Here is a 288358-nt window from a genome sequence, read left to right as displayed (position 1 = left end):
ACAAACCAGAGCAAATTTGTTAGATGATGAATCTGCCAATTAGCTTGTCATTTCACAAGGTATATGTATATCAAATCATCATGCTGGGCACTTTGAATATACACTACTTGTCGATTATGCCTCAATAGAACTCAAAATTTAAAATAACAAAATAATTTTTAAGAAAGAAAAACATGGTTTGTCTGGTGCACTTTTTATACTACGACTACCAGTTTTATTTATTTAAAACATAATATTGCAACACTTTTGCAACACAATAGTGCTTACAACAGACGATGAGAAGAAACAAAAAACTGTGTACTTTGATTTAATTCTTGTAAAACAAATCACACTCTCCAACGCATTGAGAAAAACAAAAGATAGGACCAAAATAGTGTGTTTTTTTTTTTCTAGGTGATAGGATTACAAGTGACTTTTTTATTACCTCTTTTTGTTTATTGACGTTGTCTAATTTTTGTGCAGTGAATTTGTTTTTTCTAATTAATGGTACTGTTCCATGACATCTTTCCAATTCAATCAATATTTGTTTACTTTGCTTTGAAGGGGTGAGCCCTGGGCATGAACACCTGGGTATCTAGGGGCTTCAGCATGCTGCATTTTGAGCGTTCATGAGAGGAGATGGTAGATACCCCAGCACTGCTAAGAAAAGGTTTAGGGAACCTGTACTAATATTTAATAATCAGTGTATTGAACGTATTAAAATAGTAAATGTATTAAAATACATTTACCATTACCTTTATATAAATTAATTGCCATTTTTGCATGAGATCTTTCAAGGAAAAATGACATTAAGATCACACCAAAGATTGCAAGGACCATCTGTGTGGGCTGTTTAATTTCTCACCTGAAGTGATAACTGCCTCTTTGTGACATCATAATTGCCTGCTGCAGAACTGATTATCATGTCACCAACAGATGAAGTCTTCAGGTAAGTGGGAAGCAGCAGGAGCAGATGAGCCCCAGGAAATCCGGATTCAGTGTTCATGCAAATGTCAAAGTTAATAAAGGCCATAGGAGGAAAAGCCAGGGCTTCGAGTATCCTAGTGTATCTGTTATTACCTGCTGGGCTCACAATATTTTCTTTTTCTTTTTTTTTTTTTCTCTCTCTCTCTAACCAGGAATTGAATTCAGGGGCAGCTAACCACTGAGCCACCTCCTCAGAACTTTTTATTTTTTATTTTGAGACAGGATCTTGCCAAGCTGATTAGGGCCTGCCTAGGTTGCTGAGGCTGGCTTTGAACTTTCGATCCTCCTGCCTCAGCCTCCCAAGCTGCTGGGATGACAGATGTGGACCACCCTGCTCAGCTTCACAATATTTCCTATGAGCCACAATCTGGCTTTTAACTTTCTCCACTCTAAAATTGAGCCTTCACTCAGTGACGGAACACGTATGCACCACCTTTTCCTTTCTGATGGGGGTGGGAGGAGTTGGGCAAGGACAGAAAGGGAGCAGGCTGGGGTAGGGGAGCCAGCCTGAGAAAGTCATTAATCTGTAAGATCAATATTTACAGTTTAAACATAAAACACAGCAAGTTATATTTAATTTAGCTGGCGTTTCCCTAGAAACAGAGGCTTAAGTATTTTCCTGCTCAAAGCAATTTTACTAATTCTTCCATTATGAAGTGCAACATCTATTTCCCCCTCCTTAGTGTTTATATATTGTTCAGATCATTGCCTATAAAGTAAAACCTCAAGTAATGAGAAGTCTCAGTGGTCAGACTGTGGGATATAATTAACAAAATATGTTAACTAACTGGAGAATAAAATAAAAACAGTTCTTTTTACCCTGATGTAGAGTATATTTTTACAAATGCACTTTCTAGATAGAGGGGCTGGAGTTCACTGAATTTTAATGTCTCTGTCCCTTAGATTAGGCTTAAGATATTTTTTTCTACTTTAAAGTTTAGACTTTAATGGCGGGAAAGGCACGTGGACTGGGAAGACCACCTCACCATGGAAGGTGCTGGATCAAATCTAGGAGATTCCAGTCTCATTTTTGAGACTGCAGGCCTTTCTGTTTCTTGTGTTTCGTTTCCTCAATTTTTGAGATACTTCAGAAGATGATTTCATTGCTGCCCTTTCTACAACCTCTAAGTCAAAAATCAGCTAGACTCATAAAGAACTTCAAATCTCAGGGGCTTAGCACTTCAAAGTCTTATCTTGCTCCCTTAATGCCCTTCATCCTCCTTTATGGAGAGCTGTTATCCATGGAAGACTTTGGGGCCCAGACCTTAGCATCCTTAGCCACTGAAGCTAAGGCAAGAGGTGGAAAAACAGCTCACCCAGGGGCTGCTCACTGCCAGGGCTGGGAAGTGACCACTCATCACTTCCGCTGCATCTGCATCCTTGGCTGGATGTAGTCACGTGGTCCTACCAACTCCAAGTATAGTTTCATGTGTTCCCATCAAGGAAGAATGTAAAACAGACGCGGTGAACACACTGTGCCCTCTCCTCCACCCCAGTCTCCTTAAACACGAAGTGAAATTAAATGCCTCCTATTGAGATGTCTGGGAACTTGAGAACCAGTGCATTCTGCAAAATGAAGGTCAAGGTTTGGCCTTCAGACAGCCTGTGTGAAGTCATATGTGTGCATCGCAGACTTATGCAGACAGTCTTGCTGGGGTGGGTGTCCAGGAATCTGTGCTGTACCAACCTCTTCAGGTAAGTCTTCTATACATTAATCTTTGAGAAACATGATGTGGGAAGCTCCTGAAAAGAGGAGCGTTTTACTGCCAAAGAGGCTTAAAAATACTGACTTCTGCATTGCCCACTGGGCGATCCACAAAACAATTTTGATATATAAAAGTTCCAGCTGGGTGCGGTAGCACACACCTGTATTCCCAGCAGCTCTGGAGGCTGAAGCAAGAGCATTGCAAGTTCAAAGTCAGCCTCAGCAACATCGAGGTGCATTCTGGCCTAGGACTGATCGACGACTCTGTTGGAATGAAAACTCTCTGAGACTTTGTCATTGAAAAGTAGTGGGCTCAATGGGGAACTAAGAAGGTGATGAAGACTCTTCTTGATCACTGGGCCCCGCTGAGCACTCTTCTCAGCTCAGCCTCACCCTTGGGTCTTCCTCCAAGGCCTGCACAGTATAATTTCAGCAAGGATCCTACAAAGTCAATTTAGCAAGAGTCCCTCATCTTTTTTTTTTTTTCTTAAGATAGAGTGTGAGAGAGAGAGGGAGAGAGAGAGGGAGAGAGAGAGAGGGAGAGAGAGAGAATTTTAATACTTAATTTTTAGGGGTTTTTTTTGGCAGACACAACATCTTTGTTGGTATGTGGTGCTGAGGATCGAACCTGGGCCGCACGCATGCCAGGCGAGTGCGCTACCGCTTGAGCCACATCCCCAGCCCCAGAATCCCTCATCTTAATATCAAATTCCCCATCCCTTATTGATCAACAGGTGATCCCTGGTCACTACCATCAGCAAGAATTCACTTAGGCCAGTTTAGCAAGAACTTCGCCTACCTTTAATGTCTCAGTAGTTTTCTATCTTCCAACTTGTTCTTTGGCTAAAATCCCTGCTTATTCTTGCCATATTAAGGATTGAGCCCAATTCTCTACTGAGGTCTCTTGTTACCCTATTGCAATAGTTTTGGGTTTTTTTGTTTTTTTTTTTAAGAAAGTCTGTTTTTGCCACTGTGACTAAAGTGCAACTCTGACTTCTTTAACAAAAGAAGTCTGCAGACTTGCTAGCCTGAGATTAGCACCCTAATGGAGGCAAGCAAATGGCCAGGCAGAAATTTAACAAGGAAATCCTAGGAATGAGAGCCACGGAAGGGCTAAGCTAAGCTCTTCAACTATCTCAGAATGACTAGAAAACTATCCCGTGTGGGGGAGACTCAAGAAAGTCTGACAAGAAGTGAAAGTTCAGGGAGAATTAAAATATGCCTGCAAGTTACCATGAGCTTTCCCACCCCCACACACAGGTCCTTCGGTGAAGCGTGTGAGCCGCCTCAGAGTCCAGGTGTTTTGAGTTCTGCCTAAACATGGGCTGACCTTAGAGTGGCACAGATGCAGGGGCAGTCCTTAGGAAAGGCAGGTAAAAAAATCAACAGAAGAATAAAAAACGTGGCAGAGACATATATTGTACAACACAGGGGAGACAGAGTTCAAGTCCAAGCATATATGAACAACAGTAACTGCCCTAAGAGAAACAGAACAGCCTAGAGCTGCTACAATATATGGTCCAGGCTGAACACCCCTTACCCAAAATGCTTGGAACTGAAAGTCTTTTCATATTTCAGAGTTTTTGAATTTGGGAATATGTGCATAGACTTTGCCAGTGGAACATCTGTAATCCCAAAATTCAAAATCTAAAATGCTCTGAGCTCTTTTTAAAATTTCAGATGTTAAAGCATTTGGAATTTGGATTTGCTGATTGAGGGTACTTAAAAAAAGTCCACTTTTAGTATAAAAAGCTTTCTAAATTAAAAAATGCAAGAAATTATGACTTATACTCATGAAGAAAAAAAAGTATTCAATATACCTGACTCTAAATGGACCTAGATTTTGGATGCAATAGGAAAGATTTCATAAAACCTATTGTAAATACATTCAAAGAATTAAAAGAAAAACATTACAATATAAATGTAAAAAAAAAACAGAAGAGAAACTATAAAAAGTTGAAAGTTAATTCTAAATTACTAAAATGAGTATAAAACCAGTAGGAGGGCTTAACAGCAGATTTCAGAATTGTAATGCCAGATTCGTGGGACCCCAATAGACCTCCAGGAGTTGAATCCGATGCAATCACACAAGAGTCTTTATTGCAAGCTGGAGCCTGGACTCACAACCGTTTCAGATGCAGTGGTGGTTGGGGGGGGTATGAGTCCCAACCCTTAGTTCAGTGAGATTTTATAGGTTTGGGGGGGATAATCTATGCGTCACAACATCACAATGCAAATCATTTCATACCGTGGGAAAATCAAACAACAACTCTTAACATTGATTAGCACATTCACTGGCGGGAACAAGTTGGGTAGGGGTGATTGGTTAGTTCAAGTGGTGGATACATTTGAACTGATTGGTTTAGGCCGGGCGAGGGTTGCAAGAGTGTATACCCTAAACTGCAGGGTGGCCTAACCATGTTATCAATCATGAAACTACTGGGAGGGTCACCTGGCATTTCAGATAGTTTCCCTGTCTCATGCTGATTGGTGGTTGCTAGGGGATTGCTATGGGTCCTCACCTAGGTAACTGAGTCAGGGACACCTGGCACCTGCAGAACCCTCCTGTTAAACAACTCAGCAGGGTGGGCATGCGCCTAGGAGCCTTCTGTGGGTTTTTCCAAGGACAAGGGTCACGCCCCCTCCCTTGAGGTAGAAACTGGTTTCTCAAAAATGGAGTCACATCAGTTTCTCAGAATCAAGAATTAAAAACTTAATCAGTAGAAACTATCCTGTCTGAAGAATAGAGGAAAAAAAATTAAGGAAAAAAATGGACAGATCCCTGGAGATCTATAAAACAATATCAAGCGTATCAGGAAAAAAAAAAGGGATGGGGGAAAAAATTTAAAAAATAATCTCTAAAAACTTCACAAGTTTGATGGAAAACATTTAGGATTTAAGAGGTTCAACAGCTCTCAGGTAGGAAAGGCAACAGGAGATCTCCACCTAGACACATTGTCATCCAGTCGTAAGCAAGAGAAATGCAAAAGAATTTGAAAGCAGCAAAAGGAAAGGACTCCTCACATAGAGGGAATCATCTGCCTTTTCCTCAGAAAGAATGGAGGCCAGAAAGCCAGGAATTGTGCCTACAAACTGCTAAAAGCCAACTGCCAACCAAGGATTCAGTATGCCGTGAAAGTTTTCAAAAATGGAGGTGTTACTAAGACTTTCCCAGATAAACAAAAACCAAGATAACTTATTGTTGGCAGGTTCAATCTACAAAACAAACAAAAATACACACAAAAGGCATCTTCAAAGAAAAGATTTTAAAAATAGCAGAGGTGACTTTGAAAAATAATAAAAACACCAACTTCTGGTGAAAAACCAGCCTCTATCTCAGAGCAAAGCCTGTCCAAGAAAGGGACATGACCTTTGTCCTTGGAAAGACTCACAGAGCCTTCTAGGCATATTCCCACCCTGCTAAGTTGTTTATCTACAAATAACAGGAGAGATCTGCTGCACCAGGTGTCCCTGACTCAGTCAGGCTAGGTGGGGACCCATAGCAACCCCCAAGCAGCCACCCATCAGCATGAGACAGGGAAAATACCTGGGATGCCAGATGACCTCCCAGTAGTTTATGGTGTTGGGAAACCATGTAGTTCAGCATGAACACCCCTCTTGGCTAAACCAATCAGTTCAAACGAATACCCCTTTTGTACTGACCAATCACCCCTACCCAACTTGTTCCCGCCAGTGAATGTGCTCATCATGTTTTAGAGTTGTTGTTTGATTTTCCCGCGGTGTGCGATGATTTGCTAAGAGATACTATGATGTATGGGAAGTCCCTGCCTTCTCCAAAGAATGTATAAAACTGCTGCAAACCCTGGGCTCGGGGCCTCTCAGCGTCACCAGTTGCTGTGTGCGCACGGAGGACAGAGCTAGCTCGCAATCAACACCTCTTTGCTGTTTACATTGATCTTGGGTCTCTGGTGGTCTTTTGGGGGTCCCGAATTCAAGCATAACACTAGTTTTCTATCAGTTATTGAATACTTAGGTCTATTAAAGCATTTTCTTAATTGTGATCATAAAAACATCTGCCTATAAGGGGAAAAAAGGAAGTCCTCCAGAATGAAAGGAAACAGATCCATAGGAACGGACGCAGAGAGAACAAGATTCAGTAAGTATGGGGGCAATTAGAGGACTTTATTTCTTAATTTCTAATAAATGAAGAGTATTTAAAGTAATAATAATTTACTATTCAGTTTATTACATACAAAAAAGCAATGTATTTGATGATCATGACACACACACAAAAAGAGGGAATGGAGGTACACCAGAGCAAATCGGCTACAGATAACTGAAGTTAAATCAGCAGTGACCTGAAGAGGACTGTGACCACGGAAGAGGCACGTTGCTGTAGTTTGTATCTCAAGTGTCCTCAAAGGCTCTGGTGGTAAAGGTGTGTTCCCGGGGTGGTGCCGTTGGGACCTGTGGGGGTTTTAGGAGGTGGGGCCTGGTGGAAAGAGATTAGGTCCTTGGGGATGTGTCCTCTAAGTGGATTATGGGACCTGAGCCCCTTCTCTTTTTTCTCATTTTTCCTTCCTGGCCACGAGGTGAGTGGTTTTGCTCTACCATGCACTCCTAACACCACGTGCCACCCCCCCCACGGTCCCCAAGTAACAAGACCAACCTGGATTGGAACCTCTGAAGCTATGAGCCAAAATAAACATTTTGTCTTTATCAGTTGATTATTTTCTATAATGTTTTTCAGTCACTTAAGGCTAACTCACATGTCTTGTAATCCTAAGGACAGCTACAGTAGTTATGAACAAATAACCAAGAATAGAATGATTACCATAGTCCACCTACTGACGTTTATTTAGCTCAACAGAAGACATTGAAGGAGAACAGATGCTCTGACCTTATCCTTAAAACCCTGCTGCAAATTTCAGACTATTCTAACAAACATAAAAATGTTTATGTTAAAAAAAGAACAAAGAAGGGCTGGGATTGAGGCTCAGTGATAGAGCACTTGCCTAGCATATGTGAAGCACTGGGTTTGATCCTCAGCACCACATACAAAAATAAATAAATATATATAATAAAGGTATAAAAAATATTTTAAAAAGAACAAAGCCACATGAGGCATCTAGAAAGTAAAATTGATAGAACAGTTAAATCAAAAAATCATCAAAGATAAAAAGTATTGACAACACTATGAATTTAATTCAAAGTGGTAAATCCAACTTCATCATTAAAATATTAAAGATAGCATAAACACTCTGATCAGGAGACAAATTGTCAGAATGGACCAAAAGGAAGGCTCAATGATATATTGTCTTCAGGACACATCTTATATTTAAATATATAAGCAAGTTGAAATAAAAGAATAGAAAGAGTTATAACATAGAAATAGTAACCATAAGAGAGCTGGAATAGCTGTATTAATACGAAAAATTGAATTTGAGAATAGGAATGCTAGTAGAGCCAAAGAGAAAAATCTCATTCTGATAAAAGAGTCAACACATCAAGATGACATAACAATCACAAATGTATATGCACCTAACAATAGAGCCTGAAATTACATGAAACAAAATCGAAATAAATTGAAATAAGAAAGCAATTCAATATTTATGGCTGGAGATTTCAATATTCCTTTCTCAGTGGGGCTGAGGATGTGGCTCAGCAGTAGAGCACATGCCTAGCACATGCGAGGCCCTGGGTTCGATCCTCAGCACCACATAAAAATAAATAAATAAAATAAAGGTATTGTGTCCAACCACAACTAAAAAATAAATATTGAAAAATATATATTCGGTTCTCAGCAATTGATAGAATAGTTAAACCAAAAAATCATCAAAGATAAAAAATACTGACAAAACTATTAATCCAATTCACTTAACTGTCATGTATGTAATAATCCACTGAACATCAGTAGACGTTTTTCTCAAATGCACATGGAACATTCCATCAGATAAACTATATGCTAAACTCTAAAGAAGTTTCAAGATACTCAGAAAGGACTGAAATCATACAAACTATGTTCTCCAACTAAAAGAAAATTAAATTAGAAATTAATAATAGAAATCTTGCATGCTTATAATCCCAGTGGCTCAAAAGCTGAGGCAAGAGGATTGCAGGTTCAAAGCCAGCTTCAGCAACAGCAAGATGCTAAGCAACTCAGTGAGACCCTGATTCTAAATTAAAAATACAACATAGGACTGGGGATGTGGCTCCGTGATTGATTTCCCCTAAGTTCAATCCCCAGTATCCTATCCCCTCAAAAAGAAAGAAATCTCACTGAACCTGAAAAAAAAAAAAGGAAAGAAAGAAAAAAAGAAGAAACCTCCTTCATCTCATCAACTAATATTTGGAAATTAAACAACATACTTTTAAATGACACATGGCCAGGAATCAATTATGAAGGACATTAGAAAATCTCTTGAAAATAGAGGAGGGAAAGTTCCCAACTTATTTTATGATGCCAGAATTACCTCATACCAAAGCCAGACAAAGATATGAAAAGAAAGACAACTACAGATCTTATTTTGCAAAAATACAGATGAGGGCTGGGGTTGTGGCTCAGTGGCAAAGCGCTTGCCTCACACATGTTGGGCACTGGGTTTGATCCTCAGCACCACATGAGAATGAATAAATAAAATAAAGGTATTGTGACTATCTACAACTAAAAAAATTTTTTAAAAGAATACAAATGAATTTCTTTTTAATTTAGTAAACTGAATCTAGCAGCATATGGAAATGATTATATACTATGATTAAGTGGAGTTTATCCCAGAAATGCAAGACTTTTTTTAACAATTGAAAACCGTTTATGTAATATATCATACTAATAAAATAAAGAAACGTGATCAAAAATCAATTCAGAAAAAAACATTTGACAAAATGTATTCTTTATGATAAAAGCTCTCATTAAACTGAAAGTAGACAGAATCTCCTAAAAATGAATAAAGAATATCTCTAAAAAACCACAGCTAGCACACACCTTGTAGTGAAAGATTTGTTCCCTGAGATAAAGGACAAAGCAAGGATGTCTACTGTCACCAATTCTATCCAATATTGCACTAGAATTTCAAGCCAACGCATTAAGGTAAGAAAAAAAAAATGAAAGAAATCAAGATTGGAAAGAGAGAAGTAAAACTATTTCTATTGTCAGATGACATGATCTTGCACACAGAAAATCTTAAAGGCAATAACTTAGAACTAGTAAACAAGTTCAGCAGGATTGCAGGATACAAGATCAATGAACAAAAATGAATTGCATTTCTATGTCGTAGCAATTAGCAATCCAAAAATCAAATTAAGAAAGCAATTCCATTTATGGTAGTATCAAAAAGAGTAAAATATGTAAGAACAAAAGAAAGTGGTTTTCTTCATGTTGAAAACTATGAAATATTGGACAAAAGTAATGAAAACCTAAATAAATGGAAGGACATTACATGCTTATAGTTAGGAGACTAATATTGCTGAGATGGTGTTGCAGTTCGGGTCTTAAATGATGCCCCCAAAGGCCCATATGATAAAGGATTGGTTGCCAGTTTGTGGTGCTGTTGGTAGGAAGTGGGACCCTAGTGGAAGAAAGTTATGTCACTGGGGACATGCCAGTCACTAGGAGTTGAGTAGCTTTGCCATATCACTGTCTCCCAACCATGATGTTCTACCTTGCCACCAGCCCCAAATTAAAGCCAACTGACCACAAACTAAACCTCTGAAACCAATAGCCAAAAGAAACTTCCTTAGCTTATGTATTTTGTCATAACGACAGGAAGCTGACTGACCCAGACGGCAATATTCTCCAAGTTGATCTACAGAGTCAATGCAGTCGTTGAAATCCCAGCTGTCTTATATGTAGAAATTGGCAAGCTGATCAGAAAATTCATGTGGGAATTCAAGTGACCCTGTATTGCCAAAACGATCTTGAAAAATAAGGAAAAAAACCCGAAGGAGTCATGAACATTTTGAAACTTACAAAACTGTCACAGTTGATACTTTATGGTACTCGAAGTCATACAGATCCAGGAGGAGAGGGAGTCCAGAAATAGACCTGAAAATTTATGGTCTATTGATTTGCCACAAGGATGCCAAAACAAATCAATGGAGAAAGCATAGTATTAAAAATGATAGAGGGACAACAGGGTGTCTACATACAAACAAATGAAATTACACCATTTCTTCATTCATATTAAAAAATTGACTCCAAATGGAACCTTAAGCTACATGTGGATTTTAAAACTGTAAAATTCTTACAAGAAAATACAAGAGCACAACTCCATAGCTTTCTGTTAGATATGACATCAAAAAAATGAGTGACAGAAGAAAAAATAGACAAATTGGATTTTCTCCAACTGAAGATTTTTTGCCTTAGTCAATCCTGTTATGAAAGTAAAAAGACAACATTCAGTACAGGAGAAAATAAAAAATGTAATAGAAAAAAGAAAAAAAACCTAATTTTTAAAAGGGCAACAGATCTTAATAAGACATGTCTCCAAAAAATATATATGAATGGCCAACAAGCACAAGAAAAGAGGCTCGATGTGATTAGCCATCAGGGAACCTGCAAATCAAAATCACATCTGAGTACTACTATATACCTGCTTAGGATGGCTACCATCCAATAGACAGATGATTGCAACTACTCTCCAGAATAGGGAGAAATTAGAACCTTCCTACACTCTGGATGGAAATTCAAAATGGCACAGACACTTAGGAAAGTTTAATAGTTTCTGAAAAGGTTAAACATAGAGTTACCACCCAACCCAGAATTTCCACTCCCCTTATCATTCCCACTCCCAAAACATACCTCAAATAAATGAAAATACGGGTCCACACAAAAATGAATACATGAGTATTCTTAGCAATGTTAATCATAGCAAACAGCAGAAACAACCCAAATGTTTGCCAACCGATGAACAGTTGAGTAAGCTGGAATACTATTCAGCAATAAAAAGAGTAAAGTGCTAATCTATACTACAGCATGGTGATAGGATCCAGTCGCAAAGGACCGCAGATGGTATAATTTCGTTTATATAAAATTGCAGAACAGGAAAATCCATAGAGACAGAAGGCAGACTAGTGGTTGCCTGGAGCTGGGAATAGTGCACATAGGGAATGGGGTGGTGGGGGTAGAGAGTAGTGGCAGCAACCGAGGCAAAGCATAGGGTGACTACTAAGGAGTATGCAGTTTGAGAGGGTGGTAAAATAGTTAAAAATTGATTGTGATGATAACTGCACAACTTGATAAATAGAAGCCATTGAATTCTTTTAAAAAAGTAAAACAGAAGCTCATGGGTCGATATCTATGTTTCATACCCTGGTTGACTTTGCAGGATCTAAACATCAAGGCACACACAGCACTGGGCAATGCTTACCACAGATCCCAGGTCCAAAAGTTACTTCAACATTGCAAAGTCTGAAAATAGCAAATTTTAAAAACAATGCAGATTTTTTAAAATAGCACAACCTGGTAGATGTATGCCAGAGGTAACCTGTAATCAATTAGACTTTGCTGCACAGGTGTGGAGGAGAGGATTGAGTTTCAAGCCCCAGGGAGTATCTTGGCTCCATGAGGCTGGGTTACTGTATGAATGTTCCAGATTGTATCGTCTGCAAATTTCCATCAGTATGTTGCAGATTCTCAGCCTTCTCTGCAAGCTGCTGATGTATTACTAAAGCTAGTGCCATCTTTTATGTGGCTCATAAATGTGCCAGCCTGCTCACCAGGCCACACCAAAGACACAGCTGCTCCCAGACACCACACTGGGTCTCCCGCCATGACAGGCAGGTGGCCACAGCTGGACTCAAGCCTTTGGTCTTGTCTCCATCAGTCATTCTTCCCACGTTAATCCATAATGACTAGAAGATGGTTCCCTCTTCAGATCTCCTTTTCCTCTCTGGTAATGCTTGCTAAGTCTTCAATAGAACCGGATCTTTCTGAAGCTTCTCAAGAAAGCGTGTCTCCCTTGAGCTTCTTTTCATTTCACTATAAGAGTCACACACGGTGCGTCATATAAAATGTATGCTGGCAACGAAGTTTGGGGTTCAGCTAAACCTTTTAGGCAGGGACTCACTAACCAGGACTCTGAAAAACAGGACAGATTTTTCCTGGCATCTATTCCTAGTAGAAGAAAATATATTGTAATCACCAAAAGAATTAGACTGGGAATTTTAAAAGCTTGCATGGGGTTGGTAGTGTAGCTCAGGGGTAGAGCCCTTGCCTGGCATGTGTGAAGCCCCGAGTTCAATCTGTAGCACAGCAACAAAGAAAAAGGAAAAAAAAAAGATTTTATAAAATCCTTCTAGGACATTTCCAGAGCAAGGTTTTAGACGGATGTGATCTCCACCTTCATGGCGAGGTGGATGGCTTGCCACCTTCTTCTGAAATTTCACTGCTAGAGATGCAATTTTTAGCTCAACACTAAAATGTAAAAATGTGAAATGTGAAAATGTAAGCTCTCACAAGGTTGTAAGACATTAAGTCACGTGGTTTTTGCCACTGTCACACGAATGATTGGTTTTCTGTGTGATGGACTCAGGAGGACTTGTTCTGAAAGGAACAGAAAAGCACAAGACAGCATTTGGGAGGAGGAGATTGGTGGGGGGAGCCAGGCAGCACAGTTGTGGGCATGGAGTGTGCCAGGGGTGGTAGCAGCCGGAGGACACAGTGTCTCTCCAAAGAGAAAGGAAAGAGAGAAAAAGGGGGGAAGAAGAAAGAGAAGAAGAGGAGCACCTACCCCCAATAGACCCAGACGTGCCCAGGCCGCTGAAGAATTGATCCCCACTGGAAGGGGCCACTTCAAACTGTCATGGCAGCCAAGGCTACTGATGAGACATCTGCTCCTGGCTCACCATGGTCCCTGTCCCTCTAAGCTGGTGCCACTCAAACTGCTAGGGTGCTCTGCCTGAAGTACCCAGCACATTCCCAACCCTTTCGCCTATCCAATCCCTACTTAGATTCAGAAATTCGTGCCACCATTCCCATAACACTCTAGCTACTCACCTTCCCAATCTCAGCCACCTGGCTGCTCTGCACCTCTCCCAAAGACCCTTAGTCCCCTCTGTGAGGTTGCAAAGGCCTGAGAACGGAAGCAGTGTGATTCATCTTTATATTCCCAGTACACAGCAGAGAAGAGACCCCCAAAAATAATAATGATAACATGTTGTGGATAAATGAGTTGACTGTCTTACTGTGTCATGTTTATGAAAATGCAGTAGTGAATGAGCCTTTATTGCCATAAGGAAATAGACCATTGAATTTGGGGAAAGAAATACAGTTGGCATATGTAGCTATGATTTCTGCACCCTCACATTCAACAAACCAAAGACTAAAGTTATGCCCCCCCCAAAAAAGAAATTACATCTGTTCTGAATATCTGTTTTTTTCTTTGTCATTATTCCCTAAACAATAAGGTATGACAAAATTGGCATAGCATTTACACAATATGGTGTAACAACTCTTGGCATAGCATTGACATAGTATTATGAGTACTCTGGAGATTGAAGTATATGGGGGGTGTACATAGGTTGTATGCAAACACTACACTATTACATAGAATGGACTGGAGCATCAGAGGAATTTTGGTATTCTTGGGGGTCCTGGAGTCAACCCCCTCTGAATACCTAGGAACAACTGTATTATTTGCTGAGGTCTTTGCCATGGATAAGCTCCCTTGGTATGAACAGCAAGAATAGGGTAAAAACCACAGTAACCTCAGTGAGATTTGATTGGACCAAGAAGGATGGAAACGTGGTTCAGAGTCAGTGGGGATTTATGACTGACCCAAACCTGGGAAATGTATCAGCAAATAGATGGAGAAAAATGATAAAATGCATTTAACATGGGTGACCGATCCTGGTGACAGACCCGGAAGAAAATGTGAAAGGAGGGAAAGGGAGCTGGTCCAGGAATGCACATGCTCACTCAGAACCTGCCACGCTCTTAGCTCTTAGCAGAGGCCACTCTTCTTGACCATCCCTCCACATCTTCTGTGGTGGGGAAACAGCAGGGCCTGGTGTGGAGGGTAAGGCCAGAAAATGTTGTTAATTTGGTCATCTGGGCCCTTTCCCTGTGACATTGTGCTTGGCTAACAGGTGCGGATGAATTACGGGGCTGGGATTTCATCTGGCGACATCATCAATCATGAAGAATTGGGACTGCAAGGATGCATTTCTGCTGTCTTTCCAGCAAGGGACGGTGGGGTCATCACCCAGGGCCCTTGAGAAGGCCAGGCCACCCCGTGTGCCTAGGTCCCCTTGCCTCCTCTATCTTGGACCAGTCTTTTCAGAAATCAGCCAAACCCCTAAAGACTAAGGGACCCATAGCAAAGGATGAAGGGTTCCCACATTAGCAGTGACAACAGCCTATAAAGGTGACGACTCATTCATACTCCTGTGTGGCTTGCAAAGCTTCTCTATCTTGATCATCTCTTGGATACTTTTAGATTTATATGGCTTGAATAATATACAGATTGAGCCTTACTCATCCAAAAATGTGAAATCCAAAATGTTCCAAAGGTCAAAAACTTTCTGAGCTCAGACATAACGCTGTGGAAAAGTTCCACACTCGACTTCACGTGATGGCTGCAATGGAGGTCAGCTTGTCATCACTGTCACCAAAATACCTGACAAGAACAACTCAGAGGGGCTGGGGATGTGGCTCAAGCGGTAGCGCGCTCGCCTGGCATGCGTGCGGCCCGGGTTCGATCCTCAGCACCACATACCAACAAAGATGTTGTGTCCGCCGAGAACTAACAAATTAAAAAAATAAAATAAAATAAAAAAATAAACTTAATACTTGGAGAAAAAAAAAAAAGAACAACTCAGAGGAGGATCGGTTTATGTTGGCGCGCAGTTTCAGAGGTTGCGTCTGCGGTCCGCTGACTCCATTCATCTGGGTCTGAGATGAGGCAGGACATCAGGGCAGAGGGGTTGGTGGAGGGAGCTGCTCTGCTTGTGGCAGCCAGTGAGCTGTGGGGGGCGGTGGAGGGGGAGCATTCAAAGAGCCAGGGACAAGACAAATCCCCAGAGGCTCGCTTCCTCCAGCCATGGCCGCCTGCCTACGGTTACCAACCATAGTCTATTCAAATGACTAATCCACCAAATGAATTAATCCACTGACACATGACAGCTCTCATAATCCAAACACTTCACCTCTGGACATTACTGCAATACATAATTCATGAACTCTTGGGGGCCAGTTCATATCCAAACCATAGCAGGAGCAGGCAAAATATAGGTGCACTAAAAACTCTATGTAGGATGACCTTCAGGGCATGTGTATAAAGTGAAACGGAAACACAAATGAAATCCGTGTTCAGACTTGGACCCTATAGTCGAGATAGTTTATGCATATGCCAAATTCCCAAATCTGAAATTTCTGGCCCCAAGCATTTTGAATAAGGGACACTCAACCTACATAAGTAAATAAATAAATGGAATATAAATGGGGAAATAATCCTTTGATTTAGGGATTATAATACTGTAAAATTTTAATTAAGTAAGAATCCATTTCCAAGACCCATAAGTTAGGCATCCTCTTTCTACATCCCAACATGTATTTTATAATCGCATGTTATAAATATTAGTTTGCTTGTATCCTTTTCTACAATGTTATTAGGACCGAACCTCCATAGCCCTTCATTCTGGAAACCTGGGATTGACTGGATAAATTCACCTGTAGCATTTTTTTCTTTTATTTTTAATACTTTTTTGTTGTAGTTGGATACAATGTCTTTATCTTATTTATTCATTTTTATATGGTGCTGAGGAATGAACCCAGCCCCTCGCATGTGTTAGGCGAGTGCTCTACTGCTGAGCCACATCCCCGGCCCCCAGCATTTTCTACTTTCAGAGTTTGCATGGAAAATAGCCTATACACCCTGCCAAGAGAGGTAGGGTGGAGGCATTTGAGTTTAGAAGATGCGTGTACCCCAGTGCAATTCTGACTCGAGCTAAGCACCTGTTGGCTGAGATTCCACAGGTTTAAGGAAAGTCTCCAAGAAAATGCCTCTCACTTTGGACACCAGCCTGAAGTTCTAGGGTTCCCAAGCTGCCCATACTTCTTATCATCTCTCCACAAATCCAGAAAGTTCCCAGGACTGCCCCCGGCCCCAAGTTAGGTCATTTGCTAGAATAACTCACAAACCTCAGGAAAGCACTCTACTGATGATGTAGTTTATGATAAAGGTCACAAAACAGAAGCAACCGCAAGAACACACCCATAAGATGAGGTCCGGGAGCCACCACGTCCTCTCCTTGAGGACTTGAGGCTCGCTGCCCTCCTGGCCCATCCGTGTGTTCCATGAAGCCTCAGCGTTCCAACTTTATTGGGATTCCATCAAATAGGCAAGGTTGATTGAAGCACTGGTCACGAGGGTGAATTCTGTCCCCGCTGCTTCTCCCCCATCTGGAGGTCCGTCCAAAGCCTAGTTCTCTAATTGCAACGTTGGTCCTTCTAGCCAGACCAGCCCCATCCTGAATCATCTCCCCAGCACAGTCTCAGAGGTGGTCCTGGGGTTCATCAGGAACAGCACAGACATCCCCTCACTTGAGAAATTTCACAGTCCTAAAAGTTCTCCTCCAAGGAATCCAGGACAAACCCCCCCGCATGTTATTTATTACACAACGAGAATTACCTTAGACCACAAGAGGCCCAACTTCCAGGGCCTACCTTCACTACTCACTAGTAACAAAACTCGAATGAATGATGATGGTGATTCCTTCTAGATCTAAAATAGAGAGGTCAGCGCGACAACCAGTCAGAACACCTGAGGCCAATTGTGCACCATCTGTTCCCACAATTCATTCATTTATTCTGCACACACACAAGAAGCGAAGGGCACAGCATGGTGTAAATTGCCAAGCGTGGCCAGCAACGGAGCCCATTAAGGCTCGAAAGTGAAGTATGAGAAGCCAAGGGCAGGGTGGAAAGGTGGAGAGCTGACGTGATCAAATGCCCTCAACCTGTGCACGATCCAGGGAAACTATGACGGTGACTGGGTGCCTAACATCAAGTCATCCCTTCAGTTCTTACATCGGCCCACAGGATTCATGTTCTCATTAATGAGTGAGTCAAACAGAGAGGTAGAGCTGACCACAGGACTATCAGTGTGGCAGAGTATGGTAGAAAATCACGCTCCAGCTTTCTAAAAATGCTCTCTCTCCCTTCTTTTCCCACTCCCACGATGCCATCTATCATTAGGCCTTCACCAGAGCCAAGCTGATGCCCATGAACCTCAAAAGCTGTGAGCTAAGTAGACCTCTTTTCTTTATAAAGTACCAAGCCTCTGGTATTTCATTCTAGTAACAGAAAACCCCGCCTGGAACTGCCCTCAGTTTTGCTGACCTGAAAACCCACCACCTCTTCTTTCATTACCTCATAGCTACCTTCACTCTCATGTAATGTTTCTCTCCAGACTGGTATCTCTCCTGATGTTTGGCTTCAGAATGTTCAAGAATTTAAAAAGGATGACACCTCTTTTAAGGAAACAAATTTCTGATGAAACTTGGGTAGCAGTTGGATCAGACAGAAAAAACTATGCGCACCTTCCCCTAAAAACCATGTCCTTTCTCAGAGCTTGATATCTCCTTGCCTGTTTCACTACTGGAGACACACACACACACACACACACACACACACACACCACACACACACACCACACACACACACACCACACACACACACACACCACACACACACACCACACACACACACCACACACACACACACCACACACACACACACACCACACACCACACACACCACACACACCACACACACACACCACACACACACCACACACACCACACACACACCACACACACACACCACACACACACACACCACACACACACACCACACACACACACACCACACACACACCACACACACACACCACACACACACCACACACACACACACCACACACACCACACACACACCACACACACCACACACACCACACACACACCACACACACCACACACACCACACACACACACACCACACACACACCACACACACCGCACACACCACACACACACACACACCACACACACACACACCACACACACACCACACACACACACACCACACACACACACCACACACACACACCACACACACACACCACACACACACACACCACACACACACCACACACACACACCACACACACACACCACACACACACACCACACACACCACACACACACACCACACACACACACCACACACACACACACCACACACACACCACACACACCACACACACCACACACACACACCACACACACACACACCACACACACACCACACACACACCACACACACACACCACACACACACCACACACACACACCACACACACACACCACACACACACACCACACACACCACACACACCACACACACACCACACACACACACACCATGCACACACACCACACACACACACCACACACACACACCACACACACACCACGCACACACACACCACGCACACACACCACACACACACACACCACACACACACCACACACACACACATCACACACACACCACACACACACACCACACACACACACCACACACACACCACACACACACACCACACACACACACACCACACACACACCACACACACACACACACACCACACACACACACACCACACACACACCACACACACACACCACACACACACCACACACACACACACCACACACACACACACCACACACACACCACACACACACACACCACACACACACACCACACACACACACCACACACACACACCACACACACACACCACACACACACACACCACACACACACCACACACACACCACACACACACCACACACACACACCACACACACACACACCACACACACACACACATCTCTTTAATCTATGCCCCTAGACCCCCAGGGAGGGACTTTACCATCTAGTCCCAGGATTTGTTATTACAGCCTCACATAAGGTCATTCACAAAACGGGGCCCCTGAGGACAAGGAGTGTCTGCACAACGCAGTTGGAAAGGGGCAGTAATCCACGAGTGACATAGCTGGCAAGTTCTGTCCTAGGACTTCTTGTGTTGCCAGAGGTCGCAGTCACCCAGAGGCTTGACTGGGCATTCAGTCCTCACCACGTGGGCCACTCCAGACGGCCACTCACTCACAGCGTGGCCGCTGGCTTTCCCTGGACTGAGTGTCAGGAGAGGTGGAGCAGTCCAAGATGAAGCAACAGTACCTTTTCTGCTCTGTTCTCAGAAGCAGCGCGCCCTTAGCTCCTCTCTCCTGGTCACACCGACTCGCCTGGCAGAGGGAGTGGACGGTGTGGAGGCAGACTCCATTGGGGTCATCTTAGAGGTTGGTCACCATGGCCCACTGCTTGGCCTCAAGGATCCACGTTCCTCCCCATGTTACACACACATGTGACGGGGACTTTTAGGAGTCCCTTGACAATGGACAAAAGGCTGGAGCATTGATTGGTAAAGCACACTTCTGTGCCTGTGTGTGAGGGGTCTCCCAAAAGACCCACGTGCAGTCAGCAAACTGCAGAGTCGTGCCCTGAGCTCCCAGATTTAGGTGACACCATCTCATTGACTAAGGGCCCAGATGAAACACAGAGGAAGCAGAATGGAAAACTCGTTCTTCTCTCTTTCATTCTTTCTTCTTTCTTCTCCTTCTCCTTCTTCTTCTTCTCCTCTCTCCCGCTCCCTCTCTCTTGTTCTTTAAGAGCAGGTGCTTTTTCTGCTGTTTCTGTCCTTGGACACCAGACTCCAGCTTCTTTGGCTTTTGTACCTTAGGACCTACCCTAGCAGGACCCTGAGGGCTCTGGTGCCTTCCAGCTAGGACTGGGGGCAGCACCGTTGGCCTCCCTGGCCTGAGACTTATGTACTGAGCCATGCTGCCAGCCTCCCTGGCTCTCTGGCTTGAGGAAGTCATTGGGGAACTTTCTGGCCTCTGCAATCATATGAGCTGATCTCCCGTGTATGTGTGTGTGCACATGCATGTAGGAGTGTGTGTGTGTGTGTGTGTTTCTATGGGCCCTGTTGCTCTGGGGAACCCAAATACACTCACCCTTTCCTAGGATCCCTTCCCCTTTCTTCCCCTTCCCTCTGCCAAATCTTATCCTGTTACAGAGTCAGATCAAAGTCCAGAATCTCGTCATCAAAATCAGATCCAGGTACAGATAAAGTTCTATGGGAGTAGTTCCTCAAATACGGTTCTTCTCCGTCTTCAAACTTGGGATAAAGGAGAAAAGTTACCCATCTCTCTCACAGCGTTGGTGAACACATGCATGCAAAGCTGGATAAACATTTCTATTTCAAAAGAAGGGAAGTGAAAGCCAATGCTGGGAGTTCCTTGATCACTGCAAAGGAATAGATCCATAGTTCGACTTCTGGGCTCTTGGCTCCTCTCACATTCTCCCTCCTTGCCCATCACAGGTAATATGACTGGTTTTCAGTCCTCTACTTAAAGACGTTAAGGAGTCCGAAATCTCTTTTGGGAACTGTTCATGTTAGTCCAAGCTAGTGGTGCTTCTGGTGAATAATTACCTTAAAAATATGTGTAAATCTCATGTGAGTCTCACCAGGGTTTACTCTATTAGACAAAAATCACACTCATAATTATCTGGTTCTTCTCTACCTTGGATTTCTGCTGGGGAGCAGCTCTCTTAAACTTGTTAGAAATCCTGTGTGTAATTGAGAGAATCTGTGAGGGTTCCCTGAACATTTAGAGGGTTTTTTTGTCTGGTGTTCTGAGGCAACATCTTTGGTCTCTGTGATATCTTAACAAAGGATTTTTACAGCCACACACTTGGCTTCATCTCTGGACTATGTGTTCCCGCGAGCGTCCTTTATTTGATCTTTGGTCAGAAAACATTCCTTCACTTTAGCCTCAATTACCACCTGAAGAGGCTGGGAATCTTCAAAAACAGCAAATCTTGGGCCTCTTTTCCCTCACTGAATTTCTCTTCTCTTGTATCTTAATATATGAAGTAAGAAGAAACCAGGTGTCAGCCTGTCTCTCTCAGGGACCATCTCCTTGGCTAGGTCACCCTATGCATTAAACTCGTTTCCTAACTCCAGTATTACTGCCTGCAAGAGGGTTGCTAAGCTTTCCTCTAGCATCCAATAAGGTTTTCCTCACCTTCCTCTAAGCCGCTGCCCACAGCCTCCTCAGCTCCAAATCCTACCAACAGTCTGTTCCGGGCACGTTAGGTTTCTGCTAGTGTTTTCCTCCCACCCTCAGCCCGCTGCCTGGTTCCAGAAACACTCTCATGTTTTCTATATTTAAGGTGTTTGTCCTAACAGTGTTCTACTTCCTTTCACCAAAACGAATTCTTAGTGATCAATTGCTGCGTCACCTCCAAACGCAGTCACTAAAGATGACAAACGCTTATGTCACTAAGTTTCTGAGATTCAGGAATAGGGAAGGGGCGTGGCTGGTGGTTCTGTCATAGGGTCTCTCCTAAGGTGGCCATCAAGCTGTCAGCTGGGCTGTGCACCTGTGGTACTTGACTGGCGCTGGGCGGATCCTGGACCTGCTGGCAGAAGGCTTCCACTCCTGGCCATGTGACCTTCCCCAGGCAACTCGTGATCTGTCAAGTGAGAGACAGAGCGAGAGAGGCACACCGAAGCTGCAATGTCCTCTACCACCTGATCTCAGAAGTGACGTGTCATCACTTCTCCATATTGCAGTGGTCCCCCAGCCCTGTGCTGGCACCATGTGGGAGGTGACACTGTAGAAGGCAGGAATCCTTGGGGATGTCAATCCGCTGACACCTGCTCTTATAGGAAATCCATCACAGCTGCACCCCTCCCCTGCCTCCAGAAGTTCCTCTCATCTGCCCAGAGCTTGTCTCAGATGGACCCACTATTAATATCAGAGGTGAGGCCAAGGCTGGGGCTACTTCCTCCTATGAATACTAGACACAGGATCTTAATGTAAACGTTTAAACAGGGCCCTTAGCTGCTTTCTTCACCTTCCTGGAGGGGGGACAATGCCCTCTGAGGAAGTCGCATGGCAAGGTACCTAGATGGACACCCAAGTCACTTCCATAGCAGAAGCCACTTCAATTTCATAGTCTGACCTGTGCTTCTGACGATTTTAATTGGGGACTGGCTTGTTGTTAGGGGGAGCCATCCTGACAGTTGTCCCACTGTGTGTACTTTGCATTTCTGAGGACAGAAATCCTGGCCATGCAGATCAAACTGTTCCGTGGGAGCCTACAGCACACCAAGGCACAATTCCTCAGGGGGTTCTCGTGGTCCAACTCTCTGATAGGGAACAACAGGGTTTCTTTCTGGGGCTTGGCTGTGCAGGGAGACACTGTCCTGGCTTCAATTATCACTTCCTTTTCCAGGCCCTCCCTTCCAAGCAAGGAGACTAGAGCTTCTCTCTGGATTCAGAAGAGTCAGAAGGTCGCAGCTCTCGACTGGGAGATAGGCCTCCATTAAAGCAGCCTATGGAACTGCAAATTCTTTGTGCACTTGAATGAGGGAGACTCTTGTAGCCTCTGAAAATATTCTGTGGTTTTGATGATTCTGATTTTCTTTTAGACCATTGAAATATTATATGTTTGTGACAAGTTTTTATATGACAAATGTATGTATAGAGTATAATTTCTGCCTGAATTAGAGTACTAAAATGATGATTCATTTGATAACTATTTATTTTCCCCACATAGTAGGGATAAAGTATGCGGGGGGGGGGGAACCCCAGACATTGTAGAGCTAATATGAGGCAGGGGGCAGACCATAAGCCAAGTGAAGTATGAATTACAAAGAATATTGGGACCAAGGGTTCTGAAGAAATTAAAGCAGGAATCGGGATAAAGGAAGACAGAGCGGAAGAAGACCATAATTTTATATAGAGTGGTTAGAAAAGGCATCACTAAGAAAGTATATTTAGACAGAGACCTGAAGGAGGTAAAGGGGCAAGCTATGTGACTACCCAGGGCAAAAGTCTTCCCAGGCAACAGGAAGAGCAAGTGCGAAGGTCCAGGCAGGAACATGTCAGACATATTGGATTAGTTGAGGGAACAGTACTATGGCTGGGACGTGTGGAGCACAGAGAGCAAAATAAAGTAACAGGCAGAAAGAGGATCAGGCAGACATGGTGGGTGCTAGGCAAAGGGAGACATTCAGAACCTGGGATTCTGCTGAGATGGAGAAGCACTGGGGCAGATGGAGCAGAGGAACCTGACCTGATGTCGCTTTTAAATGATTCCTGTGTCTGCTGGTGGGAATAGAGGGAAGGTAGGCAGGAGGGAGGCATGCGCATTGCACCACCTGGCTTCAGGTGCAGAGGAGCTGGTGGGCTTCAGAGTTACTGGATCTAGAGCCGAGTTTGAAAAATTGAGAGGGAAAAGGGATTGATGGGGAATTCAAGAGAGGGAAAATGGTGGGCTTTCTGGTCAACGGAGGCTGGGAAGGAGGGATGGAGGTGAGAAGAGGAGAAAAGATGTAGGATCAACAATGGGCTGGAGGTGGCCTGCACAGGTTGTGAGACCTCAAGGGACGGTGAGGTTCTTACAGTCAGGCTAAAGAAGAGCAAAGAGAAGCACAATCGTCTTTGAGCTGGGGTCGTCTGAGAATGGAACTCCCTAAGCCGAGATCACTATGTACAACATGCAACGTTTTGGAAATGTTGCCATCGAGTTTATGATCATGGGCTGAGGCAACGACGGGTAGCATTGGGGAAAAAAATAAATCAAGAATAGGAAGGCCAAGTGTGAGAGGGTTGCAAGTAGGGAGAGCGTAAACCAGGGACTTACGCATCCAGGAAAAGGGCTAACAACCACAGGGAAAGGGCGTCACAGCAAGGAGAGCTGATCATGACTTGTAAAGGCAGCAGCTTCCAAGTTGGAGGGTGTTAGGGAGGAAGGAGGGAGAACAGACTACCACCAGCAGCAGGGAGCATGGAGGACCCCCACTTCCAGGCCTGAGCATTCATGTTATAAATACTGCTCCACAAGCTCCAGATTTGCACGATTGATGACTCGGTTCATTTTGATATGCTTGGTTTTCCATTGTGTTGTGGTCTCATGATTCATTTCACTTGTCCCCTCTCGAAGGTCCCTTGGGTGGGTTCAAATTTCTTTTTGTTAGTATAAGTAATCCTGAACAATCCTGCAATTCCTGCCTTTATTAATAATTCTAGTATCTGTTAAAGACAAGTATAATTCAAAACAAGAGGTGACCAGCCATCTCGAGTTCCATTCTGGGGCCTCCCAATGGCCAGCTGCCCACTTGTCACTGGGCTGATCAAGAGTAGCCTATTTGCAGCCCTTTGTCCAGATGTGGACATTACCCAACCCGGTTTAACTTCCCACATTCTCCTTCATCAAAGCCCACTTTCTTTGACGTGGCGCTCACCCCACACTGCCGTGAGTTCCTTCCACTCTCGGTAGAGACCCTGGATTGGATGTTAACCTGATGAGGGCATGAGGGTCTGTGCAGGCAAAAGCCAGCTTAACAGCCCAGGGAATTGGAAGTACAGGTCACCTTCCAGCTCTCCCTGGTGCATACCTGGGAGGGAATGAAGAAGACCCATCTCAGGCTCAGGGACTCAAGCAATTTGTAAAAAAAAAAAAAAGGGCGGGGGGGGCAAAATCTGATGTCAACAGCTTGGGAGAACACCTCCAACACAGAGGGAAAGCCCCTGGAGTAGAGGGAGCAGGTGCGGCAAGGCCAGACCTAGTGAAAGTCCCCCACCCTTCTCAGAGCTCCATAAATCTGCAGCCCAGAGGACACTGCACCCTTGAGAGGGAGCCAATTAGGGCCAGCTTCGAACGCAGGTACCTCAGTTTTCCTCCATCATCAGCTTCCTGGATGCGGCTTCCTGGTGTGTGAAAGGGGAACTGTAAAAACCTCTTCCCGGACGAGGCCAGGTGCTCTGAAGGACGCACAGTGTGAGGTGGGCAGCAGGCTCCCCAGAGGCTGTGAACATTGCGTGTCTGATGAGTGATCGCTTCCCTTTCAGTTCTTGCCCAGGTTCAAAATCCCTCATCTCAGGACATGGTCAGAATCATTATTATTGTAGCTTTTAAAAAGAGCCCAGACTGCATATGACATATGATGGAACCCTGCTGGCGAGGGCTAGGGCTGGGGCAGTGCCCAGCAGAAAGCCATGCATGTGGCTGCAGTGCAGTGCACACCTATTCACTCTCAGAGGGATCAAGGAAAACCAGCCTGAAGTTGGTTCAGCCCAGGTTGTGCCATCCACTGACTAGGAAAGAACTCTACTTCTGAGTCCAGTTCTTCTCTCTGGCATAGATACAAGGCAGTGAGTGACAGCAGAGCTGATGGTGGAGAGAAGGCATTTACAGAATGTGGAGCACACTGGCCCTCTCACAGCATGCAAGGGGGCCAGGTCTCAAGCAAGGTGCCAACACATCTTCAATTGGGTCCATTTTATCTTCCTCCTGAAGAAAGCAACCCTTCCCTCCTTTTCCCCCCAGATGAGTTTCTGCAGGGTAGGCAGCCTCAGCCCCGGGGAAGAGAAAGGACAGAGTGCTTTCTCTTCTTCCCCTTGAACCTGCCCCACTGTGTTTTGCATGGACATGGCCCAACTCTCTCTTGAGCCAGAAGAACTTTTATTCCCTGTGTGGCTCTTTTTCCTCTGGCTCTGAAAGACATGCAGCCACAAGTCAGAATTCAGCCTGGCATTTTGTTGTACAAAAGGGTGATAGCTGAATTACTTCTGGGTGGACTACAATGCCTACCTCTGGGTTCCAGTCTCGGCTCTACCACCTGCTAAGCCACTTCCATTCCCTCATGTATAGCATGAGGATGATAATGGCTACTTTTCGTGGTCATTGCATCAGCTGAGGCACATACAATGAATGGCACCGTTTTTAGTCCATGCTGGCCTCCAACAAATCAGTGCTGATTTTCTTCTCTTTAATTCCAGGTCTGAATAAACTGGAAGCAGATCCATTTAATTCAGTTCCATCATTTGTGTTTAGGAATCAAGACTTCCTTTCATTTTTAAAAGTGATTTGATTTTTTTAACCATATAGGAAAATAGAAACTTCTGGAGAGATCTTTGAAGCTGTTTGGGAACTGATATTCTACTCGTCAATCACCTTGGGGAGATAGGCTGATACCTGGTACCCCTTTTCCCTTGATCTTTTCCAGATTTCTCTTAGAAACCTTTCAGAGCAGGTGTGGCCATCTTTGTGCCGGGCCACACACAGGGGCTTCAGTCGGAAGCAGGAGTAAAAATGTTTCTCAGACAGGAAAGCCCTGCTGCTCACTGATCCTTCTGGCCCTAGCTCAGTGGGCTTCTTCATGGTGGGCTCTTGCTTCCTGACCTTGGATGGCAAGCACTGGTCCCTGTCTGCATGGATAATTCCCATGTAGAGAAAGGCTATCAATGGGGTCTCAGGGAAAAGGGAGCTGAGTGGCCATCCAAGGCTCACAGGGATGGGGCTTCCAACCAAACTTCTATCACTCTTGCTGTCACGGAGATGAGTGGACCTAATGTTAAAATGTCATTACTTAACGGTTCTGAGTATTGGTTTTCTCACCTACTAAATAAAGATAATGCTATCTAATTTGGGTTCTTTTGAGCACATCGCTGCAGTGCTAGCACTTAGTCTCAGCCATTGTCATTACCCATTGTAACTAGACAGTTAAACAAAATGAACCTCCAGTTCTAGAAATCAAGAATGTTTATTTGATGCTTTCAGTCCAGCATAACTTCGGGATATTTCTGAGACCAATAAGGAAGAAACACTTTCTAGCTTTCAGCCTCTGCAGAGTTTCAAGGGTTTCTTGTGGAGATTCCTATTAAATGAGCTTGAGGATGCAGAAGTGTCTATGCTAGTCAACACATTTGTAACAACCTTGATGGAGTCTTTGTTAAAGGTGGTATATAATTTCTTTCACATCTTCATGGACATTTGTATGCAGATGAATACGTATTTGCTTGCAAGCTGAATGATACAATGCATCTGGAGAGGCTTCGACCAGACCAACACCAACATGCCCATATTCAGGGAAGAAGGCCCTCTGCATGCAGATACATTTACCTGTCGGCAACCACGCTGAGGGTGCTCTCTACTAACATTGATGCCATTGCCTGCATATAGACTCATTCAACTGTTACTTTGTGTTAGTAAATCTCACCTTCATTTTGTGATTGGGGACACTTTTCCCAGCACCCCTGCATAATGTGAGGCAGTGAGTAGTCCTCTGTTGATCTCTTAAAGTTTGGCTCCCGGTTCTCAGCAACCAGCCAGTCTGGGTACACTAATCAGAATAGGCTGGACTGTGCCCTACTATCAAGTAGCTCTCCAAGTAATGAGATAATGGCTTATTTCATTTTACTAGTAAATGTGATAAGGCCTCTGTAGGTCAGCTGTACTTGCTGGGGTTTCTGTGAGCTAGAACTGTGGTTTCCAGGTGAGGGGCATGCTCTAAAGAAGCACCAGGCTTTCCGCTAGGGCATGAGAAAGAACAGTAGGTCACAGAGACATATTTACTTGTATCTCACTTTTTCTTTCTATTTCTTTTAGGTGTGTTAGACAGCTTTACCGTACTGTAAAAAACAGCTGGAATGAATCAACTTAAAAAGGAAAACCGTTTATTTTCATCCACGATCCGTTGAATCTGTTGCTTTCAGTCTTTGGGAGGCAGGTCATCATGGCCAGGCCACACGGTAGAGCAGAACTTTTCATCTCATGGCATTGGAAGCTGCCAAAGAAAAGAGACTGGGATCCCATAATACCCTCTGAGGGAATGTCCCCAATGACCTAAAGACATCTCAGTAAAACCCACTCTTAAAGATTTCACCTTCTCTTAATAAGTGGGGACTAAGCCTTAGGGGGACAGTCCAGATCCAATCCATAGCAGCAGGTTTTTGTTATAGTGAACTTAGGCCATCTGTGCAGTAAAGTATATGCATATATTTTCAAAATGAATATAGATATAATAAAGCTATATTCTCAGAATTTTTAATGAAAAAAAATTATATTAAAAATAAAGACTGCTAGCCAGGCATGGTGGTGCATGCCTGTAATCCCAGCAGCTCCGGAGGCTGAGGGAGGAGGATCCTGAGTTCAAAGCCAGTCTTAGCAAAAGCAAGTCACTAAGGAACTGTCTCCAAATAAAATACAAAATAGGGCTGCGGATGTGGCTCAGTGGCCAAGTCTCCCTGAGTTTAATTCCTGGTACCCCCCAAAATAAAATAAAGACTGCTAATTTAGGGATCGAGAAGGAAATGAAAGACCCCAGCCCAACAACCTCAGGCCTAGTTGCAAAACCACCGAGGCATGTCACAAACCTACGCAGGCACCAGAGGTGTTTTTCAGACAATCAGTTAGGTGTAACCAGTTGAGAAAGCACAAAGGACCAGGTCCTAAGGCATGCCTGAATGAGCAGCAACAGGAGGACCAGAGTGCTAACATGTAACTTTTATGTGGCTTTTCCAGTAACATAAAGTGAAAAACAACTTTGCCCTTTAGGTAGCCTATATGCTGGGTTTAAAATTAACTAATAAGAAACCTATTGTTTACCGTGCTCGAAAACTGCCCCTTTACCCTATAAAAATCTCTGTATCCCCAAGCCCGGTGTGCCAGCTCACCAAAGCTCCGGCTGAGGTTCTGCTGGGCACCCGCAGGCGCCTGTGTCCCAATAAATCACCTCTTGCTTATTGCAGCCAGTGTTTCGTGTGATTCTCCTTGGACAGGGAAACGGGGGTCTTTTCAGAAATATCTCAACCAGCTAAAATGAACTTTTTGTTCCTTTCAATATAATGTAATTATTCTCTGCTCTTTTTTTTTTTTAAAGAGAGAATGAGAGAGGAGAGAGAGAGAGAGAGAATTTTTTTTTTTAATATTTATTTTTTAGTTCTCGGCGGACACAGCATCTTTGTTGGTATGTGGTGCTGAGGATCGAACCCTGGCCGCACGCATGCCAGGCGAGCGCGCTACCGCTGAGCCACATCTCCAGCCCTATTCTCTGCTCTTGACAGAGATTTACTCAAATACATTTGTTTGGCTGTTGTTTTTTAATGAGGCCCTCGGGTCTTTGGGAATGATATTACGCTTTGCATCGATCTCTTGATAATTAACAGTCACTCTTTAAATTAAAAAAAAATAGGAAGTATTTTTTCTTTCCATTTCATTGCAATCTCTTCCATGATGATAAATACAGTCCAACTATTTCATCTTACCAGCATGGAGGTGAAGCCAGAATTAAAGACAGGCAGTCAGTGCAGATAGGCAATAGGGTCAGATCAAGAAAATGCAGGCCAATTGGGGCCAGAAAGTTGGAAACCGCTCCTGGGAGATTGAAATGTTAATGTCCCCAGAGCCCAGCCTACACTGCCCCTCCTAAAGAGTTGTTAATGAAGCAATTCCTGAGCAGACTGGGAGCTGCTAATTAATGCACCCTGGGCCCTCTTCCTGCCCAGACCACTCCACCTGGTCTCCTCCTGCCCATCTGCTTCCCACTTCTTGGCCATCCCAGCTGGGCCACCTCCTGGGGAATGCAGGAAGGAAAGACACAGGGAAGAGAGCAAGAGAACAAAGCAAGTCTAGGATGCACAAAAGAGGCAGAACACCCTCCCTTCTTGAGGTAACAGGGCACCACCTATGGCCCTCTCCTCCCTCCCTGGAGGAGTCTGTGTTACTCCTTTTTAAATAAACCCTGCTTATATGCCTGCTCCAGGATGCTTCTCTAAGGTTATACTTCAGCATGTGACGAAGCAGGACTCGTATCAGAGGAACAAAATCATGATCTCCAGGCTAGAGAGCTGTCTTCCTGTGTCTTTTTAATTTTTTATTTTTTTTTTACCCCCACATCGAATCCAGGGCATCTCTCCTGCTCTTCAGGTACTTCATTATCTAGCTACGTCCCAGCCCCATTCCTTTGTCTCATCTTTTTCTTTTATTAGTTGGAGGCAATGGGAGGGAAGAGACGGAAGTCAGCAATCCTGTTCTCTGGGCCCCAGTCGGGTCAATTCCACTGTTGTCCTCTGTAAGCCAACAGGTGGCACTATGGTCCTTCATCCAGCCGGAGCCCCACAGATGCACCAGAGAACTTGTTCCCAAAGGGCAGAGAAAAAAGCCATGTGTCTCCCTGGCCACTTCAGATACGTTGTCCTGGCACCACTAATCGGTGGACCTCCAAAGCTGGCTTCCATCTGCTCCCAAACACACCTTTGCTCTCACAGAAATTCAGGGTCTGAAATTGACAAAGGTTTCCATGCTGCAGGACACTTTCCTGCCCTGGAGAGGGGTCCCAGCCCTGCTAATACGTACAGCAGCCTTCACTTAACCTTGCAAATGGGGTAAGAATGACTGTTTCATCACTTTGATTGCCTCAAGATTATTGTGAGATCAAATGAGATCAAGTACAATTGAGGAAGAATCCAGAATCCCCAGGAGCTCATATGTGTGGGAGGGCCCACTGGCAGTCCAGATGGCCACTTGGGTTAAGCTCATCAACTGTCCCTCCCAGACCACACAGATACCCCCAGCTGCTCAGCATCCAACCATGGGGCCTTCAATAACCCCCCTCCCTCTACTCATGCACCCAAATGGTCCTTTTTTTGACCTATTCAGTCTCTGGTATTTGCCACATTTGAAATGTATTTCAATGTGGACTTCTGGAAACAGATTTTTAAATTTAATTTAAACATTTTAATTTAATTTTAATTTCTCTTAAAACTGAAATTTCTGGCAAGACGTGGGGAGAGCCAGGTGGAGATGGTGCAGGGCAGGGAGGCACTGCAGAGCCCCTTCAAACCAGTGCTTTTCACCCTTTGCAGCACATTTAGCATCACCTGGGATACTTTTAAAACTCCTGGTTTGGGGAGGGACCCTGGCCGGTGCCACATCTTGGCTTTCATGAGTCCCTTCTTCTAAATTGAGAATTAGATTTGGTGACTGGATTGACTTAAAAGAGGAAAGTGCTCCTATTGCATATTAAACTCTTTTCTTTCACCTCTGAGTTCATTCTGTTGATTTTAAATGAAATCAAAACCCTCTGTGTGTCCTTGGAAGTATCATGGGCCCTACTCTGCAGCACTGTCTTGAGCCTCCTCAGGCCATCCCAGAGCAAGGCTAACTACCTCCGACTCTCCAGGAATGAAGGTCTACTTAGCTAGACTGGCCTGGAGATAAACACCCTGGAGCGGTCTCCTACTCCAGTTCTAAAGGACCATTGACAGTAAAGATCAGTCTGAGGAGACATGGCCCAATCTGCCTTCAGACTTTGAAATTCTGGTGGCGCCAAGCAACCCTAGCTCCTGTCTTCATGCCTTGGGATTCTGCCAGCATGACTGTGTCTTAGCCCTGAAGAAACACGAGGACCCTGTGGTCCTTTCTCATTTCTAGATGTAGAAGCATTCTCTTTGCTGAAATTGTCTGGTACCAGGTCATGGAGAGGCTGAAGCCAGAACTTGGCCTAGGCCCTGTCTCTATCTTTCACTGTACAATTGGCCCTTCCTACCTATGAGGTTCCAAATCTGCAGGTTCAGCCAACTAAAATACTAAAAAAAAAATTCCAGAAATTTCCAAAAAGCAAAATTCAAATTTGCCATGCACAGACACCATGAGAACAAAGTTCTGATTAGGCAAACCCTGATGTAGCCTCCAGCATTCCCCAGATGCTCAGTCCTCAGAACCTCACAGAACTCACTTTTGGCCTTCATCTGTTTCTGAAGCAGGTAGTTAGGCCTGTGCATCTATAGATAGATGCTTCTATACTGACACTTGCAGACTTTTTTATTGTCACTTTTCCCTAAAGAATACAGTATAATTACTCTTTACATAGTATTTACATTGCACTGGGCATTTTAAGAAATCTAGAGTTGATTGAAAATGTATGGGAATGTATGTACTTAGTACGAAAATTCTGATATTTTATGTGAGCAACCATCTCCTGCAGGTACCAAAGGATAACTGGCCTTTGCTGCAACCCCTAAGATTGAATTTGAAGACCCCCAAAGAGCATTCCCAATCTCTCTTGAGGGTATACTTTGCTAGGCCCTTCCCTCTGCCCATGAACAAGCCCAATGGTAGCACCATGAGGAACCAGCCCCTCTCCAGGATGGCCCCACCTGCAGCTCCTCTGATAATAGGGAGTAACAAGAAGCAAACTGGAAATACCCAGAAACCTCCTCAGCATGTCACATTAACACAGGACTCTGGAGGAGAAGGAAATAAGGTTAGTGATGTCCAAAGGAGAGCAGCACGCAGTCAGAAAGACTAGAGATAGCTGTGTAAGCTGCTCTTACCCTTGTGGCATCCCTCAAGTTGCTTATATAAAATGTCATAGAATTTTCATATCAAGACATCCCTATCTTTCTTTCCTCCTTCCTTTCCTCCTTTCCTTCCTTCCTTCCATCGGTGAACACTTGTTGAGGACCACTCCTAAGCATGTGGGATACTGCAAAAGGTGTGTGACAATGAACAGCAGACTCAGATCTGACAGCGACAAAGGCTTTTGGGGAGAAAGGCAAGCGTGCAGGTAAGTTGCAGAACATCAGCAGCAGGTGAGACACGAGGGAGCCCAGGGTGGGGCCACCACATCTGGCCCTGAGGTTTGCTGAAGTGAGGGTCTCATAAGCAATGACCTTGAAGCTGAATTTTAAAGGTTCCTCGGTTGCCATGGAGATGTGGTGGGTAGGTGAGAATGTGGAATTGAAGTGGAATTCCAATGTTCCCTAGTGCTATTTACTTAAGTGCAACCCATTAGGAATCAGGGCATTAATTAACTGCAACCACATTAATAATTTTCTTGGTGTCCTTTCTGCAAATACAGTGAAGAGCAGAGCTGGGTGCTTAGCTAAGGGACTCTTTTTCACTCCTGTGGACACCTCCTGAAAGCAGATTACAATATTAAGAGCCCCGGTGTTTTCAAAGGCTCCTCCTGGCAATCCAATTAGGAAATGGAGCTGGCTCCTGGAGGAATGAAGGTCTGAGAGAGTGAAGGGGAAAGTTGGTTCACAATATATATATATGTATATTCCTTAGGGTGGACTTTAGAACCTCAAACCCAGCCAGCATAGGGCCACAGACTAACTTAAAATACTGTCTTCTGTTTACTAAGGCATCTCCCAAAGCTATGCCCAGCCAAGAACAGTATAATCAAGGGCCATTATGAAAACTCTATCGTTTGCATTCCTATTTTTGATCAGGTATAAAAGATTTGAAGTATGATTTGTAGCAAAATATTAACAATGATGGATATTTTTGTTCTTATTGTTCTGTTTTGTTTTATGGTTTCCTTTCTCTGTCATAGTTTTTCACTTTTTATTTTGAAATAAATACAGACTCAAAGCAAGTTGGAAAAAGAGTACAAAGAGAGCCTGAATACCCTTCTCCCAGTTACATCTTACCTAACTCTATGCAGCATCAAATCCAGAAGACTGACAGCAGTGCCAGGCAATGGGCTCAGTTCCAGACCTTATCCATAGAGATTTACCCTCCGCTCATTGGCAGGTGTGCAGTTGTATGCAATTGTTAGCACACAAAAGCTTGTGCTCTCATATTTTAAAAAATGATTTACAATAAGAATGTATTTGTTTTCTAATAAAGAAAGAAGCTTTACTTTAAACTCTCTTCTGGGAAACTCTTCCAGGATTAAAAAAAAATTCTAAATATGTAAATGGCTAAGCACAAAATATTTATTGCTAAATTACTTACAATATAAAAAATCTCAAATCCCTCAAGTGTCGTAGTAGAAGTAATTAAATGGAATTAACTGGAGAACATCTGCTTTATAGACTATTGTGCAACTATTGGAAATGCTTATGAAAATGGAAGTGATAAAATAGAAAGATGCTTATGGTGAAGCTCAGTAAAAACCAGACTACGAAGCTGTACCCCAGAGTGAGGGGGATTATGGAAAAATGGAAAGCAGGCAGAAGGGGGATGGGCAAACCCTCCCAAACTACACTTTCCTCTCACTTCTCTTCTATTTTCCAAAATTTCATTATGGAGAAGGCTTTCCAAATTTTGGTATGCATCACTTGGTAATATTAAAATACTCTTGATGGTAGTAGACTAGTAATAGAACCACCATATGACCCAGCCATACCACTCCTTGGTATTTACCCTAAAGAATTAAAGTCAGCATAGCACTGTGATACATGCATACCCAGGTTTCTAGCTGCACAACTCACAATAGTCAAACTGTGAAATCAACCTCTGTGTCTGAAAATAGGTGAATGGATTAAAAAAGATGGGGGGCTGGGGATATAGCTCAGTTGGTAGGGTGCTTGCCTCACATGCACAAGGCCCTGGGTTCAATCCCCAGCACCACAAAAAAAAAAAAAAAAAAAAAAAAAAAAAAAAAGAACGATACAAAAAAATGTGGTATATATACATACAAAATAGCTTCCACCCTAGAGTGAATAAAGGAGAGAAAGGGGAACTGGAACCTCATGAAAATTGAAGAGAGACCAGTAGAGTAGAAGACGAGGACCAGAGGGAAGGAAGAGGGTAGCAAAGAGGAGGTACCGGGAAATGAAATTGACTGTGGTGTATGAATACATAGCAATGAATCTCACTAATAGGTGTACTTATAATTTACCAATAAAACCTTTTTTTAACAAAAGCAGATGAATATATATGTGTGTGTGTATGTGTATGTGTGTGTGTGTAATATATATATATATATATATATATATATATAGAGAGAGAGAGAGAGAGAGAGAGAGAGAGAGAGAGAAAGAGAGAGGGAGAGAGTGTCTGATTGGGCAAGTGTGAGGCAGGGTCCAAGATTCTGCATTTCTGACATGCTCTGTCTCACGGGTGACATAGATGTTGTTGGTCTATAAACCATGTTACTTTTATACAATGATGATAAAAAAATGGACCTTTAGGAACAATAAAGTTTCTCTGAAACCATCTAAAACTGCCCTCAAGTGTCAAAGCAGAGCACAGCAGAGACTTGGTCTTGTCGTGTCCCCAGTAGCAAGACTCCAAGGTGGCACGTAGCTTCCCACCCATTGTTAGGTGTTATCTCCTGCGATCCAAGGTGGAGCTTGTTGACCTCTTGCTTTCTTGGGAAGACCTCCTGGTCTCCTAGGGGACACCTAGGAGCAGGCATCGCCGTTGACCACCTAGAGGATGGAGAAGCACAGCTGGCAGGTGCTCCTCGGTCACCGCCCTCTGCCCAGCGACCCCCTGCTTGTCTAAGCAAGGGGAGTGGAGCTGTGAGACTCCGTTTATCTTTCCTGGCAGCCAGACCTGTGAAGCACTTTATTTTCCCCCATCTTTCCACAGGAGCTGTTTCTATTCTGACTTTGCCAAATAGAAGACAGCACAAAACTTTCTATTAAAAAAAAAAAAAGTCTTCCTCTTGAGCCAAACAATATGTAATAATTTTTGATTACCTAGTAATTACGGATCTCAGTGCTTTTCTGCAGATATGGCTTGGCTTTAAGGGAGTAGTTCTTATTTTACAAGTGATAGGGAGGGAAGTATAGAAGTTCACTGGATTAGACAAAGGGGAATGAAGGGAAGGGAGGGGTAGGAGAATAGGAAGGACAGTAGGATTAATCAGACGTCACTTTCCTATGTTCATATGTGAATACACGACCAGTTTAACTCCACATCATGTTTGACCAGGAGAATGGGTTCAAAATTGAAATGGGTTGCACCCCCTATATGTATAATATGTCAAAATATACCATACCGTCATGGGTATCTAGAAACAACAAATAAACAAACAAAAAGAAACCCCATGCTCACTAATGCGGACAGTTGCTTGTGTTATTCCACATCTCCTCTTCTTTAGGACAGTAGCTCCCTCTTATCCACAGTTTTATTTTGCTTTTTGCATTTTAGTTACTCATGGTTAACTGTGGTCCAAAAATATTACAGAAAATTTCTGAAATAAACAATGCATACGTTTTCAATTGCTCACTGTTCTGAGCACTGTGATGAAATCTCAGGCAGAGCAGATCTGTCCCTTTCACTTGAAATCTGCATTTGATGTCCATCCATATGGCTGTGTGTATCAACAATCTGTTCCTTTTAATTGCTAAGCAGTATTCCATTATATGGATGTGCCAAAGCTTGGCTATCCATTGAACAGATGACTGACATTTAGGTTGCTTCCATTATTTGGCAATCATCAATATAGTTTTTAATCAATATTAAAAAAGGCAATACATTTCTATACATAAATGTATACATTTTGAATTTTTAAAAATTCAAAAATTAGAAATATTCCTCCATACTCTTGCTACCCATAATGATGTATTTGACTACAGTCTCCCTTCAGCCCAATGGAGTACTTGCTTTGTCTTTTTTTTTTTTTTTTTTTTTTTTATGAAGTTGTCATCACAGTGTGTCCACAGTTTGGTGATATCTACGTTATCTTACTTGATCCTCAGAGTAGCTCTGAAAGGACGCAGGGCAAATATTTTGAATTCCATGTCAGTGAAATTGGTTCATCCAAGATAATATTCCATGATGTCTCTGTCAGTTGTAGAAATCTTCTTTCTAGTGTGTAGTCTTACCCCTTTACGAGGCCCCTCCATATCTGCAACATGGAATAGCCCCCAAAGACCCTTGAGAAATGACCCCCAAAGACACTGTGCTCAAGGCTTGGTTCCCGGCTTGGTGCTATTGTGGGTGGTGGGAGAATCATTGGGACATGGGGCCTATTAGGAAGTTTTAGGTCATTGGGGGGTGTGCCCTAGAAGGGAATGGTGGGACCCCCATCTCTTCCTCTCTTTCTTTGCTTTCTGACCACCATGAGGTGAACAGTTTCCTCCACCACACCTTCTGTCATGATGCACAGCCTAGCCACAGGCCCCAGAGCAATAGCCAATGAACTATGCACGGAAACTTCCAAAGTTGTAAACCAATATCAACTTTTACTCCTTCTAAGTTGATTACTTCAGGTATTTTATTACAGTAATGAAAGATGACGAACACAATGGTGAAGGCCTATCATAGCTTCCATTCTTCTATCTATCTATCTATCTATCTATCTGTATGAAATAAACTCATGGGAGAAAATGGAAGTTTCTAGATATTAATAGGATGAAATGAACTTACAGGGGGATCCCATCTTTAAAGAAGTAGCTGCAGTAAGTTTTATTTGTAGAAAATGACACTAATTAGAGCTGTATTAAAATCAAATGTCTCACAAACAGATTGTGTCAAATATCACAGGGGAATACCATTGTCAGATAAGGACAGATGCTCTGCCGCTACCACACAGTGTGGATGACTGCTGACAGAGGAATCATCCTGGGGGAAGAAGCCGGCACACGTGAACTCACACTGCATGACCGCATTCCCGTAAGTGCAAAGATAGGCATAGAACTCTCTGGGGTCAGAAGAAACAGAGTCGTTACCATGGGTCTGTGGTGGCTTGAGAGCCTGGGGAAGGATTCCGAATGCACTGGTCACATTGTGCTTCTTGACCTGGATGGACGTGGGTGTGTTCAGTTTCTCAAACCCTTGGAGCTGTACACCTGACATACGTTTTTAGAAGCTATTGGTTTAGGACTCAGCATTGATGGAATCGTGGGGCAGGTCAGCCTTTTTAGCTATCACAGACTCTACCTGTTTGCTCGTTTTAAAGGAGCTGGGACCACTCTCTCCCATTTTTATTCTTTCAGGACTCAAACACATATGTCTAACTGGGTAAGACTGACCTCAAGGAGGGACAGGTCTGGCCCATAAGGCTCCTCTTCCTCCCATCTGGTAGGCATTAGACCCTTTGGCACTTTGATGAATAACCCTCAGAACGAAAGGAAAACTATGGCTTTCAAGCTTCCTCTAGACCCTCAAACACCCACCTCCACCTGTCCTTCATTAATGTTGGCTCCTTGGGGAGGGATAACATGCTACAAAGAAAAGAACTGGTGCTTAGATTGGTTGAGGACAGCCCCTGGACTTTGGAACCAGTTGAAATACTCTGAAAGAAGCTCTTGGGAAGGAGAGATCTGTAAGAAACTCTCCAAGAGAGGGCCTTGTCAGCTGTGTTTAAATGATGAGGACCTCGAAAATAGTCCCTGCATCTCTATCCTCACTGGTGACAGTGGATGGACCAGAACAAGACAGACCTGGGACGGAGGCCAGCTCAGCCCACAAACCCGCTGGGGTACCAGAGATAAGCCACTCACCTCCAAGCCTCTTTCCACAACTCTACAATAGGAACGAGAAACCCTGTCCCAGGGGTGATTCGGGAAGATCATATTTATATAAGGAGCTAGAATAGAGGTTGGTACTTGATGAGCAATTCATAAATTATCCTTAGAGATGATATTCCCCTGAGCATGAGCCAGGTACCCTGCTAACCATGGAGATACAGGAGACATAGGAATGAAGGAGACAAGCCACCCTCTTCCCAGAGTTTACATTCAGAGGCCAACTTCATAAACAACATACTGTTCTAGAATGTGATGAGTGGTTGTGAAGGAAATCAATAAGGTAATGACAGAGAAAATGGGGGAGTGTGGTCTATTGTGTTTTTTTTGTTTTTGTTTTTGTTTTTAACCTAGAGAGTCAGGTAGGCCTCTGAAAAGTTGGTATAATCTGAGACACCAGGGTAGGGAGACGTCATGAGAAGATGAGGGGCTGAGGTGCAGAGGTGACACACGGGTGATATCCAAAAGGAGGAAAAGGTGAACAGAAAGGTCAGCTTGGATGGAAGATAGGGGGAAAGAGGAGGTGAAGAGGTGAAATTGGGGGATCAGGCAGCTGCTCTGTAATGGGGTAGGGTGTCCCTGGGGGCTGTACTGAGGAGCCTGATGCTGAGAGCAAAGGGAAGATACTTATGGCTCTCAGCTGGGCAGGGGGTTGGATCTATGTTTTAGAAACCCAAGTTGAATAGTGTATGGAGAACAGATTGTACAAGGACAAATGAGAGGGAAATCCAGGAGGAGACTGTCCTCCCCAGGCAGACACGTCGGTGACTTTGGCTAAGCAGGACGTAGTAGAGGAGATAGAAGAACAGGAACAGGCAGAGGAGTGCTATTGATGGAAGAAGAAACAGGAGGTGAGGAAAGGAGGAGGAGAGACGGCTCCTGGATTCTGGGGGCCACCAGGAGGCGAGGAGAACCACTGTCTGAGGTAGGGCAGATGAGAGGTTTGGGGATGATGGTGGAGGAACACGTGCAGATGTCAGGAAGAGGTAGAAAACGCAAGCTTGGAGCTCAGGGAGAGAGGCCCAAGTGGGAGGTAAAAAGGTGGACATTATTGACGTCGGTGACAGGTGAAACCTGGGATACCGAGTGAGCTCAGGGAGAGGACTAGGGATGCTCTCAGCCCCGAGGTGCTCCAGCCTTTATAGTGCAGCTGAGAAGTCAGCCAAGAACTGGGTTCAAGGTAAGCTAAATAGCCCTGGCATTTCCGGTTTTGTGTAGGGAAGATCCCCGCTGCCAGTGGGATGTGTGGGGGGATCCAAACTCCTTCAGGAGGCTGGAGCTCTACCTGTTGTTTCCCCCACATTCGTGCCCTTCCCCACCCTGGTCACAGCAGCAGCTCAGGGGCACACACTTGGGCCCCAGAAAACAATACACTGAGTTGCTGAAACTTTGGGCCACGCTTCATACTCAAAAGATGTTCCCTGGTTGGGCAAGGTGGTAGAAGGGACAGTGATTCATTCACAGAAGATTGTAAATAGGAGATGTGGGGTGTGTACCAAATGCTGGCATTTCTCTATTGGCTATAACCCAGGGGAAATTTTTCTGGAAGCCATCGACTCTTTGGGTGGGTCTGAAAGAAGGGAGGATGTGGCTCAAGTTGTTTGGAGAAAAATTTTCCAGGTGATGTGAAAGAAATATTTGTTGGATTAGCAGTGAAAACAGGGAGGAAAGGGCAGAATTGTAATGTGGAAGGAAATGTTTGTAAATGGAGAGTTTTTTTTATTAGGTGGGAAATTAAGTGAACAAATTTGAAAGTGTCTTCCAATTCTAACATTTCATGTTTATAGACTCTGTTTCTAAGTAAGAGAAAATACAGTCAAAAGTTCTGAGGAACAAGCGCCCATTTATTCACTTAAATAATATTTACTGATAGCCTTTCATGCAGAAGAAATATTAAAAGTGAGTGAAAGAAGCCCCCAAAATGTTTACAGATATAGTTGAAATGCAAAAAACCCAAAAACTTGTTTTAGAAGATGGGCTTAAACTAAATAAGAAATAAGAGACAGACAATCAACACCTAGAGTAGTCACCCTTAACCATGGTCTAAGACCTTCAGTAACCTGAGGTCAAGCACCAAGTGAAAGTATTAAATGGAAAATTCCAGAAATAAACAATTTGTAAAGTTTTAATCATGTGCTGTTCTAAGTAGCATGATGAAATCTCAAACCGTCCCATTCCATTCCACCAGAGACACAAATCATCTCTTTGTCTGGTGTATCCACGGATATGCTATCCGTCTATTATTCACTTAGTTGGTATGTGGGTTATCAAATTGACTGTCACTGTATTGCAATGTTTGTGTTCTAATAACCACAATTTTAATTAGTAATGCCCCCCCCCCCTCAAAATAAACCAAGTGTAGTGATGCAAAGGAAGCACCAGGGCATAAAACATGAAAGGACAGGTTAGCCCTGCTACATTGTGGCAATTATGCAGGGTGTATAGGAAAATGCATAGTATATACAGGGTTTGGTATTACCCAGTTCCAGGTATCCAGGGGGATATTGAATGTATACTCTCCACATAAGAGGAGACTACTGTATAGGATTCCTTTTAGATGCACATGACCATGGCTCAAACATGATAGATGTTGATCTCTCCTTTTTTTATAATTTATTTATTTATTCTAATTTGTTATACATGACAGCAGAATGCATTTCAATTCACAGTACACATATAGAGCACAATTTTTCATGTCTCTGGTTGTACACAGAGTACAGCACATCATTTGTATCTTCATACACGTACTTAGGATAATGATATCCATCTCATTTCACCGTCTTTTTTACCCCCATGCCCCCTCCCTTCCACTCCTTCCCCTTTGCCCTATCTAAAGTTCCTCCATTCCTCCCATGCTCTCCACCTCCATCTCCATTATGGATCAGCATCAATATATCAGAGAAAACATTTCAGCATTTTTTTTAATTTGGCTTGGTTTACTTCACTTAGCATTATATTCTCCAACTACATCCACTTACCTGCAAATGCCATGATTTTAGTCTCTTTTAATGCTGAGCAGTATTCCATTGTGTGTGTGTGTGTGTGTGTGTGTGTGTGTATCTCACATTTTCTTTATCCATTCATCTACTGAAGGGCATCTAAGTTGATTCCACAATTTAGCTATTGTGAATTGTGCTGCTGTGAACATTGATGTGGCTGTGTCCCTGTAATATGCTGTTTTTAAGTCCTTTGGGTATAAACTGAGGAGTGGGATAGCTGGGTCAAGTGTGGTTCCATTCCAAGTTTTCCAAGGAATCTCCATACTGCTTTCCAGAGTGGTTGCACCAATTTGCAGTCCCACCAGCAATGTGTATGAGTGTGCCTTTTCCCCCACATCCTCACCAACACTTGTTGTTGTTTGTCTTCATACTAGCTGCCATTCTGACTGGAGTGAGATGAAATCTTAGAGTAGTTTTGATTTGCATTTCTCTAATAGCTAGAGATATTGAACACTTTTTCATATATTTGTTGATTGATTATATATCCTTCAGAGAAGTGTCTGTTCAGTTCCTTGGCCCATGTATTGATTGGGTTATTTGTTTTTGTGTTAAGATTTTTGAGATCTTTGTATATCCTAGAGATTAGTGCTCTATCTGATGTGCATGTGGTAAAAATTTGCTCCCATTCTGTAGGCTCTCTATTCACCTCACTGACTGTTTCTTTTGCTGAGAAGAAGCTTTTTAGTTTGCATTCATCCCATTTATTGATTCTTGATTTTATTTCTTACTCTATAGGATTCTTATTAAGGACGTTGGGGCCTAATCCGACATGATGAAGATTTGGGCCTACTTTTTCTTCTATTAGGCACAGGATCTCTGTTTAATTCCTAGGTCCTTGATCCACTTTGAGTTGAGTTTTGTGCATGGTGAGAGATAGGGGCTTAATTTCATTTTGCTGCATATGGATTTCCAGTTTTCCCAGCACTTGAAAAGAGGCTATCTTTTCTCCAAAATATGTCTTTGGTGCCTTTGTCTAATATGAGATAACTGTAATTATGCGGGTTTGCCTCTGTATCTTCTATTCTGTACCATTGGTCTGAAAAGTCTATTTTGGTGCCAAAACCATGCCATTTTTTTTGTTACTATTGCTCTGTAGTATAGTTTAAGGTCTGGTATAGTGATGGCACCTGCTTCACTCTTCTTGCTAAGGATTGCTTGAGCTATTCTGGGTCTCTTATTTTTCCAGATGAATTTCATGATTGTTTTTTCTATTTCTATAAGGAATGTCACTGGGATTTTGGTAGGAATTGCATTAAATCTGTATAGTGCTTTTGGTAGTATGGTCATTTTGACAATATTAATTCTGCCTATACAAGAACAAGGGAGATTTTTCTATCTTCTAAGGTCTTTTTTTATTTCTTTCTCTAGAATTCTGTAGTTTTCATTGCAGAGGTATTTCATTTATTTTGTTAAGTTGATTTACAAGTTTTTTTTCCCCTGAGGCTATTATAAATGGGGTAGTTTTCCTACTCTTTCAGAGTATTTGTCACTGATGTACAGAAATGCCTTTGATTTATGAGTACTGATTTTATATCCTGCTACTTTGCTGAATTCATTTATTCTAAAATTTTTCTGGTGGAATTTTCTGGATCTTCTAGGTATAGAATCATATCATCAGCAAATAGTGATAGTTTGAGTTCTTTTCCTCTCTATATCCCTTTAATTTCTTTTGTTGGTCTAATTGCTCTGGCCAGTGTTCAAGAACTATGTTAAATAGAAGTGGTGAAAGAGGGCATCCCTGTTTTGTTCAGTTTTTGAGGGAATGTTTTCAATTTTTCTCCATTTAGAATGATGTTGGCCTCAGGTTTCGCATAGATTGCTTTTACAATGTTGAGATGTGTTCCTGTTATTCCTAATTTTTCTAGTGTTTTGAACATAAATGGGTGCTGTATTTTGTCGAATACTTTTTCTGCATCTAATGAAATGATCATATGATTCTTATCTTTAAGTCTATTGATGTGGTGAATTATGTTTATTGGTTTCCATATGTTGAACCAAACTTGCATCCCTGGGATGAGCCCCTCTTAATTGTGGTGCAGTATCTTTTTGATATGTTTTTGTATTCAATTTGCCAGAACTTTATTGAGAATTTTTGCATCTATGTTCATCAGGGATATTGGTCTAAATTTTTCTTTCTTTGATGTGCCTTTGCCTGGTTTTGGAATCAGGGTGATATTGGTCTCATAGAATGAGTTTGGAATTGTTGCCTCTTTTTCTATTTCCTGAAATAATTTGAGGAGTATTGTATTAGTTCTTCTTTGAAGGTCTTGTAGAACTCAGCTGTGTGTCCATCTAGTCTTGGGCTTTTCTTGGTTGGTAGGCTTCTGATGGCATCTTCTATTTTATTGCTTGAAATTGATCTGTTTACCTTGTGTATATCATCCTGATTCAGTTTGGGGAAATCATATGACTCTAGAAATTTGTCGATGCCTTTGATATTTTCTATATTAGAGTACAAATTTTCAAAATAATTTCTAATTATCTTTTGTATTTCTGTAGTGTCCACTGTGATATTTCCTTTTTCATCATGGATATTAGTAATTTGAGTTCTCTCCTTCTCTTTGTTAACATGGCTAAGTGTTTATCAATTTTATTTATTTTTTCAAAGAACCAACTTTTTGTTTTGTTGATTTTTTTCAAATGTGTCTTTTGTTTCAATTTCATTGATTTCAGCTTTGATTTTAATTATTTCCTCTCTTCTACTGCTGTGGGTGTTGATTTCTTCTTAGATGTTGGTCTCTTTTACACATAAAGGAAGTTAGAGGAGTGGAGTCAGTTCAGGGCTTTTTTATGGCTCTATTAATTTTCCAGGGACTTGCCTTGTTACACTCAGGTCTGTTTCTGTCCTCGGGGTCCAGGATGGAGCTTGAGCTTGAGTGGCTTAGGTCAACTCTAGGGAGAAGGAATGGCACGGGATTTTTCTAGAAGTCATATGCATTTCTTTATATATATTATAGTTATAGATGGACACAATACCTTTATTTTATTTGTTTTTAATTTCTACATGGTGCTGGGGATCAAACCCAGTGCCTCACGCATGCTAGGCAAGCTCTCTACCACTGAGCCACAACCCCGGCCCAGTCACATGCATTTCTGAGAGTATCTTACTAGTCAGAAAATCCACCCGTGGTCACATGTAGCCTCGGGGGGAGCTGGGCATGTCTTCAGGATGGGCTGTAAGTGGCTATTGTTGTTTTGTTGAGGGAAGACCGTTTGCCACAGAGGCTAATACACAAAAATAAAATATATAAAGTTGACATAAAAGAGGTGGTGATTCACTTTACACATGAAGTTTTGTTTCACTTTCATAGCAAAAGCCATGTTTCATAGCTCAGCCTCTGAGGCCCTCTGCCATAGTGCCTCGCTTTTCCTCTCCAGCCTTGCCTCCTCGTCCTAAACAGCATTGTTCTTATTCTAATCTGGTACTCCCTTAATTCTGAGTCTCTTCTTACTTTGCCCTGGCTTGAATTTTAATTCACACACAAAGGACTGGACAAAACTATGTGTTAAACTGAATGGGGGGAAAAAAGACTAATCCCAGGAGGAAAGCACGTTTGTGCATGAACACACACATATATAACTCTGTGCAATGGTTTGGATGTGAATTGTTCCATAAAGGTGCATATGCTAGCTTGGTCCCTGGTGTGCTGGTGTTAGGAGGTAGTGGGATCTTTAAGAGGTAGGACCTAGCAGGAGGTGGTTACGTCACTGTGGTCTTGCTCTTAAAAGAGGTTAATGTAGTTCTCATGGGATCCCAGTTAGTCCTGAGAAAACAGGCTGTTATAAAGTAGGGATATCCCTTGTTCTCTTTTGCATATATGGCCATTTCCCTTTCCACTTCTCTGCCATGTTCTGATGCATCCAAGAGGGGCCTTGCAAGAAGCTGGAAGATGGGCCTGCCTGCTTTTGCACTTTCAACCTCCAAAATTGTGATTCTTAATAAACCTGTTTTCTTTATAAAATAGCTAGCCACAGATATGCTGTTATAGCGACAGAAAACAGACTGATACACTACCAGAAGAGGAAGTCCATAGCACTTACAATGTCAGAAACAGGATGAAGAACTAATGGGCTGCACACACAGTGGTGTGGACCAACATGGCACATAAGCTGTTGGAATAGCTCCCTCAAGGAGGAAAGTTCTCAAGACTTGCCCCATCACTGAAAGGGAGTGGCTCTCACAAATAACCTTACATGGCATCAGGACAACTGGTCTAATTGCTACCAAAGAACATTTCCAACCTCCCTTCTTTATTTTATCCTAAATTCATCAACAAGAGACAACTTTTTTTTTTTTTTGACCATGGGAGGTTTGCCTGTTGGCAAACACTTAAAAGGAACATGGCTAGTAGGGCTCTTACCAGCTTCAAAAGTTCCTCACAGGATTTATTTTCATCCATCGTCCAGATTACATTGGAAAGAGTGGGTATGTGTATGTGGACCTGTGGTTGAAGGAGGGAATCCAGACTTGACTTTAGACAGATTATCCAAGAGGTCTGTGCCCATAAAAACAAAAACAAAGACTTAAGAAGTCATTAGTTGTTAGGGCTAGCTAAACCCCACAGCGTGGAAGTGATTCCCAGGTAATCTAAGATCCACACCTGAGAAAGGAGAACTGGAAAAGAGAGACCAAGCAGCAGCAGGTTCCAATAGGCTTCGCCGAGTGTCCTCCCATGGAGAACTGGAAACCAGGTATATTCTGGGATGGAGCCAGAAGCAGGCATCCCAACCCAACAGCACACCCTGAAACCAAGAAGCAGACAGAATTCTGCAAGGATGAATAAGGATGGTCTTTGAGTATTTTCATTCTGCACTTAGCTGAGCTGAGCCCTGGCCTCTCAGCATGGAGCCAGGGAGAAGTAAAACAAGAACTTAGTGAGATGTTTTCAATGATAGTCATTTTAAAACTTTCCTAAATTTGTTCCCATTTAACTGGACCCTACTCTGTATGTGAGACCTGGATTTTAGCATATTGATTTCTATGAACTGTTAACCATGTAAAATCATTCAGAGTCAGGGCTGGGGTTGTGGCTCCCTGGTAGAACACTTGTCTCGTATGGGTAAGGCACTGAGTTCAATCCACCTAAAAATAAATAAATAAAATAAAAGTATTTGTCCATCTACAACTAAAAAGTTTTTAAAAGTTTTTTTAATTATTCAGAGTCAATTTAGAGTTGAATAAAGTTCCAACCTCCAGTTAATATTAATAAAACAGGAGGTGTAGTGGGGAGGTGTTTTTTAGTCAGCTTTTTCACTGCTGTGACTAAAAGAATTTTAGAGGAGGAAGGAAAAGTTTATTTTATTTAGGGGCTCATGATTTCAGGGGTCTCAGTCCATAGACAGCTGGCCCCATTCCTTGTGGATTAAGATGAGGCAGGACATCATGGCGGAAGAGTGTGGTAGAGAAAAGTAGCTCAAGACCTCACACCAGGAAGCAGAGCGAGAAAGAGCTCACTCAACAAGGACAAAATATATTCCCCCAAGACATGTCCCCAATGACCCACCTCCTCATACCACACCTTACCTGCCTCCAGTTACTACTCAGTGAATCCCTATCAGGGGATTAATTCACTGATTGGGTTAAGGTTCTCATAACCCAATCATTTCTCCTCTGAATTTTCTTGCATTGTCTCACGCATGAGCTTTTGGGAGACACCTAATATCTAACCCACAACATTCTGCTCCTGGCCCTGCAAAGATCCTGGTCATATCAAAAATGCATTTAGTCCATTTCTGAGAGTCTCCATAGTCCCAACAGTTCCAAGATTGCCCAAAAATCCGAATCCAAATCTCTTCTGAGATTCAAGGCAAACTCTCAACATGAGCCTCTATAAAAATCAAAAGTAAGTTACACTTATACACTGTAAGTAAGTTACAAAAGTAAGTTACACTTCATACACTGTACCCAGTGTATAAAGGTACAGAACATTTTCATTCTTTAAAAAAAAAAAATTCATTCTTCAAAGGAGAAATAGGGATACAGAAAGAAGGGATGGGACCAAAGCAAGACCAAAATTCATCTGGGCAAACAAGTTCTGTAGGTCCATGGTGTTCTCCCCAAAGGGTTCATGCAGCTCGGCTCCTATGGCTTTTCTTTCCACGTGGCTTCTCTGTTGGCTTGTCTCTGTCCAATCCCCGCAGCTTCCTCAGCAGATGTTCCATGGTCCCCGCATTTCTTAATCTTGGCGGTCTCTACTGCGGCTTTGGCTTCCTCCTCACAACTTCATGGGCTGCCCCCAGGCACTCTGACCCTGATTCGCTGTGCACAGCCTCCTGGGTCTTCCTTGGTGGAAATTTGGTGGAAGTTTCCATGACCCCCTAACTCCAGCATCCTGCAGTCCTGAAGAACCATCACTATGTGGTTGATGCCAAGGTCTGCTGCCATCTTGAGCAGTAGCCAAGCCTCCTTGGAGCAGCCTCTGAGTACCTGGGGTGACTGAGCCTGGTGAAACAACTTCCTAGGCCACCCTGTGCCAGCAGGGTGCCCCACTAGTCTCTTCTCAAAGGGATTTTTACTTTGACTCCCTTGAGCCTGAGATGGGTGTGGTCTCTCCAGTTCCTGAGATGCCCTCAAGCCATCTTCTTCGGATCTCTGGGTAAAGTTTTTAGCATTTCTTTAGTGGTGGCAATGTCTTTAACAACTGCAACTTCCTTAGCCCCATTTCCCCACCTTTCAAGTCCAAATTTTTCAAATCTTTCTGCTCTGCTTTCTGCTCTTGAATATCACAATAAATTTGGCTAAAAGCTACCAGCAATATCTATGCCATTGCCTGAGTGCTATGCTGCCTAGAAATTTCTTCTGCTAGATTAAGAAATCTATCACCTTTCAATTCAGCCTCACAAAACATCTCAGGACATGGGCAAAATGTAGATGTCTTCTTATCCAGAACATAACATGAACGGCCTCCAGTCCAATTTCCAGTAGAGTCCTCCTTCTGCTCTAAAACCTCATGAGCCCTATCTTTGCTGCCCACAGTCTTATTGGCATTCTGGTCTTCCGAGCTCCCACCAGAATCTCACATTAAATTCCACTTACAACCATCTAGAGCTTTTCCAGCTTATAGCTTTAGACTTTTCAAGACTTCTCCCATAAATTCCAATAAAGCTCCCAAAACTTCTAAACCACACGGTCAGGTTAGACACAGCAACTTCTCAGTACCTCCACTTGTCAGTACCAGTTTCTGCTTTAGTCAGTTTTTCACTGCTGTGACTAAAAGATTGGAAAAGAACAATTGTATAGGAAAAAAAGTTTATTTGGAAGGCCACCGTTTCAGAGGTCTCAGTCCATAGACAGCAGGCTCCATTCCTCGGGGTTTGAGGAGAGGCATTACATCATGGCAGAAGAGTGTGGAGGAGGGAAGCAGCTCACATGATGATAGGAAGCAGAGAGACTCCACTCCTGATAGGAATTATGTGCCCCAAAGTCATGTCCCTGGTGACACACCTCCTCCAGGAACCCTATCTGCCTTCAGTTACCTGTTAATCCATATCAGGTGATTAATTCACTGATTGGGTTAAGGCTTTCATAATCTGATTGTCTCACCTCTAAGCCTTCTTGCACTGTCTCACACATGAGCTTTCGGGCACATCTCACATCCAAACCATAACAGGAGGAAAACCTGGATTTGCATTTACATTAAACACATTTAAACTTCCAATAACACAGTATTCACATGACACAGCATTGTTGAGTGTTGTATTCTTTTCAAACTGTTACATTTGATCCAGGATTTCCTTAAAACATGTTTAGTTTAATTATACTCAAATTTAGTTTAATTATTCTCAAATCAGTGGGCCATTTTCTTCAAATTTCTTCTCTTGAGAAAAGGTCCTGAAAGCCACACTGGACAGGTCATCAAAATAGGAATAGGAAAGGTCTGTCTATTTATGAGACAAGCACTTAGATTTACATTCCATGCATATTCATTCATTAAACATTGATTGAACATCTATGTTAATAAAAATCTTCCAATGCTTGGAAATAAGGGGTGTGTGACAGCATATCTCTTTATTGTCTCACTGTGGCATGTCCGAGGAATGTTTACAACTCTAGAGGAATAAACCTGTTTTTGACATTGCTACTTTCTAGTTGGAATGCAGACACTGTGAGGTTACTTACAGATTTCTGTCCTTTAGAAAAAGTCTGGTGTCATTGTGGCACAGAATATTAACCAATGTTATATCTCATCTATAGTCTTATCCTAACATTCTGATATGTTTTAGATCTGAAATGTCTCCTAAAGTCCCACATGTTAAAGATTTGGTCTCCTGCCCATGGCACTACTAGGAAGTGGTGGAATTTTAAGTAGCAGGATCTAGAGGGTCGTCTTAGATCATCCAGGTCATGACCTTGCAGGAGTTGTGTAACTCTGATCTCTTCCTTTTTTTTTTTTCACATCCCAGCTATAAGGTGAATGGGCTCCCTCTACTACACAGTCCCACCAGGATGTGCTTCCTCACCACAGGCTCAAAACCAACAAGCCAAAAGGCCATTGTCAGAAGCCTCTAAAACTGAACCAAAGCAAACCTTTCTTCTCTTTAAGTTGACTATTTTAGGTAGTTTGTCATGGTGGAAGAAAACTGACTAACATGTATTCTGTTTTCACAATTTCTAGAAATGCCAAATTCTTGAACATGCTTTCCGAGCCAGCATTAGTATGATATGTGTTCACTTATTAATTATTTAATCTGACTTTGGTATATATTTATTCCAGATTGGTATCTTAATCCAATTATTGTGCTATAACAAAATGCCACAAACTGGGGACTTTATGAAGACTTAGGGAAATCTTTAAAAATAAAGAGACTTCTTGGAGAAGGATGGGCAGTGGGGAAAGACAATGGGCTATGAAATCTCTGTCCTCCTTTGAAAACAATATGATTTCATCCCTCTATCTACCTCCATCTTTCTTTTCTTCATTTAAAAAAAAATCTCCATTCTCCCTTCCTCTCACTCATCCTCACCCTTCCTCTTCTCCTCTCCTCTTCTCTGCTAGCCCCCTCCTTCTTGCCACTTCCTTTTAGTTGTTAGAGGAATTAGGCAGGGGTCTTGTTCACGGAGAAGGGTCCGGGAAGGGAACTCATTTTTCTGCCTTTGCGATTGGAGCTCATTTTAGAAGAGAAAGGTCTAAAGGATCCGGGGATGAGAAAAGAGGCCAGGGAGTCAAGCAATCTACATTTATTTAAAATGATTTCCTGGCGTTGGCCATCCTCTTTAATAGGCAATCTAAAACAGTATCAATATTTATGTGCCACTTATACAGCTGGTACTAGCACAACCGGCACCTTTGTCCAGAGGCTGCCAAGGATTCTAAAGTCTCTGGTCTGAGTTTTTGGATGAGGAGAGCAAATTGCATCCTGGAGCAGAAATCACTCTTGTAGGGCACAAGGGAACCCATTCAGAGCTCAGAAAGAGGAATCTGCTCAATGGTCCCTGACAGCCCTGCCTGGTTAATGCAGCTCCCCAGAGCAAGTGACTCCTTTTTATACGTCCAATTCATTCAGGCTCATTACCTCCATAATCAAGCCAGGACCCCCGGGTACACAACAGACCAGAGAGTATTCTCCTCCACCCAAGGAGAAGCAAAGGGAAGCTCCAGATTGGGACGGGGCAGAAAGCAAAGTTCCTGACTCTTGATCTAAACCAGACTTAAGCTTTGGTGCTCGATACACACTTTAGAACACAAGGGACAAACTTTGTGTTTGCCCTCCCAAGGATATTGAACCAAGGACCCACAGTTTCATTCCCAGGCCTCTGGTCGATGTTTCAAAGTGAGTTCTGCTCAGGAAGTTAAGGGCCCTCTCCCTCGTCCCATATTTTTTAATTTGCATCCTTAGCAGGGAGCCGCATTAATGAAAAGCAGAAGAAGGGGATCATCTGGGAGGGAAAGCTCCTTACTAGCTGGAGTTGGAAAGACCCTTTGCTTGATCAAAGGGCTCTCAGCCATTGCTCTCTTCCTCTCTCTCTGCAAGTGTAAATGAGACTTCCCATAATTAACAGAAATGTATTGTGCATCTCAAAATAGCTAGAAGAGAGGATTTTGAATATACATAACATAAAGAAATGAGAGAAGTTTAAGGTGACAGATATGATCATGACCCTGACTTGATCATCACACAATGCATTCATGAATCGAAACACCACCGTGCCCCACAACTCCGTACAATTATTACGTGCCAACCGAAATAACAGTAATCACCCGTGTGGCCCAGGTTCAGAGGATAGCACATTGGAAAGACACCCTGAAGTGACCAAAAGGTGATTTCCAAAGAATTAAGGTTCATTACCTGAGCATCTCACACACCATGAAGAGGACAAGAGATCATTGTTTTCCTTCTATAAATCTGTTGCAGAAGCTGTCCCTGCCCATCCTGCCCCTGTCCATCACCCTCAACTCCCTGGGAACAACACTGCATTCCTTTGCCTTAGAAGATGGATCCCACTCTGCAACCTGTGGGGAGGCAAGCACTGGAGAGTCCTCAACTAGTAAGTGTGGAGTAACTTCATCAATACCCCGGGGTCCTTGCCCTAAGGTTCCAAGTGGGATTGAGGTCCATGTGTCCACACCAGTAAGTGGCTTCTTTGTTCCTTCCTGGTAGCCTCCCCTTCCCTTCCTTCCCTTCCGGTCACACCTCCCAAATCAACTTGCATTGGATTTCTTTGGGGGCAGCACCAAGCGAAGACATCCCCCCTCCCCCCATTCCTTCCTTCCTTCAGCCTCCCACCTCGTACTTCAGAAAATCCCTGAGGAAAACCCCTCTTCCCGGGCAAAGTCACACATCCCTTCTGCAGGCACGTGGGGGGAGAAGGGAAGAGGGGAATATTCCACTTGTCATTACTTTGGTTCTCTCATTTAAAATACAGCCTTCACTCAAGTCTGGGATCATGTAAAACCACCTGCAAGCCTCACTCCATGTTTCATTCCCACCTTGGTCTCGTCACCACACTTGGTCCATACGCTCAAGTTCTGTGTCTCACTTGCATCACAGTCAAGTGCAGGTGTAGGGGCAGAGGCTGGATGGCGGGGGGGCGCTGCTCTGTTCCATGCAGTCACACAGAAACCCGGGCTGTTGCTGATGATGGATTCTCCCCTTCTAGGGTCGCAGGTCCTCCCTGGGGTCTTACTGAAGTAAGTCCTAGGTGGCATGAGAACTAGAACTCCAAACTCCATCCCCAGCAGAGAGCTCACTGCACCACACACATGAACTCCTGGGTTGAGGCCACCTCTGTCACAACCAGTGAATCGTGACACAGACACTCAAACCCCCTAGTTAAGGCACGTGTTGATCTGGGCACCACTGAGATTAGAATTGTTTAGGAGCCTGTGTTGATTTGTAAGGATGTGACCTCTGAAGTTACAAGATACCCCGTCACCTCTGAATCTGTAGGGTCCCTGGCAGCCTCCAATCAGCTGAACATCAGCTGATTGACCTGCTTGAGATTTGACCAGGGAAAATTATTCCTCGTTGTGTGGAATTCTGTGGGATTATAGGATTAACAGGTGCTGCTGGGGGTAGCGGACCTTTTACTGTGGCTGGCACCAGAGCAAAGAAAAAGGTTCCAGCTTTGAGAACAATGCTGCCTGGGAGCCATGAGATCTCAGAGGTGCTTTGGCATTCGGAGGCCCAGATGGGGCTAGTTGCAGAGTAAGGCAAGGAAAGGAAGAGAAGGGACTTCAGAAGAGGAGGTCGGAGGCAGGTAGGCTGGGCAGAAAGCAAGATCCAAGATCAAAAGAGCAGTCGGCAGAGGCAGAGGCCGGGCTTCTGGGTAGTGTCACTCTGCTGGTCTGAACACCACTCATCTGGGCCGATATCACTTCTTCATTGATAAAACCAGGAATGTTGGGATGGTCAGGATCACAAGAGCACCATGGTTCAGCCCGATGGCTCTGATTAACACTGGCTTTCCTCTCCCTTCTGGAACAATCTCTGTGGTGTCTAATGACAGGAACTTGCTGCTTCCTATACATTTTGTACTTTCTGAAATTTATGCCATTGCTAGTACAATCACTGCTGATTTGTTCAACCTGCTTTTTGGTTCAAATAGAGTAATTGATATATTGAGATGTATGTTTGTAGTAGTCAGGGGTCTCCAGAGAAACCAAACCACCAGGATGAAGATCTGTCAATCAGTCTATCTCTTATTATATAGATTATATATATGTATATAAACTAATATATACAAATAATAATATATAAATACTAGTATTTATGTATCATACCATGATACAATGTATCATAATACATTGCATATTACATTAGACTGTTATACAATATGTACATATTAAGCTATGCATAGTATCTATATATGCATGATATATATATGAATATATACTAATACACATACCTATTCCTGATATATACACACACATACCCACAAAATATATATATATGTTTATATGTGTGTGTGTGTGTGTGTGTGTGACTCACCACATTATGCCGACTGAGAAGGTCCAAAATCCACAGTTAGCAAGCTGTTTACCAGGAGAGTCAATGGTGTAGCTCCAGTCTAGGTCTGAGTCCAAAGGCAGGAAAAGACCGAAATCCCACCTTAAAGCTAGGTGAGAGAGTGAGTTCTCCCTTCCTGGGCTTTTTATTTTATTAAGCCTTCCACAGATGGCACGCGGCCCACCCGCAGCAGTGCTTTATTCAGGTCCCAAATCAAATGGTGAGCTCATTCAGAAATATCCCCACAGACACACCCAGCATCGTGGAAAGCCAAATAGCTAGGCACCCTCTGGCCTATTCAAGTGGATGCACAGAATTAGCTGTCACAGCAGTACTGAAAATGAACAGGGGCTCTTCTGTGACCCGCAGCAGGGCTTCTCAGAACGTGTGGTCCCTGGGCCAGCAGCATCAGCTTGACCTGAGAGCTTGTTGGAAATGCAGACTCTCAAGCTCCAACTCAGACCTTCAGCCTCAGACACTAGCCTGGGATCTGTGTTTTAGCTATTCCCAGGGTTGTAAGATGCTCCTTAGATTCTACACCCACTGGCCCAGAGACTACAAAGCTGAAGTGATTTCCAGGGATCTTCTTGACTCTTGGGGAATTATACAGTAGCACCACTTTGTATATTTCTGACCTGCTTATTAAGGGCTCCTATCTCCCATATATATTTGGCCTTTATAATGACTCTGTATAGATAAAGGTGACGATGAGGCTCTTTTCCAGTGAAGAAGTTTAATCTCAGTAATAAACAGTCTAGTTACTCCTACCATCATACTTCATCACAGTACACTCGTCTCCTTCCCCCTTCCTCCCCTTTCCTTCCCTTCTTGCAGTGGGTAGGATACAGTCTGAGTGTCCCCCAAGGGTGTATGTGATGGATGTTTGATCCCCAGTGTAGCCATATTAAGGGCTTGTGGAACCTTTAAGAGGTACAGGCAGATGGTCAGGTCACTGGAGCCATAACCCTGGGAAAGGATTAATGTAGTTGTCCTGGACACTGATTAGTTCCTCAAAGAGTGGATTGTTATAAAAGAGCAAGACTAGCCCCTCCTCTGTCTCTGACTTCCTGTCTCATTGTGTGATCTCTCTCTGTGACACCAAGTGCTTCCACCATGATGCCATCCTTCATGTTGGGATGAGTCAGGGAAACCCTCACCAGAGGTCAGACAGATGGGGCTGCCCAATCTGAGAGTCTAGCCTCCAAAATGTGAGCTAAATAAACCTCTTTTTTTTATATAGTACCCAGCCTCAAGTATTTTATTATAGCAACAGAAAATCCTCTTTCTCTATCTTCTCCTCTCTTCCTCTCTCTCCCTCTTTCCCTCCCTTCCAGTCACTCATCCCCTATGGTGGATGCAGTGATATGAAGCTCAGCTTGCCCTTTAGGAATGAAGGTGGCCAAGAGACTGCCTTTGGCTATCAGCCATCTTTGGGGGCTGCCTGGCCTGAAGACTACCCCTGGCCCAAAGTCATACCTACTTTTCAAAGGCATTTCCCATCCAGTGACCAAGGGACGTGGGGCTTATCAACCTGGCCCAGAACCTCTTTCCAATGCAGGGAAAGCCTGGAGGACCATGCTGCTCAGAGCTCTTGCTGACCCACCCAGGAACCGGCTTCACAGCTAAGCTCCTCCTCCTTTGCGGTTTGGCTTCAGGCTCCTCCCTCCACAGATGTGGATCCCGTGCAGTCTCCAACGAGAGTCCTGCATGTCAATCACAAGCTCGGTGTTGACCTCCTGGGAAACCCATATGACAAGTCACCAAGGTAACACCAGTTGCCATTTACTGCAGCAGACACTTGTGCCACTGATATTAATGTCACAGACCTTCCCTGTACTCACACACACACACACACACACACACACACACACACACACACGTTTTAATACTGATCAATAGAAACCGCAGCAAGACTGACTATTTGATAGCTCTGAAAATAAAAGTCAAGTGGGCAGAGTCTCTCATAAGTAGAGAAAACTTGCCAAGCGCAGTGGCACACACCTGTAATGTCAGCGGCTCAGGAGGCTGAGGCAGGAGGATCACCAGTTCAAAGCCAGCCTCAGCAAAAATGAAGCACTAAGCAACTCAGTGAGACCCTGTCTCTAAATAAAATACAAAATAGGGCTGGGAATGTGGCTCAGTGGTCGAGTGCCCCTGAGTTCACTCCCCAGTACCAAAAAAAAAAAAAAAAAAAAAAAGAGAGAGAGAGAGAAAACTTAACACACACCTTAAATCTGTTTTCAGGTGGAGCCTTGCAGATCCTTTAGCCATCCAAGGTGTCGATTTTTTTCACTCAAAATCTTCCTTTGATCTTCAAAGCATTTGTTTGCGGAGGGGTCAAGGGCTGGCACCATTTCATGCGCCTGACGTGACACAGGCCCTTCCAGCTTCCTGCTGCGTTGCTGTCCATCTGGAAGCCGAGGCCCTCCCTCCAGCCCACTCCATTGCTTTTCCATGAAGCCTGGATCATCCTCACAGACCCACACAGAGGCTGCAGCCTCTGCACAGAGAAGCCAATTGTGTCTTCTTGGTCAATGCCAGGCATTCATGTCTTTTTGTCCCCCTCCCAGCTCGAAAGAAACCCAGGCACGCTTGAAGGCATGATATCCTTGGCTCCAAATCTAACGTCTTCTTTTTTTTCTTTTTTTTTTTTTTCAAGAAAGCAATTCTTAAATGAGTTATTGTCTCCATCAAACAAGTACTAATTAGCATGGTGTTAATCCTCCTCTTTTTTTTAAAAAAAATCATCTTTTTGTGATAGAGGGGCACACGTGAGTCAAGGGAGGACAATAAACAGCAGGTTTATTGTAAAGTCCGAAATGATGGCCCCAGAGCAGAAGGAAAGCAGACATGGTCTGAGTCTGCACAGTGAGTTCACGCTGGAGAAGGGAGACCTGCTGCCCGCAGGAGCCAGGACTGGCCTTGACATGTCACCCAGGGAGAAAGATGACATCTAATCCAACTGACCCTGCTAGAGGGGAATAGAATCCTGACCCCGGGGGAGGTGGGGGTTGACTCCTGATACCACATAGGATCAGAGAGGCCAAGTGCCCTCCACGGTCACACAGGACCTTCATTATAATGCCAGGTTTCTTTTCTACTGACCTCACCCCCTCATCTACATACGCCCAGTCGTTTTGAGCTGATGAGGCCTCTGGCTCATTGGACCATGCTTTCTTTCATTTCACATGTTTTGGTTTTAGAGCTGATTTCTATGAAAGAAAATCAATTGAACATCCAGGTCTTCGGTCATTCCATGGTAGCCTTTAAATCATTTCATCGAGGGTTTCTTTTTAAACATTTATAATTCATTTTGAAAGCATTTTCTTTATTTCTTCGTTATTTTACCTTTACATTTTTTTAAATTTTAGGCCAGGTGCAGTGGTGCATGCCTGTAATCCCAGTGGCTCAGGAGGCTGAGGCAGGAAGATCAGGAGTTCAAAGCCAGCCTCAGCAACTTAGCGAGGCCCTAAGTGACCCAGGGAGACTCTGTCTCTAAATAAAATTTATAAAGGGCTGGGGATGCGGCTCAGTGGTTAAGTACCTCCAGATTAAACCCCCAGTACCCAGAAAAAATTGATTTAAAAAATTTCTGTGACTTATGCACAACTTAAAAATTGCTGTTTTAACTGTATTAGGTACACGGTTCTGTGGCATCGAGCACATTCACATTGTTGTGCAGCTGTCACCACCAGCCCTCCAGAGCTTCTTTCTTCTTCCCAAATGGAAACTCTGTGCCCCTGAAACTCTCTCTCAATCCCCCTTCAGCCCCTGGCAACCATCAATCTATTTCCTGTTTCTATAGACCTGATTATTCTAGAAGGCTCATACCAGTGGAATCAATCAGTCATTCTCTGTTCCTTTGTGTCTGGCTTGTTTCACTCAATACCACGACCTCGAGGATCTGCCTGGTATAACATCTCTCAGAATTTCTTTCCTTTTGAAGACTGAATAATATTCCACCTCACATTTGTACCCTGTTTGGCTGATCCATTCCTCCACCAATAGATGCTTGGGTTGCTTCCGCCTTTTGGCTGTTGTAAAGAATGTTGCTCTGAACCGGAGGCACAAATACTTCTGTGAATTTAAGACTACCTTTGTAAGTTGAAATTTATTTTTAGAAAAAAATAAAATCACATTTTCTGCAGGCAAAACTCGAATCCTATTTGTAACAGGGCCTTGCTGTTTTACAATAGGTTTCGATGACATTTAGGCTTCTTGGGTGTTTTACAACCGATGTGGATAAAGACAAAACAGAAACCACTCTCCCAAGAGGGCACAGCCTTCCCAGCTCGTCCCTCGGGAGGACAGGGTTGGTTCAATCTCCCTGCTGTGGCCCATGACTTCAATATGGCAGAGGAGACTCTCCACATGTTCTTCTAACAATTTTTTTGAAGGGCAAATACATAAAAACATGGATTTTTTTCAACCATTTATTGTATTGTAAATGTGTTCAGTGTGAAGATTATTTTTATAATCACTGGGCCATGCGGATGGCCACATACTTCTTCATCTGTGTCAACCTCTCTCTTGCCCTGTTTGAGGAACCAGTGCTGTTTCTGCTACCGTTCTTGGTAAGCATTAGATAAAAGATATTCAACCAGACCTTGTCACCAATGAGTGGGGCCCCTTGCTTCTCCCTTGTTTTCCTCAAATGTCAACAAATAGGAATTTGACTTTATTTTTTTCTTGCTGGGGCTTCAGAGAATTCTGCTTGTTGGCTAATGTGCCAATCATAAGGGATTTTGAGGGCAATGGAACTTCAGAATAAGCTGCTGAATTTGTAAAATGAATCAATTTTTAAAACCCGTCAATATGATATCTCAGGGTAAACTACAACAAATATATGTTTATTCAGTGCAACGTGTTTGTTTCCTTCAAGAAAATGTTTCCTGATACATATAGGCCAGGAGCCAAAACCTGGAGACTTTCTCAGTTGAGAGAAGCCAGGAACTTTGTGTTTCATTGGAGAGTTTCTGCCTAAATCTCAGAAGCTGGACCTCAATGACATGATCTGATAGTGGGTTTATTGCAGAATGTCCCCCATTCCTAAAATGTTAGTATGGACCATATCCCGCTAGGCCAAGGGTACTTTTGGCTTCTGCCTTCTATTTGATGATATTTTCCCCTCTCTGCTCCCCCCAGCTCACTCTTGAAAGGCCTTCTGTTCTGCCAGCCATAGTGACATCTGCTGGCAGACATGGGAAGTCACAAATCTGGGGGACCCTCTCAACCAAACCTTGTTAATGCTGCCATTTATCACAGGGGCAGGGGTGCGGGCTCTGGAGAGCTTGGTGTCCTGTCATTTCTCCCATACCCTCTCCCAAGAGAGCAACCATGTCTCAAGCAGCCAGTTCCCACCTTCCAGTTGCAGAACTGAAAGTCAGGCAGATGCAAACCCCAATGCTAGCATGGGCCCTGGAAAAGAAGCCACCACTCCAGGTGACAATAGACTTGACTGGATGCTTGGGACTGAAGCAAGGCAGTTCTCACAAACCTCTGCTCCCTCCTCATTTTCAGCAGGCCTCTGCCTGGGGCTAGGAGAGGGAGTGGAGCTCTGTCCCCCACCTGGCCCCGCTGTCTCAGTGCTGCTTTAAGGGCAAACTTGCAACTAGGTGAGTCCAAAGAGGATTATTCCAACTCAGAGTTTCTTTCCTTCTGAACCAATGCAGGAGATGTCCACTTTGCGTTTCTGAGAAGTTCATGGTGTCCTAAAAACTCCACTTTACTTTGGCTACTCAAAGTGGGGTCGCTTGGTCAGCAGCACCAGCATCCCTGCTCAGAGCTTGTCAGAAACGCTGCCACTCAGAAGTGCTGGAGTTTTGCACTGACAGAAGCCACGTTTGAAACAAGCCCCAAGGCCATACCTTCACACACCCAAGTTCATGTGCTTGTACTCCACACTGGGTTCCTCACCTTGGCGCCCTTGGCCCATCAGGCCATATCCTTCTTAGTCTGTAGAGGTCTTCCCCGTGCAGTGTAGACATTCAGCAGCACCCATGGCCTCTACCTGAGTTTTGCACCAGCACCCCTGACTTGTGATAACACAAAAGGTCTCCAGGCATTGTCAAATGACCCAAGGGGAGGGGGAAAGTCACCTGTTTGAGACCCATCACCTTCATGGTCACCTGAGACCTTGTTACAAACACACATTCTCAGACCCCACCCCAGATTGGCAAAACCAGGAACTCCAGTGGGGCCCAGGAAACTGGTTAACTCTCTGTGAGACACAGGCACTCTGAGGTGGAAGAGGACTCGGGAAAGGCCCTGCAGTGAATCACTATTTGGTGACAGACAAGTCACAGGGGCCACAGCATGACCAAGAGGTTGCAGGCCGTGGGTGATAAAGAGCCCAAAGCAGTAGCCACCTGGGAGGGTTTTGCAGCCAACACTTCCCCCTGTGCTATCTCCATGACCTTGGCCAAGTGACCTGATCTTTCAGTGCCTCAGTTGTCACCTATGGAAAATGGGGACAACCAAAGCACTGTTCCTCCTGCAACTATTGAGGGATGAGGAAGCTTTTATGATAAGGTGCTTAGAAGAGTGCTTGGCTCCATGACCTTCAGACAAGTCAACTAACTGGTCTTGTCTTCATCACTGGCCTGTCTTGCCCCCGATTGTTGAGTCCCCTACAAGCCAGCCAGGCATGTGCTTCATTCTCTGCCACATCCTCAGCAGGGAGCACTGGCCTGGCCTGGACCAGGCTCTCAATGAACATCAGTGGAGAAAGGCATTGCAGTGCCCATGAGGACATGAGGACACCAGCAGAAGCCCTCTGTCTCAGGGGCTTGAACTTTGCTGTGGATCCTGTATGTTCTACAAAGGGACCCCAGCTTCCTAGATCCGATTCTATTAGAAGGTGTCCTTGCAAACGTGGCAACTGGGCAAAAGTGAGCTTCTCCATCCGTGTGGATTAGACGGGATGTCAGGTAGATCTGCAGGCATGCTCTAACCAATAGTCAATCAACACTTGCTTAGAAAATCATGGAAAGACTAAAGATGGGGGCGGGGTGCTTCACACATGCTGTGTGTTTTCTTCCTCCACTTCTAGGATTATCTATACCCACCTCCTGAAGTCAGTCATACAACTATCCCCATTTCATATATGCAAACACTGAGGTCCCAAGAGGTTACAGAACATGCCCAAGCTCATTGTCTAATAAGCAGTGAAAGTGTTTCTCATGCTGGTCTCTGATTCCAAACCCACACCTGCCTTTCTTCCCAGGGCACTTCCTGGTCTGCACACAGGGATTACATGCCTAAAGATTGGGAGGACAATCCTAATTTCAAACCTTCTACCTCACGTTATACTGAAGACAATCCTAAGCAGCAGAGCACGTGTCTTATTTGGTTTAAAAACTCCATCTCTGGTAGTAATGAGATCTCTCTGCCACAGCCCCGCCAGATAGCCATTTGGGACCACACGAGTGTGGAGAAAGAGTGACCACAGGAGTGTGGAGAAAGAGGACATAATTCAGGAAAGCGAAATACAAAAAAGCAAGAGCTGAATATACAAGAACATACAGGACCAGCAGAGAGAGCCCAGCTGAGAGGCCTGGAGCAGGGCTGGGGTGAGCCAGCGCATTCCATGGGTATTGATGAAGGTCTGCTGTGTGCCTGGCACTATGCTGAGAAGTAGATGCTGCATTGAGTACAGTCTCTGACCTTGCCCTGCTAAAGATTCTAGTCTGGGGATTTAAAGCTGGATGACATTGTCCAGCACTATGCCATTTCTTCACACCCCAGCTGACCTCCAGCCCCCAGCACCATGGCCCATTTGCCTACAGTGAAGGCCAGCAGCAGAATCCTGCCATGGCTGGCAGGAGTGGGTGGAGAACCCCCAGCTCTCTCACCCTGTAGGAAGGCTTCTATTAATAACATGATCTACATGGACCCCCAGCACTCCTTATCAGAACTGTGTTTAGTCACTCAGTGACAACAACTGGCTGGTACACCCTGTCTTCCAGTTCCTAATCACTTCCTGTTCCCACCTGGAATTTTCTAGCATCGCCTTACAAGAAAACTACTTTCTAACAAATCTGGATCCCAGAGTCCCCACACTTTACCTCAGGGAAGCCAGAGCATGAAAGAAGGTTCTAGAAAGATGTACAGTGATCCCAGTCTATCTGGGCATTTTATGCCTGAATTTATAGTACTCCTTGGCTGCTCTGACTGCCCTGATAGGTTTAGGAGGAAAGACAAGCCATATTTTGGGATGTAAAATGCATTCAGGCCGAGTCACTTTCACACAACCTACCAAGTAGGGGTAGAATCTCATGAAATTTTAAGTACAACAGAATGCCAAATGACTACTCATTCCAGTGAAGACGTGCTGCAAATAAGACTTAGAAAAGTGTCCTCAGAGAAGATTCTGTCATTCTGCATTTGCTTCTGAAAGTTGAAGCACACAGTTCTAATGAGCCCAGGAAGACAAGGTTGATACCCAGTTGAGTTGGCATACGATGTGCCAGAGCTCAGGACTTCAGGGCTGCTGTCAGGTGGTTCCCGGGCTCTTCTGGTCCTCACCTTCACTCAGTGTCTTTTTGTTGGTGATGTAGTTCAGCAATGGATTATTGGCCCAGAGACTTGTTCAGTATTGCTCAGCATTAGCAAAACACTGTCACCAGTGGTAGGTAGCCAACTCCAGGTGAGAAACTTGAAAGATGTTAATGCTCACAGCTTCAAACCAGCAAGCTGTCCCTCAGTGATCATGCTCTCTAAAATATACACCATGCTAAATTGTGTGGAAGAATTCTACGTCTAGCCAAACCACAGGAGCTCTCAAAAGCCATCCCAATAACATTTAGAGGATTCACTCTCCAAAGCAAGCTTGCCAATGCCTGAGTGCCCACACACTCTATTGGCGCCAACCTCACCTCCTTTTAGAATGCACACATCCACCAAGATATCACTGCCTATGGTGGTTGAGTGGCCTTTCCAATGGACGAGGTGGATGTGAATGTAACACGTAAATGAATTAGCATTTACCAACAACTGGAAGAAAAAAATCCATTCTCTAAGATATGATGACGGAGCTGCTCTGTGATCTAGACCATCCCCCTCTCCTGCATCCTCTCTGTTTGCCTCTGCCTGGATGGACCTCCAACTCAGCCCAGAAGGATGTGTCCTTTCTAGTCAGAAGCCCTGTCATGGCTTCCAATTCCAGGCCCTGATTCCTGGTTAATGCAGCCAGAGCTCGCTTTCAAGGTAGTCTCTTCAGATCCCTTCCCTACCCTAACCACAGTGTGGGCTCTGGCCCCACCCTTACTCTCTACACCACCATTCCACATTATTGTCTTCTTCTCCCTCATTGTGACCCAGGACTACCCATGACCATGACCAACCGCTGAACCAGGTGCCTCAGAGGGTAGAAATGACCAGAGATTGCTAACTTGAAGATTTCACAGATAGTTAATGAGACATCCTGACTAGTCAAATGACATAAGAGGAAGTCAATGAATTCTAACCTCAAGGGCAAATCTTACACTACACTGGCTGTCAAGTTCAGCTGCACACTGGAGCCACCTGGGAGCTGTGCATAGTACTGACCGCTGGACCACCTACTGGCCCTGGGCTGATGGAATGGCTCTGGGCTAAGATGGGACACTGGGGTTTGTAAATTACCAGTTGAGTATAATATAAAGCAAACTTTGAGAACACTGCTTTTTCCCCACATGAAGAACTGTGTGCATACAGATGCAGAAGTACACAAATCTGCAGCATAAGGCTCCTTGAGATCCATAGATTAAATGCACTGCAATCACCAGCATCCTGGCTAGGAACACCACCAGCCTCCTATTTCCACCTTCCCAGGTGATCACAGCCCTGCCATCCAAGCATGGAGGAGTCCTCCCTGCTGAGAGATGTCAGTGTGGAGAATGGAGAGCCCCTCTCTCCTCGGAGTCCCTGCTTTGACAACAAGTGCACTGGAGGTTTGAATCAAGTGGGAGGCACATGGGCAGGCTCCCTAGATGAGGCCCTATTGAAGGGAATCTACATTTCCAATGGAACAGATGCTTCAGAGAGAAACTGAGAGTGCCGGCTCTGAGAAGCGGTTCCACTTCATGCAGCTTCAACCAGAAACAAACCTCAATGTGCTTACAGGGAACAAGACCGATCCTTCAATTGGAAGCTGCCTGCACAAAATGCTTCTGTTCTGCACTTCCAAGCTTTCTCAGCCAGCACGTTCAGACGACATTTACAACCAAAGTGCAAATTGTGCTACCCAGAGATCCCTTGGGACACCACCAATATTCACGTGGAACATTGGATGGTTGATAAGATTAATGGCCCAGAGTTTCATTGAAATATTTTTCTCAAATTTTTTGAAAACTCACTGGAAACGAAGGTACCCATGAGCAACAAACTCTGCTTTATACAAGACACAGAAACTTCTAAGTAAAGCCCGTAACTGCTGGCTCTAAGAAGGATTCCAATTCCTACTAGTTCAACCAAGCCCAAATCCCAATATGCTCTCTAGAAACACTTTTACATCCTGCAATTGAAGCTGTTTGTACACCCTGCTTCTCTTCTGCACTTCACACTCTTCTCATTGAGCACATTCAGAGAACAGTTCAGGCTCAATATCCAAAGTGTGCTAGCAGGAGAGCCCTTGTACCTCGGAGCACTGGCTCAGATAGGAAGTGATAGGACTGATGGGTGGGTCAATACCTCAAAGATTCTTTGGAATCCATTCCTCAAACGGATTCTGAAAACTATCTTGAAGTTGCATGACCCTGTTTCCAATGACCTCTGCTTTATTGAGTGCATTGATGGTTCCAAGTGAAATGGTGCCATCAGCTCTGACAAGAGGTTCTACTTCCTGCATGTTCAACCAAGGAAAACCGGCCACGTGTTCACTGAGAACAAATCTACTTTGTGCACAAACTTTTTCTGTTTGCCCCCTACAAATGCATCTCAGGATGCACATTCAGAACACATTTCCTGAAAAAAACATGAGAAAGTATCATTGCAAAAGTCCACTCTGGCCTAGCATCTCCAACATTGATTAGGAAATGAATTGCACAAGTTTCATCTTATCCCCTTGGTCTCCTTCTAAAAACTCATTGAAACTGCAGGTACCTGACAGTAACCAACTTGCCATTGACCAAGGGCACAGTTGCTTCCAATGGAAACTGGGCCTGCCAGCTCTCAGAAGCCATTGGATTTAAGGCTACTTCAGCCAGGTACAAAGCTCAATGGGCACGATGAGAAAAAAGTCATTTCCTAATATGAAAGCTACATGCCAAAATTTTTCTGTGCTGCACTTCCAAAATATTTTCAGGAAGCATACTCAGAGCACAGTTTCAGCCCATATGCAAAGAGTGCTAGCAAGAGAGCCCTTGGACCTAGGTTCAGCAACTGGAGGAGAACTGTGGGCCCACTGGGAAGAGCAGTTCCCCAAGGTGGATTGAAATCCATTGCTCAATTGTTTGTCACAGAATTCACTTGAAATCCAAGTGCCTGCCTGCATTGAACTCGCATTGACCAATTGTACAGACGCTTCAGAGGGAAACTGCCACCTCTGAGAAGAGGTGGTTCTTCATACTAGTTTAAGTAGTGACAAACCCCAATGTGCTCACTGGGAACAAAATGAGCTCCTGAATGTTGAAGCTGCTGAGAGACTGCTTTACTTTTGTACTCCCAAACTACTCTCAGCAAGCACATTCAGAGCCGAGGTCAGGCCCCAAATACAATGTTGGCTGGCAAGAGAGTCCTTGTGCCCAGGATCACCAATTTTGAGAAGCCAATGAGGACTGCTGAAAAGATCAATTCCACGAAATTCCATGGAAATCCACTCATCAGACCTTTCTGAGAACACTTAAAAAGAAGGTTTCTGCATGCAAGGAACTCTGGGTGATAGATGGCAATGTTTGCCAAATGCAAACATGCCTACCAGCTCTGAGAAGCCATTCTCATTCACACTGCTTCACCTAAGGAAAAATCTCCATGTGCTCAATGAGAACAAGTTAGCTTGTGCTACTTGAAGCTGCTTCTGCAAACAGCTTCACTTCTGCACTTCTAAACTGTTCTCATCAAGCACATTCAGAGCACAGTTCAGGCATGAAACACAAAGTGTGACAGAAAGAGATCACCAACTTGCAGGAGGAAAGAGGACCAGCTGAGAAGGTCCGTTCTCCAGAGTCTCACTGACATCCATTTGTCACACTTGTTTACAACATACAGTTGAAGTGCAGGTGCCCACATGAGTGAACTGTTTTGGATCAACGGCACAAAAGCTTCAATGTGAAAGCATGCCTGTCACCTGTAAGAAGCAGTTTTGCTTTCTTCTAGCTCACACAGGAAAAACACCATGTGCCCACTTACAACAAAGTTAGTCCTGCAAGTTGAAACTGCGTGCAGCAAATGGCTTCCATTCCCCACTTGCAGCCATCACTGGTTGACAGATGGCACAGAGGCTTCAATGTGAAACCATGAATGCCAATCATTACAAGTGCTTCTGACACTCTAGTTCAACCAGGGACAGCCTAAAGTGCTCAATGAGAACACACTTTGTTCCTGCAAGTGGAAGTAGCTTGCACGAACTGCTTCAGTTAGAAAATTCCAAGTTCTTCTAGCAACCACATTCAGAGCACAGTTCTGGCCCAATAGAAAATGGGTCCTACCAAGAGGATCCCATATCTATGATCACCTTCATAAGGTAGCTTCCCAACTTCTGTGTGGAAGTGTGTTTCTCCTTGGCCCTTACACTGTTGTGGAGACCACTAGGAGTTCAGCTTTGTGCAGGATCATCTGACCTGGACTTTTTGCAAGACCTGTACAGCCCTCACACATGCTCAGATGCTACAGGACTTTTCAGACCAGTCCAGACAACAGTAGGCATCCATTCATTGTCTGCACTCTACAGATTCCTAGATGCACGACATTCATTACCATCAAATGCAGAATTTTCATCAAAAACTAATATATATATCATTCCAATCTGAATCAAGAAAATCGGAAATATCCCCAAATCCAAAGAGTGGATCCCCATTGTGATGCTACAAGTTGAAAATTCCACAGCTGACCTCATGGGATGGTTCACAGTCAAAAGACAGCTGCATGAAAAATATTACATGACCTTCCTGCTATGTGAAAAGTGGCATGTGAAGTACACATGCATGTCTTCCTCAGACATGGGTTCATTTGCAAGACACCTTGTGCAATTGAAAATACTCCAAAAGGGGAGAAATCAGAACCATGTCTCCAAAGTATTTCAGCAGAGACCAACTCCATCTGTCTATCTATCTCTCAGTGAGTGTGTGTGCTCTTGTGTGTGTTTGTGTGTCTTTGTTTGTGTTTGTACCATCATAGCCGATACTTCATTGCCCCCATTGGAAAACTGACTCAGATAATGCCATCTGCCAAACTCCTAAAAACCAAAGTTCTTGCTGATAGAATGAAACATTCCTTCCTGTTGGTTTGGATGTGTCCTTTAGGAATCACTGCTACATTTAGTATACTCAAATCATCACAGTAGATCAGGTAACAAAAACATATGTATTTTAAAATAATAATATATTAATGGAAACAACAAATACAGGATAGAGTAACAACTGTGTTACTAAACAAGGTCAAGGACAATGGCAAACTATAGATTCAAACTTTGAAGAAAATAGTAATCAATGTAAATATTCCTGGGCTGCCTCAGCCCCGCCCAGGCACACAGCAGCAGAATGGTTTTGCAAGCATCCTCAGGAGGGCTGGAGCCTTCTTTCCAGGACGAGAGGGAGGTTGAGGCTGGATCCACCCATCATTCTTTTGGGAGAGGCTCCTTTTCCTCAGCACAAAGTTGGATTTTTTGTGAGGATTCTTGGCATAAAATACGTTGGCCTCTGCTGGAATCCTCAGCTCTGGGGAGAGAGGGGTGTACAAAAAGAAGGTGGCACTCAGGAGGTGCTCCCTAGGACACGCCAACATCTGAGAGCCTGTGCCAGAAAAGGCCAGAGCCACACACCTGAGAGCTCTCCAATTCAGCACCAATACCAACAAAGACAGCCTCCACAGTCCTCCCTGAGGAAGAACTAGGCAGAGCACTTCAACAGACCTAATGTCTGTTCCTACCAAAGGCTTTGGACTCCAGAATATCTCAGGTCCTCTTGCATCTGCCAAAGCACACCACTAGGGTTGGCATCTGAAATCTCCCACAAAAGGCTCCTGTGCCGAAGATTCAGTCCCCACATGAGCCATCTTCATAGGTGGGTTTGGAGGGAAGCATTGGATGGTGAGTGCTCTGATGTCAACATGAAATTCTCATTCAAGATGAATACACTACTGGGGGGTGGGAGGGACTGGAAGAAAGGTTGAGCATGGTTGGAGGAAGACCTAAACAGGGTTGTGCCCTGGGCAACAGTACCTTGTTCCTGTTGGCTCCACTGAATCCTCATTCTCCAAGTAGAGGTCCTCCCTCTCCATCTTTCTCTCTCTCCCTCTCTGCCAGCCTCGTTCTCTCTCTCCCAGTCTATGCCTTTGTGGCAAGGGCTGAGGAGCTCTCCACTGCCACACACTAGAGCTTTATGGACAGCCTCAGTGCACAACCAAAGAGAAAGCTATGAAACCCAGAGAAAAGGCCTAGGATTCCTCCTCTGAGTTATTTTCCTCAAGTATGGCCACAGTGAGGACAGGCTGACCAGCACGGATGCCACGTTAGAGCCATGCTTCTGCGTTGGTGGAGCCCGCCTCCATGTGAACCAGGCTTCTGAGAATGGAGGCCACATTCCAAATACTGCCCTACTGAGAACAATGGTTCCGAAGACCAGCAAAGGGACTGCTTCCCTCCAACATGGTGTATGGCCCAGTGGTGCCATGACCCCGAGTGGGGGAATACAACAGCCGCTTCTCCTTCCTCTGAACATGTGTTTCCTGTCGCCCTCCTCTAACCTAGAGCCTGTTCTCCATCCCTTCTGGGTTGGATGTGGAGATCTCTGCTATGAATTTCTTAGGCTACCAAGGCCCCAGACAGACTTCCTCTTCCATAGACTCTACTAACCTAACAGTAGGTTAAGATAGGAGACAAGTGATCCTAGAACTCATAGGGATGGTGGTCTTCAGGGTACATAGGCTGGGATAATGGCTGCTGTGGTGTTTGGCTCACAAAAACCAACCAACCAACCAACGAACAAAAAAGCGCTGGCATTATTATCAGATGAGCTCTGTGGCTAAGTGCTCAGGAAGCCCTCATCTCACTTTAGTTAGGGATCACAACCTGGCTATTGTGATCACTCCTTGCCTAGTGGACTCAGGTGCGTAAGACCATGGAATTTATGCAAAAACAGATGATTCAGGCTGTCTCCCAGGCTGTGTTTTCTTCCCAATTTCATCCTGTTACTGCTTGCTAGAATCCTGGCAATGCTCTGCCCAGGCAGTGGTTTTTTTGGTCACACAGAAGGCTTTCAATAGTACTGCTTCAGTCCACAAAATGCCAGTTCCCTCTTTAGCCCATGCATTCCCATGTTCCTTTGAAACCACTCCTATCCCAGACCATGAAAACATACTGCTCCTGGAGAGAGGCTTTCCTCCTCACTCCTCAAAGATGTCAGCTTTGGATGCCTGTTCATGTCCAGGGGAGGGCACCTGGTGGGGAGCCGCAATATCCACTGGGGTATACTATTGGACCTCAAGACCTTCCACCAGCAGAAGTGCAGTTGGCTTTGTGCACGAACCCAACACACCTGTTGGAGTGTTCTTGGGGGTCAGAGACTACTCTTTGTTGCTAAGAGTTGACCTGAGTCCACATCCTGACCCTTGCTCTCTGCTATCTGATTGTCTCACTTACTCTGACGGCGAGAGATGATTTGGCCCAGCTCATAATCCTCTGGATTCTCCTCAGTAAGGAAGTGTAGGTCGAGGGCGCTGCGGATGACAACAGGAGCCCTATCCTGGCAGGTCACCTGGAGCAGCATGGGAGACAGGCCTTCAGGAAATGGGCCTTGAAGTGACTACTCAAGGACAGTGGGCAGGGGCATTCTGGAGGCACCTCCACTCTAAATACAAGTGCAACACCCATGACCCTACTACCTGAGGCTGACCTCCTGCTCATCGTGTGGGCTCTTCCCACAGGCTACTAGCCCAATCCTTGTACATAGGACCTCCTGGGCCTGCCATTGCTCTTTGTGGAGCTGCACTCCTCTCGGAGTGAAAGGACCCCACTACCTGCATACAGATGCAATCTCATCCCACAAGTTGGGAGGAATGGGACAATAGCCTCCAAGATCCCAGGTATGCCCAAGGATGCAGGCGGCATTGGGAATGGCCTAGGCACGAAACCTAGAGGCTTTGGTCTGGATTGCCAGGGCCAAAAACAGACCCAGGAACATGACCACACACAGGAGTGCTGAAAGATAGCCACGAGAGCTCCTGGCCTCCAGAGGCTCAGTGCTGGCTGGGATGTAGGAGGGCACCTCATCCGGCAAGGGTGGTCATTGGGTTACCTGGACATTTAGTGTGCTTGCTCCACATCCATATCGACTCTGCAGAGAGACTCTCTCAGCTCCTTGTTCAAGGAACATGGAGAACCTCACACTGCTGTCCTCCTCCATAGACGTCAGCATCCCATACAAGGGAACCTGCAACCTAGTTCCTGTCCTATTCTCATCTGTCACCCATACCTGTCCCTGCCCTTCTGGACTGCATGCTGCCACCTGACACACAGACTCCCTCAGACATGGCAGTGGACAAGCTGCTGCACTCGCTCATCTCAGCTCCAGCCCTTCACACTGACCTCTCCCTTCTTGATTCCCATCTATCCTCCTGATCATCCAGAAGCTCCAAATTCAAGAGGGCATGAGTAGTCCATGGTATTGGACCAGTGTCTGCTCCCCACCCAGGTGTAAGCACCACGGGACACCCCTGCTCCCAGGCTTACCAGAACACTCTTGGCCATCTCTGGACTTTGTGTTTCTAAGTGGACACGAATTAAGCAGGTGTCTCCCACCTGCTTGTGGGAAAGCGGCCTGGAGGACTTGCAGGTTGATTCTGAGAACTGTGGGGGATGGAACATCAGCAAACCCAGAAACACAAAGCCACCCCAGACTGTCAGTTGGCTCTATGGGCTTCCAGCAAATATGTCCAGGTGCTGAGGCTTCTTATTTCCTCAGGTCGGAGTGGAATGGCAGCACATGCACAGCTTGAATAAGGTAGGTGTTTACCTCCTTTCCCTTGACCTGGGGGCGTTTCCTCACGATGAAATATTGTACTCCCAGATTCATGGACAGACACACGAGTGAGTGGTCAGAGACCTTGATTTCTGCAGAGCGAAGTGGAGAGAATTGTTAGGTGGCACTCAAGGATTATACCACAAAACACCCACAACCCCTGAGAGTCTCCGCCAGGCCCATCACACTTTGGTATTTTGGGGCCAAGGCCCACTTTCTCTTGGCTGTCAGTTATCCTGAGCCCACTGTGGATCATGTCTCCCCACTGTCTGATTGTCCTACTTACTCTCATCCTCAGACATCATATACAGCAGCTCAAAGTTGTCCACATCCTCATGCTGCAACAAATTTTGGTCCAAGGCCCTGCGGATGAGGCTTGTCACCGTCTCCTGAAAGGTCACCTGGATCAGGGTGGGACAAATGTCATCAGAGAATGGCTTTTAGAAGAGCTACCCAGAAGACTGTGGTCAAACATTCAGGAGAAATCTCAGCTACATATACAAGGGCACAATCTTGTTATCCTGCTACCTGAGTGTGTCCTCCATATACCACCTGGGTTCTTGCAATGTGCTACTAGAACAATCCTGGTACAAATATCTGCCTGTACCTGCCATCTCCCCTCCCCCTGGGGAGCCACATTCCACTCATGTCAAAGGACCAAACTGCCTATGCACAGACACACTCTCATCTCACTGAGATGAGAGCAATGGGCCAGGGATCTGCGCACCAAGTGTGATCTGGGATGCAGGCTGCCTTTGTGGGTGGAAGAGGCAGATGCACTGAAAATTTGGGTCCTGACTGCCATGACACAAAACAGACTCAGATACAAGAGTGTGCACTTGAGTGCTTCATGATAGCTTTGAGAGGCCCTGGCCTCTGGAAGCTCGGTGCGGGTCTGGTTGTAATGATGTACTTGACTCAGCACTGGCAGTCACTGAACATGTCTCCTCTGCAGCTGGACACCTGCAGCATTAGCGTGTCTACTGCACATCCATAGAAATTCTGCCAAGAACCCCTTTAGCTCCGTATTTACATACATGCAAAGCCTAACATTCCGAAGCTTTGGCATGACCCCCCAGGTGATCCCGACCCCAAATTCCTACACCTAGTCATGCTAAGGAGGTTCTCTTCCCTGCCACCAGGAACACATCCCCTCCTACACATGTGACAAGTCACTGCCACCTCCTCTGCTCCAACTTCACTCATTGAGAATACCAAGTTCTAGGCACTGCAGCCTGCACCCTGGACATATCTCTGCCTTCATCTGTCCACAGCACTTCCGTCTGCACTTCTGGCCTGCAAAACCCACAATACACAGGCCCACTCACCACGGAAGCTGGGCATGCTGATGCTCTCCCTCCTCAGGTCAAGCCCTTAAGACGGACCTCTCTCTTCTTTATTTCCCACCATAGCCCTGGGGTTGGCTGTGTCTCCTGCCTTCCACTGTGTGGACACCCAGGAGGCAGCCCTGCTGTCGGGCTTACCGGGATGCGCTTTGTCTCCCTCAGGCTCTGTCCCTCTAGGAGGACGTGAACAACGCGGCTGTCTTCCACCTGCTCGCTGGAGTGAAGCAGTGAGGAGCTGCTACTGGTGACTTTTCTCATGCAGCACTCATTGCTTTGGGTGGCCTGGGGCAATGATCCTGCAGCCACTGCAGAGCTGCTGCTCACAGCTGCTGGGGTCCTGGATGCCACTGCCACAGAAGGTTCCAAGAACTGTGGGGGATGACAACATCAGCAAAGCCCAGCAACTGCACCCCACCCAGCCTGGCAGTTGGCTCTGTGGGCATTCTACAACATCCATCCAGAACCTGAGGTTCTTGTCCCCTTGGAGGATGTGGAGTGGCACCAGGAGTAAAGACTGAAGAAGGTGGCTGTTTACCTCCTTTGGTTTGACCTTCAACGACTTGCTGGCATCTGTTTCTCGAAGAAGAAAGTCGTAATGCACTCCTCCAATCAGGCCGTGATATACTTTCGCATCAGCAGGGACCCTCAGCTCTGGAAAGGCAGGGGCAGAGGCGTGGTAGGTGACACTCAAGGAATACACTACCCAACATCCCCCACAACTGAGAGCCTCTGCCAGCTCAGGTCTCACACACAGACCTGAGAGCCCCCGAATCCAGCTTCTGTTCCACCAAAGACTCCCCACTGATTAATCCCTGAGGACCCTCTATGCACAGGAGGTCCACTACAGGAACACCTTTCAAGGAAATAGCCCCTTGTACCCCAGTACCTCTTAGTTCACGTTGGACCCATCAAAGAGAAACAGCTAGACTTTGTATCTGGATTGGTCCCCAAAGACTCATGTGTTGAAGGTTTTCTCCCCACTGCAGCAATGATCACAGGTGGGTTTGGGGAAAAGCACTTGATGGTGGGTGCCTCCACCTTGACAGTGGACTCATCTACTCATACAGGGCTACACTAATTGGAGGGGTATGGTTTGGAGGTGTGTTGAGGTACTTAGGTACTCACCCCGGTCCGCCTGGCTCTCAGGCTCTGCCTGGCTTGATCTGCCATCTTCAACCTGGGCCAGCAGGTGGTGTGCTTGGTGCTCCAGGTTAAAGCCACCCAGGAGGAGCCACATGTACGGCAGCAGCTGCTGCAGACTCAGAGAGCCTGGAGGCTGATGGGAAGCCTCGGAGTAGAAGTTCACCCAGGTCCCCAGGAAGGAAGATGAGGCACTGTGGGGAGGCAGGTGTGGAGTCAGCAAAACCCTGGCCTTGCCTTCGCCACGGCCTCCAGAGCAAACCTCTGACCCTACCCTCCTGAACCGTCCCTGGTTCTGAACACACCAGTCCACCTCAGGCAAGACACAGTGGCTGTACAGGCAGGGTCAGGACAGGTCGCTACAGGCAAAGAACCTTCAACGAAGGAGCGCTAGATCCATGGTTTGACCAGCTCTCCCCTCCTCTGGGCAGGCCTGACACTCTTCTTCCTCTTGGCTACATGCTCTCCAACCTGGAATGCACCTTCTGGGAGTGTCTGTCCTCCTGCCCACTCTTCTCGGGGCTCAAGAGACACCTCCTCCCCTGGCGTGGGCTGCAATGCTACCTCATTCTCTGTGAGCTCTCACTGAGTTCCCCTGAGTAGCGGTGGACCTCTCTTTTCCCATGAGTGCAGACCACATCTCTGTGGCCCTGGGGGAGGACAGGGAGGTGTGGTGTGGGGGGATCCATTATCCCAGGGCCTTCCCCAGAGGACCCTGACTCCACCTACAACTCCCCGCCTTACCCCTCCTACTGTTGAAGCCCCACACCTTACACTGCAGGCAGAAAACTGAATTGGGCAGAGCAGTCTTTCCTCAGCCTTCCCAAGTCAAATCACCTTGCAGGTCCCTATTCTGGAAACAGGAGCCCACCCTCTTGACCCCAAGCCCATTCCATGTTGAAGTTGGTCCAAGGGTCCACCATAGTCACTGAAGAGGACAACGTGCAGTTATGCCTCATGGAGTCAGGGATGCAGTCACATGGAGGATATGTACTCATGGCACCTGCGGTTTAGGCTGACCCCATGAAAAGGGACACAATGGCAATCATTTGCACCCCATTTTTCACTGAATTATGAAACGTGACTGGAAACGTGTCTTCACACAGTGGGTGCTTTCTCCATGTTCACCAGTGAATGAGCCCAAACTGCTGATTCCCACATATCTCTGGGTGTGGGAGCTGCCATGTCCAAAGCCCCTGTCCAGCTATGTCCCAGCTAGGACGCTCTGTCCCACTATGGAAACTAACATGTCTTTATTAACCCAAAAGTGCTTTTCCCAAGGCCCGAGTTTTGAGACGCCTCTGGCACAGATCTACGTTCTTCACAAAGCCAACATCACACCAGAAAGACCACCTGGCCTCACTGAGTCCACCTGGGAATGAGCTCAGTGCACACCATTGAGCTGTGGTGCCCAGTGTGTGGGGACTGCTCCATGGACCTCTGTGGATCAGCTGGAGTCAGGATGGTTTCTCTGCCTGAGAGGGGAAGTTCACTGCCCTTGCAAGGCTGTGGCAGGCACCTCCAGGACTCGTACCATTCGGGGCTGACATTCCACTATGAGTGTGGTCCTCTTTCTCATTAGGTATCACAAACCTTTGGGTCCCTGAGAGGCACATGGCAGCCCCAAGACAGAGGCATGAGGGGGCTACACACTTGGGCTTGGTGGTCTGGTGCTTACCTTGGGAACAAGAGATCCAGCACCTGCTGGGTGGGGATGAAATCCCAGGAGATTAACCCCATGTTGCTGCTGAACTGTAGGTTCCTCCCACAAATGACAGGCAGGAGCTCATTCCTAAGCTGGTCCTGCCTGTAAGGTTCAAGGCTCTGAACCCTGAAGGGCTCCTCCGTGTTCTGATCATTTTCACCCTGGGTTGGGACCAAGAATGGTGGGTTCAAAATGGAAATGGTGACAAACAGAAAAATGACTTGTGCCAATACACTAGAGTCAAAGCACAATGGATCAGTTCCCATCAGTACACACACACACACACACACACACACACACACACACACACACACACAGAGTCAGAATAGGAGTCCTGGGCCATTCATCAGGGATCAGACTAGAGGGCCTGCTGGGCTCACCTGCCCTGTGCTACTCACTGTTACTCTTGAGCTCCTCTGCGACAATCGCCAGAGCCTCTGGCGTCTAAGATGAAGCCTCACCCAGTGTATCCACAAAAGGGCTAGTTGGCCCCCCTGAGATTCCTGGGAGCCTGAGGCTCGGCATTGTCTGCAACCACAGGAGAACATCCTTCTCCCTCCAGTGGCTCCAACCAAGTGAGCTCGGATGGCTTGGTCAGTGAAGTGGGTGCCTGGATACCAGGGTTCCATGTTCTGTTTGATCCATTGTCAAGGCAATGATGTCATTTCCTGTGCCCATACCTGAGCCTCTTTTCACATAAGACCACTTTCAAAAGCCCTATGGGCTGCTGATTTCTCCTCCATGCCTACCCATCTCAGGTGCGCAGGTGTTCACCAACAACTACCCAAACATCCCCACCAGCATCTGCCCTGCTTGGTGCCACTAGAGTTCCAGCTTGGAGCCTTCAAAAATGCATTCACAACCAGTCCTTCCCTCTCAGCAGCTTTTGGACCCTGGTCCCATCATTGTGCAACTCACGGTGTGCCCAGTCCTTTCTGGAAAGTAGGGTAGCATCTAATCTCTAGGGTTTATTGTGTCTATTGGCCCCTAACACCCTCTATTCTCTCTGAAACCAGAGATGGGACTCACAGGTGGCTAAAGCACAAATGTACAGATGGGACAATCACAAGAAGGGGAGAGACAAAGAATGCACCCTAACTCAATCAGGCCTGTGTCCCACACAGGGACATGGCCAATGTCCGTCCCATCGTGGCTGCAGTTCCCTCTCTACACCATGGCAAGTTGGAGGGGACTGAGATGCAGAGGCTGCTCCCCTCTGCCATACAACTTCCCAAGGCTTCTCCTAAGATTTCAAAAGGGCCAAGCGTGTCTAGTGTTGGGGTCTCACAGAGACTCCGAGGTACCACAGCATCCTGCTGCCCAGAACCGGTTCACCCCTCACCTCAAGGGGGCTCAGCCTCTGGATTCATGGGAATTGAAGTGGGTACAGGTGATGGGATATCACCTCCAAGACTGAGTTATGCCAAGTCCATGACCCCTGTCTGCATCCCTGTCTCCAGCACCACTCCCCCCTCTCTCTTTCCTCCTCAGAGCAAACAAATCCATTTAGCAAGTGTGTCCTGTGATAAAGACATGACGGTCACCCATCCTCTCATTACAAAAACACTGAGGCTCAGCCAACATGGATCCTACCAGGAACACAGGCATAAACTCAGAGTCCGATCCTCCCAGCCGAGCCTCGGTGGAGCCTGGACTCCCAGCCTCCTGAGTCAAGGAAACAGAGGTGCCTAGCCGAGCCACCTTGGATGCAGCCGCACACAAACTGAACTCATCAATGCCCCTTGCTCTCAGTTGTGAGTAAGAGGGGAGGGTGTTTCACAACCCTGGACATCCAGTGCAGTCTCCAGGCTTTGGGGTGTGCCCTGGCCTCTCTCTATCTGCCCAGGCCCTCCAACCCACACTGGCCTCTTACCCAACCTCCTCCTAGGGCCAAACTCAATCCTGCCTCTCAATTTCTGCTGCCTTCCCCAACACACTGCTCCCCAAAATGAGCAGGGCTGGCTCTCGGTTATCATGCTGGTGCCAGCAGCAATGCCACCCCACTGACATAATTCTGAGTCCCAACCTAGGCACTCCAGCTGTCTTTGCCACACCTGGCCTGTTTGGGCTCTGGCTCTTGCTCTTTTCTTTCATGTGCATGTGTTTTGAGGTTTTGAGTTTCTCCCACTGCAGAACTGCAGCTGTGGCAGGGTAGAGCTCATGAGGGTGACACTCTGAGCCACATCCAATCCCATCAGGACTGTTAACTGGGGTGATGCTGGAACACAGTGATGAGTGAACACATGGGAGGTGGTTGGACCCACCTTGCCTCTGAGTGGTTTCCTTTCAGGACAGGAATGTAGGGATGGGAGCCCCTGGCGCGGGATGCTTTGCACAAGGCGTGACCACGGGCTCTTTCCTGGCAAAAATGGCTCCACTCAGCATGGAGAGCACTGTCATTCCTGGTGGCTAACAACAGCCCTGGACCCCAGAAAGGAACCCACACTCAAGATTAACGTCTGAGTGTGCGTGTCCTTGAGGAAATGAGGTCTCCTGATCCCAGGTGCAAAGGGGTAAGTCCTCTAACTCCAGGGGCCATGAAGGGACATCTGAGTTTCCCTCGTCCTTCTTTCCCTCTCTGAACCCAGGGTGTCCTCACACTAACCACAGTTAGGACCCTGGCCTCATTCCCCAGTGAGGATCATTAGGCTCCATAAAGGACAGTCTCTAAGATGCTCAGTGGACCAACACCCTCTGCACAACCCATAACCCTATTCACCCAAGAGGCAAGAGGATTTCTATTCAGGAAAACCAGGAAAGGGAGAGCCTTTCTCAAGGACACAAGGACATTAGTGAGTGAGGGAGTGATTAATGGATGGAGAACTATTTCCAACACCAACTTCCAGGAGCATATATGGCCCTTTGGAGAATTCTGCAGTGTGTTGGTGATTAAGGAGGACGTGTGAATCCAGGGGTCACTAGGTCCTCTCAGCCATAAGGAGGGAAACTGCCATAAAGGAACTAGGACAAGGGTGCGAGGAATGCTCACTGGGGGGAGATCGGAAGGAAGGAAAGTGTACTCATTAGAAAAGTGTCGCCTGAAAATTCTTAAGCCAGCCAAAAGTCGTGCGAACTTGTGTGGGAAAAGAGTCTTTGCACAGTGATGAAGCTAAGAGCTCACATGATGGAACACAGCATCAACTGGGACCAAATCCAATATCTGATATTCTTGTAGGAAGAGGAGAGTCTGGACCCAGAGACCAGGGAGACTTGGGGATACCAGCTATGTGAGGTTGGAGCCAGGGCGGGATGCCCATATGGGAACCACAGATCGTGGGCAGCAATACGAGAGTGGGCAAGGGCTGGGAGAGTTGGGGGGACAGTCCCCTAGGAACCTGTGAGGTGTTTTGGCAGTGAGACCGCCCAACACCTTGTGTGTTGAGCCCCTGGAGCTTGAGGGAAGGCCCTTCCTCTGTTGTTGGCCACCCAGTTGACAGAGTTTGGTTGTAGCAGGCCTAGGACCCAGCCGAAGGTCTGAGCATGTTGGCCATGCAGGGTGGATCTGGACCGCAGACACACTCTGATGACTGTAGGGTTTCAGCCATGCATCAACACAAGCACCAAGACAGGCCAGGTGGGGAAAGGGCTAGGAACACACTCTGGGGGCTGGTGCCTATATTACTGGGAGCACTTCTGACCCCAATTCCCTGATCTGCTGCCAACACAAGCTACAGAGGAGGGTGGAGGGACACAGAGCATGGATCTTCCCCACTCAGTGGGCCCAGGCATGTACCATGTGCCATGCCCGGTGAGTCCTGAAGCGGCCCCCTCTTCCCATCCTGAGAGCTCTTCCCTTCCTCATGTGCTACTACCTTCCCACTGTCTCTGGAAATATCTACTTGCTGTGGTCCTCAGGCAGTTTATGATTTAAGTTAAAAAAAAAAAAACAGGTCTTGGTGCTCAAAAATATTTGATTTGCCCATCCTCATCCCCCAACCCCAATATTTTCATTATTTCCTCAACATATGAAATTTTACTAGCAAAAAGTTAATTTTGAATTATACAAAGTTGATTCAAATAACATTGGTATACATAATCAATCACTGTACTTTCAATGTTTGTTCTCCTTTCCTGTTAGAAACTGCTCGGAAAAAAGAGAACAGAGGGGGCTGGGGATGTGGCTCAAGTGGTAACGTGTTCGACTGGCATGCGCGAGTCAGTGGGTTCGATCCTCAGCACCATATAAAATAAAATAAAATAAAGATATGTCCACTGAAAACTGAAAAAAAAAAAAAAAACCAAAGAGAACAGAGGACAGACTCATGGAAGTACTTGAACTGATAAGAAGCTCCCACTCAAGCTCAGCATTCAGTCCTGGACAGGGTAAGACCAGGCCACTTTGACATATGTTCCAAAGAGTCTACCAGACAGAATCCTCTGACTGATCCCTGACTGAGCCATAGGAACTGGCTAGAAAAGCCTTCACATCCTCAATACATTCTTCACTTCAGAATACTGGACAAGCATTGATATCCATCTCTCGTTACCTTGCTCCCCAGCCAACCATTCTTCAACAAATTCAAAGGAGCAACTCATGCAAGCACACAGAAAGGGATGTTCACTACACACATCCATGTGCGAAAAAGACAACTGGTATTTCTTGTTTGGGCTATTTCAAATGAAATCCCTTCTGCATGACCTCCACAAACCAAAGGAAAATATTTGTGAAATTCCCACGTAGAAGACAAGATACACTTGCCAAGGAGGCAGTGCCAAGAATTTTGACACTCCAAATGTAGAGTGTGTGTTTAGGAGGCAGTCACAGTTTCCATGAGAGAGTCCCATGAAATCAATTAGGAAGATCCATGCTCTAGCCCTACCATGCAAGTGATGTGACTTGAAAGAGTCACTTAGTCTTAGTAACCATCATCACTAACAACTAAGTCAATGAATAAAGGTCCTCAGGTGTCAAGCTACAAAATGTGGGATGAGCATGGATGAGGATGGGTGGGAGAAGTCTCCAACTCTAACACAATTAGGGAAGGCTGTGCCTGTCCTCAAGTGGCTGGGGGGGCTTGGGATCCTGCCACAGAGGGGGATTCCAAACCTCACATCCCCTGACCCAGGCCAGAAGACCAGGTAGATTCCAAGGACCCTGGGGTGGCCCAATGGCAATAAAGGTCAAAAGGAACTAGGGATCTGCCTGGTCCCTCAATCCCCTACTCTGAGCAGGGCTGCATGACGAGGCCAGAGGCCATCCACAGCAATCTGCCTTTACAGGAAAACAGGGACTGCAGGCTGCCTCTGGCTCACTGAATCAGGGTGGTGTTTTCATAAAGCAAGACCACTTCCTCACATTTGACCAGCAGCTCATGTGTTGACAGCACAATGACTGACTTGACTCAGGCCCTGATGAATGAAATAGAAAATTCATAGCAAACCCATCTTTAGCTCTTCCACATCATCAGGGACTCTGATTCAATTCCGTCCAGAAAGGTGTCTGAAATGATTTCTAAACATGCTGGGGACTCACCTCTGTGTGGAACTTTTCAGGAAAAAGGGGATCAAGTCTCATGAAGCAACTCTTCTCTCTTCTAGCCCATGGGCAATGCAAGGAACCTGCATGATACCAGAGGCTCACTTCTCTCTTCTCATGTCTTCTGGAAAGGATTCGTTAATGCTTCCTGCAAGGTGAAGCAGAAGCCTGCATTCCCAGCTGCACAGAAGTGTTTGAGGGCAGTGTCTCCCTTAAAACCCAAAAATAAAAAAACAGGTCATTCAACAGGCACATGGATTAGAGTACATGTTCAATGATCCCTCCTCCCTGGAGCCTTCCACATGCCCATCTTCCACATTCACAGAGCAATGCTTGGCCATTCTCAAGACCAGGAGACCATGATGCTCATCACCAGGAAGTCAATAAGGAACATGAAGAGAGCAGCATGGATTGCAGAAGGTGGCACATCAAGGATCTTCAGCTCTGCTGCTAGAACACAAGAGCTTAACTTCAGTATTGACTTTTTGCCAACTACCAAGTACGATAGCAGTGTCAAGCCCAATATGCAGATATGCAAGTAGTAGGTGACACCCCGCATCCATTCACAAAAGTGGGCAACATCTGCATCAGAACAAGGAAGTATCTTACCCTTACTCATAAAAATCATCAGAAACAAAATAAAATGGATGCAAGACTTCTCATTTCACTATTAGGTAGCTGTTGGAATTCCCTATTAAATAATACCTCCTCCAAAATAAAAAGTATCTCAGACATGTGTCAACTATTCAATGGATGACATTTTAAAAACTATGGACTTTACTTAATATTTATGTATGCTATATCCCTGCCTAAGGCTCTATGAGAAAGGAGCACATAGAATTGGATCTTTGAAAATCTCACATTTGCTGATAAATATTACTGCTGATCTCAGGCATGGCGAAGTGAAAAGTGGGACTTTGGATATTCAAAGAATGCTATGTTGTGGGATTGGTGTCCCTGATTCATACATAGCATATGGTTTCTATGAAATCCAGTGAGGGAGCAGGAGTAACGAAGCTGATTCCACAGATGACCTCAGGGAATACTGACAGATAGGCCAAATGAAAAATATGTTCCAGCTAACCATTGGTATTTGGGCTTCTGATCCCAGTCCTGTTTTTTAAAAAGGTGCAGACAGGCAGTGTTCATTAAAAACTGTCTACCATGTAAAAGTGGGTAATTTAAATGGCATCTAGTTACACATCTGATAGAATGGTCTGGCAACATATGAATTTCATTCTAACAACAACAACAACAACAAAACATAGAAAATGAGACATAAAGATAAAACCTTGTCTTCACCAGGATGCCTAAAAATAGGTTTTATTTGGCTCATGCAAATAAATATCTTTCAATAGAATTTCTGATTTCTGAATGAATCCATTCAACTTCATACTGCACAGATCACAAGGTTTTCTTTACAGAATATTCTCTTCTTCTTCTTAAAGCCTCACATAGAAAATGTCTCACAGGACATAGGAGGGGAATGACCCAAAGGATGAGAGAACGGCTGGAACCGTTCTCAAATGTGCCCATGTAGCCTAAAGTTTGAAGGCATCTAATTGTACTCTAAAACAATTATGAACCTATTTGATCCATTATTAATAAATATCACCACTTTACCACTTGAACCAAATCACAGAAAATTGGAAACAGATGATCATTTGCTTTGATACCTTTACTTCTGTTTCATTACTCAGAGTCGATCAACTCTATACTTCAAGTGACACAGATTTGTTACAGAATGCCTAAGATCCTAAGGATCTATTTTAGCTCAGCCCATGGTATTGCTTCATTATTTTATTATTTTGTAAGTAATAAAATATAACTTCATGTTGGATGATCTATTCAAGCCATGAATATATCATCCAACATTGTTCTTCCCAAAATATTAGCCCAATTTCTGCGGGTGCTCACTTACTGTTTAGGAATTTTACTAATTGTTTGAAGGTTCTAGAGGACCTGTTAGACTCCTAATGGACAAACCATACAACATACTCCAGAGAACGGACGAGTGCCATAAGAAGAAAATAAGGTCAGCCTACAGCAATGGGCAGCTGCCTGCCCTCGGCTGGGAGGAGCCCTGGCCATGGCACCAGGGCTGCTGGGCAGCAGAAGCCTCCACAGCCCTGCAGGGAGCCTGGAGCACAGCTCTGCCTAACCATGCTCAGCCCTGGACAGATGCACATGAGTTCCCATCACAGGCTCGAGTGTGACAGTCCCAGGTGCATGCCTGTCATGCCAGCCACCAGGGAGGCTGAGGCAAGAGGAACGTTTGAGGTCAGCCTTGGCAACTTAGACCCCGAGGCAAAGGGGAAATACTTTTACAGGGGTCTCTGAGGGTGTAGCTCAGGTAGGTCACTTGCCTCACAGGCTCAAGGCCCTGGGTTCAATCCCCAGAACCCACGTACACACAAAAAGTGAACTTGGAATAGTGTTTAAAATGATGGATCAGGTACACACAAGGACTTCAATATGACCTCTCAGAGGAGCTCAATTTGAGATCAGACTGAACAAAAGACCACCTGGACCATTGACTCAGTGTCTGAAACCCTCTGTGAGCATGGGAAGCACTGCTGGCAAGACACCAGAGGGCCAAAGCACTTGTGCCCCCTGCAGGGGTGTCTCTTGTCTACCGCCAAAGACTGTTCCCCTCCTGGGGCAGCTGAGAGCAAGCTGGGCCTTGGAGCAAGGACTAGTGCTTTAGATATAGACTATGCAAGCAAGGGGCAATGTCTTTAATAAAACTAAAATTTAAAAGTCACATTGAAAAAATTTTTAAAAGAAGAAAATAAGGTCAAGTAGAGGAAGCCCATTTTCACAGGAAAAAATCCCCCAGTGAAAAGCATCAGAATAGATACCAAGAAAAATACCAACAAAAACAGTGTGCTCCCACTATGTATCTACTCAACATGCAAAAGTTAGAAAGCTAGATAATACAATCCTGGCCACAGGTAGAGCTATGCAGAGGAGCCACCTGGCAGTGCTTAGTCAAAGAAGTAAACATGCACACTTTGACCTAGAAATTCCACCTGTGTGTAAACCAGGCGGTGCTTAAGCAGTTTCACAAGGGGACATGCACAGGGAAATTTATCCTCAGGTTCTTATAGAGTTGTCTGTGCTTACAGGGAGTTGATGGTTGTCAAGATGCCCACAGCTGCGAAAGTCAAAAGCTAAAAAAATAATAGATGCCAACCTGGATATATTAATAATCCCGTATCTATGATCACCTTCATAAGGTAGCTTCCCAACTTCTGTGTGGAAGTGTGTTTCTCCTTGGCCCTTACACTGTTGTGGAGACCACTAGGAGTTCAGCTTTGTGCAGGATCATCTGACCTGGACTTTTTGCAAGACCTGTACAGCCCTCACACATGCTCAGATGCTACAGGACTTTTCAGACCAGTCCAGACAACAGTAGGCATCCATTCATTGTCTGCACTCTACAGATTCCTAGATGCACGACATTCATTACCATCAAATGCAGAATTTTCATCAAAAACTAATATATATATCATTCCAATCTGAATCAAGAAAATCGGAAATATCCCCAAATCCAAAGAGTGGATCCCCATTGTGATGCTACAAGTTGAAAATTCCACAGCTGACCTCATGGGATGGTTCACAGTCAAAAGACAGCTGCATGAAAAATATTACATGACCTTCCTGCTATGTGAAAAGTGGCATGTGAAGTACACATGCATGTCTTCCTCAGACATGGGTTCATTTGCAAGACACCTTGTGCAATTGAAAATACTCCAAAAGGGGAGAAATCAGAACCATGTCTCCAAAGTATTTCAGCAGAGACCAACTCCATCTGTCTATCTATCTCTCAGTGAGTGTGTGTGCTCTTGTGTGTGTTTGTGTGTCTTTGTTTGTGTTTGTACCATCATAGCCGATACTTCATTGCCCCCATTGGAAAACTGACTCAGATAATGCCATCTGCCAAACTCCTAAAAACCAAAGTTCTTGCTGATAGAATGAAACATTCCTTCCTGTTGGTTTGGATGTGTCCTTTAGGAATCACTGCTACATTTAGTATACTCAAATCATCACAGTAGATCAGGTAACAAAAACATATGTATTTTAAAATAATAATATATTAATGGAAACAACAAATACAGGATAGAGTAACAACTGTGTTACTAAACAAGGTCAAGGACAATGGCAAACTATAGATTCAAACTTTGAAGAAAATAGTAATCAATGTAAATATTCCTGGGCTGCCTCAGCCCCGCCCAGGCACACAGCAGCAGAATGGTTTTGCAAGCATCCTCAGGAGGGCTGGAGCCTTCTTTCCAGGACGAGAGGGAGGTTGAGGCTCGATCCACCCATCATTCTTTTGGGAGAGGCTCCTTTTCCTCAGCACAAAGTTGGATTTTTTGTGAGGATTCTTGGCATAAAATACGTTGGCCTCTGCTGGAATCCTCAGCTCTGGGGAGAGAGGGGTGTACAAAAAGAAGGTGGCACTCAGGAGGTGCTCCCTAGGACACGCCAACATCTGAGAGCCTGTGCCAGAAAAGGCCAGAGCCACACACCTGAGAGCTCTCCAATTCAGCACCAATACCAACAAAGACAGCCTCCACAGTCCTCCCTGAGGAAGAACTAGGCAGAGCACTTCAACAGACCTAATGTCTGTTCCTACCAAAGGCTTTGGACTCCAGAATATCTCAGGTCCTCTTGCATCTGCCAAAGCACACCACTAGGGTTGGCATCTGAAATCTCCCACAAAAGGCTCCTGTGCCGAAGATTCAGTCCCCACATGAGCCATCTTCATAGGTGGGTTTGGAGGGAAGCATTGGATGGTGAGTGCTCTGATGTCAACATGAAATTCTCATTCAAGATGAATACACTACTGGGGGGTGGGAGGGACTGGAAGAAAGGTTGAGCATGGTTGGGGGAAGACCTAAACAGGGTTGTGCCCTGGGCAACAGTACCTTGTTCCTGTTGGCTCCACTGAATCCTCATTCTCCAAGTAGAGGTCCTCCCTCTCCATCTTTCTCTCTCTCCCTCTCTGCCAGCCTCGTTCTCTCTCTCCCAGTCTATGCCTTTGTGGCAAGGGCTGAGGAGCTCTCCCTCCACTGCCACACACTAGAGCTTTATGGACAGCCTCAGTGCACAACCAAAGAGAAAGCTATGAAACCCAGAGAAAAGGCCTAGGATTCCTCCTCTGAGTTATTTTCCTCAAGTATGGCCACAGTGAGGACAGGCTGACCAGCACGGATACCACGTTAGAGCCATGCTTCTGCGTTGGTGGAGCCCGCCTCCATGTGAACCAGGCTTCTGAGAATGGAGGCCACATTCCAAATACTGCCCTACTGAGAACAATGGTTCCAAAGACCAGCAAAGGGACTGCTTCCCTCCAACATGGTGTATGGCCCAGTGGTGCCATGACCCCGAGTGGGGGAATACAACAGCCGCTTCTCCTTCCTCTGAACATGTGTTTCCTGTCGCCCTCCTCTAACCTAGAGCCTGTTCTCCAACCCTTCTGGGTTGGATGTGGAGATCTCTGCTATGAATTTCTTAGGCTACCAAGGCCCCAGACAGACTTCCTCTTCCATAGACACTACTAACCTAACAGTAGGTTAAGATAGGAGACAAGTGATCCTAGAACTCATAGGGATGGTGGTCTTCAGGGTACATAGGCTGGGATAATGGCTGCTGTGGTGTTTGGCTCACAAAAACCAACCAACCAACCAACAAAAAAGCGCTGGCATTATTATCAGATGAGCTCTGTGGCTAAGTGCTCAGGAAGCCCTCATCTGACTTTAGTTAGGGATCACAACCTGGCTATTGTGATCACTCCTTGCCTAGTGGACTCAGGTGCGTAAGACCATGGAATTTATGCAAAAACAGATGATTCAGGCTGTCTCCCAGGCTGTGTTTTCTTCCCAATTTCATCCTGTTACTGCTTGCTAGAATCCTGGCAATGCTCTGCCCAGGCAGTGGTTTTTTTGGTCACACAGAAGGCTTTCAATAGTACTGCTTCAGTCCACAAAATGCCAGTTCCCTCTTTAGCCCATGCATTCCCATGTTCCTTTGAAACCACTCCTATCCCAGACCATGAAAACATACTGCTCCTGGAGAGAGGCTTTCCTCCTCACTCCTCAAAGATGTCAGCTTTGGATGCCTGTTCATGTCCAGGGGAGGGCACCTGGTGGGGAGCCGCAATATCCACTGGGGTATACTATTGGACCTCAAGACCTTCCACCAGCAGAAGTGCAGTTGGCTTTGTGCACGAACCCAACACACCTGTTGGAGTGTTCTTGGGGGTCAGAGACTACTCTTTGTTGCTAAGAGTTGACCTGAGTCCACATCCTGACCCTTGCTCTCTGCTATCTGATTGTCTCACTTACTCTGACGGCGAGAGATGATTTGGCCCAGCTCATAATCCTCTGGATTCTCCTCAGTAAGGAAGTGTAGGTCGAGGGCGCTGCGGATGACAACAGGAGCCCTATCCTGGCAGGTCACCTGGAGCAGCATGGGAGACAGGCCTTCAGGAAATGGGCCTTGAAGTGACTACTCAAGGACAGTGGGCAGGGGCATTCTGGAGGCACCTCCACTCTAAATACAAGTGCAACACCCATGACCCTACTACCTGAGGCTGACCTCCTGCTCATCGTGTGGGCTCTTCCCACAGGCTAATAGCCCAATCCTTGTACATAGGACCTCCTGGGCCTGCCATTGCTCTTTGTGGAGCTGCACTCCTCTCGGAGTGAAAGGACCCCACTACCTGCATACAGATGCAATCTCATCCCACAAGTTGGGAGGAATGGGACAATAGCCTCCAAGATCCCAGGTATGCCCGAGGATGCAGGCGGCATTGGGAATGGCCTAGGCACGAAACCTAGAGGCTTTGGTCTGGATTGCCAGGGCCAAAAACAGACCCAGGAACATGACCACACACAGGAGTGCTGAAAGATAGCCACGAGAGCTCCTGGCCTCCAGAGGCTCAGTGCTGGCTGGGATGTAGGAGGGCACCTCATCCGGCAAGGGTGGTCATTGGGTTACCTGGACATTTAGTGTGCTTGCTCCACATCCATATCGACTCTGCAGAGAGACTCTCTCAGCTCCTTGTTCAAGGAACATGGAGAACCTCACACTGCTGTCCTCCTCCATAGACGTCAGCATCCCATACAAGGGAACCTGCAACCTAGTTCCTGTCCTATTCTCATCTGTCACCCATACCTGTCCCTGCCCTTCTGGACTGCATGCTGCCACCTGACACACAGACTCCCTCAGACATGGCAGTGGACAAGCTGCTGCACTCGCTCATCTCAGCTCCAGCCCTTCACACTGACCTCTCCCTTCTTGATTCCCATCTATCCTCCTGATCATCCAGAAGCTCCAAATTCAAGAGGGCATGAGTAGTCCATGGTATTGGACCAGTGTCTGCTCCCCACCCAGGTGTAAGCACCACGGGACACCCCTGCTCCCAGGCTTACCAGAACACTCTTGGCCATCTCTGGACTTTGTGTTTCTAAGTGGACACGAATTAAGCAGGTGTCTCCCACCTGCTTGTGGGAAAGCGGCCTGGAGGACTTGCAGGTTGATTCTGAGAACTGTGGGGGATGGAACATCAGCAAACCCAGAAACACAAAGCCACCCCAGACTGTCAGTTGGCTCTATGGGCTTCCAGCAAATATGTCCAGGTGCTGAGGCTTCTTATTTCCTCAGGTCGGAGTGGAATGGCAGCACATGCACAGCTTGAATAAGGTAGGTGTTTACCTCCTTTCCCTTGACCTGGGGGCGTTTCCTCACGATGAAATATTGTACTCCCAGATTCATGGACAGACACACGAGTGAGTGGTCAGAGACCTTGATTTCTGCAGAGCGAAGTGGAGAGAATTGTTAGGTGGCACTCAAGGATTATACCACAAAACACCCACAACCCCTGAGAGTCTCCGCCAGGCCCATCACACTTTGGTATTTTGGGGCCAAGGCCCACTTTCTCTTGGCTGTCAGTTATCCTGAGCCCACTGTGGATCATGTCTCCCCACTGTCTGATTGTCCTACTTACTCTCATCCTCAGACATCATATACAGCAGCTCAAAGTTGTCCACATCCTCATGCTGCAACAAATTTTGGTCCAAGGCCCTGCGGATGAGGCTTGTCACCGTCTCCTGAAAGGTCACCTGGATCAGGGTGGGACAAATGTCATCAGAGAATGGCTTTTAGAAGAGCTACCCAGAAGACTGTGGTCAAACATTCAGGAGAAATCTCAGCTACATATACAAGGGCACAATCTTGTTATCCTGCTACCTGAGTGTGTCCTCCATATACCACCTGGGTTCTTGCAATGTGCTACTAGAACAATCCTGGTACAAATATCTGCCTGTACCTGCCATCTCCCCTCCCCCTGGGGAGCCACATTCCACTCATGTCAAAGGACCAAACTGCCTATGCACAGACACACTCTCATCTCACTGAGATGAGAGCAATGGGCCAGGGATCTGCGCACCAAGTGTGACCTGGGATGCAGGCTGCCTTTGTGGGTGGAAGAGGCAGATGCACTGAAAATTTGGGTCCTGACTGCCACGACACAAAACAGACTCAGATACAAGAGTGTGCACTTGAGTGCTTCATGATAGCTTTGAGAGGCCCTGGCCTCTGGAAGCTCGGTGCGGGTCTGGTTGTAATGATGTACTTGACTCAGCACTGGCAGTCACTGAACATGTCTCCTCTGCAGCTGGACACCTGCAGCATTAGCGTGTCTACTGCACATCCATAGAAATTCTGCCAAGAACCCCTTTAGCTCCGTATTTACATACATGCAAAGCCTAACATTCCGAAGCTTTGGCATGACCCCCCAGGTGATCCCGACCCCAAATTCCTACACCTAATCATGCTAAGGAGGTTCTCTTCCCTGCCACCAGGAACACATCCCCTCCTACACATGTGACAAGTCACTGCCACCTCCTCTGCTCCAACTTCACTCATTGAGAATACCAAGTTCTAGGCACTGCAGCCTGCACCCTGGACATATCTCTGCCTTCATCTGTCCACAGCACTTCCGTCTGCACTTCTGGCCTGCAAAACCCACAATACACAGGCCCACTCACCACGGAAGCTGGGCATGCTGATGCTCTCCCTCCTCAGGTCAAGCCCTTAAGACGGACCTCTCTCTTCTTTATTTCCCACCATAGCCCTGGGGTTGGCTGTGTCTCCTGCCTTCCACTGTGTGGACACCCAGGAGGCAGCCCTGCTGTCGGGCTTACCGGGATGCGCTTTGTCTCCCTCAGGCTCTGTCCCTCTAGGAGGACGTGAACAACGCGGCTGTCTTCCACCTGCTCGCTGGAGTGAAGCAGTGAGGAGCTGCTACTGGTGACTTTTCTCATGCAGCACTCATTGCTTTGGGTGGCCTGGGGCAATGATCCTGCAGCCACTGCAGAGCTGCTGCTCACAGCTGCTGGGGTCCTGGATGCCACTGCCACAGAAGGTTCCAAGAACTGTGGGGGATGACAACATCAGCAAAGCCCAGCAACTGCACCCCACCCAGCCTGGCAGTTGGCTCTGTGGGCATTCTACAACATCCATCCAGAACCTGAGGTTCTTGTCCCCTTGGAGGATGTGGAGTGGCACCAGGAGTAAAGACTGAAGAAGGTGGCTGTTTACCTCCTTTGGTTTGACCTTCAACGACTTGCTGGCATCTGTTTCTCGAAGAAGAAAGTCGTAATGCACTCCTCCAATCAGGCCGTGATATACTTTCGCATCAGCAGGGACCCTCAGCTCTGGAAAGGCAGGGGCAGAGGCGTGGTAGGTGACACTCAAGGAATACACTACCCAACATCCCCCACAACTGAGAGCCTCTGCCAGCTCAGGTCTCACACACAGACCTGAGAGCCCCCGAATCCAGCTTCTGTTCCACCAAAGACTCCCCACTGATTAATCCCTGAGGACCCTCTATGCACAGGAGGTCCACTACAGGAACACCTTTCAAGGAAATAGCCCCTTGTACCCCAGTACCTCTTAGTTCACGTTGGACCCATCAAAGGGAAACAGCTAGACTTTGTATCTGGATTGGTCCCCAAAGACTCATGTGTTGAAGGTTTTCTCCCCACTGCAGCAATGATCACAGGTGGGTTTGGGGAAAAGCACTTGATGGTGGGTGCCTCCACCTTGACAGTGGACTCATCTACTCATACAGGGCTACACTAATTGGAGGGGTATGGTTTGGAGGTGTGTTGAGGTACTTAGGTACTCACCCCGGTCCGCCTGGCTCTCAGGCTCTGCCTGGCTTGATCTGCCATCTTCAACCTGGGCCAGCAGGTGGTGTGCTTGGTGCTCCAGGTTAAAGCCACCCAGGAGGAGCCACATGTACGGCAGCAGCTGCTGCAGACTCAGAGAGCCTGGAGGCTGATGGGAAGCCTCGGAGTAGAAGTTCACCCAGGTCCCCAGGAAGGAAGATGAGGCACTGTGGGGAGGCAGGTGTGGAGTCAGCAAAACCCTGGCCTTGCCTTCGCCACGGCCTCCAGAGCAAACCTCTGACCCTACCCTCCTGAACCGTCCCTGGTTCTGAACACACCAGTCCACCTCAGGCAAGACACAGTGGCTGTACAGGCAGGGTCAGGACAGGTCGCTACAGGCAAAGAACCTTCAACGAAGGAGCGCTAGATCCATGGTTTGACCAGCTCTCCCCTCCTCTGGGCAGGCCTGACACTCTTCTTCCTCTTGGCTACATGCTCTCCAACCTGGAATGCACCTTCTGGGAGTGTCTGTCCTCCTGCCCACTCTTCTCGGGGCTCAAGAGACACCTCCTCCCCTGGCGTGGGCTGCAATGCTACCTCATTCTCTGTGAGCTCTCACTGAGTTCCCCTGAGTAGCGGTGGACCTCTCTTTTCCCATGAGTGCAGACCACATCTCTGTGGCCCTGGGGGAGGACAGGGAGGTGTGGTGTGGGGGGATCCATTATCCCAGGGCCTTCCCCAGAGGACCCTGACTCCACCTACAACTCCCCGCCTTACCCCTCCTACTGTTGAAGCCCCACACCTTACACTGCAGGCAGAAAACTGAATTGGGCAGAGCAGTCTTTCCTCAGCCTTCCCAAGTCAAATCACCTTGCAGGTCCCTATTCTGGAAACAGGAGCCCACCCTCTTGACCCCAAGCCCATTCCATGTTGAAGTTGGTCCAAGGGTCCACCATAGTCACTGAAGAGGACAACGTGCAGTTATGCCTCATGGAGTCAGGGATGCAGTCACATGGAGGATATGTACTCATGGCACCTGCGGTTTAGGCTGACCCCATGAAAAGGGACACAATGGCAATCATTTGCACCCCATTTTTCACTGAATTATGAAACGTGACTGGAAACGTGTCTTCACACAGTGGGTGCTTTCTCCATGTTCACCAGTGAATGAGCCCAAACTGCTGATTCCCACATATCTCTGGGTGTGGGAGCTGCCATGTCCAAAGCCCCTGTCCAGCTATGTCCCAGCTAGGACGCTCTGTCCCACTATGGAAACTAACATGTCTTTATTAACCCAAAAGTGCTTTTCCCAAGGCCCGAGTTTTGAGACGCCTCTGGCACAGATCTACGTTCTTCACAAAGCCAACATCACACCAGAAAGACCACCTGGCCTCACTGAGTCCACCTGGGAATGAGCTCAGTGCACACCATTGAGCTGTGGTGCCCAGTGTGTGGGGACTGCTCCATGGACCTCTGTGGATCAGCTGGAGTCAGGATGGTTTCTCTGCCTGAGAGGGGAAGTTCACTGCCCTTGCAAGGCTGTGGCAGGCACCTCCAGGACTCGTACCATTCGGGGCTGACATTCCACTATGAGTGTGGTCCTCTTTCTCATTAGGTATCACAAACCTTTGGGTCCCTGAGAGGCACATGGCAGCCCCAAGACAGAGGCATGAGGGGGCTACACACTTGGGCTTGGTGGTCTGGTGCTTACCTTGGGAACAAGAGATCCAGCACCTGCTGGGTGGGGATGAAATCCCAGGAGATTAACCCCATGTTGCTGCTGAACTGTAGGTTCCTCCCACAAATGACAGGCAGGAGCTCATTCCTAAGCTGGTCCTGCCTGTAAGGTTCAAGGCTCTGAACCCTGAAGGGCTCCTCCGTGTTCTGATCATTTTCACCCTGGGTTGGGACCAAGAATGGTGGGTTCAAAATGGAAATGGTGACAAACAGAAAAATGACTTGTGCCAATACACTAGAGTCAAAGCACAATGGATCAGTTCCCATCAGTACACACACACACACACACACACACACACACACACACACACACAGAGTCAGAATAGGAGTCCTGGGCCATTCATCAGGGATCAGACTAGAGGGCCTGCTGGGCTCACCTGCCCTGTGCTACTCACTGTTACTCTTGAGCTCCTCTGCGACAATCGCCAGAGCCTCTGGCGTCTAAGATGAAGCCTCACCCAGTGTATCCACAAAAGGGCTAGTTGGCCCCCCTGAGATTCCTGGGAGCCTGAGGCTCGGCATTGTCTGCAACCACAGGAGAACATCCTTCTCCCTCCAGTGGCTCCAACCAAGTGAGCTCGGATGGCTTGGTCAGTGAAGTGGGTGCCTGGATACCAGGGTTCCATGTTCTGTTTGATCCATTGTCAAGGCAATGATGTCATTTCCTGTGCCCATACCTGAGCCTCTTTTCACATAAGACCACTTTCAAAAGCCCTATGGGCTGCTGATTTCTCCTCCATGCCTACCCATCTCAGGTGCGCAGGTGTTCACCAACAACTACCCAAACATCCCCACCAGCATCTGCCCTGCTTGGTGCCACTAGAGTTCCAGCTTGGAGCCTTCAAAAATGCATTCACAACCAGTCCTTCCCTCTCAGCAGCTTTTGGACCCTGGTCCCATCATTGTGCAACTCACGGTGTGCCCAGTCCTTTCTGGAAAGTAGGGTAGCATCTAATCTCTAGGGTTTATTGTGTCTATTGGCCCCTAACACCCTCTATTCTCTCTGAAACCAGAGATGGGACTCACAGGTGGCTAAAGCACAAATGTACAGATGGGACAATCACAAGAAGGGGAGAGACAAAGAATGCACCCTAACTCAATCAGGCCTGTGTCCCACACAGGGACATGGCCAATGTCCGTCCCATCGTGGCTGCAGTTCCCTCTCTACACCATGGCAAGTTGGAGGGGACTGAGATGCAGAGGCTGCTCCCCTCTGCCATACAACTTCCCAAGGCTTCTCCTAAGATTTCAAAAGGGCCAAGCGTGTCTAGTGTTGGGGTCTCACAGAGACTCCGAGGTACCACAGCATCCTGCTGCCCAGAACCGGTTCACCCCTCACCTCAAGGGGGCTCAGCCTCTGGATTCATGGGAATTGAAGTGGGTACAGGTGATGGGATATCACCTCCAAGACTGAGTTATGCCAAGTCCATGACCCCTGTCTGCATCCCTGTCTCCAGCACCACTCCCCCCTCTCTCTTTCCTCCTCAGAGCAAACAAATCCATTTAGCAAGTGTGTCCTGTGATAAAGACATGACGGTCACCCATCCTCTCATTACAAAAACACTGAGGCTCAGCCAACATGGATCCTACCAGGAACACAGGCATAAACTCAGAGTCCGATCCTCCCAGCCGAGCCTCGGTGGAGCCTGGACTCCCAGCCTCCTGAGTCAAGGAAACAGAGGTGCCTAGCCGAGCCACCTTGGATGCAGCCGCACACAAACTGAACTCATCAATGCCCCTTGCTCTCAGTTGTGAGTAAGAGGGGAGGGTGTTTCACAACCCTGGACATCCAGTGCAGTCTCCAGGCTTTGGGGTGTGCCCTGGCCTCTCTCTATCTGCCCAGGCCCTCCAACCCACACTGGCCTCTTACCCAACCTCCTCCTAGGGCCAAACTCAATCCTGCCTCTCAATTTCTGCTGCCTTCCCCAACACACTGCTCCCCAAAATGAGCAGGGCTGGCTCTCGGTTATCATGCTGGTGCCAGCAGCAATGCCACCCCACTGACATAATTCTGAGTCCCAACCTAGGCACTCCAGCTGTCTTTGCCACACCTGGCCTGTTTGGGCTCTGGCTCTTGCTCTTTTCTTTCATGTGCATGTGTTTTGAGGTTTTGAGTTTCTCCCACTGCAGAACTGCAGCTGTGGCAGGGTAGAGCTCATGAGGGTGACACTCTGAGCCACATCCAATCCCATCAGGACTGTTAACTGGGGTGATGCTGGAACACAGTGATGAGTGAACACATGGGAGGTGGTTGGACCCACCTTGCCTCTGAGTGGTTTCCTTTCAGGACAGGAATGTAGGGATGGGAGCCCCTGGCGCGGGATGCTTTGCACAAGGCGTGACCACGGGCTCTTTCCTGGCAAAAATGGCTCCACTCAGCATGGAGAGCACTGTCATTCCTGGTGGCTAACAACAGCCCTGGACCCCAGAAAGGAACCCACACTCAAGATTAACGTCTGAGTGTGCGTGTCCTTGAGGAAATGAGGTCTCCTGATCCCAGGTGCAAAGGGGTAAGTCCTCTAACTCCAGGGGCCATGAAGGGACATCTGAGTTTCCCTCGTCCTTCTTTCCCTCTCTGAACCCAGGGTGTCCTCACACTAACCACAGTTAGGACCCTGGCCTCATTCCCCAGTGAGGATCATTAGGCTCCATAAAGGACAGTCTCTAAGATGCTCAGTGGACCAACACCCTCTGCACAACCCATAACCCTATTCACCCAAGAGGCAAGAGGATTTCTATTCAGGAAAACCAGGAAAGGGAGAGCCTTTCTCAAGGACACAAGGACATTAGTGAGTGAGGGAGTGATTAATGGATGGAGAACTATTTCCAACACCAACTTCCAGGAGCATATATGGCCCTTTGGAGAATTCTGCAGTGTGTTGGTGATTAAGGAGGACGTGTGAATCCAGGGGTCACTAGGTCCTCTCAGCCATAAGGAGGGAAACTGCCATAAAGGAACTAGGACAAGGGTGCGAGGAATGCTCACTGGGGGGAGATCGGAAGGAAGGAAAGTGTACTCATTAGAAAAGTGTCGCCTGAAAATTCTTAAGCCAGCCAAAAGTCGTGCGAACTTGTGTGGGAAAAGAGTCTTTGCACAGTGATGAAGCTAAGAGCTCACATGATGGAACACAGCATCAACTGGGACCAAATCCAATATCTGATATTCTTGTAGGAAGAGGAGAGTCTGGACCCAGAGACCAGGGAGACTTGGGGATACCAGCTATGTGAGGTTGGAGCCAGGGCGGGATGCCCATATGGGAACCACAGATCGTGGGCAGCAATACGAGAGTGGGCAAGGGCTGGGAGAGTTGGGGGGACAGTCCCCTAGGAACCTGTGAGGTGTTTTGGCAGTGAGACCGCCCAACACCTTGTGTGTTGAGCCCCTGGAGCTTGAGGGAAGGCCCTTCCTCTGTTGTTGGCCACCCAGTTGACAGAGTTTGGTTGTAGCAGGCCTAGGACCCAGCCGAAGGTCTGAGCATGTTGGCCATGCAGGGTGGATCTGGACCGCAGACACACTCTGATGACTGTAGGGTTTCAGCCATGCATCAACACAAGCACCAAGACAGGCCAGGTGGGGAAAGGGCTAGGAACACACTCTGGGGGCTGGTGCCTATATTACTGGGAGCACTTCTGACCCCAATTCCCTGATCTGCTGCCAACACAAGCTACAGAGGAGGGTGGAGGGACACAGAGCATGGATCTTCCCCACTCAGTGGGCCCAGGCATGTACCATGTGCCATGCCCGGTGAGTCCTGAAGCGGCCCCCTCTTCCCATCCTGAGAGCTCTTCCCTTCCTCATGTGCTACTACCTTCCCACTGTCTCTGGAAATATCTACTTGCTGTGGTCCTCAGGCAGTTTATGATTTAAGTTAAAAAAAAAAAAACAGGTCTTGGTGCTCAAAAATATTTGATTTGCCCATCCTCATCCCCCAACCCCAATATTTTCATTATTTCCTCAACATATGAAATTTTACTAGCAAAAAGTTAATTTTGAATTATACAAAGTTGATTCAAATAACATTGGTATACATAATCAATCACTGTACTTTCAATGTTTGTTCTCCTTTCCTGTTAGAAACTGCTCGGAAAAAAGAGAACAGAGGGGGCTGGGGATGTGGCTCAAGTGGTAACGTGTTCGACTGGCATGCGCGAGTCAGTGGGTTCGATCCTCAGCACCATATAAAATAAAATAAAATAAAGATATGTCCACTGAAAACTGAAAAAAAAAAAAAAAACCAAAGAGAACAGAGGACAGACTCATGGAAGTACTTGAACTGATAAGAAGCTCCCACTCAAGCTCAGCATTCAGTCCTGGACAGGGTAAGACCAGGCCACTTTGACATATGTTCCAAAGAGTCTACCAGACAGAATCCTCTGACTGATCCCTGACTGAGCCATAGGAACTGGCTAGAAAAGCCTTCACATCCTCAATACATTCTTCACTTCAGAATACTGGACAAGCATTGATATCCATCTCTCGTTACCTTGCTCCCCAGCCAACCATTCTTCAACAAATTCAAAGGAGCAACTCATGCAAGCACACAGAAAGGGATGTTCACTACACACATCCATGTGCGAAAAAGACAACTGGTATTTCTTGTTTGGGCTATTTCAAATGAAATCCCTTCTGCATGACCTCCACAAACCAAAGGAAAATATTTGTGAAATTCCCACGTAGAAGACAAGATACACTTGCCAAGGAGGCAGTGCCAAGAATTTTGACACTCCAAATGTAGAGTGTGTGTTTAGGAGGCAGTCACAGTTTCCATGAGAGAGTCCCATGAAATCAATTAGGAAGATCCATGCTCTAGCCCTACCATGCAAGTGATGTGACTTGAAAGAGTCACTTAGTCTTAGTAACCATCATCACTAACAACTAAGTCAATGAATAAAGGTCCTCAGGTGTCAAGCTACAAAATGTGGGATGAGCATGGATGAGGATGGGTGGGAGAAGTCTCCAACTCTAACACAATTAGGGAAGGCTGTGCCTGTCCTCAAGTGGCTGGGGGGGCTTGGGATCCTGCCACAGAGGGGGATTCCAAACCTCACATCCCCTGACCCAGGCCAGAAGACCAGGTAGATTCCAAGGACCCTGGGGTGGCCCAATGGCAATAAAGGTCAAAAGGAACTAGGGATCTGCCTGGTCCCTCAATCCCCTACTCTGAGCAGGGCTGCATGACGAGGCCAGAGGCCATCCACAGCAATCTGCCTTTACAGGAAAACAGGGACTGCAGGCTGCCTCTGGCTCACTGAATCAGGGTGGTGTTTTCATAAAGCAAGACCACTTCCTCACATTTGACCAGCAGCTCATGTGTTGACAGCACAATGACTGACTTGACTCAGGCCCTGATGAATGAAATAGAAAATTCATAGCAAACCCATCTTTAGCTCTTCCACATCATCAGGGACTCTGATTCAATTCCGTCCAGAAAGGTGTCTGAAATGATTTCTAAACATGCTGGGGACTCACCTCTGTGTGGAACTTTTCAGGAAAAAGGGGATCAAGTCTCATGAAGCAACTCTTCTCTCTTCTAGCCCATGGGCAATGCAAGGAACCTGCATGATACCAGAGGCTCACTTCTCTCTTCTCATGTCTTCTGGAAAGGATTCGTTAATGCTTCCTGCAAGGTGAAGCAGAAGCCTGCATTCCCAGCTGCACAGAAGTGTTTGAGGGCAGTGTCTCCCTTAAAACCCAAAAATAAAAAAACAGGTCATTCAACAGGCACATGGATTAGAGTACATGTTCAATGATCCCTCCTCCCTGGAGCCTTCCACATGCCCATCTTCCACATTCACAGAGCAATGCTTGGCCATTCTCAAGACCAGGAGACCATGATGCTCATCACCAGGAAGTCAATAAGGAACATGAAGAGAGCAGCATGGATTGCAGAAGGTGGCACATCAAGGATCTTCAGCTCTGCTGCTAGAACACAAGAGCTTAACTTCAGTATTGACTTTTTGCCAACTACCAAGTACGATAGCAGTGTCAAGCCCAATATGCAGATATGCAAGTAGTAGGTGACACCCCGCATCCATTCACAAAAGTGGGCAACATCTGCATCAGAACAAGGAAGTATCTTACCCTTACTCATAAAAATCATCAGAAACAAAATAAAATGGATGCAAGACTTCTCATTTCACTATTAGGTAGCTGTTGGAATTCCCTATTAAATAATACCTCCTCCAAAATAAAAAGTATCTCAGACATGTGTCAACTATTCAATGGATGACATTTTAAAAACTATGGACTTTACTTAATATTTATGTATGCTATATCCCTGCCTAAGGCTCTATGAGAAAGGAGCACATAGAATTGGATCTTTGAAAATCTCACATTTGCTGATAAATATTACTGCTGATCTCAGGCATGGCGAAGTGAAAAGTGGGACTTTGGATATTCAAAGAATGCTATGTTGTGGGATTGGTGTCCCTGATTCATACATAGCATATGGTTTCTATGAAATCCAGTGAGGGAGCAGGAGTAACGAAGCTGATTCCACAGATGACCTCAGGGAATACTGACAGATAGGCCAAATGAAAAATATGTTCCAGCTAACCATTGGTATTTGGGCTTCTGATCCCAGTCCTGTTTTTTAAAAAGGTGCAGACAGGCAGTGTTCATTAAAAACTGTCTACCATGTAAAAGTGGGTAATTTAAATGGCATCTAGTTACACATCTGATAGAATGGTCTGGCAACATATGAATTTCATTCTAACAACAACAACAACAACAAAACATAGAAAATGAGACATAAAGATAAAACCTTGTCTTCACCAGGATGCCTAAAAATAGGTTTTATTTGGCTCATGCAAATAAATATCTTTCAATAGAATTTCTGATTTCTGAATGAATCCATTCAACTTCATACTGCACAGATCACAAGGTTTTCTTTACAGAATATTCTCTTCTTCTTCTTAAAGCCTCACATAGAAAATGTCTCACAGGACATAGGAGGGGAATGACCCAAAGGATGAGAGAACGGCTGGAACCGTTCTCAAATGTGCCCATGTAGCCTAAAGTTTGAAGGCATCTAATTGTACTCTAAAACAATTATGAACCTATTTGATCCATTATTAATAAATATCACCACTTTACCACTTGAACCAAATCACAGAAAATTGGAAACAGATGATCATTTGCTTTGATACCTTTACTTCTGTTTCATTACTCAGAGTCGATCAACTCTATACTTCAAGTGACACAGATTTGTTACAGAATGCCTAAGATCCTAAGGATCTATTTTAGCTCAGCCCATGGTATTGCTTCATTATTTTATTATTTTGTAAGTAATAAAATATAACTTCATGTTGGATGATCTATTCAAGCCATGAATATATCATCCAACATTGTTCTTCCCAAAATATTAGCCCAATTTCTGCGGGTGCTCACTTACTGTTTAGGAATTTTACTAATTGTTTGAAGGTTCTAGAGGACCTGTTAGACTCCTAATGGACAAACCATACAACATACTCCAGAGAACGGACGAGTGCCATAAGAAGAAAATAAGGTCAGCCTACAGCAATGGGCAGCTGCCTGCCCTCGGCTGGGAGGAGCCCTGGCCATGGCACCAGGGCTGCTGGGCAGCAGAAGCCTCCACAGCCCTGCAGGGAGCCTGGAGCACAGCTCTGCCTAACCATGCTCAGCCCTGGACAGATGCACATGAGTTCCCATCACAGGCTCGAGTGTGACAGTCCCAGGTGCATGCCTGTCATGCCAGCCACCAGGGAGGCTGAGGCAAGAGGAACGTTTGAGGTCAGCCTTGGCAACTTAGACCCCGAGGCAAAGGGGAAATACTTTTACAGGGGTCTCTGAGGGTGTAGCTCAGGTAGGTCACTTGCCTCACAGGCTCAAGGCCCTGGGTTCAATCCCCAGAACCCACGTACACACAAAAAGTGAACTTGGAATAGTGTTTAAAATGATGGATCAGGTACACACAAGGACTTCAATATGACCTCTCAGAGGAGCTCAATTTGAGATCAGACTGAACAAAAGACCACCTGGACCATTGACTCAGTGTCTGAAACCCTCTGTGAGCATGGGAAGCACTGCTGGCAAGACACCAGAGGGCCAAAGCACTTGTGCCCCCTGCAGGGGTGTCTCTTGTCTACCGCCAAAGACTGTTCCCCTCCTGGGGCAGCTGAGAGCAAGCTGGGCCTTGGAGCAAGGACTAGTGCTTTAGATATAGACTATGCAAGCAAGGGGCAATGTCTTTAATAAAACTAAAATTAAAAAGTCACATTGAAAAAATTTTTAAAAGAAGAAAATAAGGTCAAGTAGAGGAAGCCCATTTTCACAGGAAAAAATCCCCCAGTGAAAAGCATCAGAATAGATACCAAGAAAAATACCAACAAAAACAGTGTGCTCCCACTATGTATCTACTCAACATGCAAAAGTTAGAAAGCTAGATAATACAATCCTGGCCACAGGTAGAGCTATGCAGAGGAGCCACCTGGCAGTGCTTAGTCAAAGAAGTAAACATGCACACTTTGACCTAGAAATTCCACCTGTGTGTAAACCAGGCGGTGCTTAAGCAGTTTCACAAGGGGACATGCACAGGGAAATTTATCCTCAGGTTCTTATAGAGTTGTCTGTGCTTACAGGGAGTTGATGGTTGTCAAGATGCCCACAGCTGCGAAAGTCAAAAGCTAAAAAAATAATAGATGCCAACCTGGATATATTAATAATCCCGTATCTATGATCACCTTCATAAGGTAGCTTCCCAACTTCTGTGTGGAAGTGTGTTTCTCCTTGGCCCTTACACTGTTGTGGAGACCACTAGGAGTTCAGCTTTGTGCAGGATCATCTGACCTGGACTTTTTGCAAGACCTGTACAGCCCTCACACATGCTCAGATGCTACAGGACTTTTCAGACCAGTCCAGACAACAGTAGGCATCCATTCATTGTCTGCACTCTACAGATTCCTAGATGCACGACATTCATTACCATCAAATGCAGAATTTTCATCAAAAACTAATATATATATCATTCCAATCTGAATCAAGAAAATCGGAAATATCCCCAAATCCAAAGAGTGGATCCCCATTGTGATGCTACAAGTTGAAAATTCCACAGCTGACCTCATGGGATGGTTCACAGTCAAAAGACAGCTGCATGAAAAATATTACATGACCTTCCTGCTATGTGAAAAGTGGCATGTGAAGTACACATGCATGTCTTCCTCAGACATGGGTTCATTTGCAAGACACCTTGTGCAATTGAAAATACTCCAAAAGGGGAGAAATCAGAACCATGTCTCCAAAGTATTTCAGCAGAGACCAACTCCATCTGTCTATCTATCTCTCAGTGAGTGTGTGTGCTCTTGTGTGTGTTTGTGTGTCTTTGTTTGTGTTTGTACCATCATAGCCGATACTTCATTGCCCCCATTGGAAAACTGACTCAGATAATGCCATCTGCCAAACTCCTAAAAACCAAAGTTCTTGCTGATAGAATGAAACATTCCTTCCTGTTGGTTTGGATGTGTCCTTTAGGAATCACTGCTACATTTAGTATACTCAAATCATCACAGTAGATCAGGTAACAAAAACATATGTATTTTAAAATAATAATATATTAATGGAAACAACAAATACAGGATAGAGTAACAACTGTGTTACTAAACAAGGTCAAGGACAATGGCAAACTATAGATTCAAACTTTGAAGAAAATAGTAATCAATGTAAATATTCCTGGGCTGCCTCAGCCCCGCCCAGGCACACAGCAGCAGAATGGTTTTGCAAGCATCCTCAGGAGGGCTGGAGCCTTCTTTCCAGGACGAGAGGGAGGTTGAGGCTGGATCCACCCATCATTCTTTTGGGAGAGGCTCCTTTTCCTCAGCACAAAGTTGGATTTTTTGTGAGGATTCTTGGCATAAAATACGTTGGCCTCTGCTGGAATCCTCAGCTCTGGGGAGAGAGGGGTGTACAAAAAGAAGGTGGCACTCAGGAGGTGCTCCCTAGGACACGCCAACATCTGAGAGCCTGTGCCAGAAAAGGCCAGAGCCACACACCTGAGAGCTCTCCAATTCAGCACCAATACCAACAAAGACAGCCTCCACAGTCCTCCCTGAGGAAGAACTAGGCAGAGCACTTCAACAGACCTAATGTCTGTTCCTACCAAAGGCTTTGGACTCCAGAATATCTCAGGTCCTCTTGCATCTGCCAAAGCACACCACTAGGGTTGGCATCTGAAATCTCCCACAAAAGGCTCCTGTGCCGAAGATTCAGTCCCCACATGAGCCATCTTCATAGGTGGGTTTGGAGGGAAGCATTGGATGGTGAGTGCTCTGATGTCAACATGAAATTCTCATTCAAGATGAATACACTACTGGGGGGTGGGAGGGACTGGAAGAAAGGTTGAGCATGGTTGGGGGAAGACCTAAACAGGGTTGTGCCCTGGGCAACAGTACCTTGTTCCTGTTGGCTCCACTGAATCCTCATTCTCCAAGTAGAGGTCCTCCCTCTCCATCTTTCTCTCTCTCCCTCTCTGCCAGCCTCGTTCTCTCTCTCCCAGTCTATGCCTTTGTGGCAAGGGCTGAGGAGCTCTCCCTCCACTGCCACACACTAGAGCTTTATGGACAGCCTCAGTGCACAACCAAAGAGAAAGCTATGAAACCCAGAGAAAAGGCCTAGGATTCCTCCTCTGAGTTATTTTCCTCAAGTATGGCCACAGTGAGGACAGGCTGACCAGCACGGATACCACGTTAGAGCCATGCTTCTGCGTTGGTGGAGCCCGCCTCCATGTGAACCAGGCTTCTGAGAATGGAGGCCACATTCCAAATACTGCCCTACTGAGAACAATGGTTCCAAAGACCAGCAAAGGGACTGCTTCCCTCCAACATGGTGTATGGCCCAGTGGTGCCATGACCCCGAGTGGGGGAATACAACAGCCGCTTCTCCTTCCTCTGAACATGTGTTTCCTGTCGCCCTCCTCTAACCTAGAGCCTGTTCTCCAACCCTTCTGGGTTGGATGTGGAGATCTCTGCTATGAATTTCTTAGGCTACCAAGGCCCCAGACAGACTTCCTCTTCCATAGACACTACTAACCTAACAGTAGGTTAAGATAGGAGACAAGTGATCCTAGAACTCATAGGGATGGTGGTCTTCAGGGTACATAGGCTGGGATAATGGCTGCTGTGGTGTTTGGCTCACAAAAACCAACCAACCAACCAACAAAAAAGCGCTGGCATTATTATCAGATGAGCTCTGTGGCTAAGTGCTCAGGAAGCCCTCATCTGACTTTAGTTAGGGATCACAACCTGGCTATTGTGATCACTCCTTGCCTAGTGGACTCAGGTGCGTAAGACCATGGAATTTATGCAAAAACAGATGATTCAGGCTGTCTCCCAGGCTGTGTTTTCTTCCCAATTTCATCCTGTTACTGCTTGCTAGAATCCTGGCAATGCTCTGCCCAGGCAGTGGTTTTTTTGGTCACACAGAAGGCTTTCAATAGTACTGCTTCAGTCCACAAAATGCCAGTTCCCTCTTTAGCCCATGCATTCCCATGTTCCTTTGAAACCACTCCTATCCCAGACCATGAAAACATACTGCTCCTGGAGAGAGGCTTTCCTCCTCACTCCTCAAAGATGTCAGCTTTGGATGCCTGTTCATGTCCAGGGGAGGGCACCTGGTGGGGAGCCGCAATATCCACTGGGGTATACTATTGGACCTCAAGACCTTCCACCAGCAGAAGTGCAGTTGGCTTTGTGCACGAACCCAACACACCTGTTGGAGTGTTCTTGGGGGTCAGAGACTACTCTTTGTTGCTAAGAGTTGACCTGAGTCCACATCCTGACCCTTGCTCTCTGCTATCTGATTGTCTCACTTACTCTGACGGCGAGAGATGATTTGGCCCAGCTCATAATCCTCTGGATTCTCCTCAGTAAGGAAGTGTAGGTCGAGGGCGCTGCGGATGACAACAGGAGCCCTATCCTGGCAGGTCACCTGGAGCAGCATGGGAGACAGGCCTTCAGGAAATGGGCCTTGAAGTGACTACTCAAGGACAGTGGGCAGGGGCATTCTGGAGGCACCTCCACTCTAAATACAAGTGCAACACCCATGACCCTACTACCTGAGGCTGACCTCCTGCTCATCGTGTGGGCTCTTCCCACAGGCTACTAGCCCAATCCTTGTACATAGGACCTCCTGGGCCTGCCATTGCTCTTTGTGGAGCTGCACTCCTCTCGGAGTGAAAGGACCCCACTACCTGCATACAGATGCAATCTCATCCCACAAGTTGGGAGGAATGGGACAATAGCCTCCAAGATCCCAGGTATGCCCGAGGATGCAGGCGGCATTGGGAATGGCCTAGGCACGAAACCTAGAGGCTTTGGTCTGGATTGCCAGGGCCAAAAACAGACCCAGGAACATGACCACACACAGGAGTGCTGAAAGATAGCCACGAGAGCTCCTGGCCTCCAGAGGCTCAGTGCTGGCTGGGATGTAGGAGGGCACCTCATCCGGCAAGGGTGGTCATTGGGTTACCTGGACATTTAGTGTGCTTGCTCCACATCCATATCGACTCTGCAGAGAGACTCTCTCAGCTCCTTGTTCAAGGAACATGGAGAACCTCACACTGCTGTCCTCCTCCATAGACGTCAGCATCCCATACAAGGGAACCTGCAACCTAGTTCCTGTCCTATTCTCATCTGTCACCCATACCTGTCCCTGCCCTTCTGGACTGCATGCTGCCACCTGACACACAGACTCCCTCAGACATGGCAGTGGACAAGCTGCTGCACTCGCTCATCTCAGCTCCAGCCCTTCACACTGACCTCTCCCTTCTTGATTCCCATCTATCCTCCTGATCATCCAGAAGCTCCAAATTCAAGAGGGCATGAGTAGTCCATGGTATTGGACCAGTGTCTGCTCCCCACCCAGGTGTAAGCACCACGGGACACCCCTGCTCCCAGGCTTACCAGAACACTCTTGGCCATCTCTGGACTTCGTGTTTCTAAGTGGACACGAATTAAGCAGGTGTCTCCCACCTGCTTGTGGGAAAGCGGCCTGGAGGACTTGCAGGTTGATTCTGAGAACTGTGGGGGATGGAACATCAGCAAACCCAGAAACACAAAGCCACCCCAGACTGTCAGTTGGCTCTATGGGCTTCCAGCAAATATGTCCAGGTGCTGAGGCTTCTTATTTCCTCAGGTCGGAGTGGAATGGCAGCACATGCACAGCTTGAATAAGGTAGGTGTTTACCTCCTTTCCCTTGACCTGGGGGCGTTTCCTCACGATGAAATATTGTACTCCCAGATTCATGGACAGACACACGAGTGAGTGGTCAGAGACCTTGATTTCTGCAGAGCGAAGTGGAGAGAATTGTTAGGTGGCACTCAAGGATTATACCACAAAACACCCACAACCCCTGAGAGTCTCCGCCAGGCCCATCACACTTTGGTATTTTGGGGCCAAGGCCCACTTTCTCTTGGCTGTCAGTTATCCTGAGCCCACTGTGGATCATGTCTCCCCACTGTCTGATTGTCCTACTTACTCTCATCCTCAGACATCATATACAGCAGCTCAAAGTTGTCCACATCCTCATGCTGCAACAAATTTTGGTCCAAGGCCCTGCGGATGAGGCTTGTCACCGTCTCCTGAAAGGTCACCTGGATCAGGGTGGGACAAATGTCATCAGAGAATGGCTTTTAGAAGAGCTACCCAGAAGACTGTGGTCAAACATTCAGGAGAAATCTCAGCTACATATACAAGGGCACAATCTTGTTATCCTGCTACCTGAGTGTGTCCTCCATATACCACCTGGGTTCTTGCAATGTGCTACTAGAACAATCCTGGTACAAATATCTGCCTGTACCTGCCATCTCCCCTCCCCCTGGGGAGCCACATTCCACTCATGTCAAAGGACCAAACTGCCTATGCACAGACACACTCTCATCTCACTGAGATGAGAGCAATGGGCCAGGGATCTGCGCACCAAGTGTGATCTGGGATGCAGGCTGCCTTTGTGGGTGGAAGAGGCAGATGCACTGAAAATTTGGGTCCTGACTGCCATGACACAAAACAGACTCAGATACAAGAGTGTGCACTTGAGTGCTTCATGATAGCTTTGAGAGGCCCTGGCCTCTGGAAGCTCGGTGCGGGTCTGGTTGTAATGATGTACTTGACTCAGCACTGGCAGTCACTGAACATGTCTCCTCTGCAGCTGGACACCTGCAGCATTAGCGTGTCTACTGCACATCCATAGAAATTCTGCCAAGAACCCCTTTAGCTCCGTATTTACATACATGCAAAGCCTAACATTCCGAAGCTTTGGCATGACCCCCCAGGTGATCCCGACCCCAAATTCCTACACCTAGTCATGCTAAGGAGGTTCTCTTCCCTGCCACCAGGAACACATCCCCTCCTACACATGTGACAAGTCACTGCCACCTCCTCTGCTCCAACTTCACTCATTGAGAATACCAAGTTCTAGGCACTGCAGCCTGCACCCTGGACATATCTCTGCCTTCATCTGTCCACAGCACTTCCGTCTGCACTTCTGGCCTGCAAAACCCACAATACACAGGCCCACTCACCACGGAAGCTGGGCATGCTGATGCTCTCCCTCCTCAGGTCAAGCCCTTAAGACGGACCTCTCTCTTCTTTATTTCCCACCATAGCCCTGGGGTTGGCTGTGTCTCCTGCCTTCCACTGTGTGGACACCCAGGAGGCAGCCCTGCTGTCGGGCTTACCGGGATGCGCTTTGTCTCCCTCAGGCTCTGTCCCTCTAGGAGGACGTGAACAACGCGGCTGTCTTCCACCTGCTCGCTGGAGTGAAGCAGTGAGGAGCTGCTACTGGTGACTTTTCTCATGCAGCACTCATTGCTTTGGGTGGCCTGGGGCAATGATCCTGCAGCCACTGCAGAGCTGCTGCTCACAGCTGCTGGGGTCCTGGATGCCACTGCCACAGAAGGTTCCAAGAACTGTGGGGGATGACAACATCAGCAAAGCCCAGCAACTGCACCCCACCCAGCCTGGCAGTTGGCTCTGTGGGCATTCTACAACATCCATCCAGAACCTGAGGTTCTTGTCCCCTTGGAGGATGTGGAGTGGCACCAGGAGTAAAGACTGAAGAAGGTGGCTGTTTACCTCCTTTGGTTTGACCTTCAACGACTTGCTGGCATCTGTTTCTCGAAGAAGAAAGTCGTAATGCACTCCTCCAATCAGGCCGTGATATACTTTCGCATCAGCAGGGACCCTCAGCTCTGGAAAGGCAGGGGCAGAGGCGTGGTAGGTGACACTCAAGGAATACACTACCCAACATCCCCCACAACTGAGAGCCTCTGCCAGCTCAGGTCTCACACACAGACCTGAGAGCCCCCGAATCCAGCTTCTGTTCCACCAAAGACTCCCCACTGATTAATCCCTGAGGACCCTCTATGCACAGGAGGTCCACTACAGGAACACCTTTCAAGGAAATAGCCCCTTGTACCCCAGTACCTCTTAGTTCACGTTGGACCCATCAAAGAGAAACAGCTAGACTTTGTATCTGGATTGGTCCCCAAAGACTCATGTGTTGAAGGTTTTCTCCCCACTGCAGCAATGATCACAGGTGGGTTTGGGGAAAAGCACTTGATGGTGGGTGCCTCCACCTTGACAGTGGACTCATCTACTCATACAGGGCTACACTAATTGGAGGGGTATGGTTTGGAGGTGTGTTGAGGTACTTAGGTACTCACCCCGGTCCGCCTGGCTCTCAGGCTCTGCCTGGCTTGATCTGCCATCTTCAACCTGGGCCAGCAGGTGGTGTGCTTGGTGCTCCAGGTTAAAGCCACCCAGGAGGAGCCACATGTACGGCAGCAGCTGCTGCAGACTCAGAGAGCCTGGAGGCTGATGGGAAGCCTCGGAGTAGAAGTTCACCCAGGTCCCCAGGAAGGAAGATGAGGCACTGTGGGGAGGCAGGTGTGGAGTCAGCAAAACCCTGGCCTTGCCTTCGCCACGGCCTCCAGAGCAAACCTCTGACCCTACCCTCCTGAACCGTCCCTGGTTCTGAACACACCAGTCCACCTCAGGCAAGACACAGTGGCTGTACAGGCAGGGTCAGGACAGGTCGCTACAGGCAAAGAACCTTCAACGAAGGAGCGCTAGATCCATGGTTTGACCAGCTCTCCCCTCCTCTGGGCAGGCCTGACACTCTTCTTCCTCTTGGCTACATGCTCTCCAACCTGGAATGCACCTTCTGGGAGTGTCTGTCCTCCTGCCCACTCTTCTCGGGGCTCAAGAGACACCTCCTCCCCTGGCGTGGGCTGCAATGCTACCTCATTCTCTGTGAGCTCTCACTGAGTTCCCCTGAGTAGCGGTGGACCTCTCTTTTCCCATGAGTGCAGACCACATCTCTGTGGCCCTGGGGGAGGACAGGGAGGTGTGGTGTGGGGGGATCCATTATCCCAGGGCCTTCCCCAGAGGACCCTGACTCCACCTACAACTCCCCGCCTTACCCCTCCTACTGTTGAAGCCCCACACCTTACACTGCAGGCAGAAAACTGAATTGGGCAGAGCAGTCTTTCCTCAGCCTTCCCAAGTCAAATCACCTTGCAGGTCCCTATTCTGGAAACAGGAGCCCACCCTCTTGACCCCAAGCCCATTCCATGTTGAAGTTGGTCCAAGGGTCCACCATAGTCACTGAAGAGGACAACGTGCAGTTATGCCTCATGGAGTCAGGGATGCAGTCACATGGAGGATATGTACTCATGGCACCTGCGGTTTAGGCTGACCCCATGAAAAGGGACACAATGGCAATCATTTGCACCCCATTTTTCACTGAATTATGAAACGTGACTGGAAACGTGTCTTCACACAGTGGGTGCTTTCTCCATGTTCACCAGTGAATGAGCCCAAACTGCTGATTCCCACATATCTCTGGGTGTGGGAGCTGCCATGTCCAAAGCCCCTGTCCAGCTATGTCCCAGCTAGGACGCTCTGTCCCACTATGGAAACTAACATGTCTTTATTAACCCAAAAGTGCTTTTCCCAAGGCCCGAGTTTTGAGACGCCTCTGGCACAGATCTACGTTCTTCACAAAGCCAACATCACACCAGAAAGACCACCTGGCCTCACTGAGTCCACCTGGGAATGAGCTCAGTGCACACCATTGAGCTGTGGTGCCCAGTGTGTGGGGACTGCTCCATGGACCTCTGTGGATCAGCTGGAGTCAGGATGGTTTCTCTGCCTGAGAGGGGAAGTTCACTGCCCTTGCAAGGCTGTGGCAGGCACCTCCAGGACTCGTACCATTCGGGGCTGACATTCCACTATGAGTGTGGTCCTCTTTCTCATTAGGTATCACAAACCTTTGGGTCCCTGAGAGGCACATGGCAGCCCCAAGACAGAGGCATGAGGGGGCTACACACTTGGGCTTGGTGGTCTGGTGCTTACCTTGGGAACAAGAGATCCAGCACCTGCTGGGTGGGGATGAAATCCCAGGAGATTAACCCCATGTTGCTGCTGAACTGTAGGTTCCTCCCACAAATGACAGGCAGGAGCTCATTCCTAAGCTGGTCCTGCCTGTAAGGTTCAAGGCTCTGAACCCTGAAGGGCTCCTCCGTGTTCTGATCATTTTCACCCTGGGTTGGGACCAAGAATGGTGGGTTCAAAATGGAAATGGTGACAAACAGAAAAATGACTTGTGCCAATACACTAGAGTCAAAGCACAATGGGACAGTTCCCATCAGTACACACACACACACACACACACACACACACACACACACACACAGAGTCAGAATAGGAGTCCTGGGCCATTCATCAGGGATCAGACTAGAGGGCCTGCTGGGCTCACCTGCCCTGTGCTACTCACTGTTACTCTTGAGCTCCTCTGCGACAATCGCCAGAGGCTCTGGCGTCTAAGATGAAGCCTCACCCAGTGTATCCACAAAAGGGCTAGTTGGCCCCCCTGAGATTCCTGGGAGCCTGAGGCTCGGCATTGTCTGCAACCACAGGAGAACATCCTTCTCCCTCCAGTGGCTCCAACCAAGTGAGCTCGGATGGCTTGGTCAGTGAAGTGGGTGCCTGGATACCAGGGTTCCATGTTCTGTTTGATCCATTGTCAAGGCAATGATGTCATTTCCTGTGCCCATACCTGAGCCTCTTTTCACATAAGACCACTTTCAAAAGCCCTATGGGCTGCTGATTTCTCCTCCATGCCTACCCATCTCAGGTGCGCAGGTGTTCACCAACAACTACCCAAACATCCCCACCAGCATCTGCCCTGCTTGGTGCCACTAGAGTTCCAGCTTGGAGCCTTCAAAAATGCATTCACAACCAGTCCTTCCCTCTCAGCAGCTTTTGGACCCTGGTCCCATCATTGTGCAACTCACGGTGTGCCCAGTCCTTTCTGGAAAGTAGGGTAGCATCTAATCTCTAGGGTTTATTGTGTCTATTGGCCCCTAACACCCTCTATTCTCTCTGAAACCAGAGATGGGACTCACAGGTGGCTAAAGCACAAATGTACAGATGGGACAATCACAAGAAGGGGAGAGACAAAGAATGCACCCTAACTCAATCAGGCCTGTGTCCCACACAGGGACATGGCCAATGTCCGTCCCATCGTGGCTGCAGTTCCCTCTCTACACCATGGCAAGTTGGAGGGGACTGAGATGCAGAGGCTGCTCCCCTCTGCCATACAACTTCCCAAGGCTTCTCCTAAGATTTCAAAAGGGCCAAGCGTGTCTAGTGTTGGGGTCTCACAGAGACTCCGAGGTACCACAGCATCCTGCTGCCCAGAACCGGTTCACCCCTCACCTCAAGGGGGCTCAGCCTCTGGATTCATGGGAATTGAAGTGGGTACAGGTGATGGGATATCACCTCCAAGACTGAGTTATGCCAAGTCCATGACCCCTGTCTGCATCCCTGTCTCCAGCACCACTCCCCCCTCTCTCTTTCCTCCTCAGAGCAAACAAATCCATTTAGCAAGTGTGTCCTGTGATAAAGACATGACGGTCACCCATCCTCTCATTACAAAAACACTGAGGCTCAGCCAACATGGATCCTACCAGGAACACAGGCATAAACTCAGAGTCCGATCCTCCCAGCCGAGCCTCGGTGGAGCCTGGACTCCCAGCCTCCTGAGTCAAGGAAACAGAGGTGCCTAGCCGAGCCACCTTGGATGCAGCCGCACACAAACTGAACTCATCAATGCCCCTTGCTCTCAGTTGTGAGTAAGAGGGGAGGGTGTTTCACAACCCTGGACATCCAGTGCAGTCTCCAGGCTTTGGGGTGTGCCCTGGCCTCTCTCTATCTGCCCAGGCCCTCCAACCCACACTGGCCTCTTACCCAACCTCCTCCTAGGGCCAAACTCAATCCTGCCTCTCAATTTCTGCTGCCTTCCCCAACACACTGCTCCCCAAAATGAGCAGGGCTGGCTCTCGGTTATCATGCTGGTGCCAGCAGCAATGCCACCCCACTGACATAATTCTGAGTCCCAACCTAGGCACTCCAGCTGTCTTTGCCACACCTGGCCTGTTTGGGCTCTGGCTCTTGCTCTTTTCTTTCATGTGCATGTGTTTTGAGGTTTTGAGTTTCTCCCACTGCAGAACTGCAGCTGTGGCAGGGTAGAGCTCATGAGGGTGACACTCTGAGCCACATCCAATCCCATCAGGACTGTTAACTGGGGTGATGCTGGAACACAGTGATGAGTGAACACATGGGAGGTGGTTGGACCCACCTTGCCTCTGAGTGGTTTCCTTTCAGGACAGGAATGTAGGGATGGGAGCCCCTGGCGCGGGATGCTTTGCACAAGGCGTGACCACGGGCTCTTTCCTGGCAAAAATGGCTCCACTCAGCATGGAGAGCACTGTCATTCCTGGTGGCTAACAACAGCCCTGGACCCCAGAAAGGAACCCACACTCAAGATTAACGTCTGAGTGTGCGTGTCCTTGAGGAAATGAGGTCTCCTGATCCCAGGTGCAAAGGGGTAAGTCCTCTAACTCCAGGGGCCATGAAGGGACATCTGAGTTTCCCTCGTCCTTCTTTCCCTCTCTGAACCCAGGGTGTCCTCACACTAACCACAGTTAGGACCCTGGCCTCATTCCCCAGTGAGGATCATTAGGCTCCATAAAGGACAGTCTCTAAGATGCTCAGTGGACCAACACCCTCTGCACAACCCATAACCCTATTCACCCAAGAGGCAAGAGGATTTCTATTCAGGAAAACCAGGAAAGGGAGAGCCTTTCTCAAGGACACAAGGACATTAGTGAGTGAGGGAGTGATTAATGGATGGAAAACTATTTCCAACACCAACTTCCAGGAGCATATATGGCCCTTTGGAGAATTCTGCAGTGTGTTGGTGATTAAGGAGGACGTGTGAATCCAGGGGTCACTAGGTCCTCTCAGCCATAAGGAGGGAAACTGCCATAAAGGAACTAGGACAAGGGTGCGAGGAATGCTCACTGGGGGGAGATCGGAAGGAAGGAAAGTGTACTCATTAGAAAAGTGTCGCCTGAAAATTCTTAAGCCAGCCAAAAGTCGTGCGAACTTGTGTGGGAAAAGAGTCTTTGCACAGTGATGAAGCTAAGAGCTCACATGATGGAACACAGCATCAACTGGGACCAAATCCAATATCTGATATTCTTGTAGGAAGAGGAGAGTCTGGACCCAGAGACCAGGGAGACTTGGGGATACCAGCTATGTGAGGTTGGAGCCAGGGCGGGATGCCCATATGGGAACCACAGATCGTGGGCAGCAATACGAGAGTGGGCAAGGGCTGGGAGAGTTGGGGGGACAGTCCCCTAGGAACCTGTGAGGTGTTTTGGCAGTGAGACCGCCCAACACCTTGTGTGTTGAGCCCCTGGAGCTTGAGGGAAGGCCCTTCCTCTGTTGTTGGCCACCCAGTTGACAGAGTTTGGTTGTAGCAGGCCTAGGACCCAGCCGAAGGTCTGAGCATGTTGGCCATGCAGGGTGGATCTGGACCGCAGACACACTCTGATGACTGTAGGGTTTCAGCCATGCATCAACACAAGCACCAAGACAGGCCAGGTGGGGAAAGGGCTAGGAACACACTCTGGGGGCTGGTGCCTATATTACTGGGAGCACTTCTGACCCCAATTCCCTGATCTGCTGCCAACACAAGCTACAGAGGAGGGTGGAGGGACACAGAGCATGGATCTTCCCCACTCAGTGGGCCCAGGCATGTACCATGTGCCATGCCCGGTGAGTCCTGAAGCGGCCCCCTCTTCCCATCCTGAGAGCTCTTCCCTTCCTCATGTGCTACTACCTTCCCACTGTCTCTGGAAATATCTACTTGCTGTGGTCCTCAGGCAGTTTATGATTTAAGTTAAAAAAAAAAAAAACAGGTCTTGGTGCTCAAAAATATTTGATTTGCCCATCCTCATCCCCCAACCCCAATATTTTCATTATTTCCTCAACATATGAAATTTTACTAGCAAAAAGTTAATTTTGAATTATACAAAGTTGATTCAAATAACATTGGTATACATAATCAATCACTGTACTTTCAATGTTTGTTCTCCTTTCCTGTTAGAAACTGCTCGGAAAAAAGAGAACAGAGGGGGCTGGGGATGTGGCTCAAGTGGTAACGTGTTCGACTGGCATGCGCGAGTCAGTGGGTTCGATCCTCAGCACCATATAAAATAAAATAAAATAAAGATATGTCCACTGAAAACTGAAAAAAAAAAAAAAAACCAAAGAGAACAGAGGACAGACTCATGGAAGTACTTGAACTGATAAGAAGCTCCCACTCAAGCTCAGCATTCAGTCCTGGACAGGGTAAGACCAGGCCACTTTGACATATGTTCCAAAGAGTCTACCAGACAGAATCCTCTGACTGATCCCTGACTGAGCCATAGGAACTGGCTAGAAAAGCCTTCACATCCTCAATACATTCTTCACTTCAGAATACTGGACAAGCATTGATATCCATCTCTCGTTACCTTGCTCCCCAGCCAACCATTCTTCAACAAATTCAAAGGAGCAACTCATGCAAGCACACAGAAAGGGATGTTCACTACACACATCCATGTGCGAAAAAGACAACTGGTATTTCTTGTTTGGGCTATTTCAAATGAAATCCCTTCTGCATGACCTCCACAAACCAAAGGAAAATATTTGTGAAATTCCCACGTAGAAGACAAGATACACTTGCCAAGGAGGCAGTGCCAAGAATTTTGACACTCCAAATGTAGAGTGTGTGTTTAGGAGGCAGTCACAGTTTCCATGAGAGAGTCCCATGAAATCAATTAGGAAGATCCATGCTCTAGCCCTACCATGCAAGTGATGTGACTTGAAAGAGTCACTTAGTCTTAGTAACCATCATCACTAACAACTAAGTCAATGAATAAAGGTCCTCAGGTGTCAAGCTACAAAATGTGGGATGAGCATGGATGAGGATGGGTGGGAGAAGTCTCCAACTCTAACACAATTAGGGAAGGCTGTGCCTGTCCTCAAGTGGCTGGGGGGGCTTGGGATCCTGCCACAGAGGGGGATTCCAAACCTCACATCCCCTGACCCAGGCCAGAAGACCAGGTAGATTCCAAGGACCCTGGGGTGGCCCAATGGCAATAAAGGTCAAAAGGAACTAGGGATCTGCCTGGTCCCTCAATCCCCTACTCTGAGCAGGGCTGCATGACGAGGCCAGAGGCCATCCACAGCAATCTGCCTTTACAGGAAAACAGGGACTGCAGGCTGCCTCTGGCTCACTGAATCAGGGTGGTGTTTTCATAAAGCAAGACCACTTCCTCACATTTGACCAGCAGCTCATGTGTTGACAGCACAATGACTGACTTGACTCAGGCCCTGATGAATGAAATAGAAAATTCATAGCAAACCCATCTTTAGCTCTTCCACATCATCAGGGACTCTGATTCAATTCCGTCCAGAAAGGTGTCTGAAATGATTTCTAAACATGCTGGGGACTCACCTCTGTGTGGAACTTTTCAGGAAAAAGGGGATCAAGTCTCATGAAGCAACTCTTCTCTCTTCTAGCCCATGGGCAATGCAAGGAACCTGCATGATACCAGAGGCTCACTTCTCTCTTCTCATGTCTTCTGGAAAGGATTCGTTAATGCTTCCTGCAAGGTGAAGCAGAAGCCTGCATTCCCAGCTGCACAGAAGTGTTTGAGGGCAGTGTCTCCCTTAAAACCCAAAAATAAAAAAACAGGTCATTCAACAGGCACATGGATTAGAGTACATGTTCAATGATCCCTCCTCCCTGGAGCCTTCCACATGCCCATCTTCCACATTCACAGAGCAATGCTTGGCCATTCTCAAGACCAGGAGACCATGATGCTCATCACCAGGAAGTCAATAAGGAACATGAAGAGAGCAGCATGGATTGCAGAAGGTGGCACATCAAGGATCTTCAGCTCTGCTGCTAGAACACAAGAGCTTAACTTCAGTATTGACTTTTTGCCAACTACCAAGTACGATAGCAGTGTCAAGCCCAATATGCAGATATGCAAGTAGTAGGTGACACCCCGCATCCATTCACAAAAGTGGGCAACATCTGCATCAGAACAAGGAAGTATCTTACCCTTACTCATAAAAATCATCAGAAACAAAATAAAATGGATGCAAGACTTCTCATTTCACTATTAGGTAGCTGTTGGAATTCCCTATTAAATAATACCTCCTCCAAAATAAAAAGTATCTCAGACATGTGTCAACTATTCAATGGATGACATTTTAAAAACTATGGACTTTACTTAATATTTATGTATGCTATATCCCTGCCTAAGGCTCTATGAGAAAGGAGCACATAGAATTGGATCTTTGAAAATCTCACATTTGCTGATAAATATTACTGCTGATCTCAGGCATGGCGAAGTGAAAAGTGGGACTTTGGATATTCAAAGAATGCTATGTTGTGGGATTGGTGTCCCTGATTCATACATAGCATATGGTTTCTATGAAATCCAGTGAGGGAGCAGGAGTAACGAAGCTGATTCCACAGATGACCTCAGGGAATACTGACAGATAGGCCAAATGAAAAATATGTTCCAGCTAACCATTGGTATTTGGGCTTCTGATCCCAGTCCTGTTTTTTAAAAAGGTGCAGACAGGCAGTGTTCATTAAAAACTGTCTACCATGTAAAAGTGGGTAATTTAAATGGCATCTAGTTACACATCTGATAGAATGGTCTGGCAACATATGAATTTCATTCTAACAACAACAACAACAACAAAACATAGAAAATGAGACATAAAGATAAAACCTTGTCTTCACCAGGATGCCTAAAAATAGGTTTTATTTGGCTCATGCAAATAAATATCTTTCAATAGAATTTCTGATTTCTGAATGAATCCATTCAACTTCATACTGCACAGATCACAAGGTTTTCTTTACAGAATATTCTCTTCTTCTTCTTAAAGCCTCACATAGAAAATGTCTCACAGGACATAGGAGGGGAATGACCCAAAGGATGAGAGAACGGCTGGAACCGTTCTCAAATGTGCCCATGTAGCCTAAAGTTTGAAGGCATCTAATTGTACTCTAAAACAATTATGAACCTATTTGATCCATTATTAATAAATATCACCACTTTACCACTTGAACCAAATCACAGAAAATTGGAAACAGATGATCATTTGCTTTGATACCTTTACTTCTGTTTCATTACTCAGAGTCGATCAACTCTATACTTCAAGTGACACAGATTTGTTACAGAATGCCTAAGATCCTAAGGATCTATTTTAGCTCAGCCCATGGTATTGCTTCATTATTTTATTATTTTGTAAGTAATAAAATATAACTTCATGTTGGATGATCTATTCAAGCCATGAATATATCATCCAACATTGTTCTTCCCAAAATATTAGCCCAATTTCTGCGGGTGCTCACTTACTGTTTAGGAATTTTACTAATTGTTTGAAGGTTCTAGAGGACCTGTTAGACTCCTAATGGACAAACCATACAACATACTCCAGAGAACGGACGAGTGCCATAAGAAGAAAATAAGGTCAGCCTACAGCAATGGGCAGCTGCCTGCCCTCGGCTGGGAGGAGCCCTGGCCATGGCACCAGGGCTGCTGGGCAGCAGAAGCCTCCACAGCCCTGCAGGGAGCCTGGAGCACAGCTCTGCCTAACCATGCTCAGCCCTGGACAGATGCACATGAGTTCCCATCACAGGCTCGAGTGTGACAGTCCCAGGTGCATGCCTGTCATGCCAGCCACCAGGGAGGCTGAGGCAAGAGGAACGTTTGAGGTCAGCCTTGGCAACTTAGACCCCGAGGCAAAGGGGAAATACTTTTACAGGGGTCTCTGAGGGTGTAGCTCAGGTAGGTCACTTGCCTCACAGGCTCAAGGCCCTGGGTTCAATCCCCAGAACCCACGTACACACAAAAAGTGAACTTGGAATAGTGTTTAAAATGATGGATCAGGTACACACAAGGACTTCAATATGACCTCTCAGAGGAGCTCAATTTGAGATCAGACTGAACAAAAGACCACCTGGACCATTGACTCAGTGTCTGAAACCCTCTGTGAGCATGGGAAGCACTGCTGGCAAGACACCAGAGGGCCAAAGCACTTGTGCCCCCTGCAGGGGTGTCTCTTGTCTACCGCCAAAGACTGTTCCCCTCCTGGGGCAGCTGAGAGCAAGCTGGGCCTTGGAGCAAGGACTAGTGCTTTAGATATAGACTATGCAAGCAAGGGGCAATGTCTTTAATAAAACTAAAATTTAAAAGTCACATTGAAAAAATTTTTAAAAGAAGAAAATAAGGTCAAGTAGAGGAAGCCCATTTTCACAGGAAAAAATCCCCCAGTGAAAAGCATCAGAATAGATACCAAGAAAAATACCAACAAAAACAGTGTGCTCCCACTATGTATCTACTCAACATGCAAAAGTTAGAAAGCTAGATAATACAATCCTGGCCACAGGTAGAGCTATGCAGAGGAGCCACCTGGCAGTGCTTAGTCAAAGAAGTAAACATGCACACTTTGACCTAGAAATTCCACCTGTGTGTAAACCAGGCGGTGCTTAAGCAGTTTCACAAGGGGACATGCACAGGGAAATTTATCCTCAGGTTCTTATAGAGTTGTCTGTGCTTACAGGGAGTTGATGGTTGTCAAGATGCCCACAGCTGCGAAAGTCAAAAGCTAAAAAAATAATAGATGCCAACCTGGATATATTAATAATCCCGTATCTATGATCACCTTCATAAGGTAGCTTCCCAACTTCTGTGTGGAAGTGTGTTTCTCCTTGGCCCTTACACTGTTGTGGAGACCACTAGGAGTTCAGCTTTGTGCAGGATCATCTGACCTGGACTTTTTGCAAGACCTGTACAGCCCTCACACATGCTCAGATGCTACAGGACTTTTCAGACCAGTCCAGACAACAGTAGGCATCCATTCATTGTCTGCACTCTACAGATTCCTAGATGCACGACATTCATTACCATCAAATGCAGAATTTTCATCAAAAACTAATATATATATCATTCCAATCTGAATCAAGAAAATCGGAAATATCCCCAAATCCAAAGAGTGGATCCCCATTGTGATGCTACAAGTTGAAAATTCCACAGCTGACCTCATGGGATGGTTCACAGTCAAAAGACAGCTGCATGAAAAATATTACATGACCTTCCTGCTATGTGAAAAGTGGCATGTGAAGTACACATGCATGTCTTCCTCAGACATGGGTTCATTTGCAAGACACCTTGTGCAATTGAAAATACTCCAAAAGGGGAGAAATCAGAACCATGTCTCCAAAGTATTTCAGCAGAGACCAACTCCATCTGTCTATCTATCTCTCAGTGAGTGTGTGTGCTCTTGTGTGTGTTTGTGTGTCTTTGTTTGTGTTTGTACCATCATAGCCGATACTTCATTGCCCCCATTGGAAAACTGACTCAGATAATGCCATCTGCCAAACTCCTAAAAACCAAAGTTCTTGCTGATAGAATGAAACATTCCTTCCTGTTGGTTTGGATGTGTCCTTTAGGAATCACTGCTACATTTAGTATACTCAAATCATCACAGTAGATCAGGTAACAAAAACATATGTATTTTAAAATAATAATATATTAATGGAAACAACAAATACAGGATAGAGTAACAACTGTGTTACTAAACAAGGTCAAGGACAATGGCAAACTATAGATTCAAACTTTGAAGAAAATAGTAATCAATGTAAATATTCCTGGGCTGCCTCAGCCCCGCCCAGGCACACAGCAGCAGAATGGTTTTGCAAGCATCCTCAGGAGGGCTGGAGCCTTCTTTCCAGGACGAGAGGGAGGTTGAGGCTGGATCCACCCATCATTCTTTTGGGAGAGGCTCCTTTTCCTCAGCACAAAGTTGGATTTTTTGTGAGGATTCTTGGCATAAAATACGTTGGCCTCTGCTGGAATCCTCAGCTCTGGGGAGAGAGGGGTGTACAAAAAGAAGGTGGCACTCAGGAGGTGCTCCCTAGGACACGCCAACATCTGAGAGCCTGTGCCAGAAAAGGCCAGAGCCACACACCTGAGAGCTCTCCAATTCAGCACCAATACCAACAAAGACAGCCTCCACAGTCCTCCCTGAGGAAGAACTAGGCAGAGCACTTCAACAGACCTAATGTCTGTTCCTACCAAAGGCTTTGGACTCCAGAATATCTCAGGTCCTCTTGCATCTGCCAAAGCACACCACTAGGGTTGGCATCTGAAATCTCCCACAAAAGGCTCCTGTGCCGAAGATTCAGTCCCCACATGAGCCATCTTCATAGGTGGGTTTGGAGGGAAGCATTGGATGGTGAGTGCTCTGATGTCAACATGAAATTCTCATTCAAGATGAATACACTACTGGGGGGTGGGAGGGACTGGAAGAAAGGTTGAGCATGGTTGGGGGAAGACCTAAACAGGGTTGTGCCCTGGGCAACAGTACCTTGTTCCTGTTGGCTCCACTGAATCCTCATTCTCCAAGTAGAGGTCCTCCCTCTCCATCTTTCTCTCTCTCCCTCTCTGCCAGCCTCGTTCTCTCTCTCCCAGTCTATGCCTTTGTGGCAAGGGCTGAGGAGCTCTCCCTCCACTGCCACACACTAGAGCTTTATGGACAGCCTCAGTGCACAACCAAAGAGAAAGCTATGAAACCCAGAGAAAAGGCCTAGGATTCCTCCTCTGAGTTATTTTCCTCAAGTATGGCCACAGTGAGGACAGGCTGACCAGCACGGATACCACGTTAGAGCCATGCTTCTGCGTTGGTGGAGCCCGCCTCCATGTGAACCAGGCTTCTGAGAATGGAGGCCACATTCCAAATACTGCCCTACTGAGAACAATGGTTCCAAAGACCAGCAAAGGGACTGCTTCCCTCCAACATGGTGTATGGCCCAGTGGTGCCATGACCCCGAGTGGGGGAATACAACAGCCGCTTCTCCTTCCTCTGAACATGTGTTTCCTGTCGCCCTCCTCTAACCTAGAGCCTGTTCTCCAACCCTTCTGGGTTGGATGTGGAGATCTCTGCTATGAATTTCTTAGGCTACCAAGGCCCCAGACAGACTTCCTCTTCCATAGACACTACTAACCTAACAGTAGGTTAAGATAGGAGACAAGTGATCCTAGAACTCATAGGGATGGTGGTCTTCAGGGTACATAGGCTGGGATAATGGCTGCTGTGGTGTTTGGCTCACAAAAACCAACCAACCAACCAACAAAAAAGCGCTGGCATTATTATCAGATGAGCTCTGTGGCTAAGTGCTCAGGAAGCCCTCATCTGACTTTAGTTAGGGATCACAACCTGGCTATTGTGATCACTCCTTGCCTAGTGGACTCAGGTGCGTAAGACCATGGAATTTATGCAAAAACAGATGATTCAGGCTGTCTCCCAGGCTGTGTTTTCTTCCCAATTTCATCCTGTTACTGCTTGCTAGAATCCTGGCAATGCTCTGCCCAGGCAGTGGTTTTTTTGGTCACACAGAAGGCTTTCAATAGTACTGCTTCAGTCCACAAAATGCCAGTTCCCTCTTTAGCCCATGCATTCCCATGTTCCTTTGAAACCACTCCTATCCCAGACCATGAAAACATACTGCTCCTGGAGAGAGGCTTTCCTCCTCACTCCTCAAAGATGTCAGCTTTGGATGCCTGTTCATGTCCAGGGGAGGGCACCTGGTGGGGAGCCGCAATATCCACTGGGGTATACTATTGGACCTCAAGACCTTCCACCAGCAGAAGTGCAGTTGGCTTTGTGCACGAACCCAACACACCTGTTGGAGTGTTCTTGGGGGTCAGAGACTACTCTTTGTTGCTAAGAGTTGACCTGAGTCCACATCCTGACCCTTGCTCTCTGCTATCTGATTGTCTCACTTACTCTGACGGCGAGAGATGATTTGGCCCAGCTCATAATCCTCTGGATTCTCCTCAGTAAGGAAGTGTAGGTCGAGGGCGCTGCGGATGACAACAGGAGCCCTATCCTGGCAGGTCACCTGGAGCAGCATGGGAGACAGGCCTTCAGGAAATGGGCCTTGAAGTGACTACTCAAGGACAGTGGGCAGGGGCATTCTGGAGGCACCTCCACTCTAAATACAAGTGCAACACCCATGACCCTACTACCTGAGGCTGACCTCCTGCTCATCGTGTGGGCTCTTCCCACAGGCTACTAGCCCAATCCTTGTACATAGGACCTCCTGGGCCTGCCATTGCTCTTTGTGGAGCTGCACTCCTCTCGGAGTGAAAGGACCCCACTACCTGCATACAGATGCAATCTCATCCCACAAGTTGGGAGGAATGGGACAATAGCCTCCAAGATCCCAGGTATGCCCGAGGATGCAGGCGGCATTGGGAATGGCCTAGGCACGAAACCTAGAGGCTTTGGTCTGGATTGCCAGGGCCAAAAACAGACCCAGGAACATGACCACACACAGGAGTGCTGAAAGATAGCCACGAGAGCTCCTGGCCTCCAGAGGCTCAGTGCTGGCTGGGATGTAGGAGGGCACCTCATCCGGCAAGGGTGGTCATTGGGTTACCTGGACATTTAGTGTGCTTGCTCCACATCCATATCGACTCTGCAGAGAGACTCTCTCAGCTCCTTGTTCAAGGAACATGGAGAACCTCACACTGCTGTCCTCCTCCATAGACGTCAGCATCCCATACAAGGGAACCTGCAACCTAGTTCCTGTCCTATTCTCATCTGTCACCCATACCTGTCCCTGCCCTTCTGGACTGCATGCTGCCACCTGACACACAGACTCCCTCAGACATGGCAGTGGACAAGCTGCTGCACTCGCTCATCTCAGCTCCAGCCCTTCACACTGACCTCTCCCTTCTTGATTCCCATCTATCCTCCTGATCATCCAGAAGCTCCAAATTCAAGAGGGCATGAGTAGTCCATGGTATTGGACCAGTGTCTGCTCCCCACCCAGGTGTAAGCACCACGGGACACCCCTGCTCCCAGGCTTACCAGAACACTCTTGGCCATCTCTGGACTTTGTGTTTCTAAGTGGACACGAATTAAGCAGGTGTCTCCCACCTGCTTGTGGGAAAGCGGCCTGGAGGACTTGCAGGTTGATTCTGAGAACTGTGGGGGATGGAACATCAGCAAACCCAGAAACACAAAGCCACCCCAGACTGTCAGTTGGCTCTATGGGCTTCCAGCAAATATGTCCAGGTGCTGAGGCTTCTTATTTCCTCAGGTCGGAGTGGAATGGCAGCACATGCACAGCTTGAATAAGGTAGGTGTTTACCTCCTTTCCCTTGACCTGGGGGCGTTTCCTCACGATGAAATATTGTACTCCCAGATTCATGGACAGACACACGAGTGAGTGGTCAGAGACCTTGATTTCTGCAGAGCGAAGTGGAGAGAATTGTTAGGTGGCACTCAAGGATTATACCACAAAACACCCACAACCCCTGAGAGTCTCCGCCAGGCCCATCACACTTTGGTATTTTGGGGCCAAGGCCCACTTTCTCTTGGCTGTCAGTTATCCTGAGCCCACTGTGGATCATGTCTCCCCACTGTCTGATTGTCCTACTTACTCTCATCCTCAGACATCATATACAGCAGCTCAAAGTTGTCCACATCCTCATGCTGCAACAAATTTTGGTCCAAGGCCCTGCGGATGAGGCTTGTCACCGTCTCCTGAAAGGTCACCTGGATCAGGGTGGGACAAATGTCATCAGAGAATGGCTTTTAGAAGAGCTACCCAGAAGACTGTGGTCAAACATTCAGGAGAAATCTCAGCTACATATACAAGGGCACAATCTTGTTATCCTGCTACCTGAGTGTGTCCTCCATATACCACCTGGGTTCTTGCAATGTGCTACTAGAACAATCCTGGTACAAATATCTGCCTGTACCTGCCATCTCCCCTCCCCCTGGGGAGCCACATTCCACTCATGTCAAAGGACCAAACTGCCTATGCACAGACACACTCTCATCTCACTGAGATGAGAGCAATGGGCCAGGGATCTGCGCACCAAGTGTGATCTGGGATGCAGGCTGCCTTTGTGGGTGGAAGAGGCAGATGCACTGAAAATTTGGGTCCTGACTGCCATGACACAAAACAGACTCAGATACAAGAGTGTGCACTTGAGTGCTTCATGATAGCTTTGAGAGGCCCTGGCCTCTGGAAGCTCGGTGCGGGTCTGGTTGTAATGATGTACTTGACTCAGCACTGGCAGTCACTGAACATGTCTCCTCTGCAGCTGGACACCTGCAGCATTAGCGTGTCTACTGCACATCCATAGAAATTCTGCCAAGAACCCCTTTAGCTCCGTATTTACATACATGCAAAGCCTAACATTCCGAAGCTTTGGCATGACCCCCCAGGTGATCCCGACCCCAAATTCCTACACCTAGTCATGCTAAGGAGGTTCTCTTCCCTGCCACCAGGAACACATCCCCTCCTACACATGTGACAAGTCACTGCCACCTCCTCTGCTCCAACTTCACTCATTGAGAATACCAAGTTCTAGGCACTGCAGCCTGCACCCTGGACATATCTCTGCCTTCATCTGTCCACAGCACTTCCGTCTGCACTTCTGGCCTGCAAAACCCACAATACACAGGCCCACTCACCACGGAAGCTGGGCATGCTGATGCTCTCCCTCCTCAGGTCAAGCCCTTAAGACGGACCTCTCTCTTCTTTATTTCCCACCATAGCCCTGGGGTTGGCTGTGTCTCCTGCCTTCCACTGTGTGGACACCCAGGAGGCAGCCCTGCTGTCGGGCTTACCGGGATGCGCTTTGTCTCCCTCAGGCTCTGTCCCTCTAGGAGGACGTGAACAACGCGGCTGTCTTCCACCTGCTCGCTGGAGTGAAGCAGTGAGGAGCTGCTACTGGTGACTTTTCTCATGCAGCACTCATTGCTTTGGGTGGCCTGGGGCAATGATCCTGCAGCCACTGCAGAGCTGCTGCTCACAGCTGCTGGGGTCCTGGATGCCACTGCCACAGAAGGTTCCAAGAACTGTGGGGGATGACAACATCAGCAAAGCCCAGCAACTGCACCCCACCCAGCCTGGCAGTTGGCTCTGTGGGCATTCTACAACATCCATCCAGAACCTGAGGTTCTTGTCCCCTTGGAGGATGTGGAGTGGCACCAGGAGTAAAGACTGAAGAAGGTGGCTGTTTACCTCCTTTGGTTTGACCTTCAACGACTTGCTGGCATCTGTTTCTCGAAGAAGAAAGTCGTAATGCACTCCTCCAATCAGGCCGTGATATACTTTCGCATCAGCAGGGACCCTCAGCTCTGGAAAGGCAGGGGCAGAGGCGTGGTAGGTGACACTCAAGGAATACACTACCCAACATCCCCCACAACTGAGAGCCTCTGCCAGCTCAGGTCTCACACACAGACCTGAGAGCCCCCGAATCCAGCTTCTGTTCCACCAAAGACTCCCCACTGATTAATCCCTGAGGACCCTCTATGCACAGGAGGTCCACTACAGGAACACCTTTCAAGGAAATAGCCCCTTGTACCCCAGTACCTCTTAGTTCACGTTGGACCCATCAAAGAGAAACAGCTAGACTTTGTATCTGGATTGGTCCCCAAAGACTCATGTGTTGAAGGTTTTCTCCCCACTGCAGCAATGATCACAGGTGGGTTTGGGGAAAAGCACTTGATGGTGGGTGCCTCCACCTTGACAGTGGACTCATCTACTCATACAGGGCTACACTAATTGGAGGGGTATGGTTTGGAGGTGTGTTGAGGTACTTAGGTACTCACCCCGGTCCGCCTGGCTCTCAGGCTCTGCCTGGCTTGATCTGCCATCTTCAACCTGGGCCAGCAGGTGGTGTGCTTGGTGCTCCAGGTTAAAGCCACCCAGGAGGAGCCACATGTACGGCAGCAGCTGCTGCAGACTCAGAGAGCCTGGAGGCTGATGGGAAGCCTCGGAGTAGAAGTTCACCCAGGTCCCCAGGAAGGAAGATGAGGCACTGTGGGGAGGCAGGTGTGGAGTCAGCAAAACCCTGGCCTTGCCTTCGCCACGGCCTCCAGAGCAAACCTCTGACCCTACCCTCCTGAACCGTCCCTGGTTCTGAACACACCAGTCCACCTCAGGCAAGACACAGTGGCTGTACAGGCAGGGTCAGGACAGGTCGCTACAGGCAAAGAACCTTCAACGAAGGAGCGCTAGATCCATGGTTTGACCAGCTCTCCCCTCCTCTGGGCAGGCCTGACACTCTTCTTCCTCTTGGCTACATGCTCTCCAACCTGGAATGCACCTTCTGGGAGTGTCTGTCCTCCTGCCCACTCTTCTCGGGGCTCAAGAGACACCTCCTCCCCTGGCGTGGGCTGCAATGCTACCTCATTCTCTGTGAGCTCTCACTGAGTTCCCCTGAGTAGCGGTGGACCTCTCTTTTCCCATGAGTGCAGACCACATCTCTGTGGCCCTGGGGGAGGACAGGGAGGTGTGGTGTGGGGGGATCCATTATCCCAGGGCCTTCCCCAGAGGACCCTGACTCCACCTACAACTCCCCGCCTTACCCCTCCTACTGTTGAAGCCCCACACCTTACACTGCAGGCAGAAAACTGAATTGGGCAGAGCAGTCTTTCCTCAGCCTTCCCAAGTCAAATCACCTTGCAGGTCCCTATTCTGGAAACAGGAGCCCACCCTCTTGACCCCAAGCCCATTCCATGTTGAAGTTGGTCCAAGGGTCCACCATAGTCACTGAAGAGGACAACGTGCAGTTATGCCTCATGGAGTCAGGGATGCAGTCACATGGAGGATATGTACTCATGGCACCTGCGGTTTAGGCTGACCCCATGAAAAGGGACACAATGGCAATCATTTGCACCCCATTTTTCACTGAATTATGAAACGTGACTGGAAACGTGTCTTCACACAGTGGGTGCTTTCTCCATGTTCACCAGTGAATGAGCCCAAACTGCTGATTCCCACATATCTCTGGGTGTGGGAGCTGCCATGTCCAAAGCCCCTGTCCAGCTATGTCCCAGCTAGGACGCTCTGTCCCACTATGGAAACTAACATGTCTTTATTAACCCAAAAGTGCTTTTCCCAAGGCCCGAGTTTTGAGACGCCTCTGGCACAGATCTACGTTCTTCACAAAGCCAACATCACACCAGAAAGACCACCTGGCCTCACTGAGTCCACCTGGGAATGAGCTCAGTGCACACCATTGAGCTGTGGTGCCCAGTGTGTGGGGACTGCTCCATGGACCTCTGTGGATCAGCTGGAGTCAGGATGGTTTCTCTGCCTGAGAGGGGAAGTTCACTGCCCTTGCAAGGCTGTGGCAGGCACCTCCAGGACTCGTACCATTCGGGGCTGACATTCCACTATGAGTGTGGTCCTCTTTCTCATTAGGTATCACAAACCTTTGGGTCCCTGAGAGGCACATGGCAGCCCCAAGACAGAGGCATGAGGGGGCTACACACTTGGGCTTGGTGGTCTGGTGCTTACCTTGGGAACAAGAGATCCAGCACCTGCTGGGTGGGGATGAAATCCCAGGAGATTAACCCCATGTTGCTGCTGAACTGTAGGTTCCTCCCACAAATGACAGGCAGGAGCTCATTCCTAAGCTGGTCCTGCCTGTAAGGTTCAAGGCTCTGAACCCTGAAGGGCTCCTCCGTGTTCTGATCATTTTCACCCTGGGTTGGGACCAAGAATGGTGGGTTCAAAATGGAAATGGTGACAAACAGAAAAATGACTTGTGCCAATACACTAGAGTCAAAGCACAATGGGACAGTTCCCATCAGTACACACACACACACACACACACACACACACACAGAGTCAGAATAGGAGTCCTGGGCCATTCATCAGGGATCAGACTAGAGGGCCTGCTGGGCTCACCTGCCCTGTGCTACTCACTGTTACTCTTGAGCTCCTCTGCGACAATCGCCAGAGGCTCTGGCGTCTAAGATGAAGCCTCACCCAGTGTATCCACAAAAGGGCTAGTTGGCCCCCCTGAGATTCCTGGGAGCCTGAGGCTCGGCATTGTCTGCAACCACAGGAGAACATCCTTCTCCCTCCAGTGGCTCCAACCAAGTGAGCTCGGATGGCTTGGTCAGTGAAGTGGGTGCCTGGATACCAGGGTTCCATGTTCTGTTTGATCCATTGTCAAGGCAATGATGTCATTTCCTGTGCCCATACCTGAGCCTCTTTTCACATAAGACCACTTTCAAAAGCCCTATGGGCTGCTGATTTCTCCTCCATGCCTACCCATCTCAGGTGCGCAGGTGTTCACCAACAACTACCCAAACATCCCCACCAGCATCTGCCCTGCTTGGTGCCACTAGAGTTCCAGCTTGGAGCCTTCAAAAATGCATTCACAACCAGTCCTTCCCTCTCAGCAGCTTTTGGACCCTGGTCCCATCATTGTGCAACTCACGGTGTGCCCAGTCCTTTCTGGAAAGTAGGGTAGCATCTAATCTCTAGGGTTTATTGTGTCTATTGGCCCCTAACACCCTCTATTCTCTCTGAAACCAGAGATGGGACTCACAGGTGGCTAAAGCACAAATGTACAGATGGGACAATCACAAGAAGGGGAGAGACAAAGAATGCACCCTAACTCAATCAGGCCTGTGTCCCACACAGGGACATGGCCAATGTCCGTCCCATCGTGGCTGCAGTTCCCTCTCTACACCATGGCAAGTTGGAGGGGACTGAGATGCAGAGGCTGCTCCCCTCTGCCATACAACTTCCCAAGGCTTCTCCTAAGATTTCAAAAGGGCCAAGCGTGTCTAGTGTTGGGGTCTCACAGAGACTCCGAGGTACCACAGCATCCTGCTGCCCAGAACCGGTTCACCCCTCACCTCAAGGGGGCTCAGCCTCTGGATTCATGGGAATTGAAGTGGGTACAGGTGATGGGATATCACCTCCAAGACTGAGTTATGCCAAGTCCATGACCCCTGTCTGCATCCCTGTCTCCAGCACCACTCCCCCCTCTCTCTTTCCTCCTCAGAGCAAACAAATCCATTTAGCAAGTGTGTCCTGTGATAAAGACATGACGGTCACCCATCCTCTCATTACAAAAACACTGAGGCTCAGCCAACATGGATCCTACCAGGAACACAGGCATAAACTCAGAGTCCGATCCTCCCAGCCGAGCCTCGGTGGAGCCTGGACTCCCAGCCTCCTGAGTCAAGGAAACAGAGGTGCCTAGCCGAGCCACCTTGGATGCAGCCGCACACAAACTGAACTCATCAATGCCCCTTGCTCTCAGTTGTGAGTAAGAGGGGAGGGTGTTTCACAACCCTGGACATCCAGTGCAGTCTCCAGGCTTTGGGGTGTGCCCTGGCCTCTCTCTATCTGCCCAGGCCCTCCAACCCACACTGGCCTCTTACCCAACCTCCTCCTAGGGCCAAACTCAATCCTGCCTCTCAATTTCTGCTGCCTTCCCCAACACACTGCTCCCCAAAATGAGCAGGGCTGGCTCTCGGTTATCATGCTGGTGCCAGCAGCAATGCCACCCCACTGACATAATTCTGAGTCCCAACCTAGGCACTCCAGCTGTCTTTGCCACACCTGGCCTGTTTGGGCTCTGGCTCTTGCTCTTTTCTTTCATGTGCATGTGTTTTGAGGTTTTGAGTTTCTCCCACTGCAGAACTGCAGCTGTGGCAGGGTAGAGCTCATGAGGGTGACACTCTGAGCCACATCCAATCCCATCAGGACTGTTAACTGGGGTGATGCTGGAACACAGTGATGAGTGAACACATGGGAGGTGGTTGGACCCACCTTGCCTCTGAGTGGTTTCCTTTCAGGACAGGAATGTAGGGATGGGAGCCCCTGGCGCGGGATGCTTTGCACAAGGCGTGACCACGGGCTCTTTCCTGGCAAAAATGGCTCCACTCAGCATGGAGAGCACTGTCATTCCTGGTGGCTAACAACAGCCCTGGACCCCAGAAAGGAACCCACACTCAAGATTAACGTCTGAGTGTGCGTGTCCTTGAGGAAATGAGGTCTCCTGATCCCAGGTGCAAAGGGGTAAGTCCTCTAACTCCAGGGGCCATGAAGGGACATCTGAGTTTCCCTCGTCCTTCTTTCCCTCTCTGAACCCAGGGTGTCCTCACACTAACCACAGTTAGGACCCTGGCCTCATTCCCCAGTGAGGATCATTAGGCTCCATAAAGGACAGTCTCTAAGATGCTCAGTGGACCAACACCCTCTGCACAACCCATAACCCTATTCACCCAAGAGGCAAGAGGATTTCTATTCAGGAAAACCAGGAAAGGGAGAGCCTTTCTCAAGGACACAAGGACATTAGTGAGTGAGGGAGTGATTAATGGATGGAAAACTATTTCCAACACCAACTTCCAGGAGCATATATGGCCCTTTGGAGAATTCTGCAGTGTGTTGGTGATTAAGGAGGACGTGTGAATCCAGGGGTCACTAGGTCCTCTCAGCCATAAGGAGGGAAACTGCCATAAAGGAACTAGGACAAGGGTGCGAGGAATGCTCACTGGGGGGAGATCGGAAGGAAGGAAAGTGTACTCATTAGAAAAGTGTCGCCTGAAAATTCTTAAGCCAGCCAAAAGTCGTGCGAACTTGTGTGGGAAAAGAGTCTTTGCACAGTGATGAAGCTAAGAGCTCACATGATGGAACACAGCATCAACTGGGACCAAATCCAATATCTGATATTCTTGTAGGAAGAGGAGAGTCTGGACCCAGAGACCAGGGAGACTTGGGGATACCAGCTATGTGAGGTTGGAGCCAGGGCGGGATGCCCATATGGGAACCACAGATCGTGGGCAGCAATACGAGAGTGGGCAAGGGCTGGGAGAGTTGGGGGGACAGTCCCCTAGGAACCTGTGAGGTGTTTTGGCAGTGAGACCGCCCAACACCTTGTGTGTTGAGCCCCTGGAGCTTGAGGGAAGGCCCTTCCTCTGTTGTTGGCCACCCAGTTGACAGAGTTTGGTTGTAGCAGGCCTAGGACCCAGCCGAAGGTCTGAGCATGTTGGCCATGCAGGGTGGATCTGGACCGCAGACACACTCTGATGACTGTAGGGTTTCAGCCATGCATCAACACAAGCACCAAGACAGGCCAGGTGGGGAAAGGGCTAGGAACACACTCTGGGGGCTGGTGCCTATATTACTGGGAGCACTTCTGACCCCAATTCCCTGATCTGCTGCCAACACAAGCTACAGAGGAGGGTGGAGGGACACAGAGCATGGATCTTCCCCACTCAGTGGGCCCAGGCATGTACCATGTGCCATGCCCGGTGAGTCCTGAAGCGGCCCCCTCTTCCCATCCTGAGAGCTCTTCCCTTCCTCATGTGCTACTACCTTCCCACTGTCTCTGGAAATATCTACTTGCTGTGGTCCTCAGGCAGTTTATGATTTAAGTTAAAAAAAAAAAAAAACAGGTCTTGGTGCTCAAAAATATTTGATTTGCCCATCCTCATCCCCCAACCCCAATATTTTCATTATTTCCTCAACATATGAAATTTTACTAGCAAAAAGTTAATTTTGAATTATACAAAGTTGATTCAAATAACATTGGTATACATAATCAATCACTGTACTTTCAATGTTTGTTCTCCTTTCCTGTTAGAAACTGCTCGGAAAAAAGAGAACAGAGGGGGCTGGGGATGTGGCTCAAGTGGTAACGTGTTCGACTGGCATGCGCGAGTCAGTGGGTTCGATCCTCAGCACCATATAAAATAAAATAAAATAAAGATATGTCCACTGAAAACTGAAAAAAAAAAAAAAACCAAAGAGAACAGAGGACAGACTCATGGAAGTACTTGAACTGATAAGAAGCTCCCACTCAAGCTCAGTATTCAGTCCTGGACAGGGTAAGACCAGGCCACTTTGACATATGTTCCAAAGAGTCTACCAGACAGAATCCTCTGACTGATCCCTGACTGAGCCATAGGAACTGGCTAGAAAAGCCTTCACATCCTCAATACATTCTTCACTTCAGAATACTGGACAAGCATTGATATCCATCTCTCGTTACCTTGCTCCCCAGCCAACCATTCTTCAACAAATTCAAAGGAGCAACTCATGCAAGCACACAGAAAGGGATGTTCACTACACACATCCATGTGCGAAAAAGACAACTGGTATTTCTTGTTTGGGCTATTTCAAATGAAATCCCTTCTGCATGACCTCCACAAACCAAAGGAAAATATTTGTGAAATTCCCACGTAGAAGACAAGATACACTTGCCAAGGAGGCAGTGCCAAGAATTTTGACACTCCAAATGTAGAGTGTGTGTTTAGGAGGCAGTCACAGTTTCCATGAGAGAGTCCCATGAAATCAATTAGGAAGATCCATGCTCTAGCCCTACCATGCAAGTGATGTGACTTGAAAGAGTCACTTAGTCTTAGTAACCATCATCACTAACAACTAAGTCAATGAATAAAGGTCCTCAGGTGTCAAGCTACAAAATGTGGGATGAGCATGGATGAGGATGGGTGGGAGAAGTCTCCAACTCTAACACAATTAGGGAAGGCTGTGCCTGTCCTCAAGTGGCTGGGGGGGCTTGGGATCCTGCCACAGAGGGGGATTCCAAACCTCACATCCCCTGACCCAGGCCAGAAGACCAGGTAGATTCCAAGGACCCTGGGGTGGCCCAATGGCAATAAAGGTCAAAAGGAACTAGGGATCTGCCTGGTCCCTCAATCCCCTACTCTGAGCAGGGCTGCATGACGAGGCCAGAGGCCATCCACAGCAATCTGCCTTTACAGGAAAACAGGGACTGCAGGCTGCCTCTGGCTCACTGAATCAGGGTGGTGTTTTCATAAAGCAAGACCACTTCCTCACATTTGACCAGCAGCTCATGTGTTGACAGCACAATGACTGACTTGACTCAGGCCCTGATGAATGAAATAGAAAATTCATAGCAAACCCATCTTTAGCTCTTCCACATCATCAGGGACTCTGATTCAATTCCGTCCAGAAAGGTGTCTGAAATGATTTCTAAACATGCTGGGGACTCACCTCTGTGTGGAACTTTTCAGGAAAAAGGGGATCAAGTCTCATGAAGCAACTCTTCTCTCTTCTAGCCCATGGGCAATGCAAGGAACCTGCATGATACCAGAGGCTCACTTCTCTCTTCTCATGTCTTCTGGAAAGGATTCGTTAATGCTTCCTGCAAGGTGAAGCAGAAGCCTGCATTCCCAGCTGCACAGAAGTGTTTGAGGGCAGTGTCTCCCTTAAAACCCAAAAATAAAAAAACAGGTCATTCAACAGGCACATGGATTAGAGTACATGTTCAATGATCCCTCCTCCCTGGAGCCTTCCACATGCCCATCTTCCACATTCACAGAGCAATGCTTGGCCATTCTCAAGACCAGGAGACCATGATGCTCATCACCAGGAAGTCAATAAGGAACATGAAGAGAGCAGCATGGATTGCAGAAGGTGGCACATCAAGGATCTTCAGCTCTGCTGCTAGAACACAAGAGCTTAACTTCAGTATTGACTTTTTGCCAACTACCAAGTACGATAGCAGTGTCAAGCCCAATATGCAGATATGCAAGTAGTAGGTGATACCCCGCATCCATTCACAAAAGTGGGCAACATCTGCATCAGAACAAGGAAGTATCTTACCCTTACTCATAAAAATCATCAGAAACAAAATAAAATGGATGCAAGACTTCTCATTTCACTATTAGGTAGCTGTTGGAATTCCCTATTAAATAATACCTCCTCCAAAATAAAAAGTATCTCAGACATGTGTCAACTATTCAATGGATGACATTTTAAAAACTATGGACTTTACTTAATATTTATGTATGCTATATCCCTGCCTAAGGCTCTATGAGAAAGGAGCACATAGAATTGGATCTTTGAAAATCTCACATTTGCTGATAAATATTACTGCTGATCTCAGGCATGGCGAAGTGAAAAGTGGGACTTTGGATATTCAAAGAATGCTATGTTGTGGGATTGGTGTCCCTGATTCATACATAGCATATGGTTTCTATGAAATCCAGTGAGGGAGCAGGAGTAACGAAGCTGATTCCACAGATGACCTCAGGGAATACTGACAGATAGGCCAAATGAAAAATATGTTCCAGCTAACCATTGGTATTTGGGCTTCTGATCCCAGTCCTGTTTTTTAAAAAGGTGCAGACAGGCAGTGTTCATTAAAAACTGTCTACCATGTAAAAGTGGGTAATTTAAATGGCATCTAGTTACACATCTGATAGAATGGTCTGGCAACATATGAATTTCATTCTAACAACAACAACAACAACAAAACATAGAAAATGAGACATAAAGATAAAACCTTGTCTTCACCAGGATGCCTAAAAATAGGTTTTATTTGGCTCATGCAAATAAATATCTTTCAATAGAATTTCTGATTTCTGAATGAATCCATTCAATTTCATACTGCACAGATCACAAGGTTTTCTTTACAGAATATTCTCTTCTTCTTCTTAAAGCCTCACATAGAAAATGTCTCACAGGACATAGGAGGGGAATGACCCAAAGGATGAGAGAACGGCTGGAACCGTTCTCAAATGTGCCCATGTAGCCTAAAGTTTGAAGGCATCTAATTGTACTCTAAAACAATTATGAACCTATTTGATCCATTATTAATAAATATCACCACTTTACCACTTGAACCAAATCACAGAAAATTGGAAACAGATGATCATTTGCTTTGATACCTTTACTTCTGTTTCATTACTCAGAGTCGATCAACTCTATACTTCAAGTGACACAGATTTGTTACAGAATGCCTAAGATCCTAAGGATCTATTTTAGCTCAGCCCATGGTATTGCTTCATTATTTTATTATTTTGTAAGTAATAAAATATAACTTCATGTTGGATGATCTATTCAAGCCATGAATATATCATCCAACATTGTTCTTCCCAAAATATTAGCCCAATTTCTGCGGGTGCTCACTTACTGTTTAGGAATTTTACTAATTGTTTGAAGGTTCTAGAGGACCTGTTAGACTCCTAATGGACAAACCATACAACATACTCCAGAGAACGGACGAGTGCCATAAGAAGAAAATAAGGTCAGCCTACAGCAATGGGCAGCTGCCTGCCCTCGGCTGGGAGGAGCCCTGGCCATGGCACCAGGGCTGCTGGGCAGCAGAAGCCTCCACAGCCCTGCAGGGAGCCTGGAGCACAGCTCTGCCTAACCATGCTCAGCCCTGGACAGATGCACATGAGTTCCCATCACAGGCTCGAGTGTGACAGTCCCAGGTGCATGCCTGTCATGCCAGCCACCAGGGAGGCTGAGGCAAGAGGAACGTTTGAGGTCAGCCTTGGCAACTTAGACCCCGAGGCAAAGGGGAAATACTTTTACAGGGGTCTCTGAGGGTGTAGCTCAGGTAGGTCACTTGCCTCACAGGCTCAAGGCCCTGGGTTCAATCCCCAGAACCCACGTACACACAAAAAGTGAACTTGGAATAGTGTTTAAAATGATGGATCAGGTACACACAAGGACTTCAATATGACCTCTCAGAGGAGCTCAATTTGAGATCAGACTGAACAAAAGACCACCTGGACCATTGACTCAGTGTCTGAAACCCTCTGTGAGCATGGGAAGCACTGCTGGCAAGACACCAGAGGGCCAAAGCACTTGTGCCCCCTGCAGGGGTGTCTCTTGTCTACCGCCAAAGACTGTTCCCCTCCTGGGGCAGCTGAGAGCAAGCTGGGCCTTGGAGCAAGGACTAGTGCTTTAGATATAGACTATGCAAGCAAGGGGCAATGTCTTTAATAAAACTAAAATTTAAAAGTCACATTGAAAAAATTTTTAAAAGAAGAAAATAAGGTCAAGTAGAGGAAGCCCATTTTCACAGGAAAAAATCCCCCAGTGAAAAGCATCAGAATAGATACCAAGAAAAATACCAACAAAAACAGTGTGCTCCCACTATGTATCTACTCAACATGCAAAAGTTAGAAAGCTAGATAATACAATCCTGGCCACAGGTAGAGCTATGCAGAGGAGCCACCTGGCAGTGCTTAGTCAAAGAAGTAAACATGCACACTTTGACCTAGAAATTCCACCTGTGTGTAAACCAGGCGGTGCTTAAGCAGTTTCACAAGGGGACATGCACAGGGAAATTTATCCTCAGGTTCTTATAGAGTTGTCTGTGCTTACAGGGAGTTGATGGTTGTCAAGATGCCCACAGCTGCGAAAGTCAAAAGCTAAAAAAATAATAGATGCCAACCTGGATATATTAATAATCCCGTATCTATGATCACCTTCATAAGGTAGCTTCCCAACTTCTGTGTGGAAGTGTGTTTCTCCTTGGCCCTTACACTGTTGTGGAGACCACTAGGAGTTCAGCTTTGTGCAGGATCATCTGACCTGGACTTTTTGCAAGACCTGTACAGCCCTCACACATGCTCAGATGCTACAGGACTTTTCAGACCAGTCCAGACAACAGTAGGCATCCATTCATTGTCTGCACTCTACAGATTCCTAGATGCACGACATTCATTACCATCAAATGCAGAATTTTCATCAAAAACTAATATATATATCATTCCAATCTGAATCAAGAAAATCGGAAATATCCCCAAATCCAAAGAGTGGATCCCCATTGTGATGCTACAAGTTGAAAATTCCACAGCTGACCTCATGGGATGGTTCACAGTCAAAAGACAGCTGCATGAAAAATATTACATGACCTTCCTGCTATGTGAAAAGTGGCATGTGAAGTACACATGCATGTCTTCCTCAGACATGGGTTCATTTGCAAGACACCTTGTGCAATTGAAAATACTCCAAAAGGGGAGAAATCAGAACCATGTCTCCAAAGTATTTCAGCAGAGACCAACTCCATCTGTCTATCTATCTCTCAGTGAGTGTGTGTGCTCTTGTGTGTGTTTGTGTGTCTTTGTTTGTGTTTGTACCATCATAGCCGATACTTCATTGCCCCCATTGGAAAACTGACTCAGATAATGCCATCTGCCAAACTCCTAAAAACCAAAGTTCTTGCTGATAGAATGAAACATTCCTTCCTGTTGGTTTGGATGTGTCCTTTAGGAATCACTGCTACATTTAGTATACTCAAATCATCACAGTAGATCAGGTAACAAAAACATATGTATTTTAAAATAATAATATATTAATGGAAACAACAAATACAGGATAGAGTAACAACTGTGTTACTAAACAAGGTCAAGGACAATGGCAAACTATAGATTCAAACTTTGAAGAAAATAGTAATCAATGTAAATATTCCTGGGCTGCCTCAGCCCCGCCCAGGCACACAGCAGCAGAATGGTTTTGCAAGCATCCTCAGGAGGGCTGGAGCCTTCTTTCCAGGACGAGAGGGAGGTTGAGGCTGGATCCACCCATCATTCTTTTGGGAGAGGCTCCTTTTCCTCAGCACAAAGTTGGATTTTTTGTGAGGATTCTTGGCATAAAATACGTTGGCCTCTGCTGGAATCCTCAGCTCTGGGGAGAGAGGGGTGTACAAAAAGAAGGTGGCACTCAGGAGGTGCTCCCTAGGACACGCCAACATCTGAGAGCCTGTGCCAGAAAAGGCCAGAGCCACACACCTGAGAGCTCTCCAATTCAGCACCAATACCAACAAAGACAGCCTCCACAGTCCTCCCTGAGGAAGAACTAGGCAGAGCACTTCAACAGACCTAATGTCTGTTCCTACCAAAGGCTTTGGACTCCAGAATATCTCAGGTCCTCTTGCATCTGCCAAAGCACACCACTAGGGTTGGCATCTGAAATCTCCCACAAAAGGCTCCTGTGCCGAAGATTCAGTCCCCACATGAGCCATCTTCATAGGTGGGTTTGGAGGGAAGCATTGGATGGTGAGTGCTCTGATGTCAACATGAAATTCTCATTCAAGATGAATACACTACTGGGGGGTGGGAGGGACTGGAAGAAAGGTTGAGCATGGTTGGGGGAAGACCTAAACAGGGTTGTGCCCTGGGCAACAGTACCTTGTTCCTGTTGGCTCCACTGAATCCTCATTCTCCAAGTAGAGGTCCTCCCTCTCCATCTTTCTCTCTCTCCCTCTCTGCCAGCCTCGTTCTCTCTCTCCCAGTCTATGCCTTTGTGGCAAGGGCTGAGGAGCTCTCCCTCCACTGCCACACACTAGAGCTTTATGGACAGCCTCAGTGCACAACCAAAGAGAAAGCTATGAAACCCAGAGAAAAGGCCTAGGATTCCTCCTCTGAGTTATTTTCCTCAAGTATGGCCACAGTGAGGACAGGCTGACCAGCACGGATACCACGTTAGAGCCATGCTTCTGCGTTGGTGGAGCCCGCCTCCATGTGAACCAGGCTTCTGAGAATGGAGGCCACATTCCAAATACTGCCCTACTGAGAACAATGGTTCCAAAGACCAGCAAAGGGACTGCTTCCCTCCAACATGGTGTATGGCCCAGTGGTGCCATGACCCCGAGTGGGGGAATACAACAGCCGCTTCTCCTTCCTCTGAACATGTGTTTCCTGTCGCCCTCCTCTAACCTAGAGCCTGTTCTCCAACCCTTCTGGGTTGGATGTGGAGATCTCTGCTATGAATTTCTTAGGCTACCAAGGCCCCAGACAGACTTCCTCTTCCATAGACACTACTAACCTAACAGTAGGTTAAGATAGGAGACAAGTGATCCTAGAACTCATAGGGATGGTGGTCTTCAGGGTACATAGGCTGGGATAATGGCTGCTGTGGTGTTTGGCTCACAAAAACCAACCAACCAACCAACAAAAAAGCGCTGGCATTATTATCAGATGAGCTCTGTGGCTAAGTGCTCAGGAAGCCCTCATCTGACTTTAGTTAGGGATCACAACCTGGCTATTGTGATCACTCCTTGCCTAGTGGACTCAGGTGCGTAAGACCATGGAATTTATGCAAAAACAGATGATTCAGGCTGTCTCCCAGGCTGTGTTTTCTTCCCAATTTCATCCTGTTACTGCTTGCTAGAATCCTGGCAATGCTCTGCCCAGGCAGTGGTTTTTTTGGTCACACAGAAGGCTTTCAATAGTACTGCTTCAGTCCACAAAATGCCAGTTCCCTCTTTAGCCCATGCATTCCCATGTTCCTTTGAAACCACTCCTATCCCAGACCATGAAAACATACTGCTCCTGGAGAGAGGCTTTCCTCCTCACTCCTCAAAGATGTCAGCTTTGGATGCCTGTTCATGTCCAGGGGAGGGCACCTGGTGGGGAGCCGCAATATCCACTGGGGTATACTATTGGACCTCAAGACCTTCCACCAGCAGAAGTGCAGTTGGCTTTGTGCACGAACCCAACACACCTGTTGGAGTGTTCTTGGGGGTCAGAGACTACTCTTTGTTGCTAAGAGTTGACCTGAGTCCACATCCTGACCCTTGCTCTCTGCTATCTGATTGTCTCACTTACTCTGACGGCGAGAGATGATTTGGCCCAGCTCATAATCCTCTGGATTCTCCTCAGTAAGGAAGTGTAGGTCGAGGGCGCTGCGGATGACAACAGGAGCCCTATCCTGGCAGGTCACCTGGAGCAGCATGGGAGACAGGCCTTCAGGAAATGGGCCTTGAAGTGACTACTCAAGGACAGTGGGCAGGGGCATTCTGGAGGCACCTCCACTCTAAATACAAGTGCAACACCCATGACCCTACTACCTGAGGCTGACCTCCTGCTCATCGTGTGGGCTCTTCCCACAGGCTACTAGCCCAATCCTTGTACATAGGACCTCCTGGGCCTGCCATTGCTCTTTGTGGAGCTGCACTCCTCTCGGAGTGAAAGGACCCCACTACCTGCATACAGATGCAATCTCATCCCACAAGTTGGGAGGAATGGGACAATAGCCTCCAAGATCCCAGGTATGCCCGAGGATGCAGGCGGCATTGGGAATGGCCTAGGCACGAAACCTAGAGGCTTTGGTCTGGATTGCCAGGGCCAAAAACAGACCCAGGAACATGACCACACACAGGAGTGCTGAAAGATAGCCACGAGAGCTCCTGGCCTCCAGAGGCTCAGTGCTGGCTGGGATGTAGGAGGGCACCTCATCCGGCAAGGGTGGTCATTGGGTTACCTGGACATTTAGTGTGCTTGCTCCACATCCATATCGACTCTGCAGAGAGACTCTCTCAGCTCCTTGTTCAAGGAACATGGAGAACCTCACACTGCTGTCCTCCTCCATAGACGTCAGCATCCCATACAAGGGAACCTGCAACCTAGTTCCTGTCCTATTCTCATCTGTCACCCATACCTGTCCCTGCCCTTCTGGACTGCATGCTGCCACCTGACACACAGACTCCCTCAGACATGGCAGTGGACAAGCTGCTGCACTCGCTCATCTCAGCTCCAGCCCTTCACACTGACCTCTCCCTTCTTGATTCCCATCTATCCTCCTGATCATCCAGAAGCTCCAAATTCAAGAGGGCATGAGTAGTCCATGGTATTGGACCAGTGTCTGCTCCCCACCCAGGTGTAAGCACCACGGGACACCCCTGCTCCCAGGCTTACCAGAACACTCTTGGCCATCTCTGGACTTTGTGTTTCTAAGTGGACACGAATTAAGCAGGTGTCTCCCACCTGCTTGTGGGAAAGCGGCCTGGAGGACTTGCAGGTTGATTCTGAGAACTGTGGGGGATGGAACATCAGCAAACCCAGAAACACAAAGCCACCCCAGACTGTCAGTTGGCTCTATGGGCTTCCAGCAAATATGTCCAGGTGCTGAGGCTTCTTATTTCCTCAGGTCGGAGTGGAATGGCAGCACATGCACAGCTTGAATAAGGTAGGTGTTTACCTCCTTTCCCTTGACCTGGGGGCGTTTCCTCACGATGAAATATTGTACTCCCAGATTCATGGACAGACACACGAGTGAGTGGTCAGAGACCTTGATTTCTGCAGAGCGAAGTGGAGAGAATTGTTAGGTGGCACTCAAGGATTATACCACAAAACACCCACAACCCCTGAGAGTCTCCGCCAGGCCCATCACACTTTGGTATTTTGGGGCCAAGGCCCACTTTCTCTTGGCTGTCAGTTATCCTGAGCCCACTGTGGATCATGTCTCCCCACTGTCTGATTGTCCTACTTACTCTCATCCTCAGACATCATATACAGCAGCTCAAAGTTGTCCACATCCTCATGCTGCAACAAATTTTGGTCCAAGGCCCTGCGGATGAGGCTTGTCACCGTCTCCTGAAAGGTCACCTGGATCAGGGTGGGACAAATGTCATCAGAGAATGGCTTTTAGAAGAGCTACCCAGAAGACTGTGGTCAAACATTCAGGAGAAATCTCAGCTACATATACAAGGGCACAATCTTGTTATCCTGCTACCTGAGTGTGTCCTCCATATACCACCTGGGTTCTTGCAATGTGCTACTAGAACAATCCTGGTACAAATATCTGCCTGTACCTGCCATCTCCCCTCCCCCTGGGGAGCCACATTCCACTCATGTCAAAGGACCAAACTGCCTATGCACAGACACACTCTCATCTCACTGAGATGAGAGCAATGGGCCAGGGATCTGCGCACCAAGTGTGATCTGGGATGCAGGCTGCCTTTGTGGGTGGAAGAGGCAGATGCACTGAAAATTTGGGTCCTGACTGCCATGACACAAAACAGACTCAGATACAAGAGTGTGCACTTGAGTGCTTCATGATAGCTTTGAGAGGCCCTGGCCTCTGGAAGCTCGGTGCGGGTCTGGTTGTAATGATGTACTTGACTCAGCACTGGCAGTCACTGAACATGTCTCCTCTGCAGCTGGACACCTGCAGCATTAGCGTGTCTACTGCACATCCATAGAAATTCTGCCAAGAACCCCTTTAGCTCCGTATTTACATACATGCAAAGCCTAACATTCCGAAGCTTTGGCATGACCCCCCAGGTGATCCCGACCCCAAATTCCTACACCTAGTCATGCTAAGGAGGTTCTCTTCCCTGCCACCAGGAACACATCCCCTCCTACACATGTGACAAGTCACTGCCACCTCCTCTGCTCCAACTTCACTCATTGAGAATACCAAGTTCTAGGCACTGCAGCCTGCACCCTGGACATATCTCTGCCTTCATCTGTCCACAGCACTTCCGTCTGCACTTCTGGCCTGCAAAACCCACAATACACAGGCCCACTCACCACGGAAGCTGGGCATGCTGATGCTCTCCCTCCTCAGGTCAAGCCCTTAAGACGGACCTCTCTCTTCTTTATTTCCCACCATAGCCCTGGGGTTGGCTGTGTCTCCTGCCTTCCACTGTGTGGACACCCAGGAGGCAGCCCTGCTGTCGGGCTTACCGGGATGCGCTTTGTCTCCCTCAGGCTCTGTCCCTCTAGGAGGACGTGAACAACGCGGCTGTCTTCCACCTGCTCGCTGGAGTGAAGCAGTGAGGAGCTGCTACTGGTGACTTTTCTCATGCAGCACTCATTGCTTTGGGTGGCCTGGGGCAATGATCCTGCAGCCACTGCAGAGCTGCTGCTCACAGCTGCTGGGGTCCTGGATGCCACTGCCACAGAAGGTTCCAAGAACTGTGGGGGATGACAACATCAGCAAAGCCCAGCAACTGCACCCCACCCAGCCTGGCAGTTGGCTCTGTGGGCATTCTACAACATCCATCCAGAACCTGAGGTTCTTGTCCCCTTGGAGGATGTGGAGTGGCACCAGGAGTAAAGACTGAAGAAGGTGGCTGTTTACCTCCTTTGGTTTGACCTTCAACGACTTGCTGGCATCTGTTTCTCGAAGAAGAAAGTCGTAATGCACTCCTCCAATCAGGCCGTGATATACTTTCGCATCAGCAGGGACCCTCAGCTCTGGAAAGGCAGGGGCAGAGGCGTGGTAGGTGACACTCAAGGAATACACTACCCAACATCCCCCACAACTGAGAGCCTCTGCCAGCTCAGGTCTCACACACAGACCTGAGAGCCCCCGAATCCAGCTTCTGTTCCACCAAAGACTCCCCACTGATTAATCCCTGAGGACCCTCTATGCACAGGAGGTCCACTACAGGAACACCTTTCAAGGAAATAGCCCCTTGTACCCCAGTACCTCTTAGTTCACGTTGGACCCATCAAAGAGAAACAGCTAGACTTTGTATCTGGATTGGTCCCCAAAGACTCATGTGTTGAAGGTTTTCTCCCCACTGCAGCAATGATCACAGGTGGGTTTGGGGAAAAGCACTTGATGGTGGGTGCCTCCACCTTGACAGTGGACTCATCTACTCATACAGGGCTACACTAATTGGAGGGGTATGGTTTGGAGGTGTGTTGAGGTACTTAGGTACTCACCCCGGTCCGCCTGGCTCTCAGGCTCTGCCTGGCTTGATCTGCCATCTTCAACCTGGGCCAGCAGGTGGTGTGCTTGGTGCTCCAGGTTAAAGCCACCCAGGAGGAGCCACATGTACGGCAGCAGCTGCTGCAGACTCAGAGAGCCTGGAGGCTGATGGGAAGCCTCGGAGTAGAAGTTCACCCAGGTCCCCAGGAAGGAAGATGAGGCACTGTGGGGAGGCAGGTGTGGAGTCAGCAAAACCCTGGCCTTGCCTTCGCCACGGCCTCCAGAGCAAACCTCTGACCCTACCCTCCTGAACCGTCCCTGGTTCTGAACACACCAGTCCACCTCAGGCAAGACACAGTGGCTGTACAGGCAGGGTCAGGACAGGTCGCTACAGGCAAAGAACCTTCAACGAAGGAGCGCTAGATCCATGGTTTGACCAGCTCTCCCCTCCTCTGGGCAGGCCTGACACTCTTCTTCCTCTTGGCTACATGCTCTCCAACCTGGAATGCACCTTCTGGGAGTGTCTGTCCTCCTGCCCACTCTTCTCGGGGCTCAAGAGACACCTCCTCCCCTGGCGTGGGCTGCAATGCTACCTCATTCTCTGTGAGCTCTCACTGAGTTCCCCTGAGTAGCGGTGGACCTCTCTTTTCCCATGAGTGCAGACCACATCTCTGTGGCCCTGGGGGAGGACAGGGAGGTGTGGTGTGGGGGGATCCATTATCCCAGGGCCTTCCCCAGAGGACCCTGACTCCACCTACAACTCCCCGCCTTACCCCTCCTACTGTTGAAGCCCCACACCTTACACTGCAGGCAGAAAACTGAATTGGGCAGAGCAGTCTTTCCTCAGCCTTCCCAAGTCAAATCACCTTGCAGGTCCCTATTCTGGAAACAGGAGCCCACCCTCTTGACCCCAAGCCCATTCCATGTTGAAGTTGGTCCAAGGGTCCACCATAGTCACTGAAGAGGACAACGTGCAGTTATGCCTCATGGAGTCAGGGATGCAGTCACATGGAGGATATGTACTCATGGCACCTGCGGTTTAGGCTGACCCCATGAAAAGGGACACAATGGCAATCATTTGCACCCCATTTTTCACTGAATTATGAAACGTGACTGGAAACGTGTCTTCACACAGTGGGTGCTTTCTCCATGTTCACCAGTGAATGAGCCCAAACTGCTGATTCCCACATATCTCTGGGTGTGGGAGCTGCCATGTCCAAAGCCCCTGTCCAGCTATGTCCCAGCTAGGACGCTCTGTCCCACTATGGAAACTAACATGTCTTTATTAACCCAAAAGTGCTTTTCCCAAGGCCCGAGTTTTGAGACGCCTCTGGCACAGATCTACGTTCTTCACAAAGCCAACATCACACCAGAAAGACCACCTGGCCTCACTGAGTCCACCTGGGAATGAGCTCAGTGCACACCATTGAGCTGTGGTGCCCAGTGTGTGGGGACTGCTCCATGGACCTCTGTGGATCAGCTGGAGTCAGGATGGTTTCTCTGCCTGAGAGGGGAAGTTCACTGCCCTTGCAAGGCTGTGGCAGGCACCTCCAGGACTCGTACCATTCGGGGCTGACATTCCACTATGAGTGTGGTCCTCTTTCTCATTAGGTATCACAAACCTTTGGGTCCCTGAGAGGCACATGGCAGCCCCAAGACAGAGGCATGAGGGGGCTACACACTTGGGCTTGGTGGTCTGGTGCTTACCTTGGGAACAAGAGATCCAGCACCTGCTGGGTGGGGATGAAATCCCAGGAGATTAACCCCATGTTGCTGCTGAACTGTAGGTTCCTCCCACAAATGACAGGCAGGAGCTCATTCCTAAGCTGGTCCTGCCTGTAAGGTTCAAGGCTCTGAACCCTGAAGGGCTCCTCCGTGTTCTGATCATTTTCACCCTGGGTTGGGACCAAGAATGGTGGGTTCAAAATGGAAATGGTGACAAACAGAAAAATGACTTGTGCCAATACACTAGAGTCAAAGCACAATGGGACAGTTCCCATCAGTACACACACACACACACACACACACACACACACACAGAGTCAGAATAGGAGTCCTGGGCCATTCATCAGGGATCAGACTAGAGGGCCTGCTGGGCTCACCTGCCCTGTGCTACTCACTGTTACTCTTGAGCTCCTCTGCGACAATCGCCAGAGGCTCTGGCGTCTAAGATGAAGCCTCACCCAGTGTATCCACAAAAGGGCTAGTTGGCCCCCCTGAGATTCCTGGGAGCCTGAGGCTCGGCATTGTCTGCAACCACAGGAGAACATCCTTCTCCCTCCAGTGGCTCCAACCAAGTGAGCTCGGATGGCTTGGTCAGTGAAGTGGGTGCCTGGATACCAGGGTTCCATGTTCTGTTTGATCCATTGTCAAGGCAATGATGTCATTTCCTGTGCCCATACCTGAGCCTCTTTTCACATAAGACCACTTTCAAAAGCCCTATGGGCTGCTGATTTCTCCTCCATGCCTACCCATCTCAGGTGCGCAGGTGTTCACCAACAACTACCCAAACATCCCCACCAGCATCTGCCCTGCTTGGTGCCACTAGAGTTCCAGCTTGGAGCCTTCAAAAATGCATTCACAACCAGTCCTTCCCTCTCAGCAGCTTTTGGACCCTGGTCCCATCATTGTGCAACTCACGGTGTGCCCAGTCCTTTCTGGAAAGTAGGGTAGCATCTAATCTCTAGGGTTTATTGTGTCTATTGGCCCCTAACACCCTCTATTCTCTCTGAAACCAGAGATGGGACTCACAGGTGGCTAAAGCACAAATGTACAGATGGGACAATCACAAGAAGGGGAGAGACAAAGAATGCACCCTAACTCAATCAGGCCTGTGTCCCACACAGGGACATGGCCAATGTCCGTCCCATCGTGGCTGCAGTTCCCTCTCTACACCATGGCAAGTTGGAGGGGACTGAGATGCAGAGGCTGCTCCCCTCTGCCATACAACTTCCCAAGGCTTCTCCTAAGATTTCAAAAGGGCCAAGCGTGTCTAGTGTTGGGGTCTCACAGAGACTCCGAGGTACCACAGCATCCTGCTGCCCAGAACCGGTTCACCCCTCACCTCAAGGGGGCTCAGCCTCTGGATTCATGGGAATTGAAGTGGGTACAGGTGATGGGATATCACCTCCAAGACTGAGTTATGCCAAGTCCATGACCCCTGTCTGCATCCCTGTCTCCAGCACCACTCCCCCCTCTCTCTTTCCTCCTCAGAGCAAACAAATCCATTTAGCAAGTGTGTCCTGTGATAAAGACATGACGGTCACCCATCCTCTCATTACAAAAACACTGAGGCTCAGCCAACATGGATCCTACCAGGAACACAGGCATAAACTCAGAGTCCGATCCTCCCAGCCGAGCCTCGGTGGAGCCTGGACTCCCAGCCTCCTGAGTCAAGGAAACAGAGGTGCCTAGCCGAGCCACCTTGGATGCAGCCGCACACAAACTGAACTCATCAATGCCCCTTGCTCTCAGTTGTGAGTAAGAGGGGAGGGTGTTTCACAACCCTGGACATCCAGTGCAGTCTCCAGGCTTTGGGGTGTGCCCTGGCCTCTCTCTATCTGCCCAGGCCCTCCAACCCACACTGGCCTCTTACCCAACCTCCTCCTAGGGCCAAACTCAATCCTGCCTCTCAATTTCTGCTGCCTTCCCCAACACACTGCTCCCCAAAATGAGCAGGGCTGGCTCTCGGTTATCATGCTGGTGCCAGCAGCAATGCCACCCCACTGACATAATTCTGAGTCCCAACCTAGGCACTCCAGCTGTCTTTGCCACACCTGGCCTGTTTGGGCTCTGGCTCTTGCTCTTTTCTTTCATGTGCATGTGTTTTGAGGTTTTGAGTTTCTCCCACTGCAGAACTGCAGCTGTGGCAGGGTAGAGCTCATGAGGGTGACACTCTGAGCCACATCCAATCCCATCAGGACTGTTAACTGGGGTGATGCTGGAACACAGTGATGAGTGAACACATGGGAGGTGGTTGGACCCACCTTGCCTCTGAGTGGTTTCCTTTCAGGACAGGAATGTAGGGATGGGAGCCCCTGGCGCGGGATGCTTTGCACAAGGCGTGACCACGGGCTCTTTCCTGGCAAAAATGGCTCCACTCAGCATGGAGAGCACTGTCATTCCTGGTGGCTAACAACAGCCCTGGACCCCAGAAAGGAACCCACACTCAAGATTAACGTCTGAGTGTGCGTGTCCTTGAGGAAATGAGGTCTCCTGATCCCAGGTGCAAAGGGGTAAGTCCTCTAACTCCAGGGGCCATGAAGGGACATCTGAGTTTCCCTCGTCCTTCTTTCCCTCTCTGAACCCAGGGTGTCCTCACACTAACCACAGTTAGGACCCTGGCCTCATTCCCCAGTGAGGATCATTAGGCTCCATAAAGGACAGTCTCTAAGATGCTCAGTGGACCAACACCCTCTGCACAACCCATAACCCTATTCACCCAAGAGGCAAGAGGATTTCTATTCAGGAAAACCAGGAAAGGGAGAGCCTTTCTCAAGGACACAAGGACATTAGTGAGTGAGGGAGTGATTAATGGATGGAAAACTATTTCCAACACCAACTTCCAGGAGCATATATGGCCCTTTGGAGAATTCTGCAGTGTGTTGGTGATTAAGGAGGACGTGTGAATCCAGGGGTCACTAGGTCCTCTCAGCCATAAGGAGGGAAACTGCCATAAAGGAACTAGGACAAGGGTGCGAGGAATGCTCACTGGGGGGAGATCGGAAGGAAGGAAAGTGTACTCATTAGAAAAGTGTCGCCTGAAAATTCTTAAGCCAGCCAAAAGTCGTGCGAACTTGTGTGGGAAAAGAGTCTTTGCACAGTGATGAAGCTAAGAGCTCACATGATGGAACACAGCATCAACTGGGACCAAATCCAATATCTGATATTCTTGTAGGAAGAGGAGAGTCTGGACCCAGAGACCAGGGAGACTTGGGGATACCAGCTATGTGAGGTTGGAGCCAGGGCGGGATGCCCATATGGGAACCACAGATCGTGGGCAGCAATACGAGAGTGGGCAAGGGCTGGGAGAGTTGGGGGGACAGTCCCCTAGGAACCTGTGAGGTGTTTTGGCAGTGAGACCGCCCAACACCTTGTGTGTTGAGCCCCTGGAGCTTGAGGGAAGGCCCTTCCTCTGTTGTTGGCCACCCAGTTGACAGAGTTTGGTTGTAGCAGGCCTAGGACCCAGCCGAAGGTCTGAGCATGTTGGCCATGCAGGGTGGATCTGGACCGCAGACACACTCTGATGACTGTAGGGTTTCAGCCATGCATCAACACAAGCACCAAGACAGGCCAGGTGGGGAAAGGGCTAGGAACACACTCTGGGGGCTGGTGCCTATATTACTGGGAGCACTTCTGACCCCAATTCCCTGATCTGCTGCCAACACAAGCTACAGAGGAGGGTGGAGGGACACAGAGCATGGATCTTCCCCACTCAGTGGGCCCAGGCATGTACCATGTGCCATGCCCGGTGAGTCCTGAAGCGGCCCCCTCTTCCCATCCTGAGAGCTCTTCCCTTCCTCATGTGCTACTACCTTCCCACTGTCTCTGGAAATATCTACTTGCTGTGGTCCTCAGGCAGTTTATGATTTAAGTTAAAAAAAAAAAAAACAGGTCTTGGTGCTCAAAAATATTTGATTTGCCCATCCTCATCCCCCAACCCCAATATTTTCATTATTTCCTCAACATATGAAATTTTACTAGCAAAAAGTTAATTTTGAATTATACAAAGTTGATTCAAATAACATTGGTATACATAATCAATCACTGTACTTTCAATGTTTGTTCTCCTTTCCTGTTAGAAACTGCTCGGAAAAAAGAGAACAGAGGGGGCTGGGGATGTGGCTCAAGTGGTAACGTGTTCGACTGGCATGCGCGAGTCAGTGGGTTCGATCCTCAGCACCATATAAAATAAAATAAAATAAAGATATGTCCACTGAAAACTGAAAAAAAAAAAAAAAACCAAAGAGAACAGAGGACAGACTCATGGAAGTACTTGAACTGATAAGAAGCTCCCACTCAAGCTCAGCATTCAGTCCTGGACAGGGTAAGACCAGGCCACTTTGACATATGTTCCAAAGAGTCTACCAGACAGAATCCTCTGACTGATCCCTGACTGAGCCATAGGAACTGGCTAGAAAAGCCTTCACATCCTCAATACATTCTTCACTTCAGAATACTGGACAAGCATTGATATCCATCTCTCGTTACCTTGCTCCCCAGCCAACCATTCTTCAACAAATTCAAAGGAGCAACTCATGCAAGCACACAGAAAGGGATGTTCACTACACACATCCATGTGCGAAAAAGACAACTGGTATTTCTTGTTTGGGCTATTTCAAATGAAATCCCTTCTGCATGACCTCCACAAACCAAAGGAAAATATTTGTGAAATTCCCACGTAGAAGACAAGATACACTTGCCAAGGAGGCAGTGCCAAGAATTTTGACACTCCAAATGTAGAGTGTGTGTTTAGGAGGCAGTCACAGTTTCCATGAGAGAGTCCCATGAAATCAATTAGGAAGATCCATGCTCTAGCCCTACCATGCAAGTGATGTGACTTGAAAGAGTCACTTAGTCTTAGTAACCATCATCACTAACAACTAAGTCAATGAATAAAGGTCCTCAGGTGTCAAGCTACAAAATGTGGGATGAGCATGGATGAGGATGGGTGGGAGAAGTCTCCAACTCTAACACAATTAGGGAAGGCTGTGCCTGTCCTCAAGTGGCTGGGGGGGCTTGGGATCCTGCCACAGAGGGGGATTCCAAACCTCACATCCCCTGACCCAGGCCAGAAGACCAGGTAGATTCCAAGGACCCTGGGGTGGCCCAATGGCAATAAAGGTCAAAAGGAACTAGGGATCTGCCTGGTCCCTCAATCCCCTACTCTGAGCAGGGCTGCATGACGAGGCCAGAGGCCATCCACAGCAATCTGCCTTTACAGGAAAACAGGGACTGCAGGCTGCCTCTGGCTCACTGAATCAGGGTGGTGTTTTCATAAAGCAAGACCACTTCCTCACATTTGACCAGCAGCTCATGTGTTGACAGCACAATGACTGACTTGACTCAGGCCCTGATGAATGAAATAGAAAATTCATAGCAAACCCATCTTTAGCTCTTCCACATCATCAGGGACTCTGATTCAATTCCGTCCAGAAAGGTGTCTGAAATGATTTCTAAACATGCTGGGGACTCACCTCTGTGTGGAACTTTTCAGGAAAAAGGGGATCAAGTCTCATGAAGCAACTCTTCTCTCTTCTAGCCCATGGGCAATGCAAGGAACCTGCATGATACCAGAGGCTCACTTCTCTCTTCTCATGTCTTCTGGAAAGGATTCGTTAATGCTTCCTGCAAGGTGAAGCAGAAGCCTGCATTCCCAGCTGCACAGAAGTGTTTGAGGGCAGTGTCTCCCTTAAAACCCAAAAATAAAAAAACAGGTCATTCAACAGGCACATGGATTAGAGTACATGTTCAATGATCCCTCCTCCCTGGAGCCTTCCACATGCCCATCTTCCACATTCACAGAGCAATGCTTGGCCATTCTCAAGACCAGGAGACCATGATGCTCATCACCAGGAAGTCAATAAGGAACATGAAGAGAGCAGCATGGATTGCAGAAGGTGGCACATCAAGGATCTTCAGCTCTGCTGCTAGAACACAAGAGCTTAACTTCAGTATTGACTTTTTGCCAACTACCAAGTACGATAGCAGTGTCAAGCCCAATATGCAGATATGCAAGTAGTAGGTGACACCCCGCATCCATTCACAAAAGTGGGCAACATCTGCATCAGAACAAGGAAGTATCTTACCCTTACTCATAAAAATCATCAGAAACAAAATAAAATGGATGCAAGACTTCTCATTTCACTATTAGGTAGCTGTTGGAATTCCCTATTAAATAATACCTCCTCCAAAATAAAAAGTATCTCAGACATGTGTCAACTATTCAATGGATGACATTTTAAAAACTATGGACTTTACTTAATATTTATGTATGCTATATCCCTGCCTAAGGCTCTATGAGAAAGGAGCACATAGAATTGGATCTTTGAAAATCTCACATTTGCTGATAAATATTACTGCTGATCTCAGGCATGGCGAAGTGAAAAGTGGGACTTTGGATATTCAAAGAATGCTATGTTGTGGGATTGGTGTCCCTGATTCATACATAGCATATGGTTTCTATGAAATCCAGTGAGGGAGCAGGAGTAACGAAGCTGATTCCACAGATGACCTCAGGGAATACTGACAGATAGGCCAAATGAAAAATATGTTCCAGCTAACCATTGGTATTTGGGCTTCTGATCCCAGTCCTGTTTTTTAAAAAGGTGCAGACAGGCAGTGTTCATTAAAAACTGTCTACCATGTAAAAGTGGGTAATTTAAATGGCATCTAGTTACACATCTGATAGAATGGTCTGGCAACATATGAATTTCATTCTAACAACAACAACAACAACAAAACATAGAAAATGAGACATAAAGATAAAACCTTGTCTTCACCAGGATGCCTAAAAATAGGTTTTATTTGGCTCATGCAAATAAATATCTTTCAATAGAATTTCTGATTTCTGAATGAATCCATTCAACTTCATACTGCACAGATCACAAGGTTTTCTTTACAGAATATTCTCTTCTTCTTCTTAAAGCCTCACATAGAAAATGTCTCACAGGACATAGGAGGGGAATGACCCAAAGGATGAGAGAACGGCTGGAACCGTTCTCAAATGTGCCCATGTAGCCTAAAGTTTGAAGGCATCTAATTGTACTCTAAAACAATTATGAACCTATTTGATCCATTATTAATAAATATCACCACTTTACCACTTGAACCAAATCACAGAAAATTGGAAACAGATGATCATTTGCTTTGATACCTTTACTTCTGTTTCATTACTCAGAGTCGATCAACTCTATACTTCAAGTGACACAGATTTGTTACAGAATGCCTAAGATCCTAAGGATCTATTTTAGCTCAGCCCATGGTATTGCTTCATTATTTTATTATTTTGTAAGTAATAAAATATAACTTCATGTTGGATGATCTATTCAAGCCATGAATATATCATCCAACATTGTTCTTCCCAAAATATTAGCCCAATTTCTGCGGGTGCTCACTTACTGTTTAGGAATTTTACTAATTGTTTGAAGGTTCTAGAGGACCTGTTAGACTCCTAATGGACAAACCATACAACATACTCCAGAGAACGGACGAGTGCCATAAGAAGAAAATAAGGTCAGCCTACAGCAATGGGCAGCTGCCTGCCCTCGGCTGGGAGGAGCCCTGGCCATGGCACCAGGGCTGCTGGGCAGCAGAAGCCTCCACAGCCCTGCAGGGAGCCTGGAGCACAGCTCTGCCTAACCATGCTCAGCCCTGGACAGATGCACATGAGTTCCCATCACAGGCTCGAGTGTGACAGTCCCAGGTGCATGCCTGTCATGCCAGCCACCAGGGAGGCTGAGGCAAGAGGAACGTTTGAGGTCAGCCTTGGCAACTTAGACCCCGAGGCAAAGGGGAAATACTTTTACAGGGGTCTCTGAGGGTGTAGCTCAGGTAGGTCACTTGCCTCACAGGCTCAAGGCCCTGGGTTCAATCCCCAGAACCCACGTACACACAAAAAGTGAACTTGGAATAGTGTTTAAAATGATGGATCAGGTACACACAAGGACTTCAATATGACCTCTCAGAGGAGCTCAATTTGAGATCAGACTGAACAAAAGACCACCTGGACCATTGACTCAGTGTCTGAAACCCTCTGTGAGCATGGGAAGCACTGCTGGCAAGACACCAGAGGGCCAAAGCACTTGTGCCCCCTGCAGGGGTGTCTCTTGTCTACCGCCAAAGACTGTTCCCCTCCTGGGGCAGCTGAGAGCAAGCTGGGCCTTGGAGCAAGGACTAGTGCTTTAGATATAGACTATGCAAGCAAGGGGCAATGTCTTTAATAAAACTAAAATTTAAAAGTCACATTGAAAAAATTTTTAAAAGAAGAAAATAAGGTCAAGTAGAGGAAGCCCATTTTCACAGGAAAAAATCCCCCAGTGAAAAGCATCAGAATAGATACCAAGAAAAATACCAACAAAAACAGTGTGCTCCCACTATGTATCTACTCAACATGCAAAAGTTAGAAAGCTAGATAATACAATCCTGGCCACAGGTAGAGCTATGCAGAGGAGCCACCTGGCAGTGCTTAGTCAAAGAAGTAAACATGCACACTTTGACCTAGAAATTCCACCTGTGTGTAAACCAGGCGGTGCTTAAGCAGTTTCACAAGGGGACATGCACAGGGAAATTTATCCTCAGGTTCTTATAGAGTTGTCTGTGCTTACAGGGAGTTGATGGTTGTCAAGATGCCCACAGCTGCGAAAGTCAAAAGCTAAAAAAATAATAGATGCCAACCTGGATATATTAATAATCCCGTATCTATGATCACCTTCATAAGGTAGCTTCCCAACTTCTGTGTGGAAGTGTGTTTCTCCTTGGCCCTTACACTGTTGTGGAGACCACTAGGAGTTCAGCTTTGTGCAGGATCATCTGACCTGGACTTTTTGCAAGACCTGTACAGCCCTCACACATGCTCAGATGCTACAGGACTTTTCAGACCAGTCCAGACAACAGTAGGCATCCATTCATTGTCTGCACTCTACAGATTCCTAGATGCACGACATTCATTACCATCAAATGCAGAATTTTCATCAAAAACTAATATATATATCATTCCAATCTGAATCAAGAAAATCGGAAATATCCCCAAATCCAAAGAGTGGATCCCCATTGTGATGCTACAAGTTGAAAATTCCACAGCTGACCTCATGGGATGGTTCACAGTCAAAAGACAGCTGCATGAAAAATATTACATGACCTTCCTGCTATGTGAAAAGTGGCATGTGAAGTACACATGCATGTCTTCCTCAGACATGGGTTCATTTGCAAGACACCTTGTGCAATTGAAAATACTCCAAAAGGGGAGAAATCAGAACCATGTCTCCAAAGTATTTCAGCAGAGACCAACTCCATCTGTCTATCTATCTCTCAGTGAGTGTGTGTGCTCTTGTGTGTGTTTGTGTGTCTTTGTTTGTGTTTGTACCATCATAGCCGATACTTCATTGCCCCCATTGGAAAACTGACTCAGATAATGCCATCTGCCAAACTCCTAAAAACCAAAGTTCTTGCTGATAGAATGAAACATTCCTTCCTGTTGGTTTGGATGTGTCCTTTAGGAATCACTGCTACATTTAGTATACTCAAATCATCACAGTAGATCAGGTAACAAAAACATATGTATTTTAAAATAATAATATATTAATGGAAACAACAAATACAGGATAGAGTAACAACTGTGTTACTAAACAAGGTCAAGGACAATGGCAAACTATAGATTCAAACTTTGAAGAAAATAGTAATCAATGTAAATATTCCTGGGCTGCCTCAGCCCCGCCCAGGCACACAGCAGCAGAATGGTTTTGCAAGCATCCTCAGGAGGGCTGGAGCCTTCTTTCCAGGACGAGAGGGAGGTTGAGGCTGGATCCACCCATCATTCTTTTGGGAGAGGCTCCTTTTCCTCAGCACAAAGTTGGATTTTTTGTGAGGATTCTTGGCATAAAATACGTTGGCCTCTGCTGGAATCCTCAGCTCTGGGGAGAGAGGGGTGTACAAAAAGAAGGTGGCACTCAGGAGGTGCTCCCTAGGACACGCCAACATCTGAGAGCCTGTGCCAGAAAAGGCCAGAGCCACACACCTGAGAGCTCTCCAATTCAGCACCAATACCAACAAAGACAGCCTCCACAGTCCTCCCTGAGGAAGAACTAGGCAGAGCACTTCAACAGACCTAATGTCTGTTCCTACCAAAGGCTTTGGACTCCAGAATATCTCAGGTCCTCTTGCATCTGCCAAAGCACACCACTAGGGTTGGCATCTGAAATCTCCCACAAAAGGCTCCTGTGCCGAAGATTCAGTCCCCACATGAGCCATCTTCATAGGTGGGTTTGGAGGGAAGCATTGGATGGTGAGTGCTCTGATGTCAACATGAAATTCTCATTCAAGATGAATACACTACTGGGGGGTGGGAGGGACTGGAAGAAAGGTTGAGCATGGTTGGGGGAAGACCTAAACAGGGTTGTGCCCTGGGCAACAGTACCTTGTTCCTGTTGGCTCCACTGAATCCTCATTCTCCAAGTAGAGGTCCTCCCTCTCCATCTTTCTCTCTCTCCCTCTCTGCCAGCCTCGTTCTCTCTCTCCCAGTCTATGCCTTTGTGGCAAGGGCTGAGGAGCTCTCCCTCCACTGCCACACACTAGAGCTTTATGGACAGCCTCAGTGCACAACCAAAGAGAAAGCTATGAAACCCAGAGAAAAGGCCTAGGATTCCTCCTCTGAGTTATTTTCCTCAAGTATGGCCACAGTGAGGACAGGCTGACCAGCACGGATACCACGTTAGAGCCATGCTTCTGCGTTGGTGGAGCCCGCCTCCATGTGAACCAGGCTTCTGAGAATGGAGGCCACATTCCAAATACTGCCCTACTGAGAACAATGGTTCCAAAGACCAGCAAAGGGACTGCTTCCCTCCAACATGGTGTATGGCCCAGTGGTGCCATGACCCCGAGTGGGGGAATACAACAGCCGCTTCTCCTTCCTCTGAACATGTGTTTCCTGTCGCCCTCCTCTAACCTAGAGCCTGTTCTCCAACCCTTCTGGGTTGGATGTGGAGATCTCTGCTATGAATTTCTTAGGCTACCAAGGCCCCAGACAGACTTCCTCTTCCATAGACACTACTAACCTAACAGTAGGTTAAGATAGGAGACAAGTGATCCTAGAACTCATAGGGATGGTGGTCTTCAGGGTACATAGGCTGGGATAATGGCTGCTGTGGTGTTTGGCTCACAAAAACCAACCAACCAACCAACAAAAAAGCGCTGGCATTATTATCAGATGAGCTCTGTGGCTAAGTGCTCAGGAAGCCCTCATCTGACTTTAGTTAGGGATCACAACCTGGCTATTGTGATCACTCCTTGCCTAGTGGACTCAGGTGCGTAAGACCATGGAATTTATGCAAAAACAGATGATTCAGGCTGTCTCCCAGGCTGTGTTTTCTTCCCAATTTCATCCTGTTACTGCTTGCTAGAATCCTGGCAATGCTCTGCCCAGGCAGTGGTTTTTTTGGTCACACAGAAGGCTTTCAATAGTACTGCTTCAGTCCACAAAATGCCAGTTCCCTCTTTAGCCCATGCATTCCCATGTTCCTTTGAAACCACTCCTATCCCAGACCATGAAAACATACTGCTCCTGGAGAGAGGCTTTCCTCCTCACTCCTCAAAGATGTCAGCTTTGGATGCCTGTTCATGTCCAGGGGAGGGCACCTGGTGGGGAGCCGCAATATCCACTGGGGTATACTATTGGACCTCAAGACCTTCCACCAGCAGAAGTGCAGTTGGCTTTGTGCACGAACCCAACACACCTGTTGGAGTGTTCTTGGGGGTCAGAGACTACTCTTTGTTGCTAAGAGTTGACCTGAGTCCACATCCTGACCCTTGCTCTCTGCTATCTGATTGTCTCACTTACTCTGACGGCGAGAGATGATTTGGCCCAGCTCATAATCCTCTGGATTCTCCTCAGTAAGGAAGTGTAGGTCGAGGGCGCTGCGGATGACAACAGGAGCCCTATCCTGGCAGGTCACCTGGAGCAGCATGGGAGACAGGCCTTCAGGAAATGGGCCTTGAAGTGACTACTCAAGGACAGTGGGCAGGGGCATTCTGGAGGCACCTCCACTCTAAATACAAGTGCAACACCCATGACCCTACTACCTGAGGCTGACCTCCTGCTCATCGTGTGGGCTCTTCCCACAGGCTACTAGCCCAATCCTTGTACATAGGACCTCCTGGGCCTGCCATTGCTCTTTGTGGAGCTGCACTCCTCTCGGAGTGAAAGGACCCCACTACCTGCATACAGATGCAATCTCATCCCACAAGTTGGGAGGAATGGGACAATAGCCTCCAAGATCCCAGGTATGCCCGAGGATGCAGGCGGCATTGGGAATGGCCTAGGCACGAAACCTAGAGGCTTTGGTCTGGATTGCCAGGGCCAAAAACAGACCCAGGAACATGACCACACACAGGAGTGCTGAAAGATAGCCACGAGAGCTCCTGGCCTCCAGAGGCTCAGTGCTGGCTGGGATGTAGGAGGGCACCTCATCCGGCAAGGGTGGTCATTGGGTTACCTGGACATTTAGTGTGCTTGCTCCACATCCATATCGACTCTGCAGAGAGACTCTCTCAGCTCCTTGTTCAAGGAACATGGAGAACCTCACACTGCTGTCCTCCTCCATAGACGTCAGCATCCCATACAAGGGAACCTGCAACCTAGTTCCTGTCCTATTCTCATCTGTCACCCATACCTGTCCCTGCCCTTCTGGACTGCATGCTGCCACCTGACACACAGACTCCCTCAGACATGGCAGTGGACAAGCTGCTGCACTCGCTCATCTCAGCTCCAGCCCTTCACACTGACCTCTCCCTTCTTGATTCCCATCTATCCTCCTGATCATCCAGAAGCTCCAAATTCAAGAGGGCATGAGTAGTCCATGGTATTGGACCAGTGTCTGCTCCCCACCCAGGTGTAAGCACCACGGGACACCCCTGCTCCCAGGCTTACCAGAACACTCTTGGCCATCTCTGGACTTTGTGTTTCTAAGTGGACACGAATTAAGCAGGTGTCTCCCACCTGCTTGTGGGAAAGCGGCCTGGAGGACTTGCAGGTTGATTCTGAGAACTGTGGGGGATGGAACATCAGCAAACCCAGAAACACAAAGCCACCCCAGACTGTCAGTTGGCTCTATGGGCTTCCAGCAAATATGTCCAGGTGCTGAGGCTTCTTATTTCCTCAGGTCGGAGTGGAATGGCAGCACATGCACAGCTTGAATAAGGTAGGTGTTTACCTCCTTTCCCTTGACCTGGGGGCGTTTCCTCACGATGAAATATTGTACTCCCAGATTCATGGACAGACACACGAGTGAGTGGTCAGAGACCTTGATTTCTGCAGAGCGAAGTGGAGAGAATTGTTAGGTGGCACTCAAGGATTATACCACAAAACACCCACAACCCCTGAGAGTCTCCGCCAGGCCCATCACACTTTGGTATTTTGGGGCCAAGGCCCACTTTCTCTTGGCTGTCAGTTATCCTGAGCCCACTGTGGATCATGTCTCCCCACTGTCTGATTGTCCTACTTACTCTCATCCTCAGACATCATATACAGCAGCTCAAAGTTGTCCACATCCTCATGCTGCAACAAATTTTGGTCCAAGGCCCTGCGGATGAGGCTTGTCACCGTCTCCTGAAAGGTCACCTGGATCAGGGTGGGACAAATGTCATCAGAGAATGGCTTTTAGAAGAGCTACCCAGAAGACTGTGGTCAAACATTCAGGAGAAATCTCAGCTACATATACAAGGGCACAATCTTGTTATCCTGCTACCTGAGTGTGTCCTCCATATACCACCTGGGTTCTTGCAATGTGCTACTAGAACAATCCTGGTACAAATATCTGCCTGTACCTGCCATCTCCCCTCCCCCTGGGGAGCCACATTCCACTCATGTCAAAGGACCAAACTGCCTATGCACAGACACACTCTCATCTCACTGAGATGAGAGCAATGGGCCAGGGATCTGCGCACCAAGTGTGATCTGGGATGCAGGCTGCCTTTGTGGGTGGAAGAGGCAGATGCACTGAAAATTTGGGTCCTGACTGCCATGACACAAAACAGACTCAGATACAAGAGTGTGCACTTGAGTGCTTCATGATAGCTTTGAGAGGCCCTGGCCTCTGGAAGCTCGGTGCGGGTCTGGTTGTAATGATGTACTTGACTCAGCACTGGCAGTCACTGAACATGTCTCCTCTGCAGCTGGACACCTGCAGCATTAGCGTGTCTACTGCACATCCATAGAAATTCTGCCAAGAACCCCTTTAGCTCCGTATTTACATACATGCAAAGCCTAACATTCCGAAGCTTTGGCATGACCCCCCAGGTGATCCCGACCCCAAATTCCTACACCTAGTCATGCTAAGGAGGTTCTCTTCCCTGCCACCAGGAACACATCCCCTCCTACACATGTGACAAGTCACTGCCACCTCCTCTGCTCCAACTTCACTCATTGAGAATACCAAGTTCTAGGCACTGCAGCCTGCACCCTGGACATATCTCTGCCTTCATCTGTCCACAGCACTTCCGTCTGCACTTCTGGCCTGCAAAACCCACAATACACAGGCCCACTCACCACGGAAGCTGGGCATGCTGATGCTCTCCCTCCTCAGGTCAAGCCCTTAAGACGGACCTCTCTCTTCTTTATTTCCCACCATAGCCCTGGGGTTGGCTGTGTCTCCTGCCTTCCACTGTGTGGACACCCAGGAGGCAGCCCTGCTGTCGGGCTTACCGGGATGCGCTTTGTCTCCCTCAGGCTCTGTCCCTCTAGGAGGACGTGAACAACGCGGCTGTCTTCCACCTGCTCGCTGGAGTGAAGCAGTGAGGAGCTGCTACTGGTGACTTTTCTCATGCAGCACTCATTGCTTTGGGTGGCCTGGGGCAATGATCCTGCAGCCACTGCAGAGCTGCTGCTCACAGCTGCTGGGGTCCTGGATGCCACTGCCACAGAAGGTTCCAAGAACTGTGGGGGATGACAACATCAGCAAAGCCCAGCAACTGCACCCCACCCAGCCTGGCAGTTGGCTCTGTGGGCATTCTACAACATCCATCCAGAACCTGAGGTTCTTGTCCCCTTGGAGGATGTGGAGTGGCACCAGGAGTAAAGACTGAAGAAGGTGGCTGTTTACCTCCTTTGGTTTGACCTTCAACGACTTGCTGGCATCTGTTTCTCGAAGAAGAAAGTCGTAATGCACTCCTCCAATCAGGCCGTGATATACTTTCGCATCAGCAGGGACCCTCAGCTCTGGAAAGGCAGGGGCAGAGGCGTGGTAGGTGACACTCAAGGAATACACTACCCAACATCCCCCACAACTGAGAGCCTCTGCCAGCTCAGGTCTCACACACAGACCTGAGAGCCCCCGAATCCAGCTTCTGTTCCACCAAAGACTCCCCACTGATTAATCCCTGAGGACCCTCTATGCACAGGAGGTCCACTACAGGAACACCTTTCAAGGAAATAGCCCCTTGTACCCCAGTACCTCTTAGTTCACGTTGGACCCATCAAAGAGAAACAGCTAGACTTTGTATCTGGATTGGTCCCCAAAGACTCATGTGTTGAAGGTTTTCTCCCCACTGCAGCAATGATCACAGGTGGGTTTGGGGAAAAGCACTTGATGGTGGGTGCCTCCACCTTGACAGTGGACTCATCTACTCATACAGGGCTACACTAATTGGAGGGGTATGGTTTGGAGGTGTGTTGAGGTACTTAGGTACTCACCCCGGTCCGCCTGGCTCTCAGGCTCTGCCTGGCTTGATCTGCCATCTTCAACCTGGGCCAGCAGGTGGTGTGCTTGGTGCTCCAGGTTAAAGCCACCCAGGAGGAGCCACATGTACGGCAGCAGCTGCTGCAGACTCAGAGAGCCTGGAGGCTGATGGGAAGCCTCGGAGTAGAAGTTCACCCAGGTCCCCAGGAAGGAAGATGAGGCACTGTGGGGAGGCAGGTGTGGAGTCAGCAAAACCCTGGCCTTGCCTTCGCCACGGCCTCCAGAGCAAACCTCTGACCCTACCCTCCTGAACCGTCCCTGGTTCTGAACACACCAGTCCACCTCAGGCAAGACACAGTGGCTGTACAGGCAGGGTCAGGACAGGTCGCTACAGGCAAAGAACCTTCAACGAAGGAGCGCTAGATCCATGGTTTGACCAGCTCTCCCCTCCTCTGGGCAGGCCTGACACTCTTCTTCCTCTTGGCTACATGCTCTCCAACCTGGAATGCACCTTCTGGGAGTGTCTGTCCTCCTGCCCACTCTTCTCGGGGCTCAAGAGACACCTCCTCCCCTGGCGTGGGCTGCAATGCTACCTCATTCTCTGTGAGCTCTCACTGAGTTCCCCTGAGTAGCGGTGGACCTCTCTTTTCCCATGAGTGCAGACCACATCTCTGTGGCCCTGGGGGAGGACAGGGAGGTGTGGTGTGGGGGGATCCATTATCCCAGGGCCTTCCCCAGAGGACCCTGACTCCACCTACAACTCCCCGCCTTACCCCTCCTACTGTTGAAGCCCCACACCTTACACTGCAGGCAGAAAACTGAATTGGGCAGAGCAGTCTTTCCTCAGCCTTCCCAAGTCAAATCACCTTGCAGGTCCCTATTCTGGAAACAGGAGCCCACCCTCTTGACCCCAAGCCCATTCCATGTTGAAGTTGGTCCAAGGGTCCACCATAGTCACTGAAGAGGACAACGTGCAGTTATGCCTCATGGAGTCAGGGATGCAGTCACATGGAGGATATGTACTCATGGCACCTGCGGTTTAGGCTGACCCCATGAAAAGGGACACAATGGCAATCATTTGCACCCCATTTTTCACTGAATTATGAAACGTGACTGGAAACGTGTCTTCACACAGTGGGTGCTTTCTCCATGTTCACCAGTGAATGAGCCCAAACTGCTGATTCCCACATATCTCTGGGTGTGGGAGCTGCCATGTCCAAAGCCCCTGTCCAGCTATGTCCCAGCTAGGACGCTCTGTCCCACTATGGAAACTAACATGTCTTTATTAACCCAAAAGTGCTTTTCCCAAGGCCCGAGTTTTGAGACGCCTCTGGCACAGATCTACGTTCTTCACAAAGCCAACATCACACCAGAAAGACCACCTGGCCTCACTGAGTCCACCTGGGAATGAGCTCAGTGCACACCATTGAGCTGTGGTGCCCAGTGTGTGGGGACTGCTCCATGGACCTCTGTGGATCAGCTGGAGTCAGGATGGTTTCTCTGCCTGAGAGGGGAAGTTCACTGCCCTTGCAAGGCTGTGGCAGGCACCTCCAGGACTCGTACCATTCGGGGCTGACATTCCACTATGAGTGTGGTCCTCTTTCTCATTAGGTATCACAAACCTTTGGGTCCCTGAGAGGCACATGGCAGCCCCAAGACAGAGGCATGAGGGGGCTACACACTTGGGCTTGGTGGTCTGGTGCTTACCTTGGGAACAAGAGATCCAGCACCTGCTGGGTGGGGATGAAATCCCAGGAGATTAACCCCATGTTGCTGCTGAACTGTAGGTTCCTCCCACAAATGACAGGCAGGAGCTCATTCCTAAGCTGGTCCTGCCTGTAAGGTTCAAGGCTCTGAACCCTGAAGGGCTCCTCCGTGTTCTGATCATTTTCACCCTGGGTTGGGACCAAGAATGGTGGGTTCAAAATGGAAATGGTGACAAACAGAAAAATGACTTGTGCCAATACACTAGAGTCAAAGCACAATGGGACAGTTCCCATCAGTACACACACACACACACACACACACACACACACACAGAGTCAGAATAGGAGTCCTGGGCCATTCATCAGGGATCAGACTAGAGGGCCTGCTGGGCTCACCTGCCCTGTGCTACTCACTGTTACTCTTGAGCTCCTCTGCGACAATCGCCAGAGGCTCTGGCGTCTAAGATGAAGCCTCACCCAGTGTATCCACAAAAGGGCTAGTTGGCCCCCCTGAGATTCCTGGGAGCCTGAGGCTCGGCATTGTCTGCAACCACAGGAGAACATCCTTCTCCCTCCAGTGGCTCCAACCAAGTGAGCTCGGATGGCTTGGTCAGTGAAGTGGGTGCCTGGATACCAGGGTTCCATGTTCTGTTTGATCCATTGTCAAGGCAATGATGTCATTTCCTGTGCCCATACCTGAGCCTCTTTTCACATAAGACCACTTTCAAAAGCCCTATGGGCTGCTGATTTCTCCTCCATGCCTACCCATCTCAGGTGCGCAGGTGTTCACCAACAACTACCCAAACATCCCCACCAGCATCTGCCCTGCTTGGTGCCACTAGAGTTCCAGCTTGGAGCCTTCAAAAATGCATTCACAACCAGTCCTTCCCTCTCAGCAGCTTTTGGACCCTGGTCCCATCATTGTGCAACTCACGGTGTGCCCAGTCCTTTCTGGAAAGTAGGGTAGCATCTAATCTCTAGGGTTTATTGTGTCTATTGGCCCCTAACACCCTCTATTCTCTCTGAAACCAGAGATGGGACTCACAGGTGGCTAAAGCACAAATGTACAGATGGGACAATCACAAGAAGGGGAGAGACAAAGAATGCACCCTAACTCAATCAGGCCTGTGTCCCACACAGGGACATGGCCAATGTCCGTCCCATCGTGGCTGCAGTTCCCTCTCTACACCATGGCAAGTTGGAGGGGACTGAGATGCAGAGGCTGCTCCCCTCTGCCATACAACTTCCCAAGGCTTCTCCTAAGATTTCAAAAGGGCCAAGCGTGTCTAGTGTTGGGGTCTCACAGAGACTCCGAGGTACCACAGCATCCTGCTGCCCAGAACCGGTTCACCCCTCACCTCAAGGGGGCTCAGCCTCTGGATTCATGGGAATTGAAGTGGGTACAGGTGATGGGATATCACCTCCAAGACTGAGTTATGCCAAGTCCATGACCCCTGTCTGCATCCCTGTCTCCAGCACCACTCCCCCCTCTCTCTTTCCTCCTCAGAGCAAACAAATCCATTTAGCAAGTGTGTCCTGTGATAAAGACATGACGGTCACCCATCCTCTCATTACAAAAACACTGAGGCTCAGCCAACATGGATCCTACCAGGAACACAGGCATAAACTCAGAGTCCGATCCTCCCAGCCGAGCCTCGGTGGAGCCTGGACTCCCAGCCTCCTGAGTCAAGGAAACAGAGGTGCCTAGCCGAGCCACCTTGGATGCAGCCGCACACAAACTGAACTCATCAATGCCCCTTGCTCTCAGTTGTGAGTAAGAGGGGAGGGTGTTTCACAACCCTGGACATCCAGTGCAGTCTCCAGGCTTTGGGGTGTGCCCTGGCCTCTCTCTATCTGCCCAGGCCCTCCAACCCACACTGGCCTCTTACCCAACCTCCTCCTAGGGCCAAACTCAATCCTGCCTCTCAATTTCTGCTGCCTTCCCCAACACACTGCTCCCCAAAATGAGCAGGGCTGGCTCTCGGTTATCATGCTGGTGCCAGCAGCAATGCCACCCCACTGACATAATTCTGAGTCCCAACCTAGGCACTCCAGCTGTCTTTGCCACACCTGGCCTGTTTGGGCTCTGGCTCTTGCTCTTTTCTTTCATGTGCATGTGTTTTGAGGTTTTGAGTTTCTCCCACTGCAGAACTGCAGCTGTGGCAGGGTAGAGCTCATGAGGGTGACACTCTGAGCCACATCCAATCCCATCAGGACTGTTAACTGGGGTGATGCTGGAACACAGTGATGAGTGAACACATGGGAGGTGGTTGGACCCACCTTGCCTCTGAGTGGTTTCCTTTCAGGACAGGAATGTAGGGATGGGAGCCCCTGGCGCGGGATGCTTTGCACAAGGCGTGACCACGGGCTCTTTCCTGGCAAAAATGGCTCCACTCAGCATGGAGAGCACTGTCATTCCTGGTGGCTAACAACAGCCCTGGACCCCAGAAAGGAACCCACACTCAAGATTAACGTCTGAGTGTGCGTGTCCTTGAGGAAATGAGGTCTCCTGATCCCAGGTGCAAAGGGGTAAGTCCTCTAACTCCAGGGGCCATGAAGGGACATCTGAGTTTCCCTCGTCCTTCTTTCCCTCTCTGAACCCAGGGTGTCCTCACACTAACCACAGTTAGGACCCTGGCCTCATTCCCCAGTGAGGATCATTAGGCTCCATAAAGGACAGTCTCTAAGATGCTCAGTGGACCAACACCCTCTGCACAACCCATAACCCTATTCACCCAAGAGGCAAGAGGATTTCTATTCAGGAAAACCAGGAAAGGGAGAGCCTTTCTCAAGGACACAAGGACATTAGTGAGTGAGGGAGTGATTAATGGATGGAAAACTATTTCCAACACCAACTTCCAGGAGCATATATGGCCCTTTGGAGAATTCTGCAGTGTGTTGGTGATTAAGGAGGACGTGTGAATCCAGGGGTCACTAGGTCCTCTCAGCCATAAGGAGGGAAACTGCCATAAAGGAACTAGGACAAGGGTGCGAGGAATGCTCACTGGGGGGAGATCGGAAGGAAGGAAAGTGTACTCATTAGAAAAGTGTCGCCTGAAAATTCTTAAGCCAGCCAAAAGTCGTGCGAACTTGTGTGGGAAAAGAGTCTTTGCACAGTGATGAAGCTAAGAGCTCACATGATGGAACACAGCATCAACTGGGACCAAATCCAATATCTGATATTCTTGTAGGAAGAGGAGAGTCTGGACCCAGAGACCAGGGAGACTTGGGGATACCAGCTATGTGAGGTTGGAGCCAGGGCGGGATGCCCATATGGGAACCACAGATCGTGGGCAGCAATACGAGAGTGGGCAAGGGCTGGGAGAGTTGGGGGGACAGTCCCCTAGGAACCTGTGAGGTGTTTTGGCAGTGAGACCGCCCAACACCTTGTGTGTTGAGCCCCTGGAGCTTGAGGGAAGGCCCTTCCTCTGTTGTTGGCCACCCAGTTGACAGAGTTTGGTTGTAGCAGGCCTAGGACCCAGCCGAAGGTCTGAGCATGTTGGCCATGCAGGGTGGATCTGGACCGCAGACACACTCTGATGACTGTAGGGTTTCAGCCATGCATCAACACAAGCACCAAGACAGGCCAGGTGGGGAAAGGGCTAGGAACACACTCTGGGGGCTGGTGCCTATATTACTGGGAGCACTTCTGACCCCAATTCCCTGATCTGCTGCCAACACAAGCTACAGAGGAGGGTGGAGGGACACAGAGCATGGATCTTCCCCACTCAGTGGGCCCAGGCATGTACCATGTGCCATGCCCGGTGAGTCCTGAAGCGGCCCCCTCTTCCCATCCTGAGAGCTCTTCCCTTCCTCATGTGCTACTACCTTCCCACTGTCTCTGGAAATATCTACTTGCTGTGGTCCTCAGGCAGTTTATGATTTAAGTTAAAAAAAAAAAAAAACAGGTCTTGGTGCTCAAAAATATTTGATTTGCCCATCCTCATCCCCCAACCCCAATATTTTCATTATTTCCTCAACATATGAAATTTTACTAGCAAAAAGTTAATTTTGAATTATACAAAGTTGATTCAAATAACATTGGTATACATAATCAATCACTGTACTTTCAATGTTTGTTCTCCTTTCCTGTTAGAAACTGCTCGGAAAAAAGAGAACAGAGGGGGCTGGGGATGTGGCTCAAGTGGTAACGTGTTCGACTGGCATGCGCGAGTCAGTGGGTTCGATCCTCAGCACCATATAAAATAAAATAAAATAAAGATATGTCCACTGAAAACTGAAAAAAAAAAAAAAACCAAAGAGAACAGAGGACAGACTCATGGAAGTACTTGAACTGATAAGAAGCTCCCACTCAAGCTCAGCATTCAGTCCTGGACAGGGTAAGACCAGGCCACTTTGACATATGTTCCAAAGAGTCTACCAGACAGAATCCTCTGACTGATCCCTGACTGAGCCATAGGAACTGGCTAGAAAAGCCTTCACATCCTCAATACATTCTTCACTTCAGAATACTGGACAAGCATTGATATCCATCTCTCGTTACCTTGCTCCCCAGCCAACCATTCTTCAACAAATTCAAAGGAGCAACTCATGCAAGCACACAGAAAGGGATGTTCACTACACACATCCATGTGCGAAAAAGACAACTGGTATTTCTTGTTTGGGCTATTTCAAATGAAATCCCTTCTGCATGACCTCCACAAACCAAAGGAAAATATTTGTGAAATTCCCACGTAGAAGACAAGATACACTTGCCAAGGAGGCAGTGCCAAGAATTTTGACACTCCAAATGTAGAGTGTGTGTTTAGGAGGCAGTCACAGTTTCCATGAGAGAGTCCCATGAAATCAATTAGGAAGATCCATGCTCTAGCCCTACCATGCAAGTGATGTGACTTGAAAGAGTCACTTAGTCTTAGTAACCATCATCACTAACAACTAAGTCAATGAATAAAGGTCCTCAGGTGTCAAGCTACAAAATGTGGGATGAGCATGGATGAGGATGGGTGGGAGAAGTCTCCAACTCTAACACAATTAGGGAAGGCTGTGCCTGTCCTCAAGTGGCTGGGGGGGCTTGGGATCCTGCCACAGAGGGGGATTCCAAACCTCACATCCCCTGACCCAGGCCAGAAGACCAGGTAGATTCCAAGGACCCTGGGGTGGCCCAATGGCAATAAAGGTCAAAAGGAACTAGGGATCTGCCTGGTCCCTCAATCCCCTACTCTGAGCAGGGCTGCATGACGAGGCCAGAGGCCATCCACAGCAATCTGCCTTTACAGGAAAACAGGGACTGCAGGCTGCCTCTGGCTCACTGAATCAGGGTGGTGTTTTCATAAAGCAAGACCACTTCCTCACATTTGACCAGCAGCTCATGTGTTGACAGCACAATGACTGACTTGACTCAGGCCCTGATGAATGAAATAGAAAATTCATAGCAAACCCATCTTTAGCTCTTCCACATCATCAGGGACTCTGATTCAATTCCGTCCAGAAAGGTGTCTGAAATGATTTCTAAACATGCTGGGGACTCACCTCTGTGTGGAACTTTTCAGGAAAAAGGGGATCAAGTCTCATGAAGCAACTCTTCTCTCTTCTAGCCCATGGGCAATGCAAGGAACCTGCATGATACCAGAGGCTCACTTCTCTCTTCTCATGTCTTCTGGAAAGGATTCGTTAATGCTTCCTGCAAGGTGAAGCAGAAGCCTGCATTCCCAGCTGCACAGAAGTGTTTGAGGGCAGTGTCTCCCTTAAAACCCAAAAATAAAAAAACAGGTCATTCAACAGGCACATGGATTAGAGTACATGTTCAATGATCCCTCCTCCCTGGAGCCTTCCACATGCCCATCTTCCACATTCACAGAGCAATGCTTGGCCATTCTCAAGACCAGGAGACCATGATGCTCATCACCAGGAAGTCAATAAGGAACATGAAGAGAGCAGCATGGATTGCAGAAGGTGGCACATCAAGGATCTTCAGCTCTGCTGCTAGAACACAAGAGCTTAACTTCAGTATTGACTTTTTGCCAACTACCAAGTACGATAGCAGTGTCAAGCCCAATATGCAGATATGCAAGTAGTAGGTGACACCCCGCATCCATTCACAAAAGTGGGCAACATCTGCATCAGAACAAGGAAGTATCTTACCCTTACTCATAAAAATCATCAGAAACAAAATAAAATGGATGCAAGACTTCTCATTTCACTATTAGGTAGCTGTTGGAATTCCCTATTAAATAATACCTCCTCCAAAATAAAAAGTATCTCAGACATGTGTCAACTATTCAATGGATGACATTTTAAAAACTATGGACTTTACTTAATATTTATGTATGCTATATCCCTGCCTAAGGCTCTATGAGAAAGGAGCACATAGAATTGGATCTTTGAAAATCTCACATTTGCTGATAAATATTACTGCTGATCTCAGGCATGGCGAAGTGAAAAGTGGGACTTTGGATATTCAAAGAATGCTATGTTGTGGGATTGGTGTCCCTGATTCATACATAGCATATGGTTTCTATGAAATCCAGTGAGGGAGCAGGAGTAACGAAGCTGATTCCACAGATGACCTCAGGGAATACTGACAGATAGGCCAAATGAAAAATATGTTCCAGCTAACCATTGGTATTTGGGCTTCTGATCCCAGTCCTGTTTTTTAAAAAGGTGCAGACAGGCAGTGTTCATTAAAAACTGTCTACCATGTAAAAGTGGGTAATTTAAATGGCATCTAGTTACACATCTGATAGAATGGTCTGGCAACATATGAATTTCATTCTAACAACAACAACAACAACAAAACATAGAAAATGAGACATAAAGATAAAACCTTGTCTTCACCAGGATGCCTAAAAATAGGTTTTATTTGGCTCATGCAAATAAATATCTTTCAATAGAATTTCTGATTTCTGAATGAATCCATTCAACTTCATACTGCACAGATCACAAGGTTTTCTTTACAGAATATTCTCTTCTTCTTCTTAAAGCCTCACATAGAAAATGTCTCACAGGACATAGGAGGGGAATGACCCAAAGGATGAGAGAACGGCTGGAACCGTTCTCAAATGTGCCCATGTAGCCTAAAGTTTGAAGGCATCTAATTGTACTCTAAAACAATTATGAACCTATTTGATCCATTATTAATAAATATCACCACTTTACCACTTGAACCAAATCACAGAAAATTGGAAACAGATGATCATTTGCTTTGATACCTTTACTTCTGTTTCATTACTCAGAGTCGATCAACTCTATACTTCAAGTGACACAGATTTGTTACAGAATGCCTAAGATCCTAAGGATCTATTTTAGCTCAGCCCATGGTATTGCTTCATTATTTTATTATTTTGTAAGTAATAAAATATAACTTCATGTTGGATGATCTATTCAAGCCATGAATATATCATCCAACATTGTTCTTCCCAAAATATTAGCCCAATTTCTGCGGGTGCTCACTTACTGTTTAGGAATTTTACTAATTGTTTGAAGGTTCTAGAGGACCTGTTAGACTCCTAATGGACAAACCATACAACATACTCCAGAGAACGGACGAGTGCCATAAGAAGAAAATAAGGTCAGCCTACAGCAATGGGCAGCTGCCTGCCCTCGGCTGGGAGGAGCCCTGGCCATGGCACCAGGGCTGCTGGGCAGCAGAAGCCTCCACAGCCCTGCAGGGAGCCTGGAGCACAGCTCTGCCTAACCATGCTCAGCCCTGGACAGATGCACATGAGTTCCCATCACAGGCTCGAGTGTGACAGTCCCAGGTGCATGCCTGTCATGCCAGCCACCAGGGAGGCTGAGGCAAGAGGAACGTTTGAGGTCAGCCTTGGCAACTTAGACCCCGAGGCAAAGGGGAAATACTTTTACAGGGGTCTCTGAGGGTGTAGCTCAGGTAGGTCACTTGCCTCACAGGCTCAAGGCCCTGGGTTCAATCCCCAGAACCCACGTACACACAAAAAGTGAACTTGGAATAGTGTTTAAAATGATGGATCAGGTACACACAAGGACTTCAATATGACCTCTCAGAGGAGCTCAATTTGAGATCAGACTGAACAAAAGACCACCTGGACCATTGACTCAGTGTCTGAAACCCTCTGTGAGCATGGGAAGCACTGCTGGCAAGACACCAGAGGGCCAAAGCACTTGTGCCCCCTGCAGGGGTGTCTCTTGTCTACCGCCAAAGACTGTTCCCCTCCTGGGGCAGCTGAGAGCAAGCTGGGCCTTGGAGCAAGGACTAGTGCTTTAGATATAGACTATGCAAGCAAGGGGCAATGTCTTTAATAAAACTAAAATTTAAAAGTCACATTGAAAAAATTTTTAAAAGAAGAAAATAAGGTCAAGTAGAGGAAGCCCATTTTCACAGGAAAAAATCCCCCAGTGAAAAGCATCAGAATAGATACCAAGAAAAATACCAACAAAAACAGTGTGCTCCCACTATGTATCTACTCAACATGCAAAAGTTAGAAAGCTAGATAATACAATCCTGGCCACAGGTAGAGCTATGCAGAGGAGCCACCTGGCAGTGCTTAGTCAAAGAAGTAAACATGCACACTTTGACCTAGAAATTCCACCTGTGTGTAAACCAGGCGGTGCTTAAGCAGTTTCACAAGGGGACATGCACAGGGAAATTTATCCTCAGGTTCTTATAGAGTTGTCTGTGCTTACAGGGAGTTGATGGTTGTCAAGATGCCCACAGCTGCGAAAGTCAAAAGCTAAAAAAATAATAGATGCCAACCTGGATATATTAATAATCCCGTATCTATGATCACCTTCATAAGGTAGCTTCCCAACTTCTGTGTGGAAGTGTGTTTCTCCTTGGCCCTTACACTGTTGTGGAGACCACTAGGAGTTCAGCTTTGTGCAGGATCATCTGACCTGGACTTTTTGCAAGACCTGTACAGCCCTCACACATGCTCAGATGCTACAGGACTTTTCAGACCAGTCCAGACAACAGTAGGCATCCATTCATTGTCTGCACTCTACAGATTCCTAGATGCACGACATTCATTACCATCAAATGCAGAATTTTCATCAAAAACTAATATATATATCATTCCAATCTGAATCAAGAAAATCGGAAATATCCCCAAATCCAAAGAGTGGATCCCCATTGTGATGCTACAAGTTGAAAATTCCACAGCTGACCTCATGGGATGGTTCACAGTCAAAAGACAGCTGCATGAAAAATATTACATGACCTTCCTGCTATGTGAAAAGTGGCATGTGAAGTACACATGCATGTCTTCCTCAGACATGGGTTCATTTGCAAGACACCTTGTGCAATTGAAAATACTCCAAAAGGGGAGAAATCAGAACCATGTCTCCAAAGTATTTCAGCAGAGACCAACTCCATCTGTCTATCTATCTCTCAGTGAGTGTGTGTGCTCTTGTGTGTGTTTGTGTGTCTTTGTTTGTGTTTGTACCATCATAGCCGATACTTCATTGCCCCCATTGGAAAACTGACTCAGATAATGCCATCTGCCAAACTCCTAAAAACCAAAGTTCTTGCTGATAGAATGAAACATTCCTTCCTGTTGGTTTGGATGTGTCCTTTAGGAATCACTGCTACATTTAGTATACTCAAATCATCACAGTAGATCAGGTAACAAAAACATATGTATTTTAAAATAATAATATATTAATGGAAACAACAAATACAGGATAGAGTAACAACTGTGTTACTAAACAAGGTCAAGGACAATGGCAAACTATAGATTCAAACTTTGAAGAAAATAGTAATCAATGTAAATATTCCTGGGCTGCCTCAGCCCCGCCCAGGCACACAGCAGCAGAATGGTTTTGCAAGCATCCTCAGGAGGGCTGGAGCCTTCTTTCCAGGACGAGAGGGAGGTTGAGGCTGGATCCACCCATCATTCTTTTGGGAGAGGCTCCTTTTCCTCAGCACAAAGTTGGATTTTTTGTGAGGATTCTTGGCATAAAATACGTTGGCCTCTGCTGGAATCCTCAGCTCTGGGGAGAGAGGGGTGTACAAAAAGAAGGTGGCACTCAGGAGGTGCTCCCTAGGACACGCCAACATCTGAGAGCCTGTGCCAGAAAAGGCCAGAGCCACACACCTGAGAGCTCTCCAATTCAGCACCAATACCAACAAAGACAGCCTCCACAGTCCTCCCTGAGGAAGAACTAGGCAGAGCACTTCAACAGACCTAATGTCTGTTCCTACCAAAGGCTTTGGACTCCAGAATATCTCAGGTCCTCTTGCATCTGCCAAAGCACACCACTAGGGTTTGCATCTGAAATCTCCCACAAAAGGCTCCTGTGCCGAAGATTCAGTCCCCACATGAGCCATCTTCATAGGTGGGTTTGGAGGGAAGCATTGGATGGTGAGTGCTCTGATGTCAACATGAAATTCTCATTCAAGATGAATACACTACTGGGGGGTGGGAGTGACTGGAAGAAAGGTTGAGCATGGTTGGAGGAAGACCTAAACAGGGTTGTGCCCTGGGCAACAGTATCTTGTTCCTGTTGGATCCACTGAATCCTCATTCTCCAAGTAGAGGTCCTCCCTCTCCATCTTTCTCTCTCTCCCTCTCTGCCAGCCTCGTTCTCTCTCTCCCAGTCTATGCCTTTGTGGCAAGGGCTGAGGAGCTCTCCACTGCCACACACTAGAGCTTTATGGACAGCCTCAGTGCACAACCAAAGAGAAAGCTATGAAACCCAGAGAAAAGGCCTAGGATTCCTCCTCTGAGTTATTTTCCTCAAGTATGGCCACAGTGAGGACAGGCTGACCAGCACGGATACCACGTTAGAGCCATGCTTCTGCGTTGGTGGAGCCCGCCTCCATGTGAACCAGGCTTCTGAGAATGGAGGCCACATTCCAAATACTGCCCTACTGAGAACAATGGTTCCAAAGACCAGCAAAGGGACTGCTTCCCTCCAACATGGTGTATGGCCCAGTGGTGCCATGACCCCGAGTGGGGGAATACAACAGCCGCTTCTCCTTCCTCTGAACATGTGTTTCCTGTCGCCCTCCTCTAACCTAGAGCCTGTTCTCCATCCCTTCTGGGTTGGATGTGGAGATCTCTGCTATGAATTTCTTAGGCTACCAAGGCCCCAGACAGACTTCCTCTTCCATAGACTCTACTAACCTAACAGTAGGTTAAGATAGGAGACAAGTGATCCTAGAACTCATAGGGATGGTGGTCTTCAGGGTACATAGGCTGGGATAATGGCTGCTGTGGTGTTTGGCTCACAAAAACCAACCAACCAACCAACCAATAAAAAAGCGCTGGCATTATTATCAGATGAGCTCTGTGGCTAAGTGCTCAGGAAGCCCTCATCTCACTTTAGTTAGGGATCACAACCTGGCTATTGTGATCACTCCTTGCCTAGTGGACTCAGGTGCGTAAGACCATGGAATTTATGCAAAAACAGATGATTCAGGCTGTCTCCCAGGCTGTGTTTTCTTCCCAATTTCATCCTGTTACTGCTTGCTAGAATCCTGGCAATGCTCTGCCCAGGCAGTGGTTTTTTGGTCACACAGAAGGCTTTCAATAGTACTGCTTCAGTCCACAAAATGCCAGTTCCCTCTTTAGCCCATGCATTCCCATGTTCCTTTGAAACCACTCCTATCCCAGACCATGAAAACATACTGCTCCTGGAGAGAGGCTTTCCTCCTCACTCCTCAAAGATGTCAGCTTTGGATGCCTGTTCATGTCCAGGGGAGGGCACCTGGTGGGGAGCCGCAATATCCACTGGGGTATACTATTGGACCTCAAGACCTTCCACTAGCAGAAGTGCAGTTGGCTTTGTGCACGAACCCAACACACCTGTTGGAGTGTTCTTGGGGGTCAGAGACTACTCTTTGTTGCTAAGAGTTGACCTGAGTCCACATCCTGACCCTTGCTCTCTGCTATCTGATTGTCTCACTTACTCTGACGGCGAGAGATGATTTGGCCCAGCTCATAATCCTCTGGATTCTCCTCAGTAAGGAAGTGTAGGTCGAGGGCGCTGCGGATGACAACAGGAGCCCTATCCTGGCAGGTCACCTGGAGCAGCATGGGAGACAGGCCTTCAGGAAATGGGCCTTGAAGTGACTACTCAAGGACAGTGGGCAGGGGCATTCTGGAGGCACCTCCACTCTAAATACAAGGGCAACATCCATGACCCTACTACCTGAGGCTGACCTCCTGCTCATCGTGTGGGCTCTTCCCACAGGCTACTAGCCCAATCCTTGTACATAGGACTTCCTGGGCCTGCCATTGCTCTTTGTGGAGCTGCACTCCTCTAGAAGTTAAAGGACCCCACTACCTGCATACAGATGCAATCTCATCCCACAAGTTGGGAGGAATGGGACAATAGCCTCCAAGATCCCAGGTCTGCCCGAGGATGCAGGCGGCATTGGGAATGGCCTAGGCACAAAACCTAGAGGCTTTGGTCTGGATTGCCAGGGCCCAATCAGACCCAGAAACATGACCACGCACAGGAGTGCTGAAAGATAGCCACGAGAGCTCCTGGCCTCCAGAGGCTCAGTGCTGGCTGGGGTGTAGGAGGGCACCTCATCCGGCAAGGGTGGTCATTGGGTTACCTGGACATTTAGTGTGCTTGCTCCACATCCATATCGACTCTGCAGAGAGACTCTCTCAGCTCCTTGTTCAAGGAACATGGAGAACCTCACACTGCTGTCCTCCTCCATAGACGTCAGCATCCCATACAAGGGAACCTGCAACCTAGTTCCTGTCCTATTCTCATCTGTCACCCATACCTGTCCCTGCCCTTCTGGACTGCATGCTGCCACCTGACACACAGACTCCCTCAGACATGGCAGTGGACAAGCTGCTGCACTCGCTCATCTCAGCTCCAGCCCTTCACACTGACCTCTCCCTTCTTGATTCCCATCTATCCTCCTGATCATCCAGAAGCTCCAAATTCAAGAGGGCATGAGTAGTCCATGGTATTGGACCAGTGTCTGCTCCCCACCCAGGTGTAAGCACCACGGGACACCCCTGCTCCCAGGCTTACCAGAACACTCTTGGCCATCTCTGGACTTTGTGTTTCTAAGTGGACACGAATTAAGCAGGTGTCTCCCACCTGCTTGTGGGAAAGCGGCCTGGAGGACTTGCAGGTTGATTCTGAGAACTGTGGGGGATGGAACATCAGCAAACCCAGAAACACAAAGCCACCCCAGACTGTCAGTTGGCTCTATGGGCTTCCAGCAAATATGTCCAGGTGCTGAGGCTTCTTATTTCCTCAGGTCGGAGTGGAATGGCAGCACATGCACAGCTTGAATAAGGTAGGTGTTTACCTCCTTTCCCTTGACCTGGGGGCGTTTCCTCACGATGAAATATTGTACTCCCAGATTCATGGACAGACACACGAGTGAGTGGTCAGAGACCTTGATTTCTGCAGAGCGAAGTGGAGAGAATTGTTAGGTGGCACTCAAGGATTATACCACAAAACACCCACAACCCCTGAGAGTCTCCGCCAGGCCCATCACACTTTGGTATTTTGGGGCCAAGGCCCACTTTCTCTTGGCTGTCAGTTATCCTGAGCCCACTGTGGATCATGTCTCCCCACTGTCTGATTGTCCTACTTACTCTCATCCTCAGACATCATATACAGCAGCTCAAAGTTGTCCACATCCTCATGCTGCAACAAATTTTGGTCCAAGGCCCTGCGGATGAGGCTTGTCACCGTCTCCTGAAAGGTCACCTGGATCAGGGTGGGACAAATGTCATCAGAGAATGGCTTTTAGAAGAGCTACCCAGAAGACTGTGGTCAAACATTCAGGAGAAATCTCAGCTACATATACAAGGGCACAATCTTGTTATCCTGCTACCTGAGTGTGTCCTCCATATACCACCTGGGTTCTTGCAATGTGCTACTAGAACAATCCTGGTACAAATATCTGCCTGTACCTGCCATCTCCCCTCCCCCTGGGGAGCCACATTCCACTCATGTCAAAGGACCAAACTGCCTATGCACAGACACACTCTCATCTCACTGAGATGAGAGCAATGGGCCAGGGATCTGCGCACCAAGTGTGATCTGGGATGCAGGCTGCCTTTGTGGGTGGAAGAGGCAGATGCACTGAAAATTTGGGTCCTGACTGCCATGACACAAAACAGACTCAGATACAAGAGTGTGCACTTGAGTGCTTCATGATAGCTTTGAGAGGCCCTGGCCTCTGGAAGCTCGGTGCGGGTCTGGTTGTAATGATGTACTTGACTCAGCACTGGCAGTCACTGAACATGTCTCCTCTGCAGCTGGACACCTGCAGCATTAGCATGTCTACTGCACATCCATAGAAATTCTGCGAAGAACCCCTTTAGCCCCGTATTTACATACATGCAAAGCCTAACATTCCGAAGCTTTGGCATGACCCCCCAGGTGATCCCGACCCCAAATTCCTACACCTAGTCATGCTAAGGAGGTTCTCTTCCCTGCCACCAGGAACACATCCCCTCCTACACATGTGACAAGTCACTGCCACCTCCTCTGCTCCAACTTCACTCATTGAGAATACCAAGTTCTAGGCACTGCAGCCTGCACCCTGGACATATCTCTGCCTTCATCTGTCCACAGCACTTCCGTCTGCACTTCTGGCCTGCAAAACCCACAATACACAGGCCCACTCACCACGGAAGCTGGGCATGCTGATGCTCTCCCTCCTCAGGTCAAGCCCTTAAGACGGACCTCTCTCTTCTTTATTTCCCACCATAGCCCTGGGGTTGGCTGTGTCTCCTGTCTTCCACTGTGTGGACACCCAGGAGGCAGCCCTGCTGTCGGGCTTACCGGGATGCGCTTTGTCTCCCTCAGGCTCTGTCCCTCTAGGAGGACGTGAACAACGCGGCTGTCTTCCACCTGCTCGCTGGAGTGAAGCAGTGAGGAGCTGCTACTGGTGACTTTTCTCATGCAGCACTCATTGCTTTGGGTGGCCTGGGGCAATGATCCTGCAGCCACTGCAGAGCTGCTGCTCACAGCTGCTGGGGTCCTGGATGCCACTGCCACAGAAGGTTCCAAGAACTGTGGGGGATGACAACATCAGCAAAGCCCAGCAACTGCACCCCACCCAGCCTGGCAGTTGGCTCTGTGGGCATTCTACAACATCCATCCAGAACCTGAGGTTCTTGTCCCCTTGGAGGATGTGGAGTGGCACCAGGAGTAAAGACTGAAGAAGGTGGCTGTTTACCTCCTTTGGTTTGACCTTCAACGACTTGCTGGCATCTGTTTCTCGAAGAAGAAAGTCGTAATGCACTCCTCCAATCAGGCCGTGATATACTTTCGCATCAGCAGGGACCCTCAGCTCTGGAAAGGCAGGGGCAGAGGCGTGGTAGGTGACACTCAAGGAATACACTACCCAACATCCCCCACAACTGAGAGCCTCTGCCAGCTCAGGTCTCACACACAGACCTGAGAGCCCCCGAATCCAGCTTCTGTTCCACCAAAGACTCCCCACTGATTAATCCCTGAGGACCCTCTATGCACAGGAGGTCCACTACAGGAACACCTTTCAAGGAAATAGCCCCTTGTACCCCAGTACCTCTTAGTTCACGTTGGACCCATCAAAGAGAAACAGCTAGACTTTGTATCTGGATTGGTCCCCAAAGACTCATGTGTTGAAGGTTTTCTCCCCACTGCAGCAATGATCACAGGTGGGTTTGGGGAAAAGCACTTGATGGTGGGTGCCTCCACCTTGACAGTGGACTCATCTACTCATACAGGGCTACACTAATTGGAGGGGTATGGTTTGGAGGTGTGTTGAGGTACTTAGGTACTCACCCCGGTCCGCCTGGCTCTCAGGCTCTGCCTGGCTTGATCTGCCATCTTCAACCTGGGCCAGCAGGTGGTGTGCTTGGTGCTCCAGGTTAAAGCCACTCAGGAGGAGCCACATGTACGGCAGCAGCTGCTGCAGACTCAGAGAGCCTGGAGGCTGATGGGAAGCCTCGGAGTAGAAGTTCACCCAGGTCCCCAGGAAGGAAGATGAGGCACTGTGGGGAGGCAGGTGTGGAGTCAGCAAAACCCTGGCCTTGCCTTCGCCACGGCCTCCAGAGCAAACCTCTGACCCTACCCTCCTGAACCGTCCCTGGTTCTGAACACACCAGTCCACCTCAGGCAAGACACAGTGGCTGTACAGGCAGGGTCAGGACAGGTCGCTACAGGCAAAGAACCTTCAACGAAGGAGCGCTAGATCCATGGTTTGACCAGCTCTCCCCTCCTCTGGGCAGGCCTGACACTCTTCTTCCTCTTGGCTACATGCTCTCCAACCTGGAATGCACCTTCTGGGAGTGTCTGTCCTCCTGCCCACTCTTCTCGGGGCTCAAGAGACACCTCCTCCCCTGGCGTGGGCTGCAATGCTACCTCATTCTCTGTGAGCTCTCACTGAGTTCCCCTGAGTAGCGGTGGACCTCTCTTTTCCCATGAGTGCAGACCACATCTCTGTGGCCCTGGGGGAGGACAGGGAGGTGTGGTGTGGGGGGATCCATTATCCCAGGGCCTTCCCCAGAGGACCCTGACTCCACCTACAACTCCCCGCCTTACCCCTCCTACTGTTGAAGCCCCACACCTTACACTGCAGGCAGAAAACTGAATTGGGCAGAGCAGTCTTTCCTCAGCCTTCCCAAGTCAAATCACCTTGCAGGTCCCTATTCTGGAAACAGGAGCCCACCCTCTTGACCCCAAGCCCATTCCATGTTGAAGTTGGTCCAAGGGTCCACCATAGTCACTGAAGAGGACAACGTGCAGTTATGCCTCATGGAGTCAGGGATGCAGTCACATGGAGGATATGTACTCATGGCACCTGCGGTTTAGGCTGACCCCATGAAAAGGGACACAATGGCAATCATTTGCACCCCATTTTTCACTGAATTATGAAACGTGACTGGAAACGTGTCTTCACACAGTGGGTGCTTTCTCCATGTTCACCAGTGAATGAGCCCAAACTGCTGATTCCCACATATCTCTGGGTGTGGGAGCTGCCATGTCCAAAGCCCCTGTCCAGCTATGTCCCAGCTAGGACGCTCTGTCCCACTATGGAAACTAACATGTCTTTATTAACCCAAAAGTGCTTTTCCCAAGGCCCGAGTTTTGAGACGCCTCTGGCACAGATCTACGTTCTTCACAAAGCCAACATCACACCAGAAAGACCACCTGGCCTCACTGAGTCCACCTGGGAATGAGCTCAGTGCACACCATTGAGCTGTGGTGCCCAGTGTGTGGGGACTGCTCCATGGACCTCTGTGGATCAGCTGGAGTCAGGATGGTTTCTCTGCCTGAGAGGGGAAGTTCACTGCCCTTGCAAGGCTGTGGCAGGCACCTCCAGGACTCGTACCATTCGGGGCTGACATTCCACTATGAGTGTGGTCCTCTATCTCATTAGGTTTCACAAACCTTTGGGTCCCTGAGAGGCACATGGCAGCCCCAAGACAGAGGCATGAGGGGGCTACACACTTGGGCTTGGTGGTCTGGTGCTTACCTTGGGAACAAGAGATCCAGCACCTGCTGGGTGGGGATGAAATCCCAGGAGATTAACCCCATGTTGCTGCTGAACTGTAGGTTCCTCCCACAAATGACAGGCAGGAGCTCATTCCTAAGCTGGTCCTGCCTGTAAGGTTCAAGGCTCTGAACCCTGAAGGGCTCCTCCGTGTTCTGATCATTTTCACCCTGGGTTGGGACCAAGAATGGTGGGTTCAAAATGGAAATGGTGACAAACAGAAAAATGACTTGTGCCAATACACTAGAGTCAAAGCACGATGGGACAGTTCCCATCAGTACAAACAAACACACACACACACACACACACACACACACACACACACACACAGAGTCAGAATAGGAGTCCTGGGCCATTCATCAGGGATCAGACTAGAGGGCCTGCTGGGCTCACCTGCCCTGTGCTACTCACTGTTACTCTTGAGCTCCTCTGCGACAATCGCCAGAGCCTCTGGCGTCTAAGATGAAGCCTCAACCAGTGTATCCACAAAAGGGCTAGTTGGCCCCCCTGAGATTCCTGGGAGCCTGAGGCTCGGCATTGTCTGCAACCACAGGAGAACATCCTTCTCCCTCCAGTGGCTCCAACCAAGTGAGCTCGGATGGCTTGGTCAGTGAAGTGGGTGCCTGGATACCAGGGTTCCATGTTCTGTTTGATCCATTGTCAAGGCAATGATGTCATTTCCTGTGCCCAGTACCACCTGCTTCCTCTGCCTCAACGCCTCAGTGTGTGGGGTTGGTTTGTTTTGAGGGACTGGGGATGGAACCCAGGGCCTTGCCTGCATTAGGCAGGTGCTGTGCCCCAGAGCTACACCCCAGCCTTCCTCACTGTGATTGCTCCCTTTTACAGTGCACCCACCACTGTGTTGCTGTCCACCACAAGGACTTAACTACAGTCTTGCTCTTAAGTGTCCCCAAAGGTCATGTGTTAATGGTTTGTTCCATGTCCCATGGTACTACTAGGAGGTGGTAGAACCTTTAAGAAGTAGGGACTAGTGCTTGACCTTCAAGTCACTGGGCATGTGCCCTCAGAGGGGATTGTGGGACCCAAGTCTCTTCCTCAGCCTCTCTTTTTGGCTTCCTGACTGTGAGGAGAGCACTTTCTGATCTTGGACTGAAACTTCTAAATGAACCGAAATAAAGCTTGTCTCCTTACAAGTTGACTATTTCAGGTATTTGTTATATGACTAACATAAGCTGACTGTATAAGCCTTCACCAGAGCCAAACCAATGCCAGCAGCCATGAATTTGACCCTCCAGCAATGTGAACCAAATAAACCTGTTTTCCTTATAATGTATCCAGCCTCAGATATTTATTTTGTTATGGCAATGAGAAATAGACTAATAATGAAGCTGTTATTTGCAATTCATGAATTGGGCAGGCTTCATTTTATAGGATAGAATAAGCACTCCTACCAGGCAATGGTAGAACAGTAGGTTTTATATAAACTGTGGGTTTTCAAAACCAAATAGTAGAGGGAAAAAAAGGTGATCAGTTAGTGTCAGATTATTTCAGGTTACCATTGTTGTTGTTAATGGTTAAAGCATAGAGTCTTTCTTGTTAGATTGACTTGGGTAAACTGGAATTTCCTGTTTTTTGTTTTTTTTTTTTTTAATCTAGTCTGTTTGAGATCTTTTTCCTTTAAGTTTTTTTTTTTTTTGAAAATCTGGTCTGTTTGAGATCTTTTTCCAGATGTATAATGTGGCATTTAACATGAGTGAATTCATATTGGTTTGGTTTGGTTTGGTCTGGTGCTACCTCCCAGTAGCACCATAGGACATGGAACAAACCCTTAACACATGACTTTTGGGGACACTTAAGAGCTAGACTGTAGTTAAGTCCTTGTGGTGGACAACAACACAGTGGTGGGAGCACATGTAAAAGGGAGCAATCACAGTGAGGCAGGCTAGGGTGTAGCTCTGGGGTACAGAAATCGGGTGGGGGTGCTAAAATGGAAAACGAAATACCAGCAAACAGCAAGAGGGATGGCTACTATCCTGAAAACTACGGGAGCATCAGGGCTCACTGGTATTTGGAGGCCTCTCTGTAGTCCCAAGAGGGAGGGGCATAGTGGTAGCCCCTGGGAACAGTGGAGGAAGCAGGCCTGGCTGGGAGGGTCAGGGACTTGAACAGAAGCAGCACTCTGCCTTTGTTCTAGGCTTCACCCAAAACAAGATTTGCCTCTGTCTAGATGCTGAGAACTGGTCCCTGGAGCACCTTGGAGCACAGATCACCTTGGGGCGTCCTCTTTGGCAGCCACCTTCAGCAGGAAAGGGCACAGGCTGGTCTCAGCAGTAGCCCAGACTGGAAGGCAGAGGAATGCTGGAGAGCCTTGAGAGTGTCAGGTAGGCTGGCCAGCGGGGACCAGCTGCTCCTGGCCTGTGCCCCATCTGGGGACACTCCGAAGCCCCTCAACTTCTACTCAGAGGACCTTTTCTAAGCCTTTGTGTCACTTCTTCCTTTTCAACACCACATGCTCAGGGACTCTCATTACTTTTCCAATCCCACTTGATATGGAAAAGGCTTTAAATACACTTTAATGAGGCATAATAGCAATCATATGCATACAGTAGGGGGTTATTGATTTTCTTGTGTAAAATATTAACGTGTCTTTCAGGGCTATTTATGGATGTCTAGAACACAGCATATGGTATCTACCGATGTACCAACCACAGAAAGATCTATTTTTCTTTCTGGGAACATGTCAAGTATTTACCACTAGCACTAGTCATTTGTTTTCTTTTTTTACTGCATCTCCAGACACTAAATAATAATAGATAAAGGCTGGCCATGTAAACGCATCAACTATTTCCATTTTTCAGAATTCTGTCTGGTCTTCATGTCCACAGAGACATATCCTTACATTAGCAATCACACCCACCTGGTTTTTGGTGGTGTAATTAAAGTACTGCACTCAATTGTTCTTTCCAATTTTGCCTCTGATGAAATATAAATGTGAAAGTGTTTGACATATAATTTCCCAAATGTTTCTCTGTTGATTGTAGGAATATACATTATTGACAGATATGTGCAAGGTCAGAATAAGCAATGTTCTCTCTGGTTTCAGAGGGAGCATCACCATCAGGAGGCATCCAGGAGTGGAGGCCACATAAGACACCAAGCTTCTTCCCATAACATCAGTCAATACATGCACTTACTCTGTAGGCACATAAGCCAATCGAGTAGTGCTTCCAAAAGTATGTGGCCCATACAACACTAGGTGTCAAAACCCTTTTCCCCCAGTCACACAGGTAGACCACATTACATCTAGAGAGATAACAATTGTTCCTCCTCAACTTATGATGGAGTTATATCCATGTACCTCCATGGCTAAGTATGAAATATCCTAAGTCCAAAATACATTCAGTCCACTGGCCTACTGAGCTTCCTAGCTTAGCAACGCAGCACACTGTAGAGTGTTAGTTGCTTCACCTCATGACTAAGGGGCTGACTGTAAGCTGTGGCTTGCTGCTGCTGCTGCCCAGCAAAACAAGAGAGGATCATACCACACATCACCAGTCCAGGAAAAGACCCAAATCCAAAAATTAACTATGGTGTTTACTGGAGGCAGTAAAAATTTCACAAGTTAGATCATCAAAAACTGGGGACCATCTGTCCAGGCCAAAGGAGCATGGGATGAGCAGAGGGTAACGGAGAGTGATGTCTAGGTCTAGTCCTTAAGTTCTCCACCTGAGACCACCCATTTTTTCTCTCCTTTCCCCGATAATTCAGAATCCACATATCCCAGAGGGTGTGGCTATAAGAGAGGGGAGGCCCATTCATCTCTCACAGACTCTGATGAGAATATCAAATAAATTGTGATTGTGTCAGGTGGTTGAGATTTTCCTAAGACATCCATCCTTTCTCGTCAATCAAGCAAGAACTAGTTGAAAAACTATCAAGTCCTTATTGGAATAGTTTCAAGGTGAAATATTTTGTGCAGCTTTAGTTTAAACATGTTTATTTATTACAGAACTTTTCAGAGAACTTATTATAATATCTATTTGTGAATCTTCTAGAGCAATGTGGAAGACTCAAATTTGACCTAAGGCCTTTGTTCTTTCATGGAAAGAAAATTCCAAGGAATGCAGGAGAAGGAAATGCTTTATCAAAGGCTTGAAGAATGCTCAAACTCTTCTGAAAGTTCAAATAGGAAAAGGTGTCAGCACTTTGCTCCATAGTATATCATTGGTATTTCTGAGACAATGCTCAGAGACATTGCCATTATTGCTGTCTTGAAGGAGAAAAAGTGTAGTTACAGCAATAAACTGTTCTTGAATGCAATAAGTAGGAAGCCATTAGCCTGAGATTGTGTCCATACTTGAGTTCCTACTTAATGGACCCCAACCTAACTTGACATGGATACCTTACTTGTTTCTTTTCTTTTTTTTTTTTTTAATGAGAGATAGATAGGAGAGAGAGAGAGAGAGAGAGAGAATTTTAATATTTATTTTCTAGTTTTTGGCGGCCACAACATCTTTGTTTGTATGTGGTGCTGAGGATCGAACCTGAGCCGCACGCATGCCAGGCAAGCGCGCCACCACCGGAGCCACATCCCCAGCCCCCCTTACTTGTTTCTTTCTTTCTTCTTTTTTTTTTTTTTGCAACAAATAACGATTTTAGCCAATCACAAACACCCAAGATTCAGCCAATGGAGGCAGCTAACTGATCACATTATTCCCCTCAAGTGGCAAATGCCCAGGCATTAGCCAATCAGGTGATGTCCTACTCAGTCTGCTCTGCACTCAGCCTATGGAAGCTCACTGCTCACACTGCCAGGCAGAGCATTCTAGACTCTCTTGTTCTGAGTGCTTCCTGGCTCACGAATCATTCTTGGCTCAAATAAATTCTGATAAATTTACTTTGTCTAAAGTTGTTCTTTTAACACATGTGTAATAGTATTTTCAAAGCTTTCAAGGGCCTCACATGGACCAGACCAAGGAAAGGGTCAGGCCACTGGCTAACTGGGCCATAAGCTCTATGTGGCCCTAAAACATTGGAAGCACAAGCAGTCATAGAATGAAATAGAAAAACTGGACTTTGTCAGCATTTGAAATGTTTATGATTCAAAGGACACTGTCAAAAAAGTGGAAAGACAAACCAGGCATGGGAGGAAATATTTGCTAATAAGGGACTAGTATCCAGAATATAAAGAGTACTTTTACAACTCAGAAATATGACCCCAAATCTTCATCCTCCAAAGATATACATGTGACAATAAGAACAGGAAAATATTCTCAAGGCATTAGTCACTAGGAAAATGCAAATCAAACCTACTATGAGATACACTTTGTACCCACGAGGATTTCTATATTAAAAAAGATGGACAGTAGCAAAGTGAACAAGATATGAAGAAATTGGAACTCTCATACATCACTATGTAAAATGCAAATTGAGGTAGCTCCTTTGGAAAGAGTTATCAGTTTTTCAAAAAGCAAAACATAGAATTACCTTAAGACTCAGCAATTCTACTCCTAGGTACCAAGAGAAATGAAAGCATGTCTACACAAAAACTCGTATAGAAACATTCCCAACATAATTATTCAGAATAACTAAAAAGTGGAAACAGCCCAAATGTCCATCAACTGATGAGGGAATAAAATGTGAAAAAAGCAAAACAATGAAACATTACTTGGCAATAAAAAGGAATGAAGTGTTGATTGTGCTGCAACATGGATAAATCTTAGAAACATGCCAAGTGAAAGAAACCAGATACAAATGAAAGGAAGCCACATTGGTTATGTTTCCATTTATATGAAATTTTCAGGATCAGCAAATCTATAGAAACAGAAATAAATTAACGGTTGCCAGAGGCTGAGGAAGGGGTGAGTGGGGAGTGGCTGCTAATGGGTTCAGGGCTTCTTTGGTGGGAAGATCAAAGTGTTCTGGAAATAGAGCCAAGTGTGCTGGCTCATGCTTAAGATCCCAGCAACTCAGGAAGCTGCAGGATTCAGAAGGATCACAAGTTCAAGGTCAGCCTGGGCAACTTAGGGGAAGCCTGTTTCAAAAAATAAAAAGGGATAGAAGTATACCTCAGTTTTAGAGAACTTCTGGGTTCAATCCCCAGCACCACCTCCCCCACCATCACAGATTCCAGAATTAGAAGGAAATGGTGATTTGACAACTTTATGAATGTACCAAAAACATTGACTTGTACATTTTTAAAAGGGTGATTTCTATGATATAAGAATTATGTCTTGATGATGCTAATTTTTAAAAAAATCATTAGAATATATGGGAAGTAGGTTGTCCTAACACCAGCATCCACACAAGAATCTTCAAACAACTGGCAAAATGTCCTCAAAGGGAAAAAAATCAACAAATGTACCATTCCTCAACAATACTAGTGTTACCACTGAACAGTCTTCCTCTATGCATTCAAGCAAGTGTTCTGAGCAACCTCGGACACACCCCTGAGTCTGAGACCAACCAGCTGACAGTCCCCCAAAGATAATGTCAGACAAAGAATTGCCTGGGTTAGCGCTAATAATAGAGATGAGTGATTTATTTTATTATGTAAACTGTAAACTCTTGAGTATTTTTGACAGGAAATTGCCAAATTCAGAGACTAACAGAAGAAAACTGAAAAACGAGAACTTCAGAAAAATAGGGAGGTATTTGTCATATGCAAACCAGAAGAAAGAACATGTAGATATGTTTTGAGCATATCCTTGGAAGTGTATGCCATGTACGCTGTCCAGCAACAAATGGCAGAAAAATGGTGACATGAAAGAAAAATTTAAATGTCTGGGGGGATGTAGCTTAGTGGTAGAGCACATGCTTAGCATTCACAAGGACCTGGTTCATGTATACACACACACACATACACACACACACAAACACACACTCAAAACCTCCCTTAAAACATTCAAATGGCCAGTCATGATGGCACACTCCTCTAATCCCAGCTACTTGGGAGACTGAGGCAAGAGGATAGCAAGTTCAAGGTCAGTCTTGACAACTTAGCAAAACCCTGTTACAAAAAAGAAAAAAAGACTGGAGATGAAGTTCAGTGTAGAGCCCCTCTGATAAAACACACACACACACACACAAAAAAAAAAATTTTTTTTGAAAAAATTGTGAATGTTGTCAAATAGGTCCTGACAATATCTAATGGAGCCACATGCTCATGGAAAAGGGCAATAATGAAGAAGTTCACCATCCTGCTGTCTTCTGAAATCCCCCCAACTTTTGTGTCCTGGAAAAAAGGCTAACTGATTATATCCCCCCTTCCTGAGTGACTTAGATGAGACTTATTGCCCAATTTTCTCCCAGTGCTGCGGGCCTTATGGTTGGCTCTTGGTCTACCTGCTTCAATAAACAATGGTCCTCTTCCTTTACCTTGAGGAGTTCCTCATCCACGAATGTTCTTTCTCTTGCAACATTTTGAATAATCAGCTCCTTAATTTCCAGTGAATTTTTATTTCAGAGGCATATAATAACTCCTTTATTTTTAATGTACAGAAAGAGGTATACAGTTTTTATTAGCAGACAATCTGTTCTTTCTACCCCAACTAAGAAAATGCTGAAAAAATATTTAAAGAATATCAGTTTGAAGGGGTGCCAAATAATTCACCAGCCACCAGGGCCCACAGTTAGAGCTGTCTTGACCAGCTGTCTCAGACAAGGACTGTGGAGCTGTTTTTTGTTGTTGTTTTTTTGGTTTTTTGGTACCAGGGGTTGAACCTAGGGGTGCTTAACCACTGTGCCACATCCCCAGCCCTTTTTTATATTTTATTTAGAGACAGGGTCTCTCTTTGTTGCTCAGAGTCCCACTAAATTGCTGAGGCTGGCTCTGAACTCATGATCCACCTGCCTCGGCCTCCCAAACTGCTGGATTACAGGAGTGCACTACCACATCCAGCTGGAACTGACTCCTTTGAAGGAAAAATCACCCTCTTTTTAAAATTATTTTTTAGTCATATATGAATATAATATCTTTATTTTGTTTATTTATTTTTATGTGGTACGGAGGATGGAACCCAGTGCCTCACATGTGTGAGGCAAGCTCTCTGCCACTGAGCCACAACCCTGGCCTTGGAAAATTTACTCTCTTATGGTGACAAATCAGGATTTTTTTTTTTCAGGCAAAACCTCTCCAAATGAAGAATAAATTAATTTCTAGAGTTATAGTTCATATTACAATGCCTAGGATCAGGTTTCCATTCCCAGAGGTCTCCACATGTCGAGTACCTAGCTTTGTCTAGTTTCTTTTCTAAATGTATTAAGAGGGGGAAATTTATGTATAGAACTAGTTTCATGCCACTTTATCAGATTTGTCACATTATTGCTACATCTTATTTCTAACTTCATTTTATGACATGATCATTATATACATATTACTATTCTTTGATCTAACAAATTGTAGATGGCAAATAAAATGAAAATACTCTACAATGATCACAATTTAACAGCACATTGAACTTTCTCAGCAGGGACATTTTGAATAGATGCACTCTTACTTGCTAATGGAGTACATCATTCAATCATTTGGATATTTCCATCAATTCCTGGATACCTTAGTAATCTAGGGGAAGCTCAGGGGCTCAACTATCAGGATTTGCTAGAATCATCTTATATCCCCCATCCTGAACCATGGGGTTTTCAGGAATACAAAAGTGGACAATATTGCCCATATATGGGAATTTCTTCTATTACCTGTCTGCAGGGGATCCAAATTGGTCCTGGCCTGGGACAAAGTGATTGAGAGATGGGTTGCTTCATGGAAGAATCTGGAAAGTCAGGGCTAAGAAAAAGGTGTGATCATTTTGGGCATTGCCTGGGATCCCTGCTGTTCATAGGTACAGAACAATTTCAGGCCAGTGAAATAACACCCGTCTATTGGCCAGAGTAGAAAGTATATTATTGCCACAGCCTGCAGGTGGATGTTCCTGCTTTGTTGGTGCTTTGGTGACAGGAAAGCCAAATCCTCTACCATCTAGTAATTACAAGCTTGTCCTGGTGTGTATTGTCACCTCGTAGCAGAAGGAAAAAAAAAAAAAAACCTGCCCAATGACTCTCCTATAAGTAATAGGAATAAGAGATTGTGTGGTATTACAGGAAGATATCTGAGTGGGAGAGGTAAGCTATAGTCCTCAACTGTCACTTCAGGGCTGGGAGATGCTGGACAAGTCATTTCCCTTCTTTGAGACTGTTTTTCTTCATCTATAAAATAAAGGGACCAACCAGGTGTGGTGATACATACTTGTAATGTCAGCAATGGGGAGGCTGAGGCAAGAGGATCACACAAAGTCAGCCTCAGCAACTTAGCAAAAACCTGTCTCAAAATAAAAAATAAAAAGGACTGGGGATGTAATTCAGTGGTAAAGGCTCTGACTTCAATCCACAGTATCAAATATATAAATAAAGGGAACAGATCAAATTTACCCCTTTTAAAATCTTTTGTTCCTCAATTTCTTTGAAAGGATACAAAAAGTTTGATAATAACCTAACAGGGTTATTTCTAATACAGTAATCCCCCCCTTATCTTGGGGGACACATTACAATCCACACACCCCCATGATGCTTGAAACTACAGGTAGAACAACCTGTTCTATACATACTATCAGTTTGTATACATGTATTCATACCTATGATAAAGTTTAATTTGTATTCATACCTATGATAAAGTTTGTGAATTAGCCACAGTAAAGAGACTAACTACCATTATTAGTAAGAAAATGAAATCATTATAACAACATACTATAATAAATTTACTTTAAATTTATGAGTTGTTGGGCTGGAGTTGTGGCTCAGTGGTAGAGCACTTGCCTAGCTTGTGTGAGGCACTAGGTTCGATTCTCAGCACTACATATAAATAAATGAATACAATAACAGTCTATCAACAACTACAAAATATATTTTTTAAAAATTTATGAGTTGTTGGGCTGGGGATATAGCTCCATTGGTAGAGTGCTTGCCTTGCATGCATAAGGCCCTGGGTTCAATCCCCAGCATAATAATAATAATAATAATAATAATAATAATAATAATAAGTTATTTACTTCTGGAGTTTTCCATTGAATATTTTTGGACCTTCGGTAACTAAAACTATGGAAAGTGAAACTATAGTTAATGGATCACTGCTGTAATAAGATTAATAATATTAGGCTTGAGTGTTTCTGGCAAGACTGCTTATCATTCTTCTAAGTCACATATATAAAGCACCTACCTTATAAAGCCTTTGGTAAAGCAGTGAAAAAGTAAAGATCCCCACTTTGCCTAGAACTCATACCTAGCAGAAAGAGGAAAACCCTAGATGATAAACATAATAAAAGCAAACATATAATAAGCAACAAATTATTTATTTGGATAATTCCAAAAGAAGTACCTATCCAGATACCCCAAACCAATCTACAACTATGGAGGTTGATTTGAATGCTTTCAATATTTTACTTCTTATTTCAGCCAACTAACTGATTGACCAGTTATAGAAACAGGAAGGGGGGTGATAACGAAGGCTGGATTCTTTCCTAAGAGTTTTATTTACAAGTAACAAAACGAATTCAATCTGGATTAATCAAAGTGAGAGAATTAAGGGGTCCCATGGGTATGTCATAGAGCTCAAAGCTGGACCCAGATTGGAGATGGGTATGCCCGGGGTGCACCCTGGCAAAAGGCACTACATATTTGAGCAAGGGAAGGGCCACACCTGTTCTGGGTATCACCAGCCACACCTTAATCCAGCCTGCTGAGGCCTCCACGAGAGGCTGAATGTAGCCTGGGCACCTCTGTAGGATCTGGAGTTCTCCCCTCTTCCTGGTCCAGAGCCCTCTCTACCAGAGCACATGGGGCACACTCAAGTAGCTGATGGTCCTCACAAAACACTTTTCACATTTTTTTAAAAAAGTTAAAAAGATTTTGCTGGGCACAGTGGTGTATGCCTATAATCCTAGCTGTTCAGGAGGCTGAGGCTGAGGCAGGAGAATCACGAGTTCAAGGCCAGCCTCAGCAACTTAATGAGGCCCTAAGCAACTTAGTGAGACCCTGTCTCAAAATAAAAAATAAAAGGGGCTGGGGATATGGCTCAGTGGTTGAGTACTGGGTTCAATCTCTGGTACCACTAATAATAATAATAAATTTATAATTTGGCATTAGAAATAAATATTAGCTTGTTTTGCTTTTTGCCATTTTTTTTCTCTTCTTTATTTTGGAGCCAATGACATTTCTTTTGCTTGTAACATCCAGTGTTGCTATCAATTTTGAAACCAGCCTCTCTCCCGGATTCCAGAGCTCAGCACCCTGAAACCTCAGCTAACCGGTTCTGATTGTTTCCTCTGCCAAAGAGCCCCAGTTGAAATCAATCCAATGATGGGATCTGATGACCAGATCTGATAAAGGGGCCAGGTAAGAACCTGAGCCGCCTTGGGGACAGGCCATGAATCTCAAAGCAGACACACATTCTCCATTAGTGACCTCCAAGGAGGCCAATTTCAGCAGAATCATTAAATGTTGATGATTCTGCAAGTATCTTTTTGTCCTCTGGGCTGTGGATGGTGGGGGAAGCAGGGAAGTGTAGTTTTCCTCTGAAATGGAATGAGGAGGTAGGGAAAGAAGGGCAGTAAGATAATCCCACACTTAACCTTAGACTGACCATGAAATTCAACTTTTAAGAATTTCAAGAGACATTCTGGAAGAAGGGAGAGCTCCAGTAACCATGGAAATATTTCAAGGTCAGGAGGTGGGGAAAAGAGGCCAAGGATTACATTCAGAATAAATCAGAAAGTGTACAGAAGACTGGGATCTAGCATTATTTTTCCCCCAAAGAATTTAACTGATCTCCCTCTTTGGTCTTTGATGTTTTATGACATTGGACGACATCACTGTGGGTCAGGCATCCTCTTATGTGTATTCAGCCTGGACTGGGCTAGTGTCCAGCATCTTCTACGAGAAGGCCCCCAGCCTCCCTTGGGGGAGAAATACAAGCTACAGAATTGCAAAAGGCCCCAGATACACATAAATAACCTGAGTGAGGTGGTGAACTCCTTTGAGTCCAAATTAGCAATAGGGCTGAGCTGGAGCCCCTGTTTCCTGATCTCCAGTCCAAGGGTAAGCATTGCCCTGGCCACCCACTGCATAGATGGAAGTTGACTCATTGGGGAAAACTAGAAGTCATTTTAAAATTCTGAATAATATTTCTTTAAAAATTTTTTTGAATTTTATTTTTATAAATTTTAATCAGCACCTAATAAACGTACATACTTCTCGGGTACAGTGTGATAATTTGATACATGTATATAATATGTATCGATTAAATCAGAATAATTATCCTTTTCATCTCATTAAACATTTATCCTTCCTTTGTTTGGGGTGTCTCTTTTTAAAACATGTAATAAATAGTTGTAAACTACAGTCACCCTACTGTGCTATAGAACATGAGGACTTGAAGTTGTGGATAATATTTCTAAATTATTTGTTAACACTAATAGTTTTAAAACATAGTGCTTAAATTTTGCTGTATTTCTATAAAGGTAGGGTTTATGCTCAGTGAGTTTTGCTTGTTGAACTTCTTTCTGGTTATTTGTCATGACCCACTCTCCATCCATATAATCACTGAACCTGAGGCAAAAATCAGAAAAATGTCTTGTTATGGTTAAACAGGAAAAAGGGTGTGTGAACTCAGACACAAACCCTCCTCATGGGAAGGGGGTGCTGCAAGGTGTAGGTCATTGCCATAGGACACGTCTGTTTCCTTGTTTCTCTTCAGTTCTGTCTTTGGGCAGCTTGGACTGCGTACAGCTCCTCTCCCAGATGAACCCATGCTGGAAGAGGTCCAGTGGCCAGGAATGTCCCCATTCAATAAGACAGAATGAGGCTGTTCTATCCCAATCCCCACGTCACGCGGCAGCATGGCCTCTTCCCTTTTGTGGCATGAAAGGGCCTCATGTGTGGGGATGAGGACAGCTGGAGGTCAGGCCTCAGTTTCACTCTCTGTTCACCCCAAGCCTGTGGGTCACCTTGGCAAGTCCCTTAGCTGACAGAGTCCCTATGCCACACAACCTAGCTACTCAGCACAGGCCTGCCGTGGGGAGCTGCGCCTGAGGGTTGATGCTGCTCAGTGTGGGAGGCACCACCTCTGCCAGAGACAGGGTTTTAGACCTTCTGTGAGGACCCACTGACCTTTTGGCCTGGCCACAGGAACTGAGACGAGAGGGGGGAAGTAAAGGTCACTCTGACTAGGGGAACTTGAGTGGCTTCGTAACTCTGCATTTGAAGCTCCTAATGTGTATCTATCATTTTGTCCCTTGCATGTTTGTGCACTTAAGCTGACAGAAGAAACTTGTTTCATTGGAGAGGAAACCAGAAGGGGCAGGGCTCCCAGGACAGAGACAGCCACATGGTCCAGTTGAGGATATCAGGTGCATCTTCCCGTGAAGCTGAGTAGGAGTTTAGCAGGTGTAGAGAAGGAAAAGGGTTGGGGAGAGAGGAATCGCTCTGTGAAGGTGACAAAGTCGGAGAGGGCCTGGGAATTGCCTGTGGGTCTCTGTCTCTCAGTGTGACACGAAGCCAGGATGGGGGAGCATGGGGAGCTGAGGCTGTAGGGGTGGGCAGGGTGTACTGGGGGTGGCCCTACTCACCATGCCAGGGGGTCAGGCTCTGCCATCCAGTTAGGGGGCTGTTGAGATGGTGAATGGCTTGAATAACAGGGGCAATGGAGGGTTAGAGGGGAGCAGGTTAAGAAATACCAAGGAGGATAAAAAAGTTAATGGGACAAAAACACAGGGACAGGTGCTCAAGTCAAACACTGTAACAAGGAGACCTTAACAAGTGACAGCTCTGGACAGACACCTATGTGTAACAGTCCCATGTGGGGGTTCCAGGTCAGCAGCTCTCTGCTCCACACACCCACTCAGGGGTCCAGTCTCATGGCAGTCTGCCGTGTCCCATCTCTGGCATCCCAAAAGTCTCTACTTGGGGCCACCCTAGGTGTCAGGAAGGAGCTCAAGGACATAGAAAAGAGCTCCCAGGAGGCTTCACAGCCCAGGACTGCTAAGGGCACAATCATGTTTTCTTCCTTCCACTGAGCATTTGATCTTATGGCCACTCCAGGCTCCAAGGGAGGCTGGGAAATGTGCTTTAACCTTGAGTGCAGAGAGGGAGAAGGCCCAGCCCCTGATAGACAGCCAGCAGTCTGTCCTAATGGCTTCAGTCAAAATGGGGACATCTGAAGAGGAAAACTAGACCTCATAGTTCATCTCAGTCCCCACATGTCCAGAGCTGTTTGGAATTCCCCAATCCCTTAGAGGGCAGCCTTTCACTCTGGGGTCTGCTCCACCCCCAGGGCCCATTGAGGGAGTCTGGAGCTGTGAATCACAAGCTGTGAGGCATATGAGAGGTTATTTCCTTGGATCAAGTATGAGCCTCTGTGCATCTAATTTTAAAGCCAAGTTCTTCTTTGATGGCATCAGGATCAACTGGGATAGTCCATTTAAAGAAAGTGCACACCAGAAATAGCTTTCCCACCAGCCATACAGAAATGTTATTTATGTGTCTGTCAAAGAAGACGTAGCCCAACCTGGTGATAATGAAAACTTCAAATATGCTTATCCCAAGAGAGTGTCAGGAATATTCTAGATCGCATTCAGCCTCAGCCATCTTAGCCTCATGTACAGCTCATCTGTGCAATGCTAGAAGAGGTCTTGAATATTCAAGCCTACAGTAATTTTTAAGGGAGTTTTTGCATTTCCCTTACTTACAAGTGTTTGGTCTTTCCCCAAAATTCTATTACAGGTTGGAGATTGATTTGGGGTATTGGAATTTTGGTAATAGAAGAAGGACACTTTGGGACAGCCTGGGTTAAGTCTAGATACTAATACCAAATTGCACATTAGTTAGGGGCTTGTGATCCTGAATAGTTTAACATATGATTAAGAAGTGGCTCTGTTGATAACACCACACACTTGGATTCCAAGAGAACACTCCAATAGAACACAGTCCTGACTCTTCAAGCAGCTAGACTTCATGTACCAGGAGACAGGTTGCCCAGGTTACAGTTTTTTCCTAACTTTTTTTCCCTTCTTTCTCTTGTTTGGTGTGTAGTTTCTTTGTATGTAACATATGCAGAGGCCAGGAAGGGCAGGATTGTGGAAAGTCAGTTCAGGCTAGAAGTGTGACTCATCCATAGGAGAATATGAGGAGGAGGAAGTTGGGTCTAATACCTGTGCTCTGTTCCCCAAGCCTGTTCCTGACACAGGAGTTACAATCTGATGAGCAGGGCCTTCGGGTGCAATGGGGGAGTTTGCTCTATCTGGCTCACTTTGTGCCCTCACCTGGCCGGATACCCTCCTGCCCTTTTCTCCGTGAAATAATGCTCTAGAGACCTGATCAGAGAGGAAAATACACTCAGGTACAAAGGACTTCCAAGCCTTCCTGCACAAACCATCCCAGAGGCAAGTGCTTCTTAGTGCTATTCCTCAAGCTAAAGGAATCAACCTTTAAGTCCAGAAGTCGGGGTCTGTAGTTAGCAAGTTCTCTCAGGTAATTACTGAGCTGGGAGGTTCCCATAAATCCATGAAAGCGGGCTGCATAGCTGGCAGCCTTTTCTGCTAATGCCTGAGGTCAGTCTTGGACATAATAAGCACCAGGATAATCTAGCATGAATGCAAATCCCAGGACACCCTTTCTGTAGGTTGGTTTTTCTATTTAAGCATTTTTTCCCCCTTTTTCAAGGAAGACGCTTGGGTTATAACATATTAGGTGGTTCAAATACACGAACTCCAGGGGAAAAGGCCTCTCCAGCCAGCCTTCAACAAACAGAACAGTTGGTCTCCTTGCTTCTTGACTCAGCTTCCCTTTTCTTTTTTTCCCTTCGGAGAGGCTGATAGAGCTTGTTCCTACACGTCTTAAGTAAGTCTGTCCAGGAAAAGCTGTGCACAGAAAGGAAAGGGAAAGGAGGACAAAGCAATGGAAAGCCCACAGGAAAAGTTTGTGAGGAAGATTTAATGATTGCCACCCTAAGGGAATTATTTGTTTTCTTTTAAAACTTTAATTCTGTTTCCCATGTATGCCTAGCAGTATCACTCCATTTAAAACTGCTTATGTCATTCCATTTTGGGTAGCATCCAAATCAATAAAATATTTAGAGATAAGTTCAACAAAAGAAATGTAAGACTTTTAAGTTAAAAACCACAAAACATGGTGGAAAGAAGTTCCATCAGTGAAAGACATCCCATGTTTTATGGATTAGAAGACAATGCCATGAAGACGGCAATACTATCCAAAGTGATCTACAACTTCAGTGTAATTTCTGAAAAAAATACCAGCTGCTTTTTTACTTTTATTTTATTTTTAACAAAAATTGGTAAGACAATCTTGGATTCCTATGGAAATGCAAGAAACTCATGGGTAGCAAAAAATAATAATAATAATTTGAAGGAACAAAATTGGAGGACTCATATCCTGATTTCAAATCTTACTTCAAAGAGCTACAGCGGTGCTCAGCTTTCCATTACTATGACAAAATACATGAGATGAACAATTTTAGAGGCAGGAAGGTTTATTTTGACTCCCTGTTTCATAGGTTTCAGTCCCTGGTTATTTGACTCCATTGTTTCTGGGCCTTGGTGAGTCAGAATCTTCTGGAGTGGAACATGTGGTGGAGCAAAGCTTCTCTCCTCATGGTGGCTGGGAAGCAGAAAAAGCAAGAGAGAAAGGAAGGTGTCCATACAACATATAGGTCCTAAAGGCATGCTGCCAGGGACCACTCCCTCCAACCAGGCCACACCTCCTAAATTTCCCCTACCTCCCAATAGTCCACTAAATTGTGGCTCCATCAATGGGTTAATCCACTGATTAAGTTAGAACCTCAGGATCCAATCACTTCCCTAAGGCCCACCTCTGAACATGCTGCATTGGGGACCAAGCCGTTGACATGTGAGCTTTGGGAGGCAATTCAGATCCAAACGACCACGTTTGTGCTGTACTGGCACAGAGTAGACACATAGACCAACAGAACAGAATTAGAGCCCAGAAGCAAGCTCTTATGCTCAATTGATTTTAACAAGCAGGCCAACACAATTTAACTGGGAAAATGATAGTCTTCTCAACAACTGGATCTGGGGTAATTGGATATATACAGAAAACACCCCATTCAGACAGAATTGTGCTCCCCTCAAATTCATAAGTCAAAACCTTAACCCTCGATGGAACAATAATTGGAGATGAGGTTTTTAAAAAGATAACTAAGATTAAATGGAGTCATAAAGGAGGCGCCCTAATCCAATAGGACTGGTGTCCTTATAAGAGGAAGAGTCACCCAGCGTGAAGGAAAGGTCAAGTAAGGAGACAGCAAGAAGGTACCATCTGCAAGCCAAGGAGAAAGCCCTCACCAGACACTAACCTGCCAGTACCTTGACCTTGTACTTCCTGCCTCCAGAACTGTGAGAAAACAAAATTCAGTTATTTCAGCTACCCACAGTGTGTTATTTTGTTATGGAAGCCTGAGTAGACTAATTCATACTTGTATCTATTAAAACACAGCAATAAAAAGACAACCCAATTTAAAAAATGAAAAATGGTATGAATAGTGTTTCAGAGATATATGAATGGCTAATAAAAACACTTGAATCACGCTCAACATCATTGGCTATTAGGAAGATGTAAATCAAAATCATAATGACATGCCACTTCATATCAACGCTGATAGCTGTATTCAAGAAGATAAAAACAAGTGCTAGTAAGATTGTGGAGAAATTGAACCCTCACACACTGCTGGTGGAGATGTAAATAATTCAGCCACTGTGGAAAACAGTATGACAGTTCCTCATAAAGTTAAACATAGATTTTTTTTTTGTTTGCTCCAACAATTCCTTTCCTATGTATGTATAGTCAAGAGAAATGAAAACAGTTGTCCGTGCAAAATCTAGTGTATGAATGTTGATAGCAGCATTATGCATTACAGCAAAAACAGAAACAAAATCCAAAAGCCTTTGAACTGATGCAAAGACAAAAAAAATGTTATCTCCATATTATGGAATGTTATTTGGCCATAAAAAGGAACAGAATACTACATGCTACAACACAGAAGCACCTTGAAAATATTGTGCTAACTAAAAGCCAAATACAAAAGGTAACTTATTCTATGACTCCACTTATAGGAAACATCCAGAGTAGGAAAATCTATAGAAAGCTAAAAGGTGGTCTCCAGAGTCTGGGGGTGGGATGGAAAATGTGAGTAACTGTTAAGAGTACAGAATTTCTCTTAAAATATTCCATGAAAATGTTTGGGAATTATCAATGGTGTTGACTGTACAACTGCGTGTACAGACTAAAAATCCATTGGATTATATAGTTTAGAAGGGTGAATTTGAAGATGTATTAGTAAAACTGTCATTACTTTTAAAGAAAAAGGAAGCTAATACAGACATACAAGTTAAGATTATCTTTAAAATTAAACACAGTAGCCAGATATTGTTTTGTCCCTTGGGTTAAAGTACTTTGGGAAATCACCAGGCCACTTACTGTATGGATTTTCTTCCCTGGTTTTCCCCCTTCCCTGTAGGGTGGGTTCTGTATGATGATGTTCCTTCTAGTCACCCACCTGCCTGGAGCAGCAGCCAGAAGATAGCTGTCAGCAAACAGCAGCCCTCCCCTTCACCCCTCTCCTGCCCTGAGGAGGACCGGGTCACAGGATCAGCTCCCCCACAGGTCTGAGCGCTGCATCACAAAGTGGCCACGGCTGTTCCCACCCACAATCCCAAACCGCAGGCTGTTGGGCCCAGGTCGGCCGGGGGCCGAGGCCGTGGCCATGCGGAAGAGCATGATGGGCGTCTTCAGGTTGGAGGGCAGAGAGAGGTAATGGAAGGAGATGGTCTTGGGCATGCTGCGGCAGGGCCTGCTGTCCATGGGGCAGGGGTTTCGCTCACACTGGCTGGAGCAGAGGCAAGATGGACGCAGTCAGACTTGGGGAAGCTCTAGAGGGCCCCCTCCCCCGACCTGCCAGCTTGCAAAAATCACCAGGGGGCCTTCCCCAGCCCTGAGTCCCTCACCCAGGGGCTCCGGAGCTGCAGGCAAGTGAATGTGGCTGGCGTCAGGCATGTCCAGGGAAGGGACTCTGCATCTATTCCAGTCCTGGGAGCCCTGCTGACTCATGTGGGGAGTGTGTGTGTGTGTGTGTGTGTGTGTGTGTGTGTGTACACGTCTATATTGAAGTGCTATTATTTTAGTTTTTAAAGAAAAACGAAGCCTGGGAAGATTCATAATGATAGCAACACTGGAATTCAAACCAGGTCCCCTTTCTGCAGGTGGGAAGACCTCCCCCTGTCATGGAAGGACCCCCACAGTCAGCTGCAGTGTGGGACAGCACACACGAGCTTTCCAAATACAATGACTTTTATTCTTAAAGCAGGAAACCCTGTCTTCCTTACCCACTTGGAATCAGGGTCCCATAGAAAAGTTTTCCATATTTCTCTATCTTATCAAACACAAAAGACAAATAAAACTTAGTGTCTGGCGATTCTGACCATCATGATTTTGCAGATCAAATATCACACTCACCTGTTAATCTCATGTCCCTGGAGGCCACAACAGACAGGTCCCTTCCTTTGGGAAGGTTCTGGAGTCCTCATTCTCTTTTATAACTGTCACTCTTAGGTGCCACACATTTTCCTGATGCTTCTAATTTCCGCTTTGATCCAAAGAGCAACTTAAATAACTAAGCTTATGAAGTCACTTCTCTGCATCTTAAAGATAGTGTGAGGGCTCTCAGGATCTTTTTGAGAAGTGTGGGGGCTTTGTGCTAGGGATAGTTATTACCCTTAAATGTCCATCTCCCATAAAAGGCAATTCTACTGTTTAAGTGTGGAGCATACTGGGCATTGAACCTTCTAGCACTGTTGGAAAAGCAGATGATGTAACACAAAGTGCAGTGCATGACTCGGTCCATTAGTTACCAGCTACGTGGAATTGAGAAAATGACCATCTTCCAAATCGGGTCATGTATACCTGCCTCTGGCTGCTGTGGGATTCAAGGTAACATCAGAGGCAGCTGCTTCTGTCTGGTCGCCCTCCCTGGCCATGCCCACAGGTGGCTGTAGTGCCACCATCATCTGTGGCAGGGGAGCCCTTGGTGCATTACTCTCCCGTGACAAGATGGGTTCTTATGGCAAAGTGTTAAATGCAAACCTCTAAAGGGAAATGGGAGCTCAGAGAAGCTGGTCGCCCAGCTCCCTGGCCCTCATCCTTCCTGTGACACAGCTGTTCCCTCCTCCAAGGCCTGGAGGCGTCCAGCCCTGCCACAAGTACAGGTGGGAGCCTGGGTGCAAAGAGCTGTGGGTGGCCCTGGCTGTACTCACAAGGGAGAAGTCTTCACGTAGCTCACATTGTGGCTGCCTTCGGGGCACTCAGGGCTGACTCACTGGAAGCCTCCCCCGGTGTTGATGCATGTGGTCCCCTGCGGGCACACGGGCTGTGGACCTGCACACTCATCAATATCTGAAATACAAGACAGGAACCCAGGGTAAACATCCACCCACTCCTGACTTTCCCTCCATCACCAAACCACAGGAGCGGCCCCAACAGGCTCTGAGTGCAGCACTCCACACAAGGTGGACTTTCAAATGGCACTTATCTTCAGGCAGGAACCACCCCCAGCCATCTAGACCAGGGACCTGCGGAAGTGCTGCAGAACCATGCTGGGGAGCACGCTCCCCAGGATCTGACCTCTTTCCCTCCCTCTCAGCCCAAAGGCCTCTGTGTTGGTGTTTGCATGCTGAGGTTCAAATCTCCAGAAAAACCTTCCTCCTGGGCTCTTCCTCCACCAGATGCAGACACCCCCTGCTCTGCTCTCCTTCCAAGCACCCAGGGAGTCCCCCCCGCTGAAGACCATCTCTCCCCACTTCAAGCAGTCCTCTGTGGGCCTCCATGAGCTGTGGGATGGGCTGGGGGGCAGCTCCTTGGATGCCTCCTGCTACTCCAGTCCCAGAGGTGGACCCCCCTGAGCCTGCAGGGGACCCCCAAGAGAAGTTAGCAGGGAGCCACCTCTTCCTGCCCATGGAGGAGGCCCCTGCCACTGCCCTAGAGGGCAGCACTGCCCTCAGTGTACTGTGTCCACGGGGATACATGGGGGAGAGCAGGGCTGTGGGTCCTGCCAGTGTGTGGTGGTTCTACGTCAGTAGATTCAATTCTCGCCAGAGGCCTGCTACAGCACCAGAGCTCAGGGTCTGGCACCCAGAGGAGCCTGGGCTGTCTACAGCAGTCCCTCCCCATCCACAGTTTTGTTTTCTTCAGTTTCAGTTAATAGTGGTCAACCATGATCCAAAAATATGAAATGGAAAACTCTAGAAATAATTCATGTTATAGATAAGTTTTATTGGAGTATATTTTAATAATTGCTCTAATATTAGTTTTCACTGTTAATCTCCTACTGTGCCTAATTTATAAGCTGCACTGAACATAGGTATGTACACAGGACTGGATACCAGCTCTGGCTGCAGGCATTCACTGGGGGTCTTGGAACGTACCCTCCAGGGATGACGGGGACTACCACGCTCTGACTACGAGCTGCTGTGGAGAACTGGACTATTCGTGTTTATTAATGTCAACACTTGAGAGGTGGGGTCACAGGAGGCCTGCTGTTGGTATGTCCCTGTCCCTGGGGCTGGTGACAACAGTGACTGTTGCAAGAGCTCTCAGCCTCTCCATTCTGCCAGCCACTCCCACTTACACTTCTTCCCCTGCCCCCTGGGTGCCTCCCACTCCCACTTGTCCATGAAGGCCCCTTGTCACCATTCCTGGAACCAGCCTTAGAAAGCTCAACCCAGTCCCCCAGGACTGAGGGACAGGATTCAGCAGGGGTAGAACCTAAGCCAGTCATGTCCTTCCTACCTGTGCCCATCCAACCCCCTCTGTTCTAGGAGGCTCACTGGCCTGGGCTCTCTCTGGACTCTCAGCCCTCTGGACTCTCAGCTGGGCTGGCAGATTGGAGGCAGGAGGGTGGGTGTGTGCTCCTCTGAAGGGTCGCTGCCTGGGGCCAGATCTGGTGGTGGCCACCAGCCCCCCAGCTATCTGCACCCCGCCCCAGCCATCTGCATCCCCCCAGCCATCTAGGAGGCTCTGATAAACCCCATCCTCTCCTCACTGCTCAAGCACAAGGATAGTGGCAGCCCTCACTCTTGCCAGTCCCTGGGCCTTCCACCTTCGGAAGGACATGGACATGGCCAGCATTGTGTATCTGGCCACATGGAGGCACAGTGACTGTAAGGTATCATCCCTTTTAAAGGTGGCCTTGCAGATGCCCATACAAGGCCTTGGAATCTAATGGGCTTCTCCAGGTTGTACATCAGAAGTGGCTGACTGGCTGCTCTGCCTCTGGGTCCAGCCCCAGCTGGGTGGAAATGATCTGACCTTGAAAACAGTCACTCCCACAGGTTAAGCAACTCATTTCCTATTTAGATGGCATGGTCTGGTTTTGAGAGGCCCTTTTGTTGCTGTGTTTAAAGATCAATGGACCTGAGACACTGACTCCTGATTGTGAGGTCGGGGCTAGGATGCGTGGCGGCAGCAGCTGGTGATCAGGTACAGATGGTACTGTCCAGACCCAGGGCCACTTGCCCCTGCTGCAGCTCACTCACCCTCACAGGTCTTCCCGTCAGTCAGGGTGTGGTATCCACTGGGACAGGTGCAGCGGTAGGAGCCCGGGGTGTTCACGCAGGCATGCATGCAGAGCCGGGGCCGCCCCTCCTGCCCAAAGAGTTCACACTCGTTCACATCTGAGGAGAGAAAGGCCGCTGACTTCAGGAGCCACGAAGCCGGTGTCATCCAGCCACCAACTAGGGTGGCCCCATTCTCTAGCAGTTGAGGCTATTGCTGGACTTGGGGTAGCTGCTGAGCCTGAGCCGCAGTAGAGCACTTGGATAACAGCCACGAAGGGGCGTGGCTTGGGCACGTAGGCGGGGCCGGGATCCGACAAGGGGAGGCGCCTGGGATCCCCACCCCGCCCCGCTGCTTTCTCTAGGCTGGCTTTCTGAAGAGCACCCCCAAGGTCTACCCAGCAGCTACATCTATTTGTTTAACATCAAAACAGCGAAGTGGGCGGGGATTTCCGAGACCACGCCCAGGAAGCGGCCTCCGCCCCACCCTCTCCTTTCCCGCGTACCCAGGGCGGGGCGGGCTCCCTGCAGGTGGGCGGGCTGCGGAGGGAGCCCCGCCCACTCCCCGGGTGTCCCGGGGTCCCCGCGAACCCGCGCCTACCCTGGCAGACGCTGCGGCCGGCCGCGGCGCTCAGGTGGAATCCGGCCTCGCAGCTGCAGTGCTGCGCCCGCTCCACCTGCGCACAGCGGGGCGCGCGGCTGAAGGCAGGGTCGCCGGCCACGTCGCCCTCGTCCTCCTCCTCTTGGGCCGCTGCGGGGAGAAGACGGGACTCCTCAGTGCCGGCCGGGTGCACCTGCGGGGGGGCCCAGCCCTGGGGAGCCCCGCGCGGCCCTTCCCGAGCGCTGCCCCTGGAGTGGAGAAGGAAGACGTGCAGGTCTCCAGGACCCCGGCAGGGCGCCCAAGCCTCGAGGACCGGGGGTGCCCGAGTGAGATGTCGCGTGGAGACGCAGGCCACCGGACGGTCGCCGCCAAGGCCCGCCAGGGCGCGAAGTCCCCCGTCCTTTTATTTTATTTTCTTAACATCCCCAGCGCTTTTTATTTTTTAATCAATGTATTTTAATTAGGTATGACAGCAGAATGCATTTTGATCCAGTGTACAGAACTGCAGCACAACTTTTCATTTCTCTAGTTGTGCACGACACAGCGTCCCACCTTACGTGCAGCCATCCATGTACCTTAGGGTAATGATGTCCATCTCATTCCACCACCTTTCCTGCCCCATGCTCCTCCTTCCACCTCCCTCCCCTTTGTTCCATCAAAGCTCTTCCATTTTTCCCATGTCCCCCCCATTATGGATCAGCATCCACTTATAAGAGAGAACATTCAAGCTTCTTCTCAGCAAAAGAAGCAATGAGTGAAGAGAGAGCCTACATTTGGGGAGCAAATTTTTGCTCCCTTCTTTTTAAAAAACACTTGAACTCCAGGGACAACAGTGATCCTTGGAGTTCAAAACTTTGGGTCTCTATTTTTTGGGGGTGTGTGTGGGTGTGTGTGTTACCAAGAACAGAAACTAGTTTTCTAACTATTTTTACAAAGTTTTCAAAGGATTTGGAGCTCTTATATGGTTAAGGGAAATTGGAGAGGAATTAGTGGGAGGACTCCTGGTAGGCACAGGAGGACAACAGTCCTCCTGTGACTCCACTCACAGGGGGCACCTGCTGTCCAGTCCATGGGGCAGGCGAGGTGGGCAGGGCTGGTGGCAGGAAGGAGGTAGGGGGAATCTGACAGAATTCCAAGTCTAGCAGATGAAAGCACCCTGGAGATGGCTGGTTGGTGTAGCAAGCAATCGGATGTGAATGTGGTGATTAAAATGGCAAATGTCATTTATATTTTATCACAATTAAAATAAGATGAATTGATTTTTTAAAAAGAAATTGGGGGACATGCCTGTAGTTCTGGCTACTTGGGAGGCTGAGTCAGTCAAGAGGCTAGGCTCACTTGAGCCCAGGAGTTCAAGGCCAGCTGGCAATATAGTAAGACCTGTCTTAAAAAAAAAAATACACACACACACACACACACACACACACACACATACACACACACATTTGGAGACAGGCTCCCCCACCCCAGCTGCAAGGACACAGGCCCCCTGAGGGGAAGGAAAAGAAGGTTCTAGCTCCTGGCAGGTGAGCAAGAGCTCAGATGTCTGCTGGCCTTTCACAGACACTGTAAGAACAAGAGCTGGCATTAGATAGATGTACCTACTAACGACCGCTTTCACCTTCCTGGTTGTAATGGGCCAGGCTACTTGGGCAATAATCAAACAGACTCCATTTTGCCCTGAGACTCCACGTCATGTAAGAAATGCTTCTCCCAGGGAAAGCCCTGCCTCTGTGCCCATCAGCGGTTGCTTAGCAAAGCATGTTTGGTAACACAAAATGACAATTCTTATATAATGTAAAAGTCCTCTGCCTTTGGTTCCCGGTTTTTAAATTTGGACTATGTACCCTGAAAGAGATTGATTGTCTACACATTAGTGACCATTCCCTAATTTGTACTCAACTAGGGAGGTTTGGGCCCACTCCCTTTTCTGCTTATGATTTTAGATCTCATGATGTTTGTTCATGGTTCTGAATCGTAGCAACAGCCACTTATGTTTTAATGTGGTTTTGGACTATAAAGGGTGTACTCAAACCCCAGGAGGTGCTAGAAGGTTAGACTTACAGCCTCCCACTTGGCCCGCCAGCTGGTGGATCTGGACCACCAACTGGTGGATAACATTTCTGTCTCCTGCTTTAAGAGCCTTAACATGGTGAGGATTCTGGTCATACAGATATTTCATAGTGACCATTGGACCTGAGGGACAATGTCCTGAAGGTCCTACAGCAAAAGAAATCTCAACATGAGGTGGGTGGGTAGAACATTCAGTGACCAAGACTGGGGTGGGGGCCGTTTCTTCTCCCCTTGTTTGTAAACAGAGGCAGTGGGGCTGCCAAGAAGCCTCTGCCCCCCTCTCCCAGAAATTGGCCCCAGGACAGGAGCTACAGGGGCCCTGGGCTCCCCTAGAGGAAGCACCCAGCAGGCTGACTCACTAGCCTAGTTCAGGCACAGTGAGAGGCAAATCCCCGGGGGCACTATTCAAACCTGACCTTGGGCATCCACCAGTACACTTCCCCCACAGAGACCCCACCAGGCTTTTCTGGCAAAGGAAAGAACATCTTTGGGTTGAATTTTTTTTTCTTTCTTTTTTTTTTTTTTTTTTAAATAGAAGTCTTGATTGAGCAGAGCATGGGAACCCTGTCCATTCTCCACAGGTCCCTTGTCATGAGGTTTTCTTGCCATGTGCAAAACGAGCCACCGTGTGGCACATTAAACCTCTGCTGGGAATATACTGGGACTCACTACTCAAATGTCTGGCTGTTGAGATTTTCAAATGCTTTGAACTGCATCAGCAACGGCCCATCTTGTAGCACGTGAAGGTTGGAGGAAAGACTTCTGCTGGCTGAGATGCTGATGGAGCAGAGGACCACAGTGAGGCTTCCCAGCCACATCCTCACAGGCGGAGCTACTGGGTTGCATGGGAGAGCCAGGTTCCCTCCAAGTGACCACCTTAGGGACGGGGAGGATATCCACCAGAGAGGACAGACACACTCCACTGAGGGGCACTGAGCTCCCAACACATCTGTGTTTGGTGACAGTGACAAGGGTCCTCACCTCCCTGCAGTGGAGCATTGCCACCAGCCAGCAGCAGCTACGTACCAGTCTGAGCCTGATGCTGACAGCGACTCCCAGTCCTCCCTGGGGGACAGATGCACCTGTGCTGGCCTACGCCTTCGATGCACGTTCCGCCGTTTTGACAAGGCTGACTGGAGCATTCGCTGGTACCTAGGAGAGAAGGGATTCCCAAACACAGATGATTCCAGCTCTAAAACAAAAGGCAATCATGAGCCAACTTCCTTTGTCACGGGACTCCTCCAGCTGTCTGCTCCCACCTGACCTGGCAGCCCTCTCCACCTGGCTGACGTGCTGCCCTGGCTCCTCTCCTCAGTAACCCTGCTCTCTGTGAGGAGTGGGCCTGGCACTTGGCCGTGCTCCACCGGAGGCACTGATTTAGTGTGCAAAGCTGCAGTGTAGACAGCTGTAACCAGGCGGAGGCCTCTGTCCTCTTGCCCACTCCCTCTGTCCCCATTAGCCAGCGTCAAAGTGGAACAACCTTTAAACAGGAGTGAAATTCAGGGGTGTTGTCAAGGGGAGGGATAGCCCAGCAGGATGCTGGGAATGGGAACAGTGAGTCCCCCAGTTTCACAGCCGCAAGCTCTCCTATGCTTCACCAGGCAGGAGTGATTGACTTTTCAGTAATGCCATTCCTTGCTCATGCCCTCGACGGGTCTGTGGAAGAGCTCTAGGTAGACACACGGACTGTAAAAGTGCACTCCATTTTTCTCTGAGTGCTAGGTGATTGTTCTTGGCTTATTTATAGCTTTTGGTATGCATCCACTTTCCCCAACACTCATCTGCATATCTTAGTTATGTAAAGATGATTTTCAAAGCCCTCAGGCTGTGTGCTTGTTATGGATTTCCTAAGCTGGGTTTCAGTCCAGGTACAAGTCATCTGCGCAGGAAGAAGAGGTCTGCCTGCTGACCTGCTGGCAGCATATGGGAACTTGAACCCTTGCCCTCATCAACCTAAGAGCCCCTCGCCCACCCCTCTAAGAGGGAGGTGCTTTGCCTGAGGAGAATCATAGCCTTGTTTGGGGGGATTCAAGAGGACTTTGGCTTCCTGTGGGGCTGCCTTGTTATATAAACTGTCTGAGGGCTTCTGTTTGTCCATAGGGCCCAGACTGTGCAAATGTCACCTGCCCAGGGGACAGGACCCATTTCCGTGGCTCTATAACCTCAGCCTGGTTGTGCCCTCCGCCAGCCATTTTGTTCTCAGGTGACCAGTTTCCAGGACTCGGGCTGGAACAACTGCTCACAAATGCCATGGAGCTTGGACTGCTGTGTGGACCTGTGGTCCAGCCCCATCATGGCCACCAGCCCACTCCAAGAGTGGGCCACCACTAAGCCATGGAGAGGCAGAGAGTCAAGAGGTGTGAACACTGGTGTCTTTTCAGCCTGACCCCAAGGGCTGGGGGCCACTGCCTCTCTTTGGGGGCCTCCAGTGGAAGATACAGAGTCTGGCCTCCACTTGGAGTCTGTTGGGGCCTCAGTGGCCAGACACATACACACACAGGTGCCCCTGGACCCGTCCTGTTGCCTTCTCTGGATCTGCCCAGGATGCTCATTTATTGACAGGCTCCATACAAACTCCCCACATTTCTAACCTTTTTTTTTTTTTTGTACCAGGAATTGAGCCCAGGGGTGCTTGACCACTGAGCCACATCCCCAGCCTTCTTATTTTTAATTTAGAGCTAGGGTCTTGCTAAGTTGCTTAGGGCCTTGCTAAGTTGCTGAGTCTGGCTTTGAACTGGTGATCCTCCTGCCTCAGCCTCCTGAGCTGGGATGACAGGTGTGCACCACCACGCCCGCTCACATTTCTAATCTGAGGTGCAGTCAGAGGCATTCTATGGCCTGGTGCTGCCGGCTCACTGTTTGGGTACCACCCATATTCTCTGTCCTTGAAGAGAGCGTGCATTTATGGTGAGCATCGTGTGATTCAGACGACAAGAGGAGTGGATCAGAGAAGAGACCTGGGAGGATGTGTTCGGGCAGAGAGCTACAAACGTGGGGGCCAGGAGCCCAGGCATGGAAAAGAGCTGCGTGACAGAGGTGGGACCCCTGGCGCCCCCCAGCTGAGCTCTGTCTCTGCGACTTGAAGAGGGTGTCTTCCAGGGATCCTGGGTGCTCTCGTCATGAGGGAGGACTCCCCACGCTGAGCAGGACCTCCTCCATGACTCTGTGCAGTGTGCTCCAGAGCCACCCAGACAGCTCACGGGAAGCAGGCACTGAGGCCTCCAAAGACCAAGGAAATCGGCACTTTTAGTATATTCTCTAGTTATTACTGATATTAACTCAACTTTGAGAAACTCCCTGTATTTGTTCCTGCTATTACTAGAAGCAGAGAAGATCCTGAGAGTTTCAGAGCATGGATGGATTTGGGGCCCTAACCAGCCAGTGTGGTGCCAGTCACAAGCAAGCTACACTAGACAGAGGGTTTGTACCCATTGGCCAGGGGGGACATCCGAACAGGCTCACTGCCTCTTGCCTGATGTCTTGGGAGAGCTACGTAGCCCCTCACCGAAGTCAGAGCCCGGAAGGTCAGATTCTCCCTTGAAGATCATTGTGTGGAGTGGACGGTCCTGCCTGCCAACCATGGCGGTGAGTCGGCTGACCTCTTCCATGGTCCCACGTGGTGCTCTCCTGATTGTTGATCTTCAACTCCCCAGCTCATTCCAGACTCATCCTGAGCTCTCTCTCTGCAGCCTCCTTCCTGGCCATTTGTCCTTCCCCACCAGAGGACCACATGGTGCAGCCCACCTGGACTTATACCAGGGCCACGTATACTAACATTTGGGAAGGGTTGGCATAGGGAGCAAGGTAGTGGCCAGTCCTAGAATGGGTTGGATAGGGTATTTTTCATCTAAGTATAAACTGGGCGTGGTGGTCACCCTGTGGTAGCTGCAGTGAAGTACTCGTAGGTCACTACCCATCTCTCAGCAGCTGCTGGACACGGCTTCTCCCAAGTTAGCCGACTGCAGCTGCCTTGACACTCTGCTCTCAACAGGAATTTACCTGATTGGCCTACCTAGGTGTCAGTCAACCTGCTGACAGTGGACATCATGAAGACAGACTCAGCCCCCCTGAAACCTGATCTCTTGCCTCATTTGAATAGCTTCTTCTCAATAAAAGGGGTCAGCATGTGCTCTCACTCTCTCTCTTCCTGCGGACCCTTAAGGTCAGAGGAGTTGTCACAGAGACCCCAAAGAAAAAGGTATTTGTGTCTCTTGTGTGGTTATTTTGCACAATCCAGTCAGCCCAGTTCAACTGGAATGACCCCTGAGCCTTTTAGTTGCTAGAACTGAAACCTGGCACTCCACATCATAAAGTTCTGTTTTCAAACTAGCATAAAGAAAAAAATCGTGTCCTGCGTCCACACATCTCAAAGCACTCTCCCTGAGCCTGTCTACAGACACAAAGGACACCAGTGGGATTTCCTCCATCCTGAGGAACCCCTGCAGCTCACAAGCAGACCGCAACCCCAGAACAGAGTGACCACTGCAGGCCCTGCCTCTTGTCCCTCTCCTCACGCACGGATGGCTTCTTGCCCCCAACTAATAAGACCCAGTTGCCAGAATCCAGGGCAGAGGAAGGTGTTGAAGAACAAAGACTCTGGGGTCAGAGTGTTCCCAGCTGTGTGACCTTACCACAAGGTTTCAATCTCCCTCTATGCAAGAACATGACTTTGTTGTGAGGGTTTAGCAAACTCATGCAGAGATCAGCCCAGGCCTGGAGTCAAGACAAGTTCCCCATGTTCTGTGGTCCAGGAATGATTAAAGAATCAAGCGAAAGTGTCCCAGGGAGCAACCCTTCCTACCCAGCAGACCCGAGCAGTGCGTTGGGTCGTACCTCTGCAGTGGGGCTGCTCCCCTGTCCAGGTGCCATTGGGAAGGCACACCACGCTGGTGGGCCCCACTAGCCGGAAGCCGGGATTGCAGGTAAAATGCACTTCATGGTCGACCAAGTACTTGCTTCCAAACTTCCTGCCGTCAGGTGGGGCGCTCAGCGCCGGGCAGGAAACTGTAAGGAGAAAAGGAAGGGTGAGGAGCCCTCCTCCGGGCCATAGTCGGCTTCCTGGCTTACAGAGGGGGACCTCTGTGAGTCCCGCTGCAGGCTGTGCCATGCAGGACACACCTCTCACCCAGTCCTCAGGGGCTCTTGGGGTGCCTGCTTGATGAAAGGCGCAACAAGGCTCAGCGACACCAAGTGGGAGCCTAAGAGAGGGGCGGACTCCGCCCTGTCATGGTTGCCTCGCCCTCTCGCTGCCACTTACTGGCTCTGCTTTCTGGCAGCTCCAGCCCCCTGGGTTTCTTTCTTTCTTTTTCTTTTTGGTACTGAGGATTGAATCCAGGGGTGCTTCACCACTGAGCGACATCCCCAGACATTTTTGAGACAGGGTCTCCCTAAATTGCTTAGAGCATCGCTAAGTTGCTGAGGCTGGCCTTGAACTTGTGATCCTCCTGCCCCAGCCTCCCAAGACACTGGAATTACAGGTGTCCACCACCAGCCCTGGCTTCACTCGGGTTCTTTAAGTGTCCTGAACAGGCTAGGTTCAGGCCATCTCCAGGCCTCTCTGCCTGAAATGTTCCCCAGAACTTCTCCCAGCTGGCCCCTTCTTGCTTTTCAGGTCTCTACTCAAATGCTAGAACCGCCCAGAGTGAGTGCTCCCGGGCCACCATGGCCAGCCGAGACCTCCAGGGCACCTCGCCCCACAGCTCCCTGACTTTCTTCTTAGATTGGCAACCATTTGAACATCCTTGCTGGCCGGGTTGTCTCCACCTTGGGGTTAGTATTCCCTGTTGGGTGCCGTCTGGCCTGGTCCCCGCTGTGTCCTCAGCACCAGCCCTATACCTGGCGCTTAGTGAATGACCTATAAATGGTTCTTGAACCAGCAGATGAATGACACATCATGTGTTGGGCTCTCCCTGCGTCCCCAGGTAAAACGCACTTTTTAAAAAGAGAATTTGCCACTGGCGACCAAGACAGACAAAACCCAGCCCTCAAGAGGCCACCGCACTGTGCCCTGATACTGCACCCCGGCCAGACTCAGCAAGGGTTCTCCACGGGGCAGCCAGGGCAGCCTGGAGGGGCAGGAGGGCAGGAGCTGATCCCTGAAGCTCTCAGGGGTTCTTATTAATGGGGAGTTCCTGAGGCAGGAGGGAGCTTACATCCAGAGGCCGGCAGGCCCACAGGGCGCTGCCCAGAGCCTGAGATAGGTGACTCTATGGTTATTTTTAAATAACTTTATCATGCTGACAAAGTTTAAAACACTGTAGGGGGAAAGGAATAGGGTGTCTTTGGGAAGAAGAAATATTTAAAAACCTCAAGAAAGAGCCAGACATGATAGGACATGCCTGTCATCCCAGTGACTTGGGAAGCTGAGGCAGGAGAATTTCAGGCTGAAGGCCAGCTTGGGCAACTTACTGAGACTCTGTCTCAAAATAAAAAATAAAAATGGGTGGGGGGTTGGGGCTGGGATGGTGGCTCAGTGGTAGAGCGCTCGCCTAGCACAGGCAGGACCCGGGTTCGATCCTCAGCACCACATAAAAAAATAAAGGCATTGTGTTATGTCCATCTACATACACCTAAAAATAAATATTTAAAAAAATGGGTGGAGCTGTAACTCAGTGGTAAAGAGCCTCTGGGTTCAATGCTCAGTACTGAAAAAACAAACAAACAAAAAACCCAAGAGCAAAACAAAAACCCTCAAGAAGGACAACACAAGTAATTGTACCTAGATAGCTTGAATAGTATCTGGCACATAACAGTGGCTCAATGAATGTGGGTGGCATGAATAAATGGATTCCAATTAGTTAGAAATCAATGGTCAATCACATCCCCAAAGAGAGCTGAAGGCCACTGCTCTAGTGGAGGATGAGGAGGAACCCCTGGGTGGATCCACTTTATGAGCATGTCCTGGTGAGTACATAGGGCCACATGAATTCCCTGCACCTTTTGGAATGAGGTTAGTGTGTAAGGAATGAGATCAGCAGATAAGTCATCACAGCAGCTTGGGGTCAGGGAGACACAGGGCCTGGTGCCAGAAACAGGAAGACCAGCAATTCTTCTTGCTCACCCCCAGCAAATGCCCCTGCCCCCACAACAAAGCAGAAGATAATTTCCCCACTACTGGCCATTTGATCTGGGGCAATGTCTGGCCTTCCCGAGGCCCAGGGACCTCAAGACAACCTGATAGGATTGTCCCGGGGCTGGACCCCTGTGACGCACCCAGCACTGCGTCCAGCACCTATTGTGAGGCACAGTACACGATGGGCACTTTTTAAAAAGAGAACTTACCACTTTTAAAAAACCTAACCTGGCTCAGGGAAGAAAGCCCCAAGCTGGGGATGAGAGGAGGAGTTATGTCATGAGCACTGCCTCTCCGTGGGTCTGGTGGACAGGGGCCTAAGACACGGGCAGGCCGTGCTTTAAGGTTCCCTGCAGGCAGTTCTCTGCAATCCCGTGGAACAGGCTCTGTGGAGTCCAGCCTTTAACAGGAGAAAATAGAATCACTGGATCAAGGCCCCGAGGCTGCTAACCCATTTCTCTTGGCCTCAGTTTCCCAGTCTGTAGGGAGAAGGACGCCCTGACTGCCCCTTGGAGTTGGTGTGTGAGGGCTGGGGCATCACCTGCCTGGGAAGGGTGAGTTTTGATTGGCAGGTTGAGCCCAGCCAAGGGAAGCAGGAGGGGGCTCCGCGCTGAGCCTCTGGATTTGCACCACAACTTCTGTAAAGTAGCGGCCCAGGAAACGGTCTCCACCGCAAAGAGCGCCCCGATGGTGTGTCTGCGGTGAGCAGGTGCGGTCAGGCCAGAGGCTCGGTCCCCGCCCGCCCCAGGACAGGGAGCCAGAGGAAAGCACCCGCCCGCGTCCAGCGCGCCCGCCCGCAGGGTCACCCAGGGGAAGGCGCCCCTGTGCGGTCGGAGCTGTCCCCTGCAGAGGGGCCTCGGGCCGCGCTGCAACCTCAACAGACAAGCGGGACTCGTCCCGGGGGCACCCTCCCCGCCTCCCCGCATTGGAACATCCCTGGAGGATGCTTTTCACGCCTGAACACACCGAGCGATCCTCAGTCTCCCGCACAGAGCAGCGGGGCTGACCCGCTGCGGGACGCCAGCACCGGGTGGGGCGTGCGCCTGCGCTCTGGCGCTTTCCCAGGAGTTTTGCTTAAAACTGCCCTAAAAAACAGCCCTTTAAGGATGGGGAGTAAAGCTCAGCGGTAGAGCGCTTACCGCGCATGTGCAAGGCCCTTATTTCCATTAAGAGTGCTTAAAAAAAAAAAGTTTGTTAAATGACAAGCCCATTGCTGTCCCACTGGGTAGGGGCAGGAAAGTGGAGACGATTGATTGACGATTGATTTCTAACTAATTGGAATCCATTCATTGATGCCATCCACATTTATTGAGCAACTGCTTTGGCAGTTCTGCAGGATCATAGGGCCATGATGGCTGTGTAGCCCAGAATGAAGGTGTAAGAGGAAAGAGGGTGACATGTCGGGGGAGACAGTAGGCGCAGTTTTAATACGAGCGCGCGCGCGCGCACAGACACACACACACACACACACACACACACACACACACACTCCAGCCAGGGTTAAGATGTGCCCTCTGATGGAAATGGAGGCAGGGAGGCAGGGAGGAGGGAGGAGGGAGGACCGTCCAGGGCTTCCTGCAGGGGTGACCTGGGCTGGGGACAGAACTGCGGGCCGCTTGAGTGGGTTCTAGGCCCCAGCAGTGCTAACACGGGGACCCACCTGGGGGCGCGTCCGAGGCCACCCTGCTCACAGAGTTCTGCAGTGCGGCCAGTCGGCTCTTCATGTGGCGGATGCCCTCCGCGAAGCGGGTCTCCTGGCCCTTCAGCAGCTGCTGCAGCTGGCGGATGGCCGAGAGGAGCTGCTGTTTGCTGAGACAGTTCTGGGGAGAGAAGAGCCCACCCCGAATCAGGACGGGCTCAGACCCACGTGCTGGCTCTGGGCTTCCAGACATCCCCAAACACAGGATCCAAACCTCTCTTATTAAGCACCATTTGGAAGTGGCCTCCTGAGATGCCCTCTCTGCCCAGCACTCCAGCCCCACTCTGCCTGGTTATATCACCAGAGGACAGCACGTGTATCATAGCCCAGTTCACCTCTCAAAAAAAAACCCAAATGAGGGCCCGACTGCACCTGTAATCTCAGTGGCTGGGGAGGCTGAGGCAGGAGGATCTCAAGTTCTAGGCCAGCCTCAGCAACTTCACAAGGCCCTCCCTGTCTCAAAACAATGAAAAGGGCTGAGATTGTATCAGTGGTAGAGTGCTTGCCTAGCATGTGCAAACCCCTAGGTTCAAGTTCCAGTACCACAAAAACAGTATTGATGCATCTGCGTGTGTGTGTGTATGTGTGTGTACGTGCACACGAGTGTACAAGGGAAAATAAGAAAAAAGCTCAATACAGTTAAAGAGGCATTCATAAAAGTCAACGACCAGCTCTGATAATTTTCTTTTTCTTTTTATACCAGGATTGCACCCAGGTAGTTAACCAATGAGCCACATCCCTGGCCCTTTTTAAAATTTTTATTTGGAGACAGGGTCTTGCAGGGTTGCTTAGAGCCTTGCTAAGTTGCTGAGGCTGGCTTTGAACTCAGGATCTGCCTGCTTCAGCCTCCTGAGCCTCTGTGATTACAGGTATGCGCCAGCCACCATCTCTGGCCAATTCTGATGATTTTTTAAATGCCAAAAAAAAAAAAAAAAAGGAAAAATTGAGAACTGTGCTTGTCATCGATAGACTCCTAAAGCAAGGTAAGCATCATGTTCAATGATAAAGATCCCAGAGTCTCTAATCTCAATTGACTTTAAGTGCCAGGACGGGGAGGGAGAGGGGAGGGCGAGTTGGGTGAGTGGGCGGGGGACCTGATATCCAGGGCCACTGGCTTCTAAGGTTGTGCACACGCAGCTGGGGCACAGCTTCATGTCACCTGACTTGTGTCACCTGCTGGGAAGAAAGGAGCTAGGTCAAGATGAAGATCAAGGATATCCTTAGGGACAAATTTATGTGTTGAGTTTTATTTTTCTTATACTGATTTTTTTGTCCATAGAGTATTAGTATTATGATTTGAGGGAAATTGTCTCAAAGCCAGCGGCACCGTTGGGAAACTGAGGCACGAGGCCTCTGCTGCCTGGGAGGCTGCCAGCCTCGCCCACTGGACGCCACCACGGTGGCCACGTGGACAGAGCCACGTCTGCTCTCCCAGGGAGGCTGCGAGACTGCCAGGCCCCTGCACCCCGCTGCTCTTACCAAGCAGATGACTCATGGCCGGTTTCAATGGACGCTTTTGTCAAAGTTGTGTTGCCAACTGCCCCTGGAACTCATTAATCCACGGGGGCTCCTGGCCCCACCACACCAGGGCCTCAGAGGCACAGCCCCACAGCCTTGCCTGGAATGGAAGTTGTTTGTTTTCCTCCCCCAACCCCCAGGCCTTCCCACGCAGGGCCTGGGGGCACCGGCGGGGACCTCCTGCCATCCCTACCTGCCCAGCAGGGAGACCCACCCAGCCTCCTCCCTCTCACAGAAAACAGGACTGCTTCGTAGGTGTTTCCGTGGCTGTGTGTCAGTCCTGTTGGTGAAGTGCCTCACAGGGGAGAATACCCGAGTTCTTCCAGAAACACCGGCAGCCACGAGCCGGCAGCAACCCTGGGAGAAGACAGTCTCCACTGGGGTTTGTTATTGTGATATGTTTGTCTCCTTCTCCTAGATGAAGACAGGGAGGCTAGGAATCAAGTGACTTGGCCCAGATGGGTGTAGCCAAGGAGCAGCAGAGCCGTCCCCTGCTCCTGCAACTTCTAGCCCAGTCCCCATGCCCGGTGGGCGTTCTCTTTGGTTCTCACACGCCCCTGTATGATGAATGGTCTTATTGATGAATTTGCACGAGGGAGTGAAATGCTGGCACCTCAGTGTCCCACAGCGGGGTCAACCCTGTGTGCACTGAGGTCGGACATTGGGGGCAGGGAAGCGGTGGAGGAAACATCCTCACCACGAATTCTACAGCTGCCCAGGGCCCAGACAGCTGGGAGAGGGCTCTGTGGGCCATAGCTGTCCTGGTGGACATGGAAGAACTCTGTCTTGAAGCAGAGAGAACTCAATGCCAAGGGCTCTGCTGGGAAGAGCAGGCAGCTGCCCAGACTGGGTGGTGGGGTAGGCTCCAAACCCTGACCGGGGAAGGGGAGCGGGTGGAGGGAAGAGGCCAGCCAGTGTCTCCAACCTCAGTGCCCCTGGCTCCAGGAACAGCTGTTTCTAGGGAAACCAGCTGCTTTCCCGGAGATGGACATTAGGGGTGAGACACACTCATGTCCCTGGTTGCAACTGGAAAATATTAAAACCTTTGTGACCAAGCAAACTCGGGCAGCACCCAGGCGAGCGGGGAGATGGAAGGGCTGCAGGCCGCCTCGCTGAGGGAAGTCCAGGGCCTCAGGATCTCCTGGGACGATGCTAACACGGCCAACGTGGTACCAGGAAGGCCCCTGGTGCTCTGGGGAGGCCAGCATGCCAGGTTCAGGGCCAGGCGCCAGGGAAGCAGAGAATGAGTGCCTTCCGCAGGGGATCTGGGGGAATGTGCAGCAGCAGCTCCTAACAGGCAGATCCCCAAGGACCAGCCATCAGAGCCAGCTCAGAATCTGCCACCTGAGCTCAGCCTGGGCACGGGTGGAACTGAGTCCCTCTGCAAGGGGGAAAAATGAGGTCGCAGGAGGGGGACTGAGAATCCAAGCGTTTCCCCTTTCAAACTTTACCATCTTGCTCGATCCTACAATGACAGAATATTCCTTGCAAAACAATTCAGAAACAAAGAAAAACACCACACCACACCTTAGCCTTTTGGCTAAACCAAGTGCAAAACAGGAACAACATCAAAACAAAGATTGTGTCCCAGGACCACAATCTGTGAGCGTTTCATTGGGTTCCAGCTCTCAGGGGGACCCACGTGCACAAAGCTCAATGTCCTCTTGCTCGCGCGTGCCAGCGACTCAGGGTTGGCCTCTGCTTTCCTCCTCTAGGCTGGCATGGCCATGGTACCTGTCACAGAGCAGGGCAACCCTCAGCCTCGGTTCTGCTCCCCTCCCTCCCATGCCCCTGCCTCCATCTCTCTGAGCCAAGAAGAGCTGCGATGGGAGCAAGTCACTTCCTTCAGTGCCACCCCTACCCTGGCGGGAAAGCTCACCAGGGCTATGGACAGGCCGAGGTCAACCCCTGGCCAGGGAGGACTGCACACCGGGAGGGGACTGCACCTAGGAGGTCTGAAGCTGCCACATCGAGTCTGACTCCTCTGGCCTCTTCTGGGTCCCTCTACTCTTCTCCCTAAAGAGATCCCCGAAAAACGTTTCCATTCCTTCCAGACCCGGCTCCTTCCCTGGCTTCTGCTGTGGACAGTAAGCAATGAAAACTAGAATCCCCTCCTCTTTGAAGTAGTCACTTATTGGAAATGGGGTCAAGAAAAGACATTCTGTGAAACTCTTCCATCACTGAGGAGGAAAAAGTCAAGATCTGCCATCTCTGGGGTGAGACTCTTTGAACAGTTAGAGAAGTAACAGCAGGCACGGCCCACACAGCTCTTCCTGAGCTGGGAGGAGGTGACATAGCTGGTTCTGGAACATTCAGGTCAGTGCCAATAGCTATGGAGGGGGGTGGTCTAAGGCTCTTGGAAGAACGAGGCCCACAGCATACTCCAGCCACACCCCTCCTCAGCACATCTTCCCCAGGCCGATTTCTCACCATATTCATTCCAGAGCATCCATGGGAGGTTCCTCAGAGCTCACGGCCACCCCGGGAGAGGCATGTGAGACCTGGAGACCCCACCTGTGGCCAGGGGTGGACATAACCAAAGATCACTGTGACACCCCAGCTTTCCTGGTCCCCACACCCCACCCTGTAGGCCTGACCCTCCGTCCTAGCCAGGTGCCCCTGCTGTTGGAGCTCACAGACCTGGAGTCTGCTCCTGAGGCCCTGCAGGCAGGGTAAAGCCTTCAGGGGTGTGTGGGGGCACCAGGGGAGGTGGCCCTCGAGGCGTGGCGGAAAGGTCTCCTTCTCAGTGTCAGGCTGGGTTTGAGGACCCTTCAAGAGTCCCATCTATGGCAGGAGAGTCCAGAGCCTCAGATGGCCACAGATGACCCCTCGGACTTGGAGGGGCTGCCTCTCGCGCTGGTCTGCCTAAGCCACAGCTATGTGTGAGGTCAGCGCGTTGCTAACAGCAACCCAGATGTTTGGATGTCTTCAGGTCTAGGGACCATGCACTGGCCAGATGTACGCCTGCTGGCCAGGACCTGACGCCCTCGGAGCGGGAGTCACGCCCAAGGGGGCGAAGGCTTCCTCCAGGCCAAACTGGAGGCCGGTTACCGCTCCTCAACTCCCTCATCCTAGGGACCCCACCCGGCATCCTTGCCTGAGAGCAGGGAAAGGGGACACATCTTGGGGGAGTGAGAGGATTTCACCAGGGGAGCGGCCCAGGGCCCTGGCGTAAGGCAGGGTGCTCCGGAGAAGCAGGCAGTAGGAATACACACAAAACAAGCTTATTTAACATATGTCTGCTTCCTGTAAGTGTGACATAGAACATGTGTTTAGTATGTATCAGGTATCATCCCTGTGTAATCCATAGCACACATATTTAACATGCTAAAAGTCACATGGAGAAAGATAGAGGCCTGTAAGGAACCGGCTCCTGGGCTGGAAGGCTGGAGACCAGGGAAGTCTGCAGGCTGTAGCTCAAGTCCAAGGGCAGCCTCAAAGGTAGAATCCCCTCCTCTGGGGGAGGGGTGGATCCGTCTTTTGCAGGAGGCCGAACCATAATACCATGAGGGTGATCTCTTTTATTTAAAGCCTACTGATCGAAGGCTAGTGGCTTCTGAACAATGCCTCCCAGCACCACCCACACTTAAGTTGACCAACACCAGGATACCAAGGCCTAGACAGGTGGACAGGAAGTCCACCACGGAGCCTCCTTCTGGGCTCTGAGCCCCGCGTGCTGGAAGTTTTTGAGCTCTACCTCCTCTGGCTGCTCATGTTTCTACACTCACACTGTGTCCCCTTCTTGTCTGTGTTCTAAAACAGTCACAGGGGCGATGACGGTCATGGCGGGAGCCAAGAGCAGGCACTTAAACCATGTGTCACATGAATGCTTTATTACATGCCCAAGGCAGCCCAGGACGTGGGTGCCACGATGGCCCACTCTGTATCTGAGGAGGCAGAATGTCTCTTAGCCACAGTGACATGTCCAGGACTCGGACCCCAGGGCATCTGCTCCAGAACCGGATGTGACCTGCTGCAGAAAGTGTCCCACATCCCACCTCTCCCTTGCCCTGCATCTCTCCTGGGCACAGAATAAGTCTCAGATAACCCAGGACCTTGTTGTGGAGTGTGGGACCCGAGTATACACTAGGTGCTCATTTGAACGAGCACACAGATGAACCAGCGCGAGGCCAGGACACTCTCTGCTTGTCTGACGTGGAGCCACCTTGCCTGGCACTTCCTGCTGCCTGGTCCAGGTGCCATGCCGACCTGCAGCCTCGCCAGGCCTCTCAGCATTGGACTGCTGGGCTGCCCTTGTCTGCTTTGCTCCCGGTGCCAGGGCCACTGTGGGCACCAAATCGGTGTCTCACCACATACCCCGTCTCGGCTCTGCACAAGACTCCGAGGCTCCGGCTCCTGCAGGGTCGGCAAACACTCCTGGAGCTGTGACCCTGGCAGACACCCCTCATCAGCGTGAGCTCCCGAGTGACCAGCAGTCTATCCCCACCGACACTCCTGGCGGTCCCAGCAGCCTGACCACATTGGCATCAGTTGCAACTAACAGGCCAAGTCCAGGGCCAAGTGCAGGGCCACACCGTTCTGGGAAGGGACATGCTCTGGGTCCCCTTCTCCCACCCTCTTCATCTCGTTCGTCCTCAGACTGGGGAATAGGTCATGAATCCTGCCCTGGCAAGAGCCACTGGTTTTCCCGGGAAGCCAGTGGATGTTGAGTCAGTCGGGGAGAGCACACGAGGTCATCTCCCCCGTCGCCCTCCCCGCTGGCCTTGCTCCCAACCGCAGGCTACAGCCACCAGTTTCTGGGCCTCAGCAGAACCCACCTACGGCACCAGGCAATAGACAGCTCGAAAGGTTCATGATGTGGTTTAGACGTGGTGCCCCCAAAAGCTCAAGTGGGAGACAGCGCAAGAAGGTTCAGAGGAGAAATGATTCGGCTGTGAGAGGCTTGACCCACTCAGTGAATTAATCCTGATAGGGATGAACTGAGTGGAAACTGAGGTGGTGGGTGTGGTGGAGGAGGGGGCTTCGGGGTGGGGATTGAGATATATATTTGTCTCTGATGAGTAGAGTCTCTCTCTGCTTCTGATCATCACCTGAGCTGCTTCCCATTGCCACACTCTTTCGCCCTGATGCTCAGCCTCACCTGGAGCCCAAGGAATGGAGCCAGCCTCTCATGGACTGAGACCTCTGAAACTGTGAGCCCCTAAATAAACCTTTCCTACTTTACAGCAACTCTGGTGGGGTCCTTGAGTTACAGCAGCAAAAAAGCTAAAATAGGTTAGTACCCTGGGGAGTGAACAATGGAAAGTGTCCATCTGTCACCACAGGAGACCAGCTGCTTAGAAATACGGAATGGCCATGGCCAGGCGCAGTGGCACATGCCTGGATTCCTAGCTACTCAGGAGGCTGAGGGAGGAGGACTGCAAGTTCAAGACCAGGCTGGGTCACTTAGCGAGACCCTGTCTCAAAATATAAAATACAAATGGCTGAGGATGTGGCTCAGTGGTGGAACAACCGGGGTTCAACCCAAGATGAAAAAAACAGACAAGCCTGTCCACTCTCCTCCTAAATGTAGTACTGGGAGTTTTAGTTCATGTTGTCAGGCTGAAAACTAAATAGATAACACACAGAAGAGAGTAGAAGGAACATAAAACCACCCTTATTCACAGACAATACAGTTGTGTGTATTTAAAAAATGAGGAAATCTAAAAAAAAAAAATCCATACAACGGATAAGTGAGTTCCACAAGGTCATAAGGCATAAGAACAACACAGGAAAACCCACTGGAATGGCATCTTCTAGAAACACACAATTGGAAATTAAGTCCCATTTAAAATAGCTTCAAAAATGAAATAACTCATTATTTCATATAAATCTGATGAGCCATGCTTGACTTAAAAACTAAAACACTCTGACAGAGGGGCTGGGGCTGGGGCTCAGTGGTAGACGCTCGTCTCGCATGTGTGAGAGCCTGGGTTCGATCCTCAGCACCACATAAATAAAATGAAAGTATTGTGTCCACCTACAACTAAAAAAAAAAAAAAAAGAAAAAAAATAACTCCAATGGATTAAATGAAGACTAAATAAACTGTGCTCAGCACTGTGCAATATTTTTAAGATCTTGAGTCTCTCCTAATTGATCTATATTTATTGCAATACTGATAATCAGTAGGATTTTTTTGTAGATACAGATGAGTTGATTCTAGACTTCTATTGAAAAGGCAGAGAAACGAGAATAGCCAGTTTTGAAAAGGAAAGATAAAGCTGGAGGACTGACTTTCTCAATGGATGAAGTTAGGTCAGAAGTATCCCAAACGTGGACGACGAATTGACTTCTGACCAACTTGCCAGGAAGAATCAATGGGAATCCAACTATCTGTCTACAAATCAAACTGGAACAATAAACAAGGGATGCAGAGGGACGCACACACCTCACCTGTGAGTTTTTTTAAAAAGTCACTAAAAGCCAGGCTGGTGGCGCACACCTGTAATCCCAGTGGCTCAAGAGCCTGAGGCAGGAGGATTGAGTGTTCAAGGCCAGCCTCAGCAACTTAGAGATGTCCTAAGCAACTCAGTGAGACACTGTCTCTAAATAAAATACAAAAAAAGGGCTGGGGATGTGGCTCAGTGGTTAAGCACCCCTAAATTTAGTCCCTGGTCCAAAAACAGTCACTAAAAATGGACCACAGTAAAAATGTAAAGCTATAAATATTTTAGAAGAAAAATTTCATGACCTTAGGCCAACAGTTCTTGAACTTGACCACCAAAAACTTGATCCATAAAAATAAAAATATTAATAACTAGGACTTTGTTAAAATTGAAAGTCTTTATTCTAGAAAAGACATTGTTTTTTAAAAAAAGTTACAAAATAAGCCACAAACTGGGAGAAAATATTTGTAACTCGCATGTTTAAAAAAAGAACTAGTATACAAAATATGTAAAGAGCACTCAAAACTGAACAACAAGAAGATAAATAAAACATTTTTAAAATGAGCAAGCTGGCTAGGTACAGTGGCACACCCCTGTACTCCCAGCGGCTCGGGAGGCTGAGGTGGGATGATCACAAGTTCTAAGCCAGCCTCAGCAATTTAGCAAGGCCTTATTCAACTTAGCAAGACTTTGTATCCAAATAAAATATAAAAAGGCTGGGTATGTGGCTCAGTGGTTAAGCGCCCTTGGCTTTGTCTCCATATAAAACAAAACAAACAAACAAACAACAACAACAGCAACAAGAGCGGGCAAGCTTGACACAGTGATGCCAAGTGATGCACAGTGACGCACAGTGACGCACCGTGACGCACCCTGTAGTCCCAACTACGTGGCAACTGAGCAGCAGATCACTTGAAGCTAGGGGTCAGAGGCCAGCCTGAACAACAACACGACCCTGAATGGGTGCTTCACCCAACAAACTAGTCACGTGGCAAATAAGCACAGGAAGTGAAGATTGAACCCAGGGCCTTAGCACACGGAGCCCATGTCCCCAGCCTGCAACTGGGTGTCTCATGTGATGCTGGCAGGAATGTAAAAGGTGACATCAGTTAAGAAACACAGCTTGGGCTGGGGTGTAGCTCAGTGGCAAAGCGTCTGCCTTGCACTCGCACAGCCCTGGGTTTGACCCCCAGTTCCAAAAAAGACAAAAAAAAAAAAGAACCCCACCAAAACAAGTAAATAAATAAGATTAAGAAAGAAAGAAACACAGCTTGGCGATTCCTTACAAAGTGAAACTTCCATTGACCAAATGACCCAGCAATTCCATTCCTAAGTATTTCCCAAGAGAAATGAGAATTTACAGCCACACTAAAGCTGTGTGTAAATGTTTATAGCCGTTCTACTCATAACTGCCCCAAACTGGAGGTGACACCATGGTAGGGCGCTGTGCAGCCCACGCCAACAGGGGGACCTGGAACACTGATGCTAAAGAAGCCAAGTTCAAAGGCTTTGCCCCGCTTGATCCTATTGCTATGACACTGGAGAAGATGGTACTTTGGTGACGCAGGACAGATGATGGTTATAGGGGATGGTCTGGTGTGACTTTTCACAAGGCGGCATGGTGTAGTTTTGGGGGTGGTGGAACCACTCTGTATCCTAATTGTAGTGGTGTGGTTGCCACAGATCTATGGTTAAAATAATGGAAATGAACACTAAAAACGTGTTTTTATTTAACTGTAAAATGTGATCGACCAACTGGGTGTGGTGTTGAACGCCTGTAATCCCAGCAATTCAGGAGGCTGAGGCAGGAGGATCTCTAGTTCAAAGCCAGCCTCAGCAACTTAGCGAGACCCTGCCTCTAAAAAAGGTCTGGGGATGTGGCTCTGTGGTTAAGGTCCCTGGGTTCAACCACATTACGAAGAAGAAGCAGAAGAGGAAGGAGGAGAAGGAGGAGAAGGAGGAGAAGGAGGAGAAGAAGGAGAAGAAGAAGAAAGTGATGGACCAAAACATAACCCTGTAATGGTGGGATTTGGAACCCTGACACATCTCAGGTCAGAAAGGTTTGGGGAGGGGGGAGCCTCTGAAACATCCCAACCCCTCCACCTCTAACACCTTGCCCACCTCACAGGCAAGGAGGAGCTGGGAGCCTGTGCTTCTCTAGAACCTCTGGGCTGGAGGGGGGGGGGTAGCAGGGGTGGGTAAACATGTTTCCTGTCTCCCCAGTGAAGCCAGTTTTCTCCTGTGGGAAAAGAGGGCACAGCTTTGAGAAACAGCCACCCTTGCAAGGTCCCCCTGCTGCTTGACCTCCCCTGCCTCCCAGCAACCACCCACTCTCCATCAACCAGTCACAAAACACCTGGAAAAATGACTCAAGACAGACTGCTCACAAGTGGGAGGTAGCGGAAAGCCCTGGAGACAGGAGGGGTGTTGGGAGCCTGGCCAGGCCCAGGGTCCCTGCTGCAGACCCTGCGCAAAGCCACCTTCCACTTCCCTTAATAATAGAAAATGCAGGGACAGAGGAGGTCCGGAAGGCCTTGGCAGAGGGGTGCTTATCTGAGCAGAGATCTGAAAGATGAGAAGAAGCCAGGTAATGCTTACTCCAGCAAGCATGGGGGCCAGCCAGCCAGAGGCCTCCCTGTGGTTCACCCCTCAGGCTTGCCTGGGCAGGCTGGAGTGGAGGAGGGGTGGGGAGTGCAAGTCACATGAACGTTGAAATAAGCATCAATGAACAGTCTCTCTTGCTCCCCTGCCCCTGAGTCAGGTGCTCTTACAGCTTAGAATCGCAGACAGCTGGATGTGGCAGGCAGGGAGTGGATCCCCATCTCCTGAGAACGGTGCCCCAGAAGGTTCATTTTGGGTGCAGCAGCTGCAATGTTGGGGACAGCTGCCTGAGTCTCACCTGTTTCCCAGGTGCTCTCAGGAGGCAGACATTTGCCTGAGCACCTAAGATCAGGTGATGCAGGGCTGGGCATCAAGCTTCTCATTGCATACTCTGCCCCCTCCAGGGCCAGGGCTAGGGAACCCCTAGAGGATGCACCCTCCTGTGCTGCTGGGATGAACTCAGGATGCAGATTTTGTTTTGTTTGGTGTCTGTGAAGTTAGTGGGAGATTCCATTTCTCTGGGGATGGGTTCATTGTGGCCCCAAATGGGGCCTCTGAGTGCCTAGCTGCTGAGCAGCCCCGAGAAGCCTAAGTACCACTGATAGCACTATCCTCACCAGGTCTGGTCTGAAGCTAATTTTCCCTCCCGGGAGTCCCTTCTTATACTCCAGGGGGTTTCCAGATAGCCTGGGGCATGCCTGCCAGGCTTTTGTCCCAATTTTTGTTCCAAGGATTTTGCCCCAATGCAAGGAGTACAGTTAAGAGTCTGCAAGCAAGGGAGGCTTGGAGTCTCACAAGGGCCGCTGGATTTACACTTCTCTTTCCTGGAGGTGTAATCTTGACTAAGTCACAGACTCCTTGGGTCTCAATTTCCTTATCTGCAACATGGGGGTGACCAGGATCCTGCTTCCCGGCTGCTAGGAGGATGCAGTGCCTGGAAGAAGCCTACAGAATCCTGGTGGCATCTGTCCCCTCCCCTCCACATACAGCCACTTTGTTTGCTGTCGGTGGCAGTGAAGGTCTGGGTAACTGGTGGGCTGTCCAGGGCCAGGCCCCTCTCAGAGGGAAGGAATCTCTGACTGCCCAAGTTAGTTTCGTCTGCTGGATGCTGGCTCTGAACTTGGCGATTCCAGGTCCACCTCAATAAGATGCATCTTTATCTGCATTGTGGCTTTAAAAACCAGTTCCTAATAGTTAATGGGAACGTGAATCTGATGGAGTAAATAAACCCAGTGGGACTTGAACAAACATAAACCGCAAAAAGAGAGCAAGCTGCCTGTACGTGCGTGGAAGAAAACGCGGTCGCGGGCTCGGAGCGCACGGACTCAGAAGCTCCCCAGTCAGTCCCCCTGGGAAGAGCTGACCGGCCAAGAAAGTTCTGTGGGGTTTGAGGTGTGTGGCGCCAGGAACACTCCAGTCACAGTGTGAATGCCGGGCTGGAGGGCGGGACGCTCTCCAACCTACAGGATGGCTGGGAGCGCTCACGGAGACCCAGAAAGACCCCGTCTCCGAAGTCCGGGAGACCTCTGCCTCCTCCCCGGTTCTCACGCGGAGCCCTCTCCCGGCGGATCGACGCTTCGCACAAACTGCCCCGCTAGACCCGCCCGGGTCCTCCCAGGCGCCTGGCCCGAGACGCATCTGAGATGACAGATGGGGGACTCTGCGCTTCTCCGAAAACTGAAGCGCAGCCGGACACTCGCTCCAAGCCCCCGCCCCGAGCGTCCGAGTGCCATGTGGCAAGCCCGGTCCCTCCCGCCTCAGTGGTGCCTCTCCCGCGAGCCGGACAGGGAGCGGCGGGCTGCAGGGACACTGACCTGGGAAGCCCGCGACGCAGGGCAGGCGAGGAGCAGCAGGAGAAGGAAGAGCGCGCGCCAAGAGTGGGGCACCATCTTGCCAATCAGAACCTCGCTGCCTGGGAAGGGAGATCACTCGGCGCCCTCCCTGCCGAGCCCTTCCCGGAGATGCCGCAGCTGCCCCTGCAGGGCCCGGAGCGGCGGGCGCGCGGGGACCCGGGAGGCGCCGGGCGCAGAGCGGCCCCTCGGGGATCGGCGCCGCGCTGCCGAGGCGCAGTCTCTGGGCCAGGTGCGCGGCGCGCCGGACCCTGCAGCCCCCGCGGCCACCAGCGTCCGCAGCCGCCGCCGCCGGCACGAGACGGCCCCGGCGAGGCGGGGAGGCGCCAGCCCCTTGGCCAAGACCGAGGGAGGAGGGGCTGCCCGGCCAGGAATGCGCCTGGGAGCGCGCCCAAGCCGCGGCGCCCCGAGGAGGCCGGGCGCGACGCCGAGGACGAGCGTGGGCATCCTCAGGGCCTTCGCGGGAAAGAGCGGCCGGGGTCCCGCACACGTGCTGGAGACCAGTAGCCCATCCTGGGCTGGTCCACGCGAGACCATCCTCATTTCCCAATCGGGGAGACAGAGGCTGATATCACCCAGGGACAGGGAGCAGAGTGAAGATCCAAATCTAGGTCGGCCCTACTTCACAGCTCCAACAAGGACACCTTTCTCCGCGACACTGTGAGGACAGGTGATGGGCTTCCTAAACGTGGCATAGGTTAGAATAAGCTCTCCAACCGAGAGGAGTCTAGAATCCCCTAAATGACGCCGCTGAGGGTTTAAGGGCACCCAGAGAAACTAAGAATCTACAGCCTTCTCCTGGTTTCCACTGATCTCCCAAGGAAAGGGGAAACAGTTTAAAATCGAAGTCAGGTTCTAGAACCTTGTGAAGGCGGAAAAGGAAACAGCTGGGAAGGGCAGGCAGGAGCAGTCCCAGGTTCCCTGCACCCAAGAGCTGAGGGGGGACCAGATGCCTCCCACTTACGCTCCTAGAAAACATGATTTAGCTCTTAGGGAAGAAGGCAACCCAGGATGCCACTTGTGGTGCATACCAAGTCTGGCCAGGCCTGAATCTGTCTCCTCCTCCACATTTCAGTGAGCTCAAGAGCTCAAGGAAGGGGTTCAGAAGATTTCCCACTGGCAGCCGGAAAGGAAGGTTGGCATCCTCTCCTGGTCTTGGTATTTCTCTCAGTTCTCTAGGCTGGGGAGTCCAAAAGCAAGGCATGGCAAAGTCCTGCGCTGGGGAGGGCCACTTCCTGGCTCCATAGAGGCAGCTTCTTGTGGCATGCTCGCCTGGTGGAATAGGCAGAGGAGCTCTCTGGGGCCCCTTTTATAAGCAGACTGCACTAACCCCACTCATAAAGGTGGAGCCCCTGTGACCTGTTAGTCAGCTTTGCATTGCTGTGACCAAAATACCTGACAAGAACAACTCAGAGGAGGGTAAGTTTATTTTGGCTCTCATTTTCGGGGATTTGGTAGGCTGACTCCAATTGCTCTGGCCCAGGGGTGAGGCAGAACATCATGGCGAAAGGGTGGGAAACAGGAAAAGCTGCCCCACTCATGGTGACCAGAAAGCAGAGAGAGAAAGGGGAGGGGACCATAGGGAAATGAACCTTTCCAGGGCACACCCCCAGTGATCCATCTCCTCCAGCCATGACCCCCGTGCCCTGAGTTAACACCCAGTCCATTCAAACTAGGATGGACTGATCAGGTCATAGCTCTTGTGATCCGATCATTTCCCCTCTGAATAGTCCTGAATGAACATAGGGACTTTGGGGACCATAGCACTAATCATCTCCCAGAAGCCCAACCTCCTAATACCATCATGTTGGGGATTTGATTTTCAACATATGGAATGGTGGTAGGGGTGGGGACCACAAACATTCAGCCCATAGCCTGTCCTCGGGAACCAATCAGAACCTCACTGGTACAGGCTGGCCACCGGAGCCTTGGCTACCCAGGAAATCTGCTGAGCTTCTCCTTCCTGTCCCTGTTCGGGGAAGCAGAGCAGAGCTTGTGTTCCCTTGTCTTGCATTCCTGAAGAGAGTCCTGGTCAGAACACTGCTTCTCCCTGTCCAGACGGAGAGAAGGGGACAGCAATGGCCCCATCCAAGGCAGCCTATGGAGATTGTGGTTTTCAGCCTCCTTCTCCCATGTGTATGCCATCCATGCCAAAAGCCCAGCATCCCCCTCCCTGGCAGTACTCTCCCTCTGTGAATGAAAGGTTCCATTCTGGTCAGTGTGGCTGTTTGTGTTTTACCCCATCTTGTATTTACATGGAAAGCTCCACTGGAAGGTCCAGCTCTGTCCCCTGGGAGCCAGACATTGGTGGAGATAATTCTCCTTTTCTCTTCTCCTGCCTTTCCTACAGTCATGAAGTTGGAGGAGACTCTTGGCTTCCTGCATCAGAGCGAACTGATGCAGGCCATGATCGAGTGATGTCCCAAGGTATGCAAATTTGGCCCCTCCCAGAATGCTGCTCCTACAGGAGACCTTAGCCCTCTTTCACTATTGGGGTACAGTAAAATTACTTATATCAAATCTGTGATTATAGGATTTTAGGAATTTTATATTTTAAATTTCAAATGTTTCTAAGTTTCAACAGGGATTTGTTGTTATTACTTACTAACTTCATGTGTTACCCTATGACTGCGTTCTGTTTAGTGCTTTGCTGTCTGGGCTGGCATAAGGTCTGATGTCTCTTTTGTCTCTGTCCTCGACCACCCTGGATCTGCAGAGACTGAGGCAGGCTCTCCACAGTTGAAACTTGGCCAGCTGTCTAAAAGTAGACGGTCTGTGAATATAAGCTAATTGGATGGACCTATCAACTGTTCTGTTCCTTCTATTTCCTATGTAACTTTCAGAAGAATATTCTGGAATGCTGGAGGATTGGTTTTGGAGGTGGTGGGAGGGGGATCAGCACAAAGAAAATAGTTCCAAAGGTTTTTTGGCAGGACCCCTTGCTGTGTCCTGGGAGGAGCTCTCCAATTCACTCATATTCTCCCGGTAGCTCAGGAATGCGAAGCAACAGGGGAAGATTTGTAGAAATCTGGGCTTAAGCCTGGACCAGAGGTGGCATGGGGGGGGGGACCAGCGACTCCGGAGGGGTCCCGCAGGATGCTCTGGGTCCCTCTTGGCGGCCCTGCTAATGCTGTCCACCCTTTTGGGGTTCAGGGACTTCTTACTGGTTTGCCTCCCTATGGCTGAATCTTGTTTGCAGATCTTCTCCTCTTACCTCCTCTATCCCACTTGTATCTGTGGCTGTAAATGTCATCAGCCCCCAAACACCCACAAGGGGCCCCAGGAACAAAGCCCAGCATGTTAGGCTAACCCAGGGTAACAGACGAGGGACAGCGGAGAGGGGGTGGGAGGGATCATTCAGCAGGAGAGCAGTGACTTCATCCCATTCATTCATTACACAAATATTTACTGAGTGCCCACTCGAGGCATGGCCTTGTGCCAGGCTCGGCCCTGTGCCAGGCGCTACATTATGCTCTCGCATGGTATCTGGAGCTCTAGCCAACGAGACCTTGCAGTCCCGCGGCAAACACTGAAGAGACTGTCTGCTTGTGCATGATGTCAGGACAGCCAGAAGAAACCTCCCGAGAAAACCCTCCCAGTTCAGAAGATAAAGCCTGGAGAAAGACAGATTTCACTGTGCCATAATTAAAGACCAAACATCAGTTAATATCTGTCAAAAGGAGGACAGCTTTGAAAATCCACAAACGTCATTGTGCATAGAAGTTCAAACGCCTCAGGAAGGGACAGATGGTGGAAGTAGGCGAGAACACAATCCTTGAAGTCAGACCTGGCTGGGCGAGCCTCGCTCCCTCTATGCTGCCAGCGTGGACCTGCAACTCTCAGCTTCCTCATCTAGGTAATGGAATAAAAAATGCTTATCAGCGGGCACGGTGATGCACGCCTGTAATCCCAGTGGCTCAGGAGGCTGAGGCAGGAGGATCGAGTTCAAAGCCAGCCTCAGCAACTTAGTGACACCCTGTCTCTAAATAAAATATAAATATATTTTTCTTTCTGGGGATGTGGTTCAGTGGTTACGTGGCCTGGTTCAATCCCCAGTACCAAAAAGAAAAAAAGAAAAAAAAAAGTCATTATGAGATTTCAAAATAATCAAGTGCCTAACAAGCCTCAGCACACAGTAGGCACACAGGTAAGGGGCCATTGCCAACACTGACTCTGATGGTCTTTCATGCAGGTATAACATAAGAAGGGAACACACATTCCCAAGCGCCCATTCCATGCCAATCCCTGTGCTAAGCACTTCACAAGTTTCCACGTGGTCTTCATGGCAACCTGGTGAATTGGGTCCCCTTATTCCCACTCTACAGATGGGCAAGCTGAGGCTTAGAGTACTTCAGGGAGTTTCCCAATATCAAGCTGAAGTTTGAATGAATGTTGAACAGAGGGGTCCTGGATAAAGGTGGAAGAACACAGGAGCTGGGGATGTGGCTCAAGCTGTAGCGTGCTCGCCTGGCATGCGTGCCGCCCAGGTTTGATCCTCAGCACCACATACAAACAAAGATGTTGTGTCTGCCAAAAACTAAAAAGGAAATAAATATTAAAAAATTCTCTCTCTCTGTTTTTTTTTAAAAAAGGTGGGAGAACACTGTCTAATGTGCAACTTTTTTGTAAGTCTAAAATCATCACTAAGTAATGTGTGTGTATAATTGGATATTTTCTTTCATCCTGTCATGATAAATTGTTTCATCTCAGTTATGACAAATTATTATTTTTTCAATATATTTTTATTTATTTTATAGACTTATTTTTTTAATGTGGTGCTGAGGATCGAACCCAGTACCTCACACATGCTAGGCAAGCACTCTACCATTGAGTCACAACCCCAGCCCCCAAATTGTTATTTTTAAGGAATTTTCTCATTTTATCTAATTTTTCAAGCTTATTGGCATAAAGTAGTAGTATTTTCTTATTATCTTTTTACTGTCTGTTGGGTCTGTAGTTATAGCCCCAATTTCATTCCTGATATTAATGATTTATGTGGTCTCTTAATGATTATAGCTAGTCATTTATCAATGGTGTTTATCTTTTCAAAGAGTTAACTTTTGACGTTGTTCACTTTCTCCATTGTCTGTTTTCAATTTCATTGGTTTCTGCCCCTTATCTTTGAATGGGACCTGGGATTTAACAGTTACAGTAACACATAGACAGGAAAACAATTGATATGGAGGAAGGGATGTTTATTCCCACGTGGGAGGAATGGCACATGATGCAGGGCCACAAGGGGAAGTGCTCAAGACAGAGGGGCAGACAGAGAGAACTGTGGGCCAGAAACTTTACAGTGACTTCTGCAGAAATGGGCCCAGCAAGGTAAGCAAGCTAAGCAGGCTGATGGGATGGTCGGAGTAGCGTGGTGGGGTTTGGGCTTCAGGGAATTCCCTAGTTGTCTACTTCCTATGGTGATTTGGGCAGGATAGTGTCCTCAATTAAAGGAGGCAGGAGTTCCATAAAAGGAGGTAGGTGGGAGAGTGGGTTCAGGATTGATTGTTTGCATATCAAAGGGGTGCTCCAACAAGCAAGTCCTCCACTGTATCTAGGAATTAGCGAACTGGGTTCCTTGAAATTCCATATAAATTTTAGAATTGGTTTCTCAGTTTCTACAAAAGTCAGCTGAGATTCTGTTGGGGTCTTCTTATATCTATAGGTCAATCTGGGGGCTATTACCCTATTAATAATGGTAGGTCATCTTACCATAAGCATTTTTTTTAGTTCATTTATATCTTTTCAATTTCTTTCAAAAATGTTTTGTAGTTTTCAATTTCTTTCAAAAATGTTTTGTACAGTTTTGCACTACTTTTGTCAGATTCATTCCTAAGTATTTTATTCCTTTAAAGGAACCTTTTTTGTGTGCTGCTGGGGAAAGAACCCAGGGATTCACACGACTTGACATGCTCTCTACCACTGAGCTATATTTCAGCTCTGTATTGTCTTCTTTTGATGCAACTGTAAGTGGATGTTTTTAACCTTTCATTTTTGAATTATTAACTGTAAATATATGAATATAATATTGATGTTTGTACATTGATCTGACATCCTGCACCTTCCCTGAATTCATTATTGTTCTGTCGTTTTCTATATACAAGATAATATAATCTGCAAATAGAGATACTTTCTCCATTCTAATCTCAATAACTTTTCTTCCTTTTTCTTATCTGGTTGTCCTGACAAGGAGCTCCAGTGCAGTGTTGAATAGATGTGAGAGTGGACATCCTCTTTTGTGCCAGAGCTGAGGGGGTGTCTGAGTCCACTCAGGCTGCTGTAACAAAATATCTTGGACTTGGTATATCAATAACAGACATTTACTGTTCACAGTTCCAGAGACTGGGAATCCCATGATCAAGGTGCCAGCAGATTCAGTCTCTGGTGAGGCTCAAACTCTGCCTCCAGGATGGTACCTGCTTGCTGTGTCCTCCCCGGTGGAAGAGGTGCCTCTTTTCAAGGGCATTAATCCCATTCATGAGGCTCCATCCTCAGGATCTAATTACCTGTAAAGGCCTCACTTCCTGATACTGCTACACTGGGGATGAGATTTCATCTTAGTATTGCAGACACAAACATTCAGACCTCAGCAGAGGGAGAGCGCCAGTCTTTTTTCTTTGAGTATCATGTTAACTATGTAGTTTTTTTTTTTTTTTTTTTTTTTTGTAGATGCCTTTTATCATGCTAAGGAAATTCCCTTCTTGCTGGTTTGTTGAGTTTTTTATTTGGCGTTCAATTTTGGTAAATGTTTTTCCTGTATCTACCGATAACTGCATCAGGTGTATAAATCTTTTTATGTGTTGCTGTATATATGTCGCGGATATTTGTTTCCATGTAATTAATGCAAGACACTGGTCTGCAGTTTTTATTTCCCCCTCTTGTGTTGCCGTTGGTTAGTTTTGGCATCAGAGTGATACTGACCTCATAGAATAAGTTGGAAAGTGTTCCCTCTTCTGTTTTTCGGAAGAGTTTTTGAATAATTAATAATAATTTCCTTTACATGTCTGTAGAGTTCAGTGGTGAAGCCATCTGGGCCTGGACTTCGGTGAAGTCATAAAAACAATTCCTAATTGAATCTCATGGGTCTATTGAGACTGTTTATTCTTGAGTCAGTTCCAGTAATTTGTGTCTTCTAGAAATTTGTCTATTTCACCCAAGTTGTCCAATTCATTGACAATGTTCTGTTAGTTATATTCCAATATTCATTTTTGAAGATTTTGTTTTCTGAAACCATTCTGGTCCTGAGCACATTATTATTCTTCAAGGCTGCTACTGAGCTCCAGACTCAAGACATATTAAAACACCACAGTGTTTGCTCTTCTTACTGAGGTTCAGCTATTTTTCTTGAGTAAATGCTCCTCAGATTGCTATTAGTTAATTTCTAAAGTTTTGAAAAAGTTGATTCTGAGGGTTATTTTTTTGGTACGGGGGATGATTGAATCCAGGAGTACTTAACCACCAAGCCACATCCCCAGCCTTTTAAAAATATTTTGAGACAAGGTCTCACAGAGTCCCTTATGGCTTCGGCTGAGGTTGGCTTTGAACTCACAATCCTCCTGCCTCAGCCTCCCAAGCTGCTGGGATTATGGACATACGCCACCTCACCCAGCTGCCAGTTCTTATTTTTATTAAATTTTGAGACAGGGTCTCAGTGAGCATTTTTTTTTCCCTAATGAAGGGGCAAACTTTCAGGTCTTTATTCTGCCATTTTCTCTGATGTCATCCTCACATTCTTGTTTAGTAGGCAATTTACTTGGTTGGAATCAAGGTCTAGTTTTGTTTCCTGTGGTGTGAACAGATCTCCAGGTTCCACTTGTCAGCCGGAGATGGATGCAGTCATCCCCATACACACACAGCTGAGGGAGAGCCCGTGACGCAGCCGAGGGAAGATTTTAGATCCAGAATTTGGTGCTTACCTGCTTTGTCTCTGGTTAGACGAGTGTGCACTGCTATAACAAGGAGGGGGTCTTCACAACGAGCGTGTGTTTCTTACAGCTCTGGAGGCCAGGAGGCTTGATCCAGGTGCTGTCTGGGAGGGCCTGCTTTCTCTTCTCAGGCAGCTCTTTTCTCCATGTGTCCTCACATGGCAGAAGGAACAGGGAGTTCAGGGGCATCGCTCATAAGGGCACTAATCTACTCCTGAGGGCCCCACCCTCATCAGCTGATCACCTTCCCCAGGCCTCCCATCCCAATGCCACCATCCCCTGGGGACATGGCTAGCATTCTTCTTCAGCAATTTCTCTTGTTCTTCCCAGCCCCTGTGCTGCTCCTGAGCTCTTCCAGTTCTTCAAACCAGTGAACCCGGTTTTAAGTCTGGGTTTCAATCCCTTGTGAACTGGAGCCTGCAGTTTCCTTCACGCAAGCCTTGACTTCCCTCTGGTGCCCTGGGCCTCCTCAGTCCAGTTGTCTCCAGGTAGCCGTGACTCTAATTGTCTAGAGCAGTCTGTGGGAAGGGCAGGTCCCACAGAGGCACTCCTCCATTATCAGAAGGGGAAATCTGCAACTGCCTTTTATAAGGATATTGTTTCCAAGTGTACAGGCAGTGGAAAAGGAAACCTGTTCTTTCCTTCTTGCTATAAATATCTAAAATAATTTCTTGGATGCAATGCATCTATGCCCAGACTTTATTTTTTTAAAAAAGAAAAATACCAAAATTCATGGAATTGGATATTTTATTTTCAGTAGGGACAATGTAAGACAGACACTGCCGCTAACCCTCTGGGCTCCACTCTACCCCAAGGAGGTCCCTACTGATGGACTCAAAGCAGAGCACCAGCATTAAGAGCTGAATTTGGAGGCTAGAATGACAATGAGGTCACAGGAAATGAGGAAGCAAGGGTGACCAGCACACAAAGCGCGCTTCAGTCCTGCGGGTGCAGTGCCACCTCTCTGGCTGCTTGTAAGTTTCTTTCTTAGGATGGTGGGGTTTGAAGCAGGCCCTTGCACACAGGCCAGGCAAGAGCTCCACCACAGAGCTACACCCCCAGACTCTACGCACGTTTAGTTTATAACATTTCAAAAGATATGTTTTTTAATATTATTGTTTGTAAATGTCATTGTACGTACAACCTCACTGAGCCTATTTTTTAGTTATAGGTGGACACAATATCTTTTATTTTATTTTTATGTGGTGCTGAGGATTGCACCCAATGCCTCATGCTAGGCAAGCTCTCTACCTCTGAACCACAACCCCAATCCCTAAAAGTTATGTTTTTAAGGTTTATTTTCTTTACTCCCCAAATCTGTTTAATGGCATTTTAGAAGAAAAAGTCTATTTGTATTTATTTTTTTAAAGGCAAGATTTAAGGACAAAGAGTCGAGATTAGGAATTCTAGGAGACATGACTTTGGCACCCTCTGCTGGATGGCTTTTGAATTTTTTCCTGTATATAAACTGCAGTTTCTTATTCTTCAAAAATAATTTTAAGGAAATGCTACCCAAGTTATTCTCATCTGAGTTATCACGCCAGCCTACGTCACACAGCCCAAGTGTTCTGCTGTAAGCCCAGGTCACTCATGGGGAACCTCTGGGCAACTTACTCTTAAGGTGATGTACCTGAACTTCAGAGGGTTTCCCGTGCACCTTCCACCTTGATGTCAGCTGGCTGAGGAGGGCAGTGCCCCAGGTTCCTCAGACACGTTATCAACCCTCCAATAAGCAAACATGGACGTGGTAAATGGAGCCTCCACTCCCCTCAGGACTTGAGGACAATCCTTCAAGGAGGACTCCTGCTAATACTAGGCCAGTCTGATCACTTTCCTGGGTGGGTTACCTAAGGCAGGCTACTTAGCCTCTCCTGTGGGGTCAATGGCTAAGCCTGGTGCCCTGTGAATGGCCCCAAGTCATCACATGCTCCTGCCCTCCTCCAGGCTCCCGTCCTGGCCCCCAGCATCAGGCTGGGAGAAGGTCCCTGAAGAAATGTTCCCATGTTGCACCACATGTCCCAGCAAGGTGGGGCTCTCAGGGATCCAGCTGTGACCTGAAGCCACACAGCCTTTCCCATGCAGCCTAGGCAAAGCTCACACCTTAGCTTTAGAAAGTTAGGTAATGCGAAGGCAGGAGAAGCTCCTAGGTCTGCTGCCGTCCACTGCTCCACAAGGCAGGAGGCCAGGGGTCCCCCTCTCAGGAAGGAGGCAGCCGGGCTGCTGGCACTACCCTGCCTGCTGGCAGTCTGGTGTGACCACAGGACCAGGTTTTGCCAAGGGACTGCTCAGAAGCAATGCTCGCCACTTCCTGCTCCAGTCCCAGAACCTTCTGAGCGGTTCCTCCTCCTTCCACTGGCTGGGTGTCAATGGTGGCCTCGGATGGAAATAAACTGGGGGTCCTGAGGGACCACCTGGAAGGCCAGCCTCCCCACCTCTGTGCCCATCTGGACTGGGACAAGAGTCGGCCTCTTTTCATCTCAGTCTTCTGAAGGGTTGGTGCTGAGGGCCATTGCCAAGTAGGAATGACACATCGAAATTTCCTTGCCAGCGTACCCCATGTTGCTTAGAGGAAGGACTCGTGGAAATGGACTTGCCTTGGACATTCGCTGTGACATTGCATGTATGTTTGAGAAAGGTGACCCTGCTCAAGGACCAGGGTGGATCCAGGTTTAGGGTGTATCCTGCAGGTTTTAGGAAGTATCCCGCTCCTTGGGTTTAGGGCGTTCCCGGTTTAAGACAATCTGGGTTTAGGGCAGTTCCAGGTTTAAGGTTATTCCTGCTGGGAATAGGATAAAAAGCCTGGTGGAGTACGTGGATTTCCCCAGAACGTGTGTAGAGGCCGGTGTGAGTTCGGGAATAAAGAATTGCTGTTTCAATCTACAAAGCTGTGAGTGGCTCGTGATTCTGTGCCCAGCCAAGACTGCGGCAGGCTGGGATCACATGGGGACCACGTTGGGGTGGAACCCCAACAACACTGACCACAGTGCCACTTTGGTTCACTGCTATTCAATCCTTGATTTTGTTTTTATGTCAGTAACATGTATTCGTCTGTTGTTATAAATTCTTTGTGATAACTTCATGACTGCACAGTGTCCCCAAAGTAGCCAGTTAAACCATAATGCAATAATTTTCCTATTGTTCACATTTAAACTCGCCTCTAGTTTCATCTTGAATACTACAATACACGCTTGTGCAGAAACTTTATTCTGTATTTTGAGCCGTCCTTTAAAATATCACCAAAATTGATACCATCCAAACTTCATGAACTTCTTCTCACAAAGACCATCATTAATGAGTCATTTCTCACCATCATTAATGAGTCTGCTCAGTTCACCAGACCTTGATAGCAAAGGGATTTTACAGATGTCTATAAAGAACGTAAATTTAGGTTAACCAGATTTTTAGAAATTTCCCCAACCTTTTGTTTTGCATTTCTGTATCACTACTGAGGTTGAACAGTTTCTTGTTTAATGGAATATCCCTCCTCTTTGAAGGATTTCAGTCCTGCCATCTACTGAAGTCTGTTTTTCCTATAGAGTCATGCAGTCTATCGTTCAAATATTATCAATCATCAATCATCTAAACTTTCAGAAAGCATTTTATTAAAAGAACCAATTTTAAGGCACAAAAATACATTAATGTTTCAAACAAAAATCCTTCAAATAGTCATGTCCTATATTCAAAGAAATTTCTTTCAAGTTATAGAATAATTTAAGTTTTTTAAATAAAAAATACAATTTTTAAGCCCCCAAACTTTCTCCCCAAATATATGAATAAAACACTTTCCTAGTTCTAAAGAAGATTCTTAACCCAGCCATGAGTTCTTGTGGCATAACATACACTTCCTTAAAAATCGACTTCTGTCACTTACATACATACAGCTGATATGTTCAAAACGTGCCCGTTTCAAGCTTCTGTCATGCAGGGCGGTGCTGGGCAGGGCTGTCTTCTGCTGCTGCCACAAAAGACAAGGACTAGGAGCAGAGACCTCCCTAGCGTGACGGCCAGGGAGGCTCCCCAGACCACTTTCAAAAGGAAGATATAGAATCAAACTTATTTATACACTTTTATACTTTGAGTCGACGTTATAGTAGTGCAAATCTAATGTTCTGTAATACAGAGGGGAAGGGATATGAAAGATTAGAAAAAATATTTCTTTTACAAGAAAGTAAGGGAATATTACCTCTAGGCATAAAATAATCAGCTATTTTTCCTTAGTTTTTGCAATAAAGTGACTACACTTTAAAGGAGATATTTAATCTACTTCAAATCATGAAAATTTCCTCTTAGGCAAATTTCACACTTCATACCAAAGTGGGCCCTTCCCTTAGGCCTCGCCAAGGCTTCCTAAAGTAACCCCTAGAGCAGGCCCCAGGCCTGGAGGCCCCTGAGGAAGGAGTTGTGCGCCCTGGGGACATTCTGCCATCCTCCCTGGGCCTGGAAGCCAAGTGCCAGGGCGGCCCCTCCTGCTCCCCAGAAATACAGATGACACCACCACCAGGAAGGATAGACATTGCACATGCCCTTCAGCAGCAGCGGAAGGAGGGAACCTGCCTCCTGGGGGCGGAGAGCAGCGGCTCCCTTCAGTCCCTGTTGAGCTACATGGGCGGGAGAAAGAACTGTCCCTAGGAACAGCAGCAAGGCCTGTGGGGGCTGGTTCCCCTTAGTGTGACACCTGCCATCGGCCCCCACTCCCACCCACCATGCTCACGTGCCTCCTGGCTGCAGGCCCAGGACTCGGCCTCTGAGGTCAACCCCAGCTGTGTGCCGAGTCAGGGGTCAACCCACTGCAAACCGTGGGGTAGGAGGTCAGCAGACACCTCCAGTCCTGAACCAGCTGGGCAAAGGCAGAGCACCCAACCAGAGCAGACCCAGGTGCTGGGAAACTCGGTGGGCGGCCATCACCCTGGCAGAAACTTGAGCGAAGGATGGAACCAGCCCCTCTTCAACTAGCCCCTCTCCTCCCAGGAAGGGTGTCCAGAGCGAGCACCACTTGGCAAACCTGCCTGTCTCCAGAGGGGCAAGCAGCGCTGTCCTGCCAGGGCTCCCCGCTGAGCACCGCTGTGAGGCGAGGCCTCATAGGAGAAGCTGCTGCCTGAAGGCAGTCTTCTTACTAACCTCCTTTCTGACCACAGGAGGCAGGTCAGAAAGGCTTTTGAGAGGAAAGAAAACCATTCTGAGGCTTCACAGTGAAAAACAAAGATTTGTGATGGTCAAGATTTTCCTGTCTTCTCAAATGCTCTGAAGTCACTCTCAGTTCACAGGCTGGACTCCTGCAGAGGACAGGCGAGATGCGCCCCTCATCACTGCCTCACAGGTTGCCAGCCCTCTATCTTTGGTCATGGAAGGAGTGGCACAATCACAGTTTCATCACACTATGTCCAACTGCATATGTCCACACTATTTTAAAGAAAGACACTAAAAAAAAAAAAAAAAAAAACCCTGCTAACCCATATGTCACCAAGAAATGTGACAAATAAGCAGCAAAACATGGCTGAAGATTAACAAAGCAATTACCAGATCAGCAGTGATGTACTCTGCAGTTCAATGTGCCTTTATTATAAGACGAAGATGCCAAGATTGTGTACAAGACACAGATCTAGTTTCCACCAGGCTCAGCAGTAATGGGCCTCCCAACCTGCCAGGCAGGAGGTGCTGTGGGGCACCACGTGGCCAGCTGTCCACCACCTGCCCAGCAGATTCAGCAGTAGCTCGCGTACCCGTGGCCCGAGGAGGGGCAGTGGCAGAGCAAATCTGTGGAAGGAACCCTTAAGACTTTTCTCTTTGTGCACATGTGTTCCCCTGAGCTCAGAGAAGACCTAACTCCATGATCTGGTGCTCATGGTGGTATTCACAAAAAATGGCATTGTGCAGACCAAAAAAAAAAGCAAAATGAGACATATCAACATGCCCACATTCCAATGTTAAGTCATCAGTATAAAAGTAAAACAAAAAATCATTACTGCTTCTAGTAATCATAAATCCCAAAGATGGGGACACGGACACGCTATACTTCAGAAGAATCACATTATCTATCTCAAAGTGAATAGAAAGAACAGCAGGAGACTTTATATAATTTAAAGAAACCTGGAATGATCCTTTTTTCCAGAGAAAAGAGAGAACCCCAATCCGATGCTGGCACGTCACCAGCAGGCGTCTGTGCACACGGCTTCCTCCTCGTGCTCTTCTCAGATGACTTCCAAGTCCAGCCACTCACTCCGGCAGACACGGAGAAGTCAGCTGTCGAGGATGCACAGCCTCCTCCGAGTCCTTCCTTTACCACGTGATGTCCAGGGCAGCAGGGCCAGAGCTTGCTGGCTGCCCCTAACAAGCTCCCACCCATCACAGTCCGAGGCCGTGACCTTGGTTTTATTTATACTCATTCCGATCACATAATCTTTTCTGAAGAGAACATTTTTTCAGTTATTTCAGATCTGGTCATAATTTCCTGGAGGGAGAAGAAAAACTGTCAAAATGCTGCTTCCAAGACTGTGATGGAATTTTTTAATCTTTCAAAAATCACGATTTACGCTTTCCATGTTGGGAAAGTATCAGATATAGACAGTGAAAGTACAGTCCACACACACTCAGAATGCCCAGGGACCTGCTGACAGCCACAAAGCACCAGCCCTTGGCTGCCCAGAAAACACAAGCTCAGAGCCCCGGGAGCGGAGGCAGGAGCCGGCGGATCGCAGCACAGCCCACCGGGATCTGTCTGGATCTGCCTGGCCTCACAGAATCCAGGTCTTTTTGAGATCATGAATCAGTTGCCATCAAGTAAATAATTCAAACATCTTCTTAAAGTAATTCTAGGCGCGTCTTTCAGCAGAGTCCTAAGGCCTGAAGTTACAGCCTTCTCAAACTTTCCCCTGCCGCCAACCCCAATGACACTGATGCAAAGTTATTTCCTGCATCTCAGTGAACACAGAGCAGCAGCTCATCCCCCACAGCCACCTGAACTTGGCCTGCCCCCTCCAGCCTTCATTCTGGCACTTCAAACTTGAGGCAACCTTGAACATCCTGTGACCCCAACCCTCCCCCTGAACTTCCTAGGCCATACCCCTGACGCAGAGTTCCTGTTTGGTAAGTGAAGAACAAGGAGACCAAACAGAAACACTATTTACTACCCCAACAAAATATGCACAGCGTCAGAGGTTAAGCTGCCCCTTCAAATCCTCTCAACCCTACCTAGACATGGGTTTAGTGAATCATTCACTGAACGCCTCATAAAGTGAGACCCCCCCCCCCTTTCCTACCAACAAGCATTAATCTTGCTTCTGGCTAAAGGAGGACCTCACCCAGAAGTCCTTTATGCCTCATCACAAGTCAATTCGTAATGTCCTTCCATCTCTTCAACCCATACTCATTTTAAAAAGCGACTTTCAGAATCTCTTTCTGAAGTACATTTCTATTTTGTGACAATACCGGCTCTAAGGAAATAAGCAAAAACATATCTTACCTCATCCGAATCCACCAACACTGGAAGTGCTCTAAAAAAAAAAAAAAGTGACAGTGTTATTAAAAGTAGGCCAATGAATCTAGGAAAACGATATAGAAATAGCCTGTGGTCCACAATTCCCACTGCAGATGCTCAGCTGAGTCATGGAGACACCCAGGTTCTAGCAGACAAGGAGGAGGGTTTTCAAAGCAGCACTGTGTTCAACAGCCCTAAGCTAGAAACAGCCCAGCTGGAGAAACTGGCATGGTCAAACAGTGGAATACCATACAACCAAGAAGATGGACGAGCTACTGAGGGAGAAAATTTTTAAAATGAACAGGTTCTACAGTTCCAGATGTCGGGACGACAGAACCTATGGGAAGATGGCCCCCTATGTGGAAAGGAACATGGGCTTCTAGGGCTTAGTCATGTTCCACTTTTTGATCTGGATGCTGATTACTCAAATGTACTCATTTAAAAAATTTAGTGGGTTATACAGTTACTTAGGATATGAACACTTTTCGGAATGTGTGTTCCTTTAAAAACTGTTTTGTTGCCAGGCATAGTAGCACATGCCTATATGTGATCCCAGTGGCTCGGGAGGCTGAGGCAGGAGGATTTCGAGTTCAAAGCCAGCCTCAGCAAAAGCAAGGCGCTAAGCAACTCAGTGAGACACTGTCTCTAAATAAAATACAAAAGAAGGCTGGGGATGTAGCTCAGTGATTGAGTGCCCCTGAGTTCCAACCCCAGGACCAAAAACAAAACAAAACAAAACAAAAAACTGTTTTGTCAAAAGTTTAACTGAAAAATTTGAATAATCTTAACTTCAGAAAGGAAGTGGACCACAGGCTATTTCTATATCAAAAAGGAAACTGTACAAGGCCCTGGGTTCAATATAAGATAAGCAATCCTAGAGCTTAATGCGGTGAAGAAATATCAATGACTAAAAATACACAAATAAGTAATTCCAAACATGACTGACATCCAAGTTCAGATTTATTTGTCACTTCCTTGCTATGTTTTTCTCTGAACAGCTGGGAAACTACCCGAATGGTGATCTGCCATCTAGTCAGAACACTCCTCTCACGTGTGTTAGTGCTCTCTTAGGGCAAAGGGTCAACACGTTGGGAAAGGTGCTGGAGAGAGTCTCCCATGCTGCCTGGACATGCTCAGGAAAGCTACAGACAGGCAGGAGTCGATACTCTCACACGACGCAGCAGACAGACCAAGCTAATCAGAAGACACAGTCACACCACGCTGGCAAAGGAAACACTTAACAAGAAAACACTTTGATGGTACGCATTTATGCCTCAAGATGGGTGCACCTCATCACATAAAACAGACACCACTCAAATTAAGGCTCAGTGAGACCCCGCATATATGATCCTGGGTGACTGCAGCACACCTCTCACTATCACACAGAGTCATCCAGACAGAAACTCAGTAAAATATTAGAAGTAAAATGGACTCCACAGACATCTATGGAATAGTTCATCTAACAAATACACTTTCTTTTCAGGGGTTCATGGAAAAGTCTCCAAAACAGATAATATTTTAGGCCATAGGCAACTAAGGAAATTAAAAAATAAAAACAAAAAAAAAACCCCTGATATAATTCCTTACATTTTATCTGATGATAATGGAAAGAAAATAGAAATCAACACCAAAAAAAACCATATAGAAACTACATGAACACACAGAGACTGAACAAAACACTTTTGAATGATGAATCAGTGATAGAAGAAATCAGGGGAAAAATTTAAAAATTTAAAAATCCTAGACTCGAATGAGAATCCAGATTCAACACACCAGAACCTCTGGGACACTCCAAAGGCAGTTGTAAGAGGCAGGTTTACAGCTATGAGCGCCATGTAAGAAAATCAAGGTCCTTGAGAAAAAGAAAAATAAACCCATTCCAAAACCAGTAGAGGAAAGAAAATAATTAAGATCAGAGCTGAAATCGATGAAATTGAAAATTAAGAAAAATACAAGGATCAGTGAAACAAAGATAAAAAGATTGATAAAGCCTTAGCCAAATAACCAAAATCAAAACAAAAGACTGAAATTAATAAAATTAGAGATGAAAAGGAAGAAATCACTACAGACATCATAGAAATTCAGCAGATCATTAGAGATTCTTTTGAAAACTCCGATAAATTGGAAAACCTAGAAGAAATGAATACACTTCTAAACACATGCAACCTGCCAAAAGTGAATCAGGAGAACAGAGAAAACCCAAACAGACCCACAACTAGAAATAAGACAGAAGAGTAATAAAAAGTCTTCCAACAAAGAAAAGCCAACAACCAGATGGATTCTCGGCTGAATTCTACCAGTACTTCAAGGAAGAACTAATGCCAATTCTCCTCACACTATTCCATAAACTAGAAAGGGATGGAACACAAAAATTCATTTCATGAAGCCAGGATCACGCTCATACCAAAACCAGATAAGGACACATCGAGGAAGGAAAACTCAGATCAACTTCCCTAATGAACTTAGATGCAAAAATCCTTTAAAAGTCTTAGCACATCATATTCAACAACATATTAAGAAGATTGCGTGTCATGCTCAAGTTTTTTCCCCCCAGGGATGCAAGAATGGTTTAAATACATGCAAATCAACAAATTAATTCACCACATAAATAGAAATAAGGACATAAAAAAATCACAATCATCTCAAAAGATACAGAAAGAGCGACAAACTTATATTAGGGATAGAAGGAACTGACCTCAACATTACAGAGGCTATATACAAACCCCCTTAAAGCCAACCTCATAGTAAAAGGGGAAAAAATCAAAGCATTTCCTTTAAAATCTGACCAAGACAAGGATGTCCACTTTCATCACTCCTATTTAATATAGCACTAGAAATTCTAGTCAAAGCATTAGTCAAGGGAGGAGAATAAAAGGAATAAGAATTAGATAGGAAGAAGTAAAATTACCACTGTTTGCAGATGATAGGATTCTCTAGTAGAAGATCCAAAAGCCCCACCAAGAGACTTCTAGAGCTAACAAACAAATTCAGTAAAGTAGCAGGTATAAATTAACATACAAAATCAACAGCTTTCCTAAACACCAATAATGAATCTGCTGAAAAAGAAATCAGGAAAAAAAAATACCTAGGAATAAATCTAAACATGGAGATGAAGGACTTCTACAATGAAAACTATCATTGAAGAAAGAAACTGAAGAAGTCCTTAGAAGATAGAAATACCTCCCATGTTCTTGGATAGGCAGAAATTAAGATTGTTAAAATGGACATATAACCAAAAATAATAAATCAATTCAATGCAATCCTCATTAAAATACCAGCTTTCTTCACAGAACTAGGAAAAAAGTGCTAAAATTAATTTGAAAGAATAAGAGACAGACTAGCCAAACAATTCTAAGCCACGCTAGAGGAATCAAAATAGCTGAATTCAACAGAGCTTCCGTGACAAAAACTGCATGGTCCTGGCATCCAAACAGCCACAGACCAATGGTACAGACTAGAAGTCAAATCCACACAGATAAAATCATCTGATTCCTGACAAACTATACACTGGAGAAAAGAACAAAGGGTGCTGAAGGCTGGTTATCCATATGTGGAAGAATGAGACTAGATCACCGGCACTCACCCTGCACTTAAGACAACACAAAGTGGATCAAGGACCTAGGACTGAACCAGAAACTATGCAACTCCTAGAAGAAAATGTAGGGTCAGCACTGATGTGTAGACACAGCCAATGACATTCTCAATAAGACCCCTAACCTCAGGAAATAGTGCCAAGTTAATAAAGGGATGGCATCAAATTAAAAAGTTTCTGCATGGCAAAGGAGAACCTACTGAATGGGAGAAAATCTTTGCTAGCTGCTCTTCTAATAGAAAATTAATATTCAGATGGTACAAAGAACTCAAAATTTAACACCCCCAAAATAATCCAATTAATAAATGGGCAAAAGAACTAAAGAGACACTTCTCAAAAGAAACATAAATGGCCAACAAAAGTATGAAAAAATGTTCAACATCATTAGCAATTAGGGAAATACAATCAAACTACACTGCATTTCATCTTCCTCCACTTAGAATGGCAGCCATCAAGAATACAAACAATAAATGCTGGAAAGAATGTGGAGAAACAGGAGCTCATTATAGCTCACTATACCATTCCTCGTTTTTAATTCTTTAAAAAAATAACACACACACACACAAATATTTCAGTTGAAGTTGGATACAGTATCTTTATTTATTTTTAATTTTTTTTTTAGAGTTTTATTTTTAATATTTTTTTTTTTTTTTTTTTTAGTTCTCGGTGGACACATCTTTGTTGGTATGTGGTGCTGAGGATCGAACCCGGGCCGCACGCACTCCAGGCGAGCGCGCTACCAGTTGAGCCACATCCCCAGCCCTTTATTTATTTTTATGTGGTGCTGAGGATCAAACCCAGGGCCTCACATATATGAGGCCGGCGCGCTACAGCCCCAGAATTAAAGTGTTCATACTACAGTGATCTGTGCTTACCCATATTATAGTAGCACAACAGCTGAACTATGGAACCCGCCTAGGTGTTGCTCAATGGATGAACGGATAAAGAAAATGTAGTATAATGGAAGGAGACCCTCAGGGTTATACAAAATTACATACAAGAGGAAGTGAGGGGAAAGGGGAAAATAATACAAGGGGGAGAAATGAATTACAGTAGAGGGGGGTAGAGAGAGAAGAGGGGAGGGGAGGGGAGGGGAGGGGGGATAGTAGAGGATAGGAAAGGCAGCAGAATACAACAGACACTAGTATGGCAATATGTAAAATAATGGAAGTGTAACTGATGTGATTCTGCAATCTGTATACGGGGTAAAAATGGGAGTTCATAACCCACTTGAATCAAAGTGTGAAATATGATATATTAAGAACTATGTAATGTTTTGAACAACCAACAATAAAAAAATGAATTAAAAAAAAGAAAATGTAGTATATATACATAATGGAGCTTTATTAAGCCATAAATAAAAATAAAATTATGTCATTTGCAGGAAAATGGAATGGAACTTGAGAAGATTATATTAAGCAACAAAAGACAAATCAGTCAAGGGTAGTGTGTTTTCTCTCATACAAGGAAACAAGAGAGGAAAAAAAAATTAAGGTGCAAGGGAGATCAGTAAAGAAAAGGGAGCAGGGGAAGAAAGAGAGGAAAGGGGACTTACTGAGAATAATACTGGCCAAATTATATTGTTATATTGTGTGCATGTATGAATATAGAACAGCGAATCCCACCATTACGTACAAGTATAATGTGCCGATAAAAAAATATGGAAAAATAGCTGGGTGTGGTGGCACACGTCTGTAATCCCAGCGGCTTGGGAGGCCGAGGCAGGAGGATTGCCGAGTTCAAAGCCTGCCTCAGTAAAAGCAAGGCACTAAGCAACTCAGTGAGACCCTGTCTCTACATAAAATACAAAATAAGACTGGGGATGTGGCTCAGTGTTCAGGTGCCCCTGAGTTCAATTTCTGGTACCAAAAAAAAAAAAAAAAGGAAAAATAAAAGACCTATATCCTTTGCCTAGGAGAGACAGTATGTATAAAAAGAAAAGACACATGTATAAAAATGTTCAGCAAGCTCAACCAAGCCTTGATGTGTGGTAGAGCTTTAGGAACCTGAAGGAAGTCAATATGCTAAAGTTACAATGTGAAAGTCATGAAGGATATGAAGGTGCTCAAAAGTCAACAGAGATTTCTATATCCAGCAAAACCATCCTCTAACAAGGAAGGCAAAACAAATATTTTCATATAAATAAAACAGAATTTTTGCCAGCAAACCCATACTGTAAGGAATAATAGAGACCCACAGGAGAAGGCTCTTAGCTCATGTTTCATATTAGGAAGAAGAAATACTAAAAATGTAAGTAAATATAAAAGAATATATATATATATATATATATATATATATATATATATATATATATATACACATTTTCTTTTAAAAGAAAAAAATATAATAGTTGGTTGTAGTTCCTATTTTTCATAGACCTGATATGCATCAATTTCAATTACCAAAGTTTAAATAACATCAATCTCTCAAAGCAAAATGAAATGCTATTTCATAGCCACTGAAAGAGATAACATAAAAAATATGAACAATAACAAGTACTGGCAAGGACACAAACTGTTACCTTCATATATCCCTAATAGGAATGTAAAATAACACAGCAGCTTTCCATTTCTCAGAATGCTGAACACTACATTATCATGATCCATCAATTTCACTTCTGGGTATATAGCCAAGACAAATGAAATCTATGTGTACACATACATATACATACACAAACACACACACACACACACACACACACAGTCACCATATTCTAAAAACACACTAAAGAGGAAGTCTAGGGCTACCAAAAACAAAAACTAAAACCACCAAACAAAACCCATATAACATGAAGGAACAAGGAAAAAAACTAAAGTAGACTTTTTCTGAAACTCTGAAACCTAGAAGACATGCAAGTGACAACATTTGAAGTGATAAAAGAAAAACATTATTGACCAAGAATTCTATATCTAGAAAAATACTGTTTAAAAAAAAGAAATAAAAGACTTATTCAGACAAACAAAAATTTGACAGATTCTCTTCCAGCACAGCTGCATTACAAGAAATAGGACACTCTTCAGGTAAAGGGAATATCAGACCAGACAGAACTGTTTGAGAGGGACAGATGGGAGCAGGGAGGACAGAACAGTATGAGGAAACGTCCCCATGCTTGGCTGTCCTGTCTTGACTGGGGAAACTGCTATGTGGAATTCTCGTGTTGAACAGGACAAAGATATAGAGGAATGTCAACAGCTCAAAATTCCCCAAAGGGATCCCTATGGATTACTTTTTCCACGGTCACATCATTCCTCCAAAAGCTTCCCCACAATACTCGGTGTTGTGAGTTATGTTCATAAAAAGTTTTTACATGAGTTTGAACTTTTCTATAACAAAAATTAAGTCAAAATAATGATACTGATAACTAGATCAGAAAAAGCGGGCCTTTGTCACAGGTCACTGGTATTAAACTTCCTGTTCAGTGAAAAAAGGAAAGAGAAACTAAGCCAGAACTTTGTTTTTGTTGATTTTTCTTAAGAAATAAACAGCCATGCCCAGGCGAGGAGCCCACAAAACCCATGGAGCGGTGAGGTTTGAGAAGCACAAGACAGCAGAATGACCCATTAAACCACAGCCTACACTAAGACTGTAACAGAGGATACTTACACATCGGTGAATGAAGAGGGGATGTTTTCTTCCACCCACTTCAAATCTTCATCCTGTAGAAATAGATATTTATATTTAGCATTTGCTTAATATCACTTGAAAGAATATTTTAGAAGGATAAATGTGTAAATATTTAAGTTCAAATCCATGACATTCTTTTAGTTGCTATGTCCTAACAAGTTGGTACATATGCCACACAGAAGTTAAGACAGTGGTTTCTTAAACAGGCAAATAAAATGCTGATTTCAGGTTTTTTCACTTCTTGGTTTTAGTCAGATATATCCATGTTATTGTTTTGTCCTAAGAAACCACAATACAACAAAGTTGATATATATGATAGAAAACAGCAAAAGCATGATTTGCATTTTTTTTCCTTCTCCACACTCTGATGCTTCCCTATTTGTTGTAGTTCTTATGAATTAGCTCTGTGCTATGCCACACAGCTACACTCCCAGCAACTTGGAGGCGGAGACAGAAAGATATCAAGTTTGAGGCCAGTCTCAGAAACTTAGTGAGACCCTGTCTCAAGTAATAAAAAGGGTTAGGGATGTAGCTCAGTGGTAAAGCACCTCTGGGTTAGAGCCCCAGTACTCCCCATCCCCCTGAAAGTTCTGATGAGCTAATAATTTTTCAACAGAAAAGGATGATGGGCCAAATAATCTACCTTAGCAACGACTAAGTGTCACTGTGCACATGCTCACATCCCTAGAGAGACCAGAAAAGAAGCAGGCCGGCTGGGGTAGCTACAATTTTTCCCAAATGGAAACTTGCTCATAATCATTTCAGAGAGAAGAGAAAATATAAGGAATACTGAATATTTTACTTTATAATGTAAAACAAATCAAAATTTTCTTCATTATCTACCTGGCTACATGAAATGCTTACCAACAGAGAGACAAAGCAATAGCCAGGATGAATAGGAACCCTGTTCTCTGAGTGGGTCTTAAGCAGAAATAGACCAGTGAGAGTAAGCCCACAATCTCTGATTGAGCCCCGATCGCACTTAACTTACAGAAATGAAAAACTATTTTCTTAACACATTTGCAAAAACTTTTCTTTCTTTCTTTGTGGTACTGGGGATTGAACCCAGGGGCACCCTACCACTGAACTAGCCCCATCCTTTTTCTTTAAAAAAAAAATTTATTTATTTTAGTTGTACACAATACCTTTGTTTTTATTTATTCATTTATATGTGGTGCTGAGGATCGAACCCAGGGCCTTGCATGCGCTAGGCGGGTGCTCTACCGCTGAGCCACAATCCCAGCCCTAGCCCCACCCTTTTTAATTTTTATTTTGAGACAGAATCTCACTAAGTTGCCCAAACTGGCCTCAAATGAGTCAGTGATCCTTTTGCCTCAGCCTCCCAACTTGCTGGGATTACAGGTGTGCACCATCAGGACTGGCTATGTTTGCAAATAATGAATTTAAAAATACACTGAGATACATAACTAAAATAGAAAAAACTAAGAAATCTGAAATTGTGATACAGGTTGAGTATCCTTATCCAAAATGGTTGAGACCAGAAGTGTTTCAGACTTCAGACTTTTCAGATTTTGTGATACTTGCATATGCATGATAAGACAGCTTAGAGATGGAACCAAGTCCCAACACCAAATTCATTTACAATTTGTATGCACTTTATACACACAGCCCTGAAGTAACTTCATACAATGTTTGTTAACAATTTTGAGCATGAAAAAAAGTGTGATGGTGTGGACTTTTCCATTTGTGTCACAGTTGCTTTGGAGTATTCTGGATTTTGAATGTTTGGCTTATTGATGTTCACTCTGTAGTTCTAACACCAGATAAAGAAAACTATAGTATATTTTGAATGTTTAGTTAAATTGCCATGAAACTACTCAAAGAACATATTTTAAAGGATTAAAAAATTAACCAAATATAAAAATCAGAGAATTTACCAAACCCAACAGGGAACATTTTCATACATCATCTGTCCTATTAGAATTTATATGCATATGCACTTTTTTACATAGTATTATCTGTAGCCAATATAATTCTAAGAGTGTAAACCTGCTTATCTTCAAAATCATTACTTTTATGCACAAAATATCCCTATTATATATCATACCATTTTATTCAAACTTCCATAGTTCATTTTAAAAAAAATCTATTGATTTTGCTAACTGCATATAACACACAATTCTTTTCCCAACAGATAACACATGCTATTAATATTAAGATGGATTCAAGAGGGTCTAGGATTGTGGCTCAGTGGTACAGCAATCGTCTAGCATGTACAAGGCCCTGAGTTCAATCCTCAGCACCACATAAAAAAATAAATAAACAAAATAAAGGTATTGTGTCCAACTACTTCTAAAAAATAAATGTTAAAAAAAGATGGATTCAAGAATCACTTTAATACACTGAAAAGTCAACACAACCTATAATTACAAAAAGCTTCTCAATCTTTTTTTTTTTTTTTTTTTTTTTTTTTTTAGTTTTCGGTGGACACAACATCTTTATTTTTATTTTTATGTGGTGCTGAGGATCGAACCCACCACTCCGCGCATGCCAGGCAAGCATACTGCTGACTGAGCCACATTTCCAGCCCCTACTTCTCAATCTTTAATGTAAAAAATCAGTCATGGAATCTTGTTAGAAAGCAGATTCAGCATTGCAGGTCTGGGGCAGGCCTGAGACTCTGAATTTCTAAAAGCTCCAGGTGATGCTCATTGCTGCTGGCCCCAGGAAAGCACTTTTGACAAGTATCAGAGTTACGGGCCTCAACTAGTATTGCCATATGGTAACAGTTACATCAAAAACCATGGTTGAAACTGTTCTGAGAATCAATGAATAGCACACTCACAGATTCTGAAGCATTAAAGACTGAGATTCTATTAAATACATACTATACTCACAAAATTATCAGAAGTAGCAGGTTTAGCTGCTCCATTGGAAACAGTTTTTGAGGCTCTTAATTTTATTCCTTCAGCTGTGAAGAGAAACATTATACATACATGTAAATTATAAAATAATATTTTCCTTTATTACTTCACATTTAATAACCCATTAAGAAAAAGGATTTTTTCCCCTAAAGGAAAGTTAGCAGTGGAAACTCTGAGCAGAGTGCTAGCTTTACTATGCCATTTGAAGATATAGGAAAGAGGTATGGAAAAAGTTAATAGTTTTAAAAAATTGATATAAAGATAATGTATATTTATGGGTGGCTGGGACATTTCAATACACTTGTATAATTTGTGATCGGCTAGAGTGACAAGTACATCTGTGCTCTCAGACAGTCACTATTTCTTTGCTGGACACACTGGTATCCTCTCTTCTAGCCACTGTGAAACACGAAGTGACTGTGGCCAACTGCAGGCCCTCTGGAACTCCTTCCACCTGCCTGTAGTTTGCACCTGTTAACCAGCCGTCCACAATCTCCCCTTCCCTCCAGCAACATCAGCCCACTCTCCACCCTTGCAGGACCAGCCTTTCTAGCTTTCTCCTATGAGTGAGGCCTCATGGTGTGACCTCTGCCCGGGCGGATTTCACTTCAAGGTGTCCTCCAGGCTGGGTTTTTGACAACTGTTCATCAGAACAACCAGTACAAGTTACTAGTCTGAAGCCTAGCTTTAGAGTGCAACGCGCACACGCTTGCATTATTTCCTGTAAATTCACTTCAGTTTCCGGACTTGGAAGTCTGTAGAATCTGCAGCATCATGTTCAAGAATAAAACACACATTTGGGTATTTTTACTTTGCTGATAAATAAGTTGTTGGAACATGCTTACGGTAGAAATAAGATGAGGAAGAAAAACATTTTGTTCATATATGACCTAGATTCTTCTTTATGTCAGCAGTTTCAGTGTGGCAAAGGTCAAGAGCTTGGATCTTGAACTAAACTGGCTCACTTATAATCTGGCTCTTCTTATGTAACCTTGGGTAAAGCGATGACTTGGTGTTTCCAACTCTAAAATGGAGATTACAATGTCTCTCTCTCATAGAATTCTGGGAGCATTACACAACTTAGCACATAAAAAGTACCTGACACACAAATACTTACTTATGCCCAGTAAGTATTCACATTTGTTATTACAGTAATTTACAAATATTGCTTCTCCATAATCTAGGACAATTGGTACATTATTGTGAGATCTATAGTGTAAGTTGGGGGAGTTGTAGCTCAGTGGTAGAGCACTTGCCTAGCATGTGTGAGGTACTAGGTTCGATTCTCAGTACCACATTAAAAAAAAAAAAAGTCCATCGACAACTAAAAAATATATTAATAAAAAAACAGTGTAAGATGATATAATGAAATAAGATGAAGTTCTAGAATCTAAAAAATGTTTCCATGGGGCACTGTAAATTCTAGCATTTCTTTAAGAGGTACAATATGCTAATCCCTAAAAATTGAAGTACACTTATAATATAACAATACACAAATTTTAAGTGTACAGACTAAAGAGGTTTGACAAACACATACCTTTATGTAACTACCATCCCAATCAAGACATTGAATACATCACAAAAGGTTCTTTATGTTCCTTTCCAATCAATCCTAGCAATCCTGTTCTGAGACGATCACGTGGCTCCTTTTGCCTCTCCTATAATGTCATATACAGAACTATCATCTATGCTCTTTTGGATTTGGGTATTTTTGTGCAATGTAAAGTTCTTAGATTCACTCCTGTATAGAATGTTACTGGATAGTATTGAATTTCTTTTGTTACTGGATAGTATTGAATTGCTTTCTTTTTTTTTTTAAAGAGAGAGAATTTTTTAATATTTATTTTTTAGTTTTCAGTGGACACAACATCTTTATTTTATTTTTATGTGGTGCTGAGGATCAAACCCAGCGCCCCTCGCAGGCCAGGCGAGCGCATTACCACTTGAGCCACATCCCCAGCCCAGTATCTTCATCCATTCACCTGTTGATAGAGGTCTGTTATTCCCAGCTTTGGATGATGAGGAATAATCAAGTGGCTGTAAACAGTCCTGTCCTTCTGTGGACACCTGGTTCATTTCCTCTTGGAGTGGAATGGCTGGACTGCCTGACAGCTCTAAGTTTGGGCTTTTAAGAAACCGTGGGGCTGCTTCTGGAGTACTCTTCCCCCCTTCCCTTCCTTTTAGTGGTGCAGGAGACACCCAGCTGCTGCTGGCCTTGTATTTTCAGCCCTCTAAGGGAGGTGTGGTGGCATCGTATTACAGCATGAGCTGTGTTTCCCTGGTGACAAGGACATGGAGTACCTGTACCTTAATGCTACTGCTGTCTTCTCTGGTGAAATGTCCATTCAAGTCTCCTGTCCCTGTTTACAACGTGGGTTTTCTTTGACTGATTTGCAGGAATTCTTACCTTATGACTTGGTGTCAGATACATCTATTGAGAATATTTTATCCCACACACTATAGGTAGTCTTTTCATTTTCTTAAGTTTCTACTGATGAACATAAAATTTTAATTTCAATGAAGCTTATTTTATTGATTTTTAAAAATTTTATGGTTACTGTCTTTTGTGTACTAAGAAATTACCACATCCAAGGTCATGAAGACAGCGTCTGTTTTTATCTGGAAGATTTATAATTTAATGATTTACTCTTAGGTCTGTGATCCACCTTGAACTAATTATGGTTAGATGCGTGCTAGCCATCCAGGTAACTTCTCCATATGTTCCAACAGTTGTTCCAGCACTTTCTGTGGAAAAGACTGCCTCTCCTTATAAAAGCCCCAATGCCTGGGCCAGTCAACTGACCCGTGGGTGGGCTCACTTCTGTCACTGGTCTCTTTCACTTAATGAGTTTTCAAGGTGTATCCACATCATGACTCAAGAAGGTTTAAGCTCCTTCAGGTCTTTTGCTTTTCCATATGCATTTTAAAATCAGCTTAACCCATTTTAATTTTTATAGTTGTAAATGGACAAATGCCTTTGTTTATTTTTACGTGGTGCTAGGATGGCACCCAGTGACTCACACATGCTAGGCAAGCGCTCTGCCACTGAGCCCCAGCCCCAGCCCTCAGCTTAACCTTTGTGTCTATTTTTTTGTCAGCTAGAATTATGACTCAGATTGCCCTGAATCTACTTATCAGTTTGGTGTACTGACAGTTTAATATCAAAAGTTCCAATTCATAGATGTGTTAGATCTCTGTATTTCTTTATCCTAAAATTTCTTTCTGCATTATTTTGTGGTCTTCAGTGCAGAGATTCTTTGCATTTTTTCAATAAACTTGTTCCTAAATATTTTATTTTTGAAGATTTAACTTTCCTGCTTTCAGTCAGTATACAGAAAAACAACTGGTGAGATTTTGTGTCGTCACTTACTGATTCTCCTCTACTTGAACAGACGCTGCAGGGTTTTCTAAGTGTACAAACAAGGAGTCTCAACACTCCCTCGCACCCCTGCTTTTCCCGCTCTCCAGCACCCTTGTGCTCGCCGGCCTGGGAGGAAAGCACTGGCTGTTTCACCACTGAGTATGGCTACTGTATAGTCTTTTCATGCCATTTCAAAATTAATTTGTTGAGTTGGGGTTTATAAGATCTGCATCTAGTGAGATACTTTTCTTTCTTTTTTGGTGCTGGGGATTGAATCCAGAGGCATTTTACCACTGAGCTACTCCTTGGCTCCTTTTATCACTTTTTTGAGACAGGGCCTCACTAAGTGGCCAAGGCTGGCCTTGAACTTGGCGATCCTCCTGCCTAGCCTCCTGAGGAGCTGGGATTACAGGTGAGCGACACTGTACTTGGCCTCTTCGTTCTTTTAATATGATGAATTACACTAAGTGATTTCCAAAATGTTAAAACAGGCTAACAACCCTGGGATAAGATCCCTTGATGATGATTGCCTTTCCATACTTTGCTAGATTTTATTCATTAATATTTTTAAAGAATTTTAATGTCTCTACTCAATGATATTGGTAATTTTTTTCTTGTAATGTCTTTGTTAGATTTTGGCATCTTTAGTTGCGCTGGCTTTATAAAACAAATTGGAAAGTTTCTCATCTTCTCTACATCCTAGAGTTTGTATAGGATTGAAATATTTCTTCCTCAATGAAATATGTGAAAGATTCACCAGGGATCTAGTACTCTATAGGAAGATTTTAAATTATAAACCACATTTCTTTGATAAAGGGCTACTCAGAATTGGTGGCATAAGTTTAGAACTAAGATTACGGTAGTTTTGTTGTGTGTTCTTTTTCAAGGACTTTGTCTATTCCATTCAAGGTGCCCACTGACTACCACAGAGCTGGTGGTGACATTACCTGTGTACCCCAAATACTGCTCCCAACACTGGAAGTCTCTCCCTACACTGGCATTTATTGTCCTCCTCTCTCATTGACAATAGATGGCAGTAAATGCCATTTCTACTAAGCCCCTTTGGAGGGCTCTGTTGATTTCCTCTGTTCTCCCTGCTTTCCATTTCATGATATAGGCGCTTAACCTTCAAATTCCCTTCCTTTTCATTAACTACTCTAGGTTGATCTGCCCTTCTTTTTTTACTTTTTTAGTTCTCAGACATACAAGTCACTAGTCTTACATGCTTCCTTTCTTAGTAAAAACTGCCAGCCACTGAAGCCATCCGTTTTCTGGGGACTTACTAGTCCCACAAAGTTTGATATGCTATTTTTATCATTTAATAGAAAACATTTTAGATTAGCACTTGTGATTCCTTCTACCCGTTAGTTACTCAGGAGCGTGCTACCAACTTCCAAATGTTGGATTCTTTTTAGGTATCTACTATCAATAGTGCCTAGTTTAATTCCATCATGGTTACAGTTCCCTCTCTGCGGAAATGCAATCTTTGAATTTTCGGCTTTTGCTGTGCTGGGGACTGCACCCAGGCCGTTACATATGATAGGCAAGTGCTCTACTGCTGAGTTAAACCACCAGCCCTTGTGGGAATATTGAAAAGACTTTTCAAAGCCATATATTATAGTCTATCTTGTTCAATGTGGACTTGAACAGGTCAATTAAGGCTTTGTTCAACTCATAACTGATATGTCCACTTGCATTATTAGTGACTGAAAAAGGAATGTTCAAATAGATAATTATGACCAAATTTGTCTATGTAACTTTAAAATATGTGAAATATGGCTTCTTGGTAAATTCAACATTTTACCATTAAGAAATTATGCTTTTAAACTTTTATTTGTTTAGGTACTGGGGGTTGAACCCAGGGGTGCTAAATTACATCCCCAGTATTTTTTTTATTTTGAGACAGGGCCTCACTAAGTTGCTGATGATGGCATCAAAATTGCAATCCTCCTGCTTTAGCCTCCTGAGTCACTGGGATTACAGGGGTGCACTACTGTGCCTGGCTGAAAAGATGCTTTTTAAAATCCTGGTGGTTCTGCCTTGAGGTTTACTTCATCAGAACCCACCCTGACTCTCCCATGCTTAGTGTTTTCGTTGTACACCTTTTTTTCACTTTATGCACTTTTCACAACCAGGTGTCACTTTTAAAGCATCTCCTACAGATATCCCATAACCTGATTTCACTTTTTTTTTAAAGAACAGTTTAACAATCTCTGAACTTGAATATTCAGTCCACCTGCATTTAATGCAATTATTAAAACAGTTAGATTTACATCAACCACACTGTAATTTGTTTTATGTTGGTCCCTTCTGTCTTTTCCTTCCTATTTTCTTTTGGGTTGTTTTAATATTCTGTTCTATCCCTTCTGTTGGCTGCTTTTTAACTGGATGCTCCAAAGATTCCAAAATGTTTCATACTTATCGCAATCTACTCTGCACATAGAAACTGTAACATATTGTGGATTTCATTTACACCTAGCCTGTCCTTCGTGTGACATTCATATATTTTACTTCCACATATCTTACAAACCTCACAATGTACCCTCACTATTTTTGCTTCAAAAGATCAATTGACTTTTCCTTCTGTTTCTCTTATAGCTAGTTTTTAAATTGATACTACTTCTCTTCAATCTAAGGAATTTCCCTTAGCATTTTTCTTAGGCCAGCTCTGCTGATGACCAATTCTTAGAGCTTTATTTACTTGAAAATACCCTTTTTCACTCTCATTTTTGAAAAATATTTTTGTCAATACAGAATCCTGGGTTGGCAATTTTTTAAAACTACTTTAAAAATGTCATTCCACTGTCTTCAAGATTTTCAGTCTGCTGTCACCGGTCTCTGGGTGTAAAGTACCTTCTTCCAAAGGATTCTTTTGAAAGCTCTGTATTGGTTTTCAGTAGTCTGCCTCTAAGGTCTCTGAACACTTCCTCTGTGCCTCTCATTAGAGCTTTGCCGATCCAAGGTTAGTGTTATTAATCATTTCTGTGTTTTTTCAAATATTTTTATTCCCCATCCCCTCTTCCTCTGGAGCTCAGTTACGCACGTGCAGAACGTTCAATAAGGCCACGGGTCACTCAGGTCACATTCACTTTGTTTCTAGCCTTTCTCTCTAATTTTCAGTTTATGTCTTTTGATCTGTCTCCAAATGTTCACCCTTCCCTTCTGTGCGTCCAACCTGCACGTCTCCTGTTAATCCAACCCAGCGAGTGACGTCAGACATTAGATCTTCAGTTGTAGTGCTCTGGTTCTCGCTTCTCCTCTCGTGCCTATGCCTTTCTCCCAGGTTCCCTCTCTCCTGAACTTCCCATGGATCGCTGACCTGTACTGACCTCGCTAGATTTCAGTAGGGTGGTTTTCTCCAGCTCTGCTTTAGTTTTAGGTGAATACCGAAGATCCCAGAGCATGGTTTGTTCAGGGGTTTCGAGGAAAGCCCAAGGTGTTCATCTAAGCCCTTTCACTTGCTGAGATTCACTTTTCGAAAGCCGCAGTGGGCAACCCCCACATCTCTGCTCTACTCCTCAGGCAAATAGCCTCCCTCTCTGGCAGCCTGGAGTCCTGCTCAGCACAGGCCCAGTTCAGCATCAGTGGAGGCTTGAGAGACGTGTGCTCTCCCCTTCACAGAGTTCCCCCTGCGGTCTTCAGGCATTGCACAGCCCCACTCTCCACTCTCCACTCCCCCTTCGTGGGCAGGGCAGCGTCCCCAGAGGCCATGTGTCAGGACAGGTTCTGTCAATGGGGACTCTGAAGAGGGCCACTGCCCGGGTTCTGCTCTGGGTTTGGTTGCTCTCCAGTGCTTTCCAGTGCTCCGTGTTGTCAGTGTCCACTGAGTCGATACTGGTCAGACATCAACACAAAGGTGTGTCACTACAGTTCACCCCATCATTCCGGAAGCTGGAACTTCAGTGCATGGAATTCTAATACTAATAATTTAATTAATTCTAATAATAATAATTTAATGGTGAATAAGCTTTTTGGGTTTCTGAACTTTCTTAACAGGAGGGTCAAAAAAACCATGAAAGAGTGGGTTGCTGGTGAGAGGAAGATGAGAAGAGGTAAAGGAAGGGGCACTGGAAGCATGCTGGCCATGCCATGGTGTTTGCTGACCAGGCATTTTCAAAGAATTTTGGACAAGGAGGCAAGAATCAAAATAAATTATGAGAAAGAATGTTACTAATAAGAGAAATCAAAGCAGGAGGAAAGCAAGACAGAACAGGTAGAGTCACTCTCAGTATCTGAATTACACCTTGATGCTGCCTTATTGAGGGCTTCATTAGAGCACATGGCAGACAAACCAGACTGCAAAATGCAATGCGGAGACCAACAGAGAGAAAATACATGGTACTGGAACCATATTAGACATGCTGTGGACATCACTGGGAAACAATAGGTGTGCATGCTTTTAAAAGAGCAAGAAGAAACAAGGCACAGAAACCCAGCCACCACGTAAGACCAGCACCTCTCCAGATTAAGCACCACATGTTGGGACCACGATGTGAGAACCATGTGCCCACTGTAATGCTTTAAGTGCAAATAAGGAATAAAGGCTCCAGCTACATTTGGCAATCCCCAAATTTAATCGCTGACTTTTTTTTTTATGAGCGCCTATCATAAGAAAAGGTTCCTGTAGATGTTTACAAATATTTACAGGAGAATTTAAAATGATGCATGTGGCTGTGTATCACATCAGGGAAGGATCTGACCTGCTACAGCAAGTACAACCGTCACCTAAAGAGAAAACATAACACTCACTTAAATTTTCAGACGTTACCATGAATTCTTCAACTTCATCATCAGAATCATCTATTAAGGGCATAAATGCATATCTGTATAAAGAAGGAGGATAGTGTCACTAGTGTGCTTAAACCTGTTCAATTTTTAGTTTATATCTAAAGTAGTCATTATATATAAAAACCTACATCTTGGGACTGGGGTTGTGGCTTAGTGGTAGAGCATTCGCCTAGTATGTGGGAGGTCCTGGGTTCGATCCTCAGCACCACATAAAAATAAATAAACAAACAAACAAATAAATAAATAAAATAAAGGTTTAAAAAAGTAAATTAATTAAAAAAAACCCTACATCTTGAAAGGTTCTTTAATAAAAAATGTAAAATTTAATTATTTTATTCTCGAGTCAGCAAGAATCACCGTGAAGCTATGCTGGTGAAAGCAGAAGTGGATAAAATCTTTCTGGAAAGCAATTCCACAATCTATACAATCTATGTGCTCAGGCAGGTTATGCCCTGCAGTACTTCTGTCTCCCCGCGAGGTTCTCCTTCCTGCCTGCGGCTTTCCAGCTTGTCCCCTAATGAAGACAAAGTCTGACTGGTGAAAATAAAACCCCTGGTGGAGTCACACTTTTGTGGAGGCAAACATCCTGCTGATGGTGATTAATCAAAGCCTCCTTTCCTCAAGACCTTCTGGTACTAGCTATCACAGTTCCACCTGCCATTCATTCCACTAACAAGAGTTTACCCAGACAGATGTCCAACAGCATTCTTGTTCTTGATAACAGCAAGAGTCTAAAGACAAAATGTCTAATAACTGCTTATATAAACTGCTGTAGGCATATTGTGGAATGCCATAGAGCCTTTAAAAAATAATGTAGTAAGCTATGATGGCACATGCCTGCAGTCCCAGTGGCTTGGGAGGCTGAGGCAGGAGGATCACAAGTTCAAGGCCAGCCTCAGCAACTCGGTGAGAGCCTAAGCAACTTAGTGAGACCCTGTAACAAAAAGTAAAAAGGGCTAGGGATGTGGCTTAGTAGTAAAGCACCTCTGGGTTCAATCCCCAGTAACAAAAAGCTTTCAAAAAGTACTGGACCTACAAATGACAACATGGAAAGACACGTCTTACACAAAAAGGTGTGAAACAGAGCCATGTGTGTATGACTGCCATTTTTAAAAGGGGGAGAGCAACACACATACTTTTTCCTTTTTTCCTTGAAGGACAGACAAGGAATATAATAGTTGTTTCCGAAGGCTGAGAGGTGAGGCAGGAAGCGGTCTTCCCATCACTGCAGCCCAAGGCAGAGTTTCTGAAGGTGACACTGAAGCCTGCACCACTCTGGTCCCACCCTTCCTTTCCAGCTTTACTCCCCTACAAGCACAGGTGGGGCACCCCAAATCCAAAGATCTAAAAATGTTCTGAACATCATGTCAGTGCTCCAGAAAGTTTCAGATTTTGGATTTCAGATAATCAGGTTAGGGAAGTTCAACTGGTAAAATCTATGCAAATGCTTAATAATTGAAAAAATCCAAAATCTGAAACATTCCTGTCCCAAGCGTGTTGGATAAGAGATACTCAACCTTCCATCTGGGCTGTAGCTCAGTGATAGAGCACTTGCCTAGCACACATGAGGGCCCGAGTTCAAGCCCAGCACCATGAGAAAACAGAAAAAAGAAAGAGGAGACACTCAACCTCAATTCTGACCAAACTGCCTGATTCGCCTTCCCCCACCCAGAAGATGCACATTCTTCCCCAGCTCAATCCTCCATCGTCTGCTCCTTTCTTAAAGGAGCAGCATGCCTCCTCCTGGTATCGTCCTCGTCCCTCTCCCCTCTAGACTGGTTTACACACCTCTTATTTCACTGTCTCGAATTTTTTATGTTTGTCGCCCCACTTGACTATATATTGCTTAAAAGCAAAGACTACTTCCCCAGTTTCTAAAAGTGTTTTTGACTCTAGGAAGGGTCAACAAATGCCTGCCAACTTCAACTACGTATGCTAGGTACCTCTGATTATTTGCCGATGGTCTCCACAAAAACATTATTACAATAAGGATGAGTGAGAACAGGAAGCTCCAAAAGGCCTCATCCACCCAGAGTTCCATCCAGTCCTACAAGAAGAGCACGTCAAACAGGAGAAGTTAATTTTCTGACAAACATACAGATTTCCCATCCAAACAGAGCACCATGACGAGGACTAATGGCATCTCTCCAACAAGTAAGTCTTTCAAATAAATAAGTGCCTATTTTTTAAGCAACCTATATTGTTTGAAGTGTTTATAAAGGGCTACTTTCTCTTACAAACATGCCTTTCCATGAAATTTTAGGGTGAACAGAAAGATTTAGAAAACAAAAGATCCTAAAAATACACTTAGAACTTTGAGTATAAAATATTAAGATGAGGGAAGAAAGAAAAAAGTTACCTCTTATTTCATTACATTGTCCTTAAGCCAGCAGCAGCTCAGGATTGAGGGGGCACTTTGTGCTTATTTATGCAGAACTAGAGACTAGCACCAAATCTCAAGAGACCCCTAAAAGAGGGTCTTTCACATTGCAAGTCTGAGAAAGGCATTTTCTTCCAACTAAAACACTCATTGGGAGCAGCTCCTGAAGGCTCACATTGAAAACACCATCACGGACACACGCCCGGCTTAAGGACTCCAGCCCACCATGACACAGACCTGGGCTGCTGTGTAACTCAGTGCAGAGTGTGGGCTTAGCATGCACAGGTCTCTGGATTCAATCCCAAGCACCAAAAAAAAAAAAAAAAAAAAAAAGACAAAAGCCCATCCAACTTCATGGTATGCATGCAAGGAGAAAAAAATTTCCTGTCTTTTTATTTATTTATTACTTTTTGTGCTTGGATGAACCCAGGCAAACACTACCACTGAGTTACAGCTACAGTCCTTTCCTATTATTTTAAACTACAGGAAGGAAATTCTTTTTGAAAATATATAAGAAGTTTAGAAAAAAGCATGATAGAAAAAGGAGATTTAGGGGAAATTCCTTTTTCAGATTCATTTAAAAGAGGTAAAGTGTTGGTAATTCTATACAATATCATTCAAAGTAAAAGGAAATTTTCCATCAAAATTACCTCTATTTGTAAACAAACTAAATTCTTCAAAATTCCACAAAATAGTATAACTAAAATTAATGGCAATTTAACTAGGAAGATTTACTTACTGATTGGCATTTTGCAATTCTAAATGTCTTGGTTGTCCACACCATAAACACTATGGAAGCTGAAACACACATTAAAAAGTCACCTTTGGAGGACAGAACATGAAATATTGAAATGCTTTATCATAATGAGAAAAAGTCAATCACTTACCCAACACAGCAAATATGAGAGTATTTGTAAAGTGCCTATATAAGGAAAATTTCACTGTGTTTTTTCTTAGCCTCAGGGTCTTCATCGTTTGTGCCAAACTTATAAAAATGTGAGAATAGTTAAGGGAAAACATTTTAAATAGTAATGAATAGCTAAAAACCATAATAAGAATCTTATATATTCCAAAATTAATAGTGCTAAACGGCAGTTCCTAAAATTTGAAGAAATTTTATCACAGAAAATGTGATTGTAACCAATAGTATATAATCCTGACATATTATACAGAATTTGCTTCAAAATTCACCACAACTGAGAAGAATGAACAGACTTCAAGAGACAGCCGCTGGCAAAGACACCTGGTTCATGCTCATTCCAAGCCAAATGTGTGCAGCCCAGGAGAAAGCTGTGCACGCTGAGACCCCAGGTCAGACACACCACAGATGCCCCTGGATGTGCTGTTTGGCTCAAGCTTGCCTGTTTGCTTCTCTCCTTTTTTTTTTTTTTTTTTTTTTCTGGTCTATTCTCCTTTTATTTCCTGAAAGACCACAATTGGGAAGTTAGGTCATCTACCAGCTCCATTCTATAGATTAAAAAAACGTATGCAGTATAAACTAGATCTTCAGTAGGTGGAGACCTTCCTGGACACACTACCAAAGAGGGGAGGGCGACTGTACAGGAGGAAGAAGACTACAGGTCTCTAAGAGTCACAAAGGTCAGGCAGAGAAGGGTGAGGCCAGCAAGAAGGGAACAGGAGTGGGTGTGGGACTGGATTTGACTGGGGATTTCCTTGAGGTCAGCAGGTGAGAGAAGGCCTTCCAGAGGGCTATGCAGGCTCGGGCTATGGGTCAAAGTTCAGGGCCCTCAGGAAGGAGAGGGCTTAAAGTGTGGTCCAGACAGTATCTGGTGCAGACTGGCCAGTAGATAACAAGAGGTCAGCTAGGCATTCACGTCCTGTGTGGAGGGGGCTTCTCTGTAGCAGACTTTTCCCAGAACACAAATGCAGGGATTTCTGAACCTGGATTCAGGTAATGTCGCCTTTCAGAAGCAAGGATTGCAGCCAGATCTCTGCCTTGACCCTGGTTCCCTCTGGAGCAGACCAGCCAGCGTTGCTTGTGAACTGAACACTGCCGCCCGGGCAGAGCTGGGCACTAGAAGGGAGCGTTTATGCCTATTTTAAATTCTAAATATTTCATAAATCAAAAACTTGGTTTTCATATGAAAACTAAAGTAGTTGGTAAAGCTACAAAACTGCTTTTCAGTGTTCCTGAATGGTGAATATTACAAAGAACATCAATTTCTAAAGTAACATAACCCAGTCCACCAGAACTACTGTTAGAACTTACAAAAATGCTTTTATTCCTTAAACAACAAGATGAAAAAACCTGGCCTTGTTTAATCATTTGGAAATGTTTTTTAAAAACCAGGGAATAAAAATATCAAAAGTAAAAGGGAAGCTGCCTAAGCCTTCACTTACCAACACACTGCTATTTGGGGTACAGTATAAACCACTCCTCCCATGATAGGAAAGCAGCAGCAAGAGCAACAGGCTTGTCCCCAGTGAGGTCCCAGCTTGTGCTAGGAAAGGATATCCACCAGCACAAGCCCGAGTCGAGCAGGGAGAGAGGCAGGCTGGCCAGAAGGACAAGGTCAGAATCACTCGCCTGCAGCAAAACAGCAAAACACAATAGCAGAGAAAGTGGGAGCACACATGAGAAAAGCTGGGCTTAGGAGAGTTGCGGCTCTCCTGTCTTCCTTGAGGGTCAAATTCTTACATGAGTAGCCATGTAAGTTCCTCAGATTCAGAGGAAGCAAAGTCTTTGGTTGAAGCATTCAGTTCTGTGTCTATCGTGCCCTACTTCTCATTTGTCATCTGTGATCATTGGGGACATACGCTGGGGTCTGTTCTGTTTTTGGTTTTATACATACAGCAGACTTTCTGCTTTAATAGTGGAAATTAGCCAACAGCAATCTGAAGGCGAACCTCAAGAGTTCAGGATCCAGCAGAAATGGATACTAGATTTCCTTCCTCTCATCAAGGCAATTCTAATTTCTGGACTTCTGTTTTCTTTCTCCTGGTACTGGGGGTTGAACCCATGAGCACATTTTGGCAGGGCCTGAGACAGACTGAGACAGGGCCTCAAGTAAGTGCCCAGGGTAGCCTGGAACTTGCAGTGCTCCTGTCTCAGCCTCCCAAGTAGCAGGAGTGTGCCCCAAGCCCAGAGGGTGCTATTTCTTAACGAGGCACCTCAGAGGGCCTGTGAGTATAATTCAGGAGTCTGCAACAGCCCCTGTGGGCAGGGCTCCTGGAGTGGGGCATGTTCTGTGGGGAGCTCCTACGGCTTTCATGGTATTTCCAAAGCCATTTCTGATCCAGTACTCAAAGAAGGTCAAGAACCACTGCTTTGAAGAGAAAGGATAATGAATTAAGTCCAGAGTTGTTTTTTCAACTTGGAAGTTCACAAATACATAGTTTACAAAAACACTTAGAGTTCACAAATAGGGACTTTAAAGAATAGACAGGCCAGGCTTAGAAAACATCCCACATGGGGCTCAGAGAAGCCACGGGCAGGGCTCCCTCCTCCAGCAAACCTGGGAGAAGGAGGTCTTCCCTGTAGGGAAGAGACATAGGCAAGCTCAAGCCCTCTGGGCCTTCCTGTGAGAAACAGATGAGAAAATGAAAAGAATGCAAGGGAAACAGTAAAAAAAATTAAATGGCGAAAGATGAAAGTGTTACAGAGTGGAAACAAAAAGAACACGGTAAAACATGAAACCTATCAACCAGGACAGTGTCAACAAGGATGTAATGTGGGAGAGACAGACCACGTCCAGGGTACGCACAGCCTCAACTCTGCTCTGACCAGCCCACATTTTCTCTAGAATTCCTCCCATTTCCCCCAGTCTCACCACAGAGGAAAAAAAGACAGGGATCTCCACCCTTAACCTATGACTCAGGTCCCTGCAGGACCCAGTTGCCACTGTCCCCACAGTGCCCCCGCTGCCACATGCCGCAGCCCCTCCACCAGAGCCTGCTCCATGCCTGCCCTTCCCAGCCCTGCACGTGGCACGGCAATCTCAACAGCACAGGTCTGTCTCCCCAGGGTGGTCCCCTGCCCTGCCACCTCCCTCAGCTCTGCTCCCCCTTTCAGCCTCGTCTTCCCCTGCAGCGAGGCACCAGCCCAGCTCCTTACTTCACTGGGCCGCCTATGCTCCTTGGGTGATGTCACAGCTGCCTCCTTCTCCCACCACACGACTTCTGATCAGACCCTTGGCTCCAGCTCGACCCCTCTGCAAATCGAAGCTGTGATGTTTTTATTTGTACTTCTGGCAGTGCCGGGGTGGGACCCAGGGCTTCCTGCACACCAGGCCCAGCACTCCACCTCAGAGCTGCGTCTAGCCCGGGCTGGCACTGCCAACTCTCTTCCCAGGAACACCCTGGGCTGCCCAAACCGCCTTCATTTTGGCTCATTCTCCAATTTCACCACCCCAAGAACTGCCACACTGCTGCCAGTAGCCCCAAGGATACACCTGAGACCTTTGAGAACCCATTTCTAGCAACGATACTGCTGGACTTACATCTTTCTGACCCTTAGTAGGTCTTGAGGGCCCTGCAAGTGACTCCTGACCAGACTTCCTGTCTCCTCTTCCAGGTCACCTCGTAGCACTCCCAAGTCATGCCACCCACTTGTCGTGATTCTCCTGCTCTCCACGGCAGCTGCTAGAGGGACTTGTACCCCGTGCTGTCCTTCCTCTGTCCCACCTGCTCGATTCACAACACACGTGCCCAGCAGGAAAGCTGCCCAGACAGTCTGCCACTGTTCTCTTCCTACGATCTGTTCCCCTCATTTCTTCCTGAAAGCCTTTCCCAGTCCTCCTGATAAGTGCCCCCTGTCCTGTCGGTTTCAAAGTCAGTGTTATTGTTCCTATGAAGGCTTCCTTGGTTTTACGCCAGAATTAATTTCTCCTCCCTCTGTTCATATTAACCACTCTAAAAAGGCAATTGCTACTGCAGTATTACTGCTAGTTATATATCTGTCCCCTCTTTAGGGATGCAGGGACAGTCTTCTTCCTATCAGTACAAGGTACACACAAAGCATCTAAATTCTGGTGGAATTAAACAGAAAATACAAAGACAGTCCTTATCTGGGGAGTTATTACTTCTTCACCTTCAACTAAACTTATATACTAAGATAACAATAATTCATAACCACATTTCATCCTATCATTATTACGAATTAAAAGTAATCTGATTTTAATGATACAACAAACTGTTTTAGAAGGACACAGTAAAGGATATGAACCACACAAAAATGGAGTCAATAACTGCTAAAATAATGTCACCCAAGACAACAGCTAAGTGGTTAGAACCCTGGAAGATAAAAACAAGGAAGCCTGAATGTAAGTTTCATCACAGTTTAGCAATTATTATCTGATAAAGGAAAACAATTCAGTTTATTTTATCACTGTGTGATGTCACATAAAAAATTTTCTCTCTTAAGAGAACTGTGTTTAGCATGTGAAAATGATCTGTTTGGCAGTAACAAATGTCAACTGGTCACCAGCTCACTTGATAATAGCAATGCAAAACTATTATGGGCTAGCAAATAAAAAGCACTGAGTCCCAAGCTGCCAATCTCCTCCCTCTCAGCAAATCTCCAGCCAGTACTGCTAATGAACCAGACTCCCCACTGTGTGAAGAGGCACAGGAAGTAAAACAAGGAGGGCTGCACCTGAGGCAAACACAAACCAAGACTTCACCCTGACGAGTCATATTTAAAACAGTCACTAAAATGTTAGGTAGAAGGTTAAGGAAATGCAATTTATGTGCGCCACTTAAATGTGGAATAGGTATCTTTTCTATTTTCTTTTTAGCAAAGAAAAATTTCATGTGAATTATATAAATGTAAATTCAGAGTTCATTATTATTATGAAAAAATAAATCTACTAAAAGAAAAAAAGAGCAGGTGTATTTAACAGGTATGGATGTACCACATGAGAGGAAGAGAAATGAGGCTTTGACATTCACTGGACAGATGTCCTGCTTTGGGGTCAGATTCAGTATGTGAGAGAGGCTTTTTGTGGTGACACACACACGCCCCCCTATGCACAATGATCTGATTCACACATCTAACCCAAAGGTCACTCTGGGTGGCATCACAAGGTAGGGTACAGTCACCTTAATCACCCAGCCCAGTCGAGTATTAAGAAAAGCCAAAGCGGGACATGGAAAGGTCCTCACAGATGAAGACATCACCCCTTCCTCACCAGCAGCACTGCTGCCCACGTTGCTCAAGTCTCTGTTCTCAACGTACCTCCTGGGCCTAACAATGGGGCCTGCTGAACCCCCAAAATAGCCACAAGAGACAGAGAAATCTCACAACCAGTAAGACTTAGGGAAGCGATGAGATGTCATGCTGATATGCCTGGAGGGTGTCATTGACTTTGTCCACTTGACACATCTTAAAATCCAGAATGAAGGAAGATATGAATGTGTGCAGATTGAAAATGGCACAGACAATGTTCTTTATGAAGAACCACTGGACAGTCTGAGATAGAGCTGATTCTGAGGAGGACATCATGTCATAAAAGGTAAATATCCCAGGGAAAAAAGCTCTGCTGGGGTCTTAATAAAATTTCTGGGATCTTAAAAAAAAGTCATCTCAGGAGCTAAAATATGTTTCACAGCAACAATAATAAAGGGTTGGTGGGAGGGCTGGGGTTGTGGCTCAGCAGTAGAGCACTTGCCTAGCACATTCGAGGCCCTGGGTTTGATCCTCAGCACCACATAAAAATAAACAAAATTAAAAACAAAAACCAAAAAACTATTGTGTCCAACTGAAAAAACAAAATAAGTATTAAAAAGAATAAAAGGGGTAGTGGGAATCATGCAGTTCTTACCCCAATGACTCTCATCACACCCTCCAGAGCAGCAAAGATGAAGTAGAGCAGTCCCAGTCCAATCACTCGGTGCATGACGGTTCCTAGACGTGGCCTACAGCCAAGGGAGACAGAGGAAGGGAAGGCCGTGAGAGCATGGCACACGGGAAGGGCACCTCTAAGCAGCTCAGTCTGCCCCAGCCTGGGAGGCACTGTCCCAGGATGCAGTGGTCTTCCTATCGGTCCCTTCCTGTAGGACCTGAAGCTGCACAGGCCAGGGAAGCACAGCTGGAGGACAGCAGAGTGCCAGAGGACTCTGCTCAACTTCAAGCAACACAATGACCACAATCGGATACTGTTTCTGCAAGTGGACCAGAAGGCTGTGGAAACTGAGAAGCTAAGTGACCACTTCCAATGGCCACTGGCAGGACCCCTACTACAAACTGTTGTGAGACAGGTCTGCCTGGAGGCCACTCACTGCTCTTCTGACTTGGAGGACAGATGGACTCCAGGGCTTTCCTCTGATCTCTGCCTGTGCCACTTGGAACAGGAGCACTAACAGAATCTAGCTTCATTCTTTAAACTGAGAAATTAAAAATAACATTTCTGACTTGTAAAACACCAATGAACTAGAGAAATGCAAAGGTAGTGTTTTTTTATAATCAATAATATGAAAAAAAAACATTTCATGACATTTTTAAGTCAGAATTGACTGCAGCACATACATTTAGAATACAAAAAACCCTTTTCTGAATCTTTTCTGAATCTACCAGAATAAAACCTGATTTTGAAAAAAATAAGGCAGTCATTTTGAAATAAAATCTAAATAAAGATTAAAGTCCATAATTAATCTTTAAAATTATTTACCTAGTTTAGTGAATCTTCTAGTTACAACCAGAAAACCAGAGTGGAGAGTCCAACAGGAGAAGCCAGCAGTGGAGGGCTATTCAGCAAGGGCCTGTGCCCCGCCCCACCCAAGCTCCAACACACTGCTGGTGCTGAAGCTCACAACCAGACCTGCACTGCAGGGCCGGACCCTGGCCACGGGGTCTATGCTGTCTACCGTACAGGCCACACAGAGCATTTGAGAAGGAATCTCAGTGACCCCAGTGAAAAAAAAGGCCTCCTGCCTACAGCCTTTTCAACTCCCTGAAACCCAAGCTCACACGCACAAGCAGGCATTCGGTGCAGGTTACTGAGCACGTGCTAAGGACTGCACTGGGGCTCAGAGTCAAGGACCCAAGACCAGCAAGGCTCCTGCCCCGGGGACTCACACTTGAGTGTAGGGGGGCAGGCAATAAATACTAATGGCCACAATAGGTGGCTTTATAAAAAAGATGAAGGGCCGGGGGCCACCCAGCATGCACTATGGAGTCCTGGGAGATGGTGGAGGAGCACAGGTCTGGATGGGGAGGAAGCACTGGAGCCCGGTGCAGAGGGAAAGCTGGACCTGTCAAGGCTGGGATTTTGTCAAGAGGCCGACCAAGGCAAAATCGAGCGGAGGCGGAGTTGGAGTCGGAAGGCCAATGTGGGCACTCCAAGGCTGGGGCTCAGCAAGGGAGCCGAGGAAGGAACAGCCAGCGACTGAGGACAGAACTCCCGAGGCACTCTGCAAACTGAGCAAAGCCAGGGCTCAAACAGAAGCTAACAGCTGGACCCCTGACCAGCCTAAGCAGGGCCACGTGGACAGGCAAGGGGACATCATGGTGACCTGACAAGAGGGGTCTCAGTGGATCAGTGGGGGCAGAACCTCCCCTGGGGATGTCAAGATTACACGGGAAGTTGGGGTGACAAGTGCAGGATGCTCACAGGAGAAGTCGCACAGCACATGGTGACGAGAAGTGAGGTAGGAGCAGGGAGGGCCATGGGGGGATTTGGGGACCTTGCTTTTAAAAATGGTAGAAACAGAGGGACCAACCGGGGAGGAAAATCAAGACAGGGAAACTGGAACTGCTGCAGGGGCACAGGGCAGAGATGTGTGCACGGCCAAGAGAGGTGCGTGTAGTGGGTGTCCCAGCAAGCCAGGACCTGAGAACCACAGTGCAGAAGACTCTCAGCTAGGAGAGAGCCAGGGGCAGCTGTGAGGGGGTGGGCGAAGGTGGAGACTTGAGAAGAGGGGTGAAGCTGCTCTGCAACGGGGTCTAGGAGAGACCCCAGCAGTAGCTCAAGTGCACAGGGCAGTGAAGTCCAGTGCCGTCCCAGGCAGATGTCCCTGTGCAGGGGTGAGCCTGACACAGTCACAAAACTGGACTTACCCAGCTGGACTGGGCTGCTGTCGAGAAGGCCGACCAAGAGAAAGGGCAGCAGCAGGGGCAAGAACCCTGCGGGACCAAGGAAGCTAAGCCAGAGAAGCCAAGTGAGGACACTCAGGGAAAGGGACACTGAAGGTGCTAGGGCCCAAAGGTCAGAGGGCACACTGGGGACAGAAAGAACAGAAGCCAATTTATGAGAGACAGGAAAGAGGAGACGGCAGTTGAAAAGATATGTTCAAAATTAAAACTATGAAGAGGGTGCGCTTAACCATGACAGTGAAGTTTAGAACAAGACCACGGAGACCAGCTGTGGGAGGAGCTGAAGCCAAGGGCAGGAGAGGTGGGCGTGAGCCCATCTGCCCAGGACCAGGAAGCACAGGAAACTCCAGCAGGGGAGGTGCTGGGGAGGAAGATGAAGGGCAGGAGTCTGGCAGCCCACAGAGTACCTTGAGAAGATGCAGCAGGGGACCCAGGGGACCATCTGAAGGCGTGAGCTTCTGGGAGTAAGAGAATTTAGGAAGGCAGGGAGAACAATGGTCTGAAAAGAGCAGTGAGGATAAAGAGGACGAGTTCTCCCGACTCATGCCCAGGAAGCTACAGACTTGAGAGGAAAGGCCTGCTGGTGGCTCCAGGCTAGCGAGGTCCTCAGGGAATGGTCAGGTTCATTAGAAATCCTGCTGACACGGTGTCTAATCAACTCTATAACACTCAAATGTGATTTTAAAAGCTTTTCTGTACTGGCTAGAAAACAAAATGGCTTGAACTTCAAGAATCATTTTAGACTTTCCATCATCCTTCAAGTTAACACTTTGTTAACCTACTATAAAGTTATTAGAATTCAAATTCAGAATACTTATTTGAAAATAACATAAAATAACTAGCACATGGGAATCTTTTTACTTTTTTTGGCCGAGGATGGGACCTAGGATCCTATGTATGCTAGGCAAATGTTCTACCACTAAGCTACAGCCCCAGTCCGGGAAGTCTCTTAAAACCATTTTCTTGCGGATTTTACCCTTGGGGATTTGCATAATGATACAGAGAAGGTTCCAGTTCCACCAAGATCATAATGTGTACTAGGTAAGAGACAGGGTATGTTTCCCATGCCCCACTACTTACTTCACAATACCATAGCCCAAGCTCACAATGATCACCAGGAGGCGGGCCAACATCCTCTTAACTGCAGATATCAACTCGGCGAATATCAATAAGCCTTGGGCTGAGGGGGAAAAAAGAAAGTACTTCACTGTGTGTACCTTGAAGGCCTTCCACCCAAGATGTTAGACGTGTGCTCTGAACAACTACAGTCTGAACTCAGAACAATTAGCCAGATTTTCTTTAAAAGTTCTTCTCCAAGCCAAATGACGTTTGAAACCTCAGGGATGGAGAAGCCATAGTCTCCTGAAGAATTCGCTCCAAAAGTGCTCAGCTCTGCTGGCAGTGCTCTTCTGTCACCCAATGCCTGTCTCCTGAGCATCCTCAGTTCTTTCCCCTGGAGGTTACCCACAACTCTCCCTCTTCCTGTCCTATGACTACCTGAAAGTCATAACACCCACCAGAATTCTTTCTCAGGATGCCTTCATCACTTATTTATGTAAAACGCATCTGTTAGGAGTCCAGCACTTGGCCAGCGTGTTGAGGCCCTGGGTTCGAAATCCAGCATCACATACACACGCGTGCATGCACATACGCATGTTATGCTCCCACTGGGTGGCTATAACAGAACAGAAACCTTGATCCCCACCTGCATGGGACCTGTACTCTGCCCAAGTAAACAGAATTCACCCTATTTCCTGCATGGTGGACGTGACACAGTAACCCTGGGACTGGAAGAAGCATGGAGGGTCAGCTTGCATCTCAAAAGCATGCATCAAAGCCAATTTTCCAAATGTATCTTGAAATTTCTGATGTAATTTCAAGAAATGCAAGTGAACAAAAAATTTTTTCACATTGGTTTAAGTATGAACTACGCTTATTCATTCCACTTCTAATAAACTTTATATTTTAGATGTACTAGAAGTTGCAAAGCTACTACAGAGTTCCCAAAGTCGTTTAATATTTTAATTTAATATTAAAAATGTTAATACCTTACATTTACTGTGGGACTTTTCTCATAATTAATGAACCATCATCAAGTCATTGCTATTACAGGTTGAGCATCCCTAATGCAAAAATTTTAAATCCAGAATACTCCAGAATCTGAAACTTTATTAGCCCTAATCAGATGACACAAGTAGAAAATTACCTATTATGAAAACTTTGTGGAAGTATTATTATTAAAATGTTTAGGGCTGGGGTTGTGGCTCAGTGGTAGAGTGCTTGCCTAACATGTACGTGGCTCTGGGTTCAATCCTCAGCACCACATAAAAATAAGTAAAAGGTATGGCATCCAACCACAACTAAAAAAATACTTTAAAAAATGTTTAAAATGTTGCATAAAGCTACACTCAGTCTCTGGGCATAAAGTATATACTAAACATAAATGAATTTCAAGATTAGACTTGGGACACATCCCAAAGAAAGCTCATTATGGAAATACAAATATTCCAAAATCTGGAAAAATCCAAAATTCAAAACACTTCTAGATGCAAGCACTTCAGTTAAGGGAGACTCACTCTGTATCAAGTAAGCACATGCTTTATTAAGATTTGCTTCATTTTTACCTATGTCCTTTTCGGTCCCAGGATCCCATCCAGGAGATCATATCATATTTGGTCACCATGTCCTTAGGATCCTCTTGGCTGTGACAATTTGTCACAGTTTTTCCTTGTTTTATGTGACCTCTTTAGTTCTGAGGAGTGTGGGGCATGTATTTTGTAGAAAGCCTCACAATTTAGATTTGTCTTGTGTGTTTCGTATGATCAAACTGGGGCTATGGGTTTGGGGGAGGAAAACCACAGAGGTCAAGTGCCTTTTTTATCACATTACATCACAGGTGCATACTACCAACAGGACCATCACTGTTGGTGTTGACCTTGATCACCTGTCTAGGCAGTGTTTACTGTGCCGCCTTCCCCACCCCACCTTGTCCCATACTGTACTCTTTGGGGGAAATTCACTAAACATAGGCTATTAAAAATAGGGAGTTAGTTATATTCTACCTCCTTGAGAGGTGAGTACCTACATAATTTTTTAAAAAAATTCTGAACAGGAGATTTGTCTATTCTATATTTGGTTATTTATTCAGTCATTTATTTATGTAAGTTAGGTTACTATCACTATTTTGTACTTTAGGTTATGGTCCAGTATTCAATTATTCATTTTGTTTTTCAAATTGTTCTGACTTTACCTTGGGGATTCTTTCTTCAGGCCAGTTATTTAGATATAACTCCATAATTTTGCATTTCATTTTTTGGCATTATAAGATGTCCCAGGCTCATTTCCAGGTATATTCCCTGCCTCAACCTTAGATTCAGCCATTTCTCCAAGGAGCCCTGGTTCCTGGTTGCTTTGATTAGAGAATGGCTTTAGAAACCAAGGTAAGGGTGCTGGTGTGCAAGCTGCTGCTGGAGTACCCTTAATTCTAGGCCATCTGGACCAACAGACCTTGGAAAGAGATGAGTATGTATTTACCTTCAAGTACACATATCTGGAATTATTTTAAATTTTTTTTGTTCTAAACAAAAGTACACACTGATGCTTCCTACTAATGCCCCTGAAGTCACACCTGGGTCCTTCCAGGCTTTCTCCTTGCATCTGTGTAACGCCATTCCAACAGTGAGAAACCTGGTTCCCACGGTCTACCATCTTGAATTAATTCTTTTACCCAAAGGTACACCTACAGACGTATCAGAGTTGCTAACTGTGTAAGGAACAACTTTATCAACTAGAGTACAGTATTTATGGACAATTTCTTTACCTTTAGTCTTACAAATGCCCATAATTTCCAAAGCTACTCAGGTCAGCACCTTCCCCCACCTCCTTCAGTGAGGTTATATCATACATTTTTTAAAATATTTTTTAGTTGCCGATGGACCATTATTTTATTTATTCACTTATATATGGTGCTGAGAATCGAACCCAGTGCTTCACACATGCTAGGCAAGTGCTCTACCACTGAGCTACAACCCTAGCCCTATATCATACATTTTTAACACGGCCACAACTTTTGTCACAGGCTGAATTCTATCCTGAAATTCCCAGAATTCCTAATTGATTTTTTAAAAATCTTATAAGTACATTAAGTTTCACTCTGTGTGTTGTGAGGTTCCATGAATTTTGATAACCACATAAGTCACCACAAAAATATAGTACAAAATAGTTTCATATCCCTAAAAGACAATCCCATGTTTTCCCCTACCCAATTTTCCTCTCCATGCCCTTGTTGAAGACTAACCTGTTTCCCATCTCCATAGCTTTCCCTTTATCAAAATGTGATATGAATGTGATCATGTAGTAATGCAGCTCTTTCATGCTGCTTTTTTTTCCTTTAGCAATATGCATCCATATTCTTGCTTGGATTGATGATACATTCCTTTTAGGTTGCTGAATAGCATTTTATTGCAGAGATGTACCACAGATCATTTATCCATCCGTGTATTAAAGGATATCTTACTTGCTCCCATATTTTAGAAATCATGAATACAGCTGCTATAAATATTTGAATGCAAATTCTATGTGGACATAAGTTCTCAAATCAGTAGAGTAAATACCTCAGTATGCAATTGCTGCATTGCATGGTGATAGTATTGTTAAGCCTTGTAGAAACTTTGAGACTCTTCCAAAATTATTTTGCACTCCCACCAGCAACGATTGAGAGTTATTATTGCTTCACATCTTTGCCACCAATTGCTATTTTCAGGTTTTGGGATGTTAGCCATTCTAATAGGTATGCACTTGTATTCCACTGTTATTTATTTCAGTTCTAAAATCCATATTAAATCATGGCCAATTTGGAGCATGGAACAATTTTTTATTGGCCCTGGATTTTACATTATTTTTTAAAGAAATAATCTGGGCACAGCCAAAAGGCTTAATAGAAAGCAGCTCACAGAATCCCTCTGTGTACCAGATCCTGCAGAATTTCTTAGTATGAAAACAGAAGCATCAGCTTGCTTAGGAACTTTAAGGGGTATCTGAATATAGAAAAAATACAATGACCAGAGAATGGAGCAGAATACATAATCAGCTTTTGTCAAAACAAGAAAAAAAAACTGTCTTTAAATGCTTCATTAAGAAGTTAAGAAAAGTGCAGGGAAACTGAGTACAGTGGTGTGTGACTGTGGTCCCAGAATTCAGTGGGCTAAGGAGGATAGCTTCAGCCTAAGAGTTCAGGGCCAGCCAGGGCAGCATTATGATGTCTTGTCAGGAAGGAAGGAGGGGAGGAAGGAAGGAAGGGAGGAAGGAAGGAAGGAAGGAAGGGAGGGAGGGAGGAAGGAAGGAAGGAAGGAAGGGAGGGAGGGAGGGAGGGAGGAAGGAAGGAATGAGATAAAGAAGAAGAGAAAAGAGAAAGTACAGATACAAGAGGCAAAATATCCGTGACTGATGGGAACATGTACTTGGTGCTCTTTGCCAAGTACAGCACCATTTGTTTATAAACAAAGTTTCAAAAGGTAAAAAGTTCATCCTTTATCCCTTCTGAAATAACCCACAATTACAGCATTCCTTGCAGTTTGCTGCAAGTTGGAAATAATTTGATGCTGGGAGCAGATGGGGACGGGGAGTTATAGCCCATGCCAATTCCAGGTGCCCTTGGTGGTGATTGATCAGCCCCTCACTTGTTGGGCACCTAGCTTGCCATTTATTTGTCTTGAGTTGTATAGATGCCACTTATTTCCAAGGCTACTTACTTGGGTCAGCTAAATACACGTATTCAGCAGGCTGGGCAGGACAGGCACAGAGACACTGCAGGCAGTGACGGCTGCATGCCAGGTCATGCTTCTGTTTGCACTGCATCCAATTTTCAGCAATGCCTGAGGAGTTCTCAGGAAGGCCTCTCTGAAGGCATTGCTCCTCAATTTCAGGCAAGTTCTTCCTGTTTTCCAGCAGGCTCTGGATCACTTGGCTCCCCTTCCTCCTTCCTTACATTCCAAGCTCAGATCTGTTTACACAACTGTACTTCATCTGGAAAGAACACTATCTACCAGAAAATTCAGAACCACCAATTCCCGGACCTAGCTAGCCAGCAGCCCAGGCCCTGCCCCTCTGCTTCCCACCCTCTCACCTCTTGACCATCCCTGCCTTCCTCCTTTCCTGTTATTGTTAATACTGTCGGTAGATAGCAACAGAATCACACTCTGCAGCTTGAATCAAGATCACAGATCTCAGATGACCTAGAATCCTCCACATTCTCAAGTACTTCATGTATTTATTTTTAAAAGTCAACAATGATTTTTGTTCCAAAATTGTTAATTTCAGTTTTCAAAATTTACTTAAAATGGCATGGATGAATCTCAAATATCATGTGACAGTAGTCCTCCAAATCCACGGGGCAAACATTCCCAAACCTCTGGTGGATGATGCCTGAGACTGGGGTAGAAGATGTGGTCTTTCTATATATCTCTATGATAAAGTTAATTTTTCAATTTGGCACAGGAAGAAATTAACAGCAATTATGAATACTACAATAGAACAATTATGACAATATACTTTAATAAAATTGCCAGCATCACTATTGTCATGCTTCAGGGCCATTGCTATGTAAAATAAGGTTGCTGGAATCTAGGCACTGTGGTACCACAACGTCGATCTGACGTCCAAGATGACTACCAAGTGCCTACAGGCAGGTAGTGCATGCAGCATGGATACACTGGATGAAGGGGTGATTCACACCCCTGCTGGGGTGGAACAGGCCAACTTGAGATTTTATCACACCACTCAGAGCAAGGTAGAATTTATGAATTGCTTATTTTTAATTTTTCTTTTAATATTTTTGGACTGTAGTCAGTCAATGGTAACTGAAACCATGAAAACTGAACCAACAGATAAGGGGATACTATTGTATAAGTAAGAAGTCAGACATAAAACAGTACATTTATATAATTCTGTTTTATATGAAGTTCCAGAACAGGCAAAGCTAACAGTGGTGATACAAATGAGCATAGTAAAGCTTTGTAGTGGGGGGACGGGAAGTTATTGATTGAAAAAATTGGTTACAGGAGTGTGTGTGCGTTGTGTGTGTGTAAAGTCACCAAACTATATACTTTATATTTTGTGTTTCATATACATTGTATCTCAATAAAGCATAGAAAAAAGTTTCCCTAGAGTGAATAGACTAAACTGTGAATACTCGCATGCAAAATATTCTTAGAAATCCCTTAGAGCCCTTCATTTAAAGGAAGCACAGAGAGATGGAGGTTTGCCTACAGAAACACAGACAGTTAGGGCTAGACTCTGATCCAGAGATAACAGAACATTCTTCTACTAATAAATTTCCCTAAATAGACAGTTTCCTTTATTTTTGAAGGGAAGTTTTACGACATTTTCTTATTGGAAGAGATTGATCACACTTCATCTGAATCCCACCTTCTCCATGATCTCTAAGTAAGAATATGCTGAACCCCCAATTCTCCAATTTGTAGGGGTCCACACCCTCACCAAGATTTTTGCAAGAGGCATTGGGGTGATGGGGCAGTGTCAGGTTTGCTTCTTCAGGTCACGTGCTACCAGGTCCCAAATTTCTGTTCTTCATTGACCTCACCAAAAAATGTACTTCTTCCTTGATTTCCATACATAGTCCCAGGGTAGACATTTGTCATGCACTGTGGTCGCACCTTCCCAGACTTGAGACTTTGCACATCTTGTGAGTTTGAGAGCTGATGACTGTGGTGTGGGTACTGGGTGTGCTCCAAGGGTGACCTAAGTGTGACCCCTTCACTTTAGATACTCCTCCACTTGTCTTGAAGTTACATCCCAATAAACTCATTAGTTGAAAATTAAAGTAAAAAACACATCAAATACACCCACACCACCCAGCAGGCTGATTCAGCTTCACAGCACTCTGTAGAGTGTGGGGTATTTCCCTTGGTGATCTTGGGGATCCTCCCATCATCTTGGGATCCTCCCAAGATCCTCCCAAGATGACTGACTAGGAGCTGTGCTTGCTGCCACCCAGACTTGCAAGAGGATCTAACTGCATAGCGCTACTCCAGGAAAAAAAAAAAAAAAAGATCCAAGTTCAAAATCTGAAGGGTGGTTTCTGCTAAATGTGCATGACTTTCCCACCATCATGAAGTTAAAAATCATGAGTGGAATTACCGTGGGTCAGGAACCATGTATGCATGGTCTACAACCCTTCTCTGGCCCCCAGACATTCTCTGAGTTCACTACTATCCTTTGCTAGATTTATTCACCTCTTAACTGATTTGTATTGTTTTGTAACTCGGAACTTGACAGGATGTTGGTAAATTTATGTGTAATATACCCTGCTGAATATTTGGAGGAGACAAATCATATCATATATCACATTGATGCAGACAAGCAGATCTCAGCTGACCACATGACCTCCATGTTCTAAGTCTCCTGCAAAAGTCCCACTGGGCACTTAGCACTGGTCAGACATAAACCTTCTTCCTTCTCTCGAGATCCCATGCTCATCAGATCTGTCTGGCTTCTTTCACCATTTCTTCCCTTCCAGAAGCAAAGCTAAATCTCTCCCTGGTTTTGAGCAGAGCACTTGAGCCATCTTGGTTGCTGCCTGGTCTCCTACCAGTACCCATGCCCTTGACATCTCACTTTCCCTTAGCGGTGGGTTAACCAGGAGAGCTCCTTCTCCAGGGAAATGCCTGGAACCTGCTGGTACAATACCTGCATGGCAGGAAATAGGTACCAAAGATGTGAGCAGAGGATGCATTGGTCACACGTAGTCCTCAATGCCTTTTCTTCTTGTATAGCCACTTGGGCTCCATATGAAGATGGCAGCCTAGGAAGATGGAAAGGACCTAGGTCTAAGTCACTTCTTCAAGGAAAGCCATGTTCTCTCATTTGACTGAGGCAGAGCTGAGAAAAAAAAATCTTTTCATTATGTTAAGGCTGAGAGATACTCAGAAGTTGTTTGTGGTCATATTTAGCCTCCCTGTATAGTATACTGACCTTAGTGCTAGTGACATCCATCCATCCATGGTGGATAGACCTTGGACTCTGAAGCACCACCACATATTTTTTCCTATAAAAACAGTCTCCGTGACCAGCTTTGAGAGTGCCCCAGTGGTGTGGGAATTCAGAGTTGGATCTTTCTTGCACTCCAACTAGTGCCTGGTAACCTAGGTGACTTCTGCGTTTCCCACGGCCTCTGCCTCTTGGAAAGGCTCTACGTTAGTTATTTACTACTTGGTGTAGTTCCTAAAAATGTGTGGTGACTTCTTTGGTTTTGCATTTTCAGCTTTATTTCTCAAGGAATTAAAATACTTGCTTTGGGGACTTGGGCCCTCAGGAAGGAATTGGGGAGGTAATCTGAGGACTGCAATGTCCTACCTGCCTCAGAGAACACCCAGATGACCTACGTGGGGTCATGTACGTGTGGTGAATTTGGACTTGACTACAAATCCATTGCAAGATGAAAAGCAGTGAGTCTGATTTCTAAAGTAAATGACTTTTGTGGAACTTGAGAGTTAATTTTCTCACAGCTTCTTTTATTTTCCAACATGAGATTTCCTTTCACAATGTGGTAGACGGTGGATGACCTCAGGCCTGATTCAATTATCAGCTAATAATGAGAAACTTTCTCACCCGAAGTGACCCAGCCCACTCCTGGCTGATGATCAAGTGGGGGTTTCTCCTGGTTTTACTTCCAAGCCCAACTCCCTTTAATTCCTGGTTCTACTATTTTAAAAGATTAGATACTGATTTGTAGTCCACATCACAACATCCCTTTGTGTCTGAATCTCACTTCTATTCTACAGAAGCTCCTCATTCATCTGTGGGGGATACTTGTTCATTTTTTCATTTGTTCTAATTAATTATATATGGCAATAGAATGCATTTTGACACACTGTATACAAATGGAGCAAAACTTCACCCTCCTCTGGCTGAACACTGTGCAGAGTCACACTGGTAGCATAATCATACATACATATATATATATATATATGTATATATGGCAATAGTGTCCACCTCATTCTACCATCCTTCCCATCCCCACACCCCTTCCCTTCCCTTTACTCCCCTCTGCAACAATCCAAAGTTTCTTCATTCTTCCCTACCCACCCCCACCTTATGGATTAGCATCCACTTATCAGAGAAAACATTCAGCCTTTGGTTTTTCAGGATTGGCTTACTTCACTTAGCATGATATTCTCCAATTCCATCCATTTATTGGCAAATGCCATAATTTCATTCTTCTTTAAAGCTGAGTATTATCCCATTGAATGAATATATATATATATATATATATATATATATATATCACATTTTCTTTATCCATTCATCTATGAAAAATACCTAGGCTGGTTCCATAGTTGAGTTATTGTGAATTGAGCTGCTATAAACATTGATGTGGCTACATTACTGTAGTGTACTGAATTTAAGTCCTTTGGGTATAAACCAAGGAATAGGAATAGGATAGCTGGGTCAAATGGTGGTTCCATTCCAAGTTTTCTGAGGAATCTCCAAACTGCTTTCCATAGTGGTTCTAAAATGTTTCACAAATGCCTCAAACCATAGAACCAAACCTTATTTATACAATTGAAATTCCATATTTCTAGGTTCTTCATCCATAGATTCAACCAACCACAGATAGAAAATATTTTTTTTAAATATTAGATATTTATATTTAATATTAATATTAAATATTTTAAATATTAAAATTGCATCCACATTAAACATGACAAGACTTTTTTTTTTGGACATGATTCCCTACACAGCTTAGTTTAATAATGATGTTGTATGTCATCTAGGCATGATGTAAGTATATAGGATGATATCTGTAGGTTATATTGTAGATATTATGCCATTTCAAATAAGGGACTTGGGCATTTGGGGAGTTCGCTATATGAGGGTAGTTCCTGGGACCCTATGGATACTGAGGGTCCAATATACTATATTTTTTTCCTACACATAAAATTTAATTTAAATATTAATCAATTAAAAACAATGAATAAAAATAAAATAGAATGATGGTGACAATATATTGTAATAATATTTAAAATCTACCAACATTTATTTCTGGAATTTTCTAAGTACTGTATTTGGACAGCAGTTGACTACAGGTAAATGAAATGATAGAATGTGAAAACATGGATAAAGGGGACTACCATATATTGTTTTCCCAGCCTTTATTTTTCTCTTTACCCTAATTTATTACCTAGGATTTGAGATCTCATTTCGTCTTATGTCATATGAATCTTTGTGAATTGTCTTAAATCCTGTCATTGGAATAAAACAGATGAAAGAAAAAGAAAGAAAATGCCCCCGGAGACATACAGAGTAGGTCAAATGCTTTTCTTCACGTCAGCACTGTCAGATATGTGAAGGCGGCTGTCACATGTCCCATGGCCTTCCTTGCACACTTTGCGTGATGTGAGTGTCTTCAACCACAGATGGCAGGGACTCCAGATTCCCCTCCATCAGAGGTTGACCTTCTCATCTCTGGTTGGTAATGAGACCCACTGGAATTCCTGGTGCCATCAGCTCTGACCAGCCCAGGTGTGAGGGGACATGGGACAGTCCTAGACCCTCTGTGCATGAGCTGGTGTGTCTGATGTCAGCCTTCAAGAAAGGACAAGGTACCACGGGGACTGTGGCCATGTGCTCGGGTCCACAGATCATTTCCTCCCCAGACAGAAATATTTTATTATTTTAGATCAGTTTCTCAAAAATTTAAAACCTGTCTTCCTCTTTGTGTACACCTAAAACTCTCCTGCCTTTCTTTAATGTTAAAGGAAGTCTTTTCTTCCATTTTTCCAATGTAAAATCATAATATTCCATATCAGTGTGTACCAGCACTTAGCCATACCCCACAGGGTGTGGGCTTCTCCAAGAATCACAAGACTCACAGCTTCATCACTATTATCTGGATCTCAAATGCCGCCCCCCACCCCCCCACACACAAAGGGCCCATAGGGCCAACGTTTGGCCTCAGCCCAGGGCATTGCTAAGGAGAGGAGGAGCCTTCAGGAGGTGGGGCCTACTTAGGTCACTGGGAGCCCACCCTTGACAGGGCTGTCAGGACCCTGGGTGCCTCTGTGTCTGCGATTCCTGGCTGCTATGACTTAAGCAGCCTTCCTGGGCCATGCATTCCTACACTGGTTTTCTGCCTCACCTCAGGCCCAAGGACACTGGGACCAAGTAACCATGGACTGAAACTTCTAGCACTGTGGACCAAACTACACCTCATTATCAGGTGTTTGTCTCAGGTTGTCATGGAAATCAGCCTGACACATCCCTTGAGTTTAATATTGTATTTTGGGCTAGACCACCCACCTTCTTCTCCAGTACTTTTTTTTATGGTGCCCCCCCCCAAAAATTACTAAAGAATAAATGTTTATTGTTGGGTGCAATGGTACATGCCTGCAATCCCAGCAGCTCTGGAGGCTGAGGCATGAGGATCGTGACTTCAAAGCCAACCTCGGCCACCCTGAGACACTAAAGCAACTCAGTGAGACCCTGTCTCTAAATGAAATACAAAATAGGGCTGGGGATGTGGCTCAGTGGTCGAGTGCCCCTGAGTTAAGTATCCAGTGCACAGAAATAAACAAACAAACAAACAAACAAACAATAAATAAATAAATATGAATACTGGAAACTATCCCTTCTCCCAAAAAATATGAGGCAAAGCCTAATTTCCCAAAGGAATTAATGGAAATAAACACTTGGCTTCTCTAAGCTCAAGGGTAACAGTACTCATTGGTTTTGTTGGTGTAAACTAATCAATAAAATCAATAAGAATATAAGTTGTAGGTTATAGATTAGTAAAAAATATAGATTATAGATATAAGATTTTGATAAGTGAGATAAGAGAATTATAAAGCAAGAACTGTCATAGACAGCCCTAAGACTCCATTTTGCTGCCTTCTATACAAAAAAAAAAAGAAAAAAAAAAAGTGCATGACCCGTTTCTGAGAAACAGAAACAAAAGCTGTCTTCTTTTAAAAAAAGATTGTTTTTCTGTACTTTGTACCCCACAGAATGTACCCAACTTAGGATATGGTGGTGGTTGTGGTGAGCTACATCCTGGGTTTGAGTTCATTTACGGGTCTACAGGACTTTGAAACAGGTTATCGCCCCTGCTCAGCTGAAACTCAGGATTGGGTTGTTTGACACTTGCTTGGACCCGAGATGCGATTAACTAAGTTGTAAGCTAACTGCTTTTTTTAGCTTCTGTAACTTGCTTGCTTGCATGACCCTGAGAAAAGCCCCTGAGTTGTGGTTTTCATCCTTAAATTCCCAAGACACAGGACAGGAAATGGCTGTTCTTCCACAGAGCCTCGGTCTCTACGGGTGGGTGACAGTCCCTGGCCAGGTAAATAAAGCTCTCTTGTTTGAATTTGGGCTTAGAGTGTTTTCTGAGGCGGCTCCCCATGCTTTAAACATCACTGACTGTGACGCGTGCTTCCTCGCGGCCTAATGCTTTCTTTTTGTGTTACTGTTTTGTCACACTTTTAAGCTCCTTAAGGGCAGAGGCCTCCTCTGCTTATGCTTCTAGTAGAAAAGAGGGGATCGATAAAAACCAATTCAACTATATTTTATAGAGCTCTCTCTCTCTCTCTCTCTCTCTCTCTCTCTCCCCCTATGCACACAATATTAAGAGACCAAAATAAAAACATTGTTCAACCCAGGAGGGAACTAGAATTGGGTTATGAATATTGTCCTCATCACTATGTCATCTACTGCTACCCAAAAATACATGGTCCCCAGTACCAAAAAGGAAATACAGGGTTAACATCTAAACTGTTTTCCAGCACAGCTGGGGGGGTTCACCAGGATGCACTCAAATCTCCCCAGTGGCCTGGCTGTAGTTATTTAGCAAAATAAATAAATAGGTTCAGAGTCTGTCTCAGCTTGACTGAGATCTTGTATCTGGCTCTTCATCTATGACCTTATCTGACTTCTTCATATACAACAAATAATTTACAGTATTTACTGAAATAAAATTTCTAGATGATATCCTACCTACTAGGTAGCTTTTAAAAAATCAACATAATTAGCTAACAATGGTGAAAAAGAGAAATAAAATAAATTTATAGTAAAAATAGCTATTTTCATGACATTTGTGTATGAATAACTAAAAGTTGTAATGAGGCATGCAGATTACCTAAACAGAGATTCTTCCAAAGATGGCAGTTCTCAGGATACAGTGATTCTGGTGTGGTGTTTTGATTTTTATTTCCTGGTGACTCAAAAACATCCCATAGGATCACCAGCAATGATAGATATCCTTTCCCTAAATCCTGATCATGCTGGGTAATTTTTTTTTTTACAGTCTGGAATACAGTTTATGTTAAAACCATGCAGAACATACCTTATGTTTCTGTGCAAATCAAAGTGACTTTCTTGACTTGGACACTGCTAAAGCCAGTGGGTGTTGGAAAGCAGGTACTTTCTCATGGTTTGCAACAGTCTTCTGCTTTGCCATCCAAAACAGGACTAATATCCACAATAAATAAAGAACTCTTAGAGAATTAGAAGAGAATAAACATCCCATGAAAATATTTTCTCCAAATTGGGCAATTCATAGAAAAAAGCATAAATGTCCTTTAAACATACAAAAAATGACCAATGTTACTTACAATAGGACATATGCAATTTGATCCATCTTGAGTTACCATTTTTTATCTGGCAGTTTGGCAAGCATTTGAAAGAGCACCAGACTCTATTAGGGAGGAAGTGGAAAAACAACTCTGGTATATTCTGGAAAGAGAGGAAGGGGTATATTCACTGTGAGGAGGAACTTGGCAACATCTAGTAAACACAGTTACCTATGATTCACCCTTTGACCCAGCAACCCCACTTCCAGGAAATGCATGTCTATCAATGCAAAACAACATACTTACATAGTTTTTCATTATAAGATCAAAATATTGAAGATGACCTAAATGGCCATCCTTCAAGGTCTGATGGAATTAACTAGAATTAATTATCCACAAGAAGCTGTACGAAATTAGTGCCAAAGAACTCTATGAATTAATGTGAAATGACTCTGTGTGTGTGTGTGTGTGTGTGTGTGTGTGTGTTTGAAGTGACTTTTAAAATACAAATAAAAAGAGTTGAGGATTTAGTTCATCAGCAGAGCTCTTGCCTATTATGAGCAAGGTCCTGGGTATGGTTTTGACCCAGAAAAATAAAAAAGTGAGACAAATACAAATGAAACAAAGAAAGACATGAGATATATATAAATAATAAGCTATGCTTTTCATGAAAAGGAAAAGAAAATAAGCAAATAGTTATACCGTTGGTTTTTTTCACAAAAATATCAGGGGAAGATTAACTTAGAAGCCATAAAACTTGGGGTTAGATAGGATAAGGGTGGAAGGGAATAAAGAATAAAAATGACTATTACCTTTTATAGTTTTGACTTTTGGATTATATAAATATTTCACATATTCAATAAACAAATCAAAAAGTTTTTTTTTCAAGTATGGTAAACACAAATAAATGATCCTACTATATATCAATTTGGTAACAATGGTAGAAGAAAGGAATTCATTCCAGGAACTTGAACATGGCACTCCAGGCACATACACTTACTAGGATTTATTCTAAGGACAAATAGATGCATGCAAAGAAATCTTATATCTACTTAAGAGTTTTTTTGTCATTAGTGATCCTGATGTAACAGTTCGGTAATATTTTGAATATATCATAGGTTAGAGCAAATAAGTAAGGGAGAAGGAAGATTCAAATATGGAATGGAGAATAACAAGAAACAACTTTATAGTGCTAAATTTGTTGTAATTGCAGTTCGCAGCATGAATTCCTGGCTTCTGGATTACATTTCTTAGCTCTCTCCACCAAAGGGGAGAAGCAACGAGGCTCCAGTAGGAATAATCCTCCCTCTATCCAGGTCTTGGTTTCCAAGTGCCACTCTCCATCAAAAAAAAAAAAAAAAAAAAAAAAAGTATTCCTTGACAAAAAGGATGACTTGGTCTAAACAGGAAAACCATGAACCCGGAAGTGCTCTCAAGTTAATGCAACTTACAAAGTTCCTCCAGCTAAGAACTAGTCCAACTTACAAAACAGACCCAGGCCTTCAAACGCTAAGCACAGCAAATTTTTTTTTTTTTCTATTTCACTGCAGCCTATTTTCCACTGTGAAATCTGCTCTTTACTTATAGAATCTAAATTTTGGTATCACTTTTGAATATTAGAATTTCACCAAAGTGGTGCCTTTCTTATTTCATTTGCTTCTCCTTTAGTACCAGTAAGACTTTGTGAAGCCAATCACCAGCCTGCTCATGCAGCCAGGCATAGGTGTGAACTGTTTCTGTGTTGTTCAGTTTCCATACCATGCCTCTGCTCAGAGTACCCAGGGCCAGAGAGGACTAGGGGACAGCTGGGAGCATGTAGCCTTCTGTGGCTATATTTGCTTTGCATAGGTGATCCTGATTTTTCTGCTGCGGAAGAATAAGATGAGGAAAGGAGTAAGAAAATGGGAAGAAGAGGAGGGAAAGTACATGGACTTATTTTTCAATGACTATTGACAGGGACTAGCAAAGCTTTGGGCGGCACCCGTTCAATGGCATTCCTGAAACAGACTGGAGGAACCCCTTAAGTGTGCCAACTGCACCAGATCCATCAGCTTCTACCCCCTCCAGTCTCCTACCATCCCCAGGAGGCTCCTCCCTCCAGGGTACCCACAGTTGCCAGGGGACTCTTTCCCCACACGGTTACTGTGTGGTGCACCAAAATGTGTTATCCCCACACCACTAATTTCCACACACATCTGCTGGAGGATCTCTCCCTGCTTCCTGGGCACATCCATCTCCATCTAGTTTACATTTTATGGCCCTTGTCTTCGTGTTAGCAAGTGTTTTCAAGCACTGTGAGCATTTGGGCCTGTGCCAGGCCAGCAGGCCCTCGGCCCCACTCCCTGTGGTTTGAGGTTCCATTTACAGCTTTAATTTCCAGTCAGCTGTCATTCAGGACCACAAATGGCCAAACTGAAACAGC

At 46.5% G+C, this 288358-nt stretch overlaps 2 protein-coding genes across 2 annotated transcripts; both read right to left on the bottom strand.

The window, feature by feature from the left end:
• Positions 1-71300: 71300 nt before the first annotated feature.
• Positions 71301-226346, bottom strand: LOC144249866 (uncharacterized). The gene is given in 30 exon segments (XM_077792064.1): positions 71301-71461; positions 71656-71770; positions 72854-73084; positions 88762-88859; positions 89054-89168; positions 90252-90482; positions 106156-106253; positions 106448-106562; positions 107646-107876; positions 123551-123648; positions 123843-123957; positions 125041-125271; positions 140936-141033; positions 141228-141342; positions 142426-142656; positions 158323-158420; positions 158615-158729; positions 159813-160043; positions 175708-175805; positions 176000-176114; positions 177198-177428; positions 198431-198434; positions 198536-198760; positions 200184-200322; positions 202461-202598; positions 203080-203229; positions 206179-206304; positions 209986-210156; positions 213885-214044; positions 226244-226346. Coding segments are annotated over 30 exon segments (4359 nt in total). The 5' UTR covers positions 226319-226346.
• An 11432-nt stretch (positions 226347-237778) lies between these two features.
• LOC144249709 (transmembrane protein 87B-like) lies at positions 237779-272479 on the bottom strand. Its single transcript, XM_077791854.1, has 11 exons — positions 272435-272479; positions 269085-269178; positions 264779-264850; positions 263190-263298; positions 263042-263100; positions 261866-261969; positions 259884-259957; positions 251747-251820; positions 248868-248920; positions 241658-241688; positions 237779-240646 (listed from the first exon to the last, which is right to left on the bottom strand). Exons 2-11 carry the CDS (start codon positions 269157-269159, stop codon positions 240587-240589), a joined length of 711 nt encoding a protein of 236 aa, XP_077647980.1. The 5' UTR covers positions 269160-269178; positions 272435-272479; the 3' UTR covers positions 237779-240586.
• Between the last annotated feature and the right edge of the window lie 15879 nt (positions 272480-288358).

This window comes from Urocitellus parryii, chromosome 12, assembly GCF_045843805.1.
Source record: "Urocitellus parryii isolate mUroPar1 chromosome 12, mUroPar1.hap1, whole genome shotgun sequence".
NCBI lineage: Eukaryota > Metazoa > Chordata > Mammalia > Rodentia > Sciuridae > Urocitellus > Urocitellus parryii.
Note: the sequence above shows the minus strand (reverse complement) of the source record. Positions and strands in the feature narration are given on the sequence as shown.

Excerpts from the sequence above, each read along its gene's own strand:
- LOC144249709 (XM_077791854.1), bottom strand. The coding sequence starts at position 269,159 with ATGCACCGAGTGATTGGACTGGGACTGCTCTACTTCATCTTTGCTGCT. Across the intron at positions 259,958-261,865 it reads CCATCGGCAAATAATCAGAG|ATATGCATTTATGCCCTTAA; the intron begins GTACCTAGCATA and ends TTCTTTATACAG. Across the intron at positions 251,821-259,883 it reads GGTAACGTCTGAAAATTTAA|CTGAAGGAATAAAATTAAGA; the intron begins GTGAGTGTTATG and ends TTCTCTTCACAG.